The 256770-nt window shown below is 41.7% G+C and overlaps 5 protein-coding genes across 10 annotated transcripts; 2 read left to right on the top strand and 3 right to left on the bottom strand.

Moving 5' to 3' along the window:
• Window positions 1-14370: 14370 nt before the first annotated feature.
• On the bottom strand, window positions 14371-82820 carry sarnp (SAP domain containing ribonucleoprotein). Of its 2 annotated transcripts, XM_003223194.4 has the most exons (11): window positions 82666-82820; window positions 78342-78441; window positions 76826-76872; window positions 72488-72555; window positions 68162-68213; window positions 60260-60333; window positions 59493-59521; window positions 59210-59235; window positions 54274-54342; window positions 18321-18410; window positions 14371-16187 (listed from the first exon to the last, which is right to left on the bottom strand). In XM_003223194.4, the coding sequence occupies exons 1-11, from the start codon at window positions 82708-82710 to the stop codon at window positions 16146-16148; spliced, it is 642 nt and encodes a 213-aa protein (XP_003223242.1). In that variant the 5' UTR covers window positions 82711-82820; the 3' UTR covers window positions 14371-16145. The 2 variants fall into 2 exon arrangements, with proteins under 2 accessions (XP_003223242.1, XP_003223243.1); XM_003223195.4 differs by lacking the exon at window positions 54274-54342.
• Window positions 82821-82899: 79 nt separating this feature from the next.
• Window positions 82900-89319, top strand: ormdl2 (ORMDL sphingolipid biosynthesis regulator 2). The gene is made up of 4 exons (XM_003223199.4): window positions 82900-83057; window positions 85568-85742; window positions 86602-86753; window positions 88485-89319. The coding sequence occupies exons 2-4, from the start codon at window positions 85569-85571 to the stop codon at window positions 88618-88620; spliced, it is 462 nt and encodes a 153-aa protein (XP_003223247.1). The 5' UTR covers window positions 82900-83057; window position 85568; the 3' UTR covers window positions 88621-89319.
• Window positions 89320-91425: 2106 nt separating this feature from the next.
• Window positions 91426-218351, bottom strand: kmt2d (lysine methyltransferase 2D). Of its 5 annotated transcripts, XM_062974026.1 has the most exons (56): window positions 217906-218351; window positions 217133-217247; window positions 201330-201394; window positions 200102-200246; window positions 198108-198328; window positions 197152-197261; window positions 195794-195956; window positions 195285-195450; window positions 195047-195161; window positions 192142-192296; window positions 189851-190017; window positions 186954-187085; window positions 184848-185791; window positions 184545-184658; window positions 183587-183697; window positions 182347-182451; window positions 180081-180262; window positions 178509-178673; window positions 178119-178228; window positions 176822-176869; window positions 175183-175413; window positions 169593-169739; window positions 169385-169501; window positions 168393-168529; window positions 165862-166045; window positions 164849-164929; window positions 163338-163454; window positions 162858-163016; window positions 155485-155572; window positions 153935-154170; window positions 152930-153003; window positions 149762-149812; window positions 146307-148052; window positions 142706-142882; window positions 141675-141811; window positions 137345-139497; window positions 133285-133408; window positions 126280-126370; window positions 125992-126055; window positions 124785-125017; window positions 121281-124343; window positions 120126-120269; window positions 118057-118221; window positions 116513-116672; window positions 115019-115100; window positions 114507-114682; window positions 113967-114094; window positions 112988-113123; window positions 112760-112884; window positions 111092-112271; window positions 109835-109971; window positions 109273-109403; window positions 104431-104716; window positions 102455-102528; window positions 96045-96153; window positions 91426-94812 (listed from the first exon to the last, which is right to left on the bottom strand). In XM_062974026.1, the coding sequence occupies exons 3-56, from the start codon at window positions 201376-201378 to the stop codon at window positions 94720-94722; spliced, it is 15738 nt and encodes a 5245-aa protein (XP_062830096.1). In that variant the 5' UTR covers window positions 201379-201394; window positions 217133-217247; window positions 217906-218351; the 3' UTR covers window positions 91426-94719. The 5 variants fall into 5 exon arrangements, with proteins under 5 accessions (XP_062830096.1, XP_062830095.1, XP_062830097.1 ...); XM_062974025.1 differs by lacking the exons at window positions 217133-217247; window positions 217906-218351 and having other exon boundaries at window positions 201330-202260; XM_062974027.1 differs by lacking the exons at window positions 217133-217247; window positions 217906-218351 and having other exon boundaries at window positions 163410-163454; window positions 201330-202259.
• Window positions 218352-218439: 88 nt separating this feature from the next.
• Window positions 218440-230042, top strand: LOC107983071 (zinc finger protein ZFP2-like). Its single transcript, XM_062974041.1, has 2 exons — window positions 218440-219924; window positions 228392-230042. Exon 2 carries the CDS (start codon window positions 228569-228571, stop codon window positions 229343-229345), a length of 777 nt encoding a protein of 258 aa, XP_062830111.1. The 5' UTR covers window positions 218440-219924; window positions 228392-228568; the 3' UTR covers window positions 229346-230042.
• A 3533-nt stretch (window positions 230043-233575) lies between these two features.
• On the bottom strand, window positions 233576-255277 carry rhebl1 (RHEB like 1). The gene is made up of 8 exons (XM_003223193.4): window positions 255020-255277; window positions 249046-249117; window positions 245101-245168; window positions 244903-244985; window positions 244324-244380; window positions 242593-242640; window positions 241676-241760; window positions 233576-241236 (listed from the first exon to the last, which is right to left on the bottom strand). Exons 1-8 carry the CDS (start codon window positions 255228-255230, stop codon window positions 241147-241149), a joined length of 714 nt encoding a protein of 237 aa, XP_003223241.2. The 5' UTR covers window positions 255231-255277; the 3' UTR covers window positions 233576-241146.
• Between the last annotated feature and the right edge of the window lie 1493 nt (window positions 255278-256770).

Below are 256770 nucleotides of genomic sequence, written 5' to 3'. Positions count from 1 at the left end.
CAGGAAATCGCATTCAAAGCATTATATCTACATGCATGTTGTAATAAGGTGAGGGATGTTATTTCAGCCAGTGCAATGTAGGGGCATGGCTGCTAATATACCATATATGGCAAAATACAGCTGAGCAGTGATAGGATGATGTTCTGGAATACAGATATAATCTTGCCACTGCTCAGTTATAAATGGTTTCAGCATGAGATTATATTAATTCATTCTCCAATTTAATTTCCGAGCTCTAGCTCCATTTTACTCAATGATGTTACTTCAAAGTTAACATAGAGGATTTCACTATGAAGTAAACAATTGCTGCAACATAAAAATGGGAAAGGGGAAAGTAGGTTGGACATCAGTATCTCTCTTTCATTCTGAAAAGCTGGAAGTCTTACAGTTTGTTCCTCAAAGTAATTCTAGCTTAACATCTAAACTCCAGTTCTTCAGCAGACTTTTAAGAAAGCTCCCACAACCCATAAGCACTCATTTTGCTTATCTTCCTAAAATGTTAACTACACCTCACTTAACAAAGACTCTGAAAAAGAAGTTCTTTTTTTATATTTTTGTGCTGTAGGAACCCATCCCTATTTTTTGGATGTGACTTCTTCCTTTCGTACTTGTTAAAGACGTAATGTCTAAAAACAGATCTACATCATCAATTGTGGGTCACCTATAAAATATTATTTTGTGACCCTACTTCTGCTTCCAACCTTCCAAGCTTGTCAAGAATTTTTAAAAATCTGCTGTTGAAAATTAATGGTATAAAAACCAGTGGCAAATAGCTAAATGAACAAACAGTACAATTGAGTAAGCTAATCAATGACCTTCTCAAATACCGCTCAAGGAGAAACATTGGTTTCATGAGCATTTCAAAGTGTTTTGCCAGTCAGCTGGAACAGGGAGCCTTCAATATGCTACTTCTGCTGCTGCTGCTGCTACTGGGTATCTCTGCAACCTTGACCACCAAGGCAATCAAAGTGTGGTCAGCAAGATGTATGTTTTGTAACTCAAGCTCTCAAGACTCCTCAGGCTGCTATTGTTTCCAAGTGCCACCCTCAAGAGCTGATCTGTCTTTTCTGAAAGCTTCCAAGAGCAACAAGTCACCTTCTCAAATAAGATGCAGAAATACCCATCCCATTATCCCTTGCTCCGTGACTTTTTAAAGGGTTTTTAAAAAGTCAATCTTTCAAAATCAGAAGTGGATATCCATTTTTATTTATTTATGTGGGGAGGGTGTCTGTGTGGTGCTTTGAGTAACCTCTAGGGATGAAGAGTGGGGAAAAATAAATAGTAATAGGAAGAAGGAGGAGGATAAGGAGGTGAAGAAGGAGAGGAGTTGGTGGTGGGGGGAAATCGCATAATTTTCTGAAAGTTATTGGACTGGAATTTGAGGAGCCAAAGCCAGGATAGGCAATGGAGAAAAATGCTGGGAATAAATTATTCAACCTGGGGGGGGGGTGATTCCCACTCCTGTTTTAGCATACAAATTCCCTCTTTCCTCCTTGTCTCAAACACATGTAACTAATGAGCTACAAACAAACCCTACATTGCCTAAGTTTGCAGCTCCAAGCACAGATAATGTAACATAGATGAAAATCATTATGTTTGTAATCTGCCAATGGAACTAATGTCTGGAAATATTTAGTGCACTGCACTCCAGAAATATAGCCACATAGGCAGATGCACCTTGAATCAATGACGTTTCCTTCAGTTGCTGTTCTGGTGCCATCTGGAAAGGTGTCTATTGCTTATTAAGAATTCGAAAACATTATCCAAATGTTTGTGCAATAAAGTGGAGGTGGAGGACAATTCATGGTAGAATGTGTCAGACTTCAGATTACTAACTGATACAGTGTTGTATTAAAACAAATGCTTAATTATCGCAACCAGGATAGGCAATTAAATGACAGCAAGAAACATGTCTGTTACATTTAAAAATAAAACATTGTGAGGCAGATATTATGAGAGAAGCATCCTGGCTATCTTATTCAAAATAGAAAGACCCCAAATAACAGCAAAACTTATCAGTGTTAGGAAGAGCTAACAGTGGTGGATTTATGTCCCTGTATCAGGAAAGATACATTTAAAGATTATTATTATACTCTAACTTCGGTAAATGTCCTCAAGAGATATAAGAACAAATGCAAACACAATAATCCATATAACTCCTCCTTTCTTCTGCCTTAGCTCTTTCATTAAGTCCTTTCCTTCTCATCCTGTCCCTGAAATTCTGAAGGTAAGGACTTCAAAACGAAGCAATTAAGGATTCCATGTAGTCCGTGTCTAGTACTGTGACATATATTAAACATTGCCTTAATGTCAGCCAAACATACAGATATTATACGAAGGAAAGCAAATGTTGTCCTGAAAGCCAAGCACACCTACAAAAAAGTTAATCCATCTGTTTTGCTGCCCCCAAATTGTAAAAGCTGAGATTTACAACTAGCCGGAAGTGCTGCAGGAAACTAGATCATGGGATGTTGTTTTATGGAGCCCTCATTAGGAGGTGACAGGTATGCCGAGAATGCAAGAGCTAATTACATTGCCCCAATCAGAGGAAGTGGTGTGAATATATATATACACATATAGACATGAAGCCAATTGGAACAGCCCTAATGTGCTGGCTCTGTGTGTTGGTCAGGGAAAAAGGGCTTGCCGAAATGCAGTTGCTCAATAAAATGATAGGGGTAACTGTTCAAATTCATATCAAACTATAAGCAGCTAAAATAAACCAGTTTTATATATTAGGGATGTATGTAGTTTCCTAGATATAATACGGATCCCTATCAAACAATGCAATTTCAAAATGCAATTCCTCTGTTCAGATTAATCCACTCAGGTCTACTCCAACTTGCATCCCAAAACCCAAATCAAGATTTAAAATTTCAATAGGTTCATGCATCTCAGCAACTTTGAGATTCACTTTTTAATAGTTAAATGAGTTATAGGCTTGGTATAGTCTTATGTTTGCCTACTGCATACAAATAGGTGCTATTTGACTTTAAAATTGATCTGAAAAAGTAAAATTGATTTGTACATCATTTTTGGCAGAAGTTGGAAGACATCTGGAAGCCAAGCTGCCTTTTAGGAGGAAGATACATAGTCCAGATTATAGATATAGTATTTTTTTTCTTTTGAAAGAGCAGCCTTTCCATTAGCATGGTAATACACCTGATGGGTAGTGGGTCATGCGGGTTGGAAGTGGGGCCTTTAATTTGAGTGGGAAAGGTAGAGCAATTCACTTCCTCTTCCTTCCCCTTGTTTGTTAGGCAATATGTAGGAAATCACAGAAGTGTCCATAGACTAAGAAATTACAGTTTCAGAAGGACTGGGCAAAGGAGTATGTAATTTCAAAACAAGCAAATGCTTTTAAAATAGTGAAGTGGGCAAAGCTGTCCTTCAGAAGTTGCTAAAATACCACTACAGTCCTCAGCATTATAGTCAACAGGAACTGCTGGACCACATGTTGCCTTCTTCTGCTTTAGGAAGAAGGAAAGCACAATCCCTCCCCAAAAACATGCTGCTTGGAAAGTTCCTTGGAAAATACACCCATCTATCCAGCACTAAACCTCAATCCCACCCTTACACGGACAATTTACATCTGAAACCCTATTAAGGCTTCATCTCCGTCAGCTTTGAGGAGGAAGCCCACTTTACTTATTGTAGCTGCCAAAACCATCATAGGAGATCTAATTCTATCTGCAGCCATGCTTCTTCTTTTTGCTTCATATCTTACCTGTTTCTGATCTGGATATAGACCAGTGGTTCTCAACCTGGGGTCTCCAGATTTTTTGGACTTCAACTCCCAGAAATCCCAACTGCTGGTAAACTGGCTGGGATTTCTGAGAGTTGTAGGCAAAAACATCTGGGGACCCCAGGTTGAGAACCACTGATATAGACAGTTTACCTCTTGCCCTGCAAGCTGCTGTTCTGGACTCTCAAGTGCTCTGGATCAAATCTTTCCCACTCTGTCCAATGTTTTGTGGTATCAATTATTCTGGATAAAATCACTTTTTTTTTTTGGAAGATTGGCTTTCTCTTTTTTAAAAATAGGGGACCACTGTCCTGAACAGTAATTATGTCTGATGGTTAGGGACAATTGGGGAAATCTGCCATCTAGTGACTGGATGATATTGTAGACATATATTGAGATGTATTTGTCTGTCAACTAGAGATTGGAGTGGTATTGCAAACTACAGGCAGCTTTAAATTTCTTCAAATCAATTAGTGTGATTTAAAACCAGATGTATAATCTTAGGCTTTTCTTAATATGCACGAGACATTTCAGGAGACTATGCTTCACTGACCTGGGGCTATGGCAGAGAGCAACAGACATACATGCATGCTCTTTTTTATCCTTCTGACATACAAGTAAAGAATCCAGCATCAGTTTTAATGTTCCATTCCAACGCTCCTTCTCTCCTTCCCCTTCCTTTCTTGTTGGCCTATCTGTCCCTTCACCCCAAGATTCCTCATTCAGATTTCCATCCTCATTCAGATTTCCATCTGCTCACTGCTTGTCCAGTGTCAAACTGAGCAGGCTCCAGTAGTAATATCTAATCTGGCAGAATTCAAGCAAAGAACAGCAATTTAGGCAAGGGCACTCTGAAGTCTGAATGAAAAGAAGGACTAGATTCCAGCAAGCAAAGCCGTAGCAGACAGAAGTTAAATTGGGCAAAGATGATACAATGGCAGGGTCAAGGACAGGGTAGAGTTCAGGCCAACAGTGTCCAACCAGCAAGGAAGTCAAGTCACACAAAGGCTATTAAGAATGCAAAATGAAACTCAGTTGAAGTACAGATCCAAAGGGAGCCCATCAGAGTACACACTAAGAAGTCTAGGAAAATGGGTGCTTTGATAACCATATACAACCATTAATACAATGTTTTCCAGCAACCTTCTTGCTTACAACTGGTCACAAGGCAGAACTTCCAAAGCATTCCCCTCACATCAGCAGTAGGTACTTTGCCAGGAGATCTCATGAGGAGATTCTTGTTCACAAGAAGGCTGTTACCCTTGAGAAAGCTTTTCTTGAAGACAAGTATTTCCTCAAGTGGACATACATCCATGGTTCTAGCTACTGGTGTTCTGGACACTAGCCCCATCTAATCCTCTGACTTGTTAGTTCAGCTCCAAACTTCACAGGGAGGTTATTCCATCAATCTTTCCTGTAAGGATCCAGAATGTGTGAGGATGACATGCTGCTCAATGCCATTTCCTAGGAGGATCCAAATCTCCTGGAAAGTATCATGTTCCTGCTGAAATTTCTTCACCAAGAATGTGACCCCTTTCAAGACAGTGGCAGTAGGAAATTTCCTTCCTCTATTAACTGTTTGTAACATCTTACACCATGCCTTATGTCTCTTTTCTTTAGTGACTTTATATGGTATTACAGCCCACAGATACAGGATTTGGGAAAATGAGAAATGGAAGCATCTTGGGAAGTTATCTACTCCCTTTTCATCATTTTGAGAGTAAGGCATGGCATTTGTTCTTAGTCCAAAATGTGTTCAATGTCTCTTGGCTGAAGTGTGTGTTTTTAAAGTACATGGCAGACAGTTTAAGAGGGAGCATTGGCATTTTAGTGCTTAAGCCATGTGGACCATCTAGTTACTGAAGAGGCAGCTACAGATTTTACATGGATTGCATCTTTAACAGGATCAGCAAGAAAAGAAGAAGCTTTGTACAACGTAAGAAGCCCGTTGGACAAGGATTTATTAACTGGATTCAGCAAGTTCTCAGCACAAAGTGTAGAGGCTGTAGCAAAGATTAAGGCTGCATATGAGGTTTTAATGGGCAGATTTCTTCTCACCAAAACCTTTCAAGAGAGTGCCAGATGCCCTCTTTGGGGGGGGGGGGGGATGTCAAGGCACCACAGAGAAAGGCTGCCAGAGGGGGATCCAGAACGGGAAAAATTTGATCCTGAACAGTGTGGGCTGAAAATGTTAAAGGAACCCTCCACAGGGCACCCTGTTCCTTTTTAACAAGTTGTCCATTATTGAGTGAAAAACAGCTGATGTTAATTTTTGCTTAGAAATACAGTTCATCTTAAAAGGTATAGAGGGAGTTTGTGGTTTAGTGTTTCTTTGAACAGATCCAAAGTGGCCAAGGAGTTGGATATCAATAGAATAAAACTATCAGAATTAAACAGTACTTGCTGAATTATTCCTCAGAATTAAATGAGAAAATTCTAACCTAATTCTGCACAGAAACAACCAGGTAGGAAGACTTTTTGAGACTGGGGAATTATTTTGAAGTTGACTGTTTCAACCCCCAAAATGGTTACAGGAAAAAACAGAGGACACTAGACAAAGACTGGAAGCTTGTGATAAAGCACTAGTATAGAAAATGTGGTCTTCATAGTTAACATTGTAGTGTTAAAATCAGATGAGAATTATATTAGTAGTTCCAGATGTGAAGTCTTCTGCCCCATGGGGCATTTTTATTCTATTCTTTCCTAAGTTTTAAATGTAAGAGTGTTGTACATGAATGTGTTACCGAATCATCAGCTTTGATTCCTTGTTTAATTGGTTGTCCCTTACATATCATTTTCTGTCTTGTTTCATCTCATTTTCTTGCTATCCGAAACACCTCCTCCATTTGTTTCTTTTTCAGTTCAGCCTACCACTTATCATTCCATTCTTTATTTCCTGTCATTTAGTTCCAGAATAAAGTTCAGATTTTGTTTTCCTCAGAGTGGTTGGAGTGTTGGTTGACCATCTGGACAGACATATAACTAAACAACAAATGTCAAGGCCAGACTACTTCTGTAGCTCTGTTGCATGCCACCCCAGGGGTTGTCTCCAAATTCAGATTCCATGTCCATCAGGAGTTCCAATTGCACAATTTAGTTGGTTGCCCCGCTCATCAGCTGTTTGGTGGAGGCAATCTCTCATGCAATCTCTCATACACTGGAATGAGAGATGAGGGATGCAAAGTTCAAGCACACTCAGGGAGTTATACTGTTTGGCTTTTACTCTCTACAGTAATGGAGAATTTTACCTTCACAAGGGCAGTGGGAAAATGAAAGTGAAAATTAAAGGCTAGCGAACGTTTGAGGATGTTGAAATAAAGAGAAAATGAGCAGTAAATGGAAGTTTACTGAAATCTATAGGGAAGATTTGGAGGTGAATCAATCTCAGAGGGAGATTTGGTGATAAAACTGAGATAAAAAAATTCTCTCACATATGCATCTCTACGGCAGTTATTTAAATACAAGACACTTTTCTGAATCCTTATAAAAAATCTTCCCAGAAAGAACAGACACTTCTATCATTGTAAACTGATTAGTAAGGGATATGACACTTTTTGTGTGTGTGTCAAATGAACTTTGCTGACTTGAGAAATATTCACTTTTATTTTGGTAGTTCATAAATTGGCATTTACTGATCCAACTTTAGAGATAAAATTATTTGGGCATCACTCATCCATTGAAGAACACTGTCAGAAAATGTCACTCATAAAACTTATTTGAAGATGAAGGCAGTCTCTTTAGAACACAGTAATCTCTGAGAAAGCTGTGTGGATTACATTCAAACTGATGTATGCATTTACAGAGCCAGTCTGATATCCTAGCCAGAAATGAATGGCTGTAACGAAAGCTCACTCTTCCAGGAAAGCATTTCTGAGACATTGTCATTTATGTAAAGGTCACTTTCTAATGTAACATTAAAAAAGGAATAATCAAGTTTGCTGCACATTATTAGCTCTGACAACTGCCTATTTCACATGTCAGTGGATGACACGAACAAATTTACAAAGGATAGGTTTAGTAATGGTTTTCTATCTGTGGTCTGAGATAGCATCTCTCCAATTACCAGAGGCATCACAGTTTGCTTGTGCATTTGCAAGGCACAACTGACTAGCTACCAGTGAAGTCATAACACTGGGGATATTTTTTTTCTGATTTAGCAGGGCAATTTTTCTGTTCTTATCATGAACAAATAAGACCTCCAACTTCTCATAGCTCCAGCTTTTCCATTTCTCTCTCTCTTATTAATATACAATATTTTAATCTCCAAATCACTTATGCAGAATCACTATAAAACAACTTCAGAGTAATGGCACGTAACTAGTTATACCCTGTCAGTTACTGTCTTTTCCATACACTCGTATGACTTGTGACTATTTCAGGACGAATCAAGCTGTTAGCTGGGCTGTTCAGTTGATTATCAGTTTCTGTACATAAATTGTGGCCTCAAAAGATTATTCTCTTGACAGCTCTTTGAACTAGGAAGGCAGCTTACTATTTTCCTGTTCTTGATTCACCAAATGCATTTTTCTGAAGGTCTTACTCCCCAATAATTGTGATTATAATTGTGATTGAAACCTTAAGGACCACGTCATGGACTTGAGATGTCATTTCTCAAAATTGATCCATCTATCTCAACTTATTAATACCAATACTACCACTAGATGTCTTATACTCTGTTTTCTTTCTTCCAAATACAACTATTTTCTAGGAATGGGTGCAGTTGAAGCACAAATTTTAAATATGCCAAAGCACTCCTAGCCATTGTAGAAACTTTGGCCTCCAGGTTCAAAGCTGACTTCAGGAGCACATCCAAACCTGCATCATCAGAGGGAGGTGTAAGACCTTCTGGTATAGGTTAAATCTCTATTTCTTGATCTGCATCATGACTGACCAGGGGCACTTCTGTCTTGCTTGGATTAAGTTTCCTCATCCAATCCATTACTGATGACAGCAGTTAAAGGACCTAAGATTTTGGAGCTTAAGAAGACAAAATTTGTCCTAAATATTTAGTGAACAAGAGAGTTCCCATTCAGACAGAACATGTGAACTAATATTTCTGGTTGAACTCTATATTTAGTTTGCAAGAGTATCTACAAATTACCTAGCAACATCTAGTAGTAATTACATTAAACAGTTACAAGGAATTAGATACAGATGAAGATTTGGGTCTATTTCATGTAAGATATATTAAGAAATGTGGCATTCTAGGATTTTCAACTTCCAAATGAACAGAAATAAAGTGATACTTTGCATTTTTACCAGTTACCTGTAAAGGCGTAAACCCAATGTGATGCTGATGCTAGAGCACCAGTTTATTTTCCTGGATTTGTGATCCAGTTTGTAATATATGGATTTAGAAAGCCATGTGTCTAGCCTAATGCCAGCTACTCAGACTGGGGATGTAATTCTCCAGGTTTTCAGCCAGAGAACAGCCTGTTCATCAGCTGCAATCCAAATCTTGTTTTAGGCGTGGATGCAAAATTTAATAGACATACCTTAAAGGTACGAGATCCCACCTGATCATGGAAGCTAAGGGTCAATACTGGTTAGCATTTGAATGGGAGACTGCTAATGATTACCAGGTGGTATAGGATGTATTTCAGAGTAAGGAAATGGCAAAATCACCACTGGGCAATCCTTGCCTAAGAAAACCATATGAAATTAACGGGGTTGCTATAAGTTGACAAATGACACAAACCATACAGAAACATTGATGGTAATGAGGTAAGTAACAGGAGTAGTGCCTATTCCCAATATTCCCATATCTGGAAATATATCGAGATTATTTAGATATAGGTGGTCAGCATCCAGCCCTTTGAAATATCTAGTCCCACAAAGTTGTTTTTGTTTGTTATAAGACCAGCAGACTTGCCTAAACCAACTTTTCTGCTAGCCAAGAAGGTCTTTTAAAAGACTCCATGAGTAGTGAGACATTTTTAAATGGGCTGAACTGTTTAACAATTAAACAATGCATGTTTTTATAACAAATAATTGAACTTCTGGTCACATCTGACCCCACCCTCCCGGAAGATTTTTTTTATTTTAAGTGGGTCCCAGAGCAAAATTATAATCCCTGCATTCACCTAAATTGCCGGAGCCCTCGATGGCATAGTGGATTAAAGCCTTGTGACTTGAAGGTTGGGTTGCTGATCTGCAAGTTGCCAGGTTCGAATCCCACCCGGGGAAAGCGCGGATGAGCTCCCTCTATCAGGTCCAGCTCCATGCGGGGACATGAGAGAAGCCTCCCACAGGATGATAATACAAACATCAAAAAAAAAAAAAATCCGGGCGTCCCCTAGGCAATGTCCTTGCAGATGGCCAATTCTCTCACACCAAAAGCGACTTGCGTACTCAGAAGAAGACCTACAAGCTACTCTAAACACCTTCGTAGAAGCATACGAGAAGCTCGGCCTCTCATTGAACATCGAGAAAACCAAAGTGCTCTTCCAACAGGCACCAGCTAATCCCTCTGCGATGCCAGGAATACAGCTTAATGGTGTCACATTAGAAAACGTTGACCACTTCCGCTACCTTGGCAGCCAACTCTCCACAAAAGTCAACATTGACACTGAAATACAACACCGCCTGAGCTCTGAGAGTGCAGCATTTTTCCGAATGAAGCAGAGAGTGTTTGATGACCGGGACATCCGTAGAGAGACCAAGGTGCTTGTTTACAAAGCCATTGTCTTCCCAACCCTGCTCTACGCCTGCGAAACGTGGACTGTCTACAGACGTCACATCAAACTCCTGGAGCGTTTCCTCAGGAAATTCCTGCAAATCCCTTGGGAAGACAGGCGGACAAATGTCAGCGTGCTGGAAGAAGCAAAGACCACCAGCATTGAAGCGATGCTCCTATGCCATCAACTCCGCTGGACTGGCCACGTTGTCCGAATGCCCGATCACCGTCTCCCAAAGCAGCTACTATACTCCGAACTCAAGAACGGGAAACGTAATGTTGGTGGGCAGGAAAAGAGATTTAAAGATGGGCTTAAAGCCAACCTTAAAAACTGTGGCATAGACACTGAGAACTGGGAAGCCCTGGCCCTTGAGCGCTCTAATTGGAGGTCAGCTGTGACCAGCAGTGCTGTGGAGTTCGAAGAGGCACGAATGGAGGGCTTAAAGGAGAAACGTGCCAAGAGGAAGGAGCGTCAAGCCAACCCTGACCGAGACCGCCTTCCACCTGGAAACCGATGTCCTCATTGCGGGAGAACATGGAGATCAAGAATAGGTCTCTTCAGTCACCTGCGGACACACCCCCAAGACCCTATAACTGGAGGACCATCATCCTCGACCTACGAGGGATCGCCTAAGTAAGTAAAGTAAGCAGTTTCTCAAATTGCTCCTGACACGAAAAACAAACAAACAAACAACCCTAAATTGCCCATTCTTCGTTTAAGCAATCATTCTTGCTCTTGTTCTTGCTGGTATGGCAACTTTGCAAAATCACTGAAATTAAAATGAAGTGACATCCTAGAAAACTAAAACGTTTATTTCTCACCCGACAGCAAACTGACCACTCCCCTTCTGCCCCTCCCTGGGTACAGGAGGAATTAATCAGCATTTCAGGTGTTCAGAACATTGGAAGAGAGATCACCCAATTTGCCTGCTTCTAGAAATAACTTTTATCTTGTTTTCTATAAATATTTAAAAGATAAGGAAGGGCTGGGGGCAAGGAGAACAGATTTCTCTGTATTAACTCTTCATTGGCACACACTTCCAGGCTCCTTCTCTTTTGTTTTCTTATTTTCCTGAATCTAAACACAAGAGAGATCTCCAAACCCACCCACGGAGGGATCAGGGGCAAGAGGCCACTGGGGCGAAGAAGACATTGCCATTGGGAAGAACATGTGTTTGTATTTCTTTGTGAAGGGGTGCACACACGCCTGCAAGCACACACACACACACACACAGTCTTCTCCCATTTTTCTTCTTCCTTACATTCTACAAGGCTAACACAAACTCCCATCTTCTCCTGGCCTGACCTATACTCCCAACTTGCATTTAGAGCCTCAGCGTCTACACTTGAAAAGTGACTTCATGCTGAATTTGGGTGCTACACGGTCTTCCCTAGCTCTCACGCTGCAAAGCTTGGCCATCCCTTTCTTCCCCTGGTTTTCCCACACTTTCTGCCGCTCATTGTATGCCTGCTGCTTTTTCTATCTGCCTATTCAACTCAAATTAGTCATGAGTGGCCCCCAGCTTAGAGAGGAAAAATAAATTAGGTAGTGTTTTAAACACAGTTTGATTAGAATGATTCCCCACACCCTTTACTGAAGAAGGATGAATGCACACCCTTTAAAAGATAGTGCACTCTAAGAAAATCCTTCACCCCACTCAATACAGGAGTGGGGCACAAGGCAGGAAAGATAAAGCCACAGACAAAGTACATCTTGATATATATGCAATAGGTACACACAAAACAGCTAGGTGAGGAAAGGTGTCAGGGATCATAATTCCTTACTCTGCTAACATCTGAGCAGAGAGAAGCACAACTGCAGTAGTTGACAGATGGATAACATATGCTAAAATATTTTTCTTTTGATCACAGAATTATGTCATGTATACAATCTAGACTTACCTATGATTAAAGATGTCACCCAATGTCAAAAATCATTTGCCAACACATTTTCCTGACAGTCTTCATACATACCTTTTCTTTCCAGAATGAGCCCTATACAGTCCTATTTTTGTTCTGTTTAGATTACTATTCTTTAAAACATTCCTAATATTGACTCTATAAAAAAGAATACTAATGGATTAACCACAAATTTTGGCTTCAGTATGGTATTTAACTCAGATACAAAAAAGGGATTAGAAAGTACTGTATCTTGCTTTTATGACCAGTATCACAAAATGTCAATGCAGAAGCCTCCTCTTGCCCCCAGTAACTTAGAAACAGCAGTGAATTCTGCAGAATTAATTAGTCCTATGCAAATCTTAAATAAGCAGTGGGAAGAATAGGTAGTTACAGTGGTACTATGGTCCATAAATAGGTCACATGATTATTGCTAATGAGCAGCATTCTTCTGGTAGGCTGAAGAGTTCTTGAATTCTAGTTACAAAAATGCTAAATCTATAGGAAAATAACTTTTTATTTCACGATTCCCTCCTATTCGAAAACAGGTTGTATATTTTCTAACTTCTCTCTAGAATACATTACAAAGATATTGATAAAATCCTTGTGAAATATAAGGAGACAAACAAAAATGAACGCTAAATATCATGTTTTCTTCAAAGGCTGAAGTCTGTTCATTAACACCTAGCATACCGGCAGTCTCCAAGTTATGAACAATATAGGATCTATAGGTTTGTTCTTAAGTTGAATTTGTATTTAAGTCAAAACAGGCACATTTTTAAAGTGTAACTCCAGCCAAAAAAAAAACATATCCCTGTGGTGTTTGTTTTGCTCTCTGTGTCCCTGTTCAGAGGATTTCACCTCATTTCCATCTCTGTGATCATTGAATTTTGAAAAATTTGGGTTGTTGTGGAAACAAGGATTGGTGCTAAAGCAATGGTTCTCAACCTGGGGTCCCTAGATGTTTTGGCCTTCAACTCCCAGAAATCCCAACAGCTGGTAAACTGGCTGGGATTTCTGAGAGTTGTGGGCCGAAAACCCCAGGTTGAGAACCATTGTACTAAATCTTCAATGGAGACACATTTTCCCCATCAGGAGAAAATGTGAATTTCCCTTCCTAGGGGTAGATTTCTCTCACTTCCTGTTGTATCACCCCTGTTCTTAACTATGAGTCATTTGTAAGTTGGATGTTTGTAACTCAGGGACTACCTGTACATACACTGCCATAGACTCTATGGCTATAAAGTGTTTGAAAGCTAAGCCATTGACTCTATCACACATCTTGCGCATGTCCCTGAATAAAACTTATGTAAGCATATATTCAAATATAGGTTATTATTCATTAGCATCTTAATTGACCTTTCACACTTATTTATTACAATGGTTAATGAATCGTTAGAGAGGCTACTACTCAATTAAAGCTTGCTACTAGAATAACTATTTTAATACACACAAACAAATGAACCAACAAAATAATACACACATCCCTCGGCAAAACCAACAGCAGCACTAAAACATCTTGTGCCATTAAAAAAACCCAACAGGACAAACAGAAAGTCATGTTCCTATGTTTTAACATGAAAATAAATGCAGGAATTCATTAGCATTTCTGCAATGAATTGGGAAGTAGTTCATTCATTTGAAAGATTTAAGGAAATTACAAGATGTTTTATAAACATATATAAATTCCTAACATATGAATACATATTTCACAAAGAAATGAAGCCTATGGCTACAGTACTGTTTACACAAGGGTAGTACTGCTGCATCAAGGAGAAACTTTCTTTTGCCTTCTCCTTTGATGCAGATGGAAAAACTTCAACAACCGGAATGCTTGACAAAACCTATCCTTATATGACAACTGTGCTATTGAATGTGAATTATCAGAATTAAGTCTCAGATTTTTTTTCTCATTCTTCACTGAAAGCAAGCCAGAAATGATCATCATTACATCTTCAGCAGCTCTAAAACTTCCTGTAAATTCACATGTCAATAAATGTAAACACAAAATAATAACCTAGTCATGTATTAAAAAGGAAACTATAGGCAGTGCCTTAAAGTAATTTTATTATGAACCAAAGAATGAAGTGTAATTCTGCTTTAAACATAACCTGTAAGAACATTTCAAGCAAGTAACCAAACTGACCAAGTTGATGAACAGAAAATCAAATTATCAAATTTAACATGTCAAATAAAATCAGAATAAAGTTGGAATATACGTAATGAGATACCGCAGTGCTGAAATGATACATCACCCTTGCCCCTATCCTATCAAGTAATAAATGCTGCTCAGAGATGGCATAAAGAATCAGAAGTAAAATCACTGATTAACTAAAAACTGTTTTTAAAGCATAAATGATAAAATTAAGAGGCCGCTAATGAGTTTTCTAAACATTGTTTAATCTGTACTGCACAGAAAAGGAAGGTGCTGCATGTGGACTACAATGAAATACAGTCACTGATCTTTCATTTAAGGATTATGTTAAAAAACAAAAAATCCAAAGAAGTTCAAGTGGACTAATATTCAAATGCCAACCAATAACAGTATATTAAATATGTGACCAACAAGAAAGCATACTTATATAGAATACAAAACAGTCTTGATTATTTTTCTCTGTGCAAAAGATGAATGAGATCTGTAGCAACAGGGAAACTTTGGGCTATATGAAGCAATAAAGATGGGATTACTTGAGCGAATATAGCTTCTCAATGTGCTATTGCCACAATTCGTTTCCTTGGAAAACATGAATAAGTTATTTTTAAAACTTGTTTCTCCCACTTGTTACCTTTAGTAAATTATAATATTGCAAATAGAAGCAGGAGGGCTCTCCAAAATATAGTTCATTCAGGGAGAAAAAGAACACCACAGCTTGATAATTCAGCTAGAAACTAAAGCCTTTCAAAACACTGAGCAGGAATAATATATGCTATAGTATTAATTTCACAGCAATCATGTAGAACTTTTGATACTTTATAAGGGGGAATTATCTGCATTTTTGAAAATATAATGTAAAAACCTCCGGGCAAGTTTCAAATTATCATTATCAATAGGGTATTAAGAGGCTCTTTATCAATGGTTGCCAAATACATGACTGTGGCACTTTTTAAATCTTGGGATAGTCCTCACTATAGCTAAGGGAATAAATACTATACTGTAACTCACCAATGTTCTTTGAAATGTTCAACAGTGGCACAAGTTCTAAAAAGCATTAATATTTGGTGCAGTACCCTTTCACAATAGATGTATGGCAGGTATCATGCCTCAAGGCATCATAAGACCTAAGACATATCGCACAAGACAAGGAAAGAAAGGCTTCAGGCTTTCTGTATAAGACAGATGAATTTTGATCAGGGATGGAGACACATTTCTGAGGCATGGGCAATGTGATGCTGAAATATTAGGAGAATAAATGCCTGAGGAACATTCAGACAGTTCTTGATGTAGATGTTAGTAACTTTAATAGGCACTGAACAATGCTTTAAAAATAATCATATTCCTACTTTTTTATTTTGAGCAGCTGTTTTAACTCAAAACAGAGGGAAATCACATTGGCAATGAGGGAAATCACATTGGCAATGTAATAAGTGGCTAATAAGAGAATTTGCTGGAAAATTCAAATTGTTTACATACACAATAGGCTTCACATTCTAGGCTTCACAATCTGTTTGAAGTCCAAAAGCAAAGGAAAGCACAACTGAAGAGCTAGCTTTAAAATGTAAAGCCAAGATCCGTATGAGGAAGAAAACTATATTCTTCATTAGGAACAAAGAACAATAATGTGTAAAACATACAACCCAAGCAGGTAAAGGCTAAGAGGAAGATCCTCAGACGATGCCAAAACGTTCTGCTCTTTTTCTCTTCTTTGCCTGGAAACAGGAATTAAAAGAAAGACAAAAGTCAAGAATCAAGGAGAACGGCCATTCTGAGAACGTGCAGTTTTTTTTGCAGAAAGGAACGTAGAAAGTGTATGGAGAGTGTCACAAGAGTTTGATTAAGTAAGTATTTTTCATACAAGGTTCCACACAGGGCATTGCAATTTTAAGAGGGCTCCTAACCAGGCTTAGAAATTAAGCTATAAATGCATGAGATGCAGTGGCCCATTGGTTGCTTCATCTTGTTGGGTTACGAGAAAGCACTACGCTTAGAACAATAACCACTTTACAGGCCTGGAAAGCCTTCCAGCAATGGGGAGGTGGGAAATGTAAAAGGCCAAAGGGTTAACACTCTTCTATTCATGAGAAAGGCGAGAGGGACACAGTCAAATGAATTAAATATACTCATGCGTCTCTGAGATATGCCTCTAAGTCAATACACCAGGGGCATATAAATCTTAATTTTTACTTGCACAAATAGCCTAGGGGGTAGCAGAAGTCCTAATCAAGAATCTCAAGGGTAAAGGTGCCATTTAGCATGCACAATAGTAGAAAAAGACCTTTTTGTTTCAGGCACACTCTCTAAGTGACCTAACGGAAAAGCATGGAATCCCTCAGACCAGAGCTCAACCACCCCCTTCACTCAAAGTGAACAGGGGGATCATTCTACTTTATGTTGTTGAGCAATGCTTGCACAACATCTGGCAAAGACAAAAGGCACCAAACCATATCTGAACCCTATTTAAGATGCCAAAGAAAATAAACTTCCTGTATATAATACTCAGGATTCATCCAAGGAGAGTTCAGAGCCCCAAATATTGCCTCTCTTCCACAGGCAAAATGAGCCCACAGCAAGAAGACCTCTTGCGCAGAAGACTATGGCTTAATACCAATCACAATAAGCATGAATACAGATTTACAGAAACAAAAGAACTGCCATACTAGAGTAGAAGGATCTCATTAAAATTAAGGCAGATAAAGCAAGAAGAAGAAATCAGAAGCCCCACAGTAAGAAGATAGATCTTTGCCACAAACATGAAAGAAGCAATATAAAAATCATGATAAAACCTTGAAAATGTTCAGGAAAACACAGTATAGAAAATAAAACAAATCGCAATTGTAAACTTTTCCAAAATGTGTGGTGTCAAACAAAATGTGCATCACAGAAAAAAAGTAAAACATATTTTATTATTATTATTATTATCATCATCATCATCATCATCATCATCATCATCATATTTATTTATACCCTGCTTTATATTCCAAAAGGAGACTCAAAAGTGTCTTGACATAAAAGCATTAGTATACAATTTAAAATATACAAATATACATTAAATCTTGGTGGTATTACAAATTTTAAATGTTCAAACCATTAGCCATTCAAAATCATGTATGTGTTCTTTCTTTCATCTTTCTCACTGATGTTGGTAGACAATTTTTAGCAGTACTGGAAACGACAATATTCCATATACCAAGGCTGCTATTTGTTTCACACACAACCCAAATTTAAAAATCATCACACAAGCTGTGCAATGGGATAGAAAGTTGGATTTAGATCTGCTGACCCACATTCAAAGTCCAGTTCAGCTACGTATCTAACTAGGTGATGTCAGATAGTTACTAGGTTAAAACAAAGCTTTATGGGCTTAGCAAGATAGTGATGGAAAAATCTAAAGTACCTGCTATACCTTAAAATTTATTATATGAAAAATACAATTTAAACATACATTGAAATGACCTGATATAGTAACATTAAAGAAAAAAGGAGGAACATGTCTGACACAATCTGCTGAAGAGCAATCACAAGCACAATATAACCACCCAGGGCAGTTCAGTCCAGCTTCTTCCAACCTTATATCCTCTAGATGTTATGTACTAGGGCTCACACATGCTGATCATTGGCCACAGTGGCTGGGGATAATGGGAATTGTAGTTCAAAACATGTAGAAGACATTGGATTGACAAAGCTGGTTTAATGGGATGATGGAAATGGGAGCACAGGAAAAGATAAAGGATACACAGTGCCATCTTGTGGAGTGTTTGACATGCCAATTAATCACAGCAATTCTCAACTCCCACTCATGCCACTGAACAAACTCGTTATCATCTTTGTTTTGACAGATTTACCTCTGTGTCTTCTGTGGTTCCAGTTCCAGCTGAACTTGTTACAATGCCGAACCTCTCCTTTCTCTTTTTTAGCTTCTCATCATCTTCGGTCTAAAAAATGGAAGAAAGTATTTAGTTGGCTTTGAGAACAAGAAAGCCATTTTGGTTGTTGACTGTTTCTTCCTTAATTGTCCCAAGTCTCACAGAAAAAAATTGCTGGAAAAGAGATTTAATATTAAGGTGTAGCTAGTGTTTGGAATTATACAATTGACTAAATGAAACTGTTAGTTTGGTTGACCCTCTGAAACAAGGAAAACTTGGAATGTCAACATTTATGCAATGGCCATGGGTTCAAGGGGTCTATGATACTTGGGAATAACAGTTTTATTTAGGCCAGCATTCTTCTGTATCACTAACAGAAGTACTCATAGTGCAGCTGTCCAATATTGTTGCACCAACTCCCGTCAGACCTAGTAAGCATAGCCAATGTGAGGAAATCTGGGAATTGAAACCCAACATCTTCTGGAGAGCCACACTTTGCACATTCGGCTTTATAAACTGCAAGTTTTTAGAGCTAACACTTTTTTTTTGAACAAGGATGTAATAAAGATGAACAACATGAAGTACTTCGACAATACACTGAACATGAAGTACATCTGTTAAACTCAATTTACTCCTTTCCTTTTAAAAAAGGCCATGGTTTACATTTTAATCCACTTGCTATGGTTTTAATATTATCATGTTTTGTTAAGTTAGCCTGTATGCCACTAATGTGTTCCATCTATTTACCAGTCTGAGTGAGCAAATAAATGTTGAGTGATGTAGGTAGCTTGGATCCCTTCTGTGGATGTCCCAATAAAAGTGAGGCTTTTTACTTGTTTAGTCCTTAAACATGCTGGTGGTCTTGGTATCTAGTAATAACCAAAGCCATAGTTACTCTTTAAAAGGCTTTCTACATCCATTTGCCAGGGAACGTCTTGTATGCTCAGCTCCAAGTGTTGCTCTTTGTTTCTATCATTCTTCTCCACTCTTCATGTAATGCATTCACAACCCATCTGGTCTTCCATGTTGGATGGACTTGCATTTCTGACCATGAGGTTTGTTAAAATAATAATACCCTCATATGGAGAATGCTGGGGTCAATGGGAGGGTGGAAGTGAGCAATGAATCAATTCTTTCACTCTGCTTACTGGTCCCTATGTATGTCTGCCTGAGTATATGGCTTGTCACGACCAGTAAATACCCTTGAGAATTAAAAAAAAAAAAAAAACCTCCTAAAAGCTAACATTGATTTTTCCATTTTCTATGCTATGGTACAGAATGGGGCTTGAGCATCCATGGATTTTGGTATCCACAGGAGAGGGGGATAGTCCTGGAATTAAATCCCAGCATACAGTGTATAATGGGCCCATTATACATGGTAAGAATAAAGAAGTCAGGCTGATAAATTCTTATGACTGTATAAAGCCCCTGTTCTCTAAATTTCACCTATACTAATAACTTTAAAAATATTTTTTAGGTTTGATTAATTGACATTAATTAATTAAACAGCAACAAGCAGTTCTGCTTTTTAAAGGAAATGCAACAGAAAATATCCATTAACTTACAAAGTAAGCCCAATGACATCACTGGTTCAGCAGGCAACTTTTGTCACAAACATCATGCTTGACACCTCCTCAGCGAGTGGCAGGACTACTTTCATTATGTCAATCCCTTACATAAATAACACCATGGCAACCAGGCTCAGCTTTATTAATTATGACATCTTCGTGTGTTGTGGCAACACGAGTAATTGAAATGTTTAATTAAAAATGCAGTGGTTTCTTGGGGAGTTCTCACAACAGCAGCAGTTGTTACTTTAACAGACCATAGATATCCTTTTTGTGGAAGCATAACACTTCATAATATTTACTGCTAATGTTACAGATTTTGCCAATTCTTTTGTCACAAGTTACATGTCATACTTGGATTTTCTACTTTGATACACCTTGTAAGCTTTCTTTTACTGACACCTACAGCAAGCCATTACAGATGTTAATGAAATAATAAGAATATGAATTTTATATTAAATTGTATTATATAAGCTACAGATGTGCCACTGAAGTACTTTTGCATACATTTGTTATCTCAGCAGACAGAATGCCCAAAATGATGGTGAAATAGGAGTTTATAGGCTATAATATAGATCCTGAATATCTCTGGATTCAACTTCATCAATGATTTTGGTCTAGAAAAATGTACCAATTGTAGAATTTAAACTACATGATACTGACGGGTTGAAATACTGAGTATTTGGTCCAGCTATTCTAACGGAAAATGCTAATTCTAATTATTCTTATGATATGGTATAGAGCAGTTATGAATTCAGAGCATGATTCAATCTTACTGGCCATTCTGGGCTATCTGACACAGGGCAGTCACTTTGTGACTGCGAGTTTTTATCCTTCAAAAAAGGATTAATATATGGACAGAATTGTAGTCTTCTTTATCAACAAGAGACAGAATATCAACTATCTTATAAGAAAAACTATTGTGTGGCTTAAAATGTACTATGAGCTGAGAAGACTAGAACCAGTAACATACTTCTTTGTTAGTAGTAACATACTGCTAGAGTGCAAATGCTACTTCAGTGTTTTACTGGTGCAAGCATTTTTCTCCTTGTGCAAAAACAAATGGAATGAGTAAAGCTATACTTTTAACATTTCAAAAAAATGAAGCTATGGTAAGAATAAGATAAAGCTAGGCAAAAGCAAAATACTATGAACAGAAAGGAAAAACATAGACTGAAGATGGCATTCCTGGTTGTTGCTTTACATATTTCAACAGAAGCTTGGAAATCCTTTTTGCTCTAAGAACGGAAACTGGAAAATTGATACATGTAGTAGCTTCCTTATCTATAAATCTCAAACAGGTATACACAGAAATGACTTGAAGGGACACAACAGCAGCAACAACAACTCAAATATTACTCATCCCTTCTCCCAAGACTGATTTGCACATGAAACAATCAATACATTCAACCTCCCTGCCCCCCACTCTTTTACAGCTTAAACAGCTTGGAATAGTTGTATATGGTAAAGATTGTACTAAAAATCACAACACGTAGTTTGCGGACATTGCAGTGCTGTTGGTCCACTTAAACATTTTTCTTAAAAGGTATAATAGTGTATATATGTAGTCTGTATCTACATGGTGTAAAGAAATATGAAGAAAATAAATATCAACTTTAAATGAATGGATGGATATCACAAGGCACGTGAGAGTCTGCAGTGAGTGGAAGGTTTTATTTATTTTTGCAGTAACCCTCTATATAATCACCCCACCCCCATCCGATGCCTTAAGGAACAGTGTGTAACAATCCCACTAAATCAACACTGTTCTAATGATCTCACTCACTTGACCCCCTAGCACACCAGTGTCAGATGCAAACACGCTTACAATAAACTTCACTCCATCTTTAGCTCCTCACTGACAGGTTTTGATTCATGGGGTGCTGAAACCCATCTGAGGAAAATTACCTCTATCAAAACACTGCTATCTCAGCATTTATCAAGCTCTGCTAGAGCCCTGGGGCAAGCTCGAATATGCACATGGGCATTTGTGTATGTGAAGTGGGGGTGGAAGCTGACCTTTACTGTGAAATGACACATTTCTTGTAGCTTTTCAGATTTTCTTTTTGCAGAGAAACTCTGAGTGGACAATATCTACCTAAATTCTCTTGCTTTATTTCAAATTAATTTGGAAGTGAGTTTGCATTCTAGTTTTGAAAATCAGGCAAAATAATAATAATAATAATAATAATAAGACAACCTGGCATCCCCAGGAATTTCATAGCTACTTCATGCTTTATAAAAATAAGGTATGATTTAAATTTAACCTCGGGTAAGCCACTTAATGGGGGTCCCTGGTGGTGGTGCAGTGTGTTAAAGCACTGAGCTGCTGAACTTGCAGACTGAAAGGTCCCAGGTTCAAATCCCGGGAGCGGAGTGAGCGCCTGCTGTTAGCCCCAGCTCCTGCCAACCTAGCAGTTCGAAAACATGCCAATGTGAGTAGATCAATAGGTACCGCTCCGGCTGGAAGGTAACGGTGCTCCATGCAGTCATGTCGGCCACATGACCTTGGAGGTGTCTACAGACAACGCCGGCTCTTCGGCTTAGAAATAGAGATGAGCACCAACCCCCAGAGTCGGTCACGACTGGATTTAACCTCAGGGGAAAACCTTTACCTTTACCTTAAGCCACTTAATACGGCTGTACCATCAGCACCATCCCCCCCCCCCCGCCAATAAAAGAAAGATAAGATGTATCTAATCTCCTGCCTGTCTATGTTCTCTCCATGTGACCAGTAAGACAGCTTTGGAGAAGCAGAGGGAGGTTGCCTTGCTGGTCCCTGGGAAGGGGACCAGGAAGTAGACAGGCAGGAGATTAGATACATCTCAATTTTCATTGGTGTGGAGGGGAAATCAGGGAGTGGTTTGTCGATGGGAATCGCCTCATTCCCCAACATGCCAAACTGGCCTCAGGACATGTGGGCTGTGGGGCTAGTATCCTGTTGCAGAGGGGGCTGCACCCCTGCCTAGCCATAATGTGTGAGAACTGGCATTTTTCATGCTGGGTCTATCCGCATTATGTGCCTATGTGAAAACTAAGCAACCAGATATAGGATTAGACAAGAAACATGTACAACTTTCCTCTGCTTGTCTTATAATCCAAATTTCCTTTTGTTACTTTATTTACTTGAGTACAGTGCACCATCTAATGTAATGCACACCTCAATTTTGAAGTTATGCATTACAAAAAAGAGGATTTGCAGAATGCAATGTGCACAACGACACAGGCATATTGTATCAGGGAGACAGGCAGTGTGAATGAGGCCAGTTGAGAAGCCACATCCCTTTGTCAGGCACCAGCTTCGCAGTTTCCAACTGCCCTCATTCATGAGACCTCCAAAATTAAGCTACCAACTTTAATCTCCAAGATACTACAAGATTCCTTTCCATATCAGTATTCATGCACCCTTAATAGTGAAAAAAATCATTCTCAAAGAAAACTACAACAGAACTCATAAAGTCAACCTAGGATGACTGTTGTGTAAAAGAACTGGCACATCTACATAGACAAGTTATCCCAAAGGGCAGTGAATCAGCTCTGTGGTGGCTAAATGACACATGGAGATTGATGCAGCCTTGAACTATGTTAACCAAAGTTGTGGTTGCTCTGAAGTCTTCCTGAGAAATCCGGAGCAGACCACAACTTTGGGTCCAGGTAAACGATGGCCCAGTTCTGAGATGCAATTAACCAGAACCATTTACACGATCATCCTCTATTCCCTGATTCAGGAGGCCCAGGGACACACAATGACACTTACCCCCCCCCCCCCAATCTGTTCTTGTCATTTCACAGCTTGTGGGCACAACATGCAAGTGTTGGTGGCTCATCACTAAAATGATGCTAGCTTGATTGATCAGGAGATTGGAGAAGGGACGGGGAAAATGGGCTAATTTCCCTTTACTGATTTCCTCTCTCCTGCATCATTTTGGTGCTCCAGAAAATGTCACTCCAGGCGACAAGCGACCGACACTAGACATGTCATGCCTGCTGGCCAGTGAGTTGACAAGGACAGGGGGTAGTAAGTGCGGCCACTGGACAGTCAGTACTCCCTCCTGCCTATACAGGAGCTGCCAGTCAAAATCATCCCAGAGCTGATCTGGCATTTGCCACTCCAAATCAGCCCCAGGATAGGGATAGTTAGGAGAGTGCTGCCCTAATTTTAATTCCTCAGATGCAACACTACAGTATGAACCTTGAGAAAGTAGACTTGGGGAATCTTATGCTACCAACTTAATTCTCTCAGTTATTCTCTAAGGTGCTACAAGATATCTTTGTATAATGACACAACAGTGAAAAAGATCTTGGAGTCTTAGTAGATCACAAGCTGAACATGAGCCAACAATGTGATGCAGCAGCTAAAAAAGCCAATGTAATTTTGTGCTATATCAATGGAAGTATAGTGTCTTTGGTCAGGTCTCACCTAGAACACTATGTCCAATTCTGAGCACTAAAATTTAAGAGGGACAAGCCAGAACGTGTCCAGGGAAGGGCAATCTATGAAGAGTGGCTTAAAGAGCTGGGTATGTTAGTCTGAAGAAGAGAAGGTTGAGAGACATGACAGCCATGTTCAAATATTTGAAAGGAAGAGGGAGCAGGCTTGTTTTCCGCTGCCTTGGAGAGACTAGGACTCAGAGCCATGGGTTCAAATTACAGGAGAGGAGATTCACCTTGAATATTAGGAAGAATCTCCTGACCATAAGAGCTGTTTAACAGTGGAGCTCTCTGCCTTGGAGTGAGGTGGAAGCCACTTCTTTAGAGACATTTAAACAAAGGCTGGGTGGTCATCTGTCAAGAGTGCTCTGATTGTGCTTTTCCTGTATAGAAGGGGGTTGGACTGGATAGCCCATGTGGTTTCTTCCAACTTGATTATTCTATAATTCTATGACATTCTAGACTAAAACGACTATGCCTTTAAATTCCACTCCAATGAATACTGATGTCATACTAAAGAGGTGAGCAAGGAGTATTGAGCTTGTACTCTTCATTCTTCTTAGACTACTGAAGAACTCCCTTAAACTTCTTCATCCTAAATATGAGGTGTTTCTTTTAGGTATAATTTTCATGAATAAACCTCAAAGTGTTTTCAAGGTTTTGTTGCAAGTAACAGCTTAATTAATTATTACAGATCACAATTTTTGTGCGTAAGTAGCATTGAATTTTCATTATACAATCCTAAGATTCTTAAATTACTTCTATTTTTTTCTTTCTAAAAGTGAATGGAGGTCAAGGTGCAGGAAGAGAACTTACTGGGGAACAGAAGGTGGACCGCAGCTGTTCTTGGAATGGGTAGCAGGGAGGTGGCTGACAGGAAACACATTGCTCATTAGAACTTTTATTTTATGGAAGGTGACAAGGCTGTTCCCTTACTTTAGCTTACATAGGCTACCTAACAAATTCATTCAACGCAAAATCCAAAGAAATCACAGAACACTTAGATAAGCAATTAAGTGTTTTAAATTTTGGAATATTTTTAATGTGTACACAATGATCTACCAAACATCTCCAAATGTACTCACAACAATTTCTATGTTTAGCTAAGTTAACAGGGAAAGGATAGAAGGAGATGTTGGGGCTGGTAACAGAAACTCATAAAAATTAAGTACATTGCTTTATAATCTGTGCTTTGATGAGGATAAAATGAAGTCAATTGTTTTGCATTATAAAAAAACACAGAAAGGAACAATAAAAGGTGAAAATATGTTCTTGACCAGAATGATCCTCAATACTAAATGTATGAATCAGAGAGTGACAATTTCTTTTGTACTAAAAATGATTTTACATCAATATTATACAATTGGGGTAGTTTTGCTACAGGGGCCTAACTACTCAAAGGCATCAGATCCCATCTGATCTTGGAAGCTAAAGCAAGATCAGTTCTGCTTAATACTTGAGTGGAAACCATCAATGAATATAAGGTGCTGTATAACATATTCTAAGAGAAGAAAATGGCAAAACCACTTCTGAGTATCATTTGTTGATAGAAATCTTATGAAATGCCTGAGGTCATAGTTGACAGGCTATTTGAAGACATACACACATAACCCTAACCCTAGTGTTAGCTCCCCTCACTGCTTTCTTCAATTGTTTTAGTCAAAATTAGTTTTGTGATTCATTAGTGTTTATACTCATGTCCATAGTGAGAAAAATTACAAATGCAGATAAAACTAGCACTGCACTGTTATTTTAGGAAAATCATTATAGGTAGCAGAGATTATCTGCAACAGCAGAACCTAACAAGTACAGGAGGCTTAAAAATCTAATGATGAAGAGGATGGCTGCATTAGAATTGAGGTTAGTCACTGGGAAACATATGACAAAAGGAAACCCTATGCGTCTTGGTGTCTCAATGCTGTAGTACAAAACAGTAACGTGATTTTTTGTCTTTGGAAATTATTTTTTTACTCAGCTATTTGATTAGACACATGACAAGAGTGAAGTATATTTCTAGAAACTGCATGGAAATCAGTTAGGCTCTATTATGTACCACAATATAGTAAAATCTGCACCTAATATCGCATAACACTATATCCTTTTCTCAGCTCACCTGTTTTAGGACAAAAAGTCAAATGATAAACCCACAAGTATTCCTAGCTGTCCTTTGATGTATTCCTATGCTAGTCATTTATGACACACTAAAAATGGAAACAAAGCTTACAAGACAGACCTACGCCTCAAAAAATAGGGCCTGAATAAAAGCATCTAGGTTACATCAAAATGATCTACTGTATGTCCTTGGAGATCAATCTGAAATTTATATGTGTGGTAGGATTCAGAGCTCAGATGAAGGTAGACAACAAACACGAAGTAATTTATCTCCATTGCTCCCTTTATGAAACCTATTCAACATTCTGGCTCATTCTACTTAGCTAATGTAAATTGAGAAATATACCTTCAATATATTTTTGTGTGCTCTTTTTAAGTACAGAGCTACCTTTATGGCTGTTATGGCATGCTAAAACAACAGAGTTCCAAAATCTCTTTCTGTTAATCTATTCAGGTTGCTCCTTTGGAAAGTACAATTTTGACTTTTGACCAAAGAAAATGTACTCTAAATATACTATGACATAAAAGGTAGCTGCTCTGTTTCCAGTATAAAAAGAATGTTTTTAAAATGACAGATGAATAAAAAAGCATGTGTCTCAAATACAGTATCCCAAGAGAAAGTCCTCCGAGATGGTTTGTGCAGTTAGTAAGATGCATATACAGTAGAGTCTCACTTATCCAACGTTCTGGATTATCCAACACTTTTTTGTAGTCAATGTTTTCAAATCATCGTGATATTTTGGTGCTAAATTCGTAAATACAGTAATTACTACATAGCATTACTGCGTATTGAACTACTTTTTCTGTCAAATTTGTTGTATAACATGATGTTTTGGTGCTTAATTTGTAAAATCATAACCTAATTTGATGTTTAATAGGCTTTTCCTTAATCTCTCCTTATTATCCAACATATTCACTTATCCAATGTTCTGCTGGCCCGTTTATGTTGGATAAGTGAGACTCTACTGTATTGGATTATGAAGAAGATATAACCCCAAGATTCTAATAGACTGATCTTTAATCTGAGAACAGCAGCACTGAAATACAGTAATGCAGTGATTTTCCCTTGATGACTACTACTTCATCTCAGGATTTTAATCTTCCAAGAGCCCAAGATCCTGGAATATGTTGGCTTTTAGCTTCATGACTGTAACACATAGTTACAGAGGAACAAATTATATTTGTTGCCAGTTTTGTCATCAAGCCATCACCATGAAAGCAACCTCAAGCACATCAACTGTACCGTGCAAATGTGTGATAGCTGGAAATGGAAGAAAATACATCATTTTTTGTGGTCAACCTCTTCATTTCTTCAGGTGTCCCTTTAAAAATTTATAACAACATGACATTATCATGAATTGTGTTTTACAAGCCAATGGGAGGAGATATATAAAAATGAACCCTTCTGGCCACCACCCCTGTATCTCCACCGCAGCATGACGGATGGCAGGATGAAAAGCAGAGCCTGCAGGCTTTCAGGCGATGGTAGATTAATGATGACACGGCCTTGACCTCCAAAAGGTAAAGGTTATGAAACACTCATGAGTAGCTGGCTTCCAATTTCATACCCAGAGGGTGAATGACAGCAACTGATAGTTTTGTTCTTCAAAACACTCTAATCTTGGGATACACAGCTGTCACACACCTTTCTGAAATTCATCCCAACATATTTATACCTTTTCCTGAGTGGCTGCTATTCTGTGTTTTTGAGCATTGGCAACATGGATAACACCCAGCAACAAATATTTCGTAGGAGCCAGAAAGTAAACAATTTCAATATAAGCATCCTATGAAGGAGGTCACTTTCCCTTCATGTCTCTAAAATGATGGTTTGCAAACCATAAAAGGGGTTTAGCTGTACACAGCACGTACACTGTGATCAACGAGACAGGCACAATCAAGAAGCTGTTGGTTTTATAGGCTTCAATACTGCTTACCTTCCTGCCCTGCTCTTTACAAAAGCTCAAAGACAATGTGATTGATTTCCTCCTTTCAGGACTAGTCAGTCAAATCAACACAGGCCTTTAATCTCAAAGCCCAGGAGAAAGTCAAACACTGAACAGTTCTTCCCATTCCCTAATAAGTCATGTTTCACTAAGAATTCTATGTAGTTGGACCCTGATATGTTGAACTGGAGCAAGATCTTTTCAAATCCCCCAAAGTTTTATTTAGAAATAAAGTTATGAATGTGTCGTAGTCTTAAATAAGGTTATGCTTTTGTCTGTATGCAGATGGCTGATAGGTTCACAGAACTTATTTCTTTACATTATTTATACCCCAACGATCTCCCAACATGGGGCCCAAGGCAGTTTACAAGGCTAAAAGAAGATAAAGCCAAAAGAACCAAAACCAAACCAAAACAAATGCCTTGATGAAAACTTAAAAAACAAACAAACAATTAAACAAGGCAACACATTCAAATACTATTAGTTTTAAAAAGTATACAATAATTTAAATATATGATTAAGGTACCCCCCCCCCCCCCCACAAGAAAGACTGTCTACATTTGGCTATCTAGCAGATGTTCAAATAAAAAATATTTTTGCCTACTGGCAAATGAACAATAGGGATGGATCTAGTCTAGGCTCTGTGGAAGGGGATTATACAGACACACCACTAAGAAGGCTAGTTCCTGTATTTTCATCAGAACAGGTGGTAAACAATGACAGGGTTTTCCTACCATACTGTGACACTATTCACACATAGTACAAAATGGAATTGCGATTATATATTCCTTACATGCACATAATCACATGGATTTTCAGAAGTTTAAAGGTGGCAAAACTAACAGAATTTACTTTTCTGTAGCTAATGGAGTTGGAATAGAATCACCTGTCTTTTATTGCTCTTTGTCCCTAATTGTCATTCGGTCAATAAGAGGAGAAGTCTCTGCCTGCATTGAAATCGCTCAATATTATATGAAGTGATAAGATCTCAGCCTATGACTCTAACATCATAATCATCATCATTTTTCTTCCATTGGATTCATAACATTTTTGACTAATGAAGAAGCCAGTGAAGCTTCAAATACTTGCATAATGATATATCATGCTTTGGAGCTGATTCTCAAAAGGATCGCTACTTGTGGATTTTACTGTACTTTGCTGCATGGCCAACACAGTTACCCCTGAATATTGCTTTTCTGCATGTACAAAAGGCACAATCAGCAACAACATTTAAGAATGTGACCATTCTAGTGTGAAAAAAAAATCTGTTAATACATTTGGTACAAACTACCAGATTTTACTTGACACAAGTGTTCAAGCTACACAGATACCTCTGTTGGCATCATGATGATAATATATCTATCTATCTATCTATCTATCTATCTATCTATCTATCTATCTATCTATCTATCTATCTATCAAACAAAGGCAGTGACTTTCACAGTTTCTTCTTTATTTGACTCTTCCAGCCATCAAAAAGAGAAAGCTTAAGAGATCAAAATTGTATGAGGTGTTGAATTTGTTAAAGGGCAAAGTTCTGAGAGAGTCAGCAATTTTGAAAGCTCTTTGTGTCAAAATACCAGGGCTTCACAGATAAAAGTTTATGCTTGCTCCAAACGGGATCAGCAGGGGAGTGAGACACAAAAAAGTCACAGTCCTGTGTTAAGAGCACACCTGCAACTCCCAGAGTTTAATTCTAAAGTTGAAAAGCATTCTTTGGCCTCCAGGACGTCAGTAGATGAGACATACGTATAAGGAATGCCACATGGAAGAGTGAAAGAGACATATCTCAGGTGCAGAGTGAAACTTTGGAAACTTTTTAATAACATAATGATTAGGCCAAACAATAACTTATATGCGTAACTGCAACAAATATTAGCTTTTGAGGACAAATTTCATACTTATTACCCACAGTGCAGGCATGATCTGAATACACATCACAGAAGTCAGATAAGCTAGTTATAGTGTTTAACATATAGTTCTATGTGCCTGAAAGCAAACATCTTGACCCAACAAAGGAATTTCTTGTGCACAGAATGCAGAATCAAACATGCATTCAGATCTAGTTTGCAATTTTCATCCTAGTGAATTGATAAGGTAAGGCTTTAGGTACCCTGTTACCTATGCCCTGAATTAGATCGTTTAAAAATGTGATATGAACTTTAAAAAAATGTATAGGCTTTAAAATAAGTCATGAGTTGCAATTAAAAAAGAGCCAAAAAAATCAAGAGGACCTGAAGAGTGTTGTAAAAATCTGTATAATATACAAACATGACCTGGTTAATTCTTTGTTATTCCAGATGTTGGGGCTTTAGTTCAGAAAAAGGGAAGGTACAGCCAGGGAACTTCACTTCACACTTTCACTTTTGCAAACCCTGACCCCTAATTTTCAATTACTTTTTATCACAATTTTCTGAACAAAATGGCCCCAAATGCCAAAAAATTGCCTGCAGATGCAGTGTTTTATCTTTCCCTTCTATCCCTTGAAGTCACCAACATTTGTTCTCAATAGCAACTTGAAGTACCAAGAGGTCTTTTCCAGGGCGTGATAATGAGATTTTTTGTGTATGTCAGGAGTGACTTGAGAAACTGCAAGTCGCTTCTGGTGTGAGAGAATTGGCCGTCTGCTAGGACGTTACCCAGGGGACGCCCAGATGTTCTTTTAAAAAAATATTTTATTTATGATTTTAACCTGTACATAAAGAAGGAACAGTGAGAAAATAGAATAAAATAGAATCACATACTTAGAAAAATATGAAAGAAAAGAAAAATATAGTAAATATGAAAAAATATGGTAAAAATGACAAAACAAGACAACCCCCCCCCCCCCCCCCCCCCGGATAGCACTTCCAGCTCCTCTACATTGCTTTTTAAATCTTCCTCTAGACATACAATATTTCACAGCAAACAACTATATCAAATCTGAAGTCTAAGGGTTCCTATGAGAAGGAACAGTGAGAAAATAGAATAAAATAGAATAACATACTTAGAAAAATATGAAAGAAAAGAAAAATATAGTAAATATGAAAAAATATGGTAAAAATGACAAAACAAGACAACCCCCCCCCCCCCCCCCCCGGATAGCACTTCCAGCTCCTCTACATTGCTTTTTAAATCTTCCTCTAGACATACAATATTTCACAGCAAACAACTATATCAAATCTGAAGTCTAAGGGTTCCTATGAGAAGGAACAGTGAGAAAATAGAATAAAATAGAATAACATACTTAGAAAAATTGTGGGAATTTCTTATGTTTTCCATACTTTAGCAATGCATATCCTGGCGGCTGTTGTCATGTAAGTAAAGAGATTCTCCGTGTTGGAGTCCATTTGAAAATCAACCATACCTAATAAAAAATATTCTGGTTTTGTATCAAATTTAATTTGTAATATTTTCTCCATTTCTCTTTTTATTTCCTGCCAAAACCTTTTTATTTTTCTGCATCCCCACCACATATGCATAAAATCTCCATTATGTTTCTGACATTTCCAACATTTCCCGTCTCCTTTACCTTTGCTGAACTTTGCAAGTCTATCCGGTGTGAGGTACCATCTATAGAAGATCTTGTATCAATTCTCCCTTAGTTCTATTGCGTATGTGAGTTTTTGATTCTTTCTCCAAATCTCTTCCCAGTCTGGTAGGTTAATCGTATGGCCTATTTCTCTTGCCCATTTTATCATTACCGCTTTTACCTGGGCGTCCTCTGTCTCCCATACCAACAATTGCTGGTATAGTATTTTTATTGTTTTGGTTTCTATTTTTAGTATTCTTTCCCAGCATGTTTCATTGATTTCAAAGCCTATTTTCCTGTCCTCTAGGAAGATTCCTCTTATTTGCCAATAATTTAACCATGCCATTGTGGGTTCCATTTCTTTAATTTCTTCATATGGTTTAAGACAGACCTCTTGGTTTTCCATTCTTAATATTTGCCTGTAAGTCAACCATTTTTCCCTTGGCACTTCTCTCAAACACCCAGATGTTTTGATGTTTTTACCATCCTTGTAGGAGGCTTCTCTCATGTCCCCACATGGAGCTGGAGCTGAAAGAGGGAGCTCATCTGCGCTCTCCCCAGGTGGGATTCGAACCTGGCAGCCTTCAGGTCAGCAACCCAACCTTCAAGTCACAAGGCTTTAATCCACTATGTCACCGGGGGCTCCATGATAATGAAATGATGCCACCTGATGAAGGGGGCTGGGCAAGGTTGGCTCATGTCCTCCTTACGGTTGCCCATCCTTACAGGTTTTGCCATCAGAATTCTTCTTGCAGTGGCCAAGAGCAGAACTAGCCAAGTCTATTTCCATCAGTCAGCTTCTTATTTTATTCCATGTCATTTTAAATTCTGCTCTTTTTATATATAATAATATTGAAGATGACTGACTGAGGGAAAAAGATATAAGCCAATTAAATAAAACTTTCTGTTTAAATTATTAAATAAATTATTAGAAAACCAAGCAGAAATGAATATTGTTATATATCAAAGAGGTCACCAAGTATCAGTATGGAGGAAGCAGCAACTAGGTTTAACTAATTATTATTTTGAATGGTTTTTTATTGTAAACAACTGGAATTTGGTGTACACAATAACTGGCAATTCAGACATTTTCTCAACAATTTAAATAAGTTTTTAATACCATGTAATTTGCCATGTCTTTTTGAACACTCATCCACAGTTTCTTCAGGCTTATATAAACGCATATCTACATTGCAGAAGTAGAAAAAACAGGACCATAGCTTAGAATTAACACATAAGATGACTTGATAAATTAATAATTTAGTTAGTGGTTTCATCTAACTTTCTAGTTTTCCAAATTAAGATTAGAATTAGAATGTTACAATGTGTTGAATGGATGGCTCTGCTGTCACTGGAAATTCTGCTGCCTCATAAGGCATATTTGAGCTGAAAGAAATGTATTACATAGATGGCAGGGAAAAGAAGGGAGAAAAGAGAAAAGTTTCTGGACCCCAGAATGTCTACCTGAAAAAAATAATTTAGTCTTTCTGGGATGGTACACACATTGTGACTGCCTTTAGTAATTTCTTTACCTCCACTGATTATATTCTAGATTGATGTATATTTGATATTACTGTATGATATGTAATTATTATATAATATTATGTGGATTGATCTGCATTGAATTATTTTTATTTATTATATACCACCTTCAGTTTGCTTGGAAGTTCACATAAGCAGTGTACAATAGTTAATTTGATAATTCCCTGCCCTTAACCGTATAATCTTGAAAAGACACTACACACAAGGGAAAGAGGATTGTAGTGTTTAAGAGCATTAAATCAAGCACATGTTGGTTGCTGTTCTCTCCCTCTGGGACAACAGCAGTGGCAGCTGGGTTTGAGGGAGAGCCTTTCATCAATGCTGGGCCTGGGAGTGATGGAGCTGCTCTGCAAAATTATTTCCATAACTTTAAAATGTATGAAGACCTCCAAACAGTTGTATTGGTAATAATTTGCTCTGCTGTGTTATGAGAAAGTACACAATAAATTGAAAAGATTTTCAACAACATGAATCCTTGATCAAAATGGAGACTGTAGTTAAGAAACCAGACAACATCTAAGATGTGAAAGGGCAACTAAGAAAGAACTTGAAAGTTCCTCAAGTGGAAAGCTGTGCCATTATACACCAAAATCAGAAGTATCTATGTCACAGTATTTCTGATTTTATGTATGGCTGTGAAAGCTGACCAGCACAGAAAGCTCAAAACTGTATTTTGGTCATATCAGAAGACAACACGAATTGATGGAAATGATGACAAATCTCTGTAAAGTAGAAGACAAAAGGGCTGAAAGAGATGGAAGGAAACCTTGAGTTTGTGACACAAGATAGATGCACATTGATTACTTAGTTGATGTTGGAAATCTCTCATTCAAGGTATCACCATTAGATCAAAGCTGACTCAATGAAGAATATAAAAAACAGAATTGAAGACACAGGGAAACTAGCAGGATTCCTATATGATGAGCAGAACTTGCTGCTTATATCATACAATTTCTGGGTCCTAGGAAAAATCTTTCAAAAGTGACATTATTCCAAATAAAGTTTTCTCTGCAAGATGTCTATTTTATTTTTACAACATGTTTATATTTCTATAGCACACACTGAAAAGAATAAGGAATGTTTATAACTAGGAAATCTATGCTAGACATCAAAATCTTTTGGGTGTTTTAAAAAAAACTTACACCACAGCAATGTACATTGGCACACTAAGGCCTACAGATCCTGGTCTACATAAATGCCTCATTCTCCATCAGTATTAGACAAATGTTTAAACAAACCAAAACAACTTAATGAGAGGGTGACAAGAAAATTACAGACAATGATAGAAATTCTGGTGTTGCTGGCACTTTTCTTGAGCAAAAAGGAGGACACTATTAAAAATGTTTGAAAAATGTTTGTGCTGTAAATTAGAACTTTCTAAGAGTCTAATTATCTATTCTAAAGAAAGTGCTGAACTAGGTTTCAGTACTGCCCTTAGGTATATCCCCCTCCTTTTTTCTCACTTTAGATTTTTTTTCTATGTCGAACAGGAGTTTTTAAAATGTGACTGTTTCTCTGGTTAAAATTAGAATAGACTCTTGAAGCCTAGGAGTGAGAGCACAGTTCTCCATTCTTCCCCTGGTTGCTCCTCCAAATTCCTGCAGCCAAGTGGTTCAACAGTCCCTGAATGGCACACATAATGACATCATTGATTGAACTATAATAGAAGGGAAAGGGGGGCTGGGGAAAAAGATGTATTTGTGTTACAGACAAAAGATAAGTTCTGTTTCACAGCAGGGACAAATGAAGAACCAGATGACTGGACAGAGTGAGGTCGCAGAGTACCCCTTGCCATTGTCTTTGCTTTAAGCAACCCTTCCATTACTCCCTAAAGGTTTGTTAGGGGCTCAAAATCCTTTTCAAATGGCACCATGAAGAAAGGAAAGATCAGGAGCCCTACTGACCCTTCAAAACTCTCTCATTGTTTATTTTTAAAATATCATGTATTGTAAGCAGAAAGAATGATATAAACAAGTAATGTGAATGTAAACCTAAACTTAGAATATGACAAATATCATAATCAATAGAAATGCATTAAGAGTATGAACCATATTAAAATTAAAAGTATTTGACTTTCTCTCAAAAGCATATTCCATACATACTGTATTTCATGGGAATGCAACTCTAACATATACTAGAAAGCATTCACAGGTACTTGGACCACATATCTTAGGAGTGTGCTATTTTGAGAGATTAAGGGCCCTTCCACACAGCCCTATATCCCAGAATATTAAGGCAGGAAATCCCACATTATCCGAGTGTGGACTCAGATAACCCAGTTCAAATAACATATTGTGGGATTTTCTGCCTTGATATTCTGGGATATAGGGCTGTGTGGAAGGGCGCTAAGAGGATGACTTTGAAGTGTTTGCAAAATCTGACTGAGATAATAAGGTTTTTTGAGTCTAGAGTTCCAGGATTATATAGGTTGAGCATCCCTTAGTCAGAATTCTGAAATCCAAAATATTCCAAAATCCAACATTGTCCATACAGGTAGTTTAGACAAATAATACCTTTGTAATAGTTCAATATACATAAAATTATTAAAAACATTGTATAAAATTACCTTTAGGCCATGTGTGTAAAGTGTATATGAAGAATGAATGAATTTTGTATTTAGCCATCTCCATGATTTCTCATTATGTACATACATGGAAATACAGGAATTCCAAAATCTGAAATTCAAAACACTTCTAGTAATACTGAACAAATTGACTGTGTGTTCCTGCATGGCAAGGGTTGGACTGAATAACCCTTGCGGCCTCTCTAACACTATGTTTCTATGATTATACAAGCATTTCTGAAAAGGGATACTCAGCTTGTATTAGGTTCATCCCTTGTAAAATCTGTTACATACTGTGTTGGCCAAATGAGACCTCTAGATTACATGCAGCCCCCAGCTGTTTCTGTGATCAAAGAAGGCGCTTCCTCAATATAATTGCCAGTACTTTTTCCTCCTCCAAAATGGTCAACAACACTTCCCAAGACCCCAGAGACTCTTCCACTATGTTCTGGGGCCCTTTGAGCTATCTTAGGCTTGAGGGGGGGGGGGGCTTTCCCCACAACCAAAAGTAACAATTTTAAGCAAATTTAGAACATGGTCCTTCTGGGCTTACATCAGATTGGGTGGGGGATGATAAAATGGTCCCGTCACATCTCCAGGCGTCTTCCCATATAGAAAATAAGGTATTGGAGCAACAGATGCATTTCCCTGATGTTTGGTCACTGCTATGTGCAGCCCATGAACCTATAAAAGTTGCCTACCCTTTCTAGGGTATGCTGGCAGGAATATGATATGTCTCTTTAATTGGAGCAAATGCTCCAGTTGAGGGTGGATGTCCAGCTATTTATTTTTAAGGCTCCTTCTTTGGAGGCTTTTAAACAGAGGCTGGATGGCCATCTGTCGGGGGTGCTTTGATTTCCTGCTTCTTGGCAGGGGGTTGGACTGGATGGCCCACGAGGTCTCTTCCAACTCTATGATTCTATGACTGAGTAAAAATGCTCCCAAAACACAGCACGAGTGGGAACTGCACAGCTCTCCAGATACTGTGTGACCACAACTTTCAGCATTCCTTGGGATTGAGTATGCTGACTGGTGCTAGTCAGGAGTAGGACTGCTCGAAGTTGGAGGCTAGCAATGGCTTACAATTCCCATTTTAATGGGCAAACATTCAAAACCCAATGTAAACACACAATTAAGCAAGGATAGTACTTTCCAAAATATGGAAGGAAATATCTATACATAGGTAAAGGTTTTCCCCTGACATTATATCTAGTTGTGTCTGACTCTGGGGGTTAGTGTTCATCTCCATTTCTAAGCTGAAGAGCTGGTGTTGTCCGTAGACACCTCCAAGGTCATGTGGCTGGAATGATTGCATGGAGCACCGTTACCTTCCCGCCGGAGAGATACCTATTGATCTACTCACATTTGCATGTTTTCGAACTGCTAGGTTGGCAGAAGCTGGGTAACAGCGGAAGTTCACTCTGCTCCCCAGATCGAACCACCAACCTTTTGGTCAGCAGGTTCAGCAGCTCACACTGCTGATACTGCCAAAGGTGGGTATATTTTATTATACAAGTTAGAAAGAAGCATATTTGGAAGTACTACTTGTAGGAAAATGGGGTTGCCAAATACAAAGTAAGTTTCCATAATTCTGGGAGACTTATTTGATGCAAAAAAAGAAAGATAAAGGATAAAAACCATTAAACGCCATAGCAATGTAAAAACATCTGTCCTCTGAGTTTGAGAATTCATATAATGTTAAATATATGTGTGGTGATGGGAAAGGATGGAAACAAAAGTAAAAGGGAGAAGAGATGCATGTGATTAAAAAAAACTACCAGGAAACTTCAGGAGTGAAGAGGGAAAGGTATTTCTCTTTCCCATTCCAATGGAAAGCCCCCTCCTCCAATTGCATACAGTTAAAGAAAGTTACAAAGTTGGAATTCATATCCAAGTTCAGATGTCTTTACTAGTACATGATACAGCTAGGAACAGTTTTAGAAGTAGAGAGCAATTCTTCTTCCTTTCCCTACAGATGGATAATACTAATCAAGAAAGCCACTGCCTCATGATTGCAAGGCCTGAGCAGGGCTGTTAATAACCGAGTCTCTTAGAGATTTCGCTTTCAGAGGGTTGCCTTAATTTGAAGACGAAGTGATGGCACATACCAATATCTCCGGCAGCATGCTACCTACTCAAACTATACAATTAAGCTTCTATTCTAGGCTAGCTGGAGACCTGAAGATAAGAGCTATTGCTGGATGTTATGAATGTCTGCCAATATTTACTTATTAAAACCTCCCACAAAGAAGCAAAAAAAAAAACAACCCCAAAAAACAAACCAACCTGAGTCTCCTCGGAGAGAAAGGCGGGGTAAAAGTAATGTACATAAAAATAAAAAATAAATAATGTGTTATACATATTCTATAAACACGGAATATATTTATCTGGCATCCCCTTCTATTCCAATTTTAATATTTTTAAATATTTGAAAAGTGCCCCTTAGTGCAATTGGGGGGGGGGGGGGGGGAGAATCAAATGTCACTTTGGAGTCTTAAAGACCTGGGAAGGGTTGCTATTGCTGTTCACTGGTGAACTGAGCTAAGAGGCAAGTCAGATAATGAAGAATCAATTCTTTTTGGCTCAGAGGGAGAAGAAAATGAGGGGGTGCTCACAGATAGTGTGCATCTTCCTACCCCTTCCCTTCAAAGCTATGCCATCTGAATTCACGTCTCCCTTTCACCAATCTGAAAGTCACCCCCTTTGGGCTTGAGAGCTGTAGGAAGGAAAGGTTTTGAGTGTCACACAAAGGGTTATTCACCATGACCTTGAGCTCCATCCAATATGTGTACATATTTCACTTCTGAGATTCTGGCATCTTTCACCCCCAAAGGCAAGAATGATGAGATACTGTCAGTTTTGCATATATTAGTGCAATAATTTATATTCAACAAGATCCAGGAAATAACATCTTAACAATGTTAACTTATAATATGTTTAGAAGACCACTAAAGTAAACACTACTGTGTTCAATGGCAACAAGTAAACACTGTTAATTTGGACATAATTGATTATACTTGCTTGTTATTCTAAACTGGAATAGGAAAAATGCAGCCATGGCACTGCAAAGACATACCCCAGGCTCTTTCTGAGGCCACTGACCTGCCTCTAGACTGCCCTTTTTCTGGCAAACCGAAGGGCAAATTGCCTCTCCTGGGAGCCTCTTGGAGTTGATAATCAATTTTTAAATATATTTCAGGTTCTCTTATACTATTTATCATTTTTAAACAAACAGAAATAGATTTGTGGATACCTCTGTTCCCTGACAGTTTTTCTCATTTTGGCCAATCTATTAGCCAATCATTTTGGCTAAAGACGGATGCAAAGCAGAAGCTTTATTGCAAGATTTTTTTGTCAATGTGAGGCCAGTTCCCCATACACATTCTCTTTATATTTGCTGGGCAAACTGGGCAACCTTGTTTGGTTGGGGGGAGGGGGGCAAATTGTCCCCTCTGGAATCCATCGCCACCATCATACCCACACCACACTCAGTCCCCCCTTCCATCCACTGAAACTAAGCTTTAAAATCTTTCTTTAAACAGAAGCATCTTTCTCTCACACACACTCTCTTTCATGCCCAGAGAGAAAGGGTCAAGAGCTAACTTTTCCAGCTCTGAAGAGGTCTTAATACACTCTGGTATGCTTGTCAGAAGCACCAATAAGACGGCAAACACAGTGTCCTTTTCTTATTTTTTTTAAATGATAAAATGTATGGTTGGGCTTTTAGCAAATCCAAGAAAATGATAAAGAATGCAGTTTAATGTATTTTCTATGTTTCTCTCACAAATATTGAAGAAACAGACAATAAATTGCTAAGAGAAATTTATAATTAAACAAATCACTAGGAAAATTACTAACATTTCCAAGCTCTGAATATATTCAACTACAGTATTCTGTTCCATTTATTAATTCCTGCTTAAAATAGAATCCTGTGTTAAATATTATGTGTAATATATGAATTCTGAGCACTATACTAGAGTGATTTTACCATTTTCATTTTAAATAATACAACTATGAATGTCAAGTTCCTAAGATTGGAGCTATCTTGTATGAGATTAGTGTCACTTTTGAAGGACAGGGAGAATGCCATAAAAGCTGAAGTGTCTTTCTTTTCAAACTAGTTTAATTGAGTTAAGAAACACTTCCATGCTGTTTTTACCTTGCCTAGATCTGGATTATTCTTAGAAACAGGGAGTGTGCATGCTCTGGAGCCTGCAAGATAGCACCATTCCATTTTTGGACTTTTTTGGAGCCACAGCTGCCATTTTGGACAATTTGACTGGAATAGACAAGGCATTTCCAATAATACCTTGAGCTGTTTGGAAGGTGATGGCTATTTCATGGTTGTAAGTCCCTGCAAACAACATCTAGGACATTAACCAAGGGCTTTACAGTCCAACAATGATTGTTTTGGGGTCAAATGGATTAGAAGGATGAAAAAATGTATTTTCTCCTCAAAATCAACCACAAATTGATTGGCTACTAGGGCAGGAGCGATATTATAGTGCTCACCATAGCCAATCTATTCATGACTGATTTTGAGGGTAAGTATATTATTATATATACCAAAATATGTTAACTAACTCAAGTAAAAACATGTTAGTGTGGAAACAATTTCAATACTTGTGACTATCTCCTATCCACTCACATGAATTATTTTATGAGCTTTAGAAAAACCCCATACATCAGAGTATTATACCAGGCATGGCATAGCTCTCATAACTCTAGAAATTATGCAAATTTATTTAACTGGTCAAAGTCGTGATTATAAACTAAATTATCTATTCCAATTTAAAATGAAACAACTGTAGAGAACAAGGCCTTCAGTTACATTTTACAAACAAAATTAAATAAAACAAAATGTTTGAGTTAGAAAATGGAAAGGGTAGGAAGAATATTTAAGAGCAAGATCTTTTTAAAGTTGTGCTGAATAAGAAAAGTAGCTCACTGAAATGATGTACACAAACTATTTAGAAATAATGTCAACTGCTACATCTTACCCGTTCTGCCTTTCTTCTCATTGTTATAATTAAAAGGTTGTACATTCAGTAAACAATGTACATAATTTTATCAATTATAGTTGAATATAAAATTTAATTTCCTTGACAGAAAACCTGCATTATTACTAAAACTGATGGCTAGTAGCAAATGACAGGACCTCATAACAGTAGAAAACCAGCTATTTAGATTAGGAAAATGATCCATCATTCACACTTATGTAATATGGGATGACTTAATAGTTCATTAAATGTACCAATCTGACAAAAAAGTAGATTTTTCCAAACTATCAGACTTATTCCTTCCATATCTCAGTAGCAAAGACAGTAAACTCTCTTCACTATGGGAATGTGTGCAGGAGCTTAGGAGAAGATGGCTGATATGTAGAGAACACTACATCTCCCAGGACTAGTTTAACTATACGTGTCAGCATGACTGGATCACAAGGACAGTTTCAGGATTTCACAGAAAGAAAGAAAAATAAAGAATTCAGGTCAGATGCAAGGAATAATAGAAAAACAGAAACAAGGGTAAAGGGGTCAGGGGTGAAGGGTCAGTATCTGACAGAAGTTGCAAAACATTTCTTGGCCACTGATCCATCTTGTCTATTTATGACTGATTTAAATCTGTTCTGAGCCTTATGGTCCAGTCTACAAATTGGAATATATACAGATATAGATATAAAAGTGGGGCTCCTCGTATGGAGAGAAACATGGTCAAAACTTAGAAAAGTCTGTATTTAGCAAACATTAAATTAAGCGACTTTCGTTTTTGCTAAATATGTGTCAGGGAAATCCAAAGACTGCAAACACCAAAGATATAGTTACACCAAAAATGCTTCTAGTGACAGCAGCTACTTTTTCACCCATTCATAACAGAATCTTGAGTGAACACATTAGAAGATGCTAAGACACAGGGTATTCATCTTATATTACGACATGTAAACCATATCAGCACAGTCCCGCACAAGCCACTTGCTCATTTCTAGACCATCGAGAGTGTGGGGGAGGAAGTGCCCTAGCATCTCTCTGTTGAAATGTCCATGACTGCCAGCACTATTCTTCACCTTGTCACTTTCCATTATTCTAAAATCAACAGGCGGACATTCATGGCTACTCAAGTTGGAGCATGGTGACATCATTTCAAGGCAGAGGGGGTGGGGAGAAAAAAAGCAAGAGAGAAAGAGAGAGGAGGATCAAGAACAATCCACTACTCTGGACATACACTACTTTTCATTAGAGCAGATTCACATTTTACATTTTGAAGTACAGGGTACAAAACGTTAACAGTGTTAATCTGCTTCTATGCAGAGATGCCATGTAAGTGCAAATCAAATCAATCAATCAGAAGCGTTTTCAAAGTGAAGTTGACAGTCCAAACCTGTGTTTGTTTCCCACTGTGTTTACTGCAGCGTATTCTCTTGCAAGTGCATCTTGTACTGCAGCCTCAGAAGCAATTTGGAACAAAGCATGTAAGGAACGGGCCTGGTTCCCATGTTTCTTACTAATGTAAGGTTTTCCAAAATTAGACAAAATTCATATACTCATATAGCTTCTATACTCTCATATAAATGAAATTAACAATCAATTATTGATCCAAAGGGTTTTACATTAAACATAAACCTCATTTAGGCTCCTCCTTCTATGGATGCACCGAGGGACATAGAAATAAAAGTTAGTAAGCTAAAGATCATTCACACTTTTAGAAAGTGGATTTAAGTCGACTATTTTGAAGAAGAAGCTGCAAGCAGGTCTACTATCTATTCTAGAGTATATTTCTGGTACAGGGTTTGCCTTTGAAAATCATGCCCTCCTTTGCTGCTATTTGACTAAACATTATCTTTTGGGATCAAAGAGCAGCAAAAGAGGAGGCATGCAATAAGAAACCAACAGCAAATGGGTCCTCTAGCCTATGTAAATATCTATCTATCTATCTATATACACACACACACACACACACACACACACACACACACACACACACACACACATATATATATATATATATATATATATATATATATGAAAGAATCAATAATTTATCAGCCTCCCCACCTTAATCAACTTGCTCTCTGTAACTTCTCAGCAGATGCATAGAATCAGAGATCTCATAGACTTGCATTTTTGTCACTTACATGAGCTGAACAAATAGAGGTTATCACACTATTATTGATTATTATTTTTTTCCCTCATAGCCAATATGGTTGCCCTTTCCAGTAAAATTTCAGTCCTGAATTTAGCTGCTATCAGCAGGACCCCACTACAGGAAGGGGATGCTATACCATCTTAGGCTGGGATTTTATTTTCTGAGGTTTCAGTTCCTTTGAATGTTAGGAAAAGACATCCAGTTTCACTCCTACTGTTTTTTTTTAAGCCGAGTAGAGTATGTAAAAATGTCTCCAGCTTTGCTATCACATTTACTTTCTAGATGCTCTCTAGTTTTGTCTTCCAATTAGCAACCTGTGTACTGGACATAAGGATTTTAGATGAAAGATTTTATACTTTCCAAAAGGCAGGAGGATGACACATAGCGTCCACCTTTGTTTCCAGCAAATCCCAGAGATAGGTCCAGTCTAAAAGATCATAATATAATCTAGTACAGCCCAATGCTAATAACTGCAAAAATCTCACCTCACAAAAACACTTCTCCCCATGGTTTGACATTACAATATTTTTTTCATGGTTAACAGAATAAACTCTACTTTCCACACTGAGATTTCAGACCTGCTGCCATTCATCTCCAGACATATCTCAGTTAACAGAGCTTGTGACAAAGAAACTTCTTTTCACAAAGTCCTTTCTAAGCCTGCTTTTTCTCCTTGTCCTCTGTCTACCTGGACATTTTTAGCAGTGTCTGTACTGACAGTGGGGATGTGAAGGAGGCTAGAGAAGATATAGTTGCTTACCTGTAACTGTGTTTCTTCGAGTGGTGTTCTGTGGAATTCGCACATATGGGACATTCTCCTGCACCTGTGCAGCATTTCAAAACCTTCTAGAACTCTCTATTTGAAACATTTTGGTGGAAGCCCCACCCACATTCCCCAATAGAATATATATAGCCCTGTGGGCGGGGCTAGCCTCAGTTCCCAGCCGCCAGGAAGCAGCTGAAGCACCGTGGCATGAGCATCGCGGGGAGGATGGGGGGTTGTGCGAATTCCACAGAACACCACTCGAAGAAACACAGTTACAGGTAAGCAACTATATCTTCTTCTTCGTGGTGCTTCTGTGGAAATCGCACATATGGGAGACTGACAAGCTACTCACTGAAGGTGGCGGGTTATGCCACACATAAGAAGAGAACGGCCCTCCCAAGTGCTGCGTCCTTCTTCGCCAGGATGTCCAGCTTGTAATGCAAGTCGAAGGTAAACAACGAGGACCACGTTGCTGATCTACATATGTCCTCCAAAGGCACCCCTTTGAGGAACGCCTGAGATACTGCTAAAGCTCTTATGGAGTGAGCTGTCACTCGCTGCGGAGGGTCTTGGCCTGCAAACTTGTACACCAGGTGGATGGTCGCTACGATCCAAGCTGCCAGGCATTGGGAGGAGACTGGGGTACCCACTGCATACGGTCAATACTTCAGGAAGAAACGAGTCGACTTCCTAAACTCTGCTGTTCGCTGAACATAAAATGCTAGCGCCCGTCTCACATCTAGGGAGTGCAATGCTACTTCCAAGGGTGAAGATGAATTCTGGAAAAAGCCTGGCAGTGAAATATCTTGACACATATGGAATCTAGTAACCACCTTGGGCAAGAAAGTGACATCGGTCCTCAGCACTACACCTTGTTGTTGTGGAAGCAGAGGTACGGTGGGTCTGCCCTAAGGGCACAGAGTTCACTAGTCCTCCTTGCTGATGTAACAGTCACAAGGAAAGCCGTCTTCCAGGAGAGATAACAGATGTCTCCGGAGGCCATCGGCTCAAATGGTGGCTTTGAGAGCTGAGACAGAACTAGCTCTAGACTCCAGGCTGGAGGCGGCGGTGTTTCTGGGGGATGTAAATTCTTGAATCCCCTAAAAAAGAGCTTTACCAGGGGATCTTGAAAATAGAATTGCCCCAGTGGACCTCTTCTGTACCAAGACAAAGCAGCTACATAGCATTTCAGAGAGGCCAGCGAGAGGCCAGACTTTGACAGGTAGACCAAGAAGTCCAGGACAACGGGTGTTGGGGCTGAGATGGGATGCAGCCCTTTGGGTTCCATGAACTTCTTGAACCTATCCCACTTGTACTTGTACGCCTGCCTCGTCGAAAATTTTTGAGCTGCCCAGAGGATGGCCCTCACAGGGGAGGAGAGGTTCCTCGAGATCTGATCCTCCACCTGGTAAGGCATAACGTTTGTATGTCCGGGTGGTTGACCCAGCCTTGGTGAGCATCAACAGGTCTGGTGAGGCCCCGAGTCAGAGGTATTCGCCCTTGGCCGCCTTCCAAAGTGGTGTGAACCACGGTTGGCAGGGCCACCAGGGAGACACTAGGATGCAGTCTGAATTGTCTAGTATTATTTTCGTGACTGTTCTGCCAATTAGGGGAAGAGGAGGAAACACGTATAGCAGGTCCCCTATCCACGTGTATCTGAATGCATCCCTCAGGCACCCTGGAGTGGTGTGAGGGCAGAGACGGGCGCAGAAATTGGAGCACTGGCTGTTTTGGGGGGATGTGAAGAGGTCTATCGCTGGCCAACCCCAGCAACGAGCTAGGAGATGAAAGTCTCTGATGTTCAGTTGCCATTCGTGGGTGGTTGAAGAGGACCCGCTCAGTGTGTCCGTGAGAACATTGTCTTTCCCGGGCAGGTGAACAGCTAGGATTTTCATTTGTTTGTGTACACACCACTCCCATATCCACAATGATAGGAGCAGCAAGGTCTTCGAGTGCGTACCCCCTTGTTTGTTGAGGTAGTATTTCACTGTTGTACTGTCCGTTATCTCTCGCACTGTCTTCTGTTCGAGGAGATTGCTGACCGCATTAAGGGCCTTCTCTACAGCCATCAGCTTGGGGACGTTGATATGGAAGTTGCTTTGAAGGTTTGAACATTTGCCGTTGACTGTGAGGCCTTCCAGGTGTGCCCACCAACCGCCCTGGGACGCATCCGTTGTCAGCTCGCGAGATGGCTCCGGTGGATTGAAGGGAAGGCTGGCCCACAGGCTGCGTCGTTTCATCCACCATGCGAGAGACCTGAGGACCTCAGGTGGGGGCTCTAGCGGGGTCCTTTGGCTGTGAGGGAATGGGTCAAATACTCTTAAGAACCGTATTTGAAGGGGTCGCATCCTGCGCCTCGCAAAATCTATAAGGGATGTAGTTGAGCCATATGGCCAAGGATGGATTGGATATCCCTCCTTGCGCAAAGATTGGCGACGGCCGTGTGGATGGTATGAAAACGCTCTTCCGGCAAGTAGGCTCTTTCAGCGATAGAGTCCAAGACCGCTCCAATAAAATGAATTTCCTGTGTAGGGGTGAGATGAGACTTTTCCTCGTTGATAACTAGCCCGAGCCTCTGTAGAAAAGACAAGGTAAACGACACATCAGACTGAAGACGGGCCCTAGAGTCACTCAGCAGAAGCCAGTCGTCTATATAGGGAAAAACCATCACGCCCTTTTGCCTCAGGTAAGCGGCTACCACAGACATGCACTTCATAAAAACTCTCGGTGCTGTTGCCTGGCTGAAAGGAAGCACATTGAAGGAATAACAGGTGCCACTAACCTTGAAGCTAAGGTATCTCCGGTGGGAGCGCCTCACTGAAATGTTGCGAACCAGGCCCCTTTTCGAAGGAAGGGAAGGATTGAGAGTGTGACCATCATGAATTCTAATGTGTTGGTTGACCGCTCTAAGGTCTAGGATGGGGCGCATTTCTCCACCTCTTTTATTAAGAAGTATCTAAAGAAGCAACGTCTGGCTTTCTTGTGTGAAACCCTAGAAATCGCCCCTTTGGCCAATAAGGTGGCCACCTCTTCTCAGAGGCATTCAGAGGGTGTGGTAGGGAAGGGAATCCCCGTGTGGGGGAAGGATCTGAATTCAATGGCATAACCACTCCTGATGATGTCTAGGACCCATAAGTCCGAAGTTATCTTCTTCCATGCCTCTAGGTATGGGGCCAACCTGTCCATAAACATAGGGTAGTCATCTAGAATAGTCAACGACTGCAACTTGGGGCAGTGCCCCAAATGAGCCAATGCAGAACTCACAAAACTCTGGGAACTTGAACTTGTGACACAGGAGGTTAAACTTGGAACACAAACTGGGGAGAGGCTTTCAGTGTGTGCGCTAAAAATGGCGTCTGTTTCTCTCCTTCCTACCTTCCTCCTCGTTGTTGAGGTTTGTAAGGAAAGGAGGATCTCCTGAATCCCAGAGAACGAAAGGTAGGTTTCTGTTTTCCCTTGGAGGATGGGGGGCTGGATCTCCTGGGACGATAGTATTGTCCACGTCAATGCCTCTATTAGTAATAAGTTGGCGGCACGTAATACTTGTGGGCGGCTTGAGTCACCTCATAGGTGTCCCTGATTTCAGCGTTCATTTCAGTGTTAAACAGGCCTGCTTCATCTAGCACAAGGCCCTCTATTACTGATTTGGCCGATTGGGATAAGTTGGCCGCCCTGAGCCATGCGTGCCATCTCAAGGATATAGCACCTGCTAGTAGCTTTCCAGACGCATCGGCAGTGTTTTTGGCCAGCTCTTTCTGGAGGTCTGGTAAGAGGCATGCCTCCTGTTGGAAGGCTTTCACCAAAGCTTGATCTTCTGGAGGGAGAAGGTCAATATAAGGGGCGATCTTGCCCCAGAGATAACACTGATATGCCCTCATATAGGCGCCGTAATGTGCAATCTGGGCAAACAGGCAGGCCAAGGAGTAGAACTTTTCCCCCATGTTATCAAGTTTCTTTCTCTCCTTATCCGGCAGGGTGGGTTGTGATCTCTGGACTGCCTTTGGTTGAGTCACATTTACCACACACGAGTTTAATCTGGGATGCTTGGTCAGCCAGGAGGCCGTAGAGAGATCAATCTTGTAAAGGTATTACGCCCTTCTTGGGGTCGCTGGAAGTGAGGCCGGAGGGACCCCTTCATTTTTAACAAGTTCTATTAAGTATGGGAGGCAAGGCAAAGGCGTAGTCAGTGGTGCCTGCTGTTTAGACGATGGAAAGACTGGGTCTTCAACCACTCTAGACAGCTTGGGAGCCGGGAGATTAAGGGCTCTGCGGAGTTCGAAGAGGCACGAATGGAAGGCTTAAGTGAGAAACGTGCCAAGAGGAAGGAGCGTCAAGCCAACCCTGACTGGGACCGCCTTCCACCTGGAAACCGATGTCCTCACTGTGGGAGAACATGCGGATCAAGAATAGGTTTTTTCAGCCACCTACGGACACATCCCCAAGACAACAGAAACGGAGGACCATCATCCTTGGCCTACGAGGGATCGCCTAAGTAAGTAAGTTCGAAAGGTCAAACCTTTTGAGTGCATTTGCACTTAAAGCAAAGATGGGAATTGTGTGGTCATGCAGGTACTCTTACAAATCCCAGCAATTCTAACTAGTGTGGTTAGCGTTGAGTAATGTTTGAATTGTAATTCAACAATACCTGGAGGGCCTTGAAATTCCCACTCCTGATTTAAAGCCCAAATCAATTCATATTAGTGTAAAAGCACACCAAAACATTGTAGCTCTTTTGAAAACCTACTTATAACGTAATATATTCATGCATGTCCTTCAAGCTGGTTGTTAACTGATGGCAATCCTAGGAATGTCATATGCTTTTCTTAGAAAAGGAATACTCAAAGATGGTTTAGCCAGTTCCTTCCTGTACTGGATATTCATTAGCAGTCCTTCATCCAAGTACTAGCTATGGATAGATAGGATCTGGTGCATTTGGGGTATTTAGGCTTTCTCCTAAAGTAGCATTACTTTGGAAAAAAATCCTGTATGCTTCCATGTTACTGTTCTTGGAGGATCACAGCCTGAAAAGGTAACATCCTGACAGGTTCAGAAAAATTGCAACCGTTTTTGGAGTTACAGAATGGCCCAATCTAGATGACAAGATAAACTAGGCAATGGCATCTGCAGGGTTATGAGCACCATGCTGGTACATGCTGTTTAATCCCTTGTTTGCAATGGGAGCTGTTGAACGAACCATGATTAGCTGCTGTCAGTGTAAGCAGGGGCAAGGATGCATCAAGCACCACTGTACATAACTAATCAGCCAGAGTCTCCCCAGATGCTTGATTCATTGTATTACTCAACTTGGGCTAGTCTATCATTCCAAATACTACTGCCATTTTCTCTCATAGGTTTTTGCTCCATGGTTTGCTTAGCATTATGTCCAAAAGCAATCAAGAGTTCTCTCTGGTTTATCTCCCCTACACCCCTCCATACCAAAGAAGGAAGCAGGCCCTGGATTGCTGGGGGGGGGGGGGGGGTTGAGTGAGAGTGAGCAATGGTTTCATCTCAACATCTGGAGTTCTACTCGAGGGATTTATGGATCCAGGCCAATTCCATCACTATTTAATGTATTTCATTAACAGCATATAAACTAAAACCATGGATGATGCAAAACAAAATTGAATAACAGCATTTTAATGCTATTAGGTGTTTTTTTTTTACTTCTTCAGCTGTACACTAAACCATGCTTTTTGCCATGATGATTTGCTAGAAACACCTCATTCCAATTTGTATCCCATCTTTGCAGCACATCCTAAAATCAAGAAGTACACTGAGGGTTTCCACATAACTTCCTGATGAAGAAGTCTACATATACTAAGATGTTTTCTGAGAAAGCTACAGACAATGCATTTGAATGCTCTCATAAACATTTTATTATTTCAGAAAGATGTATTTTACATCTGTGAAGACAGGAAAGATGAAGGCACAGTAGTCTTGATTTTAACTTCAATAAAGATTACACTTTATAAAAACTGCACAGGGAGAAGTGGGAAAAAGACAGTAATGGGTTTCAGACTAAAATGCAAAAACATGTTGCTTATGTTTTGGCATATGGGGTGAGAGCTGGATGACAAACCATGAGTAAATATAAGAGAAATCTCAGGGCAACAGAAGACATCTAGCAAAATTTCTAAGCAACTTTCTAACCATGTACCCCACCTTGTACATAACCTGGTTTACTCCCATGAGAACGCAGGTCTGCTCTCATTGTCCAAAGTAATAAAATGGTTGGGCTCCAATACAGTACTTAAAAAAGAGTGTTGCACAAATATTTTCTAACGTTGCCTGGAAAAATGGAACAGCTTCCTTTCAGAATCAACTTTTGCTTGCACCATGTCAAAAGCAAAGTTTAACAGAGTTAAGGCCATACTTGAGCTTTACAGTCATATTTTGTCCCAGAATTGTAACTCAGTTTCCGCTACCTACAACAGTTACGCATTCCACGTTGCTAGATCAAAAGCTGCTTTGAAGGCTTGGGGAGGATCCAGAATTGAACTAAGCAACTTTGAGCTCTCATCAGTTGTAAAAATGAGACTTTCTAGAATAACAGTCACATTAATACATACAACGGGAAATGAAAATCTTACAACAATTTTTGAATTAATATTACCATTAAGATAATTCTTGGGAAGGGGTATTACATTAACAATAATGGGAGTTCAACAATCTCTAAAAGGCTACACATTTTGCAATAGGATAGGGATGTGTTTAAATGGCCTTGAGATCGTTTCATTTCTGTGAACAAAAATGCTTTTCCTTGTCATTTTTTCCTTCGTAAATATTATATAGTTGGTCTTCCACATTTATGGGTTTAATTTTTGCAGATCTGTTTTTTCACAGATATGATTCAAATATTAACTCTAGGAATTACTAGGTTCTCCAGTATACGGTCAACATCTGCTGGATGTTCACCGCACAGTCAAGATGGATGACCAAGAAAGCCTTAGAGAGGTGATCTCTTAGATTTTTAAAAAAATCAAGTTTTTTATTCACAATTTCCCCCACTTTCATGGGGTTGTAATGTGGATGCCTGAGAGTATTCTATTTGCAAAATGGGGAGCCAATGGTATTTTCTCCTTCTGTTTACTAACACTTAGCTTGTTGCTTGTGACATATTATGCGGCCATTTCTGACAAACCTCAGAATTACTGTGTTTGTGGTGTATAGTTCTACTTGACTGCCCAGCTCCATCCCCTGGCCTGGAGACTGTGATTCAAATTCTGTTTTTTTCAAAATCCACAACCATGAACTGAAAGAAATTGATGCGAAGGTGTTCATGATTAGATCCTTGCAATTCTGTTATTACTTTTGCATGATTCTGACATGCTAGCATTTTAGCTCTTGAGCTACAACCTCTGACACTCTGCAGGTTAATGAGGTACTTGTAAAATAGTTCAAGACCCCACTGTTAAGATAATGTGAAGCACAAATCATTTTATTCATCTCGTCTAAGAAAGATACTGTATAATGTAATGCAGAAAGAAGCATTTATGCCAAGCTAGGGAATCTAAAATGATTCCTAACCTTTTATTCTGTGGCAAAACTCACTCTGCTGGATACCTATGAGGTTGTTTTATGTATAAGAAGAAAACATAACCCCTTTGAGAATGTGCCTATGCATTACGATGCGGCCCCCTCTGCAGTACTGGAGCCTGCAGCTATCGGCACTCCCACTGGGAAGCCTAGGTTTAGCGTGGCCCAGGGAGCAGCTGCTACAGAGAGAAAATTTACAAGGGAAGGGAGCAGTTTAAATATAACTTGCAAAAATCAAGGGACAGCAGCCTCAGGTCAGAGGCTACATTTTAAAAGGAGGCCTTCCCAGGAGAGCCCAAAGAAGGGGGTGTGATTAATTCTGGAGAAAAAAATGGTTTCTTGATTTATTTTAAAAATTAATTTGATGGCTCCATGCTAATAAAAACACAAGCAAACACCTGCCACTTCTATTGTACCAGATAGTGACACTCACCACCTACTTCTACTGTACACATAAACCTTTGTTATCTTTCAGGAAGAGGATTTTAACTTAATAGATTCTACAAGGCAGTGGGTTCAAAGCTGCAGATTAGGTGGAGAGGCTCTTGCTCAGATCTAGGCTTGCTCCCCTGATCCCAGTAGGCTTGAAATTGCCTGTGGCAATTTCCACCCCCACTTTTTCAAATCCAATCTGAATAGACCAATTTGAATAGGAAATGAAATGTGGCTCCAGAGAGACAATTGTTTACTGTAAAGTTTTTGCTGCCATGTGTGGCATTAAAAATCTGCAACCGTATGTAACCAGCCCTAATCTGTAATGAAGAGCTATAAAGAACACCCAGGTGGGCAACTTGATATTATAGACTAATTGAAGCAAGCGACAACGTTCCTCAACAAAATTCAAGAGAGTTCTCAGAGGGAAAAAAGCCATTTGAAGGCACTGTATTTTATTTGGTTGTAGTAGGACAGAACAAAAAAGGTTTCCAAAGCAAATCTCTGTTTCAACCATATTAATTGGTAGATATTTCACCTCCCTTATTCAAGTAAGATACACAAAGACAGAAAACAGGATTTAAAAAAGGACAGACAGAACCATATATCTAGACTTACGTAACAATCGATTTCTGACCTTGGTCACATTCTCCTATTGGCACTGTCTCCATGTGCATAATGGGGATCAATTCACTAATGAAACTGGCTTCATGCATATTCTTTAAGAGCACTGAAATCAGTTTACGCTTACTTTTCAAAAACGAAGTATTGGGAAGAGGGCAATTGTGGGAAGCTCTTAGAGAGCTTACAATACGCATTATGCCTCATCCACACAATTCTACTCAAAGGAAATGCAGCCATAAATGCTGACAAAGCATATATTCTTCCTGAAAAATGTGCACTCTCGGTGACAGGGTTAATGATGTTTGAGCAGCCTCTCACCCTGACCTGCCCCTCCACATATTCCAGCTTTAATGCACTTGCATGATTTCACCCTGCCCCCAGAGCAGAGGGTGGGGAGGAAAGTGGCCTCCACATCCAGTTATTTTCTACATGGTTGAACTCTCTGGTGCCAGGTTCAGTGCCTTACTGCAGAATGGAATGCATTAAGTGTGCAGTGTGCAAATCCCATAAGAGATGGAATAGTTTATTTGCCAGGGGTTAAGGCAAAATGACAGCCTTTCTCCTCCTCTAGGCTTTTCCACAGCAATGTTTCCAGGTCTGAAATAATGAACAATCCACCCCCTGCCTTCAACAATCCAGTACTCCTCTGTGATGGTACTGAATTGCAAAATTAAGAATAATTTAGAAAAATTAATTTAGTAAAAATTGAGAAGTAATAATTCCATCTTATACAAACGTCTACATTAGCTACAATCCTTTTCATCTTTCCACATATAGCCACCATTGTTTTTTTTTTTTTTTTTAAAAACATCCTTAGAGCTAGGGCAACGTCACTAGAGCTAATATATTCTTCTGAAAGATTCCTTCCTCCCAACTGCTCCTAAATTATTTTTTCCTGTTCCTTTTAGACTTCGCATTTTTCTTATTACAAGCATAAAGAATTTAAATTCTTTACATTTTATTTAAGAGTGCAAGACTGTGGACCAGATGGCAAAGGGAATATAGAATCACCACGTACGAGGTACAATTCTCACCAAGGTACTAAATGTGAGCTTTTATTTCACAACCTCTAACTGCATGAGAGGATTCATATGACTATTCCTATATAGGCAGTTGCCCAGTTAAGGACATCTGACTTATGAACAACTCAATGAACTTAGCGCTGAGCAAAAGCATGTCTGTATCTTTCCACCCTCTTTTCTTTTTCTTCCTATCCATATCTCTCCAAACCCCTTTTCCCTTTTCTTCCTGTGGATTTCTTCATACCCTTTCCTTGTTCTTCTTATTAATCTCTCCAAACCCATTTTCCTCTTTCTTCCTACCCATACATCTCCAAACTCCTTTTCCTTTATTTATATTGATCTCTCCAAAGCCCTTTTCCCTTATCTATTTCTAAGGTTTTCATTTCCGTTGCTTCGAACCTTTGGTGTTTTTAAAAAAGGGATTCTGGTCACACAGGAACTATAATGTGCACATTAATAAATGCTATCAAAAAGATATATAACTGGAAGGAGAGTAGGGAATCTATACCAAATAAATAATTCAAAACCCAGCTGCATTTGCCTACCTCAATAATAATCATTACAATCTGACTTTGTAACACAAGCTTTTAAAATCTATAAACAGGATTCAGAGCTTAACTAATGATACTAGAAATTTACATCCTCAATTCACCAATAGGTTTCATCAAAACAAAACAAGTAGAATATTATTTCTGTAAACATTCACTCATCTTTTGCTTTTGCCCTGTAACCTTACCTTTTTGGAGACTGTGGAGACATTCAAGCCAAATCTCTGAGCCCTTTCCTTTAATTTGTCTATATTTACCTAGAAAAGTCATAGGAAATAGTTTAATATAATCTCTAATTATATTATTGAGATTAGGAAAACTGCAATACAGTAAGTGTTCATATGAACAAATGAACGAACTTGTAGCTGAAGGCCGGTATGAACAAATTTGTTATACCCTAATGTAGTAGTTCTCAACCTGTGGGTCCCCAGGTGTTTTGGCCTACAACTCCCATAAATCTGAGCCAGTTTATCAGCAGTTAGGATTTCGGGGAGTTGAAGGCCAAAACACCTGGGAACCCACAGGTTGAGAACCACTGCCCTAATGGAAAAACTTTGCAGATATCAAGATTCTGTATATAACAATCCTTTTGCCAATTTTGGAGTGGAAGGAGAACCAAGAGATATCATCCAGTGATGCAATACTTTACTACAAGGTACTCTAAGAGAGGTTTGTCCTAACTTTAAGAAGATTGAAGATTAAGCAGATTAAAGGCAACTCCGACAGTGAAAACCAATAGACACAGTGAATCAATGAGAATCTGGTAAACATTCACATACAATGTCATTACCTCAATTAATATACTTAGGAAGGACTAACCATGATATTTAGTTACTCTTATTTCTTTTAAAATGTAATGACAACTGCAAAATACCTTTAAAAAAAACAGAGTTATGACACCTACTTATAACGTACTGTAGTTACAATTCAACATTCAATACATGAACTTTTAAAACACTCTATTTTGCCACTCAACCCAATATACAACAAAGGACAACTACAAGTAGAACTGTGCCTAATGACACAACTGGACTCCAGTTGAAAAGACGCTCCGCAGTTGATGTGTTCAAGGACAGAAGAAAAGTCTGAAGCTTTGATATGAACACATATTATAGTGATATGGAATGTAAGAAGCATGAAAAAGTGGAAGTCAGATATATTATTAAAAAGGGAACACCTAAACATTGCAATACACAGTTTAACTCAGGAAATAAATTTCTAAGAAGAAACAAGCTGGCATTATGAATGAGGCGACATGGAGCAAAAAAAAAAAAAAAAAAAAAGACATAGGATATACAGTGGGACACTAGTATGTCCTGGCACATGCTTTTGGGACCACCAGAGATACCAAAATCTTATGGATGCTCAGGTCTCCTTATATACAATGGTGTAGTAAAATGGTGTCTCTTATATAAATGGCAAAACAAAGGGTTGTTTTTTTGGGGGGGGGGGGTATTTTCAAGCTTTAGGTTCTGGAATCGGAGAGTGCCAGTCTGACTGAATCATATAAGTAGGCTACAGGGAAAACACATCAATACAATATTACTGTAATCAAAGTTTATGTATCAACTGCAGAGGCAGAAGAAATTGAAAGATTCTAGACCAGGAGGAAATTAACCACACATCTAAACAAGACTTCTTGTTAATCATCGTCAATTGAAAGGCAAAAGTGGGAACACAGTAGAATCAAAAATTATAGAAAAGTTTGGCCTGATGGTGCAGGAGAGCAAATGTCTGAATTTTGCATGGAAAAGTTTGGTCATTGCAAATACATTCTTCAAGCAACCCAAGAGGCGACTGTATACATGGACATCACCTGATGGCCAATATAGAAATCAAATAGGCTACATAGCTGGAAGCAGAAGATGGAGAAGCTTAATTCTTTCTGCAAAAACAAGACCAGGAGAAGATTGTGGCACAGACCATGAACCATCAAAAGTTACAATAAAACAAAACTAACTAAACTAAACACTAAACTAATAACTGTCTCAAAATATAACCTGAAGAACATCTCTGTAGAATTTAATAATAATGTAAAAAATAGATTCACACTACCAAGTCTAATTGACTGGATGGACCTACAATTTTTGAAAGTGAAGTGAAATCTGCACTTAGGATATGGGAAAAAATAAATAAAACAAGAACAAAGGGTATACCAATACAGCTAATTCAAATTACAGAAGCAGAAGCTACTCCAATTCTAAATAAAACCCTTCAAAAACTATGGAGGACAAAATAATAGCTCATAGATTGGACATGTTCAACAAAACATTCATCCATCCACTAACCCCCAACAAAAAGGAATTAGGGATTGTAGTATCCCTTGGACTATTGCATTAATCTCCCATGAAAGCAAAGTGATACTTTCATGGGAGAGTCTACAACACAGACTTTTAGTGCATATGGAGTGAGAAATGCCAATGGTCAAGCTTGCTTCAGGGAAATAAGAGGCATTAGGAATCATATTGCAAATACTCGTTAGATAATGGAGCAAATGAGTTTTTCAGATGAAAACCAGCTGGTGCATTTTGATTGTATATATTATGAAAAATTATGTTTCCGTCTTAAAGAAATGGCTGTGCCACAACATTTAATTGAAAGAACTAAACAAGATCCTGAAGTGAAAAGATACATCATTGAATTGTAAATTTACAACTGTCAATGCCACTGTATTTCCCATTTCTACGTATGGTGTGAAAGCGGGACAGTGAAGAAAACTGACTTGAAGAAAATTAATTTATGTGAAATGTGATGCTGGAGATGGGTTCTGAGGATACTGTAGACAAATTAATGGTTCCTATGGCCAATAAAACCTGAAGTCTCAATAGAAGCCAAGATGACTAAATTGAGACTGTTGTACTTTGGAGATATAAGAAGATATGACTCACTAAAAAGAACATCATGCTTGGAAAAGTAGAAGATAATAAGAATATGATCAATTGACTTAATTAAGGAAGCCACAGCCCTGAGTCTGCAAGACCTGAGCAAGGCTGTTGATAACAGAGTGATTTTGAGGTAATGCATTCATGGAGTCATTGTCAGTGAAAGCCAACTTGATGGCAGTTAACAACAATCCTATTTCTAATCCTTTATCAACAGTTACATATGACATACAACTAGAAGAAAATTAACATGAAAGAAACTCAATTATCAAAATGGAGGAGAACTCTAAATACCAGGACTGAAAACTATGAGTAGAAATTATATAAGATTATGCATCAAGTACATAAAATTTCACCTAAGCCTTAATACAAATTTTGGGGGATCTTCAGAAAAAGACAATACCTTTCAGAATTTTATTTTTTTCCCCGAAAGCATTCCTCCTCTGCAAGAAAAATACTCACTAGTAGACTAGAAGCACTCCCACTGGGCATGACAGACTGACTCCTTTGAATAATCACTTTAAGAACATAACCAGCATCTTTCTCTTGGCAAACTGCAATCATTCATACTAATGTGGGGAGCATCACACTACGTATAGTGGCAGTTGCCCAGATTAACCATTTTAAAGCCGTACTTTAGGCACACAAACATTTTTAGTCTTGCTCCTTGAAACAGAATCAAAAGTGTATCTTTTTGTATGCTTCCTAATAATTTGCCCCAGACTTAATTTGGTTAGAGAACTTAAAATGTCAGACATTTTCTAATGATTTTGCCCAATTTCTTTCCAAGTAATATGAAGCCTCTTCAGTGGAGGAATATTTGACAATCACTAAATACAACATGGAGAGCAGGAATGAAAATCACATGACATTCCAGATGCTGTTGAACTACATGCCCCATCAGCCCTAGCCAGCATAGACCATGGTGATGAATGTGGGAAGCCAAAGTTGAATTCCACTTGGAGGGTATTATTCCATTTCTGGTATGAAAAATTATATTAGAGGGAATTTTAGGTGGATATCTACTTTTCAATATTTGTCAAGGAGAAGTAGATCGGGTGGGCATCAACTTTCCAAATAAGGTGCATTTTAGAAGAGTGAAATTCATTCTTTTAGATCTCAGAAATACACTGGTGATATTAGTGTGATGCCAAGCTCTTCTATCAGTATGTGTCTCAACAGTGCATTACATGCGGCTTTGTAGAATATATGCCCTTTTAGGAGTAAAGTTCCAATTCCAAAGAATTTACAACTTCATCGGGATAAATATATACAGATATACACACACTGAAATTTCATTTTGGCTGAAAGTGAAGGATAAAAGATTAAGTCCAAAGCTCTACAGAAGCTCAAGCAATCATTTGAAGAGACACAGAGAGAATGAGAGAGCACAGCGTTCCTTCTGGGAGAAGTTCCCATAAAGAAGTAATAGAAAAATATATGTAGGAACATAAGATTTTTGGCTGGCTGAGCATCAGAGAATAGGAAATGAGACCGTCAAATAGAAAGACACATTAGCGGATAAGAGCAGATAGACAGTGTGTGAGAATTCTGTGAACCTTGGTGACATCAACAAGAAATGAAGGGATTTGAGGAAGGAGTCATAAAAATGAATTATGAGAGAAAGAAAGGAATGAATTATTTTGACAGAAGCTTTCTGGATAGATCAAAAGGACTGAGATATGACAAGGCAAAATTAGATAGCAGCAACAGTCAATATCAGAGACAACCAGGGTATAAAAGAGTGCTGTAGCTTGAGGGAAAAAAGAACAATCAGATTGGGAAATAATGTACAGAAAAGGCAAAATAAATATAGGGAATAAAGAAATGGCAAGAATAAAGACAGAGCCTATTGCTGGTGTAATACCTTTGAATTAGTATAATAGAATCTGTAGCTTTGATGTCATCATTTGAGGGGAAACCAATTACGCATAACATATTTCCTAAGGCAATGTAATGACATTTGTAACAATGACATGAACAACATGAGGGAGTTGAAATGTAAATCTAGTTTTCTATTCTATTCATTATAAAATAATCACAATGTGAAGAGAGGAAGCAAATATCTGATAGGGAAATTGTGCAATTTAAGTAATTATCCTGGCACTGTGTTTATTTTAATCTTGAGCTACCCACTCAGCAAAGAAAATTTTTCATAATATTAGTTGTTCTTTTTTGTGTGACAATATTTTAATTATCATTAAAAAACCAACCAAACTGCAACTGTAAGCAGATTACTTACTGTAGTCTTACTTTCTTCACCAAGACCTAAAATACAGATGAAAATGACAATTTAGAGCAAAGTTTTAAGTAAATTCCTACAAACTGTCAAAACAGTGAAATAAAAATGTGGTGGGAACAAAAGTAATGTGATATACCACACAGCATACAAGTTCAAAGAGGCAATGATGTATATTTTCAACTCTCTTTCTACAAAAGGTTTGTGGGGAAACAAAAACATTCAAATGAAGAGAAAGATACATGACAGTTGTTCTAGAATTCAATTCTACAATTCACTAAAATACCTTTAGTTGAAGCCACAGACATACCAAACCTGTGGAGAAAAGAAAAGATGTAGTTACAAAGCCCGACATTTAAAACTGAAGCCACTACACAAAGTTGAGAACAGTTTCAACATATGCTGGTGGTAAATTCTCTTGTAAATGTGCAAAGGAAAAAGCTGAAGGACTGGACTGGTCTTTGAATCAGATCAGCAAATAATTAGCAATAATGATGGATTCACACTGCAGATCTGTTATTCACAATATCACTACCAATCCAGTAGGACAAGTAGTGCATATGTTGGGGCATATTATTTACAATTCTATGGTCTTTACATTGTTTTATTCTCTCTACAGCCAAAAAATCTTAAGACTGTTTAAAGTAGGCTGGAAGTGGTCTCTATTGAGGTGATATTGGATTGAAACATGAACCAACATGGCCAATGGTCTAGGATGATGAAAAATGTAATGCAACATTTGGAATGTGATAGGCAATTTACCTGCATCTTAAAAAAAGGATCAGAATATTTTTGACAGTATACTGAAGTAGCAGATCAATAGTTGCCACATGAGTAAAATGTTATTTAAGGTTCGAAAAGTGCACAACCTTTACCCACAGCTTTTTGCAATGCAGTGGTCACATACTGTTAACTGCAACTCAACCCATCCTCCATCTATGTTGTCCCAGTTAAGTAGTATGTAGGAGCTACAAGACTCATCCATAATAAACAACCACCCATATAATAACTAAGAGGCATCAAGGAATGTTAATATTGCAAATATAGGCTTACCGAGCAGCTCGTGCAGCTTTCTTACTCTCCAAACTAACAGGAACATTAAATCTCTCTGCCCGTTTTTGCATTCTCTAAAGCAGAATAAAAAGCAGACAAATGTACAAGTATAAATCTAGATACAGCAAAAATATAAATTTAGCTTCAGATTTAACAGCCATGATCAGTATATCGATGTTAGCTCCATACATTAAACAAATAATTTTTATTCCTGTCTGTGTCAAATATTCCTGGATATTTCAAGATTTGAACAATAAAAGTGCCCAAAGAATTTTGTAGGTATACTATTCACAAATGAGTTCACAAGATGAGATGGTCAGATTCTATACATAAACAGTTGTGATGGTATAGATCAGTGTGATCCAACCCGCGGTCCGTGGACCACATGCAGTCCACCAATTCATTTTTGTTGGCCCTTGCCCTTCTTACTAGAAAAAATATTTTAATTTAACACTTGGAAAAAATCATTTACCCGTCTTACTGCTTTAACAGTAAGCAGCCATATTGAAGCTTCATATTCCTATACTAAAGTTTGATTGGCCCTCGGTTAACTAAAGGTTAGACCACACTGGTATAGATAATGAACTAAGGCCCACACTTCTCATTGAAATACCAGTAAGTTTATGTTCATTAATGTTTTTTTCAAACTATAGTCCGGCCCCCCAACAGTCTGAGGGGCAGTGAACCCGCCCTCTGTTTAAAACGTTTGAGGACTCCTGTTCTAGGGAGTAGACATTCTTAGAAAGGAGTATAAGGAAATTTCAAGGGCCTCTATATTGTTCAAATCTTTCACTTCAGGTTCATATATAAAGACTGAAAGATCTAACTCCTAGAATCCAAAGAGAGCTCCACATTATGTAGGCCTTGTACAGCAACACAGATTATGGCAGACATGGGCAAACTAAGGCCTGAGGGTCGAATGCAACCCCCTAGGTGTTTACCTCAATCCCTCCTCACTTTCCTTGCCCTATTGCAAAAAGATGAGGGAGGAAGACACATAGCAGATGAGAGCCCTCTGGAGCGCTCTTGGACATCACGTGTCCCGCCCTCCTCCCGACATAAGGACTGTGCGAATGGCCCCATCCTTATGCCTGGAGGACAGCTCAAGGAATGCACATGGAGGCTGAGAGCCCTCCAGAGCACTCTCAGTCACCATCTGTTTCACCTTCCTCCTGGCATAATGCCAAGAGGATGGCCCGAGGATTGGGGGAGGAGGATGTAGAAGAGGATTGGGGCAGTCACTGCGTGTTCTGCCTTCCTCCTGGCATAAGGATGGGGCAAGCATCCCCAACCTGAGGATGGCCTGGGCCCTGCTCTGCCCCCTCCTGGCCTCATCCTGTCCTGGGCCCTCCCCACCGAGCACATGCCCAGCCCCACTTTGTACCGGCCCAGCCCGGCTGGCCCCAAGGCAAAAAATTTGCCCATGCCTGGATTATAGCATAGAAACATAGAGTGCTCCTAATGTTTAGTTGGAATCTCTTTTCCTGCAATTGGGATCAACTGCTCCATGTCCTAGACTTCAGAGCATCAGAAAACAACCTTGGCTCCTCCTCAATGTGACATCCTTTCAAATATTTCAACATGGCTATCACACCCTCTCTCAGCCTTTTCTCCAAGTTAAACATACCCAGCTCCCTCAGTCATTCCTCATAGGGCTTGGTTTTTCATGATCTATACCAGGGGTTCTCAAACTTTTTCAGCTGTTGAGCCCTTTTTGAAGCAAAAGTTTGTCGTGGAGCTCTAAGAAATGTTTACATATTATATTATATTATACATAATGTGTGTGTGTGTGTATCATGCATGGACAAACTTTTTGACCAACATAAATGTAACAGTATTTCAGTGGAAGACCCCAGGGGCCTGCTAGTCCAACCCACTTCTGGGGCCTGCCAGTCCAATCCACTTCTGCCATCCAGGAAATGCATAATCAAAGCACCCTTAACAGATGGCCATCCAGCCTTTGTCATAATAATAATAGTAATAGGAGCAACCCCAGAGGCCTCCAATCCACCCCCCCCCTTCTGCCAGGTAGGAAAAGCACTATCAAAGCACCCCGAGCAGTGGAAGGGGAAAAGGCATGGGGGAAAAGAACTGGGTGGTGAGGAAGGTGAGCAAAAAAAGGCTTTTAGTGCCAAGGGAGGTGGGGGAAAAAGACTTTTGGGAGCGAGGGAGGCAGGGGAGAGGGAGTAGCAGAAAAGAGGTGGGAAAGCTGGGGAGGGGGAGGAGGAAACTGCGGAGCCCCTCAGTACGCTTTGCAGAGCCCCAAGGGTTCTACGGAGCACACTTTGAGAACCACTGATCTATATAATCAAAGGCATGATCTGGATCATGCTTTGGATGATTTTAGCTCTGATTAAATCTCAAGCAGATCACTTTGCCTGCATGGGAAATTAACACGATTGTCCTGTGGTTAATGACATTCCTGGTTTCCCTTTCTGAGTGGTTTGGGTTTTTCCAATCTGCGGGCCATTGTTTTATTTTCTACATTTGTTGAGATTTTAATTACAAGTGAAGTAGGTTCTGTCTACTGGAGCCCCGGTGGCGAAGTGTGTTAAAGCACTGAGCTGTTGAACTTGCAGACCAAAAGGTCCCAGGTTCAAATCCCGGGAGCGGAATGAGCACCCGCTGTTGCTCCAGCTTCTGCCAACCTAGCAGTTTGAAAACATGCCAATGTGAGTAGATCAATAGGTACCGCTCTGGCGGGAAGGTAATGGCGCTCCATGCAGTCATGCCGACCACATGATCTTGGAGGTGTCTATGGACAACGCCGGCTCTTCGGCTTAGAAATGGAGATGAGCACCAACCCCCAAAGTCAGACATGACTAAACTTAACATCAGGGGAAACCTTTACCTTTACCTTAGATTCTGTCTATGTATTGAAATGTCATTTGTTCTGGGTGACTCATTTCTTCTAAGGATTCCAAGTGCAACTTCCATTTCACTTTCTAAATGTGTAGCTTTATCTTCATATGTTTTTTTCTATTTCTACTTGGTCATGTAATGTGTTCTCCCCTGAATCATAGAGCTGGAAGAGACCTCATGGGTCATCCAGTCCAATCCCCTGCCAAGAAGCAGGAAAATCAAATTCAAAGTACCCCCGACAGATGGCCATCCATCCTCTGCCTAAAAGCCTCCAAAGAAGGAGCCTCTACTACACTCTGAGGCAGAGAGTTCCATTGCTGAACAGCTCTCACAGTTAGAAAGTTCTTCTTAATGTGCAGGTGGAATCTCCTTTCCAGTAGTTTAAAGCCGTTGTTCTGCGTCCTAGTCTCCAGAGCATCAAAAAACAATCTTTCCCCCTCCTGCCTATGACTTCCCCTCACATATTTACACATGGCTATCATGTCTCCTCTCAGCCTCCTCTTTTACAGGCTAAACATCATTTTAGTCACCCTCCTCCTCCAGCTTGTCAGCATCTCCCTTCAATGGCGGTGCCCAGAACTGGACACAGTATTCCAGGTGTGGTCTGACCAAGGCAGAATAGAGGGGTAGCATGACTTTCCTGGATCTAAACAATATACTCCTATTTATGCAGGCCAAAATCCTATTGGCTTTTTTTTGCTGCCTCATTACATTGTTGGCTCATGTTTAACTTCTTGTCCACAAGGACCCCAAGATCTTTTTCACACTTACTGCTGTCAAGCCAGGTCTTCCCAGTCTGTATCTTTGCATTTCATTTTTTCTGCCTAAGTGGAGTATCTTGCATTTGTCCCTGTTGAGCTTCATTTTGTTAATTTCGGCCCATCTCTCTAATCTGTTAAGATCGTTTTGAATTCTGCTCCTGTCTTCTGGAGTATTGGCTATCCCTCTCAATTTGGTGTCATCTGCAAACTTGATGATCATGCCTTCTAATCCTTTATCTAAGTCAATAAAGATGTTGAACAGAACCAAGTGAATATTCCCCACTCTAGGTTTAAACTCCCCTTTGATTTTTCAGATCTTGTGGAAATAGTCTTTTATTCTTCCTTTTTGTCATCAAAAAGAGAAAGAAGTTCTAGTGGTTAACTATTTGCTTATAAGGCTTTACGAAAATGGCAGAATATTAATAGAAAACAAATACTTGATTTATCAATATACGTTGACTCAATGAAGCTCCTAAACACCCTGGATTTTCAATTCCTAAAAACATTAGGTTTGTTATTCTGTGTGATTTTCATTAAGCAATACAGTTTTCTGTCCATTGAAACAGATTAAAATCCTTATAAGCAGCTTTACTTGAAGATATAGCCTAACAATATTTCATGTGACTTTTAGAAAGTTCTAGTGCAGCATCCTCAACACCAATGAAAATAAAATCCAGTTTTTAAAAAATCTCTTAGGTTCCATAATCTTCATTTTTTTCTTTTTCTCTTTTTACACAAACAGAGACTAACATGGCTATCTATTTGGAAATAAAAACCCAGTATGCTCAGAATGTCACATTAGGCTCCTTTGTACGTCAACTGAATCTAGAAAGCATTTGTATTTGGGGGTTTAAGTGATTAGCAAAACATCAAGTGGATTTTCGCAAGGATAGTGTTTGGCTGAGCTGTTAAGTAAAACAAAGAAAGTGTGAAAAAGGACGTAACTAGAATAATTTAATGATTTCTCAATGAAGACTTCCCACCAAGTTAGAAGGCGTCACTCGATAACAGTTCCATTTCAGATAATATTTATTGTTTCTGATTACGTGCCCTACTAAAATAATAATCTGGGATTTGCGACAGCAGCCTTCAATAGCTGTGGTCAGCCTACAAAAAAAGATTAGATCTTGGAGGTGGCAGCTGAACAGCAGGGGAAAAGACTGTGTTTTCATATCAGCTTTGCCAATTATGAAGAGCTGAGTGGAAACTAACCAAAACAATGGGCTACAATTGACCCTCCATATTCACCAATTTGGCATCAGTGGATTCAAACAGCCATGGCTTGTTGGATTTTTTAAATCCAACAAGCAAAGGTTGATTTTGCCATTTTATATAAGGGATACCATTCTACTATGACATTATATATAATGAGAACTGAGTATCCATGGATTTGGGTATCTATAAGGGATCTGGAACAAAATCCTAGTGGATACTGAGGGCCCTCTGTACTTTATTGCAGGGAGATCCAACTTCACATTTGATAAAGAACTACAGAGATACTATTTTCTTCTTTACTGTCCCAAGCAATTCCTCAGTCAAACATGGATATAGTGGCACAGAATGAGAAAAGTACATTCTAAGGAACAGAAATTAAGGCAATGCAATACCCACAGCATTTTAATATAACCTAGTAACTTCTCTAGCCAGTACAAATTCAAAGACAACCAGGTCTCATTTATCTATTGATTGCATTCAGTAGATGCTGTATTAAGACCAGCATAAAGTTAAGATGATAAAAGCAGACATTCAGGATACAAGATGTAATCTAACATACATCCAATGCAAACATATACAAACAATTCAGACACAATTGAAAACTATGGTTTTCTGCTGCACAAAGAAGCCATCATTGCCTTTGCTTTAGTCACATCTTGGCTGCAAAAGTGGTTAAGAAGCCTTTGTTTCCTCATTTATTAAAAACTACAATTCCCTATTATGTTTGAACTTTGAAAGGCAGTCAATTTAAGATATAGTTAATAGAAACCAGTCTAAATTAAATGAAAATGTCAGATTTTTTTTGGTGAAACATTAGTTTGCCCCAGAGATGTTTGCCATGTATGGTATATGTGCATTGTGATCCGCCCTAAGTCCCCTTCAGGGTGAGAAGGGCGGAATATAAATACTGTAAATAAATAAATAAATGTAAAACATGTAGAGCTCTGAAAGCTGACGGACTGCAATTCCTTTCATCCCTAATAGCTATGCTACCAACAGCTGATGTAAGCTGCCACCCAACAACCAGTGGGCACATCCCACCCCTTAAAAACCCTGGTTTAAGCCTGCCACCTTTTAATAAATTCAAGGGCAACTGGAAGCAAAAGCATTAGAGAAGAAAACAGTAGCCTTAGATTTTCTGCAACTCATTACTGTAGTTTTGTCCTATATATGAACCAGACTAAAGAAGTAACCTAATAATGTAATACCAACAACAAGCTAAAAGTGAGGGAAATATAAATCACATAATAATAATAATAATAATAATAATAATAATAATAACAACAACAACAACAACAACAACAATAAAAAAAACCATAATGGCCATAAACACCTGGGCCATACCTGTCATAAGATATACTGCTGGCATTATAAATTGGACACAGGCGGAACTGGACAATTTGGACAGAAAAACAAGAAAACTCATGACCATTCATCATTCACTGCACCCTCGCAGTGATGTTGACCGGCTCTATCTTCCTAGAAGATCAGGGGGCAGAGGACTCTTACAAGTAAAACAAGCAGTCAAAGAAGAAGAACATGCCCTGGCAGAATATGTAAAGCAAAGTGAAGAACCTGCTTTGATTGAAGTCAAAAATCAGAAACTCCTCAAAACACAACAGACAAAAAACCAGTACAAGAAAACTGCACTACAAACTAGAGCTGACAGCTGGCACAACAAAACACTGCATGGAAAGTTCCTTGACAAAATTGAAGGAAAAGCTGATAAGGAGAAGACCTGGCTCTGGCTCATGAATGGGACCCTGAAGAAGGAGACAGAAGGCCTGATCCTTGCAACCCAGGAGCAAGCCATCAGAACAAATGCAATTAAGGCCAAGATCGAAAAATCAGCTGATGACCCAAAATGCAGACTGTGCAAGGAAGCTGACGAAACCATTGATCATATCCTCAGCTGCTGTAAGAAAATTGCACAGACAGACTACAAACAGAGGCACAACTGTGTGGCCCAAATGATCCATTGGAACTTATGCCTCAAGTACCACCTGCCAGCAGCAAAGAACTGGTGGGATCACAAACCAGCAAAGATCGTGGAAAATGAACACGCAAAGATACTGTGGGACTTCCGAATCCAGACTGACAAAGTTCTGGAACACAACACACCAGATATCACAGTTGTGGAAAAGAAAAAGGTTTGGATCATTGATGTTGCCATCCCAAGTGACAGTCACATTGACGAAAAACAACAGGAAAAACTCAGCCGCTATCAGGACCTCAAGATTGAACTGCAAAGACTCTGGCAGAAACCAGTACAGGTGGTCCCAGTGGTGATGGGCACATTGGGTGCAATGCAAAAAGATCTCAGATGGCATTTGGAAACAATAGGTATTGACAAAATTACAATCTGCCAACTTTAAAAGGCCACCCTACTGGGATTTGCGCGCATCATCTGAAAATACATCACACAGTCCTAGACACTTGGGAAGTGTTCGACTTGTGATTTTGTGATACGAAATCCAGCATATCTATCTTTTTTGCTGTGTCATACAATAAAATAATAATAATAATAATAATAATAATAATAATAATAATAATAATAATAATACTTTATTCTTGTTGCCCGCCACCATCTTACCGAGGGGACCCGGGGCGGCTTACAACAGGGACATGACCAGCATAACAACATAACATCATAAAAACAGTGATTTAAAACGGTAGTTAAAACAACACAGCAATAAAATGTGCACATTTAATTAAATACCTTAAAACTCAACATTGCTACACATATTATAAAAAGTGAATAGTGCAAGGACTCTGAAAGGGTACATGAGTAAAATCAGGGCAGGAAGGGACTAACTAAGGTTCCAATTAAGTGCTAGGACATATACAGTGGGGAGGAATAAGAAGGTACCGTACAATTTTCACAACTGGTAGCCGTTTTACTGAAAAGCACTTCGGAAAATCCATGTTTTCAGTTCATAACTTATGAAACACTGGCTGACTCAGCTGTGTGTACTAGTATTATACTTAGGGCAGAATAAAGTGGATGAATGTGGCACACTCCTAGTGAAAAGCAATGAAAAAAATTGAACAAGAAGCAACTTACCTCCATCTGTGGGATTTCTGAGGCAATTTTCACCACTTTCTTTTCTGCACCTCTAAAAGAAAGGTAAAATACACTGATCAGCACACAAATAAGCCCTCAGTTTGCCATTACTAGCTCAGTTACGCCAGCAGCTAAGCTTTGACTCCAAGCTATCACAAATAATCAGGATTCTGACTATGGACAATAATAGGAAGGAAATAATCTACACCATCTACACAGTTGATATGTTTTCTAGATGATATTGTGAGCATGAAGTGGAAAAAAAAATCCAACGGATCCATGGCCTACTCTGACATGTCAACTCCTTGCCCAATCCATTACTGATGGCAGTGAAGTCCTTTGCAGCCTCATCAGAGAGATCTCTTTCCACAGAAAGTTTGATAAGAAGTATCCAACAACTCAATTGTTTTAAAGACCAAGATTCCCCTATCACCACTTTACTTTTAAAAAGAATGCATATTCCTTTATACATTAAAACTTAAAATAGATCAGAAGAATGCTGATACCAGGATAGCAATAGCTTAATGTAAGTGGTAGATATAAAACAATGCAAAGTATCAGAAACTGAAAGAGACCACAATACAGATATTAAGAGAGATCTTCTTTGGCTAAGCACATGATGAAATGACCATAGAACTAGGTGGTTATTCTCAAAGGTCACTATACGATGGCATCATGAATTTTAACTGCCAATTATCTGAATAACCTTGACAAGAATGAAATTATCTACAGCTCTGAATAAAACAAATGTCGTTCAACTCATAAGCATGGGAAGAAGATCATATCTGTCAAAGCAGGAATGTTATTATTCAAAACACATAAGAGAACTCTGACAGCACAAATCACCTCTTTCCAAATTCACTGCTTCTCTCACAAATCAATACAAATATTTATCCGATTACTAAAATTTTGGATGCCTTCAGCAGTAGTTAGGACATTTAGGATGGAATTCTTCACATGTACACTCAGTGCAATTGGGGGGCGGGGGAATAATCACAATGAATAGTCAATCCTGACCAAAAGCCTCATGTCTATGTTATGTGCCCCTGGAATCTTTATTCTTTTATGGCTATATATTCACAAAGGGGTTTCTCTGTTGTAGTTCATGGGACATCTATGGTTGACTTTTGGCCAGGTCAGCCCCAGCTCCATTTCAAACACACACTTCTTTAACAATGTGCAAGGGGAGCTAGTAAACAGCTTCAATAAAAATATAATGGAGTGGGCGTGCTTGGAAGTTTATGCTCTGAAAACAGGGTTGAGGTTTGCGGGGGGGAAAACAAAGGAGGATGATACGAAGTTCGGAAGTTCCCAGGCTAAATGAAACAGCATTCTTCTTCTCCAAACAGCTCTCATAAAACAGTGGGTCATAGCCTGACTCATTAAGGTCTCCCATTTAGAGAAATGGACAGCTTTTGTTCAAGATTCCTGGACAGTTTTCCCATTTTATGCCCTGAACAGTAGTAATGGTTTAATGACTTTTTCACAGGAAGCAATTCAGAACAGGAACCAGGGACTTGTTATCCCCGCAGCAGCACTCTTTGCAATCTTTTGTTAGAGACAGAGAAAGGGCACCTCCTGCTGCCTAGATTCTAGCACTGCAGTGCAGTTTACACTTTGCCTCTAAATGCAGGAATCAGTAATAATGAGGATTTGGGCAACTCTGTTAAAAATACCTCTGCATATTCCGTGGCTAAGAAAACTTTATGAAATTCACGGGATTACTGTAAGTTGAAAGGTGACTTGAAGGTGCACACACACACACACATAAATACGTTTTTGGTAGCCTTTATGAATAGATCAAATATTGGACATGCTCTGCCACTAATGCCATTAAAAATCCCAATGAACCTTAGGCAACAAGTAAGGAACTCAAGAATATAATTTGATTCAACAGACACATTTACCTACACCTACACCAAAAAACAAGGGCAATGTTTACTATAATAGAATCCATTATGCCCTGCTGTAAGGGCACTTATAATTAAAATTAAAAACTGATCACACTAGAGTAGAATTCAATCATAACCATGTTGTTATTATGTGCCTTCAAGTAGTTTCTGAATTATGGTGATCTTACCATGGAGTTTTTTTAAAGGTGGAGAGCAATATTTGAGGCCAACCCTGGTCTTCAGAATCATTGTCCAACACTCAAACCACTAGCTATAAAAACTATTCAGAAAATGAATTCTTTGCAAACCAGAGAAAAAGGCCAAATTCTAATTATTTGTAACAAATGGAGCCGACCTGCTGAATCAATAGAGATTTACACAGGTGTTGGTTCTTGCCAAAACTGATTAAGAGGTGGTTAATCCACTACCTTCATCTGAAGTTAAGAGAGCACAAATTGCCAGGGGATTTTCATTCCTACATTGGGTTCAAACCCCTAGTCACCCAGAATCTTTAGTCTGACATTCAAATATAATCACTCCACTCTGGCTTTCAATTGTTGGTGTAACATTTAACAATTAATTCAATGGGTCTACTCTAGCAGGAACTAGCAACTGGATTTTGCACAAGCCTTATGCACATTTATATCCTGCCCTATAGCCTTAAAATGGGCTAGAAAGCACTTTACAGAACCTGTGCTGTGCAACAACTGAGATTCTTGCAAAACATAAATCTAACCAAAATCTGTTTATATTAATCAAAAGGGAAGAACAGAACACGGCAAGTGCTCACAGCTAGTGTATTTATTGGCATTCTACTATTGATAGCAGTGTCTTTGGAAAAGGTAAAATATGTGTGTTACAATTACCTTGCTACTCAGTTAGGCACGCTGCCTACATAAAACAAAGAAATGATAGGGAAAAACACCAATGCTTTCTTTCTAAAACTAAATTTTTTTTCCGTTACTCTTGTTTTATCATCTGATAAAAGAAACTTTAAGAACCAATCCAATTTTACATCTGGAAGCACTAGCCAAATCATAGAATAAAACTGATATGGATTCCAGAAGATTTTTTAAAATTGAAATTACACTGCTATTACTACGTATAACACCATTACAGAAAATAGCTTTCCTGTTTTTGTTAGGTGCTTTATTATTTTTTGATTGTTTGTGGGACTGTAAGCTCTTTGGTTTGAAAAATTGTATTCCAAAACCATTAACTGGATTTGAAAATCCATACTCCCAGGGAGTTCAGGCCAGTCCACACCAATTCCTACATTAAGCAATTCATATTCATCAGTTGAAATCTGAAAGTGGACAGGAAAGTAAGCATGGGAAGTGATCAAAATATACGCAGCTATTTTTTAAAAAAAATCTTAAAATTATGTTTTTTAAAAAGTGAAATTAAATCCTTAAGAGGTGCAGAATATGTGTGAACTGTGCTAGCTCACTCTTCCTGATCTCATGTCCCTGTGCAGTTTGTGTACATCATCTGATTGATCAGCTCAAGAGAAGGTAGTATATCCCTTCAAATGTTCAGTTGATGAATGGCATCAGAAACATATGGGCAATTTGCTTCTCTCTCTTAGCTTTTAAAGCATGCTGCTGACACAGGTGGTCCTTTTCTTTTTTTCTTATTTTACAACTTGCTTGTTCCTTGATGTGGAATGAGCAGGGCAAGCTAAACTGTGTATCTTTGTTTTGTCTTTATTCACGCTGGGGGTGGGCCTAACAGTTTCTGGTACTTAAGAAGGCTTTCAAGAGCTGGATTCTCCATTTAAAGTACACACAGAAAAGACAAAACACTTAGAGATAGAGAAGCAATAACATTTGAGGTGGGGATGGGGAAATATGGTAAAATTAACAGTTTGTTTTATACATGTTTATATATGAATATTTTGGTTTTATCTCCTGCAACTGTTCATTAATGTTTTGTGAAAAATATGAAATTGTTAACAATACATGCAACATTAGAAACTTCAAGATCAACAACAACAGATAATAAAAACATTTGTCTCAGGCAAGATAAGAGTATGTTCCTAATTTCTAGAAAAAAACAAGGAACCTTATATATCCAACAAATTACCAGGATATCCAGCCAATTTCAAGAGATAAATTTAGCCTATCCAGGTTTGCTGCAGCTAGCCTTTTGGCATTTCAAATTCCAATTTCAGAAACGTATTTCAGAAAAGTATTTCTATGAAACCTCAAGCACTTCTGATTAATTCTACAATTTTGATAAGTGTAGTCCAATATGAGTGGAGTCTCTCTTGGGGAGATAAAGCGAGGTATAAATAAATATAACAATGATGATGATGATGATATAACCACAAGTGGAAAGCCTCAGGACTGGTTTCACAAGCACTGAAGAAATACTGCCATGTGACTGTTTGACTAGTAAACATTATCTTTTAATAAGAAGGATAGATAATTACACTTCAGCTGATTTTTCAGTAGCTACTTCCTCTTTGACAGGAGCATCTAATGGTTTTTGTTCTTCTTCCTGAAAGGTAAAGAATCAAAATAATTATTCTACAAAAGTATATACAGTACAATCTTTATGCAAGTCCCACTGGATCAAAATAATTATCAAAATAATTATTCTACAAAAGTATATACAATATAAACTTTATGCAAATCCTACTCGAAAAAAATCTGACTGAGTTCAATAGACCTGGTCATCCAAAACTGAAGCAAGTATGCATCAAATGTACAGGTTTTCTGAGATTCAACTCTCCCATTGGCAAACGTGCTTATTTCCAACAACAGCAAAAAGCAAGCTATTAAAGGTAAGACATTTGATTGCATCCTTCCACTAAACAGTCTGCTTTGTTTTCACACCGAGCATAAAGAAAATACCTTCCTCCATGATCAGAAATACAAAAGGCTAACACAAAGGAGTTAGAACGGCCCATACGTTCATTGCCAGTCCCCTTGTTAGAAGCCATTAAAATACCAAGATTGCAAAGGGGATAATGCTCAATATTTCTATACTAACTCCAAAATAGAGAAAAGTTCTTTCTCCATTTTTTTTCAGTGTCAGTAGTAACTTGAGAAATTGCAAGTCGCTTCTGGTGTGAGAGAATTGGCCTTCCCATCTCTAGTTATGATACTTGCTAGGATAAATCTGCCAAGGGAACTGAAGTCCAGAACTATCCATGATACCTGCTAGGATGAACCTATAAAAGGAACTGAAGGCTAGAACTATCCATTCTATAATCCATAAAATGATGGAATCCAAGACACCTACCAGATCTAATCACCGGCCTATCACAGAGAAACAGAAAAGCAGGCCTTTGGGAAGCAGCCAATCACTTAATAGTTGCACCTAAAATGCCTCAAACACATCCAATTGCCAAGCATGGAATTCCAGCCATCTATATCTAGATGAAAGAGCAAACCCTGACTCGACACATCAGGGAGCATTAGCAGGTGTCATGGTAGACAGAAACTGAAGTCTCAATAATTCCAGTACCAATGATGCCAATGCTAATGTGGTGAAATCTATGAATTTTGCAAATACTCTGCTCCCCTTCCAGCAAAACGGCTTAGCTAGCCTGTGTAGTTCAACTTTCCTCTTATATACTGCTCTCCTCCCACTGGAGGAGATGGTTAGTTTTCAACTACAGTGTAAACATGTGTGTGCTGCTCTGGTGGTTAATGTCAGCCTTCATAATGTTGTCTGTACAAAGAAGGCCATTCTAATCAGATACATGGTTGGCAAATTCCAAAAGTACCGAGTAGGTCTGAAGTTCCAACCAGCTGATAAGTCTGCAAACATAAGGTTGGTGTCCAGAGGGCCTGCATCAATAATCCCATACCAGGAATCCCTCAGCAGTATTCCTTTGAGTGGAAATGGTTGCTGGTCTGCAAATGTAATGAGGACAACACTTCCCTTGAGAAACACAAGGAAAGGCGAGCTACCCGAGCAATTTCTCTTTGCTATGGAAGCAACATACACTGAAACTGAGAATACAAATGGGCCCTAGAGAAGAGACTGTAACCAAAACAATCATCCCAAAGAACTGCAGTGATAATATCAGGGACATTCATTCTATGCCCAGAAGATCTGCTAGGTAAAGAGGAGTAAACATACTTGGTGGTCTGGGAAGAGAAAGAAACTTATTTTTATGACAGTCTGAATCTGTTATACAATGAGATAATCATTTTCTTCATGGTTACAATGAAACCATAACATTATTATACTATGGCTGACCTGGCAGTCATTTGAACACTTTCTCTTTGGCAGTCTGGAGGAGACATTTCCGTGAAGGATAGATACCTACAACCTGAAGCCTCATGTGAATATCTTGGGGGCTAATTAGAGACTAATGGATCTGCCCCTGTACTAATTGGGCTTCACAGTCCTTTGTGGACCATGACTCCAGGAAAAACTACTGGGAAAACAGGGTTAAGGCCCAACAAGGAAGCATTAGGTTTAGGACTAAGCTCAGGTCGGGCTTTAGAATGAGCCATATTAGATGTGGATGCCTCCTTTGCCTGGTTTTGTTCCTGACAGGTGGATGAGAAGAGCAGGAAAAGTAAGATGATAAATTGGAATCAGAGAAAACTATTGAGAGGTTGACCTCTCAATGCTTCAGATGTCTAAATAGTGAGGGCTGGCCCAGTCTCTCAAAGTTAGAAGCATCATCCTTCTTTCTGGCTGACCTCCCAAAATACTTAAAGCGACCCTGTTAATTAACCTAAAAAACTATCCTCCTTCTTAAAAAAAAACACAGAGTATGCTATAGTACTGAACCTGACACTTTTGAAAACAGGATTTCAAAAAAATTATTAAAGAATATTGGAAACTGACTTTGGTAGAGATCAAAAATATTGAAAAAACAGTGATGTTCTGCAAGCTGACTGGGCAAAAGGAGGAAATGCCTGGCTGAACCTCAGTTTTCGGTTAGCTACTAGGAGGCCACAGGGTTGTGTCTTCAGACATAGCTGAGATACTAGTTCAGGCTGAAATTAAAATAGGCTAAACCTCTTTGGACCACAGACAGGTTTTTATTGCCTCACTCAGGATTTGCAACAGGGCACCCTTCCCTCAGAGCAAGCAGCAACATGGATTTGTCTTGATATCCCCACTTTCCCTCAGAATGGTGGCAGGCTGCAGACTTTTTCTGAGAGAAAGAAGAAGTGCCTCAGTTATTGCTTCCACTGGTCTTTCTTTCTCTTTGCCTATGGCTTGCCTCTGTCATCACTCCTTACACCACAGGGAAAAACTGCCAACTCGATGCCATTCATTTTCCTCACTGTTGAGGGAAAAATTATGTTCACTATGGTGAAGTTGCCACCAGAGGAGGAGGAGACAATAGAGTAAAAAAAAGAGGCAAACAAAAAGGACGAGCAGCACAACTAAGTTACTTTACATAGAGAAAGGAAACTTGTAAAGGTAAAACATTTGGAAGGGGGAATGGCAAGTTCCAATTGCTACTCTGCTGTATTGCTGCATGTGACCACCCCCCGCCCAAGGCTTAGGCTCAGAGCCTCTGCAGGCTGCACCAAATCCTTGTGAAGTTTGCATCTAGCCCCTGGGCTGCAAGTTGCACCAGTCTGAACTAGCTGATAGACCCCAGATCCCAAACCAATTTCAGTGTATAGAGCAGGCATGGGCAAACTTCAGCCCTCCTAACAGACCAAACCCCTGGAGGGCCAAAGTTTGCCCATGCCTGGTATAGAGCATACAGAGCAGTTGTGTAGTACATACTGTTACACCTTGGCCGCGAGTCTGCCCGAGTAGTTCCTGACTACCCTTTTGAAAGGTTGTTATGCAGCTTGTTACACCATCTCGCTCTTTCCAATAAAAACTCTAGGTAGCTAAAAACAATCTGGGTGAAGTTGGAATGGAAGCTAAAAAACTCCCTGAGGAACTGAAAAGGCAATGGTTGAACCATATTGCTACAGAATCTACTATAGAGCAGAAAAAGACCTTGCACTCCATACAAACTCAAAATGAAGACAAAAGAGGCTTTCTCTTTCATGGCCAGAACAAGAAGCATTGCTTCTCAAGCGTGGACGAAATTAACCTTTGCTCTTGAGCCCATCCTCAAAATTACTGAAAATTAGAATAATTTCAAAGAACTCTCACCAAAAAGGCAGAGTACAAATCCTCAATGACACAATAAACAGACTAAATCTTGTTTACAGAATACTAATTCATTACATAAAACTTATGATGATGCAAATCTAGGATTCAAAAGTAACTTTTCTGATACACTTCATCCTAGTTCCTTTTTTAAAAGGCAGTTTCTTAGGCAATTATATTATTTGCAAGAAGAGTATTCCAATGAAATGCCAGCCTTGCTCACGCCACTTGCAGCAAAATTCTACACATCCACTAAGCCATATATACCCATATTCTCAACAGAGCTTATTCCCACCTAATGGGAAGTAGACTTATAGGTTACCTTAATAGTAAGGATGAAGTACATGTTGTAATGGAGATTTATGTCTTAGTAAACTTAAGAACCTTCAAAAGAACACATAAAAAAATACAAACTAATTTACTTCCTGAATCATGAATATTATTTTGCACTAACATTGGATATTTTTCTGGTGATCGACTTGACAAGGAAGTCAACAGATATCTTGCTAGGATACATAGCATAATAGTTCAAATATAGTGGTGATAGTAATATAGTAATATAGATCTTTTCAGGTTATTTGCAGTTTGCAAGATTCTGTTAAGAGAAAGAAAAAAATAACTGTCAAGTTCAGGATACAGCAATAAAGGGTTAACCATCTTACACAAAAATATGATATACCTCTGTTTCTTCTCCCAAAACATCTTCTTCATTTGCTTCTTCCTCAGCTACAACCAGAGGAAAAACAGAAAGAGTTATAAATTAAAATATGATTTAAATTCTTGGGTGTCCTGAACTTTTTTTTTTTTTGGAAAATGTGGCTTCTACTTAGAATCTTGTACTTTATTATATTCTCTACATTCAAATCAACCAAACCACCACAATATTACAACATAATAAATTATATTACACATGTATTTATTAACTAAAAGTATAACATACAAAATGCATCTTAAGATTCAAGTCACAAAAGTTCACTTTGCTGTGTAGTCTAGGTTCTGCCATGACCTGCTATTTAGCTCAAACCATAGAAAATTGTCACACTTAAACATGCAGTCATAAATTCCAATGCTACAGCAAACACATCAGAAAATGAGGGATGAATACACAAACCTGTGCAATGTCTAATCAATGTCTGATGTTCCATGAAAAATCTTATTCAAAACACTGCTATAAAATTATTGCATAACAGTAGTGTACTGACTGAAAGCGTTTGTATAAATATGTTAACTAGAGTACTAAGTCATCCTGCCATTAGAAGTTTTTTTCTGTAGAGTTTTGGCTATTTTGCTTGCATTTCTAATGCGCTTTTTCATAATATTTGAAGTGCCCAAGAAGTCATACTCTCCTATTCTTCTGAAGACTGAAACTTAGCCTACAAAAACTGAAGAAAGGAAGATAGGATTATTCTGAAGTACTGGCAAAGACCAAGCAAATGTGCTGTGCCCATCTAGGTAGCACACATCTGCTCTATGCTGGATTAAAAAAAAAGGCATAGCAGAACACCACCGTGATTAGTGCAGCCTCCTCTCACATGTCAGAAGATGGTGCCTACCCCATAGGGTACATCTGTAACAGAAAGCCACCACCGTGATTAAAAATAGACATTTTCACACAATGGAATTTTGCTTCCTTCCTATCCTAACATGTAGCCTCTGCTGCACATAGAATCATAATGTTGGAAGAGACCCCACAGGCCATTCAGTCCAACCCTCTGCCATGCAGGAAAACACAATCAAAGCACCCTGACAGATAAATCATCCTGCTTCTGTTTCCAGAGAAGGAGACTCCACCATGCTCCAAGGCAACACATTCTACTGCTAAACAGCTCTTACCACCAGGAAGTTCTTCCTAATGTTTAGGTGTAATCTCTTTTCCTGCAATTTGAATCCACTGCTTTGTCTTGTAGTCTCCAGAGCAGCAGAAAACAAGCTTGCCCCCCTTCAATATGATATCTTTTCAGATATTGAAACATTGCTATCATGTCCCCTCTCAGCCTTCTTTTCTCCAAACTAAGCATACCCAGCTCCCTCAAAATCTTTGATCATTTTGGTCACCCTTGTCCGAATGCGTCCTGACTTGTCAATATCCTTCTTGATCTGTAGTGTCTAGGATACGGTATTCCAGATGAGATCTGACCAAAGCAGAATAGAATAGAATAGCGTGGGATCTTGGCAAAGTATAGAGAGGAACATACCATGTTGCTCAAAATAGGCTTGAAGTCTGTTGATGAGATCCTGCTTATTTCCTTTTGCCTCCAGACCTCGGGCTAAACATTCTTGCTTCAGCTCAGCAAGCTGTAAAATATGAAAGACAAAAAGTTTAAAGCATGTTTTCTCTTATAACTTCAAAACATGAAATATGAAGCAGAGAAATAAAGTCAGCAGATGCATTCACAACAACAGCAAGAAAATAAGCTAAAAGCTTTACGGTTTACACGAGCAGGCAGTCACAATGCCCTCCACAGGGCACCCTACAAAGGCTTGAAGACTCCTCAGCGCACCTCTCCAGAGTTGAGTGATTGTGTGACAGGAGCCAAGGCAAAGTTTGGCTGACTGGACCTGTGCATGGCTTGTCATATGACCACTCCGTTACAGGGAGTGGCCAGGCTGAGTCCTTCTGCCAGCTATCTGCTGTGGCTGCTGATGGGATAAAGAACTGTTGGTGGGATAGAGTGCTGTTGCTGCCTGGTGACCCCTTTCAGGTCTGGCAGAGCAGCTGGTTAGGGCAGGAATGGTGGCCATGGGCTTCTCCCCTTCCTTTGAAAGGCAAGTCGCAGCTGGGCTTGAATGAGAGGGTGAAACAGCAAAGCAAGTGCCCCCCCCCCTCTTTGTTGCTTCTGGACTTGGGGGTGGGGGCAAGCACTGGGACTCAGCACCTGGCACTGCTTACCAGGAGGCTCAGATTTTTGGCAGCTGTGAAAACGGATATCACTGTCACTATATCAACTGGGAAAGAAACAGATAAAAATCCCCAGAAGATGGTAATGGGATCCCTTTTACGCCACCTGCCTAACTCTGTCCTGCTGAAGGCAAAGTCATGCTGCTTACACCAGCAGCATGAAAAATAGGATAAACAATACATCACAGAAAAGAAATGGGGCATGACATAACATGACAAACATGTGGCAGCTCTGAGCCCAGAAGACAGTAGCAAGGGACCCAACCGCCTCTCCTCACTGTTTCTCCTTCCTCATTTGCTTTTTTTAGGGCTGTAATATACACTAATACTGTTGTTTTCCTCTCCTTTGAGCAACCACTCTGTTTTCACCCCTCTCTTTCATTCCTTCTGCAGGGTTGCAAGGGAGGGATCCTGTGTGTCCTTATTTGGGCCTTCTCCTGCCTGTATTAGCTCTGGGCACTGGGAGACACATCAAAACTGGACATTTCCCTCTGCCAGCAGCTTCCACTCACATGAGTGCAAAATGCCTGCCTGCCAAGGGTGTGGGAGAGGGTAGCACCATGAGTTACCATGCTGGGGTGACATTAACCTTAGTGATGCCACTGGACTGATGAGGATCAGAGGTGAGTGATTTACAAAAGGGGTGAATCACTGAAAACAGAAAGCAGTCAAGTGGTGGGAAAGTGTATCTTCCAGTAAGTGCTGATATACAGGCCCAGCCAGCCTTTGCATTCCTCCTTTCACATTGTTGTTCTGCTACGGGGAGGAAGCAGACTGAGCAGCTGAGCAACAGCAGAATAGCCATAAGACAGAAACCAAGGTAAAAACTAGCTGGCTCTGCACATTGCCATTCCATGTGCTCCAGCCACAAACTAATGGAAAGAAGTGGGAGAAGTCTTCAGTAATTATACATTTGTATAGAATCATTCCGATAAAAATATTATAATAGGAGTGTGTGTATTTATTTTTCTTTCTCCAAATCTGAAGACCCTTGATTAGCAACTTTATATGAATATTTGATGCACTTTAGAGTTTTGACCTTAAGGGGTCTTCAAAACAAAAATATTTAAAGAGTTTCCTGGGTAAAGAAAAGGTGAAGAACCAATGGTTTAAGTGGGAGTTGAAGTCCAAAGCACTTGGCAAACTAAAGTTTGGGAAATACTGTCTTAGGGCAATGGGGCCCAAACTGATACAAACTGACACGGATTCCATCCTAATGCCAAATCAATTCATTTACAGTTTTCGAGAGAACCTCTACATAAGAATGTTTCAACATAAATATGTTTTAACTTACAAATCCCCACTAGGCCTAGAGTGACATTTTGACATCCGAGCACTGTTTTGACCTACAAACAATTCTTTGCCTCCAAACCAATTCTAACAGTAAGGCAGAGAGAAATAAAACTGGACTGGATTCCTAGCTGAAGCAGGTCTGGCTCTTCCTGCAAGGCAAAAACTCTAGCTCCATGTGAGTGCTTCCCCTGAATGTTCTGGGAGGAGCCCGATCCAGAGATTCCACTCTAGAGATTGCAGTCCAGCCAAGTGCAGCAGAGCCTCAGCCTAAACAAGGAGGGAGTACTGTATGTTTTGCTTCAAGGAGAGATTAGGGGGCGGGAGAGAGAGAGAGAGAGGTAATTGAATTACAGTAAGAAGAAAATGATGCTGTTTTTCCTTGCAGTTACACTGGCCAACCCAGTTATGCTGCCTCAAATTTTCTACCTTGATACAGTGGTTGGATGGAACCAAGAACTGCCTATCTCTGAACATGTTATACATTATTTGTTATTTATAAAGTACATTTTCTTATTTAAAAACACATAACAAAATTAGGGTAGTTTTGGGGGGCTGGAACCGATAAATTGCATTTCAATGGGAAATTTGCTTTGAGATAAGAATGTTTTGACTTAAGAACACAGTCACAGACCGAATTAAATTCTTAAATTAAGGTATCACTGCATGAACAACGCACAAAAATGAGTTATCTTGCAGACCACAAGCTGAGCATGGGTCAACAGTGTGATGTGGCAGCTAAAAAAGCAATGCGATTCTAAGCTGTATCAATTGGAGTATAGTGTTGAGATTGAGGGAAGTCATAATCTAAGTGTATTCTGCTTTGGAATAAACCTGTATCCAGTTCTGGGCACCACAATTCAAGAAGGACATTGACAAGCTGCGATGTGTCCAGAGGAAAGAGACCAAAAAGATAAAAGGTTTGGAAACCAAGCCCTACAAGGAGCAACTTAGGATGCTGGGTATGTTTAGCTTGGAGAAAAGAAGGCTGAGGGGACATCATAACAGCCATGCTTAAATATCTGAAAAGATGTCACATTGAGCAGGGGGCAAGCTTGTTTTTTGCTGCCCTGGAGGTTAGGACCCATGGAGCAACGGATTCAAACTGCAGGATAGAAGTTTCCCCTTCAACATGAGGAACAACTTCCTGAAAACAAGAGCTGTTTGGCAGCAGATTTTTTTTGGTGTGAGGAGCGACTTGAGAAACTGCAAGTCGTATCTAGTGTGAAAGAATTGGTTGTCCTTGACATTGCCCAGGGAATGCCTGGATGTTTGATGTTTTCCCATCCTCTTATGGGAGGCTTCTCTTATGTCCCTGCACGAGGAGCTAGAGCTGACAGTCGGGAGCTCATCCCGCTCCCTGGATTCGAACTGCTGACGTTTCAGTCAGCAGCCCTGCCATTGCACCACTGGGGCTCCATAGGGGATAGGCTGCTCCCTCAGAGTGTGGTGAAGCCTCATTCTCTAGAGGTTTCTAAGCATTTATTAGATGTGTTGTCGAAGGTTTTTGTGGCCAGAATCCCTAGGCTGCTTTGAGTTTTCCGGGCTGTGTTCTAGAAGCATTTTCTTCTGATGTTTCACCCACATCTATTGCAGACATTCTCTGAGGTTTTGTGGCTGTTAGGAGAAATAATACCAAAAGAAATCCTTTTGGGTTGGGAACTAGGCAAGTGGGGTTTATTTATCTGTGGAAAGTCCAGGGTGTGAGAAAGAACTCTTGTCTGCCTGAGGCAAATGTGAATGTGTCAATTAACACCTCCCAACAATGAATCCCCCCAGGCAGGAAACAGCCAGGCCTCAAAGCTGCCAGGCTATTCAATGCTAATCAAGCTGGCCAACTGTAACATTCACACCTACCTCAGGCAGACAAGAATTCTTTTTCCCGCCCTGGACATTCCACAGATATATAAACCCCACGTGACTAGTTCCCAACACCTCACAACCTCTGAGGATGCCTGCCACAGATGTGGGCGAAACTTCAGGAGATAATGCTTCTGGAACATGGCCATACAGCCCGGAAAACTCATAGCAACCTAGATATTAGATGGTGCTTTGACTGTGTGTTCCTGCATGGCAGAATGGGGCCTCCTCCAACTGACCTGGAAAAGGCCTTCCTCAGCGGGAGGAGCACGGCCGCTCTTTCCCGCCCTCACGAGACAGACAGACAGAGAGGCACAAGCCACCCCCTGAGGAGAAGCCGCCGCCGCTGCTCCAGCCAAACACAAGCACGAAGCGCCGGGCAAGAAAGGGAAAGGGAGGGGACGAGGAGAGGCCACGGGCCGCTTCCTCGGCTCCTCCAAAAGAACCCCGCGAGACTGGACTCGCGTTACCTTCAACTTGTGGAGCTCCACAGTTTCTGTCGCCGCCGCCGCCATCTTCTCCTCGCCAGGGCCTCCGCACCCCCTGCGCGGGGCACCCAATCAGGGCCGCGCTATCACTGGCACCTCACACCTCCCAGCATCGCCTCTCCTCATTGGCTCCTCTCGCGGAGAGGCGAAACATCGCCGAGAAGAGCTACCAATGGGCATGGAAAGAAAGAGGATGCAGGAGGTAGCGATTGGCTGGCGGGTGGGAAGGAGGGAAGTAAGGAGGGAAGCGGAGACGATGCCGGGTCTCTTCCTGGAAACCCCTTCTCTGCCGGGCGAGGGAGAGGCGCTGGCTGCTGCTGTTGTGGAGAAGTCCCGTTTCCTGGAAGGAGAGGCGCTCCGGAGGAAGCCGCCAGGTAGGCGCCCAAGGAGGTCTTCCTAGAGAGAAGGAAGGAAGGAGCCGAGGGCGCGCTCACGCTGTAGAACGGAGGCGGTTCCACACCACCTGGACTGCCTGCCATGACTCAAGGCTATGGCGCCTTAGTTTGACCGGGCCTTTCGCCTTCTCTGCCGAAGAGAGCCTCGCCTTAGCACACTGAAAATCCCACCATCCCCCCAGTTTGATTTGCTTCGAATAGCCTTGCAGCTTCAAGGCCTGGCTTCTTTTGTTGGGAGGTGATTAGCTGGCCCTGATTGTTTCTTGTCTGGAATTCCCCTGTTTTAAGTGTTGTTCTTTGGTGGTGTTGTATGTATTCCGGGCTGTATGGCCATGTTCCAGAAGTATTCTCTCCTGACGTTTCGCCCACATCTATGGCAGGCATCCAGTTGTTCTTTATTTGCTGTCCAGATTTCGGAGTTTTTAAAATACTGGTGGCCAGATTTTGTTCATTTTCATTGTTTCCTCCTTTCTGTCGAAATTGTCCACACGTTTGTGGATTTCAGTGGCTTCTCTGTGTAGTCTGACATGGTGGTTGTGAGAGTGGTCCAGCATTTCTGTGTTCTCAAATAACATGCTGTGTCTAGGTTGGTTCAGCAAGTGCTCTGCTGTGGCTGACTTCTCTTGTCTGTTTGAGGCAAGTGTAGATTTTGTATCTGTGGAGCGGCAGAGGTAAAAGATATCACACATGTACTGTTTAGCTGTAACTGTATGAGAGAGAAAGAAACCAATATCTCGGTCCATACATTATACAAAAGTCACACTTGGATCCTATAAAAAAAACACATTTTTACTGGCTGGCCGGAATCCTCAAATAGCATACAAAATGGCCCTTTTTCTATTTAAAGCAACTCAGTTGAGAACTGCATATTTGGAGTCGATTGGGGTAAATTGTAGGGGTGATGCAAATATTTGATCTGGATCAGGATCTTGATCTTGTTAACAGCTTGCTTATTTTAACTGATTGTAATGTGGATTGTATATGTGTGTGTTTAATGTGTTTGTTAAAGGTTTTAAATGTTTTGATACGGCCAATGGGCTAATCAATAAAACATATTGGAATATTGGGCAGTCTTCTCTGGTTGAGTTAGTCTGCAGTGCCTTTCGTGTTCCTTGATTCGTGTCTGGGCAATGCTGTGTTTGGTGGTCTATGTAGACTTGTCCACAGCTGCATGGTATATGGTAGAGTCCTGCAGAGGTGAGAGGATCCTTCTTGCCCTTTGCTGAACTTAGCATTTGTTGGATTTTCTTAATGGGTTTCTAGATAGGTTGTGTTTCTCCATCAGCTTCCCTATGCAGAAAGCAGAGCTGTTCCACCTGTGGCATCCTTTCAAAGTCACCCCCATCGATCAAGACAAGCATATATTTCAGAATCCAAACTACAGTGGGCAACAAGCAGCAGGGAAATGAGAGCAGTGAAGGGTGTAATAAGATGCCTTGCGGGGTGGATAATGTAAACAATTGGGAGTGCCACCTATATTAAGCTTGGAATGTATTACACTGTGTAACACGATTTTTGTTCCTGGGTTATATATGTCATTTTCTAATTGGTTCTAGCATAAAAACATGGAAAAGGTTTATTAAACTGCAAAAACTTTATTCTTGTGGGACATCCTGCAGCACATTTTGCTATAGTTTTTCAATTAACATCTCATAGAGTCTCGACCAATTCGACGTAATATGTGGCAGTCACAAAAATGCAGTTTCTGGAGTGTAAAAAATATTTTCAAAGTAAGTACTGCACTTACTTGTAAGGAGCCCGTGGTGGCACTGCAGGTTAAACCGCTGAGCTGCTGAACTTGCTGGTCAAAAAGTCAGCAGTTCGAATGTGGGGAGCGGGGTGAGCTCCCGTTGTTAGCCCCAGCTTCTGTCAACCTAGCAGTTCGAAAATATGCAAATGTGAATAGATCAATAGGTACTGCTCCAGTGGTAAGGTAATGGCGCTCCATGCAGTCATGCCAGCCACATGACCTTGAAGGTGTCTACGGACAACGCTAACTCTTCAGTTTAGAAATAGAGATGAGCACCACCCCCCAGTCAGACATGACTAGATTTAATGTCAAGGGGAAGCCTTTACCTTTACTGCACAATTAAACAGGAAATAACACTTTCAAACCAGGAACAGAGCATTTTCAAATTTTGTTACATAGTGTTATGGTTATTAGTGCAACACAGGTCCTTGCATTCATTTTGTAATCTTGGGACAGTATTTTGAACTGCATTGAATTACACTGCATGACACCACACTGACTGTATCATGCGGTTCAAACTGCGTTATATGGTCAGTGTGAAACCAGCCTAAGACTGAAGTTTAGGAGGCTCTGAGAACAGCTCAGGTTTAGGGTTTGAGACCTAAGGCAGGCTGTGTGTTAAAAGCTCCCCCCCCCCCCCTCAAAGGGGGAGATATGCCTAGAAAGGTATTAACCTTGTGGAAGAAACTGCCTTTTGTAGTGATTTCTGATATGTAGCTCCTCTGTGTTTTCGCTCCAGTATGAATGTTGGGGTAGCTCACAGCGAAGTGAATCCCAACACGCGAGTGATGAACAGCCGCGGCATCTGGCTGGCCTACAGTATTTCAGTGGCAGTCCTCCACATCATCCTTCTCAGCATCCCCTTCTTCAGTGTTCCTGTGGTCTGGACTCTGACCAACGTCATCCATAACCTGGTAGGTCAAAACCCTCCTGCTGCAGGATCTGATTATCTTCACCCTCTTACTTAAGCTTGCTTTGTTACCTGTGACTTGAGGGCATGTGCAAAGAGTGGGAGAGTGGTTTTTGAATCCTTCTGAGCCAGTTTGGGATAATAATCATCATCATACATTACATTTCACATTTATTTTGAACTCTTGCTGGGTGATAACAGCGTTTGGGGCAAAAACATGTCCTCTAGATCACTGCTTCTTAAACTGTGGGTCCCGACCCCAAATGTGGTCTCCTTAGCACAATGTTGGGGTCCTGAAAAAATTGGCAACAGAACGTCACCCATGTACACAAATCTGTTAGCCACAACCTGAAGTATTTAAAGTGGACTCTGCAGAAATGCTTCAGTTGCACACCACAAAAGAAAAAGCTTGTTTAGCCAACCTTGCAGAGGCTGGTTTATTATACTTATTTTATATACTTGGGGCTGAAAGGGGTCAAGAATGTAAAACATTTAAGAAGCCCTGCTTTAGACTTTGTTTTCAGCTGAAAATAGTGCTTAAGAATTTTAGAAAAGTACTTGCAGAGTATTGTGGGAGTAGGTCACCTCTTGAGGGTCACAAAATTCACATTATTCTTTTAAGGCATTGTTTCATTACAGTTGATTCTAAGATACATTATAAAAAAAATCAAAGAAAATAAATCTTGAAGATTGTCATGGGTTTGGCATATTAAATGTGCTTAAGGAATTTTATCATGTATGCTTGTTGCCATTTCTTGTTGAATCCCCAAAGATGTTGTAGTTATGCCATTTTAATTTAACATTGCTGCCTCTTTCCTACTGCACTATAAAAGAAGGGAAGACCATGATTATTTCTCTCTCAGGCAATGTATTGGCTCCTGCACACAGTAAAAGGGACCCCCTTTGAAACGCCCGACCAGGGCAAGGATCGCCTCCTCACACACTGGGAGCAGATTGATTATGGGACACAGTGGACATCCTCACGCAAATTCCTAAGCATCTCACCAATTGTGCTGTAAGTGTCAGGACATGCTTAATGCAGCTTTGGTTATATTCACTTGTTTTTTGGTTATGTTTAGTTTACTGCTGTGAAGCATTTGCTGTATTTTAACATTAGTGGCCAGAACTCATTGACTATGCCATCTTATGTTGTTACCTATTAATCTTTTCTACCCAGCCATTGGTCTAGCAGTAGCTATGCATATGCAGTTGATCTTAGTCAGTGATTGAGATATAAGGAGATTAAGATTTTTTTCCCTTTCTTTTTTTTAAAAAAATATTTTTTATTAGGGAAAATAAGAAAGAGGGGGGAGGGGTATTTTTCTTTTACAAGTAAAGTGGGAGAACAATAGAGATGATAGGATAGTAGGAAAAATCTATAAGGGAGTACAGTAAGTGTGGGTAGATGTTTCAGGTATGGTAGGTAATGGAAAAGGTAGAAGGGTAGAAATGGGACAAGGGGTAGGATAGTTGGGAGAGGGGGGTTCTTGACTTCCCAATCTTCATCTTTGTGTATTCTTCTAGTTTGTTGTATTGTTGATATTTATCTTTATTTTGTCCTTTCCTTTTTCTCTAGTCTGATTCACGTTCCTTCCTTCTTAAATTTAATTTCTCTGTTGCTTAATTATCTGGCACTGATACATGCCTTCTTAGTCTTTGAACAATCTCCAGTCTGTTGGGAGTCTCACGTCACCCTGTGTGTTCTTTCATTAAAAACATTAATCTATCCATCTCCATTATTTCCAAAATTTTATTTCATCAATGTTTTTTGAAAGTGAGACATCAGCTGCGTATTTACAAAAGCTGCCTTGGCCTTTTTTCTGAGATTAATCTAGTAGCTGTTCCTTAAAGACAGAAAAAGTTGGTTTAAAGCAAAAGTTTGAGCTATTTCCCGCCTCCTCCAGAAACTAAAGTCCTATGGACTACAGATTAACCCTTCCCTTCCTGATCATGGAAGAATGTACATTAACTTCTATTCCAAATAAACACAAGTTGCACCCATAATGCTTCTTTAGTGGTATAGAAAAACTAAAATGAAGCAGGTTTGGCACTACAGTCATATCTTAATTTACACTATCTTTGCTAGTCCAACCATTTTGCTGCCATATTTGGTAGACTGAATTGTCATTGTGTTTAATGGGCTTAGTCTCAGGTAAGCTGGATATATAAAATTGTATAACTTCATGCCATTGCTCTATTGTGGAACTGGGGAAAAAGTGGCCATCCAACTATTGGTTTGAAATTTCCAACAGTGCTACCTGGTGCAGTTGATGGTGAGTTCCACTACTGGAGGACCATGCCTTTTCATGTTATCTCATTACAAGGATGTGCATTAGGCTTTTCTGTCAGAAAATGTGAGCAGCTTTTTGATCCTTTTCACATTGAAATCTTTGTTAGTGGGAAGTACTAAGCTGAGATGCCTACTCAGGCTTGATGCAACAAGATTATTTTTAAACATGGCTCGACTGGGCTCAGAAAGAAACAGTAACACATAGTTTCCATTTATGCATATCACTGTGAAATAGTCATGTTTTCGCTACCCAAAATGCTCACTGCTTACTTGAAAAGTAAATTAAACACTTAGGTTTCCTACATGACTGTTTTCCCATCCGCCTTGAAATGAAAAATTGGATGAAGCTTTGTGTTTTGGTTTCATTTTTGTTTAGAGAATTCTTGACTGAATGACATTGTGATTGATGTACAGATTGAAGTATGTATAGCTAACACAGTATTTTCTCCCCACCAGATACATTTTGACCAGCTTTTATACAAAGTATGACCCTGTGCACTTTGTAATCAACACAACCTCCTTGTTGAGTGTCCTTTTGCCCAAACTGCCCCTGTTCCATGGCGTCCGCATATTTGGCATCAACAAATACTGAAGCAACTATTGAGCATTGCACTAGAGACTGAATTCCTCCAGCGAAAAGCTGCTCATCACTCCAAAGGTCCTCGTGGCAAAGTATAGATCACTCTTTGTGAAGCTCTATTGAACTATGCATAATGGAGTGGGGCAGAGAGAGAACTATAGCTGCCCACAAGAACTTGAGCTGTCCTTATCTATTTATTTCATGCAAGGAGATTTAAACAATTCTCTTTGTGGCTACTCTGTGACTTTTCGAACGGAATGAAAAAATAATTAAGGTGTCAGGAGGACAGTTTCTCCTGCAAGATTTTTACTTGAGTTGCTTGTGATTGGTGAATTAAATCAGCTTTTTTGGTGTGTGGGGGGGGGGGGGAGGGGGGGTTTGTTGTAACATTTTTATTTTTAGACATTCCCATTTCAAACAATATTTTTTTGGAAGCACCTCTGAATCACCTCTTGTGAAAAGTCAACTGTTATATACTGTGATGTTTCTAAGTTGTTCAAATTACATATGTCTATCATGCTCCTGAAGTTATAATTTTGTAAAAATATATCTGCTTTAAGAGGAATATTCCTGTTATTGTTAAAGGATATATACTATATAGCATTTTGCTTCACTGAATATTTTAAAAATAGCCCTTCTGATTAAAAAGGAAAAGTGTAAAATCATTTTAGTAATGAAAGATAAGAATTAAAACACAACTTTTGCCCTTGCTGTGCACTGTTTCACTCTTTAGCAATTTCTTCTAGGCTTTCTTGCCTGTCTGGATTCTCTTCTGTCTTTTCCTTGTTTTCTATAGCTGTAATAACTGCTAAGGAGATGGTATGGATGCCATCACAAAATAGCCATCATAGGATGGGCTCTGTGATGTTCACAAAATTGATGTTTGATGTTGGTGTGGATAGTTAAAAAGTGAGACTTCTGAGGGTAGAAAACAACTTGCCCACAAATCTGTATGTAATGCAAATGTAGGGACTGGGTTCTGAACAGAAACTGTTTTTTCAACTGTTTTTTTCTCACATCAGATCACACATTTATACACCCCACATTATAAATGCACAAGAACCCTTTTTCCCCTCTGGATCCTAATTCAACTCTTATTTTTCCTACAAACTCTGTCACATACAGATGTACATCTCTATCTTCTAAATCATCATGTACGTATTTTTGATACAGGAAAATATAGGAGAATTTGGTGGGCATTGTTGGAAGTCCTTACAAATGCTATGTAAGGAACCCTATTTATAAGATTGGGAACCAAATAGAACAGACGCAAAATCCTAAAAACAAAAATCCAACCTTAAAACCCACAGCCTCCTCTGCTGAAGATATTCTGGTACCAACTGATGATCATAAGCTTTCTGAGTTATTTTACAACAAAACCAATATGAAAATAGTTATCAGGCTGTGGCAGTCTACCCTGGTGGTGGTTTTGGATTTGATCATTCACTTACATGAGTTGATGATTCACTTACATGAGTAACCTCTTGATGTAGCAGGGCAGTCATCTTGTTAGTGACTCTCATATACATGAGTGTATGGGAAGGAAAATGGGTAATTTCAGCCTGAATATCTGAGCTCTTGGGAGAAGGAAATGGCAAGTGCATTTCATGAAGAGCCCCCCACCCCCCTGAATATAAGACCAGTTATAAGAGCCCCTTCCAGGACTTTACAGCCGGAGGATGCTACCTGCATGTGTAAATTGAGCTTCTGCACAAACAGGATGATGACCAGTAACACTCCATTAAAATGACAAAGTTGCAGGCTGAAAGTAACATGGCAGATTACAATAATTAACCAGTTTCTCTGAACATCAGTTACATTTTTGTGCATCTTTGATCTTACCGTAGGAAAGCCCTTAGTGCTTCACCATTCAGTGCCAGGTGTACTTGTTGGAAGATTTAGTTGACACTTTGATGGTGAAAAATGGTTAGAATGGACACGCTTCCACAGCTCAACCTTCTTTTCCTACCTGCATAGTTAAATATCTGTGTTGTGATCATCCCTCATGTTTCTTTTGGCATTTGTGAAATGGATCGGACATTCCTATCTGAATACTCAGCAAATATTTTGAATAGCTATTTTTGAAGAGGGAGAAGAACACACATGCATTCACAGTTACTATATACTGTAACAAACTTATCCAGATGCACACTTTAGAAGCCACTTACTAACAAAACATTACTAGTAGGCTGCATTAGGTTGCCTATCTACTGCAGGCACATAAGGAAAATTGTGCCAGTTCATCCTATGTGCTTGAAACCATAACAATGTTGGGTTCTAAGCACCCACTGGGAAGAAGCCTCCATTTCCCTGTCTCAATGTACTATCTATAGTTAAGATTGAAAGAACTGTGCTACTTTAGGAGTAGTCAATGGGCTGGTCAGTCAAGGGTGTTTTCTCCCCGCCCCCCAAGCAAACTGTACAGACAATAGCAAACATGGCGAGCGCCTTCAACTGAGGCAAGTTTGAAACAGAAAAGTCTATCACACACTTTGTCTTCCCGTTGAGCCAGGCCCTGTGCTCATGACACTGATGCCAGAATAACAGTACAGAGAGGATGCAAAGAGCTGTTATACTGAAGATCTACAAGACAGTTGCGAAGTAGGAAAATCAGACAAAGAAGGATTCTCAGTGACTCACAGACTTAAGATTCTTTGGCCATATACTGACAACACGGGCTCCTCCTTTGGTGGGACAGACTGACTCTATGCATACCTGGGCAACTGCCTTGTGGGACGTGAGGACGGTGGTACACACACACACACCTACATGCATACTGAATAAACACATTGTAAACTAAGACTCAAATACTTGAAATGCAATTTAGTGTTTTTTTATTTATTCCTTTTAAAAACCTTCTTTGAGAAGCAAAATTTGGAATCAGTTTTTTGCATCTTTGAATGCAAGTTATATACATTTCAAAACTGTATCCATACAAAACATGCTAGGTACATGGGTGGGTGCGTTGTCTGCTTTTTTTTCTTTTTAAAAGGAATACTTCTGTTTTTCAGTTTTTTGCCCTAATTATGGAGGACAACTCTGCTACACAGAAATCACACATACAAAGTAATAAAACCCCAAAACACAAAATATAATTCCTCACAAAGTCCACACTTTATTTTTTAAAAAGTGATTATTTTGGGTTCATAAAAGGGTTAAAACTTAATATATATAATATGTGCAACTGTAAACAGAAGTATGGGACAAGGCGTCAAATGCGATTATACAGGCAGAGAACTTTAAAAAAGTTTTTAGCTTCAAGACCGGGTTATAGTTTATATAAAAATTAAAAACTGTATAGTCTTTCTTCATCAGCTAAAATCTACAGGATTATCTTAAACTCTAACCGTCATCCAAAAAAATCTTGACAATCTATTATATTCAGTCACTTTATCATTTTTTAAAATCTCTCTCAAGCTTTTAAACTTTGTAGCAATTCATTAAAATTTCTTTATTTTTACATCTTTACAGCTTTCCAAATTAATGGAAAGACACATAAACAAATTGAAAGAGACAAAAATGTATACTGGCTTTAACTCAAACCTTTTATTTTAAAACAACATCCAGTGGTTTTGTTATTGATAAAAACTCCCCCTTTTTTACACAAATTTCATCTTATTTACAATCTTAATTATTTTAATTTGTCATTCCCCCTCCCAACTGTATTTAACCGTCATAGCTTAGAACGGTTTGCAGAAGCAGCTTTTTTAAAACTCAAGAACATGGTTCTCATCTTGCCGATAAGTTCAAAGAGAAAGATATTTATGCGCTAACCCTGATTTTTATGCCCCACTTTGCCCCCGCTATGAAAGATAAGCCATTGCCACACTTGCTTCCTCTCTTTGCATTGTCTGTTGATCAGATGAGAATACGAACTGCGGCCTGCTAGATTGCTCCATGGTACTTTTAGAGGCATGATGGGGGGACTATGAGACTGTTTGAAAGGGGGGAGTGGGGAAATGGTGCAATTGTGCGTTAAAAGATCTCAACTGTACAAAGTTCATTAAGAGAGCCTTATCAGCAAAGACCCTGCGACTCTTGCCACCTCCCCGCCCTCCAAAACCATAGGTTTCTGGGTACAGCAGTCTTCCAACGCCCTTATCCAGCAGCAGGGAGATTGCCCGTGTGTCTAAGACAGCTGGTCTGGGTGTGTCCTGCATAATACCCACATTTTGCCTCCCTAAATGGGGGAAGATCCTGCTGGGCAGATGGCTCTAAAGATACTGATTATAAACTGATTTTGTTTTCTTTTTTAAAAAAGAAAGGGAAATATATATATGTATATATATATATTTCTATATACATAGAGAGAGAAAGCATACAGATGGGCTCGTTATGTAATCACCTTCCTGCCCAAAGTTTTGTCAAGAAGTCTTCCAGCTCCCATCCTGGCAGCGAGAGGGGACAGATCCAGCCAGCAGTTTAGAAAACCCTGCAGCCAGGGCATTCCTCTCTATGCTAGTTCAAATATATACACTATATATATATATATATGTACGTACGTATAAATAGATAAATAATCCCAAACTCTGCAATGTGCCAACATCTTTCTCTCACTCATACATACAAGTTTTCAGAGCAGCAAGTTGATCACGGGAAACAAAGTAGAAACTGAAATTATAGGGAGACAAGATTAACCAAAGGCCAGCTCTCTCCCGCCCTCCCCTGCCCCAGTTTCAAGACTGGTCACCGGCCCTTCATGAAGCACATGCTCCCCACTCTGCAGGCAAGCAAAAAGGGGGTTTGGGCTCCACTGGAAAGCAGTGCTGGGATTGGCATCTAGTGGTGTCCAGGAGCTTGTCATTCCCCAACAGGTTGGCACTTTCAAACTGCATCATATCTTGCAGTGTGGTCTCCACCAATATTGGTGGGTAGGAACACACAGTGCCCATTTCAACTGTTCAGTCTGGAAGGGCTTTAGGAGACTGAACCATACTTTTCATTTCAGAAGGGGGAGGGATAATCCCAGAAAGAAATACTACATATTTCTCCCTAGAAACTATTCCACATGTGCTGTGGCAGCCGTAGCTCTCTATCTTCAGGAAAGAGGGCTTAAAAAGCAAAATGGTGGCACAGCGAGGGGCTCACATTAGAGAAAACAAACCAATAACAACAACATTAGCAAAGTCTAACACTTCAAATGAGGTAGGTTCAAGTGCGGATGCTCCTCGCGTGTGGAAGATGGTCCAGGGAGAGGGACAGAGGAAGGGAAGGGCTAGGCTATTTCCATCTCCTGCAAGTCAATGCCTGCTTGCCACTGAGAAATCACTTTTTCCAAAAAGCACATGTACACACACAATCCCCCCCCCCCTTTCCAAATCAAATACCTAAATGTATAAAAAATCCAGAACCAGAGAGGCCCTGGAAGGCGGATTGTCAAGCTAATGAGTCTCTTTGAAGCCTCCTGTTACCTTGGTACATTAGCAAGCAATAGATAATAGGTACTTTAAAAAATCTCTCTCTCTCTCTCTCTCTCTCTCTCACACACACACACACACACACACACACACAAATTCCCTAAATGCACACACCCACACAGGGAAAAAAAGGTTACAGAGTTCCCCCGGGGATCCAATAGCCATGCTGCAGCCCCCTTCCCCCAGCTCTGCTAGTTAGAATGCCCCAATCTCCTCCCAGTATATTTCTGAAGTTCATTATTTACAGGTGCGAAGGGGTGGAAGGGCTCCCCATTTCAGCTTCAAAAGAAAAAGAAAATCCTAAAAAGAAAACCCTGAGTTGCCAGTTTATCAGTTCCCCACCCCAGGTGGAGATGCTAGTGGCTGTTGCTTCTGCTGGGGGAAAGCAGGCTGCCCTGGAAGGAGGAGGCAGCTAGGCTTGACAGCCAAAATGAGACAGCCTGATATTACACTTTAACCAAAGCCGGTGTGTGTAGTAGCAGATATGCTAAGGACACCCTGTCTGCTTCGGGTTCCAGCCGTCCCTCCTGGGGTGGTCGCTTCCAATCCCGCTCTCCCTAGGAGATTCTCTCTGCTGCGCCTGGAGGGTTGGGAGAGCTGGCGGTACAGGCCTCTCTCTCCTGCGCTGCTTGTGCCTGGAAGATCAAGGCGCGTCTCCCACCTGCTGCCACCTTGTTTGGAGAGCCTCTTTGGGCTAGTTCATCCATTTCCTGCAGTTCCAGGCTCCACAATGGCAGGGGATTTTGTGCTGATCATCTTCAAAATCAAACTGGTAGTCATAGGTCAGCTGAAGAAAAAGAGGAAGAAAAGGATTTTTTAAACATGGCATATACCTTGTCTGTAGAAGACAAGCATTTTTTTAAAAGCACCCAAAAAGGGAGCCTGCTGGCGTCCTCCCTCCTCAAAAAGCAAACAAACAAACAAACCTCAAAAACCAGCAAAGCTATGGTGAATTTTTTCTTCTACACATAATAATCAAACATCCCTTTTTTGCACCATTATGCTGTGAAATACTGTACACAATAAAGAGGTATTGAAGGTAAAGTCAAGATAAACAACTTGGTGCCTGCTTTAAAATCTGCCATGGACTTATAATGGAGATAAGGAGAACTGCTGATGTGCACACATAATGCTTAAGATGCATAAATAATAACAATAATGATAATAATAAAAATAACAACAACTACTACTACTTTATTTCTAGACCGCTCTTTCTCTCCGAAGGGACTCAAAAAAGGCAAACATTCAATGCCTCAAATGAGTACAAACAAATCAAAAGTAATACAGGATAATGCACAGTAACAACAGTAAACTTAAAACAGAAGAATTAAGTATCAAACTTAAAATAAAACAGAAACAATCCAATAAGATATAATAGACTAAAACATGAGTAAACATGACAACATATACCCTAAAATCAATTAAGATACAAATACATTAAAAATGGTGTTCATTTTAAATGAACACACCGGTGTTCATTTAAGATGTATTGTAGCAGTCAAATAATACAAGTAGGTTAGCCAGTGTTCCAATGGTTAAAGTGTCCCAATCCTCTTCCTCTCCATGCGCTAAAGTGCACGGGTGCGTTTTCAGAAGTTTCTTAAAGGAGAGGAGGGTGGGGGTGTTTTTATTTCTTTAGGGAGGGAGTTCCAGAGACGGGAAGCGATCATGGAGAAGGCCCCTTCTCTTGTTCCCACCAACTAGATGCCAACTGAGCCCGGACATTTTCTCCAAATCCCAAGGCATGGGCTGAGGGGATATGATGAGCCTAGACATAAGACCATATACACACCCCTGATGAAAGCAAGACAATGGGTATAAAATCCCTTCAGACATTTCCACATGTAAACCCAAGTAACTCACAAGGAAAGAAATACAACCAGGAGGACACTTTCAGAGTCTTCTATAGGCATTTCACTGATAAAACATACAATTCACTGATAAAAGAACCCAGATAACAAGTGACTTACACTCCTAATCCCCCCTTCTTCATCCACCCCACAATAATATAATTCTCACCTCCTCTCCCTTGGGTATTCTGCGACTGGAAATTATTATTATCTTGTCCTCCTTGTCAAAGGTCACAACCTCAGCCACACAATTGGGTGCACAGGAGTGATTGATGTATCTGTGGGTGGGAGGGGGGAAAACATAAGGACAAAGAAAAATAGACTTTTTGTCACTATGGCAACCAGTTTCACAATGAGGCACCGCAGGAGCTCAGGCCCTATGGCAATCCACCTTTACTTCAATGTTCCCCTCTTGATGTTAGATAATGGGGGAATGCGCAGCTGGCAGGGTGACTCCTGCAAGACGCCTGAATTCTGTTTATAACACAACATTTTCTCCTGCTCAAAGAACTTGGAAGTGGGGGTGGGGGGGGGGGAGAGAGAGCTAGACGAAGGGGAAGAAAATTCCATGTTGGCTGGTAGCTTTCATTGTGAGTCAGCTGGTGAATCCACTCTGTATTTTAAGTCAAATTTTAAAGGAGCTGTTCAAGTGCTGAACCCCACTCCACCCCAGGTTCAGAAGGTTGGACAGCTCCATCAAGTTTCAGATTGTATGTGTCCTGCTGATACAGAAATATGAGCTACCATTGATAGTAAAGGTTGGGTCCTCCAGGTCATGATCCTGGCTTTAGAGAGAGAGCATCCCAAAGTGCTTACACCCTTTTCCTTGGCAGTGCTGAAGTGTGGGAAAACAAACACAGACTGCATAACAATAAGTGTAGTCCTTTGAGTGGTCTTTTGTGAATTCACATAACTGGAATTAACTGCAGCTGCGCAGTACATTTCAAAATCTTCTAGAGCTCTAAAGCATACTTTTTGGTGGTATCTCTGACCACTGACCACTAGCACTTTGCCAGCTGTTTCAAGGGAGCATCAGGTGACTTCGTGGGTTTCTGAAGCCATGTGACAGACGGGGCGAGGATCTCAGGGACCAGGGCCTGTTGGACCAAGGTCAAAGTGAGGGAGACCAACGGCTGGACTGACAAAACCGTTTTGTACAGAATAACCTTGAGATGTTACTCCCTGTCTTTCCTGGCATACAGAAACCACATTCGAGGAGACAGACAAGACACTTGGGAGTGCCCATCGTTATTCAGTATCCAAACTGTGCAGAAAGACACCACTTGAACAATGTCAGATATTGTGGCGTGTCGTTCGAAATCAGGATAGACAGGAATGACGAAGATCCAGAATCATAGAATCATAGAATAGTAGAGTTTGAAGAGACCACATGGGCCATCCAGTCCAACCCCCTGCTAAGAAGCATAAAATCGCATTCAAAGCACCCCCGACAGATGGCCATCCAGCCTCTGCTTAAAAGCCTCCAAAGAAGGAGCCTCCACCACAGTCTGAGGCAGAGAGTTCCACTGCTAAACACCCCTCACAGTGAGGAAGTTCTTCCTGATGTTCCGGTGGAATCTCCTTTCCTGTAGTTTGAAGCCATTGTTCCGTGTCCTAGTCTGCAGGGCAGCAGAAAACAAGCTTGCTCCCTCCTCCCTATGACTTCCCTTCACGTATTTCTACATGGCTATCATGTCTCCTCTCAGCCTTCTCTTCTGCAGGCTAAACATGCCCAGCTCTTTAAGCCGCTCCTCATAGGGCTTGTTCTCCAGACCCTTAATCATTTTAGTCGCCCTCCTCTGGACGCTTTCCAGCTTGTCAACATCTCCCTTCAACTGTGGTGCCCAAAATTGGACACAGTATTCCAGGTGTGGTCTGACCAAGGCAGAATAGAGGGGGAGCATGACTTCCCTGGATCTAGACGCTATTCCCCTATTGATGCAGGCCAGAATCCCATTGGCTTTTTTAGCAGCCGCATCACATTGTTGGCTCATGTTTAACTTGTTGTCCACAAGGACTCCAAGGTCTTTTTCGCACACACTGCTGTCAAGCCAGGCGTCCCCCATTCTGTATCTTTGATTTCCATTTTTTCTGCCGAAGTGAAGTATCTTGCATTTGTCCCTGTTGAACTTCATTTTGTTAGTTTTGGCCCATCTCTCTAGTCTGTCAAGATCGTTTTGAATTCTGCTCCTGTCTTCTGGAGTGTTAGCTATCCCTCCCAGTTTTGTGTCGTCTGCAAACTTGATGATCGTGCCTTCTAACCCTTCGTCTAAGTCGTTAATAAAGATGTTGAACAGAACCGGGCCCAGGACGGAGCCCTGCGGCACTCCACTTGTCACTTTTTTCCATGATGCAGACAACGCATTGGTGAGCACCCTTTGGGTTCGTTCGCTTAGCCAATTACAGATCCACCTAACCGTAGTTTTGTCTAGCCCACATTTTACTAGTTTGTTTGCCAGAAGGTCGTGGGGGACTTTGTCGAAGGCCTTACTGAAATCCAGGTACGCTACATCCACAGCATTCCCTGTATCGACCCAACTCGTAACTCTATCGAAAAAAGAGATCAGATTAGTCTGACATGACTTGTTTTTGGTAAATCCGTGTTGACTATTAGCAATGACCGCATTTGTTTCTAAGTGTTCGCAGACCACTTCCTTAATGATCTTTTCCAGAATTTTGCCTGGTATTGATGTGAGGCTGACCGGACGGTAATTGTTTGGGTCGTTCTTTTTTCCCTTCTTGAAGATAGGGACCACATTCGCCCTTCTCCAATCTGCTGGGACTTCTCCCGTTCTCCAAGAACTCTCGAAGATAATTGCCAGTGGTTCTGAAATAACTTCCGCTAGTTCCTTCAGTACTCTTGGGTGTAGCTGATCTGGCCCTGGGGACTTGAATTCTTTTAGAGTGGCCAGGTGTTCCTGGACAACTTGTTTCCCTATTTGGGGTTGGATTTCCCCCAATCCTTCGTCCATTCCATGTTGCTGAGGTTGAAGATGGCTTTCTTTTTGTGAGAAGACCGAGGCAAAGAAGGCATTAAGTAGTTCTGCCTTTTCCCTGTCCCCTGTCGCCATCACCCCATCTTCTCCTTGCAATGGCCCTATCGCCTCCTTTTTCTTCCTTTTTCTACCAACGTAAGCGAAAAAGCCTTTTTTGTTGTTTTTTATGTCCCTGGCAAGCCTGAGCTCATTTTGCGCTTTAGCCTTGCGAACCTTTTCCCTACAGGTGTTAGCTATACGTTTGAATTCTTCTTTGGTGATTTCTCCCCTTTTCCACTTCTTGTGTATGTCACTTTTGAGCTTTAGCTCAGTTAGAAGTTCTTTGGACATCAATTCTGGCTTCTTTGCACTTGTCTTATTTTTCTTCTTTGTTGGCACTGTTTGCATTTGCGCCTTGAGTATTTCACTTTTGAAAAACTCCCATCCATCCTTAACTCCCTTGTTTTTTAATATCGGTGTCCATGGAATGCCGCTCAGTAATTCCTTCATTTTTTGGAAGTCAGCTCTCTTAAAGTCCAGAATGTGTGTTTGACTTGTCTTAGTTTCAGCATTCCTTTGTATTGCAAACTGCAGGAGCACATGGTCACTTGCCCCTAAGGATCCAACCACTTCAACTGTATTGATCAGATCTTCCACATTTGTTAACATTAGATCAAGAGTTGCTGATCCCCTTGTTGCCTCTTCTACCTTCTGGACCATAAAATTATCTGCAAGGCAAGTGAGGAATTTGTTGGACTTTGTACTCTTGGCTGAGTTTGTTTTCCAGCAGATATCGGGATAATTGAAATCGCCCATGACTACTATATCTCTTCTCTGTGCCTGTTTGGTCAGCTGTTGACAGAAGGCTTCATCAAGTCCTTCATCCTGACTCGGAGGTCTGTAGTAGACACCCACGACAAGATCTTTTTGAGTCCCGGTTCCCTTGATTCTTATCCAGATGCTTTCAAGCTGGTTTCCCGGATTACAGTCTTGCATTTCTTCTGCAACGTAATTGTTTTTGACATATAAAGCTACTCCCCCTCCTCCCCCCTTTGTTCTATTTCTGTGAAAGAGGTTATAGCCCTCAATGATTAAATTCCAGTGATGGGAGTCATCCCACCAGGTTTCAGTGATGCCTATGACATCGTATGTGTGGTGCTGTGCTAGGAGTTGGAGTTCGTCTTGCTTATTTCCCATGCTCTGAGCATTAGTGTAAAGACATGTAAGCCCCTGTGACCTCCCCTCGAACTATTTGGGATTATTTTGCTCTCTGTACTTGGTCCTTGCTGTGTTTGTGCAGCCCTCCGTTTAGCCTTTCGGCGGTTCCCTGTGGTCGTGGGTAATATAGTGTTCGCCAGGCTGTTGTTCCCCTCCCCCAGTGGATCTAGTTTAAAGTGCGCCTGATGAGGTTTGTGAGTCTGTGTGCAAAAAGATGTTTTCCTACTTGTGTGAGATGCACCCCATCGCTTGCCAGTAGTCCATCCTCTTGGAAGAGTAGACCATGGTCAAGGAAGCCAAAATGCTCCTCTTGACACCATTTTCTGAGCCAGTTATTGACCTGTACTATTTTTCCGGCCCTTGTAGAGCCGTGTCCTACAATGGGGAGGAGGGATGAAAAGATCACATGTACATTATACAGTTTTAGCTTTGTTCCCAGAGCTCGAAAATCATTTGTGATCTTTTGAAAAGTATGCCTAGCGGTGTCATTGGTACCTACATGAATCAACATAAGGTGGGGAGGGTGATGGGGCTTTAGGAGCCTGCTGAGCCTCTGAGTGATATGGTGTATTTTTGCCCCCGGGAGGCAGCATGTTTCTCGAGCCATCCCATCCGGTCTGGAAATGATGGCTTCCGTTCCTCTAAGGAGGGAGTCACCTACTACCAAGACCTGTTTCCTTTGAGTATTGACAGGGTCCCTTTTGTGCAAGACAGTGTGTATGTCCCCTGAAGAGTGTTCCTGTTGAAGTGAATCATGTAGGTGTAAAGTGTTGTCCTCCTCCTCAACATCCCCCGTGCATTCATCAATGACAATCCATTGAGATACATCTGAGAGCCCATTACTCTCCCAAGGATGTTCCTGTTGCTCCTGGTCTATGATTGGGGATGGAGCATTTGCATGATTACATAAGTGTGACTGTGGTGATGCACTGTCCCCGTCAGGGCTATCCCCTGCGCATTGATCCAGGGTGGTCCACTGAGTGGTATCTAAGAAACTGTGGTCCTCCACAAGATGTTTCCTGATTGTATGTTAATGATGTAAGAATTTCAAATCTGTTGTGTAAATGCAGCTGAGCAGAGGAGTTCTGCGGAGGCTGCCTGGTCCTGCGTCTCCTTCTATGGGTGACCTCCTTCCAAGCCTGAGGGTTGTCTACCTTTGAGTTGATCTTCCCATAAGGTTCCTGATCATGGTCTTGGTGGTGTTGGTGTGATGCAGGCTGCAGATCTACAGCAGCGTGTTGTGCAGTGTCCAAGAAGAGCTCGAGTGCCTGAATGTCCTTAAGGGTCTTAATACGGTGCTCGAGCTGTTGGATCCTCTGCTCCATCAGTCATCTGTTTGCATTTGGAGCAGATGTAGTTGTCTAGTTTTTGTGTGAAAAAGCGGAACATGCCACAGCTGGTGCATGTGATGGGAATGTTTTGCTTTTGTTGCATCTCTTGGTGAGCGTGGTGGCCAAGTGGGATCTTTGTACAGTTAAGTAATATGCACGCACTTTATGTGCAGACTGCAACAAACCACCTCTTTGTGTATTTGTTTATGTTGCTTTGTTTCCTGTATCTATACAGGAAACACCTAAAACGGCACTAATAGACTAATAGCCTAAAACTCTAGTACACTAAAACAAGGTTCTTTCATGCTACTGATGCAACGGTGGAAACTGGAATTGAGGTAAATGGCAGAGCCTGCTTCTTATATACACTTGGGGGAGTGGCCAGTGCTACCTCAAAAAAGTATTCTTTAGAGCTTTAGAAGGTTCTGAAGTACATTGCGCAGGTACAGTTTATTCTAATAGTGTGAGTCACAGAGACCATAAAAAAGAACTAGTGTCAAAACAGTTTTTTTACTTCATCATTTTCCTGAGTCTTTAATTCATAGACTATATGATCAACATCTTAAAAAGTAACTTTTCTAAGTTCTGCTTTAAGTTTACAGATCACATAGGTTCAAGCCACACATTTAACCATTGTTATCAAAGCAGCACTTCCAGCCAATTTCTGTACTGGAGCTGGATGCTCGTTGATAAATAGCAGGCATATGTAAGAACAATGTTTACCCTTGTGTTCCCTGGGGTGGCCTGCTACAGCCTGCCTGCCTAGGCCCATCCTTAACTTGGACTGCTTGCCATCCAGGACTCCCCTTGCTAGCCTGCACATGTTTGCACAGGTTCCGCAGCTAGGTTCAACTACTCTTCAACTTGGAACCAGAAGCATCTCTGTCCAAGGTCTTCCCATCTATCCTATAATCTGGCTAAAAATGCTGGGCCATTGCTGATCTAACATGCAGTGGATAAGTGCTCACGAGTTATCATGGTAGTCTGTAAATGGATTAAGATAACTAAATGTCAGGCTTTGAACAGAAACACTTTCAGAACAGATTTTTACTCACCTGGCAGGGCCACCTGTTAATGTGGCATCGATGACATGCTCATTGTTGATTCGAAACATGTAGATGCCTCGGTTCTGGAATAGGCAGAGCAGAGGAGAGAAATGACATTGTGAGTTTAGGGATCAGAGCAGCTGGTTACAAGAGTAGACAGTGATGGCTTGTTTTTGTGGTCTGAATTAAAGTATGCTGAAGAACTTTCAGTTCTCACATTTTAGTATGAGAGGGTTTTTTTTATCATGTCAGAAGCGAATTGAGAATATACTGCAAGTCACTTCTGGTGTGAGAGAATCGGCCATCTACAGAGATGTTGTCCAGGGAATGCCCGGATGTGTTACCGTTCTGTGGGAGGCTTCATGTCCCACATGGAAAGCTGGGGTTGACAGACAGGAGCTTACCTATCTTGCGGATTCGAACTGCTGACCTTCAGGTCTTCAGGTTAGCAGTTCAGCCGGCACGAGAGTTTAACCCATTATGCCACCGTGGCTCTAGTCTGAGAAGTGCAGGTTAGTTTGTATTAGGTTTAGAGAGCTTAACATTTGAAAACTCCATCTGGTTGTGAGGGTAGGTGCGAAGATGAGCAAAGTATACAGCTGGCTAACCTAGTTCACATTGCTATATGAAATGTGATCCTAAATGTTATCAGGCATAACACTGTAGAGGCAGAAGAAGATGTACCTGGGCAAACTCTCCCTTGTGTTCAACTGTGAATTATATAAATAGCCCCCTTGAGGTCTAGAGCTGACATACATTGTGTTCAGCCATTGGATTTTGTACTTCTTGCCATTCTTGGCTCATTTGGATGCATCAAAAATATTTTAAAATACATACCCCAAAAGAAAATGTATTCAGATGTGTGCATCTAAAATGTATTTATATATAGATTTTTGTGACGATCTTTGAAACAAAACTGCAGAAGAATACGAACATGCTGAACAGATCGAACAAATGAAGACTAGGGAAGGTGTGCCCCTCCAGCTGCTTTCGGATTACTAGTTCTATCAAGCTTAACTAGCTGAGTCAATGGTAATGAAGAACAGGAGTTGCAGTCCCACAGCTGGGGGAAATCACAAGTTGCTCACTTCAATAACAGAAGAACCTCTATTTTGTGACTGATTCAATCATCCCTAGTGCTACTGCCCCCAACATAAAAGATCGGGGAACGGTTTAGAGAAAAAATATCAGAAAGTCAGCTCTTTAATAAAGAAATCTTAAACTCAGGTCTAGGTATCTCGGGTTGTGGCTCAGCAGCCAAGCCTACTTCCCATTCTAATTCTAACCTTGTAATACACCAGAATGATAGGCAGTTTTGATACATTACAGTATATTAAGCCCCGAACTCTCTCATAGGGAGGGAGAAAACAATCACATTCTACTTCATCAGGTCTGAATCCAGCTGTAGCTTCCCTTCAGCTATCGCAGTGGTTCTCAACCAGTGGTCCCCAGATGTTTTGGCCTTCAACTCCCAGAAATCCTAACAGCTGGTAAATTGGCTGGGCTTTCTAGGAGTTGTAGGCCAAAACACCTGGGGACCCACAGGTTGAGAACCACTGAGCTATCCATTACTACTGTGGTGAACATCTAAGGCACAGGAAATAGTAGCTCCATTACCTGCAAACCCAATCTTCTATCTGCTTAAGTTTACAAAAAACAATACAGTGACTGTGTTTGTTCCCCTCCCCATTTTATTTTTGTCATAGATAATAATCAGATTCAGACAGGAATTGTCTTATTTCTGATATTTGTAAGCCATGCTAAAAGAATGTTGGCATAATTAGCAGGGTACCAACGAAGCAAATAAATTCCTTGCCTTAAACCATAGTCCTCAAAATAATAATCAGTATTGCCACCCCAAGGCTGATTTCCTGCTGCCCGAGCCAGAGGTTCCCCACCCCCATTAGTGAGAGCTCAGATATTCCAAGCTCCATCCCTCCCCAACCCAAGCATGTCCCAGGACAGAGGCCTTGCTCCTCCTGCACCTGTTCCTCATAGATCTTCTCACGCCGGTTCGCCACCTCGTTGCGAATGATGGTGCCTATATATTCAATGACCATTGTGTGCTTCTCCAGATCTTTGGCAGCGTAGAGCCCCAGCCCCTGGATCCGGGAGCGTGCCAGGTACACGTTATTCTTCCATTCTGTCTTGAGGCGTCGATACTGTGAAGACTTTGAGTGTACAAACTGCTTGCTGTAGGGTGTGTTGGTTTCTCCTGTGAATGTGCTCTGATAGGCTTTGGACATGCTGGTGCTATTCAGCGTGTGGGGCCTTCGAAAGAGAAAGAGGGAAGAATCAAGAAAGAGGAGATATTAAGCTTAACAGCAAGGAAGCCAAGAAATTCTAAGGATGCTGAAGTAGGACTGGGACTATTGACTATTGACCACCAGACACAATGGAGGCCAAACTGCCTACTCCTTCCATGTAAACAAGTCAATAACTCAGTTTCCAGATTTAACCTCTTCTACATCTTTTAAAAACTTTTTTGTTTAATTAAGGGACACAAAGGCCATTTACCTTAGATTGTGTGAAGCACAACCTAGTGTGAAATTATCCACGTTTTAACCGCAAAAATGCTCAACTATAAGCAGCAGGTTCTTTTCAGGATCTACAACTGGGGTGAATCCACTGTTGCAGATTTAGGAGCCATATGAATTACTACAAAATAAATATTTACAAACTCAAAAGTGGCTGTGTCCACTTCTGATTCTCAAAAATGGCTTTTTCTGTCAACAGTACAGAAAGGCCTGAAACCTATTTGAAAGGTAAAATAGGCTTGGCTCCTGGAACATGGCCTTATATTGGTCCAACGGACTGCAGCCAGATTGCTCACCAGAGCTGCATACAGGGAGCACACAACCCCCTGTTGCGCCAGCTCCACTGGCTGCCAGTTTGCTACCGAGCACAATTCAATGTGCTGGCTTTAGCTTATAAAGCCCTAAACAGTTCTGGCCCAGTTTACCTGTCCAAACGTATCTCCTCCTATCAACCATCTCTGAGTTTAAAATCTTCTGGGGAGGCCCTGCTCTCAGTCCCGCCTGCTTTGCAGGCGCGACTGGCAGAGAACAGAGACAGGGTCTTCTCGGTGGTGGCCCTGCAGCTATGGAACTCCCTTCCCAGGGAGATCAGATCAGCCCCCTCCTTGATCTTCCACAAGAAAGTGAAGACATGGCTCTTCAACCAAGCTTCTGAAAACCTGGTGCAGCAAGACATGAACGACCCGGAATTTGACCAATGGAATGGCCCGGACCTTGCTCTTGGATCACGTGATGCTGATGGCTTTAAGTGTGTTTTATTGTAAATTAATGTGTGTTTTTAAATGACTTTCTGTAATTCTTTGTAATTGTTTTAAACGGCATTGAATTATTGCCATGTTGTAAGCTGCCCTGAGTCCCCTCCAGGGTGAGAATGGCAGGCTAAAAGTTTGGTAAATAAATAAATAAATATTCAAAAAGTCAGCAAGTTCCTAGGTCTCATCAAGAGCGTTTCTGAATTAAATGGCAAAGAAATACAACATTTAAATGCAGGCTACAGTTCTGAGTAAGAAAATGACTAAAATGGCAGCCCACTCTCCTAGTCTTTCACCTGAAAACTTATTCCAAAACAAATTAGTCTTTTTCCCTCCCGTCCTCCACTGCTTTTTGTTGAGGCAAATTCAATATGGCTTTCTCAAAGAGAAATCCTTTCCAAGTAATTTCTACAATGCTGCAATATTCTTTTGATACTTCTTGAAAAGTCTCATTCAACAATCCACAATAAAAAACAAAATCAATGTTTTCTGTTCCTTCTGTTTATTCTTCCAGAATAAAAAAACTAAACTAAAATGTATCAGTAAAAAAAAATAGAAAAAGAACCAAATTTAGGCAATAGTTTCAACTCTAAGATCTAGATGTTGTCATGTTTTTTCCCCCCTGAAGAATGGGATTTGGACTCAAAGCAAGGTGTCTTTCTTTCAAAATAAGCAAGGAAGCAAAAAATACAAGATCTCTGTATATTTTAATTCCCGCTCAGACTGCTGACTCTTTTCTAAGTTATTCTTTCACTCAGTTTAGTGAGAGAAATTGTATGTGACTTTACACATCATAGCAAGCTATGGTGAATATGGTTAAAATATGTCTTACTAGCTTTGCCCGGCCACGCGTTGCTGTGGCTTATGGGAATTATTTGTTGTCCAGGTGGAATAGCAGTGAATAGCCTTGCAGCTTCAAAGCCTGGCCGTTTTCTTCTTATGGGAATCCTTGTTTGGTGTGCTGGAATGCAACGGAATAGGCTTGCTGCTTGGAAGCCTGGGTCCTTGTATTCTAGGGGTTATGGTTTTTTGGGCTGCTAGAATTGCAATGCATAGCCTCGCAGATTCAAAGCCTGGCTGCTTGCTACCTTGTGGAATGCCTGGTTGGCCGGGTTGAATAGCAATGAATAGTCTCGGTACTTCAAAGCCTGGATGCTTTCTACCTAGGGAATTCCTTGGTTGGTGTCTCGGTGTTTTGGACTACAACTCCCACAATTCCTAGGTCAGCTTGACCAGCACTTTCTCATAATGCGTTGCTGTGGTGTAGTCAATTGACCACCTTGATTAGAATGTAATAGCTTGTAGCTTGAAAGCCTGGCTGATTCCTACCTGGGGCTGGTGTTTGTTGACCCTGATTGTTTCCTGTGTGGAAGTTCCCTGGTTTCAAAGTGTTGTTCTTTATTCAATGTCCTGGTTTGAAAGGTTTTTAATAGTGGGAGCCAGGTTTTGTTCATTTTCAATCCTTTGTTGGGAGGTGTTAGCTGGCCCTGACTTCCCTGTCTTCAGTGTGTTGTTGTGTATTCACTGTCCTGGTTTTAGAGTGCTTTAATAGTGGGAGCCAGGTTTTGTTGATTTTCAATGGATTTCCCTAGGTAGGAACCAGACAGGCAAGTGTCGTTTGTATACCTGTGGAATACAGTTTGACCAGTGTGGGAGAAAGTACTCGTCTGTTGGATACAAGAATGAATGCTACAATGATTCACCTTGTTTAGCATGTAATGGCCTTGTAGTGTCAAAGCCTGGCTTCTTCCTGCCTGGGGGAATTCTGTGTTGGGAGGTGTTAGCTGCCCTTTAGTGTTTCCTGTCTTGATTTTCCCTGTTTTCGGAATATTGCAAGTGGTAACCTTGATAAGCATGTAATGTCCTTGTTGCTTGTAAGACGGTAGGGGCCTGAACCATCTTGTTGGACCCTCCAGGTTTTTTCGACTTCTACTCCCATAATTCCAAATAGCCGGTTTGTGATTGTGGGAGTTGAAGTCCAAAACACCTGGAGGGCCCAAGTTTGCCCATGCTTGCTATGTATGAATAGTAATCATAATCTCAGTAGTAATAGTATGGGAGGATCAGGATGTGTCTTGGTTTGCTGGCTTCCCCCGTCCTTGGACCCAGCGGCGAACTACAACTCCCAGAGATGGGTGCGGCTTCTGGCTGAGCAGGAGAGGCTCCTTCTCCGCCTCCTGCTTTGGCAGCCGGCCTCGCTGCCCGTCGGAGCGCGGCTGGTAAGGAACTGAGGTGAAAGTGAAGTAAAGGTGCCGTTTGTTCTTCCCTCCCGGCTCTTCCATCTTCCCTCCCTCCGCTCGCCAGCATGCGCACTCTGGCCTTTCTGGACGGGTCCGGCCGGAGGGAGGGCAGGAGGGAGGGCGGAAGAGCCGCAGAAGAGCCGTGTGCCGCAAAGGGGATGGGGGCCCATTTTGTCAGAAAAGCCCCTGACTGAACTAAAACAAAATAAGGTGTAAAAAGCAGGAAAAGCTTCCCTTCGCCCTTTTCTCCTCTGCCTCCTGCTCCACACTCTTGTTTCAGGCCTGGAGTTGGAGGACTTGCCTGACGTGGTTGAGTAGGCCTCTTTCAACTGGGGTGAGAAGCAATGCCGCCTCCCCTGTCAATGTCCTCCTCCCTCGCGTTCTGGGCCTGGGCGCTGGAGGAGTTGGCCGTCGTGGCCGAGTACGCCTGGTTCAAGGAGGCCTTGCCGCAGATGGCCATGGGCATGTCGGTTGGTGAGATAAAGTCAAACCGTAAGCGGCCAGCCCCAGCCAATACAGTAATGATTTAAAAAGTTCGGTTGGGCTCCACATGCTGCTGCGTGAGCCTGTGAGTGACGTAGTTATTCCAAAACGGGGTGTGTGTGTGTGTGTGTGTGTGTTCTATCAGAACATTTTTATATATAAAGATGATGTGTGAAACCACTACTGCTAAAATATCAATTGTTAAACTGCCAATTTCTTGATGTACAACTTCTGGCTTGTTTGAGTTACTGTATGTCTTTTTAGGATGTCCATTATGATTTCTTGCACTGCCTACCCCCTGTGGAGTAAGAACCAATAAAACCAGAAAAATGGAAAAATCTATTATTTGTTTGGTCGTTGGCCACATTCCAAGATTTAAGGAACAGAGCATGGTTTATTGTGAAGTTGGAACCTATTTCTCCATCTAGGAAACTCCTAACTTACTGTTGTTCTCTATAAAGTTAGGAAGACTTGTCCTTCACAGCTATATGTCATCATTTTGTGGCTAGACATACAGGGACAAGACCGGGCTGTGGCGCAAGTTGGTGAGCAGCCAGCTGCAGCCAGCTGAGACCAATCACTCTGACCAAGAGGTCATGAGTTCGAGGCCAGCTCGGAGCCTGTGTTTGTCTGTCTTTGTTCTATGTCAAGGCATTGAGTCCCCTTCGAGGTGAGAAGGGCGGAATATAAATACTGCAAATAAATAAATAAATAAATACCTAAGAGTATGCTGTCACTGATCTCTGTCCCTATTCTGTGCCTTCACAGCAAAGGCCTCTCTCACAGAGGAGCAGTTCAGATACTGTTACACTCACCGTTTGTAGTGTGTAAGGATTTTGGGCTCTGACCGAGCGCAGCCAGTAGGATTGATCATGAGTGGCAATTCCATGAGTGGATGGCGTCCATAGCGGAACAGGTAGTTCTGGCAGCTTTCTACACCAGGTAGCTAAAGGGAGAAAAGGGAACACCCCATCTTTCGCAACTGTGTGTTGCACTCACATATTATGAACACGTTTCCTCCCATCCCACTGTAGAGCTTTATGCTGACTGCCCTCTCAGCAAACATACCAGTTAAGAGATCCTCAATGCAAATAAATTCACACACTATACTAAGCTAACTCAGCAAGACCAAACTCTCATTTCCACATGACAACACTCTCATTTCCAGAAAAGATCCCAGCACTTTTCTGTATCTGCTGCCATTCAGTCTGGCAAAAAGATCCATAATTACGTTTCAATTCCATTGTCAGTGTCCTTGATCTCTATTTCTATTCTCTTTCCTTTCTATGATCTTGCCTCATTAAATCATCTCTCCTTCACAGAACATCTCCCCCAATCAAAGTTCCAGGATTCTGATTTGCCTGATTTGATACATACAGACTCTGCAATGCGCAGCACAGCATGAACTGTCAAGCCAAAGAGCTCTTCTCCCTTTAGGTACTCCGGGAACAGTCTTAGCATGTCTGCTTCTTTGCGCATCATGGCTACTGGTTCAATGATACGGTTCCACACAGCTGTGGGAGGAGAAGAGGAAAGAAGGAGAAATGATAATGGTATCTTTTCACCCTTGCCTAAAACACTCACTCATTCCAAATTCCAAACTTCTCAAAGTATATTTTTTTCACTGCAATCTTCACATTGTGGATTGTGCTATTTCAGAGATTTGAGCAGAATATATGCCTAACCCTAAAGATGGCATCAATAGCTCAGACTCACAAATACTATATTTCCATATCAGTAGTTTTCCTGCAGCCTTGAAATTTAAAGAAAGCTTCTTACTATTATTGTCCTTTCTACACTTACATACTGTATATACTCGAGTATAAGCCTAGTTTTTCAGCCCTTTTTTTAGGACTAAAAAAGCCCCCCTCGGCTTATACTTGGGTGAGGATCCTGGTTGGCTTATATTTGGGTCAGCTTATACTCGAGAATATATGGTACATTTATTATTTTTCACTATTATTATTGGTATTGTTACATTTATTATTTTACTCTATTATTACTACATTTATTATTGTACTCTATTATTGTTGCTACTGTTATATTTTTTACTCTATTTTATTATTATTATTAATAAATTTATTATTTCACTCTGATCTTATTATTATTTTTACATTTATTATTCTATTCTATTTATTCTATTTATTATACAGTAGAGTCTCACTTATCCAAGCTAAATGGGCCAGCAGAACCTTGTATAAGTGAATACCTTGGATAATAAGGAGGGATTATTAAGGAGTCTATTAAACATCAAATTAGGTTATGATTTTACAAATTAAGCACCAAAACATCATTTTCTACAACAAATTTGACAGAAAAAGTAGTTCAATACGCAGCAATGTTATGTTGTAATTACTGTATTTATGAATTTAGCACCAAAATATCATGATATATTAAAAACATTGACTACAAAAATGCCTTGGATAGTTAATCAATGGATGTAGCTTTGTAAATACTGGTCATTCAAATAACTAACTGGCTTAACAAAGGAATGCTATGACTACATTTTCAACAATGTCTTCTAAGCCAAGAAACATCCTCTTTTTGCCCTCAGGGAAGGGAAAATGGATTTTGTCTGTCTGGAGTAATGAGACAGTCAGGAAAATGAGGCTTACTGCCCAGGTATATCCCTACCTTGTGGTGAGGAATCTGTGAAAACCAAGTCTTCCAGACCCTGTTCTATCACTTGCACCACAAATTCGGGCCGACCATTGTTCTCGCAGATGGTGCATCGGTAGCAGCAGCGCCGGTTGTTGGTCCGTAAGCTCCAATAAATGCGGGTGGCCTCATAGCCTACAGGATAGAGAGCGGTGGCACTGTGGAAGTCTGCCATCTGGTGAGGCAGGAGCTGCCCAATGGCATGGAAGACCAGGCCCCCAACCCGGAACATGTGGAGGCGTTCCCCACGCTGGATGATGCTGGCAATCTGCTTGACCTCGTCCCGCTCAATGTAGACCCGTCGGAAGACAGTGAAGGTGCTGAGCTCCTGATCGCAGGGGCCCTTCAGCTTGTGGAGTGGGCACAGCATCGTCTTGTCTTTAAAGAACATGCACTTGGCCCGGATGGCACAGGCAAAGTGATACACATTAGGGCAACGGATGCGGTTGCAGCTGTTAGTGGCCCCTGTCTTCTGGCAAAGTGAGCATTTGGTGAGTAGGCCCCGGTGCAGGGCCACCTCCACATTGATGAGAGCCCCGCCTTGGGTTTCGTAAACCTCTGTGGACCAAAGTGCACAATTGAGATGCACCCACAGGTCCAGGTCCAGGTTCAGGAGGCGCGCTGGGCCATCTGTCGCTCCGTCTCCTTCCTCATGGCAAAAGCAGCATTTTCGTAAGTCACGTGGCACTTTATCAGGCCGAAGAGTGGTGGCAAGGCGATCAATGAACTCAGCAATCTCCCTGTCCCCATCGCGCTTGGCGCCACCCTTCTGGATGGTGATGAGGAAGCGTAGCCGTTTCCAGCGTACCCCTTTCCATTTCTTCAGCCGTGGCTTATTCTCCTCATTGTCTTCCAGGGGGCGGGAGCGTGGCTTGGCCTTGGGCGGGGATGAAGGAGCTTCCTCTTTGGTGGAGGGCAACAAAAGGGGTGGAGGAGAAGGAGGCGGCGGCAGTGCTACTGGAGATGCAGCAGATGCGGGTAGTGCCTCAGGCTCAGGGACAGGCCCTGGCACCCTGGGGGGACTAGGCGGAGAGGATGCAAAGGGGGAGAGGGGCGGAGAGGGTTCTTCTGGAAGAGCCAAGAGCTGCCGTACATCTAGATTGGCAACGTTGTTGATGTAGCAGTGCTGAGCAGTCTTTTCTGGAGCTGGACTTTCCTGAGACAAAGAGAGAAAGAAGACTCTGATGAGGAATTTTACTCATATTTTGGAAGTAAATAGAGCCTGGAAAGTAGAGTCCACACAGCATGACTGCAGTTAGAGATACTGCCAACTATGCAATGTGTATGGATCCAACGTGGGTGCTACTCCATCATACCAATACTAATTTAAATCTAAATAGTCAGAACACATTATGCATTTTCTCTCTTTTGTGCAGTTAGGTGAGTGAGAGGCAATGTGGGGTAACTGGAGATTTTATGAAAAGCGATTCACTCACACAAAGAAACACAAAATTCCATGCCTCATAAAAATGAAAACTAGGAACTCACTTTTAAAAAATGCAAATGACCTAATCAGTACCCTGCCCTGATTCCATAGGTTTAACCTAATCCACTACTCCCACCCAAATGTTGACTTTGCCACTCTTGGCTGGTTCCACTAGAGGACAAAAGCATTCTGGGAAAAGACCCTACCCCTTCCTCTACCTGCTTAAGCAAGGTCAAGATGTCCAACTCATTTTTGAGGCTGTAACCAGGAAGCATGGCATCAAACTGTTTCAGCCACTCCGGACCACCTTCTGTACCCTTGGGGGTCACTGGCTTTTCTTTGCCTTAGAAAGAAGGGATAAAAAATTACAATGATCTTTATGTCAGCAGTGAAGGTGTCATAAGGACATTTTATGAAAGACTTGTGATCCAGATGAGGGTACCTACCCTGTGTGTCGGCTTCTCCTTTTCTGGGTTCATTGGTGACACTCCGCATTGAGCTATCTGGGAACAGCACCTCATAAGAACTGGGGATCTTCATGCTTAACAACTCTGCCACTGCCACCATGACCCCATTTAGGTTCTGGAAAAAAGTATGAAATAATTAGGAAACAGTACTGGCTGCCAATCCACAAAAAATCTGACCCACATGGTAAACTATGACCACCACTCAATCAGAACTTAGGGAACATGCTCCCTTTAAAAACTACAACTCCCAAACCCCCTGCAATGAAAATTCTGGTTACCAAGTTAGGAGTTGTAGTTCCTCCTCACCAACCCTTAAAAAACCCTCTTCCCAAGCACCTCATGTATTAGGAGAAAACATTAGGGCCTTTCCTAATTGTGATCTGCCGAGGCGAACACAGGACACCTGCAATGAACTTGGCATTCCCATCCCCAATTTCTGCAGTTCCAAGAAACCAATGAAAACAGTAAGGTTTTTGAACACAAGATGAGCTGCCATGTATAGCTGGTAATCCATTTTTTATATATATATAATTTTGACAGGCGGGAGAGAGTAAGAAAGATCAGGGATCTTGTGGGCCAAGGTTGTGGGTTTTGAGGTTTGGGATTAGCTTTTGTTGTCATTAAGGCCTACAAGATGCCCTAGAAATACTGCATGTTTTCAGCCTTCAGAAAAGTGGGTAGAACAATTAAAATGTTCCTCCCCTATACACAAGTGAAACACCTCTGAGTGCTGGCTTCTGGGAAACCAGGCTATATAGAGTATCATGTGCTTGATTTTTGTATAGAAAAAAAAGTCTTGCTGGGAACTTTGGCAATTTTCACGTAGGGATAGTTCCACAGAAGTGGCATCGCTCATGAAAGCAACATGACAACAGTTGGCAAGTGAGAGCCTCATTGCCTCAGAAGTGGCCAGGCAGCATGGCTTTTGGGCTGGCACTTTTCTATGTTGGTTCTATACCTTGGCAGCAGCTGCAGATACTGTAAGCATGACTGAGACCTCGCTGTTCTTGGCTTTGTCCCAGGAAGTACCTGGTGCCCCTTTCCCCACTTGCTCCAAGGCTCCGTAGTTCTTGGCATCTGGGAAAGCTGAAAAGGATGGGAGAAGAGAAAATGGTAGGGGTCAGAAACTAACACACACTACAGCTCTACAGCCCATTTTGGAAAGTGTGGGGCCTTTCAATCACATCATAATGTCTCATAATGTCATCATAAGTCTCATAATGACTTTTTTCCTCATGGCAAAAGCAGCATTTCCGTAAGTCGCGTGGCACTTATCAGGCCAAAGAGTGGTGGCAAGGCGATCAATGAACTCCATGCTTTAGGAGAGTTTCCTTTGTTCACCCATCTCTTGTAAGCCTCCCATTAGCAACTGCTTGGCCACTGCCCAAACTGAACTAGATGGCCTTTGAGCCTGATGCAGCCTGGATCTCTTTTTATGTTTTTACCCATGTAATGCTTAGCATACTTTCCCAAATTCTCTATCTCTACCCCCACAAACCTGGAATGCTGGCTTTTGGTATTATGGGTATGACAGGGGACAATGAGCGCTCCTCCAACTCAACTTTGGCTCCAACCAGTAGCGGAAAGCGTGGCACCTCCTCTCCCAGGATACTCTCAGGGGATGATGCCGGAACAATGCTATCAGGAGAGTCACTTTCGTCATCACTCTCCATTCTGGAAAGGAATTAGGAGGCTGGTTATATGATTTAGGAACATTTCTGCTCATAACTCATCCTAGAGGTAGCCCATGCATCTTCTGTGATGGGACAAACCAACCCAACCTAATCCAGGTTATTCCCTGCTTGTGTGAAGTGGCTCAGAAATTCACTCAGAAATTTCCAGCCACCTATCCTTTTTTATGTCTCCTTCCCCAAGCTGCTATCTTGAAACCCCCCAGGTTCATCCCATGCTATAGGTAGAACAATTTAGCTCTATTTGCATAAGAATTTGAAATGGGTTTCTGTTTCGGGCTCATCTAGCACCCGTGCTCTACCAGTTCCACGTCTTTACCTAACATCCTCAGTCTGGTTGTGTGGTGGTGTGGGCAGAGCCGCCAAAAGGTCTAAGCTTTTCACTTCCACAGGGGGAACATCTGAGAACAAAATACAAGAAATAAAGAGTTACAATGGTGGACAAGATCACAGGTACTTGCATGGGTTTTAGCACAAGGATGGAAAAGTGACCAGCATGGGTTTAGCCTGTCACATCAGTCTAATCCTTGGTTTTCATGGTAAAATAATCAAACTGAGGGAAATCAATACTTCCAAGGGGGAGCAGCCCCAGACTGCTTGAAACGGATATTATCCACTCCTTAAAAAGTGGAACAAACTACCGGCACTGTGAGCACCCCATAAGCTGCCTTGCTAGACACAGACAGCCTTGATAAGCCAGAGGCTTCCTGGACCCTCCCCTGCCCCATTGGTGTCAGCACTAGCCTTGTACATGGTGGTTTTGGGATGAAGAGTTCCTACTGATAAAGAACCAGACAAAGGGAGGGTGCAGGGCAGAGGATATGGACCATGATGTGAAATTGCCTGATTATCTTTTAACAAACTGAGCCTGTTGATGATTGAGTGATGCCCCAAACGGGTAGCACAGCATTGTGAAACTATAAAAGCAAATCTACTGTCACTATTCTGGGTCCCTCCATTTTGGGGGCACCATTGGGAGCTTCAGTTCTTTCTGAAAGCAAGAAACGTCTGGTTACTTTGCTGACCATATCTCTAAGGCCGCACCTTTTAGAGATTGGGTGACAGCTCAACAAATAACTGCTGTCCAACTGCAAATATCTCTATTTTTGATAAGATGCTTAAGCAAACAGTTTAGCATAGCTAATTAATGTACCAAGGGTATGCCCTTCCCATGATTAAGGCTGTAAACCCCATAAAAGCACAGCAATACAGTCAATGATCATGGATTATGGGAGACATAGTCCAAAACACTGAAAGGGCATCAGGCGGCCTACCCATGATAGACTCATTTCAACCCAGATTCATGGTTATGTTGGGCAATTAAAATGTATTTATTGCCCTGCTGCATGATCTGCAAAGAGCAACAGAAACTTGCTTTGGCTTTTGATATCCTCATGCCCCTTTGGATTGGCTATCCTGAATAGGGACAAGAGACAGTGTTTTTCTCTGTATCAAGTGGTTTCCACAAAGTGATATAAGGGCAGTAACATGCTATTTGGTGCCATGACATTTATGCTATGAAAACTGTGATACAAGGATTGTCTTTCTCCTTCATGGTAACTTGCATCTAAATAAAATGATGTATTAGCTTTGGAATCAACCTGTCTTACAACCATTACTTCTGCTTTGGAAGTTCACTCACTAGCACACAAAAGAACAGCCGTAAGTATTATGTTCTACCTATGCTTCTGCTAGAACAATTTCCATAGGACTCCCTTGTAATTTTCCAGAAATAGACTAGGGCCCTTCTGCACATACTTAGCTTCAGCTTGGCTGCAGCATTCAAAACGCTATGTTTGTCAGTGGACCTTACCCTTTGGCCCTTCAGGTTCACGTCGTGGCAGCACAGTCTCCTTAGGCTGCTCGGTCAGTTCCTCAGAAGACAGGACACCATTCACAAGCTTTTGCTGCACAGAGGGTGGTGGGGTGGGGGGCAGTGAAGAAGGTGGCGTTGGCGGGTTGCTCAGGTTGTTCTAGACAGAGATTGGAAGAGTCAATGTCCACCATGGCTCCCCCTTCCCATCCCATCTATGTTTCACACCCCATCCCATCCAACTGTGTTCCACAGTTCATGGAACACATGAGGTCACTTTCCCCACACTACATAATTTTCGAAGCTTATTCTATGTGAGCAAGCTGCCCAGATCACTTTTAAAACAACAACTACGGAGTGGCCTACCAATCATGCAAAATTCAGTTTAAAACGCCATCCCTCTACAGAGCTTCCAGACCATTTGACAACTTTGCCCATACACTCAATGAAGGATCTATAGAATAAATGCTCCCGTCAATGAGATTTGCTGGGCAACTATATGCCATTTCAGTCCTGGGTGAAAGCATTCTTAGATTGCCAGGTTATTTTGTTTGCTAGTCTTCCTGTATTCTATTTTGTTGTCAAATTGTTTTATTCTTACTAGTATTACTGTTATTATTTCTTACTTTTATCAGATACTTGGCAGGGTATGAAGGTGTTGAAATTTGAAAGAATGTTTTGTATTTTATAAAAGTTATTTCGAAATGCACCCACTATGTATAGATAAGGGATTTAAAGTGTAAAATCTATCTGTGCTCTTCTGTGCTTCAAGTCAAAATGTTGTACCCATCTCTGCTCCATGTAACTTTATCCACTTGTAGAAATCTTCATCTCTAAGTCCTGCTGTAGTACAGTAGGGATGGAGAAGGTTTTTTCAGTGAAGGGCACACAATCTACCAACAAGATCTCGGTGATCTGGGTAACATCTGGAATCATGGATGTATCCATGATGTCCAAGATGTGGCCGTTTCCATCCTCCTCAATAGCTGAGTGAGACCATAAAATAGACTTCTGCTGCAAAGCTGTTCCTGCAACTGGTGCAGATAAATCAAAGAGCCTTTGTTCACCCTCCACTTTCATCCACTGAGAAAGACATAAGACACGTGAAGCATGTCCCTACTGATGTCTCTGAACACCTTTCCAACTCTGACAGCAAGAGAGGTGTGTTTTGAGAACCACTGCTCTAATGGAATGCTACTGTTACCTCCAATGTGTCTGGAGATAACATAAATCCTATTAGTGGGATTGTGTGCCTTAGACATGCAGCAGAACATGGAGGGAGAAGCAGGGAATCCCATACATGTTAGCGAATCAAATGAGGAACCTCTGAGGACTAGATAAGGATCAAGGATTAGACAGTCCACATGAGAGCAATGTTGCAAAGCTTGAAATGAAGGGGACAATCGTGACTGTAGAGCTATGTAAATGCAGATGGATTTAAGCATATGTTTAAATCAAGTGCTTCTATAACTCCTCCACTAGCTACGAACAGCAAATCTAGCAACTCTCCTTCCCCACCAGAAGCAGCACAGAGATGGTCATACCTTGGTGAGCAGCTGTGAGTAGTAATCTGGAATACTGTCCAGGGCAGCATGACCAAAAGAGCCTTTCAGCTGGCTCTTGCCATTGATGGGACTGCTTCCAAAGGGAGGGAAAAGATTGAAATTGGCTGTGATAACAGGTTCCATAAGAGGCAGCAAGGAGAGTTCCTGCACAGGGAAAGAGAACGCCAAATCAAGACACTATGCATCATTACACCACTTCCTAGAGTCCATGTTCTTTGGGGGGAATCACACATAACACTGCTCTTGGCAAGGATTTTATCTACAGTAGAGTCTCACTTATCCAACATTCGCTTATCCAATGTTCTGGATTATCCAACTCATTTTTGTAGTCAATGTTTTCAATATATCGTGATATTTTGGTGCTAAATTCGTAAATACAGTAATTACTACATAGCATTACTGTGTATTGAACTACTTTTTCTGTCAAATTTGTTGTATAACATGATGTTTTGGTGCTTAATTTGTAAAATCATAACCTAATTTGAAGTTTAACAGGCTTTTCCTTAATCCCTCCTTATTATCCAACATATTCGTTTATCCAACGTTCTGCCGGCCCGTTTATGTTGGATAAGTGAGACTCTACTGTACCTTTATAAGATTACTATCTCCTACATACAACTGCTACTGTTACATGTGTGCAGCCACACTGGCTACAAGAGGCAATCTGCCATAATCCTGTGCAGTGTGTGTTCATGAAGAGGACACAACATTTATCACAGGAAGGTCTCCTACAGCCACACTTCCTTTCTTGACAAGCTGCAGGTACAAGACTAACAAAATGCAGGTGGATCCTGATGCCGCAAGGCTTCTGAGAGCACCAAGAAACCCATTTTTTCTGTGATGCTTGGGTCTTGTTTGTCGGGGGGAAAAAACCCTGCATTGAGTATTGGAATGAGATACCAGGTATTACAGTGTAAGTGCATCAGGTTCCAACACATTAGATGAAATGTCTTGTTATGCTGAGCACCACAGCAAAATCACCTTCCACCCTCAATAAGCTCACTTGAAGAGGAGGGCTACAACAGTTAATCTGTTGTCTCTTCCCCCTGCAAGCAAGAGACATGACCTCATGGGCTAAACTTTAGCCACTAAGGCAGTGGTTTTCAACCTGTGGGTCCCCAGATGTTTTGGCCTTCCCAGAAATCCTAAGAGATGCTAAACTGGCTGGGACTTCTGGGATTTGTAAATCAAAACATCTGGTGACCCACAGCTTGAGAACCACTAAGGAGATAATATACTTACATACATCATAGATTATTTTCACTATAGGTATATTTGTGTGTAACTTGCTAACTGCCTGCTGATTTATGGCAGCCCACAAATATTATGAGGTTTTTCTTAGACAAGGAACACTCAGAGATGACTTTGCTAGTTCTTTCCTTGGAAATATAACAGCTGGCATTCATATGTGGTCTCCCAATTTTTTTAAACTATGTTTTTCATTAGGACAGAGGTTCTCCATCTTTTGTCCTCCAAATATTTGGATTCCAACTCCCACAATTCTTGACTATAGGCAAGGCTGCCTAAAGACATGGGGAGCTGAAATCGAAAACACTGGGCTCTTTTTCACTTTATTTTCCTCTTGTTAGCATGTATAGAATTAGATAAAAGATAAAAAGGGGCAAGAAATAGCTACATTCAATGATCTAGATAAGAACTAAGGGCAGGTAAGACAGCAGCAGCAGCAGCAACAATAACACTGCCACAACAGCAGCAGGAGTGGTAGCAGCAAAAGCAGCAAATCTGTCCTGGGTTTTAAACAAGGAAAAAGACTGAAAAACAAAACAGGGATCTAAATACGCTTGGACAAGTCTTTAACCATATAACCTTTGCATATTATAAAAAACATTGAAATTTAAAACTGCAAAATTCTAAGCTGGAGGTAGAAAATGCCCACCGTTGTTGCTGTCTCTTATGGAAGGCACTGCTTATTTTGCATTTTTGTTTCTAGCTAAAGGAATCTGAGACTCTCAGAGAAAACCAAAAGTTTTTCATAATTTATTTTACCCAACCATTCAACTAATTGTCAACTTGGAAGTGGAGAGTACCTGCTTCAGTTGTTTCATCAGAGCCTCACTGGACTTCACTCCATCTTCTTTTCGTAGCTTTTTGCGGGAGTTGGCAAGTCGCTCTCCAGCTTTTTGAGATCGCTTCGGCTTTGGTGGTGGAGGTTTCTTTGCCATTAGTATATCCTGTAGAGCCCACCCCAACAATATAACAGAAATTAGAGAAGTAAAGAGGGAGAAAGAAAAGTATTGTGAATTCCAGCTCTTCCACAAATCTACCTAGGATTCAATGAGTATTCCTTGGGAGGTCAATGGGAGGAAAATTTGAGTAAATGTACACTAAACTCTAAACACAATGGAGTAGACTCTGTTAGCTTTGGACTGTAAAGCAAGAGGAACTATGTGCTTGAATGCAATTTCGCGTAAAACAACTCCTTGCTGTAGCAAAATCATCACTTTAGGTAGATGGGTTTTGGACCTTGTTTTAATGTGCTAGTTTACTACAGTATCTAAGAATCAGGTCTACATACACAGGCATGCCCACAAATTGTTTCAAATGGAAAGAGTACAAATTGGTGCTTCCCAACACACTTCTACTTTGAAAGTAGTACAGATCAGAAATTCTACCACCTCAAGAGATTCAATCTTTACAGACCGAGTCCAGGACCGAGAGCAGGACTATTCCAAAGCATTTTGATGCCTGTTCTCTTCCAGAACACATTTTTATAAAAAGCTAGCTGCACTAATCATACGAAACATTCCAAAATCCTTATTACAACAATACTTTTTAAAACCAATTTTTATTTTTAACAAAACTGGATGTTAAATTTAAGTAACACCATATGCTAAAAGTACACTACCTCAATTTAATCTTCAGCTTTGTTAAATAAAAACACTGATAGCGTACTATATAAAAAAGCTGGCCGAAATAACCTAAAGGCACCAGATCCCATTTGTTCTTGGAAGCTAAGGAAAAAACAAAGCTAGTGTTCTTTACAGGAACCCAGGGAATACACTGTGTAGACTACTCTTAAGAACAAGGATCTATGTAGTCCCTGCATCTGCATCAGTGAAGGGAACATTCATGCAAAATTTGGTAACCCTGCCAATGAAGCTTTCTGATCGAACAGTGAACTGTCTGGACAACTGTTTCAATTCCCAGTTATAACACTTTCCATCCACTCCCTTCACACTCACATCTCTCCCCTCTGGTGCCACCTGCATCCGGCCCTCTACACCAGCCAGCTTGCCATCCATGTGGCCGTTGACATCACCGGAGCGCTGTGTGGCAAGCGTCACATTCTTGGCCCTGAGCAACTTCTGTAGCAAGAGGTGGCTGGCTTCAGTACGCGTGAGGCTGTTTGCTGCTGTGGGGATGGTGACTGAGGCTGACACGGGATCCCCGTTCGCCTCCCGCTTGACTGACTGAACACTGCTCATTAGAGCACACTGGGCCACTTCTTCCTTCGGTTCCTGCTTGATGCACACAAGGGGAAGGTCTCCATGAAGGGATGGGACCCGTCTTACTGGAGGGGAAGCCAATCTAACTGCCTGCCCATTGACTGGCCCCAGCTCCATAGACTCTTTGGTGGGGAGGCCCCCTGAGTCTCTGAGGCTGCAGCTTCCAGGAACCATTTCCCCTGCACTCCGGGTAGCAGCAGCAGTGGAGTCATGGGGTAGCACAGGACTGGAAACAACAGACTGGTGTTTCTGGGTGGGAACTGGCTGTAGCTCAGGGCTTTTTGCCAGCAGCAAAGGGGATGGTCTCTTTGGCTCTGAAGGGCTAGAGTGCAGGTGCTGCTGCGGAGATGCAATGCTTGAGGGCACAGTGGGAGCCTGAGGAGCTGGAAGCCTTGGTGCCCCTTGTTGGTATGGGCTGGTGGTTGTCTGTTGACTTGGGGGGGCCCTGTGCTGTTCCACAGATGCCACAAAACCCTGGTCGGGGGGAACCTGGACCATTGCAACAGCAGGCTGCCTGGGTGGGGGCTGCTGTCCCATAGTACCAGGAAGAGAAAGCTGTTGACTGGCTGGCTGGCCATGGTCAAGTGGTACCTGCCCCTGTGCTGGGTATGGGCCAGCTTGCCGCAATGCTTGGTTCTGCTGCAGCAGGTTCTGCTGGTGTCGTTGCATCAACAGGGCTTGCAATTGCTGCTGTTGCTGAGGAGTGAGGTGACGTAATTGTGGGTTTTTGGAGATGACACCTTGAAGCTGGGCACGGATCTGGCCCATCATAGGGCTGGACAGGATGCTTTGGCCTTGTGATGACTGCTGGACCATCATGCTTTGTTGCTGCTGCTGCTGCATTGGTGCCATTAGCCCTGGTGTTTTAGAAATCCCAGCTGGGCTTGGAAGGCGCTGCTGTTGCTGCAGCTGTTGCTGCAGCTGCTGCTGGAGAGAAAGCTGGCCTGGCAAGCCTTTTAAAGGTTGATCCAGGTTCTGACCCATAATCCTTTGCTGTTGAGCCATAATATTCTGCACTTGACCTTGCTGCTCCATCTGTTGGTTTAGCAAGTGAGGAGTCTGAGTTGCATCACGGTGGTGATGAATGTGATGCTGCTGCTGGGACATCTCTGACTGCAAAGTGCCATCCACAGAAAGGTGAGTCTGCAGAGGCTGCTGCAGGTGATTGCTTTGCTGCGGTGGCTGCTGCTGCTGCTGCTGCTGTAGGTGACTGCTTTGTTGCTGCTGCTGTAGGTGACTGCTTTGTTGCTGCTGCTGAAGGTGGCTGCTTTGTTGTAGTTGTTGCTGCTGCTGGTGGCTGCTTTGCTGCTGCTGTTGCATCCTTAGCTGCAGGGAGCTCAAGCTATTCTGCTGTTGAGAGCCCAAGAGAAGCTGCTGTGCCTGGTGGGCCATGTCAACTGGTGGTTTCTGCTGCTCCCCATGCTGTTGCAGCATAAGCTGAGTCGGAGGCTCTTGTAAAGGGGTCCCACGGCTGGGAAGTCCCTGTTGGTCTTGAACACTCATATGCGCTTGTCCTCCCAGGTCCTGTCCTACCAAATGGGGCCGAAGTTGCTGCTGTTGCTGCTGCTGCTGTACACTCTCTGCCCCCTCCTGAGGCAGCCCTGTGATGCCTTCTGACCCTCCCTGCTGTTCCTTGACAGCCAGGACTTGCTGTGGTGGAGTTGGCTGTATTCCCTGACCTGAGTGCAGCACCTGGTTCAGAGACCCGTGCTGTGAAAAGTGCTGGATTGGTTCTGAGGCTGTGCCTTGCCCTTGGCTCAGAATGCCTGGTGGAGCAGCCTGACCCTGGCCTAATGGCCCTCCCTGCTGAGCAGCCGACCCCTGACTAAGGAGGGCCTGGTGTTGTGCTATAGAGTTTTGCTGCTGCTGCTGGCTCAGCAAAGTCCTCTGCTGCTGGCCAAGCAGCCCTGGTTGCTGTTGCTGAGGGGACAAAAGTATTCTATGTCCCATCATCCCTTGTGCCTGTTGCTGTTGTTGCTGTGCCAGTTGCTGAGGAGAACCCAGTGTTCTGTGCTGTTGTGAAGCCAAGAGCATTTGCCTTTGAGAAGCTTGTGAGTGACTCATCACACCCTGATGTGGCAGCATAGAGTGTCCTAGCATCGCTTGCTGTTGCTGTTGAGGTGACAGCTGCTGGACCATAACTCCTGGTTGGTTGTTCTGCAATCCTTGCTGCTTGGAGAGCAAGCTCTGGCCTGGCTGTGGGGTGGGAGGTGGAGGGGGTGGCTGTCCCATCAAGTTTGCCTGACTTAGACTGCTTTGCGGTGGTTGTTGCTGTTGCTGCTGCATAGATATCTGTCCCATCAGGCTTTGCTGTGGATGCTGCTGCTGCTGCATTGAAACTTGTCCCATGAGGTTTTGTTGCTGTTGCTGCACTGGAATTTGTCCCATGAGGTTTTGCTGCTGTTGTTGCATCGGCACTTGTCCTATGAGGTTTTGCTGCTGTATCTTCTGTGCCAGTTGCAGCCTTTGCTGCTGCAGCTGCCTCTCCTGCAAGAGGCGGTTACTGGGGAAAAAGGTGTTGTTGGCTCCAGCTGGCTGTTGTTGCCCCATGAACGGTAAGCCCTGCTGGACTGCCATAGCAGCCTGAGGGAGGCGCAAGCCACCCGTCTGGCCTGTGAGGCCTTGGGGTCCTGGCTGGAGGCCATGTGCAGAAAGAAGCTGACTAGGAAGTTTTCCCATGAGGCGAGGACTTTGAGAGGGACTGAGGGCTAGGACAGTGGAAGTTTGTTGCTGATGCTGCTGTTGCTTGTTGCGGTACTCTGTCATGAGGTTAGTGTGCTCTTTTTGCTGTTTCCGGACCTGTCAAGAGATGGACAAGGAAGCAAAGGGAAGGTTAATGTAAGCAAGCAAACTCTCTTTCCCAAGGGAAGGCAAACTGTTTTGAACTGCACAACCACTTGCTGTTGGCCATCCTAATTGGCTAATGGGAGCTGAAGCTCCAGACAGCTGGGCAACATTAGGTTGACTACTTTTATTTAACCATTTGCCTAGAGGATAACACTCTATTCAAATATCAAAGGCCAACAATCGCAAGATATTTTTTAAAAAAATGAAAACCAATGTTCCTAGAGTATTTAGTAGTTTCTTCATCTTCTATTTATTCGTGACCAAATGGCACTTGAGATGCAGAGATGCCTGTATCTAATATGTGTGTCATTCCCACCCCAAACTCAGCAAGCATTTCTGAAAGCTCACTTTCTTCTAAACCGGCAGAAGCATATACTTGTTTGAACAGTATACCTGATCCAGTTGCTTCTGGATCTTGCTTTGCTGCTCTGTCACCAGCTTGAGTTTCTCAGCATCAGCCTCCGGGAACTCACGGCCAGCCTTCTTAGCAGTTCGCTGCTTGGCACACAGAGCCTTGCGGGACTTGCGGTGCACACCAATTTGCTCCTCCAGCACCTTCAGCTGCATTTGGAGGAGCTGCTGTGTGTGGAAGAGCCATTCCTCATACTGGCGCTGATCAGCATCATCTGTGGAGTGAGAAATGAAACCTTGCTATTGGTAGCTGATCACACATTAAGGACACAGGTACAGAAAGCCCCATCACCTTCATCTGCACTCAGGATTCCATAATTCTATTCAGAATGTGCATATTTGTTTATTTGGCATTAAAGTTGCCCATATATAGAGAGAGGCCTTAGGGAAAGAATATACAAAGCTCATCTTACATAGGCAAGATGCAGTATTAAGGGAAGGAAAAAGGAGAAGTGTGGGGCAAGAGACAGGCATGAATGTCACTAACACATAAAGGTCACAAAGAAGGTCTACACTAAGGCATTTGCCATCCCTTTGCTGTAATGCCCCAAGACACTGTCTCCATACTTTTAATCACAATGTGGCCAATCTATGGGTCTAAAAGTCACCAATGCGCAAACCATTCTGTCTACACTCCTTCTGAAGATATATTATTATTGGCAGGCATGGAGAATCTTAGGCCTTCCATAGGTTTTGGACTACAATGCCCACAACCCTTCACTTTTTGTTATAATTATAGCAGTTGTAACTTTAATTATTTGCGAGGTGGGGGGGCTAAAGATTAATCATTCCTGAGTTATGACAGTCAAGACGATCTAGGAATCTTCTGGATGGTGCAGCTCAGACCTTGTCAGCTGAGATCATATCAAGAATGCCTATTCAACATCACTTAGAAAAATGTACTAGGTAGACTTTGGGCACACATTCTTTTGCAGCTGCAAGGTAGTTGAAAAGAGCGAGTGAAGACTGAGTTTTCCTAGTCTCCTTTTACTTTTAGTCAACACAAGCAAGCATTCCCATACTGGTGCTTGGAACTGCTTCATAATCAGGAAGCATTATTTCAGATTGGTACGAAATGAATATGCAATAGGGTATGCAAGAGTCTGGCTTGGCAGCATTACTGGAAGGGGAAAGCAACACACAACCCTTTCAAGTAACCTCCTCATGGCCTGATCTGCTGTCTACTCACTGATGACACCTTGAGCAAAACTGGGTGGGTTTGGACGCGCCTGTGCTGGGTCACTGCTCCGTTCCTGAAAGGGAGTTGAAAAAATCAGAATACCTACATTTTCATACCTGCTGTGGTTTCCCCTGCCCCTACTACAATTCCAGATCAACTCCCACCCAACCCATAAACTTCAAATGCCAGTTTCAATTATATTCAAGATCTGTTACCTCAGCAAAACAACTTTCAACCCATCAACAAAAAAGTTGAATAATGGCAATCTACATGGCTTGCCAGACAACTACTACTCACTTGTCCTCCAGACCCAGGCAAGACATGATTCTGTAGTTCAGATGAAGAGGAAGCTCCAGACAGTCTTTGAGCCAAGAGGGATACTTGTTGCCTGAAAGGAGAAATTGTGTAGACCAGAGAAATCAGTTGATAGTGAGGGGCAGAACGAAGGCATCAAGCCAATATTGACTTAACAGACCAACTTGAAAAAGAGGTAACACAGAAACAAACTGAAAAAGTTGCCTACAAAACACTGCCAATAGGCAGTTGCAATGGGAGTGAGAAGAGTCATCCTCCCAAGATCCTATAGTGCACTTTCACAATAAATAATCAATGTTATTTTCTCTGGGTTGGTAGTGACAGGAGGAACTTCCAAGGGTGAAGATGGATTCTGAAAGAAGGCTGGCAGTGTAATATCCTGGTATACGTGGAAGTGGGAAACTACTTTTGGTAGGAAGGTAACATCCATGCGGAGAACTGCTTTAACTTTGTAGAAACAAAGGTAGGGTGGGTCTGATCATAATGCACACAGTTCGCTAGCACATCTGGTTAAAGTGGCTGCGACGAGAAAAGCCGTCTTCCATGAAAGAAAGGCCATGGGTTCGAATGGAGCTTCAAGAGTTGGGATAGAACCAGTTTCAGGTTCCACGCTGAGGGGAGGGGTGAAACTGGTGGGATATACGTTCCTGTAACCCTTGAGAAAGAGCTGAATGACGGGGTCTAGAAAACAGGATTTTCCAGCTTTCCTGCGGTACCATGAAATTACTGCCAGGGAGCATTTCGGGGGGGGGGGGGGGGAAGAGTCCTTTGACTGAGAGATAAACCAAAAAGTCTAGGATTGCTGGTGTAGGGGTAGCGATATGATTGGGACTTCGTTGTCCAATAAAGGAAACAATATGTGACCACTTATAGGTGCACAACTTCTTGGTCAATGCTTTTTGGGCAGTCTCAATGATGAGTTTTGCCACCATGGAGAGGGACAAAGCGGCATATTCTCCAAGCAGCAAGGCAGAGGGATGGCAGATCTGGGTGGCATACTAGGCCTGTCTACTGCATCAGGAGGTTGGGGTTGAGAGGAAGGCGAAAGTGTTCTTGGAAGCCCAAAGGAGTGGTGCATGTTGTATCTTACTCTTCTGCCAAAGAGGAAGGGGCTGGGGATTCTGGGCAAATAGCCAGGCCTGCTCGGAAAGAAGAAGAGGGAGGCATGCTGGTTGTTATACATTCCAAGAACGCCGAAGGGAACAACAAGCAAGGCATAGGTCAGGTAGGTAGTAATCAGGCCACTTCCTAGAGGCACATGTGCTGTGGGCTGAGAAGTATAAATCAGGAGAAGGAATAGTTGGTGCTGGCAGCAAAAGACCTATTACCTCATCTGTGATCCTGTATCTGTTCCAGCAAGAAGCCTTGTCTTTGTAAGTGTTCCTGCCATGAGAATAAATGACTGAAGACTTTACTTTTTCAGCCAAGAGACTTTTGCCTTGTTTTATGAACTTGCTTTTGTAAATTTCATTTTGCTTAAGTAAAAGCTTTCCGAGTTCCTTTATATTTGATTTTAAAGCTATTCTTGGGGCAAAAATAGATAGTGCAAATTATGCATGACGAGTTCATCATCATGTGACCAAGAAGGGACGCAAACAGGTCCATGTTGGGTTGACCCCATCTGTCGAAGAGAAGGCGGGCATGTTGCGGGTTCAAGTACCACTCTTGATTGGAAGTTTGTGCTCTGCTGAGAGCATCAACTAGTGTGTTTTGTTCTCCTGGACTGTGAAAGATGAAGAAGTATATCTCACGAGGGATGCACCAATGGCAGATACACATGGCCAGGTGGAGGAGCTTGCACAAGTGTGTTCCTCCCTGCTTGTTTACATAGTTTTTCACTGTGGTGTTGTCTGTGAGGAACTGTATCACTTTGAGTGGTAATGGGATTTTGAAGGCTCATAGAGCTTTCCCTACTGTCAAGAGCTTTGAAAGGTTGATGTGAGAGAGGCAGCTTATTAGAGCCAATCGACCTCACACCTGCCGAGATGAGCACCCCAACTTTTGAGTGAGGTGTCTGTCATGAGGCAGAGGCATGCTTGTCTGAAGGGAACCACCACTCATGTTGAACAGCTTCATCCACCACCTGAGAAAGTGGTAAAACTTTGTGAGGGGGCGTCAGTTGAGTTCTTGGGTCATCGTGGCAGAGGCTGAAGTAGTTGAGTAGCCAGCCCTGTAGGGGGGACATTAGTAAACGTGCTAACGGGTTACAGCTGTCATGGAGGCCTTGTGGTCCAGAATGGACCAGATCTCTTTTGCCGATCTGCACCCCCAAATACAAAGGCAGACTGAGGGGTCCAAAAGAGGTCTTCTGGTAGGTATGCTGTCTCTGCCATGGAGTCTAGCATGGCTTTAATGAATTGGATACACTGTTTCGGATTCAGGTGAGATTTCTCATTGTTCACAAGACCCAGTGTCTGGAGAAGATATAAGGTAGAGTCTACATAAGGGTGGAGCCGGTGCGTGGAGCTGGCCACAATATAAGGGTAGACAGCTATGCTACATCGGTGCAGTTAAGTTGCTACCACTACCATGCACTTGGTAAAAACATGAGGGGCAGTGGATAACCCAAAGGGAAGAACACTGAAGCAGTAAAAAATGATGCCTGATTGCCAAACTGAGGAACTTCCAATATTGTATTCTGCTGAAGATATGAAAATAGGCATGCTTAAGGACAATCATCGTGAACCAGGCCCCTTTTCCCAATAGAGGAAGGATGGTGGTGAGGGTGATCATCCGAAACTTGCAGGACTTGATGCAGCAGTTGACACAGGTCTAGGATTGGGAGCAACCCTTTGTTCTTTTTAAGGACAAGGAAAGAGAGGGTGAAGAACCATTCATGTCTCCCTGAGGGAGGGATTCGAGAGATGGCTCCTTTATCAAGGAGTGTCTGGACCTCATCCTATAGGTAGGGAGATGGACAGGTAACCCGAAGGTTGCCTGTTGAGGGGTCGGATGCAAATTCTATGGAGTACCCCCTTCTGATAATGTCGAGTACCCACAGGTCCATGGTAATGTGGCTCCAGGCTTTGAAATATGGAACAAGGCAATTCAAAAAATCCCCATATGAAGGGCATTGAGAAGCAACATCTCAGGTAAGTACTGCAAGGAGGGGGTGAAAGGTCTGAAAGAGAACTTAAGAATGTGGATAACTCAGAAACTGGAGAATCATAAACTGGAGCACTTCTTACAAGAGAAGGACTAAAGGCGCCACTGAGAGTGGTCAGAATGTTTACCTGTAACATACTGCTGGCCTCTGAATTGTAGGAATGACTTCTTATTGGCTGACACATTCGACTGAAAGCGAGGTCTTGGCTTAAATGGTGATGGGCTCAAGTGTCTCCAAGGGTACTGAGAGTAGCCTCCCAATGTGACCTTGAATGTTGGGCAGAGTAAATTGATAAGCTGTACTTCTGAGCTGTTTGCCTCATTTCTTGCGTATGCTCCAACTGAGTGTCAGTTGCAGGGTTAAAGAGGCCTGCTTCATCTAAGGGAAGGTCCTCTATGACAACACGTGCTGAGGATAACCCTGAAGTGCGGAGCCAGGCGTGGCAACTGAGGGCAACAGCTGCTGCCAGGAGTTTGCCTGGAAAATCAGAGGTTTGCTTGGCTAATTCCTTTGCATACTCACCAGTAAGCATGCCTCCTGTTTGAAGGCTTTTATCATGCCTTGTTTCTCAGAAGGGAAGTGATCAAGGCATGGGGCTATCTTACTCCACAGGTAATTTTGATAGGCCCCCATGTATGCTCCATAATGCGTCAGTCTTGTGACAGACAGGCAGAAGAATATACCTTTTTGGCCATGGCATCCAGTTTCTTCCTTTCTTGTTGGCCGGCACTGAATGGAACATTTTGGATGAGCGGGGCTGGCTTACATCCACTACTATCAAATTTGGTTTGGCCTGCTTAGCAAGCAACCCAGTGGTGGAGAGATCCACCATATAAAGGCTTTCCACCCTTCTTGAGGTTCCCAGTACTAACGCAGCTGAGACATCTAGCGTCCTAATCAGTTGTAAAAGGAACAGTAGTGGTGAGAGCATGGTTGCAGCAGGAAACTGCTGCTGGGAAAAGTTAAAAACAGCATCTTCCATCATACTTCAAGACTGTGGTGTGGGCAAGTTCAGAGCTTATGCCAAACAGATCAGTAATGCCAAAAAATTGTGCAGGTCCTCAGAGGAGGGTGGCTCCAACTCTTCAGGAAAGCTGGTAGGAGGGAATCGTCCTGAGGTTGCTCAGGGCAGATTCATTATCAGTCTTGTCCCCTAGTGGCCATGGTGGAGAGAAGATTGGTGGGGCCAGGGCAGCCCTCAGAGTTGGAACAGAGGGTCCTGGAGGTGGGCATGACATAGTGGCAGTTGGGAGGACAGTTGGAGCTTGGCAATGGTTGGCCATAGTGAGCATGGTCCTGGCGGCAGGAATGGAAGTGGCAATGCTCCCGGTCCCTGTGGTAGGCAGGATAGTGTGGTCGCCCAAGCTCCCAATGGTGAGAGAAGCGTGGGTCCAGTGATAAGAAGCCCGTGTGGTAGTACGGGCTCCTGGAGGGGTTTTGAGACCAAGAGGTTCATGATCCTGGCGAGGAGGAATGGCGCCTGTAATAGTCTGAACAATATGAGGACTGAGAATTGCACGAGGACAATCGGCCCCTTAAACAAAAGCATGAACTCTGGTGTGGAGGCACCAGTTCTTATGTGCTGCCCTGGTGGTATGGGGCATCCACTGGCAGGTTCAAATCCTGCTGCCCGAGTTTGCATGCAGCTGACAGCATTAATCCAGACTGGGGTTGCATAGCCGTGGGTGGGAGAGTGGGCAACGCTACCGCCAAAATGTTTCATTTCTGAGATCTCAAAGTTTCCAAACTGCACTGCACATGAGTGGACAACCCATATGTGCAATTTCACAGACACAATGAAGAAGAAACTTTGTTGAGGTCAAAGGCCAACACAATACAAGCTTTGGAACACATGGACAATGTTGACTTTAAGATCTTATAGCTCAAGGATGCTGGGTTAAAGGAAACAATGAAATAATTGGATTGCCTAAAGTAGTCATGGGTGAACGCTGGCCCTCCAGTTGTTTTGGATGTTAGCTCTCACAATTCCTAACAGCCGATAAGCTGGCTGGGATTTCTGGGAATTGACATCTAAAACACCTGGAGTGCCAAAGTTTGCACTAGCTTGGTCTAAAGCGGTAGTTCCCAACTTTTGATCCTCCAGGTGTTTTGGACTTCAGCCCCCACAATTCCCAACTGCTGGTAAACTGGCTGGGATTTCTGGGAGTTGAAATCAACTGGAAGACTAAAAGTTGGGAATCACTGGTCAAAGTAACTGGTTTTGCCAATGTATATTCTTAATGCTTTACACCAGGGGTCCTCAAACTAAGGCCAGCAGGCTGGATGCAATCCTCCAAGGCTATTTACCTGGCCTCACCCTAAACTTTAGACATAGGGTTGCCCTAAGTCTGAAACAACTTGAAGGCACACAACAACAAGAATCCTAATTAACTTGACTATCTCATCAGGCAAAAGCAGGCCCACACTTTTCACTGAAATCCTTTTAAGTTTATGTTGGTTAAAACTGTTTTAAATATTGCATTGTTCTTTCATGTTTTCTTGCATTACAAATAAGGTATGTGTAACTCCCTTTTGCTGTAGACCTTACCAATTATAGAAATGCAGAGGAGAAAACTGATCTCTTTCCAGAGACTTTCACTGGTGTAGTTCCCCCTTAAATAAGCTCTGTTTTCACTTCCCCTAGTTTGTTCAAAGCCTGGTTTGGAAGTAGCTCATGACTGCAAACACTTTAGATAATAAAGGGAGTAAAATCCTCCAAATCAAACAATTTCTCATCAAACAAAACTCATCAAGAGTAAAATCTATGTCAGATCATTCATCATCTTTCTCAGCAATGTCTATGCAATCAAAGACTTTCCGAATATTCACCTCCGGAAATATCTGCGACTTTAAAGATGTCACTGGAAAAATAGAAGTCCTTAATGTAGTCAAAATAATACCTGGTGCAAGTTCGTTCAAAATGGCAGCTAGTCACTTTGTTCCCAATGTGGCTATAAGACGGCATGTAAGAACTGTCGCTCGAAAAGGAGCAGGCAGGTCTGTGAGGGTCAGCTATAGTATTCACAGGAGAAATTTGTCAGGAAGAGAAAGATCAGGAACCATTTCCTTTGACAACCAAGTCTCTTGCCATCACTGTCTGGATTAACAAAAAAATATGGAAAGATCCTGGCAAGTAAGTTCAAACAGTCCTTCCAGGGATAATTTCACTAATTATTAGCTTTTAATAGCTTTAGGCCTATCTCCACCATGGGTGCTGCTACAACAATTGAGGAAGGGACCATGCCACTACTTCCCATACCATCTGCTGAAACTGCTTCAGTGAAGGCTTCTCTGTGCTGGAGCTCTTCGCATTGTCTGCATGTTCTGAGATGGCATAAGTTGCTTTAACTCATCAACGACCTAAGCAATGTGATCCAGAATAATCATAGGTTTCTTGGATGAAATATCTAATTTCTCCCTCACCAGAGACATTGTAAAGCAGAAAAAAAATCCAAAGATTAGGAGAAGTGAAGGCAAATTTTTGTTTTCTTGCTTTTAAAGAAAGTTGGTAGAGGAGGAAAACTAACGTAAGATTAATACAAAACAAGAAAGCACCAAAAGGGGAGTTTGTTCTGGACATAGCAGAAACCTGAAGCAACCAATCAGAGTGCCCCCCCCCCCCTTTTAGGCCACACATTATTCTTCTGGCTGTCTATGATCAGTATTGGGGAGAAAACCCACATTTTGTGGACTCCTCTTCTCAATAACCCAGAGAAACAAAATAAACATATCATTTGAGTTTCGTTGGTAAAGGAGGCTGGGATCAGGAAACAGTTCAAACTTTTCCTGGCTAAGACTAGAACAATACACTTCCCAGAGTTAAGGAACCACAGCTTTAATGCTTACTGTTGCTTCACTTAATCTCCATGCACAGTGCTTACCTATTCATGCCAGGAGCCACTCCAATGTTGCCTTGTGCCATGACCTTCTTGATACCCTTCAAAGCCACCATCTTGGCCTTGGCAATAGGATCCATTATGTCCTCAGTAGCAAATTTATCCAGATCTGTACAGGGTAGAAGAAAGGGGAACTAGAAAGTGATTGCACTTTAAGTGGCTCCTTCATGTTCTCCTACATCTCACCAAGAAGGGCTGGTCTTCCATTAGTCCTTCCAATATAACTGAACATGTGTGAATGAACCCGTTGGCCATGTGCACAGCTGTTCTCCTATAGCCCTAGTGAAGCTCTCCAATCATTCCCACATGTATTTTTTAAATGTTATGCTGCAAAGGGATTTGGATGCCCAAGAAAAAATGAGGACAACCATTTTAACAAGAGAGGGTTGAGAACAACAATCTCAAATAAATAGCTAAGGGGAATGTTCCACGGGCTTAGATGCCTTTACATGAATGCCCAGAGCATGGGAAATAAACAAGATGAACTGGAACTCTTAGCATGACAAAACAGTTATGATGTAATAGTCATAACTGAAACCAGCTGGAATAAGTCCTATAATTGGAATATAGCAGTGGAAGGGTATGACTTATTTATTTATTTACTTTATTTATACCGAAATAGATCAAACAGGAGAGGGAGTGGAGAAGCATTATATGTAAAAGATATTTACACTTATGAAGAGATGTAAGTCTTAAATCCTGGAAACCAGATTAAAGGCATCTGGATAAGAATTAAGGGAATGAGGACTGTAAAGGATTTAGTTGTGGGGATCTACTACAGACCTCCAAGCCAGACTGAAGAACTGAACAAAGCCATCCTTGACCAGATGAACAAACATGCAGAAAAAAAGATATAGTAGTAATGGGGGATTTCACCTAATTTGGCATTTGTTGGAAAACAAACTTTGCCAAGAATACGAAGTCCAACAAATTCCTCACTTGCCTTGCAGATAATTGTACTGTTTAGAAGGTAGAAGAGGCAATAAGGAGATCAGCTATTCCGGATCTGATCATAACCAACACTAAAGATCCGGTCAATACATTGGAAGCAGTGGGATTCTTAGATGGGAGTGACCATGTGCTCCTGTAGTTTGTGATATAAAGTAAGGGTGAGACTAATAGAATTCAAACTTTAGGAGACTTTAGGACAGCTGACTTCAGGAAATTTAAGGAAATACTGAGTGTAATTCCATGGACAGGAATACTAAGGAAAAAAAGGAGTTAATGATGGAGGGGAGTTTCTTAAAAGTGGGATATTGAAGGCACAATTGCAAACAGTGCCAACAAGGAGAAAAAATAAGAGAAGTGTAAAGAAACCAGAATGGATGTCCAAACAACATTTTAACTGAGCTAAGATTTAAGAGACATGCACAAGAAATGGAAAAGGGGGGAAAGAACCAAAAAAGAATTCAAACAAATGACCAACATATGTAGGGAAAAGGTTTGTAAGGCTAAAGTGCAAAATGAGATCAGGCTTGCCAGAGAGATGTAAAACAATATAAAGGGGTTCTTTAGTTATGTCAGTAGAAAAAGGAAGAACAAGGAAATGGTAGGGCCTCTGAGTGGAGAAGGTGGTGAAATACTGACAGGGAAAAGGCAGAACTACACAACACCTTCTTTGCCTCAGTCTTCTCACAAAAAAGAAATCAGTTTTCAATCTGAACAATATGGAGTGGATGAAGTAATAGGAGAAATGCAACCCAAAATAGGTGAAGAAGTAGTCCTGGAATATATGGCCACTCTAAATGAATGCAAGTCACTAGAGTCAGATGAATCACATCCAGGAATATTGAAGGAATTAGGAGAAGTGATTTCTGTTGTAGTTCAGCCAGATGTTGACGATGAAGGGATGGTTGTCTGGACGGATGGGTTTTCCAGTGAAGAAAATGAGGGGAGTTTAGAACAAGATTCTGCCTGTGAAAAGGGACAGGAGAGTGAAATAGCTTCTGAGTCAGACAATAAGGAGATGATCCTTTGACCTTATCATTCCTTAGCAACGCAAGATAAGGAATTGCAAGAGAGTGAAGCTTCTCATGAGAGTGAAGTTTCCCCTGGGAACACACCTGCTATTGATAGTAGGAGTTTGAAGTTCAATTCTAGGGAGGAGGGAGCAAAGTTCTGGAGGTCAAACCAAATTCGTGAGAAGACCTTGAAGCGGCAAAGCAGATGCCAACGGCATGACTTCATGCCATGACTGCATGTCCTGTGGTCCTTAAATTAAAAGGGCGTTTTCATTAGAGTCAGATCAGGCAAAAGCCCTGAACAAGTGAGGCACTCAAGCCTTGTTTCCAGTTCAAGATCTGAGGAGTTTGGATGCATAGTATAAAAAGTTTTTATAGTCTGGCTTTTGGATTCATGTTCAGGTTTTGGTCCTTGTTTCTCTGGATTTACTCTCATGTTGGATTTTGAGATTTCTGCATCTTGTTTCCTGAAACAGCCTTGAACTGTTTGGATTATTATCTTTGGATTGTTTTCTTATTGCCAGTTGGGTCTGGCTTATTGCTTACATGACTATTTTTCCTCATTATCTCTTGGATTTTGCCTTTCCTATTTTCTATGGTGATTTTCCCTTTTTATATGTGTTTAATCAATGAACTGTTTTACATTTGGTTTTCTGGTTGGTGTTGAGGACCAGCTAGGGTGCAACATTTTCAGAATCACTGGCAATAATCTTTGAAAATTCTTGGAGAACAATAGAATTCTCAGCAGACTGGAGGAAGACAAATGTTCCTATCTTTAAGAAGAGAAAAAGGAGGATCCAAACAATTATCGTCCAGTCAGCCTGTGAGTCAGATGTAGGATATCTTGATTTCAGTAAGGCCTCCAACAAGGTCCCCCATGACCTTCTTGCAAATCAACTCAAATGTGGGCTAGGCAATGCTACTATTAGGTGGATCTGTAATTGGTTAAGCGACTGAATCCAAAGGGTGCTCACTAATGGTTCCTCTTCCCCCTGAAAAGAAGTCCCGAGTTGAGAGCCACAGGATTAGGTCCTGGGCTGTTCAGTACAATAGGTACTGTTCAAGAACTTCATTAATGGCTCTGATAAAAGTTTAGAGGGCATGGTTATCAAGTTTGCAGATGATGCCAAATTAGGAGGGATAGTTAATACTCCAGAGGACAGGATCAGAATTCAAAATGAATTCTTAACAGATTAGAAAGCTGGGCCAAAACTAACAAAATGAATTTCAATGTGGAGAAATGTAAAATACTTCACTTAGACAGAAAAAATTAAATGCAAAGATACAGAATGGGTTGATATGTGAAAAAGATCTTGGAAGTCTTTATGGACAACAAGTTGAACATAAGGAAGCAATGTAATGCTGGAGCTAAAAAAGCCAATGGGATTTTGCATTGCATCAAAAGGAGTATAGTGTATATACCAAGGGAAGTCATGTTACCCCTCAATTCTGCTTTGGTCAAACTTCACCTGGAAAACTGTGTTCAATTCTGGGCACCACAATTTAAAAGAGATATTGACAAGTTGGAAGGTGTCCAGAGGGGGGCGACTAAAATGATCAAAGGTCTGGAGACCATTCCCTAAGAGTAGCTGGGTATGTTTAGCCTTCAGAAAAGCAGGTTGAGAGGAGACATGATAGCAATGAATAAATATGTGAAAGGGTGTCATAAGGAGGAGGGAGCAAGCTTGTTTTCTGCTGCCCTGGAGACTTGGGAGTAATGGGTTCAAATTACAGGAAAGGAGATTCCACCTGAACATGAGGAAGAACTTTCTGACCATAAGAGCTGTTAAGCAGTGGAACTCTCTGCCTCAGAATGTAGTGGAGGCTCCTTCTTTGGAGACTTTTAAACAGAGGCTGGAAGGCCATCTGTTTGGGGTGCTCTGAATGTGCTTTTCTTGTATGGCAGGGGGTTGGACTAGATGACTCATGTGGTCTCTTCCAACTCTATGGTTTCTGGTCAATCTCTACGTATCACTGAGGCAGCAAATTTTGAACTGTGTTTAAAACTTTAAATAAAAGTTGAAATTCTCTGTTGCCTTGGTGAAAACAGACTGTTATAGACAAAGCTTTCTCAGAACTCCTACCTGTATCAGGGAAGAAACTGTTAGCCAGCTGTTGCTGTTGCATCACAACCTGTTGGGGTTTTAATCCAATCATCTGCTGCTGTGCCTGTGACTGCGGCGGCTGTTGCTGAACTCCAGGCATGGGCTTCTGGGCTAAAACCTGCTGCTGGTTCTGTTGGCTATGGATTGCTGGGATGCTATGCTGGGTAGCAAGCATATGAGCTTGATTTTGGGCCACTCCCATGTGTGGTGCTATTACTTGGCTTTGCTGAGCACCAGCCAGACGTTGCTGTTGCTGCTGCATCAGTTGCTGGTTGGCCACCATACCCTGTTGCCTGGCCACTAGACCCAATTGAAGATGCTGCTGCTGCTGCTGCTGCTGCTGCTGTTGCGGGCTGACCAGCTGACCATCATGAGGTTGGGCATGGGGAGTGGGGTGAGTCATCATGGCATGGGGCTGGAGGTGCTGGGCACCTCCTGGCATTTGAGTGGACATCTGCTGCTTCTTCTGCAGCTCTTTCTTCTCATGCTCCAGTAGGTCTTCAATCAAGAGGGGTAACTCACTGGCCACCAAAGAGCTTTCCATCTTGTCCAGGTCATCAGCTGGAGAGTGATGCTGAGTATTAGGCAGGCTCAGGGCCCCTCCATCTAGTTCAAATTTTTCTAGAATGGAGTTACTGGTGTGGGCTATCTGGACAGGGGTGAGTGGTGGGCGGCTTGGGGTGCCATAGAGAGCCTTATCTGAGAGGGAAGTGTGGCTATTGTTAGGGAACTGGTTCATGCCAAGACGCATAACCCCTGGGCTCATGATGTTCTGGCTAGGCTTGATGTTGACAGCTAAGGTGGCAACCATTTTCTCAGATCCTTCAGACTTGATGGGAAGCTTCTCTGAGGTGCCAGAGTTAAATTGACAGGGGGAGGATTTCAGACAGCCTTCTTCTATCTTGGGCTTAATATCAGCTGGAAGGATAACCCCCTTGCTATCCAACGTATCATTATGAGCCTTGATGTTTGTGGTAATGGGAGATGGTGACACTTCGGCAGAAGATGAGCAGGGAATTTGGAGGAGGCCAAGTCCCTCTTTAGCTTTGAGCCCATCATCTCTGGGCAAACATGGAACCTTCTGTTCATCGGGCTTCACAACAGTAGTGGAGGAAGTGTCTTTGACATAAGGCCCAGCAGAAGGCTCTTTCTTCAGCAAAGCCTCACGTTCGGCCTTCTCGTTGGCAGATTCCACCAAGCGCAAATGCTCATTGAAGATGTCCTTCTTGTCCCCAGTGTCCAGCTCTGGATCTGTGTAGGCCAATAGGTCAAATTCATCCCCATTCAGAAGGTCATCAAGGTGTGGGTCATTGGTCTCCAGGTTATCCAGGTTTCCAAGATCATCATCACCCTTGGCAACATCTGGATCAAGACTCAAGTTAGCCAAGTCATCGTCATCCTCAAGATCCTTGTGGGAATCAAACTCATCATCTAGATCTGGTTCTACTGGTACCTCACAGGGTAATGGTCTACTGGACAGACCTAACTGGTTCTTGCCTGCAGCTGGGGTAGTGTCAACAGCAGCTGAAGTGGTAGTAGGTACATCTTTAGGGCCAGATGAGGGGATAGGTTGGGGTGGGATGTGCTGTACTTCCAAGTTACTAGGAGGAAGACCTAACTGGGGCACCGCCTTGACATGGGGGTGATGGTTGTTGCTCATTCCTGTTCCCTGAGGTGAGGGGGAGATAGGAATCTTCTGCATTGGCACGCCTTGGCTTCCCAGGGCAGGAGCCTGCATGGGCATTACAGAAGTTTTCAAGACCTGATTGCTGCCATCATTCCCGGGCAAGAAGAATCTGGGCCGAGCTTGTGGATTTTGCTGGATAAATGTGGGACCAGCTCCAACTCCACTCCCAAGGACCCCCTTCTGGTTGTTGTGTCGTAGCTCAATGAACTGGGCTCCTACTGTCCCTGCTGAAGCCTGGATTGATTCACCAGGGCCTGGTAACCGTGATGCTAAGCCCCCCAGTGGTTGTCGGTTCACATCTTGTGTTGGAGGCTGAGGAAAACGTGACGAAACAGGGAGACGCATGGAAATTATTTGCTGCTGCTGCTGCCACATCTGATGCTGTGAAGATTGGGTCTGGAAGACACTGCGGGGATAAAATGGCTGTGCAACTGCCATCGATGTCCTAAGAGAAAAAGGAAAAAGAAAAAAAGATGGTGTGTGTGTGTGTGGGGGGGGGGAGAAATGTCAATGCCAGAAAGAAGATGGAGACTCCAGTATCACTACCTATATCAGGGGTTCTCAAACTAAGGCCTGTTGGCCAGATGCGGCCCTCCAAGGTCACTTATCTGCCCCCTGCCCTCAATTTTAGACTTGGGCTCGCTCAAAGTCTGAAATGACTTGAAGGCACACAACAACAACAACAACAACAATTCTAATTAACTTGACTATCTCGTTGGCCAGAAGCAAGCCCACACTTCCCATTGAAATCCTGATAAGTTTATGTTGGTTAAAATTGTTCTTATTTTTAAATATTGTATTGTTCTTTCATGGGTTTTTTTTTGCACTACAAATAAGACATGTGCAGTGTGCATAGGAATTTGTTGGTATTTTTTTCCAAGCTATAGTCTGGCCCCCCAACACTTTGAGGGACTGTAGACCGGCCATCTGCTTAAAATGTTTGGGGACCCCTGGCCTATAAAGTAATAATAATAACAACACTTCATTTATATCACAGTACATATACATAGCAAACATTCAATGCCGTTTTGGACAAACAGGACAGAACAGACAGAAAGGAGGTATGTTGTGTGCCTTGGAGCTTTGGTGCCTTGGAGGTTGTGCTTGGATTCAGCCACAGGGGGGTGATGTTGCTCCATTCCCTAAGATGAAGAGCCATCAGGACTTCCTCCTCCTTTCCATTCAGTAAAATACCTGCCCCTCTGATTAGTGGTACCTAATTTCTCTAATTACAGCTCTATGCTGTTTTCGAACTGCTTAGGTAAACAGTGAGCTGGGCTTGACAGTCGGGTGACACCCCAACAGGGCTTCGAGCTGGCCGCCTTTCGATTGGTAGATCTTATTACTGCTGGTGATTTACCAGCTGTGCTAAAGTCCAGCCTTGGGTTAATATGAAGCCCACATGCCAGGCTGTTCATAATGGTGATAGTTGCCAGTTCAAAAACTATGAACTCCTTTTTCTGAACATATCAACACACGTATAATCCTCAGGCTCCTGCTGTTGCCAGATCTCTGAACTCCCACCTCTGGAAAACTAGTGATCTGCATTATCAATTCAGAAACTGCATTCCTTTCCATAGGAGAGCAGCTCATCACACCATGTTTAAGCTTCCAAAAAAAACAAAGCTATGCTTACTTCATCATTGCACTGAACAAAGTGTAAAAGAGAAAAAGAAAAAGACTAGATAAGGCAAGGTAGGTCACTCTAAGGCACAGATGTCAATGGTACGTTGGAGTTGCTGGATTACTTCCACTATTTTCTCCACTGTTCAGCTTCCCTCTCTCTCAATCTCTGTTATCTTCCTAATTGTCTGAATGTACATGGGGAGCACTTTGAGGCAAGGACCTGCCTTTTGTTTGTATGCTACAAAGTATGATGCTCTTTATGGCACGTGTCTTTGCACAGGCACACTGAAGAGAATCTCTTGTGTAATACTGCATGACCCATTTCTAAGCAAGGTGAAGAGAGCTACTAATTTTCCCAGTATAAAATTTTTTGAACTATTCAATGACCTTATTGCAGTGGTCACATTGTTAACTACAACCATTGAAAGCCTCACCTTACAAATCACATGCTTCCCTAGGGTATGCTACAACCAGGATTCATGTTGGATTCAATTCTTTATATGGACATGTTCCTGAGTAAATGGCTGTCCTTTTAACTCCTAGACTCTAATTCTGTGACCAAGAGAAGCTGACGTAAACTAATACATACACATGTATGTTTATGGATCTTCTACTTTATTTTCATAATTATAAACCAAGCAGTCTTAAAACGTAACACACAATCCAGCCTCACATAGTCTCACTCTTCGGCTCATACCCCAACTGTAACCCTATTTGATCTTCCTCTTTGCTCTCCTTGCCTCATTCTCACAGCACCTCCTACTCACACATTCTCTACCAATCATAGACTACTGTATATGAAAATTCACCCAACATTCTACTCCTGCCACTCACACTTCACTCTCCTATATCCATGGACCATCAAGCACAATACAGCTCCATACTGAAGCACAACACACAAAGTATCTCATGTAGCATCAAAATTTATCATGTTTGAATCTCACAGCTGCTTAGAAACAAGCAGAATTATGAAAGGGTGAGGTAAATGAAACTTACCTGCCATTGATATCCATGGTAGAAGGGGTAGCTGCAGGAGGGGGGCGAGCAAGTCGCTCATCCTGCACATAGGGAGACTGTACCATAACTGCACCAGGTAGTTTGTTGCCACCTTGGGTGCCAAGTATTCCTTTGTCCTAAAGGAAGAGAAAAAGAAATGCCATTTGCAAGGATGTAATTTGACAGTAGGTTGTCACGGCCAACAGTTTGCCTGGCTTGGCTTGGCTGCTGCTTGGAAAGAGTCAAGCTGATCTTCCCTTCTCAAGGATTGCATCACAGGGTCCTGTGATGATTTGTACAGGGTTGATGAAATGAGCAGCAGCTGAGTTCAGTGAATAAATAAGGAGTCTGGGAGAGATAGCTCTTTGGTAACAGATAACATCATACCATTGTATTCGTGACATAGATTCTAGCCATTACCCCAGTTTAGATCTATGGACCCTAACCTTGTTCCTGCAATCATGTTTTGAATTCTGCTGTTCCTATGATCTTGTCTTGGACCTTGGAAACCTGGAATCTGAATCTTGGACTACCTGCCTGGCTGTGACTTATGGAATTGGTCTTTACTTTGACCCTTGACTATCTGCCTTGGACCTGTTACTCTTGAACTCTGGAACATTTTTCTAGGTCAACTCTTGGCACCTGACCTTAGGACTGCAAACCTGGCTACGGTTTGTTCTTGTTCCTGAACTGGTTTAATAATATTATTGGTGTTAATTTGGCTTTCTAACCTTGATTTGTGTTAACACAGCTGTGTGCTGTGCCAGACCTTTGAAAAACTCACGGTATTTAAAAGGTATACTCTCTCTCAACCTCAGATGAAGGCAAATGCAAACCCCCCTCAGAACCAATCTAGCCAAGAAAACCCTGTGACAGATTCACATAAAGGTCACCATAAGTCGATACAACTTGAAGGTACGCAACAACGAAGCATTCAGCTTCCTCGGGATATGCTTAATTATTGATTCTATGTAAGATGCTAGTTCCGAGGTCACAGAGAAGACACAACTGGGAACTAATCATCCCCATACCTGAGTTGATGGATATGGGGTCATGCTCCGATTCATTTGCTCAAAGCCTTGTCCGCTAGTCTCAGGGTTCCATGATGTCTGGGCATTGGTAGCTGCAGCTGCTGCACTTTCTTTTTCTTGTCTCAAGTTGTTCCTTTGGATCTGTTGGCGGATGAGCAATTCACGGAGTCTCTGGCGCTAGCCGGTGAGATAATCAAAGAGAAAAGGCACACAGTGTGATGATACTCTGAATTTTGACATCCTTGAAGGACACTTCAGCTTTCATGTATGAATAAAGTCTTTTGTTGTTCTTAGAAACCACTTTTCCTTCCCATATTTCTTCCTACTCAACATGAGCAGGCATACACACACAAAAATAAAATAACCCAGAAGAAGTAGAAACAGAAGAACAAAGAACAGAAGATTAAAGTCAATCTTACTGCAAACAATGTGAATCAATGTATAAACCAGCACATCCCTTTGCTGGTGACCTGACCAAAAACACAGGGCTAGCTAGCTAGTACTAAAAAGATCACCTGCAATTTGCAGTATGATTAAAAGTAGCCTACCTGTTAATGCTGTTAATGTAAAAAAATGACAGAAATCTTGGAGCACTCTGTACAATTACTGTATATACTAGTGTATGGCAACCTAACAGACCTTGGTTAACTTATGTATGTCACAGTGTAAGTACCTAATTTCCATTGCGGCATTACTTCTTGCCAGTGGCATCACTAGGGAACTACAGGGGTATGTAGAGTAATAATAATAATAATAATAATAACTTTATTTATACCCCCGCCACCATCTCCCTGCGGGGACTCGGGGCGGCTTACATGAGGCAACGGTCCAAACAACATAAGGACAAAATATAAACAACACAGTACAAATCACAATATAAAAAAGATAAAACAGTAATATAATATATCAATTAAAACAACAATACAGGATAAAAAATTACATTTAAAACACATAAATGGTAAGACTGTGATAAATACAGGATAGATTATTAAAAACCCTCTGGGGCTGATTAATTAATGACTGTATCTCCAAAGGCCTGCCAAAACATCCAAGTCTTCAGTTGTTTCCTGAAGGAAGATAGAGAGGGAGGCATCCTAATCTCCCTGGGGAGGGAGTTCCAGAGTTGGGGAGCCACGGCCGAGAAGGCCCTCTCTCTCGTCCCCACCAAACGCAGTTGTGAGGAGAGCGGAAGTGAGAGGAGGGCCTCCCCGGAAGATCTCAGCGATCATAGGGGACGACGCGGTCACAAAGATAGGCAGGTCCCAAACCGTTTAGAGCTTTATAGGTAATAACCTGCACCTTGAATTGGGCCCGGAATATTATCGGCAGCCAGTGGAGCTGCTTGAACAGGGGGGTTGACCGCTTCCTGTAAGCAGCTCCGGTTAGTAACCTAGCTGCCAACCGTTGTACCAACTGCAGTTTCCAGACCGTATTCAAGGGCAGCCCCACGTACAGCGTGTTACAGTAATCCATCCTTGAGGTAACCAGAGTATGGACCACAATGGTCAAGTCAGACTTCTCGAGGTACGGTCGCAGTTGGCGCACTAACTTTAGCTGTGCAAAGGCCCTCCTGGCCACCGCTGACACCTGAGCATCAAGTGACAGCAATGAGTCCAGGAGGGCCCCCAAGCTGCGGACCTGCGCCTTCAGGGGGAGTGCAAGCCCGTCAAGCACAGGTAGCCACCCTATACCCCGATCAGCCTTACGACTGACCTGGAGGACCTCTGTCTTGTCAGGATTGAGCTTCAGCTTGTTGGCCCTCATCCAACCCATTACAGCAGCCAGGCACTGGTCTAAGATCCGAGGGGCTTCCTTGGAGGTAGGTGGAAAAGAGTAGTAGAGTTGAGTGTCATCTGCATAGAGATGGCACCGAACTCCAAAACTCCGGATGACCTCTCCCAGAGGAGGTAATAACAAAACAATTGCCACTGTTGCAACCTCCAGAATCCCTCAACCCATGTGAGACACATCATGTCACTCCTGTGGCATCATGCCACAACCTATAGGTTGCACTTTCCCTTATGGGGTGCTCAGACAGGTGTGGTGGATTTACACATAAGCAAGCAAGTGGAAGTTCTTTCTCCACCCCTTCCCTTTGTTCGGGGCATCTCCAAGAGTATGTATTACTGCTGTTAGGCCACAGCTACTGTCCCTTCTTCAGCCAATAAGGCTCTGTGCTCTCAGCCTCCTTCTAGCTCTTTCTCTAGTGATGGTGGGGCAGTCCTCTCATTTGGCTCTTGTGATGCCATAGGGCTGATTAGGAGCCACTGCTGCTATGAATGTGGCCACTATCAGCCATCAGGTCCCACAGAGATATATTGCAAGCCAGGAGCCAGAGAAGAAGAGTGCACCATGTCAGAATCACTGAAGGAGCTGGAAAAGGAGTGCAAGTGCATGGCATTTGACAAGGGAGTGACAGGAGATGACCTTACTAGAGTGCCAGGAGTGGGAGACAAGCTATCCTCCCCCTCCTGCCTTTCCTGCTGTTGTTTTGCTCTTCTTCTTTAGAAAGCTAATTCTTGACTCATCTTGGGAGGGTTCTGTTATTTATTTATTTATTGGTTGGCTGTTACATGCTTTGCCTACTCATGGTGCTGGCTGGCAGATTAAGCAGAGTAATTGACTGTGGAAAGAGAGGGACAGAGAAAGGCAGACTCACTAACTCATTCACTGTGGGAGAGCCACTTCCATTGTGCGCGTTTGTTATTTCCTCTTTTCTCATCCAATCTCCTGTGTGTCCCCCCCCCCCCCCACTTCCTCTGCCTCCCACACAAGTTCTCTTCATTCTTCTCGCACCCATTTCCACTTCCCTAAGGCTTACCATCCTCTTCCAACTCTGCCCAAGCCTACCTCCCTCTCCTGTCTGCTCATCAAACCATATGGGGCCAGGTAATCTGAATAAGGCACCTCAGATGCCAGGAGAAGCTGAGGTTCCTTCACCTCAGAGGATCTATCTCTTTTCATCATGTCCCATATTTGCACCTCATCACCCCCTCTCTCCACCTGCTCCACTTTCTTCCATCCTTCCCTTCTCCATGTGTTCAACTGCACACATAACCATTACAAGTCAGAAGCAGCCTTGTCTCCTTTGCCTTTTTGGCCACCCTGCAAGCAAGCTTCTTTTAAAATGTCAAGATTGTCATAACATAACCTACCTTCCAAACTTTCTCCATGTAGATAATATGGACAGATTACATTCATATTCAGTGACTGAACATTTTCTTATTTCAGGACACAAAAGAGCAATGCCCTTTCAAGACACACATTCATATGCATACATGATGTGTTCCAGTCCTATGGAGATTTGCTTTGGGATTTTTGGCTGCCTTGTTTCAGTCCCTTGTATTTCCCTAGTCTGAAGGAATCTTTAGTGAAATATCCCCATGCCCTACCTCTGATTTTGTTTGGATCCTACTCTAGATGGCTCTAACATCCAGGTAGGCATCTAATCCAGTCTAATCCAGTTAGCAGAAGTTTATGGCATTTCTGTTCTAAGATTCCAAATGTTGTATGTAGTTCCTTGGAGGCCTGTGTATCACCACTTAAATATTAATAAGGACCCAACCCCTTTTTACAATAAATGTGACAGTTATAAGCTTACCTGCCGCTGTTTCTCCATCTCTGTTTGTGTGGTGTTACTGCTGATAGCTCCATCCTGGCTGGCTGGCAGTTCTTGCAGCTCTCTATTTGGGGGTCCTACTCCTCCCTCGTCCCTCTTGTCACCCTGTGGCATCATGCCTGTTCGTGGCAGGTAGGACAAGTTGCTATCTTGCTGAGGAGGTGGTTGCTGGGGAAGAACTGATGGAGGTCGGAGTGGGGAAATGTTGTAGGAGTCCTGGGTGCCCTTGCTGGGACCTAAAGGACTCCCAACTTGATGGAACCCTGGTGAGGAGACATAGCTTGTGCTTTGGGGCTTGCCAGAAGCAAAATGGTTGTTTACTCCATGGGAAGGAGAGCTCTTGATTGGCTCATTGGGAGGGAAGGTGAAGCGAATCTGGGACTGAGCATTTGGGAAGACACTGGCACCAGGGGAGCGGGCAAACTGAGGCTGCTGGCTGGCTTTGGGATGGGGCTCAGCAGAGGGGGGCCCTGTGGGAAAATTTCCCACAGCAAGAGTACTGTGAGAGATAGGCATTTGCTTGAAGCCAGTGTCTGACATCTGAGGCCGAGGGGGTTTATGCAGAGGGGCAAAGGGATCACGGGACTGTGGCCGTGAAGGAGGACGAGAGTAGGGATCTGGAGACTGAAAGCGAGGAGTGACAGGGGATTGGCAGAAGGCTTCATTGGAGAGTGGCCGGGGAGTGAGAGGTGACTGAGAGCTGGACTGGGATTGAGGACTGGCAGGGATCCGCGAAAAGGGGTCTGAAGGCAGTGAGCGAGGAGGCAGAGGACAACAGCTTTCTGACGCCAGGGCCTGAGGCCTGGGTGTTAGGGGAGGCTGAGCATAGGGGTCTGAATAAGGTGACCGACTATAGAGATCAGCTTGACTGGGGGGAGACGCAGCCACAGGGTGAGGATCTGGGGGCCGATGTCCCAATCCTGGGCTCTGGGGCTCCACCTGAGATGGCCGTGGGATGAGTGGGGCCTTGAAAACATTGGGGGCCTTCATTTCAGTGGAGTGGGGAGCACCGGAGGAGGAGTCACTATAGCTGCAGCCATAGCTGGGCGAGCACATCCCATGTCCAGAATCTTCCTTTTTGATGTCCAGTACTTTCTTCTGCTCCCCAAATGGTGGGGGTGAAAGCAGGAGCCCCGCTCGTTGTGGGCTTCCAGGCACAGACAAGTTTTCAAAGGATCCACTGGGGCAGCGGGGCTTGAGGAAGGGGTCAGGCGTGGAAGGCTGATGCCTTGGAGTCCCTGGAGGGGTAGCCTGAAATTCTCCAAGCTGCGGGGTTGGACGAGAATTCAATAGGAGTGGGGATTGTCCAGATGAGGAGCAGGAAGAGGAAGAAGAAGAGGCAGAGGAAAAGCTGGCTGGCACTGTTGGACTCTGGCCCACCAAGGAAGGAGAGGGGAAACCTGGATCTGGTGGGGGGCAGGCAGAGGCCACGCTGTAGGGCTCGTGCAAAGGCACTTGCGCTGGGGGTTGGGCACTGGTGGCAGAAGAGGGAAGCTTGAGGAAGAGCTCACTGGGAGACTCTACACCTGAGCCACTTGGCAGAGATGCAGCATTGTTGACATAGATGGGCTGTCCTGGTGCTGTGGCAGCAGGAAGAGGAGGTGGAGGTGGCTGGGTGGTACCAGGCAGCGTCCCCTGCTGGGGTGGAATCCGCAGGTGCAGGGCAGGACGATCTGGCCTTCGCAGCACCTCAACTTTGGTTTGCTTGTTGATCTGGCTCTCAGCTTGCTGTGAAAAAGAGCACAAGAAGCATGACATCAAATACAATGGTAATATTTTAACATATACATTCATGCACATTCACAAACACTGATAACAGAACACGTTGGATACATATAACTGCAATTCTTCAAGTGGTCATTTGTGAACTGATACATGTGGGTCAGTCCATCCGTGCCTATGATGAGATGTTCAGAAGTTTCTAGAATAATAATAATTCTGCCCTCTCTCCCACACACATATAAGTCACACATTCCCGCCAAAACCCAGTTCCAAGTCTCCCACTGGGAGATCTGAGGAAAGGAATACCACGAAGGGGGGGGGGGGGGTTGTGTAAGTTCACAGATGACCACTCAAATAATAAGTTGCAGATGGACAATCTCTTCTTCTTTCTGGTTTCTGTGACTCACACATGTGAAGTAGCACACTAAACTCACTAAGGATAGTGGATCATGTTGGGACCAATGACAGAATCACAGTATCAAATGCCACATTGTACAGTTCCAGGAAAGGAAATCCACCTTGTCATTTGCAAGGATAGGAATGGTGGATCCAGCCTGAGAAATATCTATTCACTGGCTCTACAAAAAGAGATTATGTTTTCTAGGAGAACAGATTAAGATCACAAAATGCCACGGGCTTAAAGGAGCATGCCTGAAACAGAGTGAAGACCAAGCACGGACTCTATATAGGTAACAGCCCTCCATTAGCTTCTCTATTTGTATGTGCTGATCAAGAGGGGGCTCCTGGCATCTTAATGGAGATAACCAACAGGAAGACCTTTAGTGAAAATTATGAGAGATCTTTAGGTTGCAGAGGCATAAGAAAATGAAGCACACATTTGAATGAATTGTCTTATGTAAGATCCTCAATTTGCAAAAAAACACAGAAAGGTGTGCTCTTAGATGCATAGGAGTGCTTCATTGACTGCAAGCTATTGATATCACTTGTTTAATATCATCTATTAAATCCAATGTGAGTGGGTGATGAAACCATGAGGTCAGCTGTTAGGTGACACCAACTAACAAATTTCACCACAAATGAGAATCAATGTACTCTGGTCCAACTCCAATTAAAATTTTATAGGAATGCCAATTGTTCCCAAACTAGAAGATATGAAAATTCTTTTTGCACCAGTGAAATGGGCTCACCCATTTCAATCTGGCTGCAGTTTCATTCCACAAATATTTCATTACTATTTTAACTGCAAAATTTTAAATCCTACAAAACAGATTTGCCTTTTTGTTTGTTACTAAGAATTTTCATTAAGACCTACATAGAATTGCCAGTACAAATCCAAACCAGGTAAACGGAAAATTGACCAGTCAATTCAGGTGAGTTCTAATGGGTCTAACTAGCTGGGACTGGTAACTGGATTTAGGACAAATACTGTGCAAGCTAACCTGATAATATAGGAAATAATGCTTGAGGAAACCTTCGGAGCTGAGGAAATGCAGAATGAATGAAGAGCAACACAACAGCGTTACCAGTGGTCAGAGAGCAATACATCAGAATAAGCAGAACCAAGGTAATGTTAATGAAATGAACAAATGTAACGTAAGTGTATTTCCCTACTGAGTTTAGGAAAAAGAACTTTGTTTTTCTTGGAGCAGTATCCACAGAGTCCTAACCACTATTGTCTAGCTTTCCAGCTGAATATTCCTGCCCTGTTCTCAGCCTGTATTGTCCACTACTGGCTTCTCCACTGCCTTACTTACCTTCTGCACCTTGTTGATGCGGTGGGCTGCACGGTTATCTTTGGCCTTTTGCTACATAGAAAAAATTAAAGTGAAAGAGGATCATGAAAGTTCAGAAAATAAAAAGATTGTCCCGAACCAAATCAAACTCGAACCTTTCCATATCAATGAACCAGTCATTTCTTATCAGGATGTTTTTTTTAAAAAAATCTTCTATAGCAGGATTGGACAAAATGCCACTTATGGGCCCCCAATTTCAGCAAAGACTCCAAAAATACCTGAACACAATTTTGAGCACTTAGATTTGCTAAAAATGCCCCCCCCCCCCCCACAAACCTGGTTATTTTAAGTTCAGTAGGGATAATCTTTAAAACTGGAAGTTTTCCCCCATGCCCATGGGGGCCATTAGGGACCTCAGCCCCTGTAGTTGACTTCCCTATATCAATGTGAATTCATTCACCAAATGGGATTCCTTATGCAGCAAAAATAGCATTTTCCATCATGATGAGGAAGGTAACTGCAGGCAATAGAAAACTTCAAGGCTTGCCAAAGTACAAACAAAAGTTGTCAGAGAGAGAGAGGCAGGAAGAAGAAAACTTCAAACCTATTGAGGTCTGAGTGTATTCAGGGGCTATGAGATGCTGCAAGACATTTGGGAGTTAATGAAGTTACTGTATTCCACACTCCAATATTTTCCTGCATTTTCTGCCTGTAATATGACAACGATCAAGCCGAGTATAGATACAAAGTGAACAAATGTAATGATTGATTACCTGTAACTGTGTTTCTTCGAGTGGTGATCTGTGAAATTTGCACATATGTTATTACCTGAGACTGTGCAGTCAGATTGGAATCTTCTATAAAGCTTTACCCAGCTGCAAGCCTCTGGGAGCAGAATTTTGCTTCCTGGAGGCAGACGGTTTCGTGTAGGCATTAGAACTGAACTTGTTAGAGGTCAAGATAAAGGGTCTATGATAGGAGCCCGAGAGCTGCCATCTTGTCTTGTGAGGGCAAGAGGTCTGGGCAGGGAACCCAAATTTCTATCTGTTTGACACATTTTCTGTGCATGTTTCAAGTTTGTGTCCACTTCAGGATTAAGCAGCCCATCATCATGCATTGGTAATTCCTCCGCAATAGTACACCTCTCTTCCGAGAGGCCCGAGGAGCGCAGCCTGGCATGTCTGTGGATGGAAGTTGCTGTGGCAAATTGTCTACCAGCTGAATCCACTGTGTGCTTTGGCAGGTCTTCCTGTAGCTTGGCCAATGTTGTCACTTCAGGCTGAAAGGCTTTAGCTCCCCCCGAAGAAGGTGGTTGAGGTAGGGGGCAATTTCAGAACAAAGCAACATCTGATAGGCTGCCATATATGCCCCATAGTGGGCAAGGTGAGTAACTAAGCCTGATAAAACATGCACCTTTCCCCCCATAAAGGCAATCTTCTTGCTTTCCTTATAAGATAGAGTTGACAAGGGCTTTTTAGACCTGCGGGGTTGGGTAATGTCCACCACCGAGTTATGCTTTGATGGGTGGGCCACCCACTTGGCAGAGGTGAGGTCGATGCGATAGAGAGTCTATTCACTTGGAATCAGCCTCGGGTTCGTCTCCTCAAGCAGGATGAAGCAGATCCTGAATCCCAGGACTGCCCCCTCAAATTCGAGGGGGAAGGTCTCCAGGAGCGGTGAGAGTGGGGGAGAAGCGAGCAGCCATGGGACCGTCTCCCTGGTTGCTCAATGACAGCTGGTGCTCCCATGAATGGTGTTGATGGGGGTAGCCAGATCAGGGGGGAGTCAGAGTCAACATCGAGCACCACTACCGGGTGAGGTTTGATTGAGCTGAGAAGAAATTGGACCTTGGTGCAGTTCCACAGGAGAGGCCCTAGAGGGCACCGCTGAAGTAGAGGCCTGAGAGGCCATAGAGGTGGAAGTGAGGGCCATAGTGGGGGCTACCATTTGAGTGGAAGGAATGGGGTATTGTTCCTGCCCTGGAGCAGGAGGCCCAAGATAATAGTAGTGTCTCTGGGAGGAACACTGCCAGAGCCTACCCTGATCTGGAGATGGGTAAAAATCCTCAGTAGGCCCTCTCCCTATAGAGGGATGGGGACCTGTGCCACCTTGCGCCGAATTGGCGCGAAGACCTCCACTCATATGGGGTGCCTCGGGATTGTCACCTCGAACAAGATGAAGAGGATCGTGAATCCCGGGACCCCACCCTCGTGCATGCTGGCCTCTCCCAGGGGTGAGGCAGGCAGCTGTGCGGGAAGCCTGTCCTGCACCAAAGGAGCAACCACGTTTAATGGAGGTAGGTTCTTCAAGATGGTGGCCTGGGAGGCAGCCGTCTTTGCCTTCTTCCGCCTTCCCAGCCCTTTGGCCTTTTGTGAGGCTTTTGATATGGCGCCATGATGCAAGGGTGCCTTAGATTGTTCAGAGCTCGTCCTGGCCAGGAGGAGGACGTCTTCAACATCAGTCCCTCCTGCGAGTGGAGAAGGCTCAGAAATGGCCTGATCTTCAGTAAGAGCGGGGGAGGGGGGTTGCTCAAATAAAGTGGACTTCAACCGTGAATCTCTGTTTGCATGCCTGGGGGGGGGGGGGGGGGGGGTTTAAACCTGGCAAGATTGCATTTGGTGGCATTCCTCCAGGCAAAGGCGGCACACATACAAAGAAGATGGGTATGCCCATCTGTGTCAGGCAACTTCCCCTTGCACAAGGAATATTTCTTGAACAAAGTAGTAGATGCCATACCGGTAAAAATCAATCAAACTCAGGCAAAAGAGTGGTCACAGTCCAGCCCAGGTCAAGGATACAAAAATCACACTAATAGTCTGAGTCAAATCAAAAGGCAATCCAGAGAGACCTAATCAATGCTACAGAAAGATTTCCTAGCTGCTGCAAGAGCGGCAGATTAAAGGAACTGAGGCAGTAATCCCTCCCACTGACTATATACTATATGGGGAGAGTGGGCAGGGCTTCAGCCAAAATGCATCAAAGCTTTCTAGAAGATTCTGATATGACTGCACAGGCACAGGAAAAAACATATGTGCGATTTCATAGACACCACGATGAAGAAGCATATACACACACACACGCAAATAAGTACTCAGGTGACTTAAGGCAATTAGGAGAAAAGCAACTCTTCGACGTTTGTCACAGAAACGATCATACTTAAAAAATCACATTTACTCATGCTACTCTTACCAAGTAAGGGGCTTTGTCTGGAGCTGGCACCTTTCTCCAAAGCTTCATGATCTGCTTGCAACGGCTAGACCAGTCTGTGAGAAGACATGAATGCGGTTAAATACACAGCAACACAATTTCACCTAATTCATCAAATGTGAAATTAATTTCCTTGACTGTAGGGGAGGCCCACAATCAAATCCCTGTTGAGTATAAAACATATCTTCTCGTGGCCTACCATGCCCAAAGGATGGTTGTGAGGCAGAAGTAGGAACAAATCTTTAAATTCTGCCAGTGACAGAGGACATTTAATGATAGATATCAACAGGTGTGTCCTGGTGGTGTGCATGGAATTAGGTGTGTGGTAGTGGACATGGTGGATGTAGATACTTGTGGGTGGGTGCAACTCTCTATATGCACACATCAAAAGCATCACTTCCTTCTCCAGAGAAAACAAAAAAAAAATCATTACATCAACATTTTTGTTGGTGTCTGGGTTTTTTGGGATGTTTCTGGGGTTATCTGGGACATCAATTCAGAAAATGTCACTGGATAGACTGTATCTGTTCCAGTTTCTTAGATATGGTTGTCAAGATTTTCTATGGGTGAGCAGTTGATGATTGGCAGATAGCATATATTCTATATGTCAAAAATTAGAATTGATAGGGGGAAACTGGTACCACTTATTGAATCAGTTGGTCAAATATACCCATAAACAGGGCTAACATTTGAGGCTTCAAAATGTGTGTTGGGCAGTGCTATTCATTCCCTCAGCAAGTCTGACAACCCCATCAGACCACACTCTGAGAAGGAACACGCCTATTAGCCTTCTCTGACCTTGTGCCCTCCATATCTGCTGGGATTATAGTTTACTAGTGGAAAGCAGGTCACCTGCATTGGAGAATATCTGTTTCCCACCATACCAAACATGTAGTGAACAAACATCTATTCTGGAGAGTTCACAGATGACAACTCAGGAAATGGCTGTGGGAATGGAGAGTGGGGACAAGGAAACAAACAACTCACCCGGGTAATCCTGCTTGAGATTGGGGAAGTTCATGTTAGCATAGAGTACAGGTGAAATGGTGGACATCTCTCCCAGTTCCTCATCCTTCTCCCAGCGTTGCAGGCTCCGTTGGTTATACGACAGCCCGTCACTTTCCCCCTCCGTGGTGGGGGTAGTGGGCGTGGAAGCAGCAGAGCTGCTGGCCCAAGGGCTCTCTGGCTCACACTGGTCAGGGCTGAAGAATCCACTGCGCTCCCTATGTGGGGACAATGGAAGGAAATGATTGAGTTATGTAGAAGGCAGTAGCTGTTGAATATATTTTAGTATTTAAAGCACCAACCTAGCCTAGTATAGTGAGGCAGCTCCCTCAAGTGGCAATAGAGAGTACTGGAGAGAAAAGGTGTGCTAAGTAGCCTCCCCTACTGTTGTAGTTCAGCCTGAGCCCGAGATTGGGCCCATTCAGCCAGTAATTGTCCCTGCACCTGCTTTGCCAGAGGACTCACAGGTTGGGCCTGACATTCAGCCAGACTTTGGGCCTAAAATGCAGCCAGAGTCTGTTCCGGTGGATTCTGGGACCACAGACAGAATGCTTGCAAGCAGACATTCTGAACCACATTCCTCTCCGCAGACAAGACCAGTTCACCAGCTGCAAGATGGACATTCTAGTTTAGAGGAAGATAATGTGTTTGACAGGAGGGAGGTGATCACTCATTGAAGAAAGGAGTGCAAATGTTTACGAAGGAGTAAACAACTGCTTTTGAAGCGCGCTAATGAGTAGTTTTCTCATGAGAGAAATAGTCTTCCCATGGAAGGGAGACCTTGAGTTTTTCTTAAATGCCTGGGCCTTTCTCTGCACGGCAGAGGTGTCAATTTTGCAATTCAAGTGAGAAAGATCTTTGCTCCATGTTCTTGTATGTCCTGCATACAGGAACTTTTTGATTAAAGTTCCTGACTTGTTTCTGCCTTTGAATCCAGTTGAATACTCCTGTGACTTTGCCGTGTGTATTTCTAATACCTTGGATTATACTGGAGATTGATCCTGCACTCTAGCCTTGTTTACCTTGGATTATATTGGAGATTGATCCTGCATTCTAGCCTTGTTTCCTGTGGTTTCCAGATTGTTTCATGTCTTGGAATTGAATCCTGTTTGGACTATTCTTGATACTTCTCATGAGACTAAGTTCGAGTTCTGCTTTGGACTATAACATTTGAGCGACTTTCTTGGACTCTTGCTTATAGACTTTCAAGTACACTACTCTTGTGGATTTAACCCATTCTATTGACTCTGAACTTTATTTGCTTGTGCTTGGTTATAATCTTCAATAAACAGCTTGATTGCTTACATTCTGGGTTCCAGTGTGGTTTCAAGGTGCCTATGCAGCCTAGGGGTGCAACACCTACACACATTAAACTAGCCTGCTGCCATCATGCGCACTGTCCCATCAATAGTTCTGAAGTAAACTTCAGTCACCAGTCCATTTTTTTGCCCATGGAATGGGACAAGGCACCATATTCTCCTTTGCCTTAGGCACCAGATGAGTGGAAAAGGATGCCACTGCAGCTGACTTACCTGCTGTCAAGAAATGGGGACTGGCAAACTCCAGAGTAGGTCTCTATGGGCACAGCTGGTTGCAGTGGCCCAAGGGAAACACCACCACCTACAAAAACAAAAAAACCAATGTCACAGAACTTGAAATCAAGAGACTTTCCTTCCCTACACACACACCTACATACCATTCTAACATTCTAAATGGGGACTTTGCGGGCTCGAGAGGCAAAAACTAATACAGGTTTGCAAAGGCACAGAAGTTTAACCACTATTTTTAATGCAAGGAAGATCCAAAAAAAAAAAAAGCAAGGGGAACAGGGAATTCAATAAAAATCAAAAAGGTAAAAGGAACATTGGAGCTTGAGAAACTCAACAAGAAAAAAGACTGTTCTGGGCACTGCTGGGGGAAGAACTAATGAGGTAAGAAGGCAGAGAAGTAAGACTCCATAGTTGTTGTTTTTTTTTTAATTTGATGACATCAGCACTTTATCTAACTGTTCTAGGTAATACCTGGGTAAAAGCCACTTTGTGTGGATTTCTCATCTTTCCATTCCAAAGAACCTCTCTCCCCTTCTCTCCCAAAATCATTAAAAAGTCCCCCAACTCATGCAATGTTTCCTTAGCTGATTACATGGAGATGGGCTCTTATTTGTCCTATACAATTTGAGACGTTACTATTTATTAGTCAGCACTAAAGAAAACCTTTCTCTCGGCAGTCCTAACCAAAATTTAGAATTGAGTGGAATCTAGACAGTCAGGGTGTAGAAGTAGGCCTAGACCCCTAAATGCAGAATAATGGAGTTGATTTTTCAACTTAAAAGGACAGGAAACATAGGTGAGTGTAATGTCCATTCCCTTGACAGCTAACTTCTCAAAGAATACTTGCACCTTCACACATAAACAAACATGGCTACATCTAATCCAAACACACAATAAATAAAAAATCCAAAGTAAAGAACAAGTTCTGCCTCCAGCATTAATGCAGAAGAAGTGAACATCTACACATAACTAAGGTACAATGACTAAACCCACCTTTAAAAGCTTCCTGTGTCTGTCATTATTTCTGAAAAGATTGACTTAGTTTACAGAATCTCCATGTAAGCTCACAACCACACCAGGAAGAACAAACAAAGGTACATCCTTTGAGGATGCCTGCCATAGATGTGAGCAAAACGTCAAGAGAGAATACCTCTGGAACATGGCCATACATCCCGGAAAACACACAACAACCCAACACAGAGACAGTTGCTTGCTCAGCAGGCTAAACAGTTGGAAACATGAACTCAGAACTCCTACATTTGAACCCCAACATCCTATTCACTGCTCTCATTCTTAACATATTCACACGATGGTATTGTGTCACAGGAATATTCTAAAAATTCCTCTCTACCTAAAGGTCTAAGAATTCAAAATTATGTCCTAATTTTCCTCTGAAAACATAGGGATGCATCTGTGTATGATTCTTTCACAGTTAAGAACTACCAAAACCAAACAAGGGAGACAACTGCATCTATATCAATTCATTATATACACAGTGGATGCACTGATGGGGTGTTAATATCAAGCCCAGCAGACATATCTCTTTCTGCCAAAGTGTCCTCATACCACTTTATATGACTAGAGATCTTCCATGTACATGGCAATCTTGGCCCAATTTTACAAGGTCATGCAACATTATTTTGAAGTTCTTATCAGGCAGCATTTCTTCTTAAACTTAGTGCAGTAAAGTCCAGGGAACTGCTGCAAGATCACTATTGTTTCCAGTTGCATATGACAATAATCCTTCTCCATCTTTAAAAAGTGCTGCCCGAGTTTATTTTTTTCTTCTTTCCTTCCCACCTTTTGTTCTTTTGATGTGTTACCATTGATTTTTAGAAATTGCATGTAGGCAGGGACTATATTTTTGAAAAAGCATGTAGGGACTATATTGATTTGTTGGTGATATACAAAGTGCTCTCTCCTTGTCGGATCATCACCTTGTTGTGGCAAGTGGCATGGTGTGTTCCAATGAACCTATGAGCAAAGCCACCGGGAGTCATGTACTCCCAGCAGGGTCACCCATGGTGGCAAGGTCATAGGGGAGGAACCTGACAAAGAAAGATTTGAAGACCTCAACAGCAAACCAAGAGGATGACAACATGTTACATATTACAACAGCTGTGAAGGTAAATGAAAGCTGCAACAACAGGCCACCGTCATCATGTTAACTATGCCATTGTATTAGAATCTATTTCTATGAAGACTGTGCGTTGGTTACTGTGCACCAATCTCCACACATAAAACAAATTCATGCACAGTCATCTCCCAAGCAAACCAAAACCAGCAAAAATCCCATGGTGATTGGCGACTGGGGCACAACTGTGAAATATGGAAGCCCTTAGCACATGGGCAGTGGATATAGATTTGGTTGTTCCAACTTAAGGTCTGAGGCAGATCAGCAGCTGTATCTACGTCTGAGCACCCTTATTTAGGATCTACTCTGGTCACCCCATACAGGAAGGAGGCTAGAAAGGGTGCCCTAAATTTTGCCTTCCTTATTTCTCCCTGACTGGACTGCTGCATCCAGAGAGGTCACCACCTTGCAGTCAAAAAGGACAAATGAACTTTGGAGTGTGGAACATACAGACACTGTCAGGTAACACAGACAATGAATGTCCTGAACATAGGATTGTTATAATTGCAAGGGAACTGAGACATTTTAACATAGATATAGCAGCACTCCAAGAGACCTGAAGAGCAGGACAATTGAAGGACGAAAAAGAAGGCTACACTTTCTTTTGGAAGGAACTACCTGAACAAGAACGACAAATACACAAGTCAGCTTTGCTATCATAAACAACTTGGTGAAGCATCTGTCTGAAGCACTCACTGGCATTAGCAAATGTCTCTATTCCCCCTGAACTAATCACACCAAAAACCAGCAGGCAACTATAGTAAGCGTTTATGAACCAACACAAGTTACTGATGAAGATGTCAAAGGAAAAATTCTTCTGCCAGCTGGATACCATCCCATCTGAGATATCAAAGGTCAAAATTATCCTCCTGGTGGCCAGGGACTATAGGGAAAGAAGGAATTGGAAGCAGCAATCTGAATGACATCCTACTCTTGACCAAATGTGCAGAACACAACCTTATCATCACCAACACACTCCTCGGCTAGAAAAATAAGTTTATGATACAATGGAAGCACTCCCGATCAAAGCATTAGTATCTCTTAGACTATATAATATAGTAATATAATATATTAGAGATCATATATACTAGAGACCACTGTGATGTACTTCTTAGAAGAGAAGCGCTGATGGAGAGACCACCGATTAATTTGTTCCATGAGGACCATCAAGAGTACTCCCAAATGTAGACTCCAAGTAAGAAAGATATGGTGGGAAATGAACACCCAAGCCCTTCAAGAGCCCTCTTAATGTGCCCTTCTCTAAACAACACTTAAGAATTATCTACCCATAGAATACCCTGAAAATGATGAGGAACACTGGAATGAACTGAAGACCTCTATTTTTACGGCCTGTGAATACACCAAACTAGGAAACATTTGATGAGAATGATAACGAGAGCCAACATATAATCCATAACAAAAGGAAAGCCTTCCAAATATTTAATGTTTCTTGATGACAGCTTAATATCATGGGGCCCACCAATACATGCATTCCAAGGCTATTGGTTACAAATGACTCCAAATAAAAAATATCCCCATAGTCCAAAAGAAAAGTCTGGGAACACTGTAAAATCCAGTTTCTTTTGTGATAAACAGCCACATATGCAGAATACAAGGTTCCAAGGTGCAATTTTTCCTGCAGGATTTTAAATCTGTCTTATTTAAAGACAGATTTAATATTTGGCCAATATTTAAGTGCCAGTCGAGTGACACATCAGAGCAATGCCTCATTTATCTGAGTACCTTTAAAGGGCATTCTCAAGCCTAGTGAAAGGAACAAAGTGATTATTAAATATTCCTTTGGCCAAAGTACGGCTTTAAAATTACATTTGGAAATAAATCACTTTTCTGGGCTCCAATCCTATTTTTAACCAAGAATAAGTAGCACTTCCTTCGGACTGGATATGTAATATTGCACTTTTCCTTATTTAATACACATAAATTGTGCACCTTTCACAGTTTAACACTCCTGGTAATGATCAGCGTCATGACTATTGCTACTGGTATTCTTAAAAAATAAATAACCCATATACCTGCTTCTCACAATGTTTAAATTGCTAATCTGAATGTGAATGACTAAGATGATTTACAGAGAAACAGAACAGAGAGGAACAGTAAATTGGATCCCTTGCCAATTAGACTCATTGGGACTTGGAGCCTCCACAAGAATGGAGGGGGGGGTGAGATTAAGATGATCCGCCCTAGGAAGCTTATAGATCTCAATGGATTCTGATGATTCTTGAGGAGTTTGTGGTTGCCTTTGCAGATGATCCTGTTGAAGCCATGATGATCTCAAGAACAGGGAAACACTAAATATGGTGGCCAACGTGGAGTAAAGCCAAGTGCGCACCTTATTTTACAAGAGTTGGCAATATGATGAAATCACTAGGATCAGCAATGGCAGAAAACCTGGGGTAAGTCTATCTGAGCAAGGGCCAGAGTCTCCTGGAAGAACTACTGGAAAGAGATCACTGTGTCATCCAGCACACCTGTCCCAAGTAGTCTTTTGTGCTCTGCCACACAACAGCAGCATGTAGAACACTTGACAGCCTACTGTAAAGATTTTGCACAACACATAAAAGTCACCCAAATCTCCTCCAACCTGGATGCTGTGGTTCATACACATGTAGGGATGAAATATTGGCTTCTGTATTGGGTACAATTCAGTTTCTGCCACCTCTGGGGAAACATATCTAATTCTTCCCTGGTGGGGAGCTTCATAAGCTTCAATCTGTTGCTTTGTGAGTTGAGCTAACTTTTCAGCGAGGTCCCCCCAGCCTTTTCCAAGCTTCACAGCTGAAGTAAAAATGACTGTATCCTGGATAATACGTACTACCAATCCTTGGCAATTCAGTTTCAGAAGAACAACTGAGAGCTCATAAAAGAAACGCCTCGTACTTCTGTTCCCATGACAAACTTCCTTTAGCTTCTTCACAACATAAGCAACTTTTTATGGCAAAGAGGTATCCTGCTTGTTGATTTTAATGATTGTTTTTATTGATGTTGATGTTTTTTACTGGGATAATTGTTTTATTGCTTTGTTACTGTTTTGTTTGTTTTATCGGGCCTGGCCCCATGTAAGCCGCCCCGAGTCCCTTCGGGGAGATGGGGCGGGGTATAAAAATAAAGTTATTATTCTAAAGTTATTATATCAACCGTGTCGCTAAGAAAAAGATCTACGCTGGTACAAATGCTGCGGTTCAAAGAAGGACCAGAGAACTCAAGAACATGTGGTGGACAAAAAAGGCTAAAAAAATCCAACACTTTGCAGATGTCCATGACACACAGCAATTCTTTAAAGCCATAAATCATGGCATATACCCTCTACATTCAGCAGATGGAATCAAACTTCTAAAGGACAAAAAATCCATTACACTAGTTTACTCTGCGGTTCCAACGTAGCAAAAAAGGGTTTATCACAAATCCTGCAAAAACAAACCAGCACTGCCTAGTTTGGAGGAAGACAGCAAAGACATCAACCAATACAAAAATGCCAGCAGACTTGATGGGCTATCTGCTAAAATCTTTAAAGAAAGAGGGCCTGAGCTGACACAACTCCATAATCTTACTGAAAAAGTGTGTGTGATCAAGAAGATCCCAGCAGACTCAAAGACGCAATTATCATTGCCCTTTTCAAAAAGGGAGAAAGAACAGACTGTGGAAACTATCAAGGTATCACCCTTTTAATTCCCACCAGAAAAATCCTCACAAGAATTCTTACAAACCATCTATTTCAGAAAACAGCCTCCCTGAATCCCAGAATAGTTTCTGCCCCTCCAGAGAAACAGTGAACATGATTTTCACTTCACAACATCTCCAAGAAAAATGCAGGAAACAAAACCAGCCCTTTATACATGGCATTCATCAACCTTGCAAAGGACTTCAACACTGTGAATCCTAATGGTCTCTCGATCATCCTCTTAAAAACTGAATGCCCTGATAAATTTGTGAATATCCTGTGGCTCCTCCACAAGAACAACATTCTTGGATAGCAACGCTCCCAGAATGACCCATTTAAGGTGGGATCAGGTGTCAAACAGAGATGTGTAATTGCCCCAACCTTATTTTCCATCTTCATAGTTATTATTCGACACTTTGTTGATGAGAATCTCCTCACCGGGGTAGAAATCACCTATCACAGTTGGCAATCTCTTTAGCAGGCTGAAAGCCAAAGTCACAACTTCTGTTATAGAACTTCAATTTGCTGACGCTAATGTACTCTGTGCTCTTTCAGAAGAAAAGCTATAAAGCACTTTAAATGCCTTCGCAGAAGCATTTGAAAAGCTGGGCCTCTCACTGACCATTTCCACTATGCAGTAGCTACCTCCACAAAAATCAACTTCAACGCCAAAATACAACACTGATTTCTGCTAGTGAGCCATTTTTTCAAATGAAGCAAGACAGTGTTTGAGGATTGGGACATTTGTAGGGGCAACAAAATACTTTTTTTATAAAGCTATTGTCCTTCCAACTCTATTGTAGGCCTGTGAAACATGAGCCATCTACAAACATCATTCTCAACTTCTGGAAAGATTCCATCAGCGTTGCCTTTGAAAAATCCTGCAAATCTCTTGGGAAGTCAGGTGGACAAATGCCAGAATTCTGGAAGAAGCAAAGACCACCAGCACTGAGGTGATGCTTCTCCCCTATGAAACTAGGCACGTTGTCCAAATGTCCGATCACTGGGTCCCAAGCAGTTACATTACTCTCAGCTCAAGAATGGAAAACGAAATGTCAGTAGACAGCAAAAGAAATTTAAAGATGAGCTTAAAGCTAAACTTAAAAACTGTGTCATAAACACAGAGCACTGGGAAGCCCTAGCCCTTGAGCATTCTAACTGGAGGTTAGCTGTTACCAACAGTGCTGTGGAATTTGAAGAGACATGAATGGAGGGCAAAAGGAAGAAACGGGCCAAGAGGAAGATGCATCAAGCCAACCCCTATTAGGATTGCCTTCCATCTGGAAATCAATGTCCTCACTGTGAAAAAATACGTGGATCCAGAATAGGTCTCCACAGTCACTTACGGACCCACCAGCAAGACTCTACCTATTGGAAGACAATCATGCTCGGCCACAAGGGATCGCCTATGATGACAAACTACTCTGGGAGTCTCTTTCTGATTTTCACCAAAGGCTCAGATGTCAAACCATCTGATGGGTGTAGGGAAAAGAGAGGTGGTGGGAAAGGACTTCCTTTACTGTCTCACTACTAATGGCTCACCTGGCAGAAATGGTCTTTGGGTAAGATGTGCACGGTTTGGGTCACGAATACCCCCAGCCTCAGCTTCTGACCCAACACAATGCTGCTGCTCTCGCTCTGTGGACCCCAAGACATCTTTGAAGAGTTGCTGAACATCCTTGCTCTCCATTTTGGGTAACTCTGTTGGTAAGGAGGAAAGCCACAGTGGAACCTCAAGTGCTTAAATTCACTGAGAAAAAACCTCAGCAATGTAAGGAATCCTCTGCTGGTCTCCAATAAGGGGGCAGGCAGATTCACAAAAGTGGGGAGCAAGGAATGAGAAAGCAAAAAGGCAATGGATACAGCAGTACCCATGCTTGCCAACATCTACCCCTGAGTCTGGAGCCGAGGGAGGGGGAAACCAGGAGGGTCCTGGTTCCCATCTCCCCTGCTCTCCCCAAGGACAGGTACTTTCAGGGAGATGAAAGGGGTGGTAGGGTCTATTCAAAGGGCCCGCCTGACCTTCAGTGGGGATTTTGTCAAGGTCGGAGCTGAGCACCCCCTCCCCCAGGGGTGTGGCTGCATTCTCGGCACCTGTGGGGTCTGTAGAGGTCTTGGGCACCATCTGTTCCTCTGTGCCTGTGGGAGCAAAGACACCAGAGCCTGTCAGGGCAGCGAGATCCCAAATGTGAGCCCTCCCTCGATCCTCACATCTTTTAATATCCCACAAATGCATCAGGAAGGGCTACTGGTTCCTCCAAAATTAAGGAAATTACCTCCTCCCTTCCATGGAAGAGGATATGTGGAAGCAAGTCACCCCTTTCTAATGCAGGGAATAGGCAATTGCCAAACTCTGTATTGTTTTTACCACTGTTCAATGCTTTTAGTCTCCTTCAGAGACAAAAGCACTACGTATATAAATAAATATCATTGTCATCTCAAAATTTACAGCCCGAAGTCCCCCGACACTTCCCCAAAGACCTGCCACTCAAAGAAAAGTTCCCAAAACTTTTGGACCAATTATCAAGTGACTTCCCACCTAAAAACCATGCCAAACTTCCCCAAACAGTTTGTAAACACAACATTTGTCTCTCTCCAGCCCCCATAAATTCTTTTTTACTATAACGCAACTGAAAAAAGCAACCATAATAAATAAGACCACATTTTCACTGCACTTGGGCATGCCAGAGTGACACATTTGGGATGAGGTCACAAGGGTAAAAATTTGCCTCTTCACAGTTGTACACTCCATTCTAATGTGAAAAGGCTGTTTTCAGAATGTTGTTCTTTATTTGATGAACCAATCTGGACACAGCATATTATTTGAGAAAACAGAAATGCTGGATCACCCTAACAACCACCATGTCAGACTACACAGAGAAGCCATTGAAATCCACAAGCATGTGGACAATTTCAACTGAAAGGAAGAAACCATGAAAATGAACAAAATCTGCCTACCAATATTTTAAAAACTCTAAAATCAAGACAGTAAATAAAGAACAACACTCTGAAAACAGGGAAATTCCAGACATGAAACAATCAGGGCCAGCGAACACCTCCCAACAAAGGATTCCTTCAAGCAGGAAGCAGTCAGGCTTTGAATCTGCAAGTCCATTAAATGCTAATCAAGGTGATCAATTGCAACATTCTCACTTGCCTCAAGCAGACAAGAGTTCTTTCTCCCACATTGGACTTTTCACAGATATGTAAACCTCACTTGCCTAGTTTGCAACAGACCTCACAACCTCTGAGAATGCCTGCCATAGACATGGGCGAAACGTCAGGAGAGAATGCTTCTGGAACATGGCTATACAGTCCGAAAAACTTACAGCGTGGCAATATAAAACATATTTTACTGGTTTCCTCAAGCTGTTTCCAGTATAATGCTGTGCATATCTGCTTAGAGCTTTGGTGTGTCTGGGACATGTCACAAAATTAAGTAGGTAAAAGATTTCAACCAGGACAGAAATGCCGCACACAGCTTGGGGGGTCATCCCACAGCTCTTGTTCTCTTTAAATGCTCTCATACCCACCGGTATTCTCAATCTTGGCATCAGCTGTTTTCAAGTTGTTTTCTGGAGCTGTTGCCTCTCTGCTGTCAACACATTCATCCCCTAGATAAGAAGAGAGAAACAAGGAAAAGGTGAGCATCAACCAGCAGCCTGGCTTTTGCCCCTAACTAGCCCTGTTGAAGTGCAATCAAGAACTGGGTTTGATTTGGAGTTCTTCAATAGAAAGTACCACTTGGAAGTGAAGAAATGCTTCAGAATTGAAAGTATCCCATCTATAGCATTATCACTCTCTCTCTCACCCACCTGTTACATAAAATACATGTAATTCCTTTGCAGTACTATGTCTGAGTATACACCATCCATGTAAAGCAAGTGACCTAGAACAGCCCACAAAGGTATAAAAGTCACCATTAGCTTATGCTACAGTATAGCATGCTAAAACTTCTCTATGGGTGCCTAGAAGGTTCATAGTGTTTTGGAGAAAGACCCATTTGTCAGGGGTGCTTCAATCGTGAGTTCCTACACATTAGGGGATTGGATTGGATGGCTCCTTGTTGTCTTTTCCAACTGCAGGATTCTAGGATTCTATTCTTCTATACTTCCATTTTCTGTTTTACAATTTGGCCACTACTCTTCATCATGGGTTTGTATGACAGACACCAAAAGGAATCCATTGGGACATAGGAAATGAATGTTTTAACTAACCAATAAAACACTCAAAGTACGTTCCTCTTCTCTGACCTATCCTCACCAGTCCACTTCTCCTTCTTTCCTTGGGACTGAAAGCGTATTTTACCTGGACAAAGTTCCTTCAAAATCCAAAGAGACTTGCTCCCAAGCTACCTTGTAAATGTATTCAGTATGCAGCTGTGCCTGAACCAAGACCAAATGCCCTTTTCCACTGTATGCCAGGATTCCCTTTCCCTTCTGCTCCTTAGGATCCAAGTTTGAGCCAGAATCAACCCACACATCTCCTATAGATGTCTACTTCACCTCCCACCCAATGGCCTTTCTGGGTCTAGCTACCTGCTTACCTTTGGGCTGAACAGAAGTTTCTTTTCCATCCGCCAGCCCTTTGGGAAACAAGCTAGAATCCATCTTGGGCCTGGGAGCCCCCTGGCCAATGGGAGGGTGGGCAGTGCCATCCCCACCTACACCACCGGCTGCCAGCAAGGCCTTTCTGCTTAGGTCCAGCAATGCTTTCCCAAAAAAGGCTTCCTGTTAAGGGGTTGTGGGGAAAGAAGAAAAGATAATTAACTCTTGTGGGTGTTCTGGAAGATCAACCTCAATCTGAGAGCACTTATTTTGATGCAAACCACTACAGTCCCAAGTTACCTGCTTTACCTGCCCCCTGAACTCAGGCTTCTGTTCCCACTCCCTCATGCCTGCATTGCATTCCACTCAGGCTTATGAATACCCATCTTCTATTTTATTAATAGATCTTACCATGCTTCAGCTTCCAGCAATTCTGTATTTCCCCAACCAAGAACTAAGCCATCACCCTTGCTACTACTATCACCAGTGACGCCTCTATGTCCCATCTATGACTCCCCCATCTCCCCCTTCCCACTTTGGATGCACAGCTGCTGAAAGAACTGAAGAAAGAGGGTTCTACCAACTTGTGTGCAGGAGCATGCCTTCTGCAGCCCTCTAAGCTAGCTTAGAGTAAATATAGAAAAATGTTACTGACAGAAGACTCAATAATAACTTCAATTATAATGAAAAGGAAATCCCCCCCCCCCCCATTAAAAAATACAGTGGATACAAATTAAGGGATCTTTTAAAGATAAAATAGGGGATTGGATAAATGTTGGAATGAAGAAGGAAACTATGATGGAGGAATTTAGTGAAATAAAATTATCATGATTCCATTGTATACAATTAGAACAATGGTTTAAGAATTGGTTAAAAACAACAGAAATGGAAGTAAACTTATTCAATTTGAGCAAATAGTACAAAATGAAAGTGATATGGAAGAACATAAAATCTGAAAAGAATAACTAGTAAAATGTATAAGATAACAGTGGAAACTAAGAGGAAAAAACAAAGAACAATATTGTGCGATTTCACAGTTGACCGCAAGGGAGAAGATTTAGGAATTAAAAAAAGTGATATAGAATGGACACAACTATGGGACATTTTTAAAAATTGTCAATACGTATTAAAGAAAATTATTACAAATTAGTATGGAAAAGATACTTAACACTAATAAAAAATAGCCAATATTAACAAAATCTAGTCAAAAAACTGCTGGAAGGGAATGCAAAGAAGTAGGAACCTATGTACATATCTGGTGGCATTGTAAATATATAAGTAAGTTCTGGGAGGAAGTATTTAGAGAAATAGATATTATGAATATAAAAATGGAAAGAAGTCATTGCATAATACTAAACAGTTGAAAAGAAGAAGAAAAAGACACAATATCCAACTTATTAACAGTAGCAAGACTACTTATAGCAAGAAATTGGAAAGGGAAAATAAATATACAAATTGAAGAGTGGTATAAGGAATTATGGAAATTGGCAATAAATGATAAATTGTCATGTAGGCTAAAATTTAAAAGAGGAATATGGAAAAAATAACTTTAATGAAGTCTGGTGGACATTTATTGAAAGAGGGTTAAATAAGAGATATGGAAAATTGCCTCCACAAGAGAAAATGAAATTTTGAACTGAGGATATAAAAAGAAGTGGCTTGGCAGGAAGGGAGGACTGAGGTGAATGTTGGGAAAATATATAAGAACGAAATTACAGTAGAATCTCACTTATCCAACATAAACGGGCCGGCAGAACATTGGATAAGCAAAAATGTTGGATAATAAGGAGAGATTAAGAAAAAGCCTATTAAACATAAAATTACATTATGATTTTACAAATTAAGCACCAAAACATCATGTTTTACAAGAAATTGACAGAAAAAGCAGTTCAATACACAGTAATATTATGTAGTAATTATTGTATTTACGAATTTAGCACCAAAACATTGCAACATTTACTACAAAAACATTGACTACTAAAAGGCAGACTGTGTTGGATAATACAGAACATTGGATAAGTGAAGCTTGGATAAGTGAGACTCTACTGTAATAGAAGAAATGACATTACCTTATGGATATTAGATGTCTAATGTATTAAAAATGTATCGTGAAGGTATTGACTTATTTTAAATAAAAATTTAAGCTAGCTTTCCATGGGTTCCCCAAAACCCACACATGCTGGACTATAAACCCTAACTGGAACCCCCAATGGCGTAGTGGATTAAAGCCTTGTGACTTGAAGGTTGGGTTGCTGATCTGAAAGCTGCCAGGTTCGAATCCCACCTGGGGAGAGCGCAGATGAGCTCCCTCTATTAGCTCCAGCTCCATGCGAGGACATGAGAGAAGCCTCCCACAAGGATGATAAAAACATTAAAACATCTAGGCGTCCCCTGGGCAACATCCTTGCAGATGACCAATTCTCTCACACCAGAAATGACTTTCAGTTTCTCAAGTTGCTCCTGACACACAAAAAAAATCCTCTCCACCCAAAATGAAAACTCCAGAAAGCTGTACTGTTACTATACTCACTTGAAGGTACGCAGGGAACATGTCCTCCAGCTTGCTCTTCTTCCTGCCCCGCCGTTTCTTCTTCTCATCCCCCTCAACTACTCCCTGCTCAGTGATGGGCTCTGCAGGGACTTCAGTAGATTGGGTGGGTTGAGCCCCTGAAGAATTGAAATTATAAAGATAATATTAGTGTATCTTGCTTCAAGAGTAAGACTGGGATCCCTGAATATACAGCATGGGATCTGTAATCTGCATTTAGTCACACAGTCTTTCAAATTTAGGGAGGATGGGGAAACTATGCAAGATCCAAGATGGCCAGGATCACTCTAGAGAACTAATGGAAGCTCTATAGGTATTGGGGGAGATGGTGCCTCATTTCAATTATATCCAATGAATGGAAAATCAATTAAGTCTTTTCCACTATTACTTTTCCATCGCACTTTCTGCTACCTCACTGCATTGACTAAAAATTTGAAAATTTGAGAAGCTGGGTCTTTGAGTCAGAATTAGATACAGCAATTAAAGAGATGCAACATATTTGAATAATACAATTCTGACTTCAGGTTAAATGCAGAGTGTTTCCAAGTGGAGAAATACACTGTACACAGAAATACAAACTGTTTTTTAAAAAGAAAAAAAGAAAAAAAGAAAAACTACAATCCCTTGATGTTATGGTATGGAATATTCTAGAGCACAGAAAAGCAACATACAGGTTATATGCATGATCCTCCACATCCTACCAAAATGTTTTCTGAAGAACAAGATAGAATTTCAACATCTCAAGCTTTCCAGGAGTAGTAAACCTCTTTTAAAACAAGCCCTACACCCTGTTTCACTCCACAATGATTATTTCAAAATGATCGCTGATGTGGATTGGATAATTGCAATTTTATCAGGAGTGGGATCATCCCACAGCAGGTTCTAAGTAACAAAAAGTGGTCCCTGGAAATTATCCTAGCGGAAAAGTTGCAACCCAGTCCAACCAGGAGAGACTCCAAAATCTGGTCACGTACCCTCTTCTTGGTGCCCTTCAGCACCTGTCACTTCACGGGAAGCTTCAGCCATGGCTGCTGAGCCCTTTTTCAAGCGTGTATGTGACTTCCGCTGCCGTACCATGAACCCCCCAATCCCTGTCCAAGAGAGAGAGGAGAGAGATAAGTCAGTGAGAAAGACAGAAGCACCAAACCCTATCAGGGCCTGGCCTTAGCAAAGAGCTCTCACCTGGGCGGTATGGCTTCCGCTTCCGCTTCTTGACCTCCTCAGCATCCTCCAGCAGCCCCTTCCCCAAATCTGGGTCAGCAGCAGCTTCCCTTTCTGGAGTAGCGGGAGCTTCTAATTTGATCTCGCACTCCATATGTTCTACACTGACTGCAGGGGGGTGCCAATAATGAAAACACTCTTTTAAAACAAGTATAATAAAGGCAACATATTGCTGTGAGTATAGGACATTATTTTTCAATGTATTTAGGTATTTTAAAAAGGAAAAAAATCTTCATTCTCACTGGTATAGAACTTCATCAGTATAGTTCTCCTTAGGGCCTCAAATCCCTTGTGGTCATGGATATTAAACAGCAACAACTTTGGTTTGTATTTGGAATACTTGTGCAGTAGGCTATTTTTCAGGGAAGGCAACAGAAAACCACCTCTATGTAATTATCACTTAAGAAAATATATGGGATCCCCATAAGTCAAGAAGCAACTTCAACATGTACACACAATAGACTTGTCACTGGTCAATCACCCATGCTCCTGCAATCCTCAACTCTGCAAACCTCAACTATATTTTCAGGTATATGCACTTCCAAGTGAAAGAATACACATGCAAACTTCTAATTATAACAGACTGATCTCTCTCCCGGAGGATACATCCCATCATAATTCTCTAGTCAATAAAAGCTGTCAACTTTTTGAAATAGGGGACATTAGAGAACTTATGGCACATCACCCACCACACAATAGAGATCACCATTTAGTTTCCAGATTCTGGGTAATACATTGGCTTGGAAATAAGATATTTTGTCTTTTGTGATCAAATGCTGAGAAGATAAGGTTGCTTACCTGTAACCATGTTTCTTCCAGTGGTCACCTGTGGAATTCACACCTGTGGTATCTCCTGCGTCCCGCAGCTGTTTCAGATGACCTCTCGCAAAGCTTTGCTCCACTGAGGACTCCAGCCCCTCCCCTCCCCATTAGTAATAAAGCCAGGCTGTGGGGCTTGAGGGCTTAGTTCCATACCGCGAAAAACAGTCGCACTAGGCATGACAGATGTGGGGAGGATGGGCGGGTTGTGTGAATTCCACAGGTGACCACTGGAAGAAACACGGTTACAGGTAAGCAACCATATCTTCTTCTGCATGGTCACTGTGGAATCCACAGCTGTGATAGACTAGCAAGCCTAGTGACGGACGGTGGGTGTCATGGAATTGGGGGGGAAAAGGATAGTTCTGCTGAAATTGGTGTCCCTTTTGGCTGCCAGATCCAATTTATAATGAGTAATAAAAGTGTGGTGTCGACCAGATAGCAGCACGACAAATGTCATCTAATGGCACTCCATGCAAAAATGCCGTAGATGCAGCCATTGCTTGGGTAGAACGTGCATGGATCTGAACAGGTAAGGCCAGTCCTGCCATCTCATAAGCTAATCGGATAGTTGAAACTATCCAAGCTGCCAATCTTTGAGTGGAAACCGGAAGGCCAATGGTGTTGTTCTGGTACTTAACAAACAGCCTTGGTGACTTTCGCAATGCCACCAAAAAGACCGTTTTCCAGGAAAGGTAACGTATCTCTGCAGTGACCATAGGTTCGAAGGGCAGTTTTATCAGGGCTGAAAGGACAATTTCTAGTTTCCAGGAGGGAGGGATGGGGTGAACTTGCGGCCAAAAGTTCCTGAAGCCCTGCAAGAACCTTCTCACCAGTGGCTCAGCAAAAGGAGAAGGTAGGTAATGTTCCTTTTTGAATGAGGCTATGGCAGCCAAATAAACTTTGAGTGATGATAAAGATAGTCCAGAATCAAAGAGACATTAAAAACTAGAGAACAGAAGTAGGCGCCAACAATGGCTCAAATCCCTGTTGTTGAACAAAGTTACAGAAATGACGCCATTTACACATATATGAATGCTTGGTGGTAGGCCAAAAGGCAAGATCCAAAATGTTCTTTACTGCTTGAGGAAGAGATGCGGTTGAATCTTCCACACCGTCAGCCGCAGGCGTGTAATTTGGGAATAAGGTAGTGTGGTGGGTCCCGAAGTCAGCAAGTTCGGTCTGAGTGGCAACCGAACACAATCGTTGCCTGTTAATTGGAGGAGCGTGGCAAACCATGGTTGGCGGGGCCACCACGGCATTATCAGAATACAGCTGACTTGTTGTACAAGAATGGAAGTGGTGAGAAGATATACAGGGGTGCCGTCGTCCAGTCCAAGAGGAACGCGTCCCCCAAACACTCCGGCTGCTGACGACGTTGTGCCCCATAAAACTGGCATTTCGTATTGGAAGGAGAAGTAAAAAGGTCCACTAAAGGGGTGTGCTATGTACGGAAAAGTGATTGTGCCTGGACAGGATGAAGGGACCACTCGTGGTCGGCATAGGTTTTCCGACTGAGTTTGCTAGAGAATTTTCGTCGCCTGGGACGTGGACAGCTATGATGGTTATATTCCTGGCTATATACCAGTTCCAGATTCTGAGAGTAAGGGACACAAGAGCTCGAGATCGTGTGCTGCCTTTGCTTGTTTACATAAAAGACGACAGTGGTGGTATCAGTGGTGAGTTGCCCTTGAATTAGATGACTGAAAACATGGAGTGCTCTTTCTACTGCTAGCAGCTCTAAATAGTTGATGTGCTTGTTTCCTTTTGCCACAGTCCAGGCACCATGAGCTGTATGGCTGCCTAGATGAGTTCCCCAGCCCATTAGGAAATCATCGGTTGCTAGCAGCATTGAAGGTTTGGGGGGACGAAATGGAAGTCCAATGCACAGGTTGGATCGATGAGTCCACCATTCTAGAGAGTGGCGAATGGCCGCAGCGATTAGCAGACACTTTTTGGAGCTGTCGCATACGGGATGAAATTTCCGGATAAACCGATTTTGAAGTGGCCAAAAATGTAGCCGAGCAAACAGAGTCACCCCCGTAGTGGAAGCCATATGACCCAACAGGCACTGGATGTCCCTGGCCCGAACGGATGTCTTTGTTATTATTCATAGAGCCGGCGTACATAGATTTTGGAATCTGTCATCCGGGAGGTACGCCCTTGCCTGACGAGAGTTCAAAACAGCTCCAATGAATTACGTAGTCTGGCATGGTTGTAGATGATACTTGTCCTTGTTGATAATAAGCCCCAGTTTCTGAAGTAATGACAAAGTAAACTGAATATAGTTTCGTAACTGCTCACACATTCTAGCGACTAATAACCAGTCATTGATGTAGGGATAGACCACTACACCATGCTCTCTAAGGTGAGCTGCCACCACCGCCGCCACCTTGGTAAACACCCTGGGAGCTGTAGAGATGCCAAAGGGAAGTACACAAAAACAAAACACCTGGCCATTAGTCAAAAAGGACAAAAATCTATGGTTTTGTTGTCTAATTGCAAAATAAAAATAAGCATCCTTAAGTTTGATGCTCGCAAACCAAGCATTGCTGGGCAAAAGGGGGAGGATGGTTAATAAAGTCACCATCCGAAAACGACGATAAATAGCCCTCTAAGATCCAAAATAGGACAGAGACCTCCATCTTTTTTAGGAACTAAAAAATATTTAGCGCAAAAAGAAAAGGGAAACATAGAGGTTGATAGGGGTGCTATAGCCCCTTTCTCAAGCAAAGTAAGAACTTCTTGCCAAAATGCAGATGAATGAGGGGTAACTCGAACAGTTCCCACAGGGAGTTGTTCAAAAAACTCAATGGCATAGCCATGCTCTACAATTTGTAACACCCAAGCATCTGACGTAATAGCACGCCAAGTTTCTAAAAATGGAGCTAACCGGTCTCCAAAAATCAGGGAGGTTACAACAAAAGAGGTGCAGGGTTCACGCAGTGAAGGAAGAAGATTCCCATCACCAACAGAAGGAGGCATAGGGTCATCAAAAATGACGCCGACCCTAGTCCTGTTGCTTTCCTTTAGTGGACTGATGTCCGCTGGTGGAAGAATTACGTCTACCTGGCACTGAAAATCTAGAATTTTGGCCCTGAGAAGGTCTAAAGGGAGCAGGCCATAAAGGCTGACGGTAAAGCGATTGAGGGGTTGGCCACCAAAACCTAGGCTGATAGGTAGATGGCTGAGAAAATCCAAACTTTTGTACTGCCTTCCGGATCGTTTGCGTACTTTTTAACTCAGCATTTGTGTAAGGATGAAATAAATTGTTTTCAGACATTGGCAGTTCCTTAGCCAGGCATGGTGGCAAATAGCTGTTGCGGCTGCAAACATCCTTCCTGCTGTGTCAGCCCCATGTTTCGCTAAGTCCCTCTGGTGAAGTGCTAAAGTGATTCCCTCCTGGTGAAGACTCTTTGGTAACTGTTGATGTTCTGGCGGAATCATGTCTAGGTAAGGTGTCAATGTGTCCCATAAGTAAGACTGATAGGCTGCAATATAGGCCTGATAGTGAACCATTCGTGTAATTAAGCTGGCAGCAGTGTGCACTTCCTTCCCATAACCATCTATCTTGCCCTCCTTTGTCTGGTGGAGTAGATTTTAGTTTTTTAGATTTCTTAGGTTGTACTACCTTCACTACAACTGAATTAGGTTTTGTAGGCGTTGTTAACCATTGTGCTGAAGAAGTATCTATACGGTATCAAACCGTTTGGATACAGCAGGTATAGAAGATGGGGCACCAGATTGAATCTTTTCTACTTTTAACAAATAATGAAGTGCAGTGCTGGGTACATGATCCTTTTGTTGGTCAGGAGAAAACAAGTCATCAACCGGATCATCAGCTGCAGAAACAGCTGGCAATTGGAGAGAATGAGCTAAACACAAAATTAATGAAGAAAAAGAAGATGAATCTTCTGTAGTAGAAACTGAGGATGTACAACACTGCAATAAACTGTCCTCATCATCAATAGAAGAATCAGAGTCTGAATCAAAATCGTCATTTTGTGCCTGAGGAACTCGAGGGGCGGCAATGTTACTAAGCTGGTTAAGTTGTACAAAGGCACCTCCAAAATTATAAGGGTAATAATTTGGAAGTCGAGGATGAGGCAAACAACACCAGCCCCCTTGCTGAGTGGCTGGCCAAACAGTTTGGGAAGGGGGGAAAGGAAACATACTTGCAGTTGGAAATGAACCCGGCTGGGTCAGGCCATAAGGAACCGCTCTAGGCAGGGGGCCAAGAGAGGTCACCCTCTAGGGACTGAGCCCCAGTGCCCCGGCAAGCCATCGCTCGTGTGGCTGCCAGAAGGGTGCACTCCTGTGAAGGAGGCAAGAGTATGGCAGGGTGAGGCCCTCCCTCTGCCTGCTGAGGCAAATGGAGTCCTATTAGCCAAAGTTCATAAGGAGGAGAGACAATCTGAAGTTGCTGCTTTCGTGAATAAAATGAACTAAGGCCTCAAGCCCCGCAGCCTGGCTTTATTACTAATGGGGAGGGGCGGGGCTGGAGTCCTCAATGGAGCAAAGCTGTGGAACGCAGGAAATACCACAGGTGTGGATTCCAGAGTGACCACACAGTAGAAACACTCTTGTTTCAAGACCTTAAAAATTGCTTTCTCACTTCTGCAGGCTTGCCAAAATGCTAGCAGACAGCAAAATAGATCAGAATAGTAGTGTATGGACATAACAGGACTGTCTTACACTCTCATTGACTGAGTTGTCAAGTGTGGGCACAAACCTTCAGCTTTCAGAATCTCATCTCCCTCTACATCGCCATCCTTTTTTTCATCTGGGCCCATAAGGTCGATAGCATCCAGCCCACCCTCACCATTAAGGGTACCCAGTCGAGGCAGAGTCGGCGGTGTCTTGCGTGGTCGGCGCTTATGTAATGGTGATAAGGATAAGTTACGCAACACTGCCATGCCTGTCTCTGTAAGCCAGACCCCTTCAAAGCGATAATACTGGGGCTCTGTGGGAAGAAAAGTGAAACCCTGTGTCATCATGTGTGATTTTTTCATAGGCAAGTGAGTTACATCCTCCTGTCCATACAGTTAATAAATACATTCTAACAGGGCTTATGCCAACGTTTATTCCACATGCAAACTCTTTCTCTGCATTGGGGACCAATGCCAGGCAAGACAGAGAGACAGCCATAACTGGGATATAAATCTTAGGGCATTTATATTCCTGTTATCTCTCAGTTATACTAAACTGGCATAACTGGCTCTCTGTGTCACCATTTTGACTCCACCAGGTTCAAGTTCTCCCCAAGTATGTTATGTGACTCAAGTGGGACCTGAAACTGGATCCCTCAAGTCCAACATCATAATCGTCACACCATCCTGCAATTTGGTTTTTCAAAGGAAACTGGTCTTTTGTTCTAACTATGTTGTATCCTGCCTCGAGCTGTAATTAGAGGCAGGTAACAAAAATATTACTATTATATTATTATGAAGCAAGGCTCATTGCAAGGTCTAGGAGCATTGTGGCTGCTTGATACAAAACTGCAGCAGGATGGGGCTCAGAGTCACCATCACCTATATGTTTATAAGAAAATATCATACTGTCATAAAGCTGAAGTGGAGTGGGGTACTGTGTATCTTCCTCCACATAGACAAGAAAGAAAATACACCGATGTATGACAGCTAACACCAGTTTATGTCATCAACATAATAAGCAGCAACAAACACTATTCAACAAGACTACTCCATACTTTGTGGGTAAAGTACATGTTTTGCACCAAAATTCAAGATTCAATCCAGTTCAACTCCCAGTGAACTCCTATCTGAAATGCTCGAGAGCCAGTACTACTGAATGCTTGAGAACATTATGTTGGACAGACAAATAACCTGGTTCAGTATTGCATTATGTTTTAAATATTTTAATTGTTTATTATTATTAGATTCATTAGAGAAATGTGTCTGAATTGCTTTACTTGTATATTTAAATTTTAACCTGTTCTTTTTGAGTTGTTTTATAAGTATACCCTGATGTTATTTGTTCATCCATGATTTTATGTGTTTGTTATGTTTTTCTTGGCACTGAATGTAAACCACCTTGAGTCCCTTTCGGGAGATAGGGCAGGATAGAAATAAAGATGTTGTTGTTGTGGTTGTTATCATCATCATCATCATCATCATCATTATAAAGCAGTTTAACTATTATCCTCAAGCAATCTGTATTTGGGACACTCTTACAAAGAGGAGAAAATAGGATCCAGTTTCATCCTTTCAAGTCCAGAATATAAGATATGGCAAGTGACCCACCAGATGGGAATCCCTAGCAGCAGCAGAAGCAAGCACGCCCTATACTACATGGACAGGAAATCTTGGGTATCCTTGAATACCCAGTTGAAAAGGCATATGAAAGGAACTTACCTGGCTCTTTGATCTTCATTGGAATAATTTCTGGAGGAGGAATTGGAACTTTTAAAGAAAAAGGAGGGGGAAAGATAGGTTGTAAAATACTCAATACTATATCACAGTACCTGTACATTTCATCACACACACTTCCCTATCTCTATGCTGCAAATTAGATTATTGGAAAGTATGCACAAGAATTTACCCAATTTTTCTTACCAATCCTACCTCATTGTCCCTTGTCACCAAGACACATAGCCATGCCCACCCTAGCATCCTCAAAGTCATTGTACTGTAAGAACACTAAGAAAAGCTGCACTAGGAAGAGGATCAAGTCCTGTCAAGTTCAGCATTTTCCTCTCACAATAGACAACCAGTTACACAGTAACCCACAACCAAGACACGAGGGACAACTGCATCGTCCTACACATATTCCTTATCACCTGGCATTAAGTGACTGCATGTCTCTAATGCTGCATATAATATTCATATGCATCCCTCTGGTCCATCATCATGATGAGTAACTTTTGAGAGCCTTGGTATCTCCCATGAATCTTGTCTAATTTTCTTATAACCAATCAAGTTGATAAACAGATCTACTATGATCCAACTTGTCTAGCATTTTTAATTACCCCTTTCACTTCCATTTTTTGCCACATTACCCCCTTTGGCAACCTAAAAATACATTCATAAGCTTACCCTCACCAAAAATGATCTTAACGTAGCCCTTATACAGTAGTGGTTCATCACTGTCTGTCATTTCAAACACAAAGGGATCTTGTAGAACCTTAGAAACTAACAGAAATAATGAAATAGGTAGCATACGCTTCAATAGACTAAATCTACCTCCTAAAATGTGAGTAGTCTATGAAAGCGTATGCTATTAACTCTGTCCTCTCAGTCTCTAAGGTGCCACAAGAGTCTTTTTCATACTGATATTCCAGACTAGTACCACCATATCTTTGAATTCTACTCTCCTATCAAAGAAACAAAGCAACAATAGCAACATTCTATAGGAGGTGGCCATGAAATTTCCTAACTTATGTAGACAGATCAGTTTCATTTTCATGCTAACCCTTCTTCAGGTTCCATCAGCAGTTCTGCCCTCATAAACTTACAAATGCTAAGAGTCTGAAGTACAAATAATAGGATGGGGGAGTAAATTTTAAAGAGCAGAAATTCTTATTGGGTTAAAGCTAACTCCAGTTTTGAGGGGTATCAATGAAATTCATCCCCTGCAACACTAAAAAACTGGTGATACTTCTTCTTTTAAAATATGGCACTGAGAACTTCAAAAAGGCACTTTGGTACTTACCAACAGGCTTAACTACATAGGGCTGACATGATGTACAGTCAAATCCCTCATCAGCTGCCTGCTCTACTTCTTCCTCAGTGAACAGGTTGTCACACACAGCATGCATCCACCTGGGAAATATACAATTAAGCAACACTCTGGTTTTTGAGATTTATATTTTTGGAAGGTAAAAGGTTAGTAGACTTAGAATCCAAGTCAGGTAGAGAAATTTCTAAATTAAAACTCCTTTTTACAACTCTTCCAAACATTAACATAATCACAAAAATTGACATTAAATTAAAGGAAGCATTTTTATTGCCTATTTTTGTGTCAATCAGGCAACAATGATAAAATCACATAAAGGTTGTCCTTTAAAAAAAGAAATAACAACAACAGAGGGGTTTGACTTACCGCTCACAGTGCTGGCACTGGATTAGTAGATCCTCCTCCACATACTTCACCTGGCAGATAGGGCAAGTGACAAGACTAGCACAGGGGGCACAGTGAGTGTAGTTGTTCTGCCATTCACAGTGGAAGCCGGGTGACACTGCTCCACACTGAACGCAACACACACACCTGTTCAAAGGAAAAATCAGTTGACTGATGCCAAGCCTGAAGATCTCATTTATACCTTCACTTCAGGCCAAGTAGTCAGGGAATAGCCAATGAGGAGTCATTATCTCTGCAATCAGTGGTTCAGGACTAGGTACCTGTACTCACAATACTTGTGACTATTTGGCACAAGAGTAAAATTTGCAGTCTCATTTTGAGCATCTCTTTCTGTTGTTATATTGGTTTTATATGCTGATTTGAATGTATGTCCTGTTATCTTGGTTCTTCACCAAATAAATATTTACTTTTTAAAAAATCTATTAGAATGGGGTGGAGGGTGTTTACAACTTCTAAGCATTTATCTGAGCTTTACACCCACCACCACTTCCCTTCTTGAATTCCAGTGGTGGCAAAAATGCCAACATTTTCTTCAAAAATAGTTTCTGTTAAACAGAAATGGCATACACAGGAACAGTACATGCATTGTTTTAAATAAAGATTTAAAGTGCTTCTGATTAAAAGTCAGATGTATGCTCCTCATGGATCTTCTTTTTGTATGAAAATACTTTGCTGCTGCTTCATCAACAAAATATGACGGTTAGTAAGTCTGGTGGTAGTGAGGAGAGCACAAAGTGCTTGTGGAATCCCTCCACCCTCACATTAAATAAATCATGCCAAATGAAAATAATAACTTACATTTCCAAAAGATTTATTTTATCATTGAAAAAACAAAGTATAATGTACACCTTAAATTGTCTTATAATTTCATAATATCTGGGCACATGCAGCTGAACATACTGCATGTTCCTATCTATGTAATTTTTATAGTTCAATTATTATTAGGAATTACTAGATATATAGTCCAGGGTAAAAGTTAAAAAAATGGCCAGACTTCTCATTTCTGAATTTTCGAATTGCTGCAGAAATATTACAGAAGTATTGGAAATTAAGTCAAGTTTTAACTTAATTTAATAAATATGAGCCACCAGGAAGGGACATGATGGGAGAACTAGATTTCTCTTGATACCGAGCTCTTCAATTTTGTTTGTATCAGAACATTACAATCAACATCATCATCTTTATTTATATCAATTTCCCTAAAACTAGGACTCAAGGTGGCTTACACACAATCACAAATACAAAGTATCAACTTTAAAGTAGAATTAAACTATTACTAACACAGAAAACAACAACACAGCAATTTCCTAAAAGCTCTTCCTTTAAAAACCCTTGTTTTCAAAAGTCTTTGGCCGAAATCTTGTTGTTAGCCTGAACTAGAACCTGTGTGCTGGTTCACCACTCAGCAATTGATTGGATGGCTCTATTCTAGTTAGGGCTACACAACAGAATACCAACCTTAGACTATCAAGAGAAGACCAGCAAACAAAATGCTGTTATGTAAGGTCTTCTATGGAAAACATGGTCTCTCACCATTTACATTTCCAGCCACCCTTGGGAACGGTGTTGAGAGGCGGATCCAGGCAATAGGTGTGGTAGCTGATGTCACAGTCATCACAGAGCAACAGGCGGGAAGGGTCGGATGCCTTCCCACACACCTCACACACAATGCACTCCACACAACGCCAGCCCTTGAGCAGCATCACCTTGGTAATCTTTTAACAAGGAAAAAGAGACAAATGCGTATCAAGGAAGCATAACAGGCTGCAGTGGAAAGACCAGGGAGGGCTCTGCTTGGGACACAGGGCGGGGGATGGGGGGCACATGGGGGACACGGGACTTTGAGGCTTCCAATTCAGCATTCCTGATTCTTTCTTCAATTTATCCGAACCTTACAACTCCAAGAAATAGTGGGCAATTCCCATTACCACTACTACAATGCCTTGTGGTTAAAGTAATAGGAGTTGTAATCCAATTGGTAACTCAAGATCATGAATAATATTTATTTATTTCCCACTTTTTTCTTTAAAAAAGAGGCTCAAAGTGGTTTACAGTCAAAGCAATACAATACAATTTAAACCTAAAAATATATGAATATTAAAACAGAATTAAATATTAACGACATTAAAAAATAAACAGTTAAAACCCTTAAAGCATTAGAATGCTTCTCTCTGTTTTAAGGGCATACGGCACTTTATCACTCATTTCCATGACACAGCACTTTATGAAACCTGTCCCCGCTGGTTTGTTTTTAATTCTCTGATTTTATTGCTTGGATTTTAATGTATTTATTATTTATTTTGTGAATCGTTGGAATGTTTTTGGTCAAATGTCTTGTGTTGTTGTTTTCAGGCTTGTCCCTGTTGTAAGCCGCCCAGAGTCCCTTCGGGGAGATGGGGCGGGATATAAAAATAAAGTTTATTATTATTATTATTATTAAATCAGATTAAAAACTTATTTGTAGCTAAACCACAGCAGCCCCTCACTTGATCTTTTATAAAAATAAATCCTGCCTCTGGAAGGATAGCAGGGAAGGGACCATTCTGGCTTCCCTGGGAAGAAGGGGGTTCCAGAATTAGCTCTATTGTTCACATTGAACATGCGATGGAGGTGGGACCGAGAGAAGGGCCTCTCCTGAGAATAGGCCTGGGCTGTGGCGCAGGCTGGTGAGCAGCCAGCTGTAGCCAGCTGCAACAAATCACTCTGACCAAGAGGTCATAAGTTCGAGGCCAGCTCGCAGCCTGCATTTGTCTCTGTCTTTGTTCTATGTTAAGGCACTGAATGTTTGCCTTATATGTGTAATGTGGGGTGAGAAGAGCGAAATATAAATTCTGTAAATAAATAAATAAATATCAAAGCCCGGGCAGGTCCATACAGGGAGATGTGATCAGCCAAATCCTCTGGATCTGAGTATGCTCCATGCTCCCTGGAGTGACTGTCTCCTCCCACAGACCCCACTACATATGGACAACCCTTTTAGGCTAGCTCCCTGAGCAAAGCTGAAGGAATCAAAAAATGACCCTGTTTTCCACAGACCTATCCCTTAATAAATTGGTTGCATTTCAAGTCAGGTTAGAGGACTTAAATTTTATATGACCCAGTCAGATCCCAGGGCCTCTTAATGCTTTTTACAAGCCAAAACATGGGACAATGTGATAATTGGATTTTAAGAAATGTGACTTGTTTTGAAAACAAGGATAGGCAATAAAGCTTCATTGGAGAAACTTTTTTCTCACATGATAACGCTTTCAGGAGTAAATTTCCCTTCTGAGGGGTAGATTTCTCTCACTTCCTGTTATCTCACCCCCATTCTTAACTATGCGTCATTTGTAAGTTGGATGTTTGTGACTTGGGGATCCCCTGTGAAGGTCAGGGAATCAGATATTTTGGGCTATCACTCCCACAAATTCCAACCAACATGGGCAATGGTCATAGGACTCCTAGCCCAAAAGATCCAGTAGGCACCACACTGTCAACCTTCACAGGGCCAACTGTTGTTTTCTTTCCAGGTCTGTGCCCACCAGCATTCCTAGGTTTCCCATTTCTTCTGTCTCCACATGTTCTATGAGCCCCAAACTCCTTGACAAACACAACAATTACCACTAGCTCACCAGCTAGAACTGGAGGCTTCAAACTCAGCAACAAGATGAAAATTCAAAAACATATCTCTTTGACCCTTTGGCATGCTCAGGTCACCTTTAGTAAAAGTAGAGCTGATACATTCTGTTAGCAGAATTTCGGCCTTAAGAACAGAGCTCTATATACTTTTGGGGAAGAAAGGCAATGAAGAGCAGTTTACCTTGCTGTTGACGCAGTATGGGTGGTAACACTGGGAACACTGAGAACATGCCAGGAGATGGCCCTCGGACCCACGGCCAAAACTGCCACACACTACACACATGTCCTGACAAGGGAGGAGAGACAGGGCTCAATACCAGCTCAGGATCAAAGGAGGTTACTGTCAGCTTTGCTCCCTTTCATATCACTGGGTGCTATGCCTCTGTTGCAAGACTCTCAGCTATTTTACGGGCAGTGCTACCACCCTGCAAAAAGGACTAGGGCTGCTAATCAATAAAACGGCGTATATAACACTTTTGCTTTTGACCTGTGCAAGAAATGTGCAAGTCTTTAACAAGGGAGAGGGCAAATTTCTTTGAAATATACAAAAATAAATAAAAGCTACCAGTTGTTTTTAGATTGAAAATAACTAGTCAGCCCTCCACAGTCCCTGGAGTCAAGAAAACTGCAAATAAAAAATCTGATTTTTCTTTTACCTGAAAGAACACCTGTCTAGAAATCCCAAGGTCCTCCTGCATGATTCTATGGCCAGCTTTTTCTGGAAATTGATCACAGAGTCCTTCTAGAGGACTTAAAGATTCCCTCAGGTTAAAAAAAAAATTTGATTGAATCTTGTCTCTAGGAATCTCTACGTCTTCCCATTTTCTTCAGAAAATATTTGAGTTAATGTATTAATCAAATTAATAAATAATCAAACTATATTAATCACATTAATAAATAATCAAATTGTATTAATCAAATTTTTGAATAATCAAATGTTAAACCCACAAATGTAGAGGACCAACTGTAGTTTCTACTAAAACAAGCTAAGCAAAATATGGAAGACACCCTATGAAAACACACCAAAAAACAGCCTTCTATGACAAGCAAACTCAAAACAGTAAGTGTTGGAGAGAGAGAGCATGATCATGCAGCAAAATCTGCTTCAGTTGAGCACTCTTACATTTGCCTAAAGGGTTTTGTCTTACAGAATGTCAGAATTTCACCCAAAAATGCAAACAGAGTTCTCTTTAAGGTAAGAGGGAATAATTCAACCCACCTCTGCAACTTAGACCTGCTACAAGTTTCCAGACATTGTTTAACATCAATCTCAAGCCCACCTCAAAAATCACATAACTGGGGCTTAAGTCAGTTTTATCAGTTTAATTACTTAATGATTAATAGGTGTGTATTTGGGATTGCACGGCTGCATGTGTGTTTAGTCATGCTACCCGTTTTAAAACACGCATGTCCATACCCACCTGCATCAACACAAATTTGTCCGTATTAGAGAAGAGCACCACTGTGTTTTGCATTGTGTCATCATCATCGTCATCATCATCCTTGCTGGGCGAACTATCAATATCAGCAAGCTTGGAAGAAAAAATATAGAAGATTTAATGGTACTTGGTGCTTTTGGAGCACCAAGTACCATTTAGAGAAAAAAGGTGCACACACAAGCATGGACTATCATATTCACAACCTGTCAGCTGCATTCTAGAACCACTGCCCTAAAATAAAGGAAAGACCTACAATCTAACCACACCAACCCCTTCTTTTTCTTAGGCTAACTCTTGATCCAGAAGGATGGAGCTCCTACCATAACTTGGGGGTATTATTTTGTCTGACTACAGTTTTTTTAAGTTCTTGCAAATGACCTAAAGAGTTCATGGCCATGATGGCTGAGAGATTCCAGGAGTCATGCCTTAGGAAAAGTAGCTACTTCAATCTCTGGCTTCTGGCCATTGAAGAACAGAGGAGGGCAGAGAGCTTGACAGGAGTAGCTTTCTCAGAACTGCAGTTAAGGGGGAAAATAAACACTTGATGGCAAGACCCTGCTTTTAAGGACTTTGAGAATGAGAAGCCACCTCTTGTAAAGAATTTGACACGTCTTAATGAGAGGAGGCACTTACGACACTGAAATGAAAATGAGAACAAGAGAAGGGGAGGTATACACCATGTGTCCAGGCACCATCAATAAAAATAAGGGGGGCAGTCAAGTCAAGCTATGATAAGAACTGGTAGCAAAAGAGCATACTTTTGGTCTCCAAGCCTAAGCAACAGACAGATCAATACTGAGTGGGCCTAGTCCCCATTTCCTTTATATTTATGGCAGCTATAGCTTTTCCTTAACTCTTGAGTTGTGCCAAAATTCAACTTCCTGCCTCATCCTCTTCCTCCCCACCAAAATAATGTCCTGCCTGCCAAAACCGCCCCTACCGCCAATGTCTCGATGGAGGAAGTGGTGGATTTCAACCGTGACCGGCCCCGCCCTCGGCCTGCGTGAGACCCTCCCCGAGGCCGTCTTCTCCCAGGAAAACTGCTGCTGCGGCCCTATGACCAGAAGAAGAGAGAAGGGCAGGGGAAATGATGTGCAGTGAAACATGCCAAGGAGTATTGACACCCTCCAGTTCACTGTCACTCCTCCAGGAGCCCCACCACTCCTGAGGGCAGGGACTAAGCACTGTGGGAAGGCTCTGGCAAGGATCCTTCAGACCCAGCCTGCAGAGAGCTTTGGCTTACCTGCTTCATCCGGGAGCGGGCTGGGGAGCTACGCCGTCGTCCCTTCTCACACTCACCCTTCATATCAAAGGGCAAGGAGTCATCCATGTCACCCATGGGCAAAGAGCCACCATCTTCCCTCTGCAGGCTGACATCAGTGGAAGTCAGGCCAGCCATTTCCAGGGAAAGAGAACCCCCACCTTCATGGTATGGGGAGGCAAATGGGAGCTCTGAGCTGGGGAAGCTGCTGGCACTGGCATCGCCCTGGCTCAGGTTCGAGATCTCATTAACGATATCGGACTTCAACAAGTGGTGGGGCCTCAAGGATGTTGGTGGTGGTGGTCCGGCTTCTTCCTCGCCACTTGCCCCTCCTCCCTCTAGCAGGTTGGCAGCCCCATAGGCCTCCATTGGGGTGGATGTGCTCCCCAGAAGTTCTGCCTCCACAGGGGAGGGAGAGCGCTTGCTTTCACTGGCAAAGTTGAGGTGACTCTCGTTGGGCTCTGGCCCCATTATGGCAGGCCCTTCATCTGGTGCCTCCTCCTCACTCAGCTGTGGGGAGAATCTCTCCTCAAGCTCCATCTTTGCAGCTGCTGCTACTGCCTCTTCTTCCTCTTCCTCTTCCTCCTCCTCCTCCTCCTCCTCCTCTTGGCTGGGCTGGATGCTGCTGCTGGCGGTGTTGTCTGGAACCGGTGCCTCAACCCCAGTATCCATAGCCTCTTCACTGGGCTCTCCTCCTTCCACTTCAGCAGCTTCAGGGGAAATATCTTTGACAGGACCAGGGGGAGGGGAAACAGATGTAACAGTATCAGGGGGAGGGCTAACTGGAGAAGTCTCTTCTTCTTGCTTGGAGGTTGCTGATACAGTATGATTCTCAGTAGGTTCCATTTCTCTTGGCAGCAACTCAAATGAAGGAGGCTCTTTGGCACCAAGGCAGGACTCATCTGGGTGGGCAGAGGGCATTGGATCTAAGCAGTGGGGAAAGAGGGAGGGAAGAGTAAGACATTCTGATAAGATGGAACACTCCTGCAAAAGGATAATGGATGGTGCGTCTTTGAATAGAGACAAAGGGAGGTCAGAATTAGTAGCTGATTTTTAAAAATGACATAAACACCACCTTAGAAACAAATCACACATAGACCAAAAAGTTCCAGGTATACGAGGCAATCTTAACTTAGGTTAAAAATTGTGGTAAGTGTCAGTCTTTCTAGAGAGAGAATTCCCCAAACAGTTCTGCTTACACCCAACCTTCATGGTCCTCAATGTCCACCAAGGAACACTAAGGTTTTTAACAATTTGGATTGCATGAAACAAAGTTTCTGGGGACAGACAGGTTCTCTGAAAATAACAGATACTAGGGACAGAGAAGCCACCTTGTTTGCAAGCATAAGGAAACTGAAATCTCCAGCAATCCCAAACCATCCTGAGAAAAGCCTGCAGAATCACAAGAGCAGGAATCAGGGGATGGCCCATGCCACATCTTCCCTACAGAGAGGCAAATGCAGTGTAGGCAATGTTATCCATGACCAAGTAGTGGCTGCACAAAGGATCTTAAAGTCAGTACTTAGGCTCCCCCACCCTCTCGCGCACACACACAACACCAAGGATACACAAAGCCATTCAGCTGGCACTTGGATAGTAGACTCAGACCCAAAGTGGCAACTTGTTATCAAGGTCCAGTCTCAACAAGCTCTTTAAGTGTCATCTTTGTGGGGATGGCTCCACTCACCTACTCCCATATGGGGAAGAAGAGCACAGCTGTGTCCTTGACAGAATGCTAGCCAGCACTGCAGATTGAAAGCCTGTGATACTGCAGAATTATGATTATACATCCTGATGCCATTTGACTTGGCATCCAAAGATTTCTCCACTATGGCCTATTGGCCTCCAATGAGTACCTTTCAAATGCATTCTTCATTTGGGAAGGGGGCAGCTTTGGTCTGTTGGGGGGGGGGGGTTTATTTCAGACACACGAATCCCACCAAAGTCCATACCCTATGCCATTATGTTGAAATTCAACAGGTAACTTCTGTATAAAAACACACACACATTTGCATGATTCTGATTGAGACCTGGACTTGGGTTTAATTCAGCCATGGATTCTGGGTTCATCACAGCCTAATAACTCACCTGGTGGAACCGGAGGAGGGGGTGGGGGAGAGGGGGCTTTTTCAGGCTCAAACGGGGTTTCCACTTCCATCTGCTCCTGCCCTGCAGGGACCTTTGGATCCACATCAGATACTTCTAAAGGTGTGTCTACATCTGGAATTAGACGTTACACAATTGGGGTTGAACCACATTGGAGACAATGAGATTACAACAAAGGAGCAATGCTTGTCAAGCTAAAGTTCTTGATAGCGGCCATTTAAACTTTCTGAACATGTTATCCATTTCACCTCAGCAACATATTCTTGTGCCTGGACTGACTTATATACAGGTCAAAGCTGGAATAGGAGCAAGAGGCAGAGAAGACTACAGTGTCTATTTTTATTATGGTCCCTATGAAAAAATGCCCATTACAGTCTTTCTGCAGAGAAGTGTATGTAGTGTCCATATTAAAAATGGTTACTGATGAGGGTTAACAAGCCGAAGCTTAATCCAGACAAGACAGAGGTCCTCCTGGGCAGTCATGAGGCTAATCGGGGTATAAAGTTGAAACCTGTGCTCGATGGGGTTACACTCCCCCTAAGGACACAGGTCCGTAGTCTGGGGGTCCTCCTGGACTCAGCGCTGATGCTTGAAGCTCAGGTGTCAGTGGTGCCTGGGAGGGCATTTGCACAGCTAAAACTAGTACGTCAGCTGCGAGCATACCTCAAAAAACCTGACTTGGCCACAGTGGTCCATACCTTAGTTACATCTAGACTGGATTACTGCCATGCACTCCATGTGGGGCTGCCTTTGAAAATGGCTCAGAAACTGCAATTAGTGCAAAGATCGGCAGCCAGATTACTAACTGGGGCTAGCTATAGGGAGCTCACCATGCCCCTATTAAAGCACCTCCAATGGCTGTCAATAACTTTCCGGTCCCAATTCAAAGTGATACTAGTGGCTTGCATTCGGGTAAATGCTTGTCCCATTTCGTTTCCAAACTTTTGTTGCGGGACCTGATCGGTTTTCAGAAAGCCTCCCGAAATTGGAAGGGTTGTTTTTGGTTCTTTTGTTTGGGACCTGAAAATCGACCCATTACTGGGGGGGGGGGGGTGCGTGTGTGGTGGGGTGTGTGACTGTGCACTGTGCAGGCACGCCCAGGCTTTCTAGGCCTTCCTGAAAGCCCCACATCACACACACACTTTCTCCCTGGAAAGAGGGGGTGTATGTGTTGCGGGGCGCATGCAAGCCTGGAAAGCACACATGCTTGTCAGTGCCTGCACACCACACACACACACTCTCTCTCCCTGGAAAAACAGTGTGTGTGCTGTAGGGTGCAGGCAGGCATGGAAAGTGCGTGCCTGTCAGTGCCTGTCTGCACCCAAGTACCTGCTCAGTCACACACCCCACCACACACACGCCAGGAAAGGAGGGAGGGGCAGTGGATCCTTCCACCCAGATGCTGAGGTCCAGATGTGGGGCTGCCCGGCCGGGACTTCCGTGAGTGAATGCGGAGCATTGTGGGCGCAAGAGAGGGAGGAGAAAGAGAAGAAGTGCGCGCACACGGAATTTCGGCTCCACACAAAAGCAGGCTTTTGTGTCAAGTTGAGTTTCGTGTGGGGAGGAGGCTTCCTGTTTCATGCTTCCAAATAAACAGAAGACATGAAAGAAATTGTGGTAATACAAATTTCGTGAACACGTCTACAGGTTATTAACTACAAAGCGCTACACAGTTCGGGTTCAGTCTATCTACGCGACCACATCACCCTCTATGAACAGGCGTGGGTTCTAAGATCTGCCGAGGAGGCTCTCCTCTCCATCCCAAGCTCGGTTGGTGAAGACGAGGGAAAGAGCCTTATCAGTGGTGGCTCCCAAGCTTTGGAACAACCTCCCCAGGGAGATCAGGCATGCCCCCACACTTCAATGCTTTCGGGGGGAGTTGAAAACTTGGCTTCTCAAACAGGCCTTTAACAATGGTTAAGGTACCAGCTAAATCAGGTGGCTAAAATGCACCCTTGAATGTATATTTATATGGATGTTTTAACTAATGCTATCTATTTTCACTGTAATTGTTTTTATATATTATGTTTTATATTGATTTGTTCGGCGTCTAACGATGCTAATTGTAAGGCCGCTCTGAGTCCCCGTCCCCCCCCCCCCCCGGGGGTGAGAAGGGCAGGATATAAATGCTTGTAATAAATATAAATAAATAAATAAATAATAAAACAGATTGAAGTTTCACATTCTGGAACTTTAATGTTGACATTTTAACTTGTGTATTTAACTAGTAACATTTGTCGCATTTTTATTTGAGTTTCTATTCAACTGAGTTGGGTCTTGTTAATTTCTGTAAGTGTTCTTTTATGTTAATTGGTGTTGTTCTGATGTTTTAAATCCTGATGTATTTTATGTGGCACTATTTGCTGCTTTGTAAGCCGCCCTAAGTCCCTTTTGGAAGATGGTGGCGGTATATAAAGTTGTTATTATTATGAGTAGGAGCCCCAGTGGCGTTGTGTGTTAAAGCACTGAGCTGATGAACTTGCAGACCGAAAGGTCGCAAGTTCAAATCCCGGGAGCGGAGTGAGTGCCCGCTGTTATCTCCAGCTTCTGCCAACCTAGCAGTTTGAAAACATGCCAATGTGAGTAGATCAATAGGTACCCAACGTTATGGACCAGTCTTTAAATGTTCTACCTATATATTCTGCAAAAGGCTTCCAATTATTTTGAAAACATTGTACTGTTTTATTTCTAAAGAGAGAAGTTAATTTATCAAATTCTGCGAAGTCTAGCGGTTTGGTCAACCATTCATGTACAGCTGGAATAATACTTTCTTTCCAGTGCCATAAACTATGCGCAAGTATATACGGTACTTATTTTTAAAAGAGAGTCCCTTCTGGTTCTTAATAAAGGAGCCATTAAAATAAGAGAAGACCACTCACCAGCAGGCTTCTCCTCACTCTCCAATGGCTCAGGCTCTTCTGGGTGAGGACTCACAGGCCCACTACTGCTTTCTGGCTGCTCCTCACTAGCCTCACAAGCTTCTTCTAGTGGCTGAGGAGACACCGGCTTCTCTATTGTGGGGATGCTGCTTGCTGGGTGAATGTGCCTGAATGGAAACAAGTAGAGTATGACGACAAAGGCAAACTCATTTGACTCAAGCTGTTTCACATCATAAATTGATCCCCGCACTCGGTCAGCATTTCTAGAGAATACATGTGCATCCAAATGAGCATTATGCATACATAGTCAGTCACCCTTACAAGAGCCATGTGAGCTGTGCCACCATTATTACCTACATCTTATAGTCTGTGTGCACATATACATGTAAGTGTATGAGTGTAGGGAGGGAGAAGAAGTGGCAGTGAGAGGTTTCACTGAGAGCACCTGGTGAATTCTGAAACACAAAAAGGTCTTGAATTTGAGCCAAACACCTGATAATATTTCTCTGTGAAACTTCTTTAAAACTTCTTTAAAACCCAATAGCATTATGCATAATAACAACAACTACAAATTTTTATTGGTATACCGCTCTATCTACCAGGAAGGGACTCAGGGCGGTTTCCAGCATAAACAAAGCATTCAATGTCAACACAAAAAACATAGAAAATAATGTAATAAAAACAAGGCATAGTTACTTTTAAACAAATATGCTCATTAAAATTAAAATTAAAACCAATTCAAGCCTAATAAGAGCCTACTAACTTGGGGTGGTGGCAGAAGTTTCAGTTTTCCTTGTCTCAGAATCTCAATGGAAAAGTGCAGGAAGAGCCATTCCACTAAATGCACTTTAGAAGTGGGTAAGAACATGGGTTTAATATGAATATCCTTTATCACCCACTAAAGAGTCAGCCTCTTAATTTTTAAGGACTATATGAAAGGAAGTAAATCTCAATTAACCAACTTAAAAATAATGGCCTGTTCTAGAAGCCACCAATGAAGCCTCCAGGAGGCCACACTCCTCCATCAGAACAGAAGGAACCAACCAAAGTAGAGTGAAATATTCAGACAGCCAGTACTGGATTTTCCAAACAGCAAAGGCCCAATCAACTCAAGCAAGGTAAGTTGTTGTGATTCTCTCCATCTGAAAAGAGCCTTGGACAAGACAAGGATGTTTTCCAAACAACAAAGGTCCAATCAACTCAAGCAAGATAATGTCTTTTTTTAAGGTAGGTTTGTCTATATCACAATTTGTTTAGTTGCACCTTTATGCATAGGACTCCACAGTTAAAACAATTCCCACTTGACTGTTTCTTGGGCACAATTCAAGGTGATGATTACAACTAATAAAACCCAAACCAGGGCTTCTTAACTTGGGATCCCGTCTCGCCAGATAATTTTTTATGTGACCACATATATAGTACTGTATACAAAATAGATACAATACCAAACATTTACTGACAATAAATCAGTATTTGCAAAACAAAATGATTTTCCTTTTTGTGGAGCACAGCTGAAGCATTTTCTGCAGAGTCCATTCTAAACACTGCATATTGTTGCTAACAGATTCATGTAAATAAGGTGGCCTTCAGAAATCTTTTCCTGTTGCAATTTTTTTTTTTTTGCGGGAACCCAACATTGAGCTCAAGGGACCCATTTGGTGTTGGAACCCACAGTTTAAGAAACCCTGTCTAAAAAACAAGAGTCCAGACTATTTGAAGAGTGCATATGACCTTGGTCATTGAGACCTGAAGTGAGACCCCGTCTTGTTGCTCTACCACTCTGAAAGACACATTTGATGAAGACATGAAAAGGGACACTTGTAGTGGCTACTTCACAGCTATGGAACTTCCTTCCAGGAAAGGTTAGATTGGACCCCATCCTGCTATCCTTCTGCTGACAAAGAAGCACTTTCCACTGAGGCAGGTTTTGGCAATTGAGGGGTTTTTTTAACACGTATACCTTACAAAGAACCAGCATGGTGCACTGGGCTGAGAGTTGGACTACAGCTCTGGAAACTAGAATTCAAACCCCTAATTAACAATGGAAATCCACTGGGTGAACTTTTGCAACTCATACTCTCTTATACTCAAAGGAAGGCAATGGTAAACTGCCTCTGAACATCTTGCCACAAAATCCCTGTGATTAGGCTGGGTTGCCAAAAGTCAGAAATGACTTGAAATCTCACAACAACAATGCCCACCATCACTACCTTGATGAGCCATCACTTATACGAACAGCCCACATAACAGAAGGCCAAGAGAGGGAGACAATTTCCCTAATTTGAACTCACTCTTGAGTGTGTTGTACATCAAAGGCCTCGGCACTGTTCACATCCTTGCAGCGCTGCTCTTGACATCCTTCACATAGAGAATAGTTCTCATACCACTGGCAGCTAGGATCCAGGGCAGATGGACGGAGGCCACAGTCAGAACATACTCGGCAACTCTGAAGAAAGGCAAACGCAGATGCATTAAGGACTGGAAGATGCAGCGAGTGAGTCCTTCCTAAGAGTGCCAGGAGTGGGGTTGTTGTATGTCTTTCGGGCTGTGTGGCCATGTTCCAGAAGCATTCTCTCCTGACGTTTCACCCACATCTATGGCAGGCATCCTCAGAGGTTGTGAGGTTACCTCACAACCTCTGAGGATGCCTGCCATAGATGTGGGCGAAACGTCAGGAGAGAATGCTTCTGGAACATGGCCACACAGCCCGAAAGACATACAACAACCCTGTGATCCCGGCCATGAAAGCCTTCGACAACACAGTGCCAGGAGTCACTGGCAAACCAATGATTGGATAAAGGGAGGGAGAAGGAAGACTGATAATGCATTGAGAAATGGATATCCAAAATAATGTTTGCAGAAATTCAAAAATGGGCCTTTTCCTTTTATAGGCACACATGGCACCATTTGGTCCCAGAAAAGATTTATGTCAAATTAATGTAACATAAAGTAGACACAGGACATATTTTTTTCTATGCCAGACAAGGCTATGGCTACAATAATGGCAAGGACTTTAAGTGAAAGTTCCCTGTCAAAGGAACATGTTAATCACAAAACACATCCAAGTTTCTGAACTCCTAGTTGTCTCACCCAGCTCAGTCTGATTTATAAGGGAGTAAGTATGTTAAGAATGGTTTTATGTGCAGTTCTAAATATGCTTACTTCCCAGTACAACCAAATGAACTCACCTGCATTTGTATCTGAGTAAACATACTTAGGACTGGACTGTCAGTAACTCATCAAATTTAGCTTATCCTTTTAAAAATGAAAAATTGAGATATACTGTGCATGAGCATAGGGCTATTAAAATGGTTGATTTGCCTTAATTGGGAGCACAGATTTTCAATTTATGATTTTGAAGAACAATATAGAAATGTGGTAGCTCCACCTAGGAAGAAATACTAGCTGCTGCTCATAGGAAGAATTGGAAAAGAAACACTCCGAGCTGGCAAATAAGGTCCTACCTCTTCCACCGTACCTTTGAATGACATGGAGGTCTACTATGCATACATACATACATATGGCTATGCCGACTGTGTTCAAAAGTCATACCATCCTAGAATTGAGCAACCAGAAAATCTCACACACATTATTAAAATGTGTGTGAGATTTTCACAAGCTGGTAGATACTTGATGGGACTCCTTCTAAAGCCAGAGAAGTGAAGGAAAATCTCCATTGGCTTGAATGAAAACTTCAACTATAGAATGAGTATCACTTTACCGAAGTGTCTGGTACCAAGCGTGTTTTGGAATTAGATTTTTTTTTCCAGATTTTGAAATACATGTATTTGGGTATAAGTGCATAATGAGATATTCTAGAAATGAGACCCAGGTTTTAAACATGAAATTCATTTATGTTTCAAATACATCATATGCATAAAGCTTAAAAGTATTTTATATAGTATTTTGATTAAAGTTGATGAACAATGAATCATGGTTCTGGCCCAATTTACTTATTTATTTATTTACAGTATTTATATTCCGCCCTTCTCACCCCGAAGGGGACTCAGGGCGGATCACATTATAACACACATAGGGCAAACATTCAATGCCCATAAACACATCAAACAGAGACTGAGAGACACACGCAGAGGCAGGTTAACCTTCTTCTGAGGGGATGTTCGATTCTGGCCACAGGGGGGAGCAGCTGCTTCATCATCCACACTGACGGCACTTCCTCATTCCAGGTCGTAAATTAGTTAATCTTGCCTCCCCACTTTATAAGTGGTACCTTATCTCCTACTTGATAGATGCAACTATCTTTCGGGTTGCTAGGTCAGCAACGAGCAGGGGCTATTTTTTATTTTTAATTGACGGGTGCTCACCCCGCCACGGGCTGGCCTCGAACTCATGACCTCATGGTCAGAGTGATTTAAGGCAGCTGCTCAACAGCTGCGCGACAGCCCGGCCCCATATGTTATCCGAACATATGAGCCAGCTAGATCCCTAAGATCATCTGGAGAGGCCCTGCTCTCAGTCCCACCTGCCTCGCAGGCGCGGCTGGTGGGAACGAGGGACAGGGCCTTCTCAGTGGTGGCTCCCCGGCTGTGGAACACTCTCCCCACAAATATCCGACAAGCCCCAACTCTTCTGGGTTTCAGAAAGGCTGTGAAAACATGGGTGTGTGCACAAGCTTTTAATTAGTAATACGATAACGTCGACATGGTCCGATTGAAGGCTGAAGCATGACGTTTTTAGACAAATGGATCTAATTTACATATGTTTTAATTGTTATAATATATTTTAATGATGTATTTTATAGTTTTAATTGATTATATGTACTGTTTTTGTTTTATTATTATGTTCTTGGCATTAAATGTTGCCAACTATTGTAAGCTGCCCTGAATCCCCCCGGGTGAGAAGGGCGGGGTATAAATGCTGGAAATAAATAAATAAATAAATAAATACTTTACAAAATAAAGATGTCTATATTCCACACAACAATGTGGATGGTTTTGGAGGAATTCAGTACTTCAGATAAGCACCGCTTAACCAGTATCACTCTTTCTATGCCAGACCCTACATCTATTACAAACAAAATAGCATATAGAAAAGAATGAAATACTGTATGCACGTTTCCTTAATCTGCAAAATTTGGATGGGTCACATAATTCAGGATGGGCTGGAACACAGTTTGGGTTAATGAGGCACCGAGTTTTACACTATTCAGCTCAGATAACACTTGCTTGGACTTACTTTGCACTTCCAGGAGTCTGCAGGGACACTTTCAATGGCAGGTTTTAAGCAGTATGTGTGGTAGCATTTTTCACAAGCTTCACACACAAGCATTCGGCTGTCCTCACCAGATAACCTGCAAGGGAGAAACACTATGACTTGCCACTAAGCTGAGGAACCCCCAAGATCAGGTTGTTCTGGAGATATCCCAAGTAATATCTCTTGCCTTCTCCATCCCTCTGCCTACTGCTCCACTCACCTGCAGGTTTGGCAAACTTTGCATTCGTGACACTGCCAGCCTGAGCGTTTGCGTGGTGTTACTGTGATCTCCAAACAGGTGCCATGGTAGTGCAGACCACAGCTAGTGCAGAAGAGAAGATCACGCAACTCCCCTGGGGCATCACACACCATACAGCGTGAGTCCTCTGTGGAAGAAGGGCACATTGGAACCAAAGAGAAGACAGCATTCCTCCCTTGCTCTCAGCCTAATAGCCTTGGCTCTTTCTATGCAGCATGATCCAAAAACCAGCCACACACACACACACACAACCCCGTTAATAGCATCTGTTTTTTCTAGCTTTCTCAGACATAGAATTATAACCTTGTTGACCTTATTCTCATACCCCTGCTGCTCTACCCACTAGATAACACATCCACTTATATCTATGCTATTCACAGTCATTAGATGGGAGCCCATTTTAATCTGAGCAAGTCACAATCAAATCCTTGACCCACGTCAGCTGTTCTTGGCATACTGCCAGCACTTACCCATCTGTACAGCCTGGTCTAGGTGCTCTGGACACAGAAGCTTCAAGCTCTTCATGGACTGGAAGCAGCCACTGGCTGCCGCACAAGGAAAGTGATAGTGGCGCTGGCACCCCTCCGCATGGCATGGAATGGTAGCACCCCACCTGTTACAGTGTTCACATTTCTGGAAGATGTAAGGAATACATCCCAAGCTCAGAGAACTACAGAGAACATCAGCTCTACACAGGTAAGAATACTGAAGCAAATATTGCCAAGGAAAGGTTTCCATTAGAAAAAAATAAGGGCTTGAGAAGCTAGTTATTATCAGTATAAGAGACTGTGCTAGTGGCTGCTTTCAGATGCTGAGCAACCCATCATCTCTGTGTATCTCTGACAAGGTCTCCAAAACTACAATATGCATCAACACAAGGCTACAACATTTCACACCAACCAACTAGTTACCTTTTCAAGTTTCTAGCTTGTACCCGGTGAATACTAGTATAGTACAGAACCAAGATGGATAAAATATGAGCTACTGGCATCACACAGCCCTCAAGGCCATTTTGAGCCCCATTCAATTTTTCATCAACCCCAAAAAAACCAAAGAAAATTATTTTCTTCTCTCAAAAGGCAGTGATTTTGTAATGAAATGTGGTGTAGGGCAACCATCTCCCCCAGGATCAAAGCCAAAATTTCATTCACTCTTTATTATGATTTTTCATAATTTCTGTAGATGGTGCTGTATACTGTGGTTAGTGAGGGCAGAAACGTGGTGCCTGAATACTGTACTCTGAACTTTTATACAGATACACGGCTTCACCTCCCTGACCTCTTCACTTGCTTTCAAATGGCTCTGTTTCTGTATCACTGAAGGCTTTGGACTAAGATACTACTAGAAAATAGTTTTAAAATCCAGGATTTTGTTACAAGAATGAACCCCGTAAGCTAGAGAATCTTAATGTATCAACTTGATATGCGCATATTCAAATACGAAATAGTTTTAAGGTGCATTTTGTGCAGGTAGGGAAAGAAATTGGAGTTTCCTTTTCTGTAGCCAGTTTGTTAAAAGGGGGTAGGGTTAAGGTAAACAAATACAGATTTGGTTTTCACAATGTTTGCAGGACAGTTGGGGAAGATGACCAGGTAGTACCAAATAAAATACCTCACTGGATTATTGGATTTCAATAATTACTCTTCACACTTACAGGTTTAGCCAGTTTGGCTACTGTAATAATGATGCCACTATTTTTTAGTTCCTTAGTTTCTTGGTTCCTAGAGTCTTAATCCAAATGTTGCTCCATGATGGCAGACCCAGTTCACCTAAACACTATGAAAAAAGAGTCCACTCCCTTGTCCCAGAATAGCTGAATCTGACAGACCTGTGCAATCCCTGAGATGACAGCTTTGTTCACAAGGCTCAGCCATGACCCTTCTGGACGCAGAACTCCAACTGACCAAACCACACACCAGTGATGAGCCCAAAAGTGCCCTACAAGGAAAGTTAGAGTAAACCATGACAAAAACTGCCAAAGAAAAATTATTTAGGATATTAAGTATTAAACTAAGAAGAAGACACAGATAGTTTCAAGTACAGATTTTGGCAAGCACAATGTAACATAACAGAAAAAGAGGAATAATACTCTAGGAGCCACTGGTCAATTTAAAACATTTAGGAACCTGTGGACAACCAAGCATTACTGAACTGCAGTTCCATTACCCTGTATTTCATAGCCTGGACAATGGTGAAAGATTATGAAAGTAGGAATTCATCAACATTTGAAGGGTTAAAGATGAACTCCTATAAGCAGATCAACAAGGGTTTCTGACTCTCAATTATTCCACAAGGACAGAAATCCCTTCACAAATGGTCACACCTATCTAAATAGGACCCCCAAGAAAGCTTGGGAGAAATCTAGGATTGGGGTGCATGTAAGTATGTGTGTTTGTGACAAAGAGAACACAAAGCTCAATTCTAGGGCTGAATATACATGCTGAGGAATCTTGTTTTTCACATGGTCCCAATGTAGAACTTTAGAGTTCTCGTTTTTAAAAAAGTAGAACCCAAAAGTTGGAGATATCATCTCCATTTTCCTAGATTTATCTTAACCAAAACCCACATGATAAGAGATGGGATATACAGTTCAAAAAGAAGCCAGCCAATTTGGAGGGCTTTCACTTGATACTTTACTGATGATGCCACACAGCAAGTCAGAACATGACACAGGACAAAGGTGATGCGGATACACTGGCCAAGGAGTAAGGGAGCTGCTGGTCAAAGCCTAACACTGGAGTAACCTGCCAAGCCTGGTTCTGCTCTTCTGTGTCAAGTACTCACCTGTTAGCTCAAACACTTCCCGTACTGACACCCCATCTGCAAAGCCAATCAGGGTCAGGTCATCACTTCCAGTCTCTGCTGAAGAGCCTGGCTGCTTTCCTTCCGCTAAGTCAGGAAGGTTTTCCTCCCAGCCAGGAGCAGGATCAAAGCGCAACAGCTCCCGCTGCCCATGCAAGCTCCACTTGCTGCAATTGCAGAACGCACAGCGTTTCGGTGTGGAGCTGGAGGAAGGCAAGTGGTAAAATGAGAAACAGCTTGTCAGTGCAGGGAACACAAAAGCCTCACCCAATCCATGATGATGGAGGAGGTGGTAGACAGATAGAATACGGACAGTTTTTCAGAGAACCATTCTGATCTGGTTGCCAGAAAGAGATCCACACCCCTACATTTCTAGGGCATTTGAATTCACTGTTATACTTCATGCAGTCTGATGCACACTCCCTAAGAATGTAATACTAGCCATAGTTAGGAAGTTGTGTGTGGGTGTGAAACCATCACCACTCCTTCCAGGTTGAAAGCTTTGGTTCCACTAATTTTACCAGATGTCATTGGGCAATTCACAAAGGCCAATCTTCTTCATCTGGCTGCAGTAAGATTTCTAGCTAATGAGCTATCAATCATTAACTCACTGAACAGCTTCAGAAAAATAACAAATAGCAGTGTTAGTCTACTTTTTTAATATTAAAAAGGCAGTGTGTTTTTATAACTTTATTGGGACTGACCAAAGATTCATAAACAAGATTTTGAGTTGTCAAATCTGCCCACAATTCTTCCTGAAAGGATATATGGCCTCACACTGCTGTATCATAATCTGGTGCACAATGGAAAAATTAATATGGCGGTATGGCATAGTTTTTTTTCCTACACACATACATAGCTCTTTGCACATGATCCATGTAGCATGCACACCTGGTTCTCAGGGTCTCCTTGGTAATGTAAAGCCATGCCATTACTCACGGCATGACAAAGAGGCTGGATCATGACCTCTCCGTATTTTATGGTAGTATCTAAAACTTTTTATTCAAGTAGGTTTTTATAGAGGAAAGTGTTTAAGACTGAGCCAGAGGGTTTGTATAGTGTTTTAGATATGTTAATAATTTAATCTCTAAACTATGTTGTAGAAAGTGTTGAGAAAAAAGGGGAACTGGAGCCACATGTGGCTAACTTGCCCAAAGTACAGAGATTCTAGGATTAAGTTTTATCATGGATAAAACAAATAGTAGGGGGAGTCTTACATTTCATGGTTACTCTGCTAATGATGTCTGTATTTTAAAGAATTAGGTAAATAAAAATTTTATACTGCTCATGTTATGTGCCTCAAGACACAAAATAGCTAGAACTTGGAAAAACCTAGAAAATTTGTCAATTAAGAATGTCAAACAGGATATGGGTGATAGCTCTATTGGAAAAGTTAACCTATTCAGTACATTCTGCTTTCACAGCATTCTTCTGACATTACTCTAACTGAAATCCTTTCTCTGATTTCCATGGCTAGAGATGGATGCAGAAACCAGGTATACATGCAATTTGCCTGAAGCACAAGGAATTGCATGAGAGAAGGGTGTCATCCCAGGTTTACCAGTCTGCACCATTTTAACTACTTTACCACTTGCATGATGTCTTCTTTAAGCAGAGCATGGGGCACTTAAAAGCCTCTTAAAGGAAAGGGGGCTGAGGTTTTATGACGGAGATAAGGAAAGGATAATAGAAGAGAAAAACGAGAAATATCTAATAATTGCAATCACAAGAGGGGAAGAACATTTAAAAACTGCAAAGAAACAGCAGTGAAAAGAGGTCTTTTCTTTTTTGCCTACAAGCACTGCCATCCAACAAAATCTCAGGCAAAGACCTTTTCCTCCTGTAGCAACATCCTGTCCTTGTTCCCCAAAACTTCCATGTCCCATCACAGTCCCCTGATCGCCCAAGTATAGATTCCTTTTTCCTCCTTGCACCCACATCATCACACACCCCACCCCAGCCCTCTAATCTCTCACCTGCAGGTCTCAAATGGCTCTTCTTTGGCTTCTGCTTCTTGCAATTCCTCTTTGACAAGGCCCTTTTCTGGTGGTTTCAGGTTATCAGCTTCCACATTGCCATGTTCTTCTGAGGACACAATTTCATCTACAGCCTCCACTGCCGCTGCAAAGAAATGTCTGTCAGGACCTGGGCATGGCAACTGGGTAGGAATCCCAGCCCACAAGAATACTGAACTGGTTGATAGGGCTGTGTATGGATCCATTTTTCAAAACGGGCTCTGGCTGTTTCAGTCAGCCGTAATGGAATGGGCTCCGTCACCAATTTTTCTTTGGCCACAACAGACCACGTGGCTGCTGAAGCTGCTCACATGCTAGCTAGCTCAGTGTTCTGTCTCAGTGCCTTTGCTGCTCTTAGGATCGCTTCACTTGCTTTTGGTTTCAATTCCAATCTTTTCATTAGGCAACTTAATTGATTTTTCTTAGTTTAATATCTTTCATTCCTTCTTTTTTTAATATTCCACTATGGAAGTGAGGGTGGGCATGTGTTTGGGAAGGCTATGAAAAGGCATTTGGGGGGCACTTAAATATTGGGGTGGTTTACTGAAGGGATAGCCTGACTCCCTTGAGTCCCCACGGGAAGAATTTAATTCCTCCCCTGGTCTAGTTGGAGGATATACGGAGAGACAACCCCAGAAAAAGTGGTTTCTTAAGTCTGATGCTTTAACCCAGGTCTAGATGAAGGATATTAGAGGAAAGGACCAGAAAAGGTAGCTTCTTAAGACTGCTATCCAAAAAATGACAGAAAGGGGAGCCTCAGAAGTTCCCCCATTGCCGCCAATGGGCCAGATATTCCCAGAGTGCAAATGGATCTTTTGGCTGCCGGATCGCTCCTGAAAAATGGATTTGGGAGAAGGGCCAAAATACGGGCACCCAAAATGGCACAGGGTTAAACTGAATTGCACACTCCCTACTGGTTGGGCACTTAGTCTGATTCAACGATTTACAGGGTTCTGCTGACAGTATGTCAAAATATTCATTTATGTGTCACGTAAACCTTCTATACGGGAAGATGTTCTTTGCTCTTGTTGAGTGCCATCTTATCCATCACCCAAGGAGGAAAAACATCTCAGGCCAGCAGCCTATGGATTTTGTAGATGGTATGCTCCGCTCCCTGTTGAACTACATTATTGTACATAGATTTCCAAGTGACTTCATCAGAAGGAGTGGCCAAATTGGGAGCACTCACCTAGTGTGTCAGAGTCTTTGTCCTCACCAGGTGATTTCTGATCATCCATCCTGTCTCCAAGAGACCTAAACGCAAGAGAGAAGTAGTCCATTTCACTTTCTTCACATCCACTCAATCCTTTCACTCTCAGCACTCATATTTTTTTGCAGTGCAACATACACATACCAATGCTAAACATACTAGATGGCAGAAGGAAAGAAAAAAAACCATGATGAAACACAAAGTTCTGCATATAGACACAAAAATTACAATTACATATGCCAATGCCGCACAACATGTTCCCCTTCCTGAATAAATCACTCTGGAGGCAAATATTCGTATTCAGCCTACAAGAAAATGAACGAAAATAATATCTGATCCTGAGTGTTACAGGAAAAGCAGTGTGAAAGAGAAAAGTAGCAATGGGTGAACTACAAAAAGGAAAAGGAACGCACTGTTTCCCTCCTCCTAGAAAGCTAGATCAAGAACACAGGACATCTTCCTGCCCATCCACTGCCAAGCTATTCTATAGAAAAAATGTGTATTAGAGCTATACTTGAATTAAATTAAGCTTCTCCAGACAAACCTACATGTGTGTGGTAAATGCAGCCCAACCCTCCAACCCCATATTAAACTCTGCTAATACCATATAGCTACTACCAAAAACTCCAATCAGGCTTCCACAATGCAACAAAGGCATTCCCCAAGTTATGAACAAGATAGATTCTGCAGGTTTGTTCTTGAATTTGTTTGTAAGTCGGAACAGGCACATTTTTAAAGTGTAACGCCAGCCATATATACATATACATATATACATCTATATCTATATAAATGTAATGTACATAATTAGGACCGAGTTAACAACAAAGCCACTGGGCCAGATCACACCAAATTTGGCCACAAAACGAATCACTTTCCAAGGAGTGACCATAAACCCCCCCCCCCCCCCAAAAAACCAGATTTGTCTATATCTATTTTTCACTTTCATTATTCCACAGGGAAATAAACCCCACTTGCCTGGCTGCTTCCTACCTAGGGGAATCCATTGTTGGACAGCATGAATTGCACTGAATAGCCTTGCATCATCAAAGCCTAGCGAACCCTCTGTTTTCTGAGGGCCATAGCCTTTCTTTTTGAGTGTGTGCACTCCACTGCATATGGGTACTTCTTCATCTACATCTACAGTAGAAGAACAGAAAATATTGCAAAGAACAACACTGAAAACAGGAGAATTCCAGACATGAAACAATCAGGGCCAGCTAACACCTCCCAACAAAAGATTCCCCCAGGGAGGAAGCAGCCAGGCTTTGAAGCTGAAAGGCGATTACATGTGAATCATTCTGGCTAATTGCAGCATTCATACTTGCCTCCAACAGACAAAAAAAGGAACAACCAGAAATATTGTATATTCACAAGCTTTAGGAAACAACATATACTAACTACCATCAATTTCTCAATACTTTATTTCCCATACCACCACTTTGCCACAGCAATGCATGGTTGGGCACAGCTACTACATATATAAGCTTTGGATAGCATATGGAGGGGTTAACACCCCTGTGGCCTTGTTTTGTTGTCTGTGCCCCTGTTCAGAAGATGTCACCTCACTTTCTGCCCCTCTGATAATTGGATTTTGAAAAATTTGGATTGTTGCAGAAACAAGGATTGGTGATACCTTTCCGCCATGATAACTCTTTCAGGAGTAATTCTCCTTTCCTAGGAGTAGACTTCCCTCAATTCCTGTTATCTCACCCCTGTTCTTAACTATGAGTCATTTGTAAGTCAAATGTTTGTAACTCAGGAACTGCCTGTACTGAAATCCCTATTTTGTGGAACCTGTTCATTTTCCCCCTGCCAACTTTAAACAAGCAAAATGGCTACTCCACACCAAACAGTACTGAAGCCAGCAGGGCTAGAGATCATCACAGTACTCTTAAATAAGTTGGGAGAATGGTAGAAGAGGGGTTTTTAAATACGAGGGTTGAATTAAAAGTAATGCCTCCACCTTCGTAACTCAACAGATGGCAGTACTGGTATGCGGCAGGTACTGCCTTGTTCAGTATACTCTCCTCTACAGTTCCATTTGATGGGAAGCCTTAGCATTGAATGGCTGTGTTGTTAAAGTGTGAAGTATGGAACCCTACACAGACGGTCGGTCAATGCGACTTAAGCAACGTACAGTCATTGAACTCTTGACAGAAGAAGGTGTCACCCCAAAAGAGATTCATCAGAGAACGCAAGCTGTTTATGGTGATCGTGTTGATGTGAGTACTGTGCATTGTTGGGCGAGTAAGTTTAAAGATGTTGAGGTGGGAACATCTGACTTGCGTGACAAAGAGTTGAACGTCCTGTGACAGCAACCACAGAGTTTCACAAGCAAAAGGTTGACAGATTGATTCAGGACGATCGTCGTATCACTCAAAGAGAAATTTCAAGCATAATTGGCATTTCACAAGAACACATGGGTCACATTATTGCTTTGATTGGCTATCAGAAGATCTGTGCCCGATGGGTACTGTGAGACACTGGTTGCGGAAACAGAGTGTCGACTTCTTCCGTGATGGCTTCAGAAAACTTGTTCATTGTTGGCAGTCATGTACCCAATTGTCTGGTGATTATGTGAAAAAGTGATAGTGGTAGTTAAAGAGCACATTCTAAGGATTAATTCTGCATTTGATTTATTACAATATTCCCATCCTAACCCAAGTAATGAAGGTGGAGGCATTACTTTTCATTCAACCATCGTAGAAAGGCCTATCTTTCATTGTATCATTGCCAATAAGTTCCTAAGTATTACATTCCAATATTTTTACTATAAAATCTAGACTTCACAAAACTTGTGTGCAAAAGTGACACCACTCATTTCTGAACAGATGCACAAATAGAAAAATGTACAATTCGAAGCTGAATCCAAATTCTGAGAAATATGGAAGTGAATATTCAGTGCAATTTGAACTGCTCATTGCTATATATCAGCCTTTTCAGATGGGTGATAAGTGTTATAAAATGAAGAGGGCAGAGTTTATATTTTTATTGCTGTAGCTTGTTCCAAAATTCAGTACAACTGCATGAAATAAAAACAGAAACAATGACACTACAAGTTGAGTAACCCTTATCCAAAGGTTTTTGGATTTTAGATTTTGGAAGAAATGTGTTTGTATATAGAAACATAATGAGACATTCTAGAGATGGGACCTAAGAGTAAATACAAAATTAATCTCAATCATGGTATTTTTATCCAAAATCTTTTTTATAATATTGTGCATATAACAATGTTTGTGCACATTAAACCATCAGAAAGCACAAGTGTCATTATCTCAACCACTTATATGAACAATTTTGGAAGATTTCAGAATTCTGGATAAGGGATTCTCAACCTGGATTTCCCTAATATGTCTCTTGAACTTTAAGGGCAAAAGCCCAAAAATGACAACACTGAATTCCATTTTTGGAAAAAGGAGGGACATAATTTTAAAAACAAGCAATAAAAAAACATATACCAAAATAATAAACCCCTCTGATATCACAAGAAGAAAAGAAACAAGCCTCTGACTTAATGCTGACAATATTAAAAGTCCAAAGGAGTACATAAAAGGTGAGGTAGGAAAATCAGACAGCGATACAATTAATACTGTAATGTCTGGGTTTTTTTTCCCAATTGCCAGTATCTTCGGGTATATTCGAACGAAAAAGCTGAAGATTACCTCTTGCTTTAGCAAGTCCAGTTTCATCAGAGATGATCAACAATCATGTCTGGGGCTGCTGGTGGAAGCATTTGAGTGCTGAAAGAACATAATTCACCCACGTCCAGCAATGAACATATCTGCTATTGCATGTAAATATCGCCACCTAAGTTATAAGAGAACATTCCTCCAGCACATGGATTAAGGAAAGGCTGAGGTAATACTCCCAGTTCTGTTAGACTTCAATTTCTGTCAACATCTATTAGCCTGACCAGTAGTGAAATATAATGGGAATTAAGTTTATCAAGATTAGACAAAAAAATCATTTCTAGGCTTCACTCCTACATACTGCATATTTACTGATGTCGAAAAGTAAGGTATTTTAAGGTTACAGAGTGAGCTCTCTATTTGTATGTGAAAAGTATTCCAAAGCATTACACAGATCTTTATTTATTTATTATTTATTACAGTACTTGTATCCCACCCTTCTCACCCTATAGGGGACTCAGGGCAGCTTACAATAAAAACACATATATAAAAGTAATACAGAACATTCAATCAATTAAAATTAAATATAAACATTCATAAAAATATACATATAAATATACAAACTCCTATTTTAACTGAGAATCTAAATCCATGATGAGTATTCCATCAAGATAAAAACCACTCCACCAGAGAAGTGGTTCTTGTTGCCCAGTATCCTTGCTCAGCACACTAAACTGTTCCTACTCTCTTTCATATCCATTTGTGATGGAGGCTTTGCAACCCAAACAGTGATCCAGAACCTACATTAGTTCCAACAAGATTTGGAACATCTATCTAACCTGTTTATGACCATCACTGAGTCCTCTACCAACAGGGCTGACAGGCACTATGATGAAGAATTATATAGGAAAAGACAATAAGAGCAATGTTGCCATTTATACATTTAAGTCTACACATTTATACAGAATGCTAGGAAATAGCAGAGGTAAACAACCCAATACATGTTCCCCTGAGAATATAGGCAGCCAGAAAATGGAAGAGAAGGTGCTTTTAAAAAGCTGGAAAAACCCAAGGACCACTCACCCACATTTTACGGGTAGATCAGAAAATATATCACTGAGTCAGAAGTTAAACCAAAACTAAAGAAAGAACTAATTATTAATTAGTACTAATGGACTACTACTAAGTAGAAAATCAAGACTCGGCACTTTATGTTTTAATATGTTATATGTTTTTAATCTGTTTCATTGTTTTATGTGTTTTATTTGTCTAGATGTACTAATTGTTTTATAAGTTTAATATTGGTTTTATTGTAATTTCTATGATACGGCATTGAATTCTTGCTGGATTTTGTAAGCCGCCTTGAGTCCCCTGTGGGGTGAGTAAGGCCGAGTATAAATTAAGTAAGTAAACAAACAAACAAACAAACAAACCAGGACTGGTACTTATCTTATGCTATGTTTTCTGTTCATCTGATCTGGTGTAGTTATCACAACAGGTTTGTTGAAAATATACTGTACTGGGACTACCAAATTGTGTCTCAGCAGCCCCGTGCAGAAGTAGAACAGAGAGAGGAGAGACAGAATGAGCTGCCTATGGAAAGGTTTTTTTCACTCTCTTTATTTTTTCATTTTATTTCAAAACATTTAAAACATAATACCATTGTCTTGTCACATCATCTACTCCCAAATCAATATCTCCCACCACTCCAATCATTCACATTGCCAGCTCTGTCAATTCTATTATGTACATTTATTTATTATAATTTAATCCATTACAAATAATTACTGTAATGTTTTCTAATTGTTCATCCACAATTTTTTGGACATTAGGTGGTTTAAATTTGCCTTTGCTTTTACACATGAAGCTAACAAATAGTTTCCTTGTATTATCAAATAACTCTTATTTCAGTTCTCTTTTTGCTAATCATAATTTATAAGTTAATGTTTTCTATAGGGATATCATCCATATCTTGTTTAACCAATTCTTTACTAAAAAATTCTCTAGCTTTTTCCAGGTTCTAGCGATTTTGAGTCTTGTGGCACATACGCAGTAAAACATTTTTATTTCCCAAGTTATTGTTCTTACTTTTGAATACAGAAATCAATAGTAGGGCACCCCTGAAATATACAACTTTTCCCCTAAATTTGGCTTATCCATGATAAAACTTCATCTCAGAATCTCCATACTTTTGGGCATGTCAGCCACATGTGACTCCAGTCCCCTATTTCTCCACACTTTCTCAAACATAGTTTAGAGATTAATTCTATGTAGTTTGACTGGATAATAATACCATCTGTGCATAATTTTTAGGGTAATTTCTCTCAGTTGTGATGCAACTGGTTTATATGCTTGGGTTTTCCAAACTGCGTTCTATTGTTTCGTTCTATTTTAAACCTTAACAACATGGAAAGAGTGAGAGCTGCTGTTGATGAATTATATGAAAATTGAGGAGTGTGAAAAATATTGCATAGAAGGAGACTCATGCAAACAGAAAAAGTATAAAAACCCAGAGTAGAAAGAGGTTAAGGCTCAGTGAAGTAAAAGAGCTTACTCCATACAATACCCTTTGGGACAAATCATCACCACTTTACAAGAAGGGAAGTCTAACCTTTGAAGACTTCACCCTCTTTGTTTCCTCCACTTTTGATCAGCAGGCCTCAGTTAGGGGAACATTAATCCATATTTCCTCTGGATTAATCTGTCTCCTTCCAAATTTTCAAAGGACACTAAATGGGGTTCATCTGCATATTCCCAAGGCCTCCTACCCTTTTAGCCATGCACAGCAAGTCCCATGCATATCTTCCAGCTATTTCACTTTTTGAAGATGGGACCTGTGGTTTGACCACCTCAGAGATTATGATTTTTATTTGTACCCTATTTTTGTCTCTACAAAAGACTCAAAACAGTTTAGATTTAAAGAGGAACATCCTGCTTAAAATCTCATGGATAGTAATGTGAGGAAAGGAAGGATTTCACTAGATTCCTACTTTGGGATCTGAGTTCTGGGCATAACTTTGGAATATGGGAGAATCTAACTCTCCCTTCGCCTTCAACTAGACCAGTCCACTTTTTCTGAGTGGCGATGGATGGGAAGTAGGAGTGCCTTTCTTCATCCTCAAACTGTGCTGCCACCACTCTCCCTCCCCCACTGATACGTTCCCAACTTTTTGGCCTGTCCTCAGAGGAACATGCCTGCTCCAATGCACACAAAAGTGGCCTCAACTGTACCATTGCCACCATAGTGCATGTAAACTCGCTGACAGTTGAAAATTGATGTTAGATTTTCTATCCCATTGTGAAACACTACTGTCTTACATACAAGTCCTAAGGCTTGGCTCTTCGGCTTATGGTTATGATACAGGAGTGGGCAGCACTAAAAACTAAAATGGATTATGTCAATAATGCCATTGTATTTTCCAAGTTTAGCAGAAAAATAGGGTGAAAAAAATGAAGATGTGGTTCCATTTATATTGCATCCTATTTCTCTTTGATATTTTGCAAAGCAGAAATCAAAGATTATATCTGTCAAGTTTCTCTTAAACTAGTTATCTCAACAATAAAACCTATTCCTGTTTACTTTGCCATGAAGCTCCTTGACAAACCTAACAAACCTCTATTCTGCTACATGAAAAAATTGTGGTTCTCCTAAGATGTTCAAGGATGCAATAGATAGTGGGCATAGAGGCAGAGGCAAGTCAAGTTCTCTTTCTGGGCTAAAGGTCACTCCTTCAAAATCCTCTTCCTTCTCCCTCCCTGTTCAGGCTACTTGCAGCACAACTCTACATATTCATTTGGAAGCATGTGCCATTTGTCTATAGGGTTTATTCTCAGGTAAGATATGTACAATTGCAGCCCCTGTGACACATTCTCTAATGCAATGGATTACATTAAACAGGACTGAGCAAATTTCTGGGATAGAAATCACACGGTCATCACCACCATAACTTCAATCAATCAGGGTTTGCTTTCAGACTCAGTGAAATGAAGCAATTGTGCTTGAAAACGAGGTGCATAAAAGTCTTTTTAAGACATTTAGTGTTTTCTGTAACATTGACAGGATTGAAAACAAGGGACACACTTCCAATCTGCCTTGTTTGAGCATGGAATTTTTTTTTATTTAATGGGTTTAAAGGGGAAACAGGGTCTAGGTAGTAAAGCTGTTGGACCCTTCAAGAAGAGCATAGAAATAGATAGGGTACCACATGCAGCCCATAGTCCAAATGTTGCCTACACTGTTGCTGGTAGAAAACTGGAGGTTCAAAATACTGAATACTGTAGTTCACTGTAGTTTCTTAAAATATAAGGAAGGAAAAAAAGGAATGGGGAAATCTAGCAGGACCTTTGAGACAGACTTATTTTAACATGCACTTTTATGGATTTCTATGTGCTTCTTAAGACACATTGACAGAAAAGGGAATTTTTATTTTTATTTTTATTTATACCCCGCCTTTCTCTCTGTGGGAACTCAAGGAAGCTAATGCTCAACACTAAACAAGTTTAAAAGGTGCAATATAAAAGTTAAAAAAACCAATTAAATAAGAGTGTAGTAAAAACGGAATTAAAATACACTAAAATTGCCTTTAAAACTCATATTCATAAGTCACAGATGCGCCTCACACAAGCACACATCTCTCCAGCCATCTCTTTGAAAAAATATTCACAGTACTTCTCTAAGTTTGGGCTATAAAATACAAGTGGACTTGGGTTTGACCTATCTGAAGCATAACCTTCTCAACTAGAAGCTAAAAGTAATACATTACAAGCAGTTTCCTAAATCCTTTTTTTTTTTAATGAGGGCATAAGGAAGCTATATAATGAATGGTTTTATGTTGTAACAAGAAACATGTTATTGTTACTTTTAAAGGGCATTTTGAGGCATTTGAGCAAAATCTTTCCAACTACGGTATTATGCCATCCCTTATCAATAAAATAATGGAACTAGATAATAAATGTGTTTGATGGGTCCTCAGGTGTTTTAGTCTACAACTCCCAGAAATCCCAGCCAGTTTTCCAGCTGTTAGGATTTCTGGGAGTTGAAGGCCAAAGCATCTGAGGACCCACAGGTTAAGAACCATTACTCTAGATCAGGGGTCCCCAAACTAAGGCCCGGGGGCCACATGCGGCCCATCGAAGCCATTTATCCGGCCCCCGAGGTGGCTCCCTCCTCCTTCACCGAGGTAGGCACCTTCTAAAGCTTTGCTTGTTTATAATGGTACAGTAGAGTCCCACTTATCCAAGCTAAACGGGCCGGCAGAAGCTTGGATAAGCGAATATCTTGGATAATAAGGAGGGATGAAGGAAAAGTCTATTAAACATCAAATTAGGTTATGATTTTACAAATTAAGCACCAAAACTTCATGTTATACCACAGATTTGACAGAAAAAGTAGTTCAATACGCAGTAATGTTATATTGTAATTACTGTATTTACGAATTTAGCACCAAAATATCACGATATATTGAAAACATTGACTACAAAAATGGCTTGGATTATCCAGAGGCTTGGATAAGCGAGGCTTGGATAAGTGAGACTCTACTGTATTTTAATTATTATTTAATTAATCATTAATTATTAAGGGGTGCTTTGCTAGTGCTTTTAGTGCACAAAGGCAGAAGGGATTTGGACTAAATGGCCCAAGAGGTCTCTTTCAACCCTCTTTATTATTATTATTATTATTATTATTATTATTATTATTATTATTATTATTGGGGCCTCCGGCGACACAGTGTATTAACGCACTGAGCAGCTGAACTTGTGGACCAAAAGGTCACAGGTTCAAAACCGGGGAGCGGAGTGAGTGCCCACTGTTAGCCCCAGCTTCTGCCAACCTAGCAGTTCGAAAAAATGCAAATGTGAATAGATCAATAGGTCTGGTGGGAAGGTAACAGCTCTCCATGCATTCATGCCGTTGTCTATGGACAACGCCGGCTCTTCGGCTTAGAAATGGAGATGAGCACCAACCCTCAGAGTCAGATACGGCTGGACTTAACGTCAGGGGAAACCTTTACCTTTTTACTATTATTATTATTATTGTATGACACAGCAAACAAGATAGACATGCTGGATTTCGTATCACAAAATCACAAGTCGAAAACTTCCCAAGTGTCTAGAACTGTGTGATGTATTTTCGGATGATGCGTGCAGATCCCACGGGTGGCCTTTTGCAGTTGACAGATCGTAATTTTGTCAATGTCTATTGTTTCCAAATGCCAGCTGAGATCTTTTGGCACGGCACCCAATGTGCCATCACCACCGGGACCACCTGTACTGGTTTCTGCCAGAGTCTTTAAAGTTCAATCTTGCGGTCCTGATAGCGGCTGAGTTTTTCCTGTTGTTTTTTGTCAATCTGACTGTCACCTGGGATGGCAACATCAATGATCCAAACCTTTTTCTTTTCCACAACTGTGAGGTCTGGTGTGTTGTGTTCCAGAACATTATTATTATTATTATTATTATTATTATTATTATTATTATTATTATTATATTAACATTGAGGCTGTATTTGTTCCCATTTTGTTTTTTTAATTCAAAATAAGATATGTGCAGTGTGCATGGGAATTTGTTCATAGTTAAAAAAAAAACAACAACTATAGTCCGGCCCTCCAACAGTCTGCGGGACCGTGAACTGGCCCCTTGTTTAAAAAGTTTGGGGACCCCTGCTCTAGATGAACAAACAGCTGCAGGTCAGATGGCTCCTGAACCAAGGTGCTATTCAAATGATGCTTGCCTCTAAAACACTTGGTACTGTACTAAAAAAAAAAAAACAACTTTTCATAGGGAAAGGTTTAACTGTTACTCATATGAAAAGAATCCTTAGAAACATTTCCCCAAAGCACAGAAAAGGGCAAAAAAGATTAACAGAATCTGCCTTGTCCCATGAGCCCAGCCAAAACTATGGTCCCTTCCACACAGCTATATAAAATCCACAATGAACTGGATAATGTGGCAATGCGTACTCAGATAATCCAGTTCAAAGCAGATATTGTGGATTATCTGCCTTGATATTCCGTGTTATATGGCTGTGGCCCTCTGTTTCTTTCCCTTTGCACAGAACTAAGAAGAAGATGGTGGAAAAGAGAACATTTATTAATAGATTTTCTTTGAGCCAGTTATAAGCATCGCAACAAGCTCCCTATAACCGCTCATCAGCAGGTTCCAAAGGTACAGTCCATGGTAATGTCTTCTTCAGAGTTCAAATATGACCAACACAGGTTTGGATCTACCTCACTTTTTCCAACTATAAATAGAGCTGTTTTAACAAATACATAAAACCCGGTGACTCGACCTTCTAGGTTTTCAAAATATCTGCTAGGCCAGAGCTTGCATTCTACCATTCTTAAGTAGCCTTAGTCTGTCAACAGAACATATTAGTCTAACACACTTAGTTAAGTTTACATAGAAATGGATGTGACTGAAAATTATTAATCATTTTGCAATTGTTATATCAGCTAGATATTTTTAGCTGGATAGCTATGAATCAAAACTTAATACACCTTAATGTACTAGATCTCAGATGCACTGTTAGTTGATTTTGTTTTTATCAATAAAAATAAATATTAATTTAAAAAAGGAAATCATCGTTCTTTCACAACACTCAGATAATGCATGTTTACAGCAGCAGATACCATCCTGGAAGAGGCATTATCTCTAATAAGAAGCAACCAGTGTGATGTAGCAAAATGATCACTGGGCTATGATTCTGGAGGCCAGGGTTAAAATATCTGTTCAGCCATAGAAACCTAGTGGGTAACTTTGAGCATGTCACACACTCTCAGCCTCAGAGAGTGGCAAAGGAAACCTGGGGACAAGGTTACCTTTGGGTCGCCACAAATCGGAAATAACTTGAAGGTGCACAACAATGACAGAAAGAGTACTTTCTCACATGATTCTGACACTTTAAAAAGAAGAATCACATAATTTTAGTTATTTGCTGACTGATTAATTACAAGTATCTTTTTAACTTATGATAAGCCTTTAAACAGAGCAGTTTTGCCAGTGAAAATGAATAATCATTGTGACCCCATTTTAATACGCATACTGGTTATTTCAACAGGGATGTCTTCTAATGAAGCAGCAATTCAACTCAGTGAAGTGACAGAATCTGTTAACTCAGAATTTTAATTAGCTTTAAACACTCTAATTTAGATCTATTTTGCATGTTATGATTATGATCCAACCATAAGAAAAACATTCAATGACATGCTAAGCAGTCCTTGTATATCTGGCCATTAAACTAAAATATGTTTAATCTGTTTATCTGTTTTAAGTATTTACAGTGTTTTACACATTCTGATATACCATAGGTGGCATTTTCCTAGCACATGACTGAACAATGTATGTATCTTTCAATAGCTATTAAACAGGAAGAATTATTAAAAGTGTTTATATAGTCCCGCTTTAGGACTGTTTGTTTAAAAACCTTTAAAAAAACTGAATTTAGTAGGCAATAGACAACATGGTATCTCAGCAGACGGTAACTTAGAAGGGTCTAAGACTTGTTCTATATACCAAAGCAAAAGTATACAATCAAAAAGGCAAGACACATATTTTATGCCTAGGAATAACATTCTGTCAAACTACCTTTGCCACAACCCAGCCAAGAGCCAAGCTGTTTCTTTTTTCCCTACCTAGCCAACAGCTTTTTCATTTGCTTACTTCAAGTAAAATATGGCTGACTTTTCATCTGCCATTGTTTTAAGTGTTACATTTTGAACAAGGAACTCAAAGCTCAAGGGGTCTCTTCAGACACCAATAGAAATAAGGAATATTTCATATAAAGCCCTACTACTGAAAATATTCCATCCTTAGTCACCTGTCCTGGCTTAGTCAACAGAGCAGACCTTCCACAGTACTTCAGGCAATAGCTCAAGGTCTCTGCTTTAACAATTGACGTAACAGCCTAGGAAACATAGTGTAAGGCCCCTTCCACAGTGCCATATAATCCAGATTATCAAAGCAGATAATCCACATTATCTCCTTTTAACTGGATTATATGAGTCTACACTGTCATATCATCCAGTTCAAAGCAGATAATCCAGATTTTATATGACAGTGTAAAAGGGGCCTACATTTGAATTCAGGTATGACCCATCACAATGAGGAAAAAAGCAGCTGTTCCTAGCTGCCTTAGGTCCCTTCCACACAGCTATAAAAATCCACACTGAACTGGATTATATGGCAGTGTGGAGTCAGATAATTCAGTTCAAAGAAGGGCCCTAACAAGAAAATTCCCACAGCTGGTACTCAGCAGATATGTTAAGACTACAATTCCCATATTCCCACAGCCAGCACAATATGGCTTCTCTAGGAAGGACAGTCTTCCTTAAAGTTTTTATTGTGTATTTTAGAGCAATTAACACTTTGAATAATGCTGTTTTTGTTTTTATTAAATCAGGGGTATGAAATCTGTGATGCATCCGATATGTTAGACAATAACTACTGCTATCTTGATCTAACATGTCCAATTGATCAGAATAATAGAACTGCTAATTCAACAACATCTACAGGAGCCCTACATTAATGTTCTCCAGCCCTGCAGTAAATTAAATATTTACTGTTTTCACATTTATTTTAGTGGAAAATGGTAGGAATAAAGCAGAGTACTTTGTTCCCTTCCCCAAGTCATAACAATCTAAGAGTGACACAAGGAAATCAAAAGACCTGAAAAAGTTCTTAAGCAGTAATAAATTCACTTCACAAGTGTTAGATGATAACAGGATAGTGAAGGTATTTTTGTAGCATGAACGGTACCAGATCAGAATACAGCAAGAGTTCTATATCTAACATGACCAGTGACCCTATCACACTGCATAGTTATAGTACTATGATTCCACTAATTGCCATGGCAACACCCTATGAAACCCTACAATCTGCAATTTAGAAAGAAGAATTTTGAATTCTCAGCCAGAAAACTGCAGTGTCTCACTAAAACATGAACCTCAGGATTTCACTGGATGTTACCTGGCAGGATGTCAAAGTGGTATCATAGCAAATTGATTAGTGTAAAATGGCCCCAAATTTTGCACTAAAGCAATACACAATGTAGACATATTGTCATCATTTGGGCAGGAAAACTATGAGAAGGTGTCAGAGGTAATACCATCATTGGCAACAACAAAGATGCTTTTTTGGTACATTACACAATGGATACCTCTTTGGAAATCTGTGTGCATGAAAGGTCAAGGATCCAGCAATCCCTGGTACAACTGTTCTCCAAAAATAGTTATGTCAGTAATGGGATTTGAAAACAGCACTTGCATCATCCAGGACAACCCCAGGTGAGCTCTGTTCCTTATCATAAGACAAAGCATATCTTATGGAGGACACATACAATAATACCACACATACCACATTGCCATCCACAAAACCAGTTGCTATTCAGCTGCTGCCCCCCTCCCCCACTGTCAAGACAAGAAGAGGTTTTCCTTTCCATTCCTTTTTTTTCCTTTAGAGGCTGAAATCCAACTGTGAGAGTTAACTGACACAGAGTGCAACAGGTGTGGCCAACAGGCTCCCAGAGGATAATAGCCAGAAAGGAGAGATGTTTATTTAATTGAGGAACAGTGCTCAACGTTAGACCCCCCCCCCAAAAAAAAAAGATTAGATCTAGGCAATTCTGTTGAGTATGAAGTTCAGTTCCTCATTCTAGAACCCATGTGTAGAAGTGTTTTTGCAGCAACCTACACCAAGACTATGGATTTCAGCAGCTTGACAACAAGATACAATTGATACACACACTCACACACAAACACCAAACTGTGGCAACATAGCCAAGCATCTAAGAGAATGCTGGCTTGGAGAGAAAGAAAATACCAATACAGTTCTCTTCCCCAACCCCCAGCCCTTCTCCCTAGAGCAAATCCCTTTGGACTCCTCCATAATCCAATGCAGGTTGAGCTGATCTCCGGAGGGCTGCTAGGCAAAAGTAGGCCTCGCCTCAGGAGCAGCTTCGCTTTGGGAAAAGTGTGTGCTCATGAGGCAGTAAGCCATTTGATTTAATCATAGCTAATTCTAGGGGACAGGGTAAGCAATCTTATTTTTTTAAAAAAAAAATCTTTAAAACAACAACAACAAAAACGGGTGGCAGGAGGGCACTCATATTCAGTGGAAGACATAACATCTCAAGGCTGGATATCATCCATTTGCACAGACTAAAACGTCCGTATTTCAGAACTGCCTGCCTGCTCGCAATATAGGCCTGTTTATTAATATACTTTTTCCTCTCTGCACCGGTTTTAAATGGGGCTGAAAAGAAATGTATGGAGGAGGGAGTCCATTGTGGATATGAATCTCACTTGGAGGGGGTGGGGTGAATGGCTTCAAACCTCTAATGAGTTGTTAACTAACACTTCCCTTCCAACCCATCCCCCCTCCTTTGTATGTTACAATGAGAAAAGAGACAACTACAGTCCCCTTTGGATTCCTATCTGCTAGGCCAAGGGGAAGAAATTAAGAATCCCTCCATTTACACATATACAATTGCACAGATGTATTTGCTCAATGGGAAGGATGCAAAGAGAATCAATCCTTTCCCCCACTCCTGCTAGTTATTTATTTAAAAAAAGGCAATAGACTGGCCTTGGGCCCCTTCCACACAGCTGAATAAAATCCCACATTACCTGCTTTGAAATGGAATATACGGCAGTGTGGACTCAGATAACTCAGTTCAAAGCAGATACTGAGGGATTTTCTGTCTTGATATTCTGGGTTATATGGCTGCGTGGAAGGGCCCTTGGTCAATTTGGGAAAATATTTTCAGGGGTTTTTTCCCTCTCAGCAGCCCTCATTCACCCAGCCTTCCTGATCAGCTTTTGCACAACAGATATCTCCCACACTAGAATCCTACATAAAATCAGCAAGGTTTTGATGCCCGCTGTAAAAGGAGGACACTGAGGGCCCTTCCACACAGCCCTATACCCCAGAATATCAAGGCAGAAAATCCCACAAGATCTGCTGTGAACTGTGTTATCCGAGTCCACATTGCCATATATTCAAAATTAAAAGCAAAGATTGTGGGATTTTCTGTCTTGATATTCTGGGATATAGGGATGTGTGGAAGGGCCCTCAGTGTCCTCCTTTTTTAGATCTATGAGGGAAAGACTGTTTTAGATAGACGAGGAAAGAAAAAACAACAACAGGGAATATCCTTACCTGTCTTCTACAAGGTGATCCAGAAATCCTCACCCGGCAAAATCCATCGGCAAGATCCAGCAGAAATCATTATCCAAAAAATCCAGAAATAGGAAGGGTGTGCATTTGTTCCCTCCTTAAAAAAAAAAGGTGGGTGAGGGGAGGATTTTTATTGACAGCCACAAAGAAAGAAAAACAAGCAGTAGCTGAAGGAAAAAAACCAAAACAAAACATAGGGCCCTTCCACACAGCAATATAACCCACACTATCTGCGTTGAACTGGGTTATCTGTGTCCACACTGCTATATATTCCAGCTCAGAGCAGAAAATGTGGGATTTTATTTAGCTGTGTGGAAGGGGCCTAGGGTTTGGGAAGGATGCTAAATCCCAATATCCGAGGCTGTAGGAAGCCAAAAGCCCATGCGAAAGGAGGGCAAGGGGGCTGAGTCGAGCTCGGTCGCTTCCAAAATAAGGCCGGGCCGGTGGGACGGCACACAAAGGGAGCCAGCTCCGGGGTTGCCTTTGATCTTCTTCCTGCAGCCGCATCCGACGACAACAACGACGGAGGCCTCCTCCTCCTCCTCTTCTTCTTCCTCGGGCCCTGGCTGTTACGGATTTCAGCCTCGGGCTTCCTTTGTGCGCCCCCAAACGGAGGCCCAAAAGCAAGGGAGGAGAGGAAGGGAAGGGGAAGGGGAAGGAGTCCCTCCCTCGCTCCTTCCCTTCAGGCCCAGGCCTTCTCCTGCCTTCCCTTCCCCGTCCCTTATTTATTATTATTTTTTTGTTCAACTTCTCACCTCTCTCTCTCCTCCTCCTCCTCCTCCCCTGGCGCCCTAATCCTCCGCTCCAGGAGAGGGAAAGGGCCTTCAGAGAAGCATCGCCAGCTAGGCCTTCCTTCCTTCCCTCCTTTGCCCCGCTTCCTCGCCCTCTCTTCCCTCACACACAAGAAACTGAACGGAAAGTGTTCACCGAGGCGGCCATTTTCAGAGAGGAAAGTAGGTCCTGCTGGGCCAGCTCCGGGTTTGCTTCACCTCCCTCCCTCCCTCCTGTGCAAAAAAAAAAAAAAAAACCTAGGGAGGGCGAGTTCTCGGAGTGAGGGGCTCGTCCCCTCTCCCTCCTTCCTCCCGGCGCCTCTAGGAACCCCTTTGGGAAAAGGCTTGTTTCCCCCCTCTTCTTCCGCGCGGCGGGGGGGAGGGGGGGCTGCGAGGAGGAGGGAAGAAGAGAGGGCGCTCATTGGCCGTCGGAAGGATACGCAGAAACGGCGCGAGGGGAAGTGCGCGAGGCGTCCTGTACGGAGCCTCGGTGCACGCTAGGAGAGGGAGGGATCCCTCCGCCGGGGTTAACCCCCTCGGGCCCGGGCCGGGCGGCTTCAGAAGCACGTGGGCCGAGTTCAGAGGGCCCTTCCTTCCTCGCCTCCTTCGGACACTTTCTTATGCAGAGAGAGAGAGAGAGAGAGAGGTGTTGTCGAAGGCTTTCATGGCCGCAATCACTAGGTTGCTGTGAGTTTTCCGAGCTGTCCGGCCATGTTCCAGAAGCATTCTCTCCTGACGTTTCGCCTGCATCTATGGCAAGGTTGTGAGGTCTGTTGGAAACTAGGCAAGTGAGGTTTATACACCCGTGGAATAGTGCCCAGGAAGAGAATGATCTTTGCCCAATCGGGGCACGTGCCTCCAGAGCTCTGCCAATGTGGCCTGCGCGCGCCCCAGCGGCGCGACACGGGTTCTCGTCTCGTCTGAACACGCAGCGCCGCTTGGTACCAGCAAGGCTTTTTTTTTTTTAATTCGTTTGTTTTGGCAAACCTTTCTGTGAGCCATCAGAAGCTATCTAAAACCTCTGTGACCCAGAGATGCCACTGAGTGGGCCCCTTTTCCTCCTGGGGTGGAGGAGGCGACGTATTTCCTTTCCCAAGGTGTGCCACAAACTGGCCCAGCGCATCTGTATCCTCATTTTGGAATGGGCTGTTGAAAAACCTAGTGCTTTTGGGTTGTGAGTTTTTCGGGCAGTATGGCTATGTTGAAGAAGCATTCTTTCCTGACATTTCATCCACATCTATGGCAGGCATTTGAAACTGGTCAAGTGAGGTTTATATATCTGGAATGTTCAGGGTGGGAGAGAGAACTCTTGTCTGCGTGAGGCAAGTGTGAATGTTGTGATTCACCTGGATTAGCATTGAATAGCATTCAGCTTCAAAGCCTGATTGCTTCCTGCCTGGGGGAATCCTTTGTTGGGGGGTGTTAGCTGGCCCTGATAGTTTCTTGTCTGGAATTCCCCTGTCTTTTGAGTTTGTTCTTTATTTACTGTTCTGATTTTGGAGTTTTTAAAATACTGGTAGCCAGATTTTGTTCATTTTCGTGGTTCCTCCTTTCTGTTGAAATTGTCCACATACTTGTGGATTTCAGTGGCTTCTCTATGTAGTCTGACATGGTGGTTGTTAGAGTGGTCCAGCATTTCTGCGTTCTCAAATAATATTTTGTGTCCAAGTTAGTTCATCAAGTGCTCTTCTATGGCTGACTTCTCTGGTTGTATTAGTCTGTAGAGCCTATTGTGTTCCTTGATTCATGTTTGGGCATCGCTGCGTTTGGTGGTCCGAAGCGATCTGAGGCCTTTGTGAGTCAGAGATGCCAAGCCCATGGGCACTGAGTGGGCCCCCTTTCCTCCTAGGGTGGAGGAGGCGACATCTTTCCTTTCCCAAGATGTGCCACAAACTGGACCAGCGCACCTGTATCCTCTTTTTGGAATTGGTTGATGAAAAGTGTAGTGCTTCCCCCCCCCCCCCAATATGTTTCTTTTCCTCTTCTCTCCAGTCCCCAAGCCAGGTGAGTTGGTCTCTTTTTTTCTGCACATTTCAAGGTTATTGATTGGAAGGATGATATTTTAACATGATTACTTAGACTGGGTCTGCACTGCCATATAAGGCAGTTTGGATCTGCATTACATGGTCAGTATGTAGATCAGTGGTTCTCACCCTGTGGGTCTCCAGATGTTTTGGCCTTCAACTCCCAGAAATCCTAACAGCTGATAAACTGGCTGGCATTTCTGGGAGTTGTAGGCCAAAACACCTGGGGACACACAGGTTAAGAACCACTAATGTAGACCCATATAAGATAGTTTGGGACTGCATTATATGGGTCTACACCAGGCATGGGTAAACTTCGGCCCTCCAGGTGTTTTGGAATTGTGGGAGTTGAAGTCCAAAACATCTGGAGGGCCAAGGTTTACCCATGCCTGGTCCACACTGAACATATAATGCAGGTCCAAACTGCCTTATATGGCAGTGTAGATCCAAGCATAGTTCTTTTAAAAAGTCCTGGTTTTATTTTACGTAGGATCCTCAATCATTTGGCCATTTTTCTGTTGTTCAATGTAAAGTTCATAAAATATTCAGGACATGATCTACTCCATTTTCCAGAAAGGTATTCAAGCCAATCCACTGCAGCAAAAACAGGAATCTAGTGTTGATCCACCCATTCAGGATCCATGGATTTCGACAGGCACAGCTTGAAAATATTCCAAACAAAATCCCCAAAGCCTTGATTTTGCCATTTTATATAAGGGACACCATTTTATTATGTCATTGAACATAATGGGAACTTGAGCATCCACATATTTTAGTATCCCTGGGTATTGATACGTGTTTTAAATTGTTATACTTTGTTTCTGTATTGGGCTCAGCCCCATGTTAGCCACCCCAAGTCCCTTCGGGGAGGTGGTGGCGGGATAGAAAAATAAAGTATTATTATTATTATTATTATTATTATTATTATTATCCTGGATTCAAACCCCAGCTAATACCAAGGATATGCTTTGCTCTAAAAAAAATTAGTAAGTTTATCATTGTCTAAGTTGTGAGGATCTTTAAAATTGGTGGCTGCTTTTATTTCAAATCTCAGTAACAAACAGAGCCATCCTATGCCTGTTAACACCAGCCCAACTTAGTTCACGCAAGCATATTTTTATTATAATGGTATATTTTAAAGATTTTGGGCTGTTCATATTAAAGGTAAAGGTATTTTCCTGATATTAAGTGTAGCTGTGTCCGATTTTGAGAGTTAGTGCTCATCCTCATTTCTAAGCCAAAGAGCCGACATTGTCTGGAGACGCCTCCAAGGTCATGTGGCCAGCATGACTGCATAGAGCGCCTTTATCTTCCCGCAAAAGTGGTACCTATTGATCTACTCACATTTGCATGTTTTCAAACTGCTAGGTTGGCAGAAGCTGGAGCTAACAGCAGGAGCTCACCCACTCCCCAGATTTGAACCGCCGACTTTTCGATCAAGTTCAGCAGTGGCTGTGCCACTGGGGGCTCGGCTGTTGATATTAGTGACGTTTTAATATCTTGAGTTTATTTGTGATTTACCTTTTTATCATCATGGGGTTTGATAACTTTAATATAGTTTTAACCTTGTGTTAATCCACTTTGAGTCCCACATAGGGAGAAAAATGGAATATGGGCAAAATAAATATTTTGAGATAAGAAAACATATGAGCGAACGTATAGGACTGGAGCCCAAAGCAATCAATCTTACAAACCCCATTTTTCATGTCAATCAGTATGCTGCTATTGAAATCTCTCTCAAAATAAGGAGAAATACAGCAGATGACGTTTATAAAAATAATAGGATGTGGATAGGGATTTGCGTTGCCTGTATGTTCCTGATGCTGGTTGAGAATGCTATTAGTTAATTTCCCCTTAACCGAGCTTTTCTAAGATTAATGTTTGAGAGATCCCGGTTTACATTTTCAACCGATTTCAGCATCCACTTCTGGTTCAGCTCAGGACTGCATGATTTCCATGGCAACCGTGGTGCTGCCTCGGGTTGTTTGAGGCCTAACACATTTTCAAGAGAACATGCTTTTATTTTTAATAATTTATTGGCATTTTACATTTGTATTCTTTCTTTCTGCCGAGGTTCTCAAGACTGTGTATGTGGCCTTCCTCATTTTTATTCCCATCACAGTCGCGACATTGTCAAGATATTGTTGGATTGCAGTTTTCAATATTCCTCAACATAGACTAGGGCTGATGGAAGTTGCAGCCCCATATCATGGTTCGGATTATTCCCACTTGTGCTCCAACTGTGGGGGCATCTACACGGTAGAATAAATGCACTATGACACCACGTTAACTGTCATGATTTAATGCTATGGAATCTTGGACTTGTAGTTCAGCAAGGGGCCGGTGCTCTTTGGCAGAGAAGAGTAATGTAAATAAATAAAATACGACGAGGGGCAGGCTGCTGGGGATGGTGTGAGTGGGATTTGGGTTGGCTGTGTAGTTTTAATTGTTTTTTTAATGTATTTAATTTGTATGCTTTGTGATGCTAATATTAATATTTACATGCATTTTCTCTGCATTGAGTATCAGGAGAAAGATGGGATAAAAATTAAGTAAATAAATAAAGGCCTTGTAAAACTGTAAACTGCCATGGCCATTAAAGTGTTGTCGAACTGCATTAATTCTACACTGTAGACGCACACTATGAAACCGTACTGCTGTCTTTCTTAGGGCGATGCTGTTGAGCTTGCTTTTCTGCTCAGAGCAGGACCCTGATGATTGGTGATGGAAATTGCTATTGTCATAATAATAATATTTTATTTTTCTATCCCGCCACCATCTCCCCGAAGGGACTTGGGGCAGCTAACATGGGGCTGTGCCCAACACAGAAACAGAGTATAACAAATTAAAACACATAACATGAGGTAAAAGCAATAATACAACAATCAAATAAAATAATCAGTTAAAACATCACATATAATAAAACATTGAATAACTAAGCAAGTTAAGGCAATAATACAAACATTTTTTTTCGTGTCAGGAGCAACCGGAGTTGCTTCTGGAGTGAGAGAATTGGCGTCTGCAAGGACATTGCCCAGGGGACGCCCGGATGTTTTTGATGTTTTACCATCCTTGTGGGAGGCTTCTCTCATGTCCCCGCATGGAGCTGGAGCTGATAGAGGGAGCTCATCCACGCTCTCCACGGGTGGGATTCAAACCTGGCAGCCTTCAGGTCAGCAACCTTCAAGTCACAAGGCTTTTATCCCCTAGGCCACCGGAGGCTCCTAATACAAACATCACCGCAATGGACAAAAAGGGTCAAGCGTAAGAAAATACATTATTCCAAGGGCTATTGATAAAGTGCATAGACAAATGTCAGAGAGACGGCTGGGGTAATGTGGGATAGAATAAATAGGGAGGAAATAAAGTGCTGGAAAGTATACATCAGTGATAGAGGTCTATCAGGGAGATGGTTATTCAAACACATGCTGGCAGAGCCATGTCTTCAGCTGTTTGATAAAGACAGACAGGGTTGGGGCAAGTCTGATCTCCCTAGGGAGGGAATTCCAGAGCCGAGGGGCCACTACAGAGAAGGCCCTCTCCCTCATTCCAGCAAGCCGAGCCTGCAATAGTGACGAGAACGAGAGGAGGGCCTCCCCTGCAGATCGAAGAGGTCTTGCGGGTTCATAGGGGGAAAGGCGGTCGCGAAGGTAGATGGGTCCCGAACCATGCAAGCTTTGTAGGTGATTACCTGCACCTTGAATTGGGACTGGAAAGGGACCAGCAGGCAATCAAGCGTCAGTGAAGAATCCCGGAGGACCCCCAAACTGCGGGCCTGTGTCTTCAGGGGGAGTGCTACCCCGTCGAGCACAGGTTGCCACCCTATGCCCCGATCGGCCAAGCGACTGACCTGGAGGACCTCTGTCTTGTCAGGATTAAGCTTCAGCTTGTTCGTCCTCATCCAGCCCAGCACAGCGGCCAGGCACTGGTCCAGGACTCGAGGGGCTTCCTTGGAATTTGGTGGAAAGGAGTAGTAGAGTTGGGTGTCATCTGCGTAGAGATGGCACCCAACTGCAAAACTCCGGATGACCTCACCCAGCGGTTTCATGTAGATATTAAAGAGCATGGGGGACAGAATAGAACCTTGTGGGACCCCAGGGGTCCGAGCAGGAGTCCCCCAGCTTCACCAACTGGGAACGGCCCTCCAGGAAGGACTGGAGCCACTGCAAAGCAGTACTCCCAAGGCCCATCCCGGAGAGCCGTCCCAGAAGGATACCATGGTCGATGGTATCGAAAGCTGCTGAGATGTCCAAGAGAACCAGCAGGGTCACACTCCCCCTGTCCAGTTCCCTGTGAAGGTCATCCACCAAGGCGACCAAAGCCATCTCGGTACTGTGCCCAGGCCTGAAGCCAGACTCTGACTGGTTTTGGAAGTCGGTGTCCTCCAGGAATCCCTGCAGCTGGGAAGCAACACCCGCTCTAGCACCTTGCCCAAAAACGGGTGGTTAGAAATTGGTCTGTAGTTACCCAAGACCGAAGGGTCAAGGGAGGTCTTCTTCAATATCGGTTTCACTATAGCCTGTTTAAGGCCTATTGGGAATTTCCCTTGGACCAAAGAGGTGTTGATGATAGCTACAAACCAATCAACCAACCCGTCGCTGGCTAGTTTAACTAGCCAAGAGGGGTAAGGGTCCAGAGCACAAGTGGTCACCCTCACAGCCCCAAGGATCCCGTCCACGTCTTCAGGATGAACAAGCCGGAACGAATCCCACAAAATCTGGCAGACAGGTGCCTCGGTTACCTCCTCTGGCATTGCATTCAAACTGGTATCCAAGTCGGAATGTATCCGAGCAACTTTGTCTGCAAAATGGTGCACGAACTCGCAGCACCAAGTTTCCGAATTCTCTGAGAACTCCCCCACCTCAGGGGGGTGAAGGAGCTCCCCAACAACCCGGAACAACTCAGATGATCTATTAGTTGCAGACACTATGTGGGCAGTCGTGAAAGCCTTCCTGGCTGCCCGCAAAGCCGCGGAGTAGGCCTTAATTGCGGCTCTAGCCCGTGTTCGGTCGGAGACGCTATGAGTTTTCCTCCAGCGGCACTCTAGTCCACTTCTTGTGCTTTTCAGCACAGCCAGCTCCTCAGTGAACCCAGGAGTTGAAGTGACTCTACGCAATGAGAGAGAACGCTCGGGGGCAATCATGTCTAATGCCTTAAGCATCTCGCCATCTCGTACTTACAGGACTACAGGTCGAGCATCCTTCATTTGGAATGCCAACATCCAAAATCCTCAAAAATCTAAAATAATGTACACACATTTTCCTTTACACTCAAAATTATTAAAAATACTGTGTAAAACTACCTTCAGGCTATGGGGTTTATGAAAAATACACCATACCTTACAACCTCTGAGGATGCCTGCCATAAATGTGGGCAAAACGTCAGGAGAGCATGCTTCTTGAACATGGCCATACAGCCCATAAAACTCACAGCAACCCAGTGATTCCGGCCATGAAAGCCTTCGACAACACACCATACCCAGTTAGTCATACTATTATGGTAGCTTTAGTTAGCCAGAATGGACATGGATCTAAAAGAAAAATGATTGGTCTTACCTGTACAAGCAAATGTGTCCACATCATCATATTGAACAACCTGAAACTCATCCATCAAAACTGGCTAAGTACATACCTCAGTTACCTCCCTAGACTCTCCTTTCAATGTTGAGCCCAAGTCAAGACCAATCTGAGCAATTTTCTCCACAAAGTATTTAGAAAATTTATCGGTGTGGCTTTATTATTATATTTATTTATACTCCGCTTTATCTCTCCAAAGGGGACTCAAAGCAGCTTAACATATAAGCATTAATACACAATTTGAAATATACAAACATTAAAACAGAATTAAATATAAACAGTATTAAAAATTCACAGTTAAAAACTATTCAACCATATTCAATGCATTTTCAAATTAAAACCACAACAGTGCCAAACTGCATTTGTTCTACAATGTGGGCAACACAATATTTGGCAGGGGAGTGCAGGCTCTTCCTCAGCAGTCTGAGGTTTAGGATAGATTAGCCCTTTAACCACCTGGAGCAGTGCTGGATGAGACAGGCCCCATCTACAGTACAGACTCATATGATGCAGTTTAATTAAACTGCATTGTGTGAGTCTACACTGACCATATAATGCAGTTTCAAACTGCATTATATGTCAGTATAGATGGGGCCTAAGCTGATGTAATATTACAGCAATAATTGTTTCTTTGCTGCCTTGACTGCTGCAAAATAGGTTCTTCAGTCACGTAATAATAATAGTAGTAGTAATAATTGTATTTGTTACCCGCCTCACCTCATTACTTGAGGCAGGACCCCACACAGTTAAAATAAATCATCATGAAATGCATATATTAAAACACATTTCATAAAATACGCATGTTAAAATACAGGACACAAAGATTAAAATACATTAATCATAAATATACATTTAGAATTCATGATTAAAAATTGACTGGGTAGGCCTGCCGGAATGTCTTCTAGATGGTTCCCAACTTGCCTTGAACCTATCATAATGTCTTCTTGGAAAGATCTGTTCATTGCCTGCCCCTGAGACTGAGAGTTTGCCCAAGGCCTTCCACCGAGTTTCTATGGCTGAGCAAGAATTTAAACCCAAATCTGCTTGAGTTCTAGACCAACACTAAAGTCACAGCACTGGCTTTTTAAAAATCCTTCTTTACTCAATTAAAGAGCCTTAGGTAGTCTTTGTTTTTAGCTTTGTTTCGTTAGTTTTGAGAAGCACATTAGAATGGTTGCCAGAGCTGCCGCTTTTTCTCATATTACATTCCTTTAGAGTGGTTCTCAACCTGTGGGTCCCCAGGTGTTTTGGCCTACAACTCCCAGAAATCCCAGCCAGTTTACCAGCTGTTCTGATTTCTGGGAGTTGAAGGCCAAAACATCTGGGGACCCACAGGTTGAGAACAATTCAAAGCTTCTGGTTTTACTCTTCAGAGATTTTCCAGCCTCAAAGTCTCATGTCTCAAGGACGTTCTCTCCCGTATCAGCCAATTTCTCCAATGAATTTTGATCCATAAGTTTTTTCATCTGTGCCAACTTCATGGTAGGCAATAACATCATGAAGCAGAGAATTCAAAATGGCTTTTCCTAAACTATGAAGCAGATCAAGGACAAGGAAGCATGTAATCTTGCAAATTTTATTAGGCTCTTGCTCCCATCATCTTTCGCCACTGGTCAAGTTTAACATCTTAAGGGTTGCATGTACCATAGCCCTGTGATGGATATTAGAACTGTTTATTTACTTTTTCTCTTTCTTGAAGTTGGTTTTTGGTTGGAAATCTAGCAGCTATTTGCTTTAATTTGAGGGTGTTGGATTTGATTCATTTAAAAAAAAGAGTGAAGATTGCACATGCCCTGTTTAATGCCCTTTCAACATCCCTCAATATTTCTCCAGAAATGAGTGAGAATATTCCTGTTCAAGAAGCATGAAGGACAGATGTCTATTTTAATCAAGGCCCTGGCTTCCTGCTGCTGTGCTGCTCTCGGTTTTCTGATTTTAAATTGGTTTTGATACTATATTTGCCTTATGTTGTTTTCAAATTAGTTTTATGTCTGTGAATGCAATGATTTTAGCTACTATTATATTGGATACTAGCTGTGCCCGGCCACGCGTTGCTGTGGCGAAGTATGGTGGTATGGGAAATAAAGTACAGTAGAGTCTCACTTATCCAAGCCTCTGGATTATCCAAGCCGTTTTTGTAGTCAATGTTTTCAATATATTGTGATATTTTGGTGCTAAATTCGTAAATACAGTAATTACTACATAGCATTACTGCGTACTGAACAATTTTTTCTGTCAAATTTGTTGTAAAACATGATGTTTTGGTGCTTAATTTGTAAAATCATAACCTAATTTGATGTTTAATAGGCTTTTCCTTAATGCCTCCTTATTATCCAAGATATTCGCTTATCCAAGCTTCTGCCGGCCCGTTTAGCTTGGATAAGTGAGACTCTACTGTATTGAGGAACTGGTGGTAGTTAAGGTAAAGGATAAAGGTTTTCCCCTGACATTAAGTCCATTATAAATGGGTAATATAGCTGTGTGGAAGGGCCTTGAGTCTACACTGCCATATAATCCAGTTCAAATCTGATAATCTGTATTTTATAGGCAGTGTGGAAGAGGCCTAAGTGAGGCCTAACTCTGCCTGTCCCCTGGGCTGAGTGGGTTGCTAGGAGACCAAGTGGGTGGAGCTTAGCCTTCTAACTGGCAGCAGTTGGATAAAAAGAATTATTCCTCTCCTTCTAATTAGGACTTTATATTTCTTTTCTTTTTGTTGTATGAACGTAGAGGCATGGATGACGGGTTGTGCTGCCAAGTTTAGTGTTTCTGGGATGTGTAGTTTTGTTGTTTTGTCCTAGGCCGAAATTTCATTACCCTTTTATATATATAGATTGGCCCCAACACTTGATCTTTTGCTACCTTTTTGACCAGGAATTGAGGACTGTACAGAGCCACTCTTGGGTGCGGTAAGAAGACCAATAATATACAAAGAATAAATCCTCTGAAGGTGATGATCTTGCTGAAGTTTTGACCTCACTTACACATAAGAAAGGAAAGTAGAAGAGTCAAGTATCTGTATTGCAATTCAACACCCATTTCACTGTTGACATGACAGAGAAACCCTATAAATGTGTGGAGTGTGGACAGAGCTTTACTCAGAATGGACATTTACGTACACATCAAAGGACACACACTGGGGAGAAACCCTATAAATGCCCGGAGTGTGGACAGAGCTTCAGTGAGAGTGGAAGTCTACGTACACATCAGAGGACTCACACCGGGGAGAAACCCTATAAATGCCTGGAGTGTGGACAGAGCTTCACTCAGAGTGGAAGTCTACAAAAACATACAAGGATTCACACTGGGGAGAAACCCTATCAATGCCTGGAGTGTGGACATAGCTTCGCTGAGAATGGAAGTCTACGTAAACATAAAAGGACTCACACTGGGGAGAAACCCTATCAATGTCTGGAGTGTGGGCGGAGCTTCCGTGAGAGTGGAAATCTACGTACACATCAAAGTACTCACACCGGGGAGAAACCCTATAAATGCCTGGAGTGTGGACAGAGCTTCACTCAGAGCGGAAGTCTACGCTCACATCAAAGGATTCACACTGGGGAGAAACCCTATAAATGCCTGGAGTGCGGAATTAGCTTTACTTGTAGTGCAAGTCTACGCTCACATCAATGGATTCACACTGGGGAGAAACCCTATACATGCCTGGAGTGTGGACAGAGCTTCACTCAGAATGGACATCTACGTACACATCAAAGGACTCACACTGGGGAGAAACCTTATAAATGCCTGGAGTGTGGACAGAGCTTCACTCAGAATGGAAGTCTACAAAAACATAAAAGGATTCACACTGGGGAGAAACCCTATTAATGCCTGGAGTGTGGACAGAGCTTCAGTGCGAGTTCCCATCTACACAGGCATCAGAGAATAGTCATCATTGTCACCAGAGTGTCTTTCTAACATGTACAAAAGCAACTAGATTATGAAGAACTGCAAATTCGCCAAAATGTACAAACCGAGAACAATACGGGCACATGTCAGTTGTAAGATTAATTGGAAAAGTGATATCTAAAGTAGAAGTGTGATTATATATTTTACTAGCTGTGCCCAGCCACGCGTTGCTGTGGCAAAGTGGTGGTGGTATTGGTTTAAAATTGTTGTGTAATTTTTATTTGACATTATTTGTATTTTTTAATTAATTTTATTGTAAGTTATCTTTTTGTTGTTACGGTATTTTATTGTATTAATTTTTTAAGTGTTTTTAATTATTTTTAGTGTTTTTTATTATTTTTATTGGGTTGCTAGGAGACCAAGTTGGAGGAGCTTAGCCTTCTAACTGGCAGCAATTGGATAAAAGCAATTATTCCTCTCTCTCTAATTAGGACTTTATTTTTCTTTTCTTTTTTGTTGTATCAACCTAGAGCCGTGGATGATGGGTTGTGTCGTCAAATTTTGAGGTTGGGGGGCCTGTAGTTTTGTTGTTTTGTGGGTCGCCGTGATGCCATCACTCTTTTATATATATAGATAAATGTGAATTATGGAAAAAAGAATAAAAAATAGAAGTCCAGCAGAGCTCAGTGGTGCTTATTTCTAACTCCCCACTAAATAGCCGTATTCAAAACATTAAAGGGTTGTTGTGTTTTCCGGGCAGTATGGCCATGTTCCAGAAGTATTATCTCCTGACGTTTCGCCCACATCTATGGCAGGCATCCTCATAGGTTGTGAGGTTGTCTCTCTTCCTGGGCATTATTCTATGGGTGTATAAACCCCACTTGCCTAGTTTCCAACAGACCTTACAATGTCTGAGAATGCATCCTCATAGGTTGTGAAGTTGTCTCTCTTCCTGGGCATTATTCTATGGGTGTATAAACCCCACTTGCCTAGTTTCCAACAGACCTTACAACGTCTGAGAATGCCTGCCATAGATGTGGGCGAAATGTCAGGAGAAAATACTTCTGGAACAAGGCCATACTGCCCGGAAAACACACAACAACCCTGTGATCCCGGCCATGAAAGCCTTCGACAACACAAAACCAGTAAAGATTGCAGATCTTAAACAATCAAGTTACCCAAACATATGAATTCGCATAATTTCATCTATTCCACACATGGTTATTTAAGTATTCTGCATGTGAGGGTACCTTTTTAAAAGTATGTGGGAATACCTGAGGATACAAAACCTTCATTTTCAGGGTATTCTCTAGGGAAAAATAATTTGAGAGTTGTCATCCCGAACAGGATTTTAGCCACTATTTCTAATGGACAGATATTTTTTTATTGATGGCATCAAGCAGTGCCTTCATTAGAAAAATCTGCCTTGTTATACTGGAATGGGAAACAGTTGGCTTTCCACGTGTTGTTGGACTGTAACTCCCAGCCTCCCTGCAGAACTATAGACAACATTTTTCAGAATTAACTATCAATTGTCTATTTAGGTAACCAGTCATTAATTTGTTAATTACACTGGCAATTCTCTTTGAAGGACAGTATTCTAATTGGCCTGAGTGCAAATCATTGAACTCACAGATCAGGGGCAATTCTCCTGCCTATATAAAATCCATCTGACTTTTTGCATTGGACCATCAGCCTTGATCATTGTTTCTGACCCTTAGGAGCACAGGACCAGTCACCCAGTCCGTGTTGGATTCTAGTCAAAGCCTGGCAGTTACTTTAGTCAAAGTAATTGGGAATGTGCTTAAGAAACAAAATGAAGCGAGGTATTGATGCTTACAATACCATACTGCACAAATTTAATAAACTGAGCATTGATTTAAACCAACACGTCAGTTTGGGAGAAGTAACACCTTAATGCTGTGGATACTGTTTGAAGTATTTGAAAGGGGGCAAAGCTGTGTACTGTCCAATGAAATAAAGGTGATGCCTACACTAGAAGGTCATTTGTAAATAATTAGTGCAGTTTACCAAACTGCAATTATTTGTTATAATGTTACTAATTATGGAAGGGAAAAATTAGTGAATTAGAGCCCCACAATAAAGCATTGGAAAATCATATTACTGCTCCTCTCATTTCTGATATTAACAGGCAGTAGTCACATACTTTCAGACATAACTTTTCATCTGTAAGAGCTAGAAAACTATTTTAAAAAATGAATCTGCAGTTCATGGGAACTCAGTTTTACATTCTGTGCATTTTCTCTGCTCCGAAGAATTGCATCACATACAAAGCCTAAAGGAAAAAATATGGAAAAGATGACCTATGTAGATACACTAAAGGAAATGGATGAAATTAGCTGGGAATCTAAAAGGAAAAAGCAAACCGACAATTTGCTTTTCTGATAATGAAAGGTTTGCAGATTTCAGGCCTCCAGATATGTACTTTATAAATGAAAGGACTTGACCAGAATTCCTGAACATTGGTCATGCTGTCTGGGAGTGGAAGTCCACAATGCAGGCAGGATCAAAGACTGAGAAGCAGTGACTGGGAGAACTGGGTGGTAGCTGTCCTGTGTCAATGATGACAAACCACTTTCAGCCTGAAAGATTTAATTTCAGAGATTTTTACAGGAGGTACATTCCAGTAATGGGTGATGCAAAAGACAGAATGGTGACACGAAAATGACACTGCGTCACCTTAAATCATTTTTCTATCAGGGACTAAGGCTTATGATTTCAACAATTTCAATGGAGGAAGCCTAATGCAGAACCTGGGAAACTATACAAAGATGGAGTCAAGGATGTATCAGTGGTGAAAAGAACATACTACACCAATGGTACTATGTTCATCATCTAGAGCAGTAGTTCTCAACCTGTGGGTCCCCAGATGTTTTGGCCTACAACTCCCAGAAATCTCAGCCAGTTTACCAGTTGTTAGGATTTCTGGGTGTTTAAGGCCAAAACATCTGGGGACCCACAGGTTGAGAACCACTGATCTAGAGTCCCCCTACTCCCCACCTGATTTAAGCCAATGAAGATCTGATGTCTATCACCAGGAGCCTCCAAGGGCACAATGAGTTAAACTCTTGTGCTGGCTGAACTGCTGACTGAAAGGTCAACAGTTCGAATCCAGGGAGCGGGGTGAACTCCGGTCTGTCAGCTCCAGCTTCCCATATGGGAACATGAGAGATGCCTCCCAAAGGATGGTAAAACATTCGGGTGTCCCTTGGGCAACATCCTTTCAGACAGTCCATTATCTCACACCAGAAGCCACTTGCAAGTCGCTCCTGACACACAAAAAAAAAAAATCAGAAGTTCCCCCTTGCAGTCAGTAGAGCCAGACTGTTATCTACAAACCACCTCAAGCAGCCTTAATCATCTCAGCAGGGGATCAGTTCCTGGCAGAAATAAAATCAGAAATTTCATACCACTCACTGAGTGATAACTTTTAAAAGTATTTATATTTGTAGATTTAGAGCAAAGGTAAGCAACGTCCTTGTTGGCCAAATACAGGGCTGCATCAACACAGGGTTTACCTGCCGATAGGGGACACTACCACAATTCCTTCCCATATCCTTCTCCTGACACTGAAAATTCGTCACCAGAGGTATGAATGCTTGCAGAAGGCCACCAGTAACCCAACTCCAATTTAGATTAAGATTGCCCTGTTTTTATTTAGGTGTACTATAGTTTTAATTAAAACACCCATATCATGTCATAATGCTTGTTTAGTTCTTCCCAGGAAAGTATTCTATCAGGAATGACAGCCACATATATATAGTACTTTTTGCACTGTAGGCAAATGTGAAAACGGTGGCCTTTCTAATGGTTTTATACTGCAATTCCCATCAGCTATGTAGCATCAGAAAGACCTATCAATTCCTCCCATGATTTTTATGTTAGAGTAGGCTCTATCATTATTTACCTAGCATTCTCTGCATATGGAACTAAGTGAAAAATGGAAATATTTCACTGTACTCTGTTTGTCCAACATAAATTAGTTATAGGTAGCCAGATTTGTGGTTGCTGTGGAAAATTTGAAAAACACATAGTCTGAGGTTAACTCACAGTGAATTGTAAAGATGTTATGATACATGACTTATTGATTTCTGTCTACTTCAGAAAATCCAGCAGGAAGACATATTGATTTTACTTCTGCAAATTCGAGAGATGCTACAGTTACTATACAGAAATAAAACACAAAGATGCTATACATGATTCTTTTATTTACATGTTAAGACAGTTGTAATGACAGAATGGTTGAAACAATAAATACAGAAGGGAAACATAGTGAATCATTTCAATCTAGGGGATGAAGAGATGCATAGTTTAACTGTAGGATCTTGTAGTAGTAGATATTATTTCTGTCTTTTACAACAATCAATTTTTAGATACTTAGGAAGTTTTCAAATCAGAGGATCTTCTCAGGGCTACTTTTCCTTGATTCTTGTGTCAGTCATAAATAGCAATTTTTAAAGCAGCATTTATTGAGAGCTAGACTTGTCTTAACTCTTTCCCTATTCTTGCCATTTGTGCTCAAGTCCTCACCCCCACAAAATTTCCCTTCTGAGAAATCCTCACATTTCCTAGAGAAAAAGTGGGCTTACTTTTAAACTCATATCTCACAGGAAGCCCCAGCCAATCCTGGACCTCAAATACGTAAATGTATGTGCAACATACAGATACTGCCAACACAATATTTATTCCCAGATTACATTTTGTAAAATATGTTGCTCTTATCACATTTAAGTATAGGCATGTATACTACATGAATGTCTGGGGGACAGAATGTGAATGGAGTACGTTGAGGAATCTGCCCCAAAAGTATGTGTTACATAGATCATCTAACTGAAATTCTACAGATTGGGCTGAGATAAGGTTATGCTGCTTAACAAGGTATGTTTTAATAAACTGATGTTTTCAGCACATTTGAATGCTAATCTTTGAGATCAGAAAAGTTTTTGTCTACCCATTCCCTGCCAAAGTTTTTATTATCAAGTTATTTACAAAGTATTATGCACATAAACAAAAAAAAGGAAGTGGGGAATAACATTAAGGAGGGTGTTCACTGAACAGATAAAGGATCTCCTCTGGAGAATTATCATTTTTGGAAGCACCAGTTACAGCTGCCATGAGAATGCCACCTTCTATGCTGAAACGTACTTGCTACTAAGGGCTGGGATGCTCCATGGTGTGAGGAACCCTTGGGTCTTCAGATACTTTGTGCTTCAGCTCCTTGGAGCACCAGACAGAAGAGCCAATACTTAGAGATTGCAGGAATTGTTATCCAACCCAATTGGAGGGCCAACTTCTCCCTACCCCTGGTATGCCCAAATTAGTAGTAAACTTCTCTAGGATCTTAAAATGACGGTTGCCCATATTCTGTGGGATTGTGGATTAAAACTTCTGTCTCCTTTCTATTCCCTTCCTGTGTTTGAGACTGGCGCTGACAGTCTCTAACACTGTATTAGATACATCCTATCTTTCCAATTCAACTGTTTCAAATCGCTTCCAAAAACAAATTTAATATTGCTTCATACTGCACCCCTCCCTTGCATTATGATCAGCATAATTTCTTAAACCAAAGGAAAGGCCTATCTCTCTATACTATAAGTAGCTTTTAATTCCTTCTCCAGCTACCTTTTCCCCATTTAAAATTCATATTAATACGTAAAGATGACTTCTACTGACAGTAAAGTAAGATATGTGTCCAGCCTTGCCTTCAACAATAGCTCTGTCATCAAGCACAGTGCTTTTATGTTCTCCCTCGGAAAGAAATAACAGCCATGGGGTGTGGGACTGGTAGAAGTTGAAATCCAACACAACTAGAGGGCAGCAAGCTAGAAATGGCTGCCATAAATAGTACAGAATTAGATGGGTTCATGGTTTAACACTAAACAAGGCAGCTCCACATTTCTCCTCCCTGCCCCAAGGAGTGGCCTCATTTGACAACTTCACCCATTAACCAAAGCTACAGGTGAGTAGAGACCTAAAGACAGTCAAGTGAAGCATCAATTCGCACAACTGTTTCCTCCCTTCCCAGCTATGAGGGCTACTTTGCAAAAGGGACAGGCAATATGTTGACAGCAGGGAAAGTGCCTAGGAAGTCTGAGTCCTCTTCCCATTCTCTTTCCCGAGTCAAATGTCTGACAGTGGTGGAGCAAGGGCCCCTTGGGAAAAAGCTCAGGGGGTGCAAAACATATAACTAGCTCCCTTTCCCACATCCCTCATTCACTATGTATTTGCAAATACAGGTAATCCAAAATCCAAAAGAACATAAAATAGTTCTGGTCCAAAGTATTTTGGATGAGGGAGGCTCAACCTGTATACCATAAGTAAAGGTCTTTCTTTATTTCTGGTGAAGAGTTCAAATTCAAGGGTCTTGGCTAGCTTCTGGGGACACTTGTGATTTGTATTCCTGGTTTTTGTTTTTGTGTCAGGAGCGACTTGAGAAAATGCAAGTCGCTTATGGTGTGAGAGAATTGGCTGTCTGCAAGGACATTGCCCAGGGAACGCCCGGATGTTTTTTGATGTTTTTATCATCCTTGTGGGAGGTTCTTCACATGTCCCCACACGGGGAGCTGGAGCTGACAGCGGGAGCTCATCCGGGTTGGATTCGAACCGGCAACCTTCAGGTCAACAACCCAAGTCATCAGTCCTGCTGGCACAAGGGTTTAACCCACTGCATCACTGGGGGCTCCTCTATGTAATCCTGGTGAGAAGACACTGGAAAAGCAGGAGGATGGGGGCGGGGAATAGCTGCCCATCTTGAGGGATCACTCCAAGGAAAAGGATTTCCCATGAAGATTTGGGATGAACCCTGTTTTCTTTCTCCCTGACACCGATCCCCACTTCATCTTCCTTTCTCCTCCATTCTTAGTCATCAGAGAGTGAGAGGCAGCTAAAAATAGGGAGGCACCTGTCCAAACCCAGGCTTGATGACTCTGACCCACTAAGTTTGACAGAGCTGAGGTTACCCTCTTAGTCAAAGAGAATACATAGGGCTGGGAGGGGTATTTAAGATGGGCAACTGGGAAAGGGCACAATAGCAGGCAACAGCTCCGTCCTTCTTCACTGTTACCACTTTGCAGCTAGTGGCAATGGTAAAAGGCAGCTGCATGGGCGAAATAGCCCTGCTGATGGGACAGCAAGGCATGGATGGCCATCAGGGCAATGACACTGACCACTTCCTGCTCACTAAATCATTGCAACAACAGGTCCCTGAGGCAGGTGGTGGGATGCAAGACATACACCCTCCGGGGCTGTCAAGGAGCAAGAAAATGGTAACACGTGGATGGAGTTTGGTGCTTCTTTTGGGTTTTCCTGGGACAAACTAAGGTGAGAGCTTAGTCCCTCCCAAGGAAAACCTAAGGGAAGCAACATAAAGCAACAGTCACTGACCTGTGGATAAACGGACTCCATTTTTTTAATTCAATTTTTTTTGTCCAAATATTGAGTTATACACAAGTACATAATGATAAATAAAAGTGCCACATTTAGAGAGGACACCAATTAAATACCAGTTGTTGAAATGGCAGCCAGGCAAGGGGGAGTAAGGCTATAACTTTTATGGCTTCCAAAAATGTAGCTGGTAACAAGATTTTGTTCTAGGAGACCTTGATTCTCAACCAACATCACTTTTTATGTTTTCTTATATCATAGTATAACTAAGAGTATGCAGAATAATATTGGGAACTTGCCTATACACATGATTTATTGTAATTATATACATATATACATATATATACATATAAATACATACAGAGAGATGAAAGAAAAGGTGAGAGATAATGGGAAAGAGGCACATAAAATATGTGTGTGTTCCAGAGGCGAGCAGCCAGTGTTATGGCTGGTAAATATCTATGTATACAGCAGTAGTCTCATTTTTTAATTTTTTAAAAAAAATATGGAAAAATCATGACCCTGCCACCACCAAATCCTGTCTGTCTGCTTTTACCCCAGTCCATACATTAACAGCCATTTTATAATGGAGGTGAGAGTGAGCTGCTCCAAAATCATGGGAGAGATTCACCCAACCACAAGCCTCCATCATGAAGGAATGCTCATTGAATAGCATCCATCATCAAGGCCTTCCACATGCGTTTGTCCACTCAGAAGAAGTTGTATGGCGGAAACATCCAAAGGAAAAGTGTTGGTGAGCGGGAGAAGCCTTTTTTAAGTCCTCTGCTTATAAAATGGACAACAGAGAGGAACCACCAGCATTTCTGGAACTAGCATCACCTGCCAACACGTCCTTCACTCTTACTTATCATGGTCATTCTTTCTCTCTCAGTCCCATTTTTCCAATCCCTCTCCTTCCTGTCACATGCCCCATTTGGTCCAGGGTTTATTCCCAAACACAACACAAATCAAAATCAATCTCTAAGTTCTCCCACGTTCTCCCTGCACTGAAGCGAAATAATACATGCTGCAACCTATCTCGTGTCATCAGCCTCCAAACTATGAAGACAATGTGTCAATCTGTTTTCATAATTAATTGCAATAAGATATCAGCAATTGCAGCAAAGAAATCAAGAATGTTCTCTGCCTTCCCAAACCATAAGCAGGGATGCCAGTTCCTCCTCTTGCTTTCACTCCTCCCACTCAGCAGCACACATTAAGAAAAGTTTACTACAATATGAGTTAGTCACCTCTTTCAATGTAGATGCAACAGATGTCTATCTGTGACCCTCAGAAAAAGACAAGGCGGAGGTGGCCAACTTTGCATGGATCTCCTTTTCAAAACTAACAGGCAGTCTTGATCCTACCAATGATTGTGATGAAATGAGTTAATTTAGGATAGCTAAATAGGGAGGATCAGCAACATATAACAGCCACAGTATGAAAAAGGAAACAGCAACCTCTGGCGACCCAAATACAGCGATTCCCAAATTTGGGTCTTTCAGCCGTTCTGGACTTGAACTCTCAGGAGCCCCAGCCAAATTGGCTAACAGTCAAACACACTGGGAGCTAAAATCCAAAACATCTGGAAAACCATCATTTGGGAAACACTGGGTTGGAGCAATAGGTTAGCAATGACAATTCATTAACAAAGTAATATACAAAACCTAATGGCTGTGCTCAAAACATATACTTTCACTAGCCTGGTTATTTGATATTATTTTAGAGGGGGACTACTGTCGTGAACACTTCATAAGCATTTTCTCCCCCTTTCCGTGAACTCAAAATCTGCTTAGACCTACACTAGAAGCAGCATAAAATATTTTAGTCACTTTGTAACTACCGGAGGCAAATCTACATTTTATAGGCACTTTAGGCCCCAGGAAAAAAGTCACATCAGATTTTTTTCTGAAAAAAAGTTTTTCAAAAAGGAAGACCACCACGACACAGAACACATGCAAGCTTTAAAAAATAAAAAAGATCAGTGCAGAGATGTTCCTAGGCTTATGAGGATGGGCTTTGGGTTGAAATCAAGCCAGCCCAAACTCGGGAAGAAATTTTCATCAAAGAAGTTGATTCCGTTATTTGTTGCAGTGTTGTTTTTAAATGGCAATACATTGTCATTACTTGTTGCCGTGTTTAAAGCATAATTCATTGCCATTAATCACTTGTTACTTGGGAGGGAAACATCTTAGGATAAGAACAGCACAAAAGTTGGGAAGAAAGCATACTTTTAAAGGGCACTTTTAGCAGTAACAATATAGTAACTAGAAAACATTACTTATTATACTAAAATAGGGAAAGGACCAATTATCAATTATTTTATTGTTAGATTTAACTCAACACTGCCAGACTCTGAGTTTGGGCTTCTCTGCCATAGACTCTATGGCAACTGAAGGATGGGCACCAATCATTATGGCTGGAATTACACTAGTTTCAGACTCATACAAAGCCTTTCCAAAGCACAAAATATTATATGTTTCAGTAGGGATTGGTCACAAGCTCTGTGCTGCCCAGCCCTCTGTTTCATTTCAGGGTGTCTATCTGTGTATGTGTGCATGTTTGTTTTCTTCAGGGACCAAATGTTCCACCTCTGCCCCCAGTAGCCCTTTGGATTCCCAGCTGCCTTGAAGTAGGATGCCAGATTTTTCCTGCTTCATACTGTCGAACATGGAAACAGAGGAAGCACTCATAGCTATGCTGCTTGTATTCAGACAAAAAGAGTTATCAGGTGCAAGGATCTGCCTTTTTCTCAAAAACCAGTTCCAAAGCCTCCTCAACAAAAGAAGGAGAAACATCTGAAAACATTTAGAGAACCCCGATACACCGGGCTTTAAGCCAGGAGTGGCATTGTATGGCCCTGCTGATACTGTTGGGACTTTACTTCTTGTTGGCCTGAGGTGACACAAGGATGATAGCAATTACTAGTTCAACATCAGGAAGACACTTTGCCTAATTTAGGCAAAAGGCAACCTAGTGTTGCCAAGAAAGCCATAGACCAGTGATTCTCAATCTGTGGGTTCCCAGATGTTTAGGCCTTCAACTCCCAGAAATCCTAACAGCTGGTAAACTGGCTGGGATTTCTGGGAGTTGTAGGCCAAAACACCTGAGGACCCACAAGTTCAGAACTGCTGCCATAGACAGACAATTTTGAACACACACAAAAAGGAGCCAGCCTCCTCCTATTCACCTCAATTGAAAGGCAATGGCTGCATTTTGAGTTGCAGCATAGCAGAGCTTGCAACTGAGCACCTTGCTCCTTTTTTCTTTTCCATGTAGGATCATTGTTAAGTTCCATAGCATGTAACCAGACTGCATCCAGTAACCCTCTTTCCGTCTAGCTTTATTTCATTCCTGCATCACCACTTCAAAATATAACTGTCAAGAAAGAGGTTCCAGCACAAACATTATATCCTTCTGACACCACTGTGTGTCTCTACTAACACAAGTTTTTGTCCCCAAAATGTACTTCCCACAGTTTAAAGGACCATCCAGAAGAGATGTTTAAAAATAAAATGCTGAACCTCATATGAGCTTTCCTCAGCTCTACCTATTGCTTTCTTCATTCTGCTATTATACCCAAGCTAGACATTTCTTTTTACTATAACAAACTAATACAAAATCTGGAAAATCATCAGCACACCAAGAGTTACCAGGTAAAAGTTTTTTCTCCATTCGCCTCTTGAAGAAGGTTGCTTTTACTTGCATAACCAAAGAAAAGATTATTAGGCCTTGCTGATCCATCAGCCATTTCAGACCTCCTGAAATTACTATGGAAACATAAATGGGAGGGGGAGGGAATCAAATTTTGGATCAAGACCATACTTGCCAAAAAAAGAAAAGAAAGCAGGTTGTCAAAAGCACAACTGAAAAAAATAACTGCCTATTTGGGACTACATTGCAAGTTGCCACTGAAAATGAAGTACAATCCAAAGATCTAGCTCTCAGTGGATTCCACAGAAGGAAAACGTTACACTTGACTGTCTTGATGTAAACAAATATGTGTTTAAAGTTGTATGTGTATGGTTTATACTTTGCTATAAATATACAGAAAAGTCCCTTCATAAAAAAGACATAAATACAACTTATTGTGCTTCTGACCTCCTAGTTCTGTAAACATTTGGCAAGACATATATGTGTGTGTATACACACACAGAGATTGCATCTAGCAAACTAATGTGCAAAACATGGCCGCCCCCTGCTCAAGGGGGTGATCAATGAGGTATATATTTGTTTCTGTGTGTGGATTACCCGTACGCTACTTCAGACCCATTGTTGGGGACTCCAGGTAGCTCTAATGCCTCTCCCGAGTTGGGCTGAGTCTCCGGACAGACCCCTTACACTTGCAGAGTGGCTTCAGATGGAGAAAGGAGACATCACATGAGAATGCAACTGCGATGTTCACCACATGAGTTGTCCACACGATCAATCTCCTCAATAACCTTTGTGAAAATACCTTGAGTCATCTGCAAAACAGAAAATGGGAGGCAAGACAACATCACACAATCAGGAACACACTCTGCTGATTTTGAGACTGCCAGGTATTGCTAGACAATAAATTCCATCAACCTTCACCATTGGTCATGCTGACAGCTGAAGTCCAACAACATCTTGAGCAACACAGATTTCACCCCTTCCCTCAATTTTAAGCACTTCCTGGCCAAAGAGGAAGCCTTTATCCTGAAGAGACTCAAGGCAGCAGACAAAAATCAGAACAGAAAGATGTTAGCAAAAGCATACAAAAAGTATTATCAAAATGCAAATAAATTATCTACAACATTAAAACAATTAAAAATAAATCCATTAAAAAATCTGCTCATTCTCAAATGCCTTAAATTAAATCATAAGTATTATACCTATTCACATTAAAATTACAAAAACGTTAAGAAGAAACAGACATCAGACCTGCTTTTCTTTTGCAGAAGATTCCAAAAAAACAGCACCCCAGGAATCAGCAAGTTTCCTTCCTTCATCGGTCTTCACCTGCCGGCTACACAGAGAAGAGGATGAGAAAAGGGTAACAAGGACCATACCAATCCAAGATGATACTGTCCTTACTATAATTTAAACCACTTCCATAATCTGGTACTGTCTGAACAGAATAAATATATCAGGCAATCGTTGATATACATTGCAAGCACAATAGGTTTGAAATAAAATAGTTATTTGTATAATGGGTAAACTTTGGGCAAGCAGAATTTCACCTATGAACACCATTGTTTGGGTTGCACTATTTTTAATTTAAAAAGAGATGTTAAGAAGCATAATGCACCAAATGTTTGATGGTATTCCCTGAAATATATCCCTTTTATGTCCTCAAAATGCACGTTTAAAAAAAAAGTTACTATGAGAATGATTAAAAGCCTAATAAATACTGATTGTTTCAAGAAGCCAGCCTCAGGAGTGCAGATTTGGTACATGTTGTATATTTCCAAAGCACATAACTCTGACCTCAGTAACAGTATTCATTAGCACTTAGCAGCTGTCTATTCAAGATAGAATCCTACTCTGCTTGTAGACAAATCAAAACCAAAGTAAAGGTTAGAAACTGGCACCGCAGTGTAAACACACAAATGTACCAAATAGAAGACAATACATGACAGCTGTCTTCATTCATTTCATTAATCCACAGAACAGATCTTCTAATTAAGAGAGCAACATTAAAACATAGCAACAGTAAAACACAATTTTAAAATTTAAGTACTAACTTCAGCAGCCCATAAAGCTTAGACTATAGGCAGCAATTTACAAAAAAAATTAAAAAAATAGAAGCATCCCAATCTTGGACCATAATTTCTCAATCAACAAAAAAAAATCCTTACCTTTCTAGAGATAAATCAGCTTTATTGCCAACAAGCACTACAGGCATCCTGCCAAGAAAAAAAAGACAGACATTTCTAAAGATGGCTTACTGGAAGGTAAGCGGAGGTTTCATTTCATTTATCCTAAACTTCAACTATTTCCAGTAACCACCCATCTTGTAATCAAAGCATGGAAAAGTTACTTTTTGTACCTCAGCTTCCAGAATCTCCTAGCCAACATAGGCAAAATCCTCTCCTGACCCAAAGCTAATTCCCATACAGAAGCTGGCAAGTAAATGTCTCTGGCACTTTGGTTAGGAAAACCTGTATTTGGCCCCAGTGACTTAAGACATTTTGTAACCTATCACAGTCAAATCTAAGCTCTCAAGCATTGGGTAATTAAACACACGTATCCCCCTACTCTCCTGCCAGGTTTCAGGCCTTCCTGCGACTCAAAGAATGGCCTCATAAATACTACCATCCAGATGTAATGACATTAGGATTATCCACCAGATAAGAAAACCTACTCTGCACATCCTTCGTAGAAGCCCATCCTGCATATCTGGAGTTTGTTTCCAGAAGGTACCAAATACATCTGAACAAATTTTACTGGAATCGAAAAATAATAATACATTTTATTTCTACCCCGCCACCTTCTCTCTGAAGCGCTGAGGATATGAATTATTTTGCTATAATGTGCAATTTTCCAAGCCTTGTATTGAAATGATTGGATAAATTTTGATAGTTTTGATCTGTACATATCATTTTACTCCTACTTAACTATGTGCTGCCACCTATAACTCAGTTTTCAAATTTTTTGAATTTGGCACCTTCTGGAAACAAACCCCACATATATTCTGCAACAATGTAACTTCTATTATAATAGCCTTGCAGATGCAGCCTACCTACAAAAGTCTCCAAATCCTGTGACTCTAAAGCAAGCATGGGCAAACTTTGGCCCTCCAGATGTTTTGGACTTCAGCTCCCAGGAATCCCAGCCAGCATACCAGCGGTTAGGAATTGTGGGAGCTGAAGTCCAAAACATCTGGAGGGCCAATTTGCCCATGCCTGCTCTAAAGCCACTCACAGTTTATTTACATCCAGGTCAGGAAAAAGCCAAAGAGCAACTTTTCTGATGTAAGCACATCAGAAAGAGCTGCAGATCTCACTTCAGATTTGAATCTTACAACTGGAGGCTCAGGTACAAAGATATACCAAAGTAAGTGTGATCATAAACTTTGATAACCAAAACAGTATTTTTCAAATTACAACTATAGTTGGTTTAATAGTATTGTACATATATTAAGAATCTACATCAGTTGCTTTAAACGTCAAGTTACTATGGTCTTCTTGGTGACTTTAACAGGGAGGTGGGACTTGATGGCCCATGTTGTCTCTTCCAATGTCCTATGATTAACCTAGGGAGGAGTTGAAGATATACTAAGCAAAGCTAAGTGCTCAACCAGGTTGGCAGGGGGATCATTAGCTGAATTAATTGTTAGTTGAAGTGATTACCAGCAATTACACCTATTCTGAAATCCATTCCTGGAACAAAGCTCTTCATATACTGCAGATTGATAATTAAAAGGTAATACAGATTTTCAAACTGATTTCTGTAGGAATACACTGTCTTCCAGTACTCCACCCTCAGTTTTTTCCCCCTGACAACTGCTTTTCTTCCTGCTTGCATTTTTATATCTTCCTCTAGAACTGTGCTCTTTACTGCCCCAAGCCTGGTCAGATATAGTTTACCTTGTCTTCCCTCTGCTTTCATATAATTTGCTATGCAAAGACTTTACCACCTGAAAACTGCAAAAGACAAGAGGAAGAATGACACAATGATGCTTCTTTTACACACACACACACAAGTACAGCCTATGCCATACAGTCCTGAATCCTAGTGACTTTGTATCGGAGGCATACAATAAAGCCACTCTGTTAAATTTAAACAAAATGAATACTACAAATGATCTTAAAAGGCTATGAACATAACTGTAAAAGTTAAAAAGACAGATGAAAAAAAGTTTAAAAAACAAATTAAATCTGTGTACATGCAGGAGTTTTAGTAAAATTAGACCTCCAAAAGCAGCTATGAATATTGTTTTCATTTGGCCCATGAAAAACAGCAAGGGTGGAGGCCAATCAGGCTTCAAAAAGAGGCTGTGCAAAGCCCATTTGAATACACATGCAACAGTGAAAGCACAAAAATGTGGAGGCTCAGCACAGCTCAAAAGGTTCAAGTAACTGCTTTTATCATCCCCTACCCCACAATCTGGTTGTCCCAATGCTTTGAGATCTGTATATTCATACCTCAGGCTGCTCTAGACCTACCTCTTGAGAGATGTGACAGAATACACCAGTACGTAGCCATGGATGCCGATGGTAAATGAATGAGGCAAAATAGTATATTCATCCTGCACAAACACAGGGGGAATGGAAGAGGCACCACAATGTCAGATCTTTCTGACAGAGAAGCCAGAGACATCTCTCAAGATGCTGGAAGCAGGAAATAAAGACACTTTTTCTTACCTGTCCTGCTGTATCTACTAGCTGCAGGTGAAATTCATCTTTGCCCACCATCAACATTTTGGTGTAAGCTAAAGAAAAAAGAAAGGCAATATTCAGCTATCTGTAAAATGAGACCCCTGACAAATCTAACCTACTTCCTGAGCTCCATCACAAAGATCTGCACTTAAACTCCTGTTTCTCTCCTCTTGGCTCCTTCTCCTCCTATTCAGACCTTGGCCTGTCATCAGTCAGTGGTTCTCAAACTGTGCTCATCCAGATGTTTTGAACTTCAGCTCCCACAATTCTGAACAACTGGTAAGCTGACTGGGATTTTGGGAACTGAAATCCAAAACAGCTGGAGAAACACAGTTTGAGAAACACTGCACTGGATCAAAGATCCATCCCTTCTACTGTGGTTTGCACTCAGTTCTGAGTCCTGCTCCATTTTTTTCTCAACTCACAATTAAACCAGGGTTGTTTCAACTGACTAGGACAGCAATAGCATAGAGATGGTGGCCATTGTATCTCCTCTTCATAGGCAGTTAAGAAATGTATGCATAGGACTTATTGTACAACCAAGGACTCACTGGATTGGGTTGCTGTGCATTTTCCAGGATTTATGACCATGTTCCAGAAGCATTCTCTCCTGACATTTCACCCACATCTATGGCAGGCATCCTCAGAGGTTATGAGGTATATTAGAAAACTAATTAAGTTGTGTTTATATATCTGTGGAAGGTCCAGGGTGGGAGAAAGAACTCTTGTCTATTGGAGGCAAGTGTGAATGTTGTAATTAATCACCTTGATTAGCATTAATGGCCTTGCAAGCTTCATTCCTGCCTGGGGGAATCCTTTGTTGGGAGGTGTTAACTGGCTCTGATTGTTTCATGTCTGGAACTCTCCTGTTTTCTGAGTGTTGTTCTTTATTTACTGTCCTGATTTTAGAGTTTTTTAATACCGGTAGCCAGATTTTGTTCATTTTCCTCCTTTTTGTTGAATTTGTCCACATGTTTGTTGATTTCAATGGCTTCTCTGTGTAGTCTGACATGATAGCTGTTGGGAGTTGTCCAGCATTTCAGTGTTCTCAGAAAATATACTGTGTCCAGGCTGGTTCATCAAGTGCTCTGCTATGGCTGACTTCTCTGGTTGGATTAGTCTGTAGTGCCTTTCATGTTCCTTGATTCGTGTTTGGGCAATGATGTATTTGGTGGTCTGGCCTCCAACTGACAAGAGTTCTTTCTCCCACGCTGGACCTTCCACAGATATATAATCCTCCCTTGCTTAGTTTTCCAATATACCTCACAACCTCAGAGGATGCCTGCCATAGATGTGAGTAAAACGTCAGGAGAGAATGCTTCTGGAATATGGCCATACAGCCCAGAAAATGTACAACAACCCAGTGATTCTGGCCATGAAAGCCTTCGACACTCACTGGATTGTTTGTGGATTTTTGCAGCGCAACAGCCATTGCTATCAAATCAATGAAATAGAATGAAGTGATTGAAAAAAAAAGGATTAGAACAAAAAGGAGGGCATAGCTAAATTAGCCCCAAAAAACAACAAAAGAGATGCAAACATGACTCTCTGATCCTAGTCACTATGGGTATATCCACAATAGATAACTACGGCACTTTTATCCCACTTTAACTGCTATAGCTGCACCCTATTTTGATAGCATGCTTGGAATTAGTACTTAAGAGTGTTTTACTGCAATCTCTAGAACCAGCAAATAGAATTTTAAGTACTTCATCAAACTACAAAAACCAGGATCCATTAGGATGGAGGCATGGCAGCTAAAGTGCTATCAAAAGGCACTGAAGATGCACTACATCTCTGGAGCTTTTGCCTTGAAAAAATATTAAATTCTCCTTCAGCAACCAAGACAAATTTCTAGGGAAACCCATTTTCAAATAGCCTAAAATCTGTGTGTGCAAACTAATCAGGTGTGAAGGGCAGCTCTTTTCAAAAACAGGAAGGTACTGTTGTGGTGGGGTTGGGCTTGGAGCGAGGCAGGAAATGAGTACAGAGATGCTACCTATCTGCTTTCATCGAAAAACCACCCAGGCTTGATAACGGAAAAGATTTCCCACTGCCCAAAGCATTCTCAGGAGGTGTCTGGTATTCATATCATCTAAAACTCGTAACCCATTTTACAGAGAGGCTTCAGGCACTGGCCATCATCTCCCTCTCCCAGCTTCTTAGTCCCAACAAGCAGTTCCCTGTCTTGTTCAAATTTACCTCCCAACCATCTACAAGTCAATCCACATGTAAACTCAATCAAATCACTGACATTGCTGACTGATGTTATGCATTTATTTATCATTTACTTTTGTATTTATTTGATTTATATCTCATATTTCTCTTAATGTGGGACCCAAACCACATATCTAACTCAAGAGTCAACAGAAGAAAGACCAAAGACAAAAACCCCTTCCACAGAGAATTCATAGAGAATCCCATCTACCCAACTACACTCTGTATGGGAATATCTTTTTCTCTTCTTTGCATTCACCATCACCATTCATGGGTGTTATAAGTGTGCCCATGCATGCATTTAACAAAAGGCTCAGCCACACCACTTTTCCACTGCTACCTATGTAATCCAGTTGTGTGTTTTCCAACTTCTTAGTGACTATATCATTTAGTGAAGAGAAAAGACATAATCTAGTACACCCTGTCTCCACAGTGTACCAACACGGTACAAGGTATTTACTATACCATATCTCCATGATGTTAGGATTGCAGTAGTGAAGTACAATATATATGTATATGGATGGTGATAGTGGTGGAGAAAGGAGAGGAAGAAGGCAGGATTCATCATGTTTCCATCAGTATTCAGAGCTAGGATGGCACCCCTAGCCAATCTACTTGCCAACTATATTAAAAGTCTACCTTTATTCTTGCTTGTGTAAATGGCAATCTACATTTTTTCATCTCACCATCCTTCCTCCTTCCCTGTAGCAACTGTTCAGCATCCAAAAGGTTGTAATCCTATGCCTATTTACTGCTCAGTAAATGCCAGTGAAATAAGCATGACTTACTTCCAAGTAGATGGACAGTGGACCAGACAGCAATGCCTTTACAATGCACTCATTTATGAAGTGCTAAAGAACACTAACTTTTGCATGTGCACACTGGAAGAATGAGTAACTGTTCCCTATTGTAGGGAAATATCTACAGTGCAATCTTGCAGGTATAATAACCTGAAGCAATTTTGGACTTTTTCAGGTTAGGAGGTGAAAGAATGCATAAATGCGGTAAGTGAAGTACAACATTCTCCCATGAGTCTTAGGACCTTTCCACACAGCCATATAACCCACAATATCAAGGCAGAAAATCCCACAATATCTGCTTTGAACTGGCTTATCTGAGTCCACACTGCCATCTACTCCAGTTCAAAGCAGAAAATGTGGGATTTTATTCAGTTGTGTGGAAGGGGCCTTAGAAACATGGTCTACGCATTACCTGGAAAATATGTTGTCATAAAGATTTTTATATGCTCTCTAAACATACAGATTGAGTCAATATGGAATAGGAATATTATAATAAAATCCCTTATTTTAGAGATATGGTGAGGTATTCCTGCAAAGAAACCACATATATACCGTATTTACTTGATTCAAATGCTCACTTTTTAAAACTAAATTACCTTCACAAAATTAGTGTGTGCATTTGATTCACGTAATAAGGTAAATACTTTTTTGGGTTTCAGGGTTTTGAAGATTGGGTTTCAGGGCATTAGATTCAATGGCACATTAGACTTGAGTAAATACAGTACTGGTTGCATGGGTCAGCACAGATTTTCTCGATACAGAATGTGAGATTACTTTGCCATGCCAAGAAGCCAAGCCAAAAATACCAAGAAGCCAGCCCTGGAAACTATCAAGACCTTACCAACTCTTCATACATCATTTTCTTTTCGAGTGCGCAAATAATACCCTGTAAAAACTTAGCTATAAGACTTACTGCTTTCCACTGTGGGATCATAACAGTCCAGAAATGTCCCATCAATGAACTGGTGAGCAAGGGATGTTTTACCTGAAAAGTTAAAATGTGAAAATAAAGCATTGTGAGTCTTTTATTTTGGCAACCAAAAATAAAGGCATTTCAAAGAGAACAAAGAAATACCACAGTGAAAAGGGTTTTTCCCCTTTTTTAGGAAATTGAAAATCACAGTGGCCCTTATTTAAGGACCACTCTGCTTGCCAAAGAAAGACTAAAGATCCTGAGGTAGAGAAAGCCTAGGGATAGCGACACAAATCTTTTATTTTTATACAAACAATATCCCTGAGGCTAATCAGACAATCAAAGGACAAAACAGTTAATAAACCCAGTGTCAGGAGAACTTTCAAGTGGCAAGAAGCTGAAGACAATTTTGAAATTATTCCCAATTTAACAAAATAATCTTTTATCCCATTGACAAGTTGAGTGTCTCTTATTCAAAATGCTTGAGAGCAGAAGGTTTTTGAAATATCTTAAGAGACAGAACCACGAAATCATTTATGTTTCTATACATCTTATACACACTGCCTGAAGTAATTTTAAATAATGTGTGGATGAAACAAAGTCTGTGTACAATGAACCATCAGAAAACAATTATGCCCCTATCTCAGCCACCCATGTGGACAATTTAGGATGTTTTAGTCATTTGGATTTCAAATCCTGGATAAGGGTTACTCAGCCTAGATTTTCAGTTTTCTACACATTATTATTTGAAATGCAGGTATCACAACTGCATGCAGCTGATCTGACATTTTCCTGTGAAAAGTAGAAAGATATTGTTTGGCTTCTAGAAGAAATAATTGTATCTTTGTATCAAATGTGTAGTTTTTAAGTTTAATGTTAAATGTATTGTAATATTTTTCCATGACACAAAATATTTAATTTAAAATGAATATTTCAATGCATTTGCTCTGATTTGATTGTATTGTGTCATGTTTGACGTTTAGCCACCTTGAGTTCCTATATTGGGAGAAAGCAAGGATAAAATAATTAAGTAAATAAATGTCACTTTATCACCCTTGGTGCATTTGGGGGTGGGAGTGGGGTTCCATTTATGTGTACTTTTATAGAGACCGACTGAGATAGCATTTGAGTTTATAATATATAGGTCTTGAGTCCACAAAAGCTTACTCCATAATTAATCTTTACTGTAAGCTATGCTATTTTGGGTTGAGCTATAAGCTCTCTGGAAAGTGATATGGAGGTGGGGTTGAGATAAACAAACCCCTAAATTCCAGATAAATAAATACAAGCCAGCCCTTGCCTTGCTCCCTCTGTTTCTGATTAACCAAAGAATCAAGTGCCTTCAGGTGTTGAAGCATTCAGTGCATTGGTCAATTCTGTAGCTTTCACACACCTGCACAGTATGAGGATACACCAGAAAACAGGGAAATCAGCAGAAGTTTGCAGTGCTCAACAAAAGCAGTTTTCAAGTAGAGCAGTAGTAGCCAAGAGGAGTACCTTACTCTCTGCATCTTTATTCCCCATCACCAAAGGCTCTGTATGAAGTATGTGTGCCTTCAAGTCACCTGTTGACATAGTGGTCCCATAGGCAAGCAATACTCAAGAGATGGTTTTACTAGTTTCTCCTTTTGAAATAGAGCCTATAGCACCTGGTATTTGTTAGCAGTCTCCCATCCAAGTGATAACCAGAGCTGGCCATGCTTAGAGTCCAATAGGATATTTAGGCTGTGCAAAACTGAATTGAAACTAACCTGTTTCTAGCCTCTTACAAGCAAACTCCCCTTGAAGGGAGAGGATGTTGAAGCACCACTTGACTGCACCAGAGGAGAAGGGATTTAGACACTACAGAACAAAATTAAGTCAAGGCTCTCAGGGGCAAAGCAGCTTAACAGGATGCCCTCCAGTGAGCACCTCCAAGCCTGAACAAAGGGGAACACAAACCAAAAACCTATGTTTCTCCAGATGGCGTTGAACTACCACTCCCACAATCCTCAACCATTTAGTCATGCTGGATAAGGCTGACAGAATCGAGAGCTAAATGAATCTGAAAGTCCATGAGGCCAACACCCTGCTCTGTAACCACAGGTTACTACTACCTCTTGCTATCAAAACTGAAAGCAGTCTTCTAAACTCCAGTTCCCATGTGAAATGCTGAAGAACTGGGGGGATCTGGGTTCTTTCACTCCAACTTAATATATACTTCTGACATCTCCACTCACTTTTAAACAATAGTTTAACAAACAACAGTGCTTTATTCTTTTTTACTAAGCATCTGATCTTGAGACCAATACATTCCAAAAAACAGAGTCAACAGAAATAGTTCTGCTTTCCTTGCTAAGGGGAAGACCCCCATACAACACAACTGGGTCTCTGGACAGCCTCCTAAATCACCCATTACATTATGTAACATGGTTTTTGTTCCTGGGTTATAAATGTCATTTCCTAATTGGTTCTATAATAAAACACGGAAATACGTTTATTAAACTGCATAAACTTTGTTTTTTTGGGACATCTTGCAGCACATAGTTTGCGATAGTTTTTCAATTAATAGTTCATAGAGTCTCAACCAATTCAACATAGTTTGTGGCAGCACATAGTTTGCGATAGTTTTTCAATTAATAGTTCATAGAGTCTCAACCAATTTAACATAGTTTGTGGCAGCCATAGAAACAAAGTTTCTTGAATATAACTACAGTAGAGTCCCATTTATCCAACCTTCACTTATCCAAAGTTCTGTATTATCCAACACAGTTTGCCTTTTAGTAGTCAATGTTTTTGTAGTCAATTTTTCAATACATTATGAAGTTTTAGTGCTAAATTCGTAAAAACAGTAATTATTACGTAACATTATCCTGTACTGAACTGCTTTTTCTGTCCATTTGTTGTAAAATCATAACGTAATTTGTAAAATCATAACGTAATTTGACATTTAATAGGCTTTTCCTGAATCCCTCCTTTTTATCCAACATTTTCACTTATCCATTCTGCCATCCCGCTTATGTTGGATAACTGAGACTCTACTGTACTTTCAAAGTAAGTACTACACAATTAAACAAGAAATAACACTTTCAAACCAGGAACAGATTTTTTTTTCCAAATTTTGTTACATAGTGTTGTTAGTACAATGGTAACCACATAGGCCAGAATGCTCAGCAGTGTAAAAGACCACATGTCATGTACCCATTCAAAAGGGCTACTATTTGCTCAGTCCAAATCTGGGGCATCTTGCTTTGCAACTGCACACCAGCAGCCTCTGGCCTGGCCTCGGGTCCCTTTCAGAGCTGCTCAAACAAGACACAGATGGTGGCACCAAGAGCATCAACAACTGAAGTGCGTGCATTGCAGCCCAACACATGGAAAGGTTCAGGCAACTTAGAAATTTATTAATGCATAGTGTCATAGGGGACAGAGAGGACAGAAATGCTTGAGTCCTACAAACCAATTGCACACCAAAAAATATATCCAGAGAAGATCATCCACAGATCTTCTCTCAAAAAAAGAGTGGTCCAAGAAGACAAGCTCTTTCACCACCCAGCCTCCGAACACTGACATGGCAATTTCCTATAGATTAATGGAAACCAGATCCCGGGTGACTTCTCTCACATTTGCACTGGGGGTGGGATGCTGGGAGATCAGATGAGCCGAAAATTGTGCCTGCGCAAATAGCTCCCCAAGGAGAAGCCAGCAAAGGTCAGGCCATCTCTGCCTACCCCGCTACAAAGCCATTGGGATGGAAGAGCAAGGAGAGCCCACGGGGCTGAAGTTTGGCAGAAACAGGTGTCCAAGAGGAAGAAGAGTGGTTTATACATGCCCGGGATTGATCTAATTCCACACGGCCCTTCAGTCGAGGAGTGCATAAAGATTGGCAGGGATTGCTCTCCTAAACACCTCCAGTGCTCTGCCTCTCTTCTCTGTTCAAACTGCCTGAGATTGCCTTTGTAATCCCCATTCCACTAGACCAGGTGGGGTCCCCGGATGTTTTTGACCCACAACTCCCAGAAATCCCAGCCAGTTTACCAACTGTTAGGGATTTCTGGGAGTTGAAGGCCAAAAACATCTGGGGACCCCAGGTTGAGAACCACTACACTAGACCAACCTCCAGCTCCAGGAATAGAGAACAATTCAGGGCCACAAATGCAGCTCCTGTGAAAGAGCCACAAGCCCGCAAAGTGCTTACCATTTTGCCATTGTATTCCAGGGACATATTTTACTACGCCATTGTACATAACAGAACTTTGGCATCCAAGGATTTTGGCACTCACGGCTACCAAACCCCAATGGATACCAAGAGCCCACTGTGATATTTTTCTTATTTATATTGCTTGAGAATTACTATTTGCACCCACACTGGTTAACCTCAGCCAGAGTTATGTCTGGTTTGGAAATGCACTTGCTCAAGCCAGGCTAGATGGCAGCTGGTACACTCTGCCAGTTCTGCTCACCGCCTGAGACCAAGGTCCATGGAATTTGCAACCAAGGCTTGAAAATACATTTTTTAAATTCAAAAAACAAAGTTTGATTTTGCCATTTTATATAAGGAACACAATTTTATTTTGTCATTATGTCTGTGTGTGTGTGTGTGTATATATATATCTATATCTATATATACACACATACATACATACATACACACACACACACACAGGTGAGCATCCTTGCAATTTAGTACCTATGGGGGTCCTGGAACCAAACCTCAGCAAATATCAAGTGCCCGCTATAATATTGTCCACATGCGTGTGGATTTCACATGCTCGTGGATTTCAGTGGCTTCTCTGTGTCGTCCGACATGGTGGTTGTTAAAGTGGTCCAGCATTTCTGTGTTCTCCAATAATATGCTGTGTCCAAGTTGGTTCATCAAGTGCTCTTCTACAGCTCATTTCTCTGTTTGAGTGAGTCTGCAGTGCCTTTCATGTTCCTTGATTCGTGTTTTGGCAATGCTGCATTTGGTGGTCCCTATGTAGAACACCAAACACCTATGTAGCTTCCAAACATGAATCAAGGAACATGGAAGACACTCCAGACTAACTGGACACAGCAACCTGGATGAGCCAACCTGGACACAGCATATCATTTGAGCACACAGAAATGCTGGACCACTCTCACAACCACCATGTGAGGCAATTGAAATCCACAAGCATGTGGACAATTTCAACAGAATGGAGGAAACCATGAAAATGAACAAAATCTGGCTACCAGTATTAAAATACTCTAAAACCAGACAGTAAATACAGAACACCACTCAGAAAACTGGGGAATTCCAGATATGAAACAATTAGGGCCAGCTAACACCTCCTAACAAAGGATTCCCCCAGGCAGGAAGCAACCAGGCTTTGAAGCTGCAAGGCCATTCAATGCTAACCAAGGTGGCCAATTGCAGCATTCACGCCTGCCTCAAACAGATAAGAGTTCTTTCTCCCACCCTGGACCTTCCACAGATACATCAACCCCACTTGCGTAGTTTCCAACAGACCTCACAACATTTAAGGATGCCTGCCATAGATGCACGCGAAACGTCAGGAGAGAATGCTTCTGGGACATGGACATACAGCCTGGAAAACTCACAGCAGCCCAGTGATTCCGGCCAGGGAAGCCTTCGACGACCTATCTATAAATGCAGTGGTCCCTCCATATCCAGGGAATCTGCCTGTTGTATATAACGGGATCATCCCGTTATATACACCATGGGATCTCGGGGGCGCTGGGACCCAGGGCACAGCGAAGGCCCCATGAAATTTCCATTGTATTTCCTCCTCGTGCGGCTTGCCCGGCGCTCCCTGCACGTGGCCCGGTGCCTCTCTCTTCGGGGCGACCCCGCCCGGCCAGAGACCCCTCCCGCGCCTCCCCCCTCCCTCCCGCGCGCTCGCCCTCGCGGGCCTCACCTTGGCAACCCTCGCCACGTGCCTCTCGGGCGGCGGCATCCATCCTCCCTCCCTCCTTCCGTCCCTCCCTGGCCCCACCCTGGGCGGCCACTCACCCACGGAGCGGTATCCCAGGATCACGACCTTCCGGTAGCGCACCAACGGCATGACCCCCACCAAGGCCGAGGGATCGGGAGGGAGGGAGCGAAGGAAGTGTAGCTCCGCGAGGCGAGCGGATGGATGAAGAGCCCGCCGGAGTGTAAGAGCCGCGGGCGCCTCGGCTACACACACACGCCCCACGTGACCACAACACTGGCCTCGGCTCATCGCTCCTCATTGGCTGCCTCGGAGGAAGAAGGCGCGTGCGCGCCTTGGAGGGAGGAGGTAGTAGGGCTTCAGCTTCCATTCATGAAAACTCGGGAGGGGAGGGGACGGGGACGGGGGCGCGCGGGGTCTAGATGCGTGCGCGCGCAGCAAAGCGTCTGAGGAAGGCGCGCGCCGGCCGCTGTCACTCAAATTCTTGGGCGCAGCTGTCGACGCTCCTTTCCGGCACCGTGCGGGTTCCGTTTGTTTGTTTGGTTGCTTGCTTGCTTACGAGGAGGAGGAGGAAAGACTGAAAAAAATAATAATTATACAGTAATAGTAAAAGTAAAGGTTTCCCCTGACGTTAAGTCCAGTCATGTCTGACTCTGGGGGTTGGTGCTCATCTCCATGTCTAAGCCGAAGAGCCGGCGTTGTCCATAGACACCTCCAAGGTCATGTGGCCGGCATGGAGCGACGTTACCTTCCCGCCGGAGCGGTACCTATTCATCTACTCACATTGGCATGTTTTCGAACTGCTAGGTTGGCAGAAGCTGGAGCTAACAGCGGGCGCTCGCTCCGCTCCCGGGATTTGAACCTGGGACCTTTCGGTCTGCAAGTTCAGCAGCTCAGTGCTTTAACACACTTCGCCACCGGGGCTCCCTATTTATACAGTAATAATAAAATAATAAAAACAATAAGCCAGTTGGGTTGCTGTGAGTTTTCCAGACTGTATGGCATTCTCTCCTGACGTTTCGCCCACATCTATGGCAGGCATCCTCAGAGGTTGTGAGGTCTGTTGGAAACTAGGCAAGTGAGGTTGATATATCTGTGGAAAGTCCAGGGTGGGAGAAAGAACTCTTGTTTGTTAGAGGCAAGTGTGAATGTTGCAATTGGCCACCTTGATTAGCATTGGATGGCCTTGCAGCTTCAAGGCTTGGCCGCTTCCTGCCTGAGGGAATCCTTTGTTGGGAGGTGTTAGCTGGCCCTGATTGTTTCTTGTCTGGAATTCCTCTGTTTTCCGAATATTGTTCTTTATTTCCTGTCCTGATTTTAGAGTTTTTTAAATAATGGTAGCCAGATTTTGTTCATTTCCATGGTTTCCTCCTATCTGTTGAAATTGTCCAGCTGCTTGTGGATTTCAATAGCTTCTGTCTGACATGGTGGTTGCGAGAGTGGTCCAGTGTTTCTGTATTCTCAAATAATATTCTGTGTCCAGGTTGGTTTATCAAGTGCTTTGCTATGGCTGACTCCTCTGGTTGAGTGAGTCTGCAGTGCCTTTCATGTTCCTTCATTCGTGTCTGGGCAATGCAGCTGCATTTGTTGGTCCCTATGTAGACTTGTCCACAGCTGCATGGTATACGATAGACTCCTGCAGAGGAGAAAGGATCCCTCTTGTCCTTCACTGAACATAGCATTTGTTGGATTTTCTTTGTGGGTCTGTAGATAGTTTGTAGGTTGTGCTTTGACACAACCTGTCAGAAAGGTTGAGTTCATGTTCTGTTATCATAAAGCAAGTTCAAGATAGATTAGTCCCTTAAGCTGAAAATTCAATACCCTGCTCCCC

The sequence above is a fragment of the Anolis carolinensis genome, chromosome 2 (genome assembly GCF_035594765.1).
Source record: "Anolis carolinensis isolate JA03-04 chromosome 2, rAnoCar3.1.pri, whole genome shotgun sequence".
NCBI lineage: Eukaryota > Metazoa > Chordata > Lepidosauria > Squamata > Dactyloidae > Anolis > Anolis carolinensis.
This window is presented reverse-complemented; position numbering and strand designations above follow the sequence as displayed.

What these genes read in the sequence shown, in the direction of transcription:
- sarnp (XM_003223194.4), bottom strand. Translation starts at nt 82,710, where the DNA reads ATGGCGGCGGCGGCGACAGAAACTGTGGAGCTCCACAAGTTGAAG. An exon ending in AAAGCTGCACGAGCTGCTCG is followed by an intron (nt 59,522 to 60,259) that starts GTAAGCCTATAT and finishes TTTTCTCCACAG; the next exon opens with GTTTGGTATGTCTGTGGCTT. An exon ending in GTGAAGAAAGTAAGACTACA is followed by an intron (nt 54,343 to 59,209) that starts GTAAGTAATCTG and finishes TGACTTTTCTAG; the next exon opens with GTAAATATAGACAAATTAAA.
- kmt2d (XM_062974025.1), bottom strand. Translation starts at nt 201,420, where the DNA reads ATGGACTACTTCTCTCTTGCGTTTAGGTCTCTTGGAGACAGGATGGAT. An exon ending in GATGTACAACACACTCAAGA is followed by an intron (nt 190,018 to 192,141) that starts GTGAGTTCAAAT and finishes GTTTCCATTCAG; the next exon opens with GCACATTCACCCAGCAAGCA. An exon ending in TGAAGGGCACCAAGAAGAGG is followed by an intron (nt 168,530 to 169,384) that starts GTACGTGACCAG and finishes TCAATTCTTCAG; the next exon opens with GGGCTCAACCCACCCAATCT.
- rhebl1 (XM_003223193.4), bottom strand. Translation starts at nt 255,230, where the DNA reads ATGAGCCGAGGCCAGTGTTGTGGTCACGTGGGGCGTGTGTGTGTAGCC. An exon ending in TGATCCCACAGTGGAAAGCA is followed by an intron (nt 245,169 to 249,045) that starts GTAAGTCTTATA and finishes TTTTTTCTTTAG; the next exon opens with CTTACACCAAAATGTTGATG. An exon ending in GAAAGCAGAGGGAAGACAAG is followed by an intron (nt 242,641 to 244,323) that starts GTAAACTATATC and finishes TTTTCTTGGCAG; the next exon opens with GATGCCTGTAGTGCTTGTTG.
- ormdl2 (XM_003223199.4), top strand. Translation starts at nt 85,569, where the DNA reads ATGAATGTTGGGGTAGCTCACAGCGAAGTGAATCCCAACACGCGAGTG. An exon ending in CCAACGTCATCCATAACCTG is followed by an intron (nt 85,743 to 86,601) that starts GTAGGTCAAAAC and finishes TTTCTCTCTCAG; the next exon opens with GCAATGTATTGGCTCCTGCA. An exon ending in AGCATCTCACCAATTGTGCT is followed by an intron (nt 86,754 to 88,484) that starts GTAAGTGTCAGG and finishes TCTCCCCACCAG; the next exon opens with ATACATTTTGACCAGCTTTT.
- LOC107983071 (XM_062974041.1), top strand. Translation starts at nt 228,569, where the DNA reads ATGACAGAGAAACCCTATAAATGTGTGGAGTGTGGACAGAGCTTTACT.